The sequence below is a fragment of the Bolinopsis microptera genome, chromosome 10 (genome assembly GCF_026151205.1).
Source record: "Bolinopsis microptera isolate Bmic1 chromosome 10, MBARI_Bmic_1.0, whole genome shotgun sequence".
Taxonomy (NCBI): domain Eukaryota; kingdom Metazoa; phylum Ctenophora; class Tentaculata; order Lobata; family Bolinopsidae; genus Bolinopsis; species Bolinopsis microptera.
The window spans coordinates 10,742,130-11,013,714 of record NC_087081.1 but is presented as its reverse complement, the minus strand read 5'-3'; the positions used below and the strand labels follow the sequence as shown (position 1 = coordinate 11,013,714).

The window sequence follows — 271,585 nt, the reverse complement described above, 5'->3', positions numbered from 1 at the left end:
TCTGCGAAAAAAGCACGCGCGGCAAACAAGCGCCGTGTAGCATTTTTAGCGAAAATTGCTACACGGTGGATTTAATTTATTCACATTTTTATTGTATCACGTTGTGACCCCCACGGTCGTTTCACTATGTTATCGTTACGACGATACAGAGAGAAACATTGACTCACGATGTCAATCCTTCGCAGCTCGGTGAGGCACAGTGGTGCATCTCGCCGATCTACCGAAGAGAATGGTTGCGAGAAGCATTATTTGATGCGCGCGCGACCCAGTAGTTGGTAGTGCATCGCGCTACAAGGTAGGTTGTAAACCTACAAAATAATTGAGTGCGCGGCGCGGCACAGTAACGCATCGCGCTGCAAGTGCTAAATTAGTCTATGGTCTACATTGTACTCGATCTTCGAGATTTTTCTCGACAACGTCTGCAACAATTATATTTGTCATACGTTGTATGACCCGCCGCGGCTCCCCTGTACCGTCAGGACGATAAAGTGAAACGACCCTGGGTGTCACAACGTGATACAAAATTATATATGGCTAAAACAGTTTCAAGTTCAAAACATAAGACATTTGCAATTTGTAAATTATGGTAATTAATGGTTAAATGAATATGCTTGCAGATCGGCGAGATTCGAAGGATTGACCTCGTAAACCAACTTTTACACGTACCTACTTTTGTTCCAAAAGCCGCGAACCATTAAATATGGCACCTAGGCGAAACTCATTGATCATTCAAAAAAAGTATAACAAATTTGGTACTGTGAAAATTCTCACAGTCTCTAGAAATCTTGCTCTAACCAGAGCCCTCTCGCTTGAATTGCAGTAGCGCGTGACTTGGACATTGGAGGACTTCGCCGCTTCGACTAAATTACAATCTACACAACTGCTAAAACTACTCTAAAACTGCTGCAACCAGCCTACATATTACACTAGCCGCGCAAACTAGCATTCTTGATTCGCATCGTTTGGTTGTCGATGTTAACCCATCGAGATTGTTGCTCTGCGAATCGACGATGCGAAGCAAGAATGCTAGTTCGCGCGGCGCGTCGAAGCGGCGAAGTCCTCCAACGCATCGTTTCACATAGCCATGTGCCTACGCGTACTGCGTGACGCGCTTGTTTCACGCGCGCTACTGCAAGCGAGAGGGCTCTGGTTAGAGCAAACGCATCGTCGATCGTTGCTTTGCTTCTCGTCAATCAACGCGTGGCCGCCGAAGGCGTATACACATGGCTATGTGAAAACTAAATACACTACAAAAATAAACTTGATTATAAAATAATTACTTCGGCTGAACCAGCAATTAAAAGCAATTAAAAGCCACAAAAACAAAAAAACTTTTTTGATATAAATAGTTTAAATTTGAATTTGGAGCCAAAAGACCAAGGGTAATTTTTAAATGTTTCTCCCAATATCTGAGATAGGGAATATATCGATTTTTTAAAGGGTCGTTTTTATATAAGGTCATTTTGACAATTATGTGTATATTTTTTGAGAAGAAAGCGGCGCGCGCTACTTCGAAGAAATTTAGACGAGTAACATCCGTCAAATAATTTATATATTAAGAGCCACATTAACGAGATGATGATTAATCACTCTACACTCGACTGTCACGTGACTTTTTCAACCCGTTCTCTAGCTGATCCTGAACGACTATTCGAAACCATAACCCTTTAATCTGATCCCAACCCTAACCCTAACCCAATCGTTAACAAAAGCATATGCTGAAACCCTAACCCTAACGAGAAATTAGACTAACTTCCTTATACGGTGGTGGTGGCCGAGGAGGGTCATTTTTAAAAATAAAATAAAAACCATACTCACGTGGCCGAGGGTCATTCGGCCGAGGAGGGTCATTTTTTAAAAATGGCCCTGCTCGGCCATGGCCGAGCAGGGCCAAACAATATGACGCAAAAATGGCCCTCCTCGGCCATGGCCGAGGAGGGTCATTTTAAAAAATAAAATAAAAAACCATACTCACGTGGCCGAGGAGCAAGGAGGGTCATTTTTTAAAAACAAAAAATGGCCCTGCTCACAGGAGGAGCAAAGTGCAAAGAAACTGTCACTAACTGCTACAAACTGCCACTAACTGCCACAAACTGCCACTAACTGCCACAAACTGCCACTAACTGTTACAAACTGCCACTAACTGCTACAAACTGCCACTAACTGCCACTAACTGCCACTAACTGCTACAATCGCGCCCACGCACTGCGCGCGCAGTTTGCAGCAGTTAGTGGCAGTTTGTAGCAGTTAGTAGCAGTTTGTAGCAGTTAGTGGCAGTTTGTGGCAGTTAGTGGCAGTTTTCTGCAGTTGCGCCGAGCCTTTTAGCAATTTGTCTTTGGCGCCTTACATGCCACATGACTTATTGACATTGTATAATTGGTCTAAAAACAATTTTGTATTATTAGAAAATATATGAATTTGGGACAAAATAATTTACTATCAAAGGAAACAAATATTAACTTTTTGACAAGAAAAGCGATTACCAAGTAGTACTACAGTTACACAAACACTGCATGGCAATACGATTACAAATTGTTTAAATGTTAAATCCGGGTATCGCTATTAGTATTGTACTATTGTGCCAAAATTGCAATATTATATGGTCAATCGTAATCATTTGCAATTTGGAAGACCCCTCTGCTGATATGTAAACGACTCCTTATAAGCTTATACTAACTTGATTGTAGCAAACCGCGTGATGTTTATTGATCATCAGTTCGATAGGACGATAGTTATGAGAAAAGCTACAAAACTACAATTTCCATTACCAAAGTTTTAGAACTAAACGCTTGATGGAGGGTTCAGAACTTTATTTGAATAACAGGGCCTCCCACGGATTGAACAGTTTTGTGCGGAGAAAGAAGTGAAGAGAGTACGAAGCCAAAGAGTTCTCCGACAATTATTCCAGCCAGCCTCGCCGCAGCAACGCCAACAGCAAGCAGGGACTTATCCATGCAACATATATAAGTATATACAACGCTGACCCAGAATGGACATGCCACGGTACCACTATAATATTTGCTTCGATTCTCCGTGATACTGATAGCACTAGCAGTAGCAGAATTTGCTGCTTGTAATTCCTGGGCGTTGCTGAACCTGTCATTCCGCCCTATCTGCTATAGGCATATTTTTAATCGCCATAATATGTTCAATGTTAAATCAATGTGTTTAACTTAATAAATACAAAAGCCTGAGCGAGGTTACCCAGGTAAATTAATCTTTGCAAGTTGAATTTGCGTTTCTGAAACTACTCTCTGCACTGGTAATTGTATTTAAAAGGGAACACAAAATTATGTACGTGACCAAAATTATTCCCCGCGCGACGCGATAAGATTCTCTTTCAGAATTCAGTTTCAGTTAATTCTGGGTAACAGGTAATTCGCGCGTAAAATCATATTGGCACGTGTGCGTTCCATGTTCTCAGAATTAGGCAACGGTAAGTTTATAATCTTTAACTTTAACTGTTTGGAAACAGGTGTTGTTATTTTATGCTGGGAATCCCAAAAAGTGCTTGATCGGCCAGTTCATCATTGTGTCTCGCTAAATACTTGGCTAGTTTCATTATGCTTCGACTAATCATCACTGTTGGCTTGGGGATGGTATTCAACTGTTGAGGGCCTACTGTAACAGCCATTAATCATTAATACGCTTATAGTTTTCAGACAGCTACTAACCGATATCCAATGGGAATCAGCCATAGAACAATACAGGCTCAATTCGGTGGCTCGGAAAAGTATAATCTATAATATTGAAAGGTTCATGCGCAAATTTACCTAGTTTAGCCGTCATTGATTAGGTACAGACCGACGGAATTGCTCATCAGCAGATCTTGCGCTTCCGCTGCTGTATCGGACGTCTGTGATCAAAGCAGTAAAGTCGACCTCCCATAAATTGACAACAGGATGTCCCCTGATTCTCCTAGGTTTCTGGATAGAAGTCGACTATTTATGCTCAATTCTCGAGCCAATAATAGTCTTGCTTAGATTTTCAGACAATAGTCTTAAGATTCCTGTTGGTTTCATCGGTGTAATTTATTACAAATATTATCTGTTCACCTTAAAGTTAGCAAATTTTGCTTTTCGCAATTGAAACTATAAAAGCGATATGATTAGTCTTGCCAACAAAAGGTGGCTCGAGCTCCATTCCCCCCTACATTCAGTAGGGTTTTGTGTTCACCCGGCTTATATATCAGGGATATGATAAACACACGAATCAGGATGTCTGGAAGGAGTTTCTAGATGTCATGGACACGTGGTGTGACGGCGCAACAAAGAAGAAGATACTTTAATTTCGCAGTACACGTTCTACCGAGAGAAAAGAGGCTTATTCTCTACTGACGCTGCCTCAAGTTTTAGCCAAGATTCTGACGGTCCAGTCTCTTGGTGGAGCAACTTCGGTTGAGAGGTACCCGAACTACAGAGTTTTCCAATGAAAGCGCTGTCGCAATCGACATCAGCCTCACCCTGTGAGACGAATTGGAGCTTGTACGACTGGGTGATAAACAAAAAAAGAAACCGCCTCACAGTTAACAAGCAGCGAGACCTTATTAATATTATTATTTATGTTATTATATTTATGTTATTATATTTATGTTAACACAAGTTTGCGTCTTATGAAAAATTCACGAATTAAGGAGCAATAATTTTATTATTATTTGCTTATTGCTATACTAGTGACTTATTTTTATTCATTGTTGTTTAGGTATTTACTGTCTAATTCCGACAACATAGTTTTATCTCATTGTATCCATTTAAAGTTAAAAACGGACATTAAAATGAACGCTCGGAGCCCGGAGGCATTCAAACGTTTACGTACGGGCGTTGACTTGAACGTAAATGGGCAGACTATTTAACTTTAAGGTTAAACGGATATTAATATATGTACGCTATGCCCTAGCTGGGGCCTCTTCTCAGACTCTCGAGCGTTCAATTTGAATTGGTGTCGATTCAAAATTAAAGTTAATTAAAGTTCAATAAAATAAACTTATCATTGCTGGTTTGATTTTGGAACCTTCTCTAGACCTAGTAATTTTGGATTCGTAAGTTATGTGCGAGAATAGCTTCCCAGTCCCACGTCAAAGTGATTTATAGATTATCCTTATTTTTAAGGGAATCGTTAGGTATTCGTATACTTATAGTATAGTTTTATTATTACACGTACTAGGCAGTGCGCCATCGACAATAAGACGCGCGCGCTGACCATTGAATGGTTTTTTAGCTCTTATTTCGGCCAGCACATTATTTTGGAAACAAGCGAAAAGTTATAATACTTCCCATATAACAATTTTGTTGAAATTTGGTCAGCTTACGTAAACACTTATTTTCTACTGAACCTAATTTAGTTTGAGAAATTTCGATGCTCAGAATTTGAGTTATCAACGAATTTATACCTATTTTGTCATTTTGAGACCTCTTAATCACGGCCAATCTCTCCCAACTAAATTAGGTTCGGTAGTTAAGTATAATTGGATGGTTCTGACAAAATTTCAACATGATTCATGTTCAGGAACCGAAGATATGACAAAATAATACGACAAAAATCAACGAATTTCGTCAAATTACGCGACTTTTACACCTAATTTTGCTCCAAAAGCCGCGCACCATCAAATATGGCACCTAGGCGAAACTCACTGAGCATTCCAAAAAGGTATGATAAATTTGGTACTGTGAAAATTCTCACAGTCTCTAGAAAACGATGGTACAAAAATTTTGAAAATCCGAGCAAGTTTATTTTTATCGTGCACCGCCTACACGTACGTGACCAATATTATTCCCCGCGCGATGTTATTACAAATTAGATTCTCTTTCACTTTGATCAGTTTCTTTCAAAAACAGATTCGCGCGTCAAATATATTAAGTTTGCGCGCTTTTGGTACTCCCAAAAGTACGTCAAAATGCAATTCTGTGAATTGCATTATTATAAATTTATAGTCATAGGTAATAGGCTCCATGTCATTGTCCACAGGACTGGTCACCGTTAACCTTGTTTAACTTAAACTGGTTGGAAAACGCGGATGTGTTATGAAAAATAATGTTTATCGCTTTGCCATTCGGCCGGTAGAATTAGATCAGAAAATCATGCGGATACCGATAAGACGATAAAACAGTTATCGAATTTTATACCTTTACCTAAGGCTAATGGTGATGCAACGCTAATGGAATACCTTGATCAGAAAGAAGTAAGAACTTTTGCTTTTGGCAAATCTAAAAACCACGGAAATTTTCAGCGACATCAACGCTAAAAGTAAAATCGGAAACGATTTTCACTTCATGATCTACTTAGAGAAAGGGTAATCTTACTGTAGTGCGACACGTACTGTAATGCGACACGTACTCTAGTGCGAAGTCCGACAAAAACACCCTCTGTCGCACTAGGGTACGTGTCGCACTACCATCCAGGTAGCGTACTCTACTGCGACAAAATATCCTGACTTATTTCCAAGCTCAGGTCACATCCTATCCTTCTTATGGACCATTAAGTGATTCGTCGGGTCGGTTCACGTCACTTATTTCGAATTGATCTTGCGAATACGATTCGTCGGTTCACATCACGTGTTTCGAAGTGATCCACTGATCACAATTCCTTCGGGTCAGTTCAAGCCACGTATGCAGTGTGTGATCCACCGGGTAACTCTTAAGCAGCATATGATCCTCATTCCTATCACACGTATCGTATGAAGGTATATCTCCGATTTGGATAACAAGTTCATATTCTTGGGCCATATATAAAGTCACGATGATTCTACCAAAGCATCGGACAACATCAACATGTATTCTTCAATCACCTCCATTCCTGGACGCACTACTGGTTCAAGAAACGTTATCCACGACGGATACCGCTACTGCCTGGATAATTAGAAGCGCGACGACAGGACCTACTGGCGATCCACTGGGAAGATCTGCTCCGGACGTCTCAGTCTGATGAACGACACTACTGTGACCAGTACGAAGACTTATTCCCACCCTCCTACTCCTGCAGCAAACTCTGTCCACACAGCAAAGCAGCATATGAAACGGAAAGCTTCCGATACTGACCTCCCTACGAAACACCTAATTGCTGATGCTGTTGGACATTATGAAGCCCTCTTGGATGAGCTCCTTGCTTTTGGAGTCGACCCTCAATCTGTCATGAGTGACTACGAGAGAGCCCTGATAAACGCTGTGGAGACAACCTGTATACTACCAAGAGAGGATGCTTCTTCCACCACAAGCAAGCACTTTGGAGGAAGATGCAGCAACATGACCTAGTCCCGGAATACAACGCAGAGAACTCAGCAGTACGGAAGTACTTTAAGATGATCGGTGCTATTGCCTTCGTGGACCTAATCTTCGTGGACCTAATCTTCGTGGATTGTAATCTTTGATTTTATATTTAACCCCATATTTACTCATACACGACTACACTCTTGTCATTAAAACTTAAAAATGGAAAGTCAAATTTTTATTGCGTAAAGTGTTTTGTCGCACTTTAGTTCGTGTCGCACTACAGTCCAGGTATAGCGCACTGTAGTGCGACAGTGTCGGCCTTGAAATTTCTCTGTCGCACTAGGGTACGTGTCGCACTACGATCCAGGTAGCGTACTCTACTGCGACAGTGTCGATCTTGGAGGTTTCGCACTAGGGTACATGTCGCACTAGAGTACGTGTCGCACTACAGTACGTGAACCGAACTGCTGAAGGTAATTCGTTAGAAGGCTTACATCTCGATCCCGGGGTGCGGATAGAAGAAAAACATTATTTATAGTCTTGGACACTTATAACTAGCTGATAGCACAGACTACGTTTTTGTTAGGAAGAATTAGGGTCCGCAAATATGATGTCATTGTCAAAGTATGACTATGAGTATTTACTTTGATAGACACCCGGCTTAGTTGTAGTGAACGTACGGAACGTTCACTAAAAATAGTTTGTGAACGCGTTCGCTAAAAGATTTAACGTTCGGAACATAAGGTAAAGGAACGTTAATCAGATTTGAAATATTAACACGTCGACACGCCATCGTTTCCCGCAATTTTACTTGTTCTAGATGAGTTAGAAGAGTTTTAGCGCGCGTGCATGCACGTGTCAGCAGAAAATATTTTAAATGCTAATAATTTAGGTATTTAATGAAAAAATATGTTAGTCTCATTATCGTATAATGGTCAGCATCCGCAATGTCTATCAGTACAGCATCTCTACGTAATTGTGTACACTGTATAGTACACGGAATGAAGTATCGAGCATTAACAGATATATGTGTCATCATTAATTATGGATGAAAATACCTTTGAACTATTGAAAGTTGATGATCAATAAACGTCATGCGGTTTGCTACAAGTACAGTCAAGTTAGTATAAGATCTGTCGAAATTCGAGTGAAATTATTTTCATTCCCATACATTCAAAAACTGAGCCAGTAAACCTTATTAATATTTAGACATGATAAGTAAAAGTAACTCCAATCATTCAAATTTTTCGTCTGGTGTATGTGAGATTTTTCCCTCCAAATACTTTACCGGCTGATAAACATTAAATAATATATTTCATGTACACATCTGTTTTCCAAACAGTTTAAGTTAAAGACTAAAGTTACCGGTACGTGACCAGAACTGCATTGAGTGCACACGTGCGAATTTGACTTTACGCACGAATTAGTATTAAATGTTAGACCAAGAAATTGATCTAAGTCTAACACACAACTGTACTTCTGTACACTTCAATGATTGGGCTGATGACTCCAGTGAAAGGGCTGGTGACTCTAGCAAAAGTGCTGGTGACGAGGAGAAAGACCATAAACCAGGGATTCCTTCGGGAGCATGTAAGATTATATCCAAAGTTTGTTCGCCAATGGGGTGTGTCTGGGTGTCAAAGATCTTCAAGGTGGGTGCTACTTGTGATGAACTCTAGAAGGATGGGATGGTAATACTCGGTCTGGCCGTAGCTGGAAGCCCATATAATTCCAGTTCAGAAACCGATTAAGGAGGTGCGGCTACTAATGAGAAGTCTCCTTAAAGTTTATTTGGGTTAGAAACGCCATCTGGGTCCCTACCCTCGCACAAGATTATTCTCAATTTTCTTGTTGTGTTCCACAATTCTACCAATAAGTATACTTACCTTTATGTACATGATATCTTTCTATAGCATATTCTCTATACAATAGGTAGTGTTTCTCCTATAACAATATATTGTTCATGACAGACATAGAACTTATCCTGACTGTCATCTTTTGCGGACCCTAATTCTTCCTAACAAAAGCGTAGTCTGTGCTATCAGCTAGTTATAAGTGTCCAAGACTATAAATAATGTTTTTCTTCTATCCGCACCCCGGGATCGAGATGTAAGCCTTCTAACGAATTACCTTCAGCAGTTCCATAACTTAAGGTAGATACCATACTATACTACTTGTATCACGTCGCGATCCCCACCGACATGTCATTACTTTCTCTAAGTAGATCTTGAAGTGAAAATTGTTTCCGATTTTAGCGTTGATGTCGCTGAAAATTTCCGTGGTTGTTAGATTTGCCAAAAGCAAAAGTTCTTACTTCTTTCTGATCAAGGTATTCCATTAGCGTTGCATCACCATTAGCCTTAGGTAAAGGTATAAAATTCGATAACTGTTTTATCGTCTTATCGGTATCCGCATGATTTTCTGATCTAATTCTACCGGCCGAATGGCAAAGCGATAAACATTATTTTTCATAACACATCCGCGTTTTCCGACCAGTTTAAGTTAAACAAGGTTAACGGTGACCAGTCCTGTGGACAATGACATGGAGCCTATTACCTATGACTATAAATTTATAATAATGCAATTCACAGAATTGCATTTTGACGTACTTTTGGGAGTACCAAAAGCGCGCAAACTTAATATATTTGACGCGCGAATCTGCTTTGAAAGAAACTGATCAAAGTGAAAGAGAATCTAATTTGTAATAACATCGCGCGGGGAATAATATTGGTCACGTACGTGTAATAATAAAACTATACTATAAGTATACGAATACCTAACGATTCCCTTAAAAATAAGGATAATCTATAAATCACTTTGACGTGGGACTGGGAAGCTATTCTCGCACATAACTTACGAATCCAAAATTACTAGGTCTAGAGAAGGTTCCAAAATCAAACCAGCAATGATAAGTTTATTTTATTGAACTTTAAGTTTAATTAACTTTAATTTTGAATCGACACCAATTCAAATTGAACGCTCGAGAGTCTGAGAAGAGGCCCCAGCTAGGGCATAGCGTACATATATTAATATCCGTTTAACCTTAAAGTTAAATAGTCTGCCCATTTACGTTCAAGTCAACGCCCGTACGTAAACGTTTGAATGCCTCCGGGCTCCGAGCGTTCATTTTAATGTCCGTTTTTAACTTTAAATGGATACAATGAGATAAAACTATGTTGTCGGAATTAGACAGTAAATACCTAAACAACAATGAATAAAAATAAGTCACTAGTATAGCAATAAGCAAATAATAATAAAATTATTGCTCCTTAATTCGTGAATTTTTCATAAGACGCAAACTTGTGTTAACATAAATATAATAACATAAATATAATAACATAAATAATAATAAGGTCTCGCTGCTTGTTAACTGTGGGGCGGTTTCTTTTTTTGTTTATCACCCAGTCGTACAAGCTCCAATTCGTCTCACAGGGTGAGGCTGATGTCGATTGCGACAGCGCTTTCATTGGAAAACTCTGTAGTTCGGGTACCTCTCAACCGAAGTTGCTCCACCAAGAGACTGGACCGTCAGAATCTTGGCTAAAACTTGAGGCAGCGTCAGTAGAGAATAAGCCTCTTTTCTCTCGGTAGAACGTGTACTGCGAAATTAAAGTATCTTCTTCTTTGTTGCCGCGCCGTCACACCACGTGTCCATGACATCTAGAAACTCCTTCCAAGTAGTAGAATAATATTGATTGCTCAATGAAATAAATGATTACGATTAAAATGTGGTATATAAGTCGTTCGTTTTTGGTGAAGTATTATCAGTTGCCATCATCAACAACAGCTATTCCAATTCCTGACATGGTACTCTTCTGTCTAATGGACGAAATTAATGGACCCACCGCCTCCCGTAAGGTTGCTTAATCGTTTAATAAGCCTTGACACCACCGCTGTTTGAAATTCGCGTGCGATGATGTGAACCCTGCTTGATTCAGGGGATGATGTGAACCCTGCTTGATTCAGGGGATGATGTGAACCCTGCTTGATTCAGGGGATACTGTCATTATGCAGTAATGATCTGGTAGACAGGTGTTCGTGGACAGTTGTCCGCGGACAGTGGTCGGGCTATCTCGATACTGCCGAAACTTCGGGTAGGAGAAATAAGCAAGCTGATAAGAGACAATAAAATTACAAACGTATGCAATTAGTGTGTGGCGTGAGGTATATTTACTTTAATTTTTAGTGCCGACTTTAGCTTCAATGATATCACCGCGCACCGTTAACATACTCATAGTCTGGACAGCACCCTTCTAAATCCGAAAAGTGTCATACTTGTAGTAAATATTTGGTAGAATTCGGTCCAGGACAAGCTATTAAATTTTTTGCTGCGCTCCGGTCTATCACAGTAGTTTTCCTAATACCGTAGAGAAGTTTTTTTTATTAACAAATAAAACTCGATTACTAGACTCCTAGCCTGATACGAACTAAATTAAAAATTGCTCATAATGAACTTATCATCTTATCATTGATCATAAATAAAAATAAATGCTGTTAGCTGTGAGCTTTTGCTGGTCCCATGAATATAATTCAATGGATATGATATAATATAAATATTCATATACTTGCACATTTACGAGTCTTCTGAATCTATTATATTACATAATACACGACTTCTCATTTCATAATTCATATCAAACATTTATATACTCATGCAGCGAGAACAAAATATTTAGTGTCGAAACTAACACAAGCAGTCATATTGCCGTGTTGTAAAACGGCCGACCGTTTACTACAAGTTAAGCATTAAGTCAAGTCAAATCAAATCAAAACATAGTTTTAAAAAACGTATACGCTATCTGCAACATTTGACATCTAGCACAACGTGCACAGTCTGGTTTAGTCAACAATGTTACCTGGGAACCTCAGGCTATCATGTTCATTAATGAATAGAGATTCGGCGGAATGACAGGCTGAGCGCTGCCCAATAATCAACAATGCAGCTCTAAACGCTGCGGACTTGCTATTATAAAAATTGATGAGCGCTCGATTTGAAATCCCGACGCGCATAAAAACTGCCACTAACTGCTACTAACTGCCACTAACTGCCACTAACTGCCACTAACTGCTACTGTCGCGCGCAAATGCGTGGGCGCGATTGTAGCAGTTAGTGGCAGTTAGTGGCAGTTAGTGGCAGTTTGTAGCAGTTAGTTGCAGTTTGTGGCAGTTAGTGGCAGTTTGTGGCAGTTAGTGGCAGTTTGTGGCAGTTAGTGGCAGTTTGTAGCAGTTAGTGACAGTTTCTTTGCACTTAGCTCCTCCTGTGTGCTAGGCCATGGCCGAGGAGGGTCATTTTTAAAAATAAAATAAAAAACCATACTCACGTGGCCGAAGAGGGTCATTCGGCCGAGGAGGGTCATTTTTAAAAATGGCCCTGCTCGGCCATGGCCGAGCAGAGCCAAAACAATATGACAGAAATGGCCGTCTGTGCCGCTAGCCATGGGGTGAGCGTCGTTCGCGTTGACGCTCTGTTCTGTTGGACCTATGCAGCCCCCGGTCTACTCACAACTCAGCCGAATACTCGAGAAATCGTGTGTTAGGGTTAAATGAGGAGCTGTCCATGATTAATACAGCAAAGCTTCGGACGAAGAAAATGTGGTATAACACCTCAACCGTCGCCGGCGTTAGATTTGATCCTTCGGTTTCCTGTAAGTGCTCAGTGCATGCTGGTTAGTGTTACTTACCTGGGGACCTCAGGCTATCATGTTCATAAAAATATTCATAGAGATTAGGCGGAATGACAGGCTGAGCGCGGCCCAGTAAGCTGGTTACATGCCGTAACTATACAGCCATGGTTGTTCAAAGTAAAATGTAAGGGTGGTCATTTCACTTGATGGCCCTGCTGCAGCGCAGCAGGGTGGAATTGTTTGCATTGCGTATAATTGTTATCTTACAATTACATGTCACATGTTTTTTAATTACTATAGAGCCTAAATTTAGATAATTTAAAGGATATTTCTGTTTTTGGCGCAGTACAGGCCGTGAACACTGCGATCCGATTAAATAATGGAGAGATTCCAAAAAACCGCGCGTTCGTTATTTGTGATTGCAGATTGATTGCGTGCGTGAGCCTCCGTGAACATTAGTACCGCTCAAGCATAAATAGAAGTACTAAGCAGTACGCAGTTCTGCGTACAAATGTGTAGCACAAGTTTCATTCAACTTAACTACCCAATTATGTGACATGTAATTGTATTATATTTTATATATTAAGGGGGCCGGGGGGATCGGGAGGGTCTTCATCAAAATTCTCTCGAAATCGACTTTATAAATGTTATTAATAGGCCAGGAGTGTTGTAGCGCGATGCACTACTGGGCCGCACCGCGCATCAAATAATTCTTGCCGCAACCACAGATCGGCGAGATGCACCACTGGACCTCGCCGAGCTAGGAAGGATTGACATCGTGAATCAAATAAAAGGGGAGTGATATCTATCAGCTGCTTTTGTAAATTGACGATGTCAATTCATGGCAGCTCGGCGCGGCACAGTAGCGCATCTCGCCGATTTAGCCAGTAACGCATCGCGCTACAACTGCTTTTGGTCCCATGGAAAAATATTGTTCCTAGCCGAAATTATCGCCGGTCAAAGGTCAGCGCTTATGTGTAAATTTAGGGGGTGCACCATAAAAATAAACTTGCTCGGATTTTAAAATTTTTTGTACCATTGTTTTCTAGAGACTGTGAGAATTTTCACAATACTAAATTAAGTAAAACAAAATTTAAGTAAAACAAAATTTAAATTTTATTGCCATTACAATGAATAATGATATCATAATAAATATAAGTAGACATCCGATAATAAACTTGTTACATCCAGTACAACCCAAGATGTCAGCCGACGCGACTTACAAAAATAAAGAAAGCTAGCATGTTATGTTCATTGTTCATAGTTTTTCTAACGAGCATGCTTAGCACTTAGGCTGTACGGAAATAGCTTTAATTCTACGTCATATTAAAAACTTTACATCATTTTTGAGATAAAAAATAAATTTTAAAATAAATAACTCTTTTGCTGTTTAGGCGCGGCACCGCGCTTGACCCACATGCTATACAGTGTGTAGCAACACAGCGCTGAAAACAGAAGCTGAATGAGCTATAACATATAAGCGGTGCGTGCGCCGCGCCTAAACCTAAAACCATAAACTTTAAATATTGTCAAGATATTAAACGAGTTTTGCAAAATAATATAGCATGCTGACTTCGTAGGATATTACAATTATACCAGTGCCAGTTCCAAATGTGAGTCAGCGCTTAAACCAAAAGCAGTTGGCAAAAGGAGCCAGTTGCCTGCAAGAGCTTTACTAGCACCCGATTTACCACTTTTGGAGCACAAACTCAGACCTAAAACCGGCCAAGCACAAAAATATGTTATCGCCACGATTGGGTGGATTGATTCCCAGAATATTTATCAGCACGCGGCACTAATAATATATGAAGTTCATTATCGAATTTTAGATATGCCCTGGATCGTTTAACACATATATATATATAATTTGTCATACCTTTTTTGGAAAGATCAGTGAGTTTCGCCTAGGTGCCATATTTGATGGTGCGCGGCTTTTGGAGCAAAATTAGCTGTAAAACTCGCGTAATTTGACCAAATTTGACCAAATTCGTTGATTTTTTGTTTTTGTCGTATTATTTAGATATATCTTCAGTTCCTTGAATGAGATCATTCTGAAAATTGGCGAAGACCTTCCAATAGGGCTTTCACAACTGTCCGAAAAATTTGGTGGATATCGGAATTGATATAGTGATCAAAATGGAGCAAAATACGCTGCTTTTAGCTGTAACATAATGTCTGATGGTTGGATATGCTTTAAACTTTTCGGACACTTTCCTTGTAAGTCTATGAGTAAGCTTACCAATTTTTGTTGCAATCGGAGGTCGGGAAGGATACTTAATATCTATTTGTTTGAAGAAAATTGTGCTGGCCGAAATTAGCGCTAAAAAACCATCCTACAGTCGGCACGCGCGGCTCACTGTCGATGGCGCACTACTTGTCATATGTTGTCATGTATGACCCGCCTGTATCGTCGAATACGATACTATAGTGAAGCGACAGTGGGGGTCACCACGTGATACAAAAACAACCATGGCTATATAGTTACGGCATGTAACCAGCTTACTGGGCCGCGCTCAGCCTGTCATTCCGCCTATAAATCTTTATGAATATGTTTATGAACATGATAGCCTGAGGTCCCCAGGTAAGTAACCAGCATGCACTGAGCACTTACAGGAAACCGAAGGATCAAATCTAACGCCGGCGACGGTTGAGGTGTTATACCACATTTTCTTTGTCCGAAGCTTTGCTGTATTAATCATGGACAGCTCCTCATTTAACCCTAACACATGATTTCTCGAGTATTCAGCTGATTAGACTTGCTCTAACCAGAGCCCTCTCGCTTGCAGTAGCGCGCGACCGCCGAAGGCAGTACGCGTAGACACATGGCTATGTGAAGAGTAGACCGGGGGCTGCATAGGTCCAACAGAACAGAGCGTCAACGCGAACGACGCTCACCCCATGGCTAGCGGCACAGACGTTTTCTGTCATATCGTTTTCACATTTCTGTCATATCGTTTTGGCTCTGCTCGGCCATGGCCGAGGAGGGCCATTTTTAAAAAATGACCCTCCTCGGCCGAATGACCCTCCTCGGCCACGTGAGTATGGTTTTTTAGTTTATTTTTTAAAATGACCCTCCTCGGCCATGGCCGAGCTGGGCCAAACAATATGACGCAAAAATGGCACTCCTCGGCCATGGCCGAGGAGGGTCATTTTAAAAAATAAAATAAAAAAAACCATACATATCACGTGATCGAGACAGTTTTTCGCCAATATCTCGTCAGGGGAGCATTTTAACCCTATGTCATGGGGGGTGATTCGGAATCAGCGTACGAAAATACATCGATTGAATCAAGTTTCAACTGTTCGAGGCTCTTTTAGAACAATCTCGTCGTTTAAATGTGGGACAATTTGGAAAAACTTAACTACGGTACTAGCAAAACTGCACGTTTTGCTCCAGAAATACACACTTTCTAGAGATTTTATCGGCGTATCCTCTAAAATCACCTAATTTGTTCAATTTTAGGGAGGGGCACCAAAGGGGGAAGGGGGGGGGGGGGGGGGGGGGGGGGGGGCGCCAACAGGCAACGTTACGCCACTGGCTGGGCCGTTGATCTTCCTTTGATTCCCCTCAGTGCAATGAGTGCACTTCTTAACAGATCAAATCTGAATCATGTTCTGATATGATTTTTCACCTGGCTCTTGGCTTCTTTTGTCGTGGTAAAGAATTCTAGGACTTAAGAGATCAATGAAACAAGAAATTTTCAATGAAACAAGAAATTTAATTTTAGCACACTTTACAGAATAAAAGATGTAAAACAATTCATAAAATATAATGCCCATTTGGTGTACGACTTTTTGTCCTTGACTGCTTGTTTGGTTTTGGAAGGACAGGTAACCAACGGGGCAAGGAATGCGCGTGCCTGGGAGCTTTTGCACACACCAAAACGCTAGCTCAGTCAAGCCCCTAGAGACAAGTTGTAGGTTTACAACCTACCAGGACGCGCGCCGAGTTGGACTTGTCGACGGTCCTGGAACAGATATTTTACGAGTATCACCCGTTAAGAGACAAGGCTCACATTAGGACTATACGAAAAATTGTTAGCAGACATTAGGGGTACAGGTTCTGTTTAAAGTTTTTACTATATAGGTTGCAGTCTTGTTGTGACAAAAAGTCTACACTAAAACATTCTTGATTTTATATTGTGTAGTTCAAGGATTAAAAATGCACCTTCAAGGTGGATATTGGAGAGCAGGCGAAAGATTATGGCTTAAATTTATCAATGGTTATAATAAGCTATAAATATTTTAAACTATACAATGCTAATTAAAAATTTCTTTATACTTCATTCTCAAATTAAAATTTAAAAATTCAAAAATATACATTCATTTTATTAAAACTTTCTCACACATACTTCACTCACAGGACAAGACTTGGAAAACAGTAGCCTAGGGTAATTTAATTTAGATGTGTGTGACCAGCCAGTTATAATGTTTGGAAAATAATATTTGTGCAGTCAAAGTCTTTTACGGTCCAATCAAGCAGGGCGTGGTTATGTTGATTAGCTAGTAGCGCACGTTTTAGCTTTCCTCGCAAGCACATTACACTAGTAGTAAAATCAGTCATTCTGAACTTTGGGGTTAAAATGTTAAAAATTTTGGTTGATCTAGTGTTGTGATTGTCAGGTGGGTCTGCCTGACAGATTAGAAGGCAGGGTTTCCTTGATGAACATGTGTAACCCTCATGTAAGGATATTGGAGCACGGAATTTCATTATCTTGTAGAGCTCCAGGTAACTGTGGTATGTATATAGATTTTGTATAGCTAGAATGTTATTATGCTTGAATATCGGTTTGGTGTGCTCTTTTATGAAGAATTTTTGGTCTAGTTTCTGGTGTCCTATAGGCCTAGTACGTGCACAAGTCTTAAACTTATCAAGGTACGCCAGTCTATCACCAAATAGTACTCTGAGACAGTACTTCTGAGCAGTAAATAATGAGCTTATACGTTGCTTCGCTGCCCCACCCCATACAGATATACAGTAGGAAAGATGTGATTCGAACAGGGTATAATATAATTGTTGGTGTAGAAATTCTGGAAGGGAGCAGCGGAGGGAGCAGCGGAGTCTACATAAAGTGGATGTGGAATGATTTAGGGTTCGCTTAAGAGCTTTGATGTGATCTTCCCATGATAGGTTCTCGTCAATTATAACACCCAGAAATTTTGCGGATGAAACCTTTTTGATTGGAAAGTTGTCTATAGTTAGTACAACTTCAGGGTGTGATAAAATCTCTGATTTAGAACCTGCCATGGTGGGTTTGAAGTGTATGTAGCAGCACTTGGACATGTTTATATGTAACTTATTCGCTCTCATATAAGACTGTAATGATGACAGAAGCTCATTTCCTCGTTCATATGCCTCACGTTTTGTTTTGCCGACAACAAATATATTGGTATCATCAGCAAAGGTAACAAATGATCCTAGTTTAGAACTGTTTGTGATGTCGTTCATATAAAGAAGAAATAGGAGAGGTCCAAGAATTGAACCCTGCGGGACACCAAATTGAATAGATAGGGTATCTGATTTTCCTCCTACAACTTCGGTGTATTGTTGCCTGTTTGTCAAGTAGCTTTTTATGAGGTTATTTGCAACTCCTCTCACTCCACATCCCTCTAATTTTATAAAGAGTGTTGAATGATCGATGGTGTCAAAAGCTTTGCTTAGGTCAATGAATATTCCTAAAACATGATTCTTGATGGTCCCACAGTTAATTATATATATACAGGGTGGGCCAAAAGTCAGTGTGCAAACGTTGGCCTTAATAGCTCAGTCACTGAGTGCCCAATTGAAATACTTCCTTCTGGTATGACTTAGTACCACCACTGGTTCGAGGAATTTGTCAACTCGAAAAATATTCGCGTTTATTTTTTTCAAATGGATGTTCATTTTCACATTTATTTGATAGTTTGGATAGTCGGATCAAGCTAAATGTTATTGAATTGTGTTTGGCCATTCGAATTACGTTTGTCCTGAAAGAATTAGAAGTGTAGCTTCTCAGATGACCGAGATATAAAACATAACGAGTTTATTCATTACGTGTGATCAGGTGATTGGATTACCTAATCACGTGATTAGGTGACCCCGTTAACTACCCCGTTAAACATTATGGGAATTGTTAAGGGTGCCCAATTAAGGTGTCGTGTCACGGTGTCACACAATCACCCAGTCAATTTTGTTAACGAGATACACAAAATGCTTGATAACTTCGTCATTTCTAATCCGTTTGCCTCATGTTTTCAGATCATATGCAACATTTGATAATCTACCGTCTCTGAAAAAATTAGGCGTTCAGCATGTTCAGAGAAAACAATATAGGTGTTTTAATATTGAATGGGCGTGGTCTAAAATATTCGAATTTTAAAATTTTGACGACGGAATCCTCGAACCAGTAAGTACAGTATGCCATCTGTAAAGCAACAGCTCTCAAATATAAATCACGGCGGAGGTATAAGACCCAACGTTTGCACACTGACTTTTGGCCCACCCTGTATATATAACTCTAAAACTCTGGTCACAAGAGCAACTGCCTAAACGTGCAGAAGTGAAAACAAATACATAAAATACTAGCAATCCTTTAAATAAGTTCGTTCAATGTCATTATATAATTGTTAAAACCGCATATATATGTGACCGGTAAATAATTTAATTGGTCTATAGACTACTGTATAAAATTCTCAATATAAACTTTTTAACAATAATAAATTAATTAAAAACACACAACAACCTTTGGTGTGTAAGAATGATTAAACAGCCTCATTTGACACAAAATATTTTCATAATATTATAGTATATGCTATAATATTAGAACTGTTAAGTTGAGTTCAAGTAACAGAATTTAACTGTAATAGAGCCTCTGCTGTGTTATCCACTGTTGAGATGTAGCCATATTTTCGTCCGGTCTAACATTGACCCCGGCTCATGAAATATATGCTTCGTCCGGTCTAACATTGAACCCGGCTCACTAATCATAGGGATGGTGTAGTTATGGTAGTTGGAATATAATCAACTGTTTAAAGTTTTATCTCTATTCGAAGGAATTCTTCTGCATCCTTTGTTATTTCCAGTGCTAGATCAAAGAACTCACGAAGTCTGCTCCATGATATCAACATTGAGTTCCCACCATAGCGGGGGGGGGGGGGGGGGTGTCACGTCCGTCTATGTCCGCTTGTCTCATAGAATCCAATAAGGACAGGACATAGGCGGACATAGGCGGACATAGGCGGACATAGGCGGACATAGGCGGACATAGACGGACATAGGCGGACATAGGAGGACATAGATCAAAGAACTCACGAAGTCTGCTCCATGATATCAACATTGAGTTCCCACCATAGCGGGGGGGGGGGGGGGGTGTCACGTCCGTCTATGTCCGCTTGTCTCATAGAATCCAATAAGGACAGGACATAGGCGGACATAGGCGGACATAGGCGGACATAGGCGGACATAGGCGGACATAGACGGACATAGGCGGACATAGGAGGACATAGACGGACATAGGCGGACATAGGCGGACATAGGCGGACATTAATGGACACCTAAATTGCTAAATAAAATGTTCAATTTTTGCTGTTATAAGGGATCATGTTTTTTGTCCGTTCGGTACCCTATATTTTCAAAACGGACAAAAATGGACAAAAACGGACAAAAATGGAAATAACATTTAGATGCTTCCTCCTCCTACTCTTCCTGGGTCCTCCTCCTCATCCTTCTCATCAGTCTTCCTCCTCCCCAGTCCTCTCCCAGTCCCCCTCCTTCTCCTCCTCCTATTCAGTCCTCCTCCTCCTCCTCCTCCTCCGTTCTCCTCAGTCCTCCTTCTCATTTCTCCTAAGTCCTCCTCCTGAGTCCTCCCCCTGAGTCCTCCTCCTCTTCCTTCTGAGTCCTCCTCCTGAGTCCTCCTCCTCCTCCCTCTCAGTCATCCCCCTCAGTCATCCTCCTCAGCCATCCTCCCCAGCCATCCTCCTCAGCCATCCTCCTCAGTACTCCTCAGTCCTCCTACTTCTCAGTCATCGTCAGTCCTCCTCCTCAGTCCTCCTCAGTCCTCCTCCTCCTCCTGGGTCCTCCTCCTCCTCCTCCTGGGTCCTCCTGGGTCTTCCTGATCCTACCCAGTCCTCTTCCTCCTCCCCTCCTCAGTCCTCCTCCTACTCTTCCTCCTCGTCCTCAGTCCTCCTCATCAGTCCTCAACAGTTCTCCTCCTCCCCAGTCCTCCTCCTCCTGGGGCCTTTTCCTGGTTCCTCCTCCTGGGTCCTCCTCCTCATTGGTCCTCCTCCTCCTGGGTCCTCCTTCTCCTCCTCAGTTCTTCTCCTCCTCCTCTTCAGTCCTCTTCCTCCTCTTCCTCCTCCTCCTCCCTCTCAGTCATCCTCCTCAGCCATCCTCCTCAGCCATCCTCCTCAGCCATCCTCCTCAGTCCTCCTCCTTCTCAGTCCTCCTCCTGAGTCCTCCTCCTCCTCAGTCATCCTCCTCAATTCTCCTCCTCCTCCTCCTAGGTCCTCCTTCTGGGTCCTCCTCCTCCTCCTCCTCCTCCTGGGTCTTCCTGATCCTTCTCCTCCCTCTCAGTCATCCTCCTCAGTCATCCTCCTCAGCCATCCTCCTCAGCCGTCCTTCTCAGCCATCCTCCCCAGTACTCTTCAGTACTCTTCAGTACTCTTCAGTCCTCAAAATGTTTGTCGGCTAATGTCCACCAATGTCCGCTAATGTCCACCAATGTCCATAAGTCCTCAACAGTCCTCCTCCCCAGTCCTCCTCCTCCTCCTGAGTCCTCCTCTTGGGTCCTCCTCCTGGGTCCTCCTCCTCCTCTTCATCCTCCTCCTCTTCCTCCTTAGTCCTCAGTCCTCCTCCTCATCCTTCTAATTCTCCTCAGTCCTCCATCCTCCTCCTCAGTCCTCCCCCAGTCCCCCTCATCCTCCTCCTATTCAGTCCTCCTCCTCCTCCTCCTCCTTCTCAGTCCTCCTCAGTCCTCCTCATCCTCCTCCTCCTCTTCCCTCTCAGTCATCCTCCTCAGCCATCCTCCTCAGTCCTCCTCAGTCCTCCTCAGTCCTCCTCCTCAGTCCTCCTCCTCCTGGGTCCTCCTCCTCCTCTTCATCCTCTTCATCCTCCTCCTCTTCCTCCTCGGTCCTCAGTCCTCCTCCTCCTGGGTCCTCCTCCTCATCCTTCTCATCAGTCCTCCTCCTCCCCAGTCCTCTCCCAGTCCCCCTCCTTCTCCTCCTCCTATTCAGTCCTCCTCCTCTTCCTCCTCCTCAGTTCTCCTCAGTCCTCCTTCTCATTTCTCCTAAGTCCTCCTCCTGAGTCCTCCTCCTCTTCCTTCTGAGTCCTCCTCCTGAGTCCTCCTCCTCCTCCCTCTCAGTCATCCTCCTCAGTCATCCTCCTCAGCCATCCTCCTCAGTACTCCTCAGTCCTCCTCCTTCTCAGTCATCGTCAGTCCTCCTCCTCAGTCCTCCTCAGTCCTCCTCCTCCTCCTGGGTCCTCCTCCTCCTCCTCCTCCTGGGTCCTCCTGGGTCTTCCTGATCCTCCCCAGTCCTCTTCCTCCTCCCCTCCTCAGTCCTCCTCCTCCTCGTCCTCAGTCCTCCTCATCAGTCCTCAACAGTTCTCCACCTCCCCAGTCCTCCTCCTCCTCCTGGGGCCTTTTCCTGGGTCCTCCTCCTGGGTTCTCCTCCTCCTGAGTCCTCCTCCTCCTGGGTCCTCCTTCTCCTCCTCAGTCCTTCTCCTCCTCCTCCTCAGTCCTCTTCCTCCTCTTCCTCCTCCTCCTTCCTTTCAGTCATCCTCCTCAGCCATCCTGCTCAGCCATCCTCCTCAGTCCTCCTCCTTCTCAGTCCTCCTCCTGATTCCTCCTCCTCCTCAGTCATCCTCCTCAGTTCTCCTCCTCCTCCTCCTAGGTCCTCCTCCTGGGTCTTCCTGATCCTTCTCCTCCCTCTCAGTCATCCTCCTCAGTCATCCTCCTCAGTCATCCTCCTAAGCCATCCTCCTCAGCCATCCTTCTCAGCCATCCTCCTCAGTACTCTTCAGTACTCTTCAGTACTCTTCAGTCCTCAAAATGTTTGTCCGCTAATGTCCACCAATGTCCGCTAATGTCCACCAATGTCCAATGTCCATCCAAGTCCGCCAATGTCCGTCCGGGTCCGCCAATGTCCGTCCGAGTCCGCCAATGTCCGCCAATGTCCGTCCGAGTCCGCCAATGTCCGTCCGAGTCCGCCAATGTCCGTCCGTGTCCCAAAAAACACGTCCGTTGTCTCATAGAATCCAAAAAGGACAGGACATAGGCGGACATAGACGGACATGACACCCCCCCCATAGCCTTGGTTTTTGATGTTGTGGAAAGGGTGTCTTTCAAGAAGCTCACTCATTTTGTTCCTTTTATCTGCTTGTACATCAGGACAGTCGGTAAGCAGGTGAAGTGAATTTTGAGCCCCTCGCCTACAATCACACAGTGGAGAATCAAATTTACTGCTTTTGAAGCGGTGTAGAAATTCATTCATTATGTTGTTCGGATAGAACAAGCTTAGAAACAAGGTTTCAAGTTGCCTTGATGTTTTGGGCGGAAACTTGAGCTTTGTGGCGCTCACTGTAGGTGCCTCTGTATACCCTTCCAGCTGGTACTGGCTGTTTATGGACGATTGCCAAAGCTGTTCACTGTAATGTTTCATCACTGATTTACTGTAGCTGCATCCTTTTATTGATAGACTGGGGAGTTTTTCTAGATCAGCAGTTAATTAACTGTTCACTAAATGCTTGTAAGCATTTGATTGTTAGTCTTGATTTAATGCACAATATTATTGTATTGATCCTATGATTTCCAATTTGCAGATTTGAAGAGAAACAGGAAATGAACCCTGCCTACTAATATTCTGGCTTCCCTAGAAATGATGTGAGTATAAACTGTGTTCCTGTCGTTTGAAATATGTCATAAGATTATGTCCTTGATTAGTAAGGAATACAAATTTGAATTTTGATCTTTATTACAGATTAAACATTATCATAGATAACCATAAAAGCTGCGCGTTGGTTGATTGCCTCAACTTCGATTAACAATAATTTCAATCGTCAGAAGCTGAAGGATGGCAGCTCAAAAGGCCCAGTGCACCATCGACAAGATCAAGGACTCGAGTGCCAATAATGGCTTTTCCGAACTCCTTTTTGCCAATTGGCCCAGTGGTCCTAGTGAGCCGCACCCTACTGCTAAACGGCACATGATGGTTTGTGTTTTAATACTTATTAATTTAAACGATTATTCAGTTGATGGTTATCAGGTTATAAATTATAGGTCATATTTCTTTTCTTTTTAATAATCACGGCTCGACCATTCAGTCATACTACAGTGTTGAGGCAACCAGCTGAACCGTAATTCAATAATACCTACAAATAAATGTAAATTAATCGAAATTCATAATTCATCGTCATAAAATATAATCAATAATATTCTATTAACAAGATAATTTTATTCTTTTCCAACACTACTGCACAACAAACGCCTGCCAATCATGTGATCAAAACATCCTGTTTTCATTCATTTAACAGATCTTTACCTCAATCTCCATAGTTTATCCTCAAGCACTTTTGCCTGGAACGGACACTGAAAAGGCAAAGAAAGGTTACACTGTTAAACATAATTTTTACCACTGAGATGGATAATGATGGAATTTAAGGTCCATGTTTTGATGACAACTACATCAGTCGAATTAAAAAGTGTATGTATTTTTGTTTTTTATCTCTCTACCCAGTGATTTACTGGTGCTGTTTGAACCAACTAAAACCAGGACAGAATCAGAATATCTCAGACTAAGTTCAGAACATTTAATGAACTGTGAATTATATGATGTATTGTGTATACTACTACCTTACTACTTAAATTATTTTAGATTGCCTCCTATTATTTCCCCCTTGAGATCATATATCAGTATATTATTTCCTCTTATCTCATCCATATCACGTGAGGATAATTCCTTGTGCTAGTCTCACCTCGTGAATATCTTATAATCTTTTTATTACTAAAATGCTCAAAATTATTAGTCTTATAATTTACTGACTGTCATTGATTAATTGTTATTCATAACATTATCATGAAACTTTCCATTAGGACATTTATGTTAATTCTTGTGGCAGTGTTCGATTGAGGTTGAATAATGTGCAATATTCTCACCTGATAGGTCACCATGATATTTGTATCGAAGTAAGTAAGTTTCTGTGATCGATGATTGCTTATTGCAAGCTTGGTTTTTAATTTTTGGAACCAGAATTAATGACACAATAAAACACCATTTTTGTTTGCTGAGGAAAATATCAATTGTGCATTGCGAAAATAATAATTTTTGATTCCTAATTCTGATTTTCAATCTTTATAATGACCGAAGAGTAGGATAACATCTTCCAGTATCTTCCGATAATTAAATATCTTAAAACTCTGACAATGTCCATACCACCATTTCTTAAACTGATTCTCCTAAATTTATTCGAACTTTCCCTTATCGTTTATTATATACAGTTTTTAATGTTAGAACTGCTTAAAACTGCTTATCTCCTCAGTACGATACTATAATTGTTAATTTTCAGATTATTGCTAATACTGCTGTTCAGCTGTTGCATGTGTGGTAAGTACCTGCTGTGTTTCAAATAAAAACTTTTCAATTGGTAAAAATAAATATAGTCGAAAATATTTACTGAATTAATTTCCTTTTCCCTAAAACAGGATTCATAGCCAAACTGATGTAAATATTTATATTTTTTACTGTGCATCTCCTTTTATCATTGCCTTCCCTAAAAAGGAAATGGAAATTTAACTCAATATTAGGCAAAATTTAAACAGCCATGCATACCATGTCATTAAACTTTGAATTCTAAGCGGAGACTTACTGGTTTATTCTGTTAAAGGAAGCGTTGTTTTCAGGACCTGATATATTCAAGTTCACATCACAACCTGTGTCACAACCTGTTAATCCTGGTGGAACTGTTACTCTGTCCTGTGTAGCTACTGGTAGAACTGGTATAACATACTCCTGGTACAAGCTAGGTACAGATTTCAGGACCCCTCCAGATACTAACCAGATTAGTGGAGCTACAGGAACAGAGTATGTAGTAAACGCAGCTGATGTTGATGAGAGTGGAGAGGATAATTTGTTCCAGTGTAAAGCTACTTATGGAGACGATATTATTCTCAGTGATGTTGCAACAGTCAAATATACCTTGACAGGTAAGTAAATGGGAAAGCGCTTAGTCTTCATTCTTATTGAAATAGTTCAAATTAACTCATTAATATATTATATCAAATATCTTTTGAAGTAAATTGAGAACAAAGTCAGTTGGTTTAATTTTTTTAAATGAGATCAGTGTTTTGTAAAAATGCTGAGTTATATCGAAATACCTGTAAGGGTACAACTTCAACTTATTACTTATTATTTCTTTTCTATCAGACAATATCGAATACGATAGTACTGGAAAGAGCTACATAGACCAGGTGGTAACAACACCAGATGATGAAGGTGAAGAAGGGGTTTATTTATTCAGGTTACAATGTAATCCAAACGAAGACGATTTTGATAACTCTATAACAAATGGAGAACCTTACGATGTACAGTGGTTTAAAGAAGGAGAATCTGGTAGAGTGGAGGAAAACCATGATAATATGTGGACTTACTACAATCCAACTACGTTTAGTGATTATAAAGTCGAATTTGCTGGGGATTATGAAGCCAGACTGAGTACAGTTGATCGTTATGATCTGGTAATTGTTAGTGTACGAACAAGTGATAAAGGGACATATTTGTGTAAGGCAGTGTCTAGAGTCAACAAACAAGAAGTTCTCTTGGGGTCAACAGTCCTTAAAGTTCCTATAGGTAGGTGAAGTGCTACATGGAACCAATCTATAATTCTATACTCTAGGATTGCAATTGATAAAACATAATATATAATTGGAGTTAAGTGTGTAACGAAATGTTTATAATCCAATTAGTTCAGAACGTCTAATGAATATTGACAATACTAGACCTTAGTGAAGGGTATAAATTAAAATGGTTTGTAAAATTACAGTTTATATTCTTTCAGAGAGGGATTTTTCGGTAAAGCCACTTGATATAATTACTGGATACATGGTGCTTTCTGTAGATGATACTGGGAAGCTCAAATCTAACCCCAATGTTGGTGATAAGGTGTTACTGATGTGTGGAGTTGCATGCAGAACCTCCGGTGGTAGCTACGATGCTCAATACCAGTGGAAAGACAGCATAAACAAAGTTATAGCAAATACAAGGGAACACATTGTTACAGTCGACTCTGATGGCACAGCTACTTTCATGTGTGAGATTCTTGATTCGGAGTGTAATTCTGATGTCTCGTCGGAGGATGTCACGTTTAATAGCAATGGTAAGTAAAAGTAGTTAATTACTAATGAATCAAATGTATTCACTTTTCATCACATTTAATAAATATTTAATCTCCAACTAATTATGAGGTCTGTTTCGATTTTTAATTTCAAAAGTGGAAAGACTATTATAAGGTCATGAACTGGTATAAGTATGACATTGTTAATTTCTAATTATTTTCCAGCTGCTGAGATTAACCCAATGCTCCAGCTCACATTGTCAAAGTCTCCTCCTGAGTACATGTGGTATGATACCTTTGATAGTACAAAATCGCACCCTTCATTCGAAATAGGATGTGAAGGGTCACTTGGATCGGAAAAGTTGTATAATGCAGTGTATAAAATGCCGAAACTGGTTACTAGTTCTTCAGCCACGGAAGTATATGATTTCGGCTCAAGTATTACATCTGATAAAAGTGGAGTGTATCAATGTGGAATGTTTAATGATCCAAACAGAGTGTTGTGGTATCAGAAGACGACAAACGTTGTTATTGCTGGTAAGAACTCTGGTAGAAATCAAAACAGTTATTATTTAAGAAGACCAGTTCTGATATAATATGTTGATAATATTATTTAACGTGATAATGCCAAACTTCAAACCCAAAATAAAATCATTGCAGCTCGACCTACTGCTGCGATCACTCCAACAACTGTTAGTGTACAAAGTGATACTGCAGCTACAATTACATGTACTGTGAGTGGATATCCTATAGAATCTGTGACTATCAGTGGACCGAACTCTCTGAGTTTTGATTGTTTGACTTCAAGCTCTAGTGGGGATGTTACATGCAGTTCTAATGATAAGATAAACTATGTGGTTAATGTAAATAACTTCAAACTGGAAGATGCAGGGGATTACAAATGCGCTGTCGAAACAAAGTGGTATAAAAGCACTACTGCTAGTGCATCAGCTATAGTGAACTCAGCTTTTGACGACGTTACCTTATCATACGGTAACAGTTATTCTGTTTGTAGCTACTTTAGTAGCCTAGTAGGAGCAACTATGTTTTTCAAATTAAATAATATCATTTAAAGCAACAATTTTTGTTGTAGATTGAGAAAATATTAAATTCCATTCTTATCATCAGATAAAAATGCGGTTAATTAAAATAGTCTTTATATTGTTTTGTCAAATTTGATACCTGCATTGAATGTTAATCCCAAATTATACCCAATGTCTCATTTCTCAATAGTCAATAGTAATATGTTTCTATTATCAGGACCTGATATATTCAAGTTCACATCACAACCTGTGTCACAAACTGTTAATTCTGGTGGATCTGTTACTCTGTCCTGTGTAGCTATTGGAAGAACTGGCATAACATACTCCTGGTACAAGCTAGGTACAGCTTTCAACACACCTCCTGGTAACACAGACCTGATTAGTGGAGCTACAGGAACAGAGTATGAAGTAGACGCAGCTGATGTTGATGAGAGTGGAGAGGATAATTTGTTCCAGTGTAAAGCTACTTATGGAGACGATATTATTCTCAGTGATGTTGCAACAGTCAAATATACCTTGCCAGGTAAATAAATGGGAGAGTGCTCAGTCTGCATTCTTTTTGAAATAGTTCAAATTACCACATTAATATAATTATAAGTAAATTAGGAACATTGCTAGTTGGTTTAAAATTGAGAATGAGGCAATAAATTTGATGATTCATTATCGTATGTAATCAGTATTTTGTAAAAATGCTGAGTTATATCGAAACTCCTGTAAGGGTACAACTTTAATTTGTAACTTATCATTTCTTTTCTATCAGACAATATTGAATACGATAGTACTGGAAAGAGCTACTTAGACCAGGTGGTAACAACATCAGATGATGAACTTGAAGAAGGGGTTTATTTATTCAGGTTACAATGTAATCCAAACGAAGATGATTTTGATACGTCTATAGTTAATGGAGAACCTTACGATGTACAGTGGTTTAAAGAAGGAGAATCGGGTAGAGTGGAGGATAACCATGATAATATGTGGACTTACTACAACCCCACTCATTTTGACAGTTATGAATTTGAAATTGCTGGGGATTATGAAATGAGACTGAGCACAGTTGATCGTTATGATCTGATAATTGTTAGTGTACGAACAAGTGATAAAGGGAAATATTCATGTAAGGCAGTGTCTAGAGTCAACAAACAAGAAGTTCTCTTGGGGTCAACAGTCCTTAAAGTTTCTATAGGTAGGTGAAGTGCTACATGGAACCAATCTATAACTCAATTTCCACAGTCTATGTAGGGTCCTAGGATTGTAATTAATAAAACTTAAAATACAATCAGAGTTTAGTGAGTTGTTAAATTTGTATAATTCAATTAGTCCAGAACATCCAATGAACACTGACAATATTAGACCTTAGTGAAGGTTATAAATTAAAATGATTTGTTAAATTATTGTCAATATTCTTTCAGAGAGGGATTATTCGGTCAAGCCACTAGATATAATAACTGGATACATGGTGCTTTCTGTAGATGATACTGGGAAGCTCAAATCTAACCCCAATGTTGGTGACAAGGTGTTACTGATGTGTGGAGCTGCATGTAGGACGTCCGGTGGTAGCTACGATGCTCAATACCAGTGGAAAGACAGCATAAAAAACCTTATAGCAGACACAAGGGAACATATTGTTACAATCGACTCTGTTGGCACAGCTACTTTTACGTGTGAGATTCTTGATTCAGAGTGTAATTCTGATGTCTCGTCGGAGGATGTCAAATTAATTAGCTATCGTAAGTAAAAGTTGTTAATTAGTGATAAATCAAATGTATCCACCAGCCACCTTTCATCAAATTTCTAAAATAGCTGAATGTGGGGTCTATATAATAATGTGGTCTGTTTCGATTTGAATTTTTAAAGTGGAAAGACTATTATAAGATCATGAACTGGTATGAGTATGACATTGTTAATTTCTAATTAATTTTCAGTTGCTAAGATTAACCCTATGCTCCTATTCAAATTCTCAAAGTCTCCTCCTGACTACATGTGGTATGACACCTCTGATAACACGAAGTCTCACACTAAGTTCGAAATAGGATGTGAGGGGTCGCTAAGTTCTGGAAACACTGTGTTTTTTAGTACAGTGTATAAAATGCCCGATCAATTGACTGGTAAATCAGCCACTGAAGTATATGATTTCGGCCCAAGTATTACATCTGATAAAAGTGGAGTGTATGAATGTGGGATGTCTAATACTCCAAACAAAGTGTTGTGGTATCAGAAGACGACAAACGTTGTCATTGCTGGTAAGTTTCACGATAGAAAGTAACTTTAGAATGCCAGTTCTGATATATTATGATGATAAGTCGTATGTTATAGTTAGTGATGCTAACATCGGTACAATCTATGTATTGTACTATTATAAAGTTTTTAAAGAATAATCATATTGATATTTGATGCTGACTAATAATATCATTAAACGTGTTTTAAGGATAATTGTTTTTTTGCTGATTTGATTTCGGTTGAAATCAAATCGGTTATCATTAAAGAAGACAAGTTCTGATATATTGATAATATTATTTAACGTGTTGATGCCAAATTTCAAACCCAAAATAAAATCATTGCAGCCCGACCTACTGCAGCAATCACTCCAACAACTGTTACTGTACAAGGCGATACTACAGCTACAATTACATGTACTGTGGGTGGATATCCTATAGAATCTGTAACTATCAGTGGACCAAACTTTCTGAGTTTTGATTGTTTGACTTCAAGCTCTAGTGGGGATGTTACATGCAGTTCTAATGATAAGATAAACTATGTGGTTAATGTAAATAACTTTAAGTTGGAATATGCAGGAGATTACAAATGCACTGTCGGAACTAAATGGTATAAAATCACTACTGATAGTGCATCAGCTATAGTGAACTCAGCTTTTGACGACGTTACCTTATCATACGGTAATAATTATTCTGTTTGTAGCTACTTTAGTAGGAGCAACTATGTTTTCCAAATTAAATAAGATCATTTAAAGCAACAACTTTTGTTGTAGATTGAGAAAATATTAAATTCCCTAAGGGAGGTGACCGGGACATGATTTTAGGCCTGACCGGGACCGGGACCGGGATACAAAATGTGACTTGACCGGGACCGGGACCGGGACCGGGACTGAGATTATCAATTTACCGTGACCGGGACCGGGACCGGGACCAATAATTTCTGGGATTTCTATCTTACCGGGACCGGGACCGGGACCGGGACCAACAATCCAATTTTACCGGGATGACCGGGATGACCGGGATTTGACCGGGATGACCGGGATTTGACCGGGATGACCGGGATTTGACCGGGATGACCGGGACCAAAACTGGTATTCTCATATTGAAAGCTGCAACTTTCATTTACATTATAATTGAAAAAAAAAAACCGTCAATATGGGGCATGGGCCTAATGTACTACACCAATAATGTTCATGTACTGATTACTCAAGTTCACCCTCATTCCTCATTCCTCGATCAATGATCCCTCAAATTATTCAACAGTTTCATTCTCCAATTCCAATTGACAATTGGGCGTAGCCCGAGTTGAAAACTTGATGTTAGTTTGCACTTATGAGTTATGTAACGATATTAGTTACCTAAACTAGTAAACTTGTTTAGCAATTTTAAACATTGTTTTATTTGGCTCAGAGGTTGTTTAAAGATGAAATTCACAATGAATGAAAGTAAAAACTTAAAATCACAGTGAATGAAATTATGTAAAAGATCCCGGTCAAAATCCCGGCAAATTTGAGTGATTGACCGGGACCGGGACCGGGACTGGGACCAAGAATCCTGAATTAACCGGGACCGGGATCATAAATCAGCATTTGACCGGGACCGCGACCGGGATGAAAAATTTGACTTGACCCGGTTGACCGGGACCGGGACCGGGACCGGGATAGCTGAAAATTGCCAATCCCGGTAACCTCCTGATTCCCTTAATTCTTCACCTACTTGACTCACACTCTTGTTCATTTCAGAAAGTACAACAGAACTTACAGCTAGCGATAACCCTGCTAATAAAGGAAGTTCAGTCACGCTAACCTGCGTTGTTAAAGGAGACCCTGAACCCAGTGAACCTGTATTAACAAAAACAGTCGACAGTTCAGCTTCAACTATTGCGATGACCTGCTCTGGAACTACTACTAAAACTTGCAAAAAAGTCTTTTCCGCTGCATCATACACGGATTCTGGATTGTATACATGCAATGGGAAAAACGTTATCAATACAGTTAATAAACTATCTTCTGATTCGGTCAGCTTGAAAATAGGTAAGCAAATTGTGAGATAGGATTCATATCTTAACTTCCGTTTTATTTTAAACCATGTAAAATACAATTTCCTCCGGTTGTCGACAAATAATGTTGCCTAGTTATAGATTCAACTTTGATTCATGGTTATTACTAAAACTACGTCTTTTACAGTGGGAAATGCAGACGCCACATTAACTCAGGCACCAGTCGAATCAGAACTTCTAAAAGGATCCTCTGTCACTTTCACATGCAAAGTAGAAGGAAATCCTCTACCAACGAAACTTATCTTCAAAAAGGGGACTCAGGTCTTAAAATCTTATCCCAGTGGCAGTGACACCGATGTAGACAAAGAAACTTACCACATCTCGTACGAGAACACATTTAATCCTCTGGAATTGCTTAACACTGGCGACTATTCTTGTGAAGGAGAAAATGACAACGGTGGCACACAACCGGATATTGACACCAAAACTCTGACTGTAGTGTCTGATGTAACTGTCTCCCTCTCAGCCAGTACTGATAAACCATCTTTTGGGGATGCATTTACTATAACCTGTACAGCAACTGGAGGTAATTTATAAGAGTGCATGAAACTAAAAATTCTGTTTCAACAGTTTTTTCAACAGTTGTTTCAAACCATAGGATTATAAATGGAATTTAATTGCTTTTTACTTATTCCTTGATGCTTTACAGGAAGAAAACCCCACAGTGTTACTCTCGTACATGAAGGTACTGCAATCTCTACTGGAGCGTTCCCCTGTACTGATGACGGAGACTATTCCAAGAAATGCACATATACACACACTGTTAACGGTACATTAAACGCTGTTGAAACACTTACTTGCTAGATAAGGACATTTTTGTATGCAAGAAATGTCCTATTTTATAGATCTTTAGAACAGTTATCAGTGGTAAATATATCATAAAGGTAAGGACCGTTAAACTGTAAATCAAATCCTTTTTAAAATGATGAAACCTGATGCAAAACTTCAGATTACTCCGCTGGAGGTACATACACTTGCACTGGATTGAACAAAGTAGCGGGAAATGCAGTGCGAACAGATTCCAAATCTGTTAAAATATTTGTATCTAAGACTGTTGTTGTGTCCCTTACTCCTGCAAGGTTAGAACTTATTGAACTGCATTGTCATGATACTAGTCGTTTAGTTTAAAAATTAACTCGTGCGAGTTAGATGTGTAGTCTTTAGTCAACTATCAAGCTACAAAACAGATACTGACATACGCCGCCAATATCTGCTGTAACCCAGACAAAACTGATGTTTTTAAAGTAGCACTGGATAGACTGATCCTTTTTGCAGTGAAACAGAAATAACCTATGGGTCTGCATACACTATTACATGTAATGTCGAAGGAGGCGATAAACCTCACAAAGTAACTCTCAATATTCCGGACAGTAGCACCAACTTGACTTGGCAGCGAGGCAGGTAAAGGAAAAAATATTGATTTAACTTCCGCTAATCCGAAATAAAATCATCCAATTTACACTAGTGGAATGTTTTTCATATCAGAGCTTCAGAGTATACTAAAAAGACTGAAATACCCTTCAAAAATACACAATTTCAGTTCAGGAAATTCATTGATGTGTACTGGAGAATTTAATCTAGTTTGCAAGTATGAGATGTCCAGTCCAGTCTATTCCAACGAAGGTTTGATATAACTGAACATTCAAGAACTATCTTTGCTGTTCGATTAGATGCGAATCAATTTAGCACTGTTTGTAATAATAATTTTTATTGAAGGTATGTCATCTTATACAATCCCACTTATTAATAGATCTTGTTTATCATACACTTGTAATTTTATGTGGAAACTTACTGGTTATATTGATTGCAGGGCAGTACAGTTGCACCGGTTTTAATAAACTCCCTGGTGAAACCAATGAGAGGAGTAGTTTGGCGACTGGGTCGTTAGTTGTTGTTAAAAACGTGGAGTTGCAGCTAACAGATACTATAACATCGAATTTAGACGAAGTTTATTATGGAAACGAATTCAAAATAACTTGTGTCGCAGAAGGTGGCAGGATTCCATTCTATCTTGAGCTAATTCAGACTCCTTTCGGCAGTTCAACGCCTAAAGACCTTGTTTTATATGACACCACAGCATCAAAGACTCCAGACTCTGTTACAGTGGATATTGGTGGAAATACCTTAACGTATGTTAGCAGTGTTACAAGCTCCGGTTATGATGATATTGGAACCTACAAGTGTTTATCCAAGAATAAAGCTGATTTGATGGCAGAACAAGACGCTGAAGATGAGCTGGACATCATAGTGGGTTGGTGTGGTGTGATCCGGAAATTAATGTTATTTTTTATGATCGTAAATAGTAAGAATTAACGTTGAAGATTATTAATATCTCAAAGTTACTGAAAACATTCGTTGTTAATGAAAACGGCTGTTTGTCAATAATCCCCTAAGATTAAGACGAATTTTTTAAAAGTGCTGTCGTTGGTAAGGAGATAGCCCGGTCAACAACAGCTGTGTCTGTCTGATTATTCTGATACATGTTTAGTTTAAAATCACCCACGATTATTGTCAGTGTTGTGACCTGTCAGGGTTTGTCAGCATACCTTTTGATTGGGTAATCGATAATTTGATGATTAAGATTGTTCTGCCTCTACTTTTTGGCACAAAGAAAAAGAATTCATACCCAGCTATGAAATTTTCTAACTGAACACTTTGATTGGCTCTGAAAATTTTGATTGGCTCTGAAAAATTTTAAAAAAAGTTGAAATAATAGTATTCAAAAAAGTTGAAATCATAGTATTCACTTATGAAAGATATGTTAAATCTGTAATTCAAATTGTCTATTTAAATGCAAATAAATATTGTAGAGCTGATAGTGAACTTTAATCTGCATACTGACACTGCTAGACTGCTATTATTAAATTGGTACCGCTGAAATATAGAATAAGATGACGGTTTAGGTGCTTGCATGTATTTTTTCTTTTTGGGACATTTGTCATCCTTTGCTTGATTTTGCGTAATTCTGTTATTTTTCGAGACTTTTTATTGGGTGATGTACCGTGCCCCATAATAATCGTTTTATGAACGTGAAAATTTGACAAAGTATTTTATGTATATAATTGTGATCTTTGATTTATTTTTCTTGTTTGTTTACTTTAATATGAATATTGAATCAAAATTCTCGAATCTGTTCATCATTATGATTCTAATGATTTAAGTATAATATGTTTCAATACGGCGAGAAAAAAAGTCAGCCCATGAAGAAAATAGTTTATTATGATTAAATCTTTCAGTCAGAAACGTGAAGATTGATCAGATAGACAATATCAAAGTTGATTTTGGAACCTCATTGGTTTATAACTTTCAACTTAATGGTGGTCGGTCACCACACTTGGTGAAGTTGGACAGTGAAAGTATCAACATTTTTGACTGGAAAGGTGATTCAAACGTGTGCACTGGGACCAATACACTGACGTGCACAAAAACGATTGGAGCAAATGATGTAAATTGGGCCTATGATGGGACTTTTACGGTTACTGCCGAAAACAGAGCAATGAACAATGATGTAATGACTGATACTATGGCATTTTCTGTCACAGTGTACAAAGATGTCGTGGCTACAATCACACCCAGTTAGTTGATATTATTACTTTTATTCTCTAATCTGTAATTTAAGTTCATTTTGCGTGGTCTCAGTCCCAAAGGATGAATCTTCGAATGATAAGTATTTCATATGAGTATAATTGCGGGATGGGGGGGGGGGGGGGGTTGCCACGTTCGTGTATGTCCGCTTGTCTCATATAATCCAAAAAGGACAGGGCAGGACAGGATATAGGCGGACATAGACGAACATCGGCGGCCATAAACGGACTTAGTCGGACATAGGCGGACAAAAGTGGACAACAAAATTTGCTTAATTTTGATAAATTTTGTTAAAATTTGCTAAAATTTGTTAAAATCTTCTAATGAGGCAGGGTGATATTTTTTCAAAAAGTCGCATTTTATGTGGTTCACCCTATAGATCCTGTTTTAAAGGTATTTTGAAGTACGAAGTGAGATGTCAAGAAATGTTGAACTTGGACACAAGATCTAGAAATACATGCGCTACATCGGTATCATGTGATCTACAAACACATGGAGCGGTTCTGGCCATTGCCCCCCATAAAATCTGGGCAAGGGGTCAAAAAGGACCAACTTTTTTATTAAGGTAAAAAAATTTTAAGAAAAAACTCGGGCCGAAAATTTTGTGAGTCAAATATTTTTTCGGTTCTCGAAGTCCGGACCTACCCTACGATATAAGATTGTGGACTCGAGAAGCTGGAGCCCTGCCTTCAGGCTTCAGAGGTACGTATCGAGAATGGCTCGGACCGAACATTTTCTAAGTAAAAGTTTAATTCAAAGTTTTTCTTGAAACTATTTTTGTTCACGATTCATGCTAGCTACCCTGATCATTATTAGCCAAAAATATTTGTTCGATTTTCGAAATCCGGAGTCCGGAACTACCCTTCGATGTACGATTTTTGGACTCGAGGGTTTCCTCTTGTAATGCGATCCCTGAAGGCAGGCCTCCCTTTTGCAGTGCGAGCTCGGAAGCGGGAGCCCTGCCTTCAGAGGTACGTATCGAGGATGACTCCGCTAATATCCCAAAAACACGACCGTTTGTCTCATAGAATCCAAAAAGGGCAAGACATAGGCGGACATTAGCGGACATGTCACCCCCTCCCCCCCTCCCCCCCCCCCCCCCCCCCCTTGCTCTTTCAAATTGTTTCAAACTCTGCTATGACATTAATGAATGGTGATAACTTTAAACAATCAAAACAAGGTTCAGAAGAAACCATTACTTACCACGAGGATAAAACCATCACCTGTAAAGTTGAAGGTGGGCTGTCACCCCATCAGGTTGATCTTATCCTGCCTAATCTAGGTGAGTGTTTCTATTACCAAACTGGCTGATGATATTATCATCATCGGTATCCACATTCGATTTAATCGCTCGAATTCTTGATTAGTCATGATAATTATAAAATGTTGTCATATTCTTTAATTATCATTTGATGGAACTATAATTTAAATTATCAGGAACCAAAACATGGAAAAAAGATGGGTCAGTGGAATCCCTCTCATGTTCTGGTGAACATGTACTAACTTGTATACATACTTTTACACCTGAGTACGACTCGGACGGTGACTATAAGTGTAAAGGATACAATGAAGGCCGGAGTGGTCAGAGAGAAAACAAGTCAGAGATCAAATTAACAACCGGTATGAGATTTACTTCCCACTATTTAAAATTGTAGGCTATGATAAGTTTTATTGTGTTTAAATCATTAACAATAACAACATCATAATTACATTAAAATTTATAATATTTATCTCATTTTGAAAATCTGCAATACAGGTTACTATTTCAGTGAGACAAACACAGGTGAATGTCTTGAAAGAGACAATATCAGTACTTAATAATGGGGTTATCGAAGTAGATTGCATCATTGTTGGAAAGCCCTTGGTCGACATAACCTCTGTCACCTGGACACATAGTAAAGATTTGGATTTTGATTTGAGCAAATCTGTGACTATTGTCAAGGGAAAGCAAGATGACTTTACACTGAATTCAACGCTAAGAGTGAAAAACCCCTTAACAACGTACACTGGCACATTTAACTGTAATGTTGTAGATCATGACGGCGAAACTATTTCAAAGGCAGTGAATGTGTACATAAATAGTGAGTTTTTATAGAATTTTCATTTCATAACTTTTGAGACATGGGTTTCTGTATTAAGTGTCTGTTGTCGTTCAGTTCATTATTTTTTTAACTTGTAACTTTGTAAGAAATTAGGAGTATTTGAAAATTGCACTGCTGATTACATCTCAAGAAAATAATTAACATGCCAAATTCAGCTTTTTTCAAACTATCAAATATTTTGCTGCTTTAAGGTTGTTTATTTTATTATTGAGATGTTTAAGCTACCATACTAAATCCAATTTTACAGACCGGGAATTCTTAGAACCACCAAAGGTCACTTACAATGACGCGGAATTCATTGAGACGGGGTCTCAGATATCTATCACTTGTCTTGTCCAAGGTATTTATAAGTTTATATATCGTACATATCATATTTAGTGATTCATACACCTAAAGTAAAAATACAAAATAATCTTACCTTGACTGTTTTTTTGAAATCAAGGGTCATGTCTTGTGATGCTTCAAAATTTGAACATACTGCTGAACATCACATGTTTTAGGATTTCCCGCACCGTCAGCAAGTCTAACCTATGAAGGACAATATAGTATGTTAGAAACCACTGAACGTCAATCTAGAACTTCTACGGTTAGCTTTTCATAACGTTTTAGTTTTTAAATGTTAATTCGTGAATCTTGCAATATATTTCCTCTTGTTGGTCATGACATGAAGGTACTAACAAAAAACCTGGCTTGTCTGGCGTCTGCCAGTTCTGATCTGTATATAAATGTTAGTGAATGATTAAATTGTCATATTAACATTATAAATCACCATTTATTTCAGAAGCTTGTGTTCAGTGTCACAACAACATGCGACTATCTTAACTTGAATTTCTCCTGTAACGTCAAAACTACGACTTCATCAGAAGTATTGAAAGCGTCTACGGAAATAGTTGGTCCTAGTATTACAGGGTGTGAAAGTGAGTCGACCACCTTCAAAGTTTCAACATTATTTGTATTTCAATCTCTACAAGAAATTTGAGGAATTTCTTGTGGTTTTACAGTGTAAATTCGCGTTTCCTGACACACTTGTAGTTGTGTAATTCATGTTATCGTAATTATTCACTATTTTTCAGGCAACCCCAAACAAAATATTGGAGTCTTGATATCATCAGGTGTGGCAGTGCTCTTCTTTATCACTTCAATAGTGGCTGGAGTTTATATTCTACGCTCACGACGCAATCAGAATAGTTCATCTGCTGGAAATGTGGTCTATGCAAATGCTGTTGTTTCCAAACTGAAAGGAGGGGAGTTGACGATGGAAAGGATGGAAGCTGAAGTCATCACCCTGTCTGGACACAACTATGATAATGTTGTTCTCCATGTTACCCCCGAAGAGGCTACTTATGTCAACACAATTGCTGGAACCTCGCCCACTACTGGTCATGTGTATAATGACGTTGTGATCCGAACTGTTTCTGCACCAGATGATACACCATATGATTATGCTCGAAACGAAGACATAATAAGACATAATATTAAAGAACCTACAATTTATCACAATCATGAATTGAAATAAATCACAATCACGAGTTAAGATAAAATATCTTTACATTTAAAGTTGATTTATGCCTATTATGAGTAATTCATATATCGCTACGGCATGTATTACACAGTTATCTTAAATGTTACCGTTCCTAAGCAAAAATAGACATCAAAGTTTCAATTTAGATGTTAATAGTTGCTTTGGCTTGTCGCCTTTTTAGCTTTTTGTAACTCATAATTCGACTGTTGATGTACACAAGGAACTTACTTTTCGAAGGAAAGTGATTTTGCTTAATTAATATTTTTTGCTAGGAATTGGACCCCATTTGGTAAAGTTACTTCGTTATTTTATAATATTTTCTTATAGTTTGTTATTTTTTGATTGAGTGAATTGTAATAGATTGGAAGTGGGAGGGGGTCAACCCCATAAATACATATTATCGGTTCCGATTTCAAAATATGTATAGGTTTTTATATATATAATAACATCTATAAACAAAAGAGCACCTAAAGAGGCTCAGCAAAGTGCTGGCCTATTTACGCTTACGAAGACTCATTCGTTCAATATGTCTCAAAGTAAATAAACTCCTCCATCCTACTCTATCTCTTGCTAAGTTCACTAAGTTGGTAAAATTATCTTCATTTTTCAAATAAATTTGTCTCTTAAATAGGTCCTTTTTCACAATAATATCATACAAATTAGTCCTGTGTCTACCCACTCGTCCCTTTAGTGTTTGACATCCTAGTGTCGCAAATAACAGAGACTGGTAGGCAGGCGTGTCGTTGTCACTGCGTAGAACATGACCTAACATTGTCCACCGTGCCTTTTCCACTCTCTCGGAAAGGGGCCTGGTCTGGGTACGAGCGTAGAGGGCCTTGTTAGATATTGAGCTAGGCCAATAGATGTGTAGGATGCGCTTGAGGTGCTTCCTCTGAACAACATCTACAGACTCTAGAACATGCTGAGGTACGGCCCAGCAGCAGCAGTTGTACAGGAGCACTGATACTACTAGTGAGTCGTAGAGTTTGATCTTTCTCTTCTCAGTTATCTGACTCCTCTCTGATCCCTGGCACCACAGCTTGTCAAATGACCAGAAGGCAGAGTTAGCTTTATTTATTCTATTAGTAACATCCTGCTCTGATCCAAGCTTAGTACCAAGAAGCGTCTCGTTTCTCCACTCCTCTTTTCCTCTTAGTTCATTACCCCACTCGTCACAGGCACCAACTTCTTCTAAATACACTCTGGTAAACTTTGTCTTTGTGTCATTGACAAAGAGACTCCATTCACTGAGAATATTCTTGGAGATCTGAAAGATATCCTGTAACTCCTCCATATTTTCACCAATCTCCTCTACATCGTCTGAATAGCCGGACTCAAGAGGCATGTGGTTATCGGCTATCGGAGGGTTGGGTTTTGAGGGGAGGACTGCTCTTATGTGCACTACAGCTCCAGCTAGATTGAGGGTAAACAATTTACCAGCTGTGCTGTCTCCTTGAGAGGCTCCTATGTTGAAAGAGAACATCTCTGAGTCAGTAGAACACACTCTGACTACTAGAGTGGTGTTAGCCATGAGGTATTGTACAAGCCTCAGGTCGTCTCTGGAGCATCCTGCAGCTTCTAGTAGTCTGATTGTTGTACCTCTGCGGATGGTATTGAAGGCAGCTGACATGTCGATACTCACTTTGTTCCATTCAAACTCCTTCTTCATTACTACAGATATGAGCATGCTCTGTGCCCAAACTAGGTCGGCACAGCTCCTGCCAGCTTTGTAGGCAGCTTGGAACGGTCCGGTGAAGTTGTCCACACTCCACAGCTCTCTCTATTCTGTTTAGCACTATCAGTGACAGGATCTTTCTAGAAACACACAGCAGGGTCAATGGTCGTATCGACTTAACTGGGCCACGAGTTTTACCAGGCTTAGCCAGTGGTGTGAGGATGCCTGCTCCTATTGCTTCAATGTGAATGTTTTTCTCGAAAGACTCGTTGAACACTTTAGCTAGCTCTTCATGAAGGAGGGGGTTGTTCAGGGCTTTCATGACCTCGCCAGGAACTTTATCAATACCCACTGCTTTACCAGACTTGAGTTTACTGATGGCTCTCTCTATCTCTGCAACGGTGATGGGACTGTTAAGGCTAGATGGGGGGTCAAGGAAGGCAGGAAGGGTAGGCTCATCAGCGTCGTTGAACTCAGCTTCAAAGTACTCCTTAATAATTCTCGCTTTCTCCTCATTAGTACCTGCGATATTCCCAGCAGAGTTGTGGACGGTTAGAGCTGGTCTAACATATCCTTTGGCGAGTATCTTAGAGGCTCCAAAGTATCTCCGGGCGTCGTCTGTGTTGTTTATCTCTTCGACGAGTGTGTCAGCACTGCGGTTGTTGATATCTCTGAGTCTCTTTGTGATCTTACGTCTTAGCTGGTTGATGTTGGTCTTGACATGCTTCCTGTTGGTCGGGAATTTGTTCTGCATATTCGCAATCATCAGCTGCTTGCGTTCAAGTGACAGTTCAGTATAAATTATTTTTATAGGTATTAATAATTAAGGTATCTATAGGTTTTTATTTTTATAGGTATTTATAGGTATTATTGTTAACGACTAATAAAATTATGCAAGTATAGGGCCAAAAATCCATTCAGAATTCTGCATTATCTACATGGAGACTGGATTTAAATTATTAATACCTATTATCCCCTCCAATTTCAAAATAGGTAATAGATATAGGTTTTTATAGGTATTTGTGGGGTTGCCCCCCCCCCCCCCCCCCCCCCCCCCCCCGCCCCCACAGATTGTAATTTTTGTATTATACTGTTATATAATTTGGATGTAAGAATTTTGCATTCAACGATCATATACCTCCAGGGAATCCTAATATAATTGGATACATAAATTACGAATTTGGGTAATTTTTCTTTAGTGCACTTTGAAATATTATAATAGATATTCATTATTTATATCGAGGCAGTATCTAAGAAGCCCAACCCTGCAACCCAGTGAACCAAGTCCGTGGACTTTTTATTACGTGATGGCAGATGGTGCAGATCACATGTCCATTGTCCTGTCCGTATACCTGATACCAGTCCGCGGAATACTTTGCACTATGTACAGCCGGGGGGGGGGGGGGGGGGGCCAATGACTACTTTTGGGGACTTGGGGAATTACGTCAACGATTTTACCCCGAGTCCCCATGATTTTTAGTCCCCATTAGTCCCCAAAAGTCTCCATTAGTCCCCATTTAGATTTCAAAAAATCTGGCTTCTCCAGACCAGATCGTAAACTTCTCAAGACTGAAGTCTAGAATATTTATAAATGGTCACTGGACATTCCTGACTTCTTGGGAGCTACTTGAGGGCTGTTAGAGTACCTCAGGTAAATTAAGGGAGGGGGCAGGGGCGACTACCAATGACAACATTGAGGAGACATATTGCATATATACGCTTATTTTATCAGATTGATCTAGTAACACGAGTTGTAGCGCAAGGAAAATAAACGCATTATCAATTTTTCTTATTACTTTTGTATTTATCTGTCTGAAATGATATGCTCAGTAATTTGAAATTGGCGTTGTATTGGTTTCTTTTGTTTTTGACGATCATTTATGGGAATATTCACAAAAGAGTGCTTGCCAGTGCTTAAAGGGGGGGGGGGGGGGGTGACAATGTCTCCAATGTCTCCCGCACCTTATCTTTTCGAAAAAGACAAAGACATTGGAGACATTGGAGACACAGCTTTTGGAGACATTGGAGACATTGGAGACACAGCTTTTGGAGACTCCTTCTCCTCCTCCTCCTCCTCCTCCCCCTCAGTCCTCCTCAGTCGTTCTCCTCCTCCTGAGTCTTCCTCCTGGGACCTTGGTCCTCCTCCTGGTTCCTCCTGGGTCCTCCTCCTCCTGGGTCCTCCTACTCCTCTTCATCATCCTCCTCTTCCTCCTCAATCATCAGTCCTCCTCCTCAGTCCTCCTCCTCATCCTTCTCGTCAGTCTTCCTCCTCCTCATCAGTCCTCCTCAGTCCTCCTCCTTGTAAGTCCTCCTCCTCCTCCTCCTCCTCCTCCTCCCCCTCAGTCCTCCTCAGTCGTTCTCCTCCTCCTGAGTCTTCCTCCTGGGACCTTGGTCCTCCTCCTGGTTCCTCCTGGGTCCTCCTCCTCCTGGGTCCTCCTACTCCTCTTCATCATCCTCCTCTTCCTCCTCAATCATCAGTCCTCCTCCTCAGTCCTCCTCCTCATCCTTCTCGTCAGTCTTCCTCCTCCTCATCAGTCCTCCCCAAGTCCCCCTCCTCCTCAGTCCTCCCCCAGTCCCCATCCTCCTCCTATTCAGTCCTCATCCTCCTCCTCCTCAGTTCTCCTCAGTCCTCCTCCTTGTAAGTCCTCCTCCTGAGTCCTCCTCCTCTTCCTGAATCCTGAGTCCTCCTCCTCCTAGGTCCTCCTCCTTCTCCTCCACCTCCTCAGTCCTTCTCCTCCTCCTCCTCCTCCCTCTCAGTCATCCTCCTCAGTCATCCTCCTCAGCCGTTCTCCTCAGCCATCCTCCTCAGCCATCCTCCTCAGCCATCCTCCTCAGCCATCCTCATCAGTCCTCCTCATCAGTACTCCTCCTCCTAGGTCCTCCTCCTTCTCCTCCTCAGTCCTTCTCCTCCTCCTCCTCAGTCCTCCTCCTCCCTCTCAGTCATCCTCCTCAGCCAACCTCCTCAGTCCTCCTCCTCCTCCTCAGTCCTCATCCTCATCCTCCTCTTCAGTCCTCCTCCTCCTGGGTCCTCTTCATCCTCCTCCTCTTCCTCAGTCCTCCCCAGTCCCCCTCCTCCTCCTCCTATTCAGTCCTCCTCCTCCTCCTCCTCAGTTCTCCTCAGTCCTTCTCCTTCTCATTCCTCCTAAGTCCTCCTCCTGAGTCCTCCTCCTCTTCCTCCTGAGTCCTCCTCCTGGTTCATCCTCCTCTTAGTTCCTCCACCTTCTCCTTCTCCTCCTCAGTCTTTCTCATTCTCCTCCTCCTCCTCAGTCATCCTCTTCAGTACTCCTGAGTCCTCCTCCCTCTCAGTCCTCCTCAGTCCTCTTCCTGAGATCTCCTCCTCCTCCTGAGTCCTCCTTCTGGGTCCTCCTTCTCCTAGGTCCTCCTCTTTCTCCTCCTCAGTCCCACTCCTCCTCCTCAGTCCTCTTCCTCCTCCTCCCTCTCAGTCATCCTCCTCAGTCCTCCTCAGTCCTCATCCCTCCTCCTCCTGGGTCTTCCTCCTCTTCATCCTCCTCAGTCCTCAGTCCTCAGTCCTCCTCCTCATCCTTCTCGTCAGTCTTCTTCATCCTCAGTCCTCCCCCAGTCCCCCTCCTCCTCCTATTCAGTCCTCCTCCACCTCAGTTCTCCTCAGTCCTCTTCCTTTTCAGTCCTCCTGAGTCCTCTTCCTCTTCCTCCTGAGTCCTCCTCCTGGGTCCTCATCCTCCTAGGTCCTCCTCCTTCTCCTTTTCCTCAGTCCTTCTTCTCCTCCTCCTCCCTCTCAGTCATCCTCCTCAGTCATCCTCCTCAGCCATCCTCCTCAGTACTCCTCAGTCCTCCTCCTTCTCTGTCCTCCTCAGTCCTCTTCCTGAGTCCTCCTCCTGAGTCCTCCTCCTCCTCCTCCTGAGTCCTCCTCCTGGGTCCTCCTCCTCCTGGGTCCTTATCCTCCTAGATCTTCCTCCTCAGTCATCCTCCTCAGCCATCCTCCTCAGCCATCCTCCACAACCATCCTCAGTCCTCCTCCTTCTCAGTCCTCCTGAGTCCTCTTCCTGAGTCCTCATCCTCCTCCTTCTCCTCCTGAGTCCTCCTCCTGGGTCAACCTCCTCCTAGATCCTCCTCTTTCTCCAATCATACATCTACGTCTCCAGTGTCTCCAATGTCTCCAATGTCTCCAAAAGCTTTGTCTCCAATGTCTCAAATGTCCCCAATGTCTCCAATGTCTCCAATGTCTCCAAAAGCTGTGTCTCCAATGTTTTCAATGTCTCCAGGACATGTCTCTGCACCCTATCTTTTCAAAAAAGACATTGGAGACATTGGAGACATGTCACCCCCCCCCCCCCCCCCCCCCCCCCCTTAAAATAAAGATCACCAAGTCTGTTCACAGAACGGCTGTTATAAATACTCATTCACCCATCATCTAACATCTTTAAGTGTATTAGGAGGGTAAGTCGAAGGGTTAATTCATGATTTTTCATTCGATTATAAGATTCAGATAGTTCAGCGAGTCGGCTACTTCTACCTTCACGAGAGCTAAACTTCAATTTACCTCAATCTGAACTGACTTGTACAGTGGTAGAACACATTACAACCGGGCTTATCATTTTACTTTTAAGTCAGGTTTATCCTACTCTTATCTTGGACAAAACATCTCGATCGTATCGTTATTAAACTAACTTGGAAACCATAAATAACTGTCAAAAATTCTGGGGACTTATGGGGACAAATGGTGAATTACGTCAACGAGTTAACCTCCAGTCCCCATGATTTTTAGTCCCCATTAGTCTCCATTGGTAGTCATTGGCCCCCCCCCCCCCCCCCCCCCGTACAGCCCAAGAAGGGTTCATATCATCGAAAACATGGTTCACATTTTCGCAAGCAGGGTTCATAAATCACATAATTGCACTCGAATTTCACTCGGTGGTAAGCTTGTTAAACTACCTTACGAGATAAGTTCACATCATGCTTTTTGGATACTACCTATGTTAGATGTTTACTACTAAAGTAATATAAATGTACAATTATTTGCTGATCCTAATATAGTAAGAGGCCATGTCAACTTTCTTTATCTAATGAAACAAGTTATTTTTTAAAAGCACTATTTTGCAATCATTTCAAAATGATTATACTACAATGTTTTTAAAATAACACTTAAACTAAATTATATAGTGTTACTATGGTGTAGCTAACTTCAATGGAGATACGACCATGTCAACATGAACAACTTCTTGCTTTTGTAAGTCAAGTTTATACAATTCATCATTCTTTCTGTATGTCACACTTCAAAGATAGTACATTGTAGTGCTACTATAATTTTTATTGGACGGACGTATCGAATATTCTTTTCAGAGAAAAATACATATTATCGAAAATAAGTCTTTTAAAGAAGCGTCCCACCTTCATAATTATCTCAATTAAATGTTCAATACAATAAATAAAGATGAATAATAAACAAGATCAAATCGAACCACAGATAACTTGAATTGTCTATGTAACAATATAACTGATTTTGCTGCAATTGGAACCATGACCATGGAATACCGAAAAATGTGAAGTTAATATTCGAATATCTTTTTCTCAAAACTGAAAAATATTATTTCAGATTCGTGCTGTGTCTTCTTATCATCAGATCAAAATGCGGTAAATAGTCTTTATATTGTTTTATCAAATTCGATACCTGCATTAAATGCTAATCCCAAATTATACCCAATATCTCAATACTCAATAGTCAATAGTAATATGTTTCTATTATCAGGACCTGATATATTCAAGTTCACATCACAACCTGTGTCAAAAACTGTTAATTCTGGTGGAACTGTTACTTTGTCCTGTGTAACTACGAGAAGAACTGGTATATCATACTCCTGGTACAAGCTAGGTACAGCTTTCAACACACCTCCTGAGAACACAGACCTGATTAGTGGAGCTACAGGAACAGAGTATGTAGTACAAGCAGCTGATGTTGATGAGAGTGGAGAGGATAATTTGTTCCAGTGTAAAGCTACTTATGGAGACGATATTATTCTCAGTGATGTTGCAACAGTCAAATATGCCTTGACAGGTAAGTAAATGGGAAAGTGCTTAGTAGTTAGTCTGCATTCTTTTTGAAACAGTTTAAATTACCACATTAATATAAGTAAATTAGGAACATTGCTAATTGGTTTAATATAGAAAATGAGGCAATAAATTTTATGATTCATTATCGTATGTAATCAGTATTTTATATAAATGTCGAGTTATATCGAAATACCTGGAAGGGTAAAACTTCTGTTCGTAACTAGCCCTTTCTATCAGACAATATCGAATACGATAGTACTGGAAAGAGCTACATAGACCAGGTGGTAACAACACCAGATGAAGAAACTGAAGCAGGGGTTTATATGCTCAGAATACAATGTAATGCAAACGAAACCGATTTTGATACATCTATAACAAATGGAGAACCTTACGATGTACAGTGGTTTAAAGAAGGAGAATCGGGTAGAGTGGAGGATAACCATGATAATATGTGGACTTACTACAATCCCACTAAATTTGACAATTATGAATTTGAATTTGCTGGGGATTATGAAGTCACACTGAGCACAGTTGATCGGTATGATCTGGTAATTGTTAGTGTACGAACAAGTGATAAAGGAAAATATTTGTGTAAGGCAGTGTCTAGAGTCAACAAACAAGAAGTTCTCTTAGGGTCAACAGTCCTTACAGTTCCTATAGGTAGGCGAAGTGCTACATGGAAACGAATGTACAATTCGATTTACAATGTAGGGTCCTAGGATTGTAGTTAATAAAACTTAGAATAAAATCGGAGTTTAGTGAGTTGTGAAATTTGTATAATTCAATTATTCCAGAACATCCAATGAACACTGACAATATTAGACCTTAGTGAAGGTTATAAATTAAAACGATCTGTAAAATTATAGTTAAATCATTCTTTCAGAGAAGGATTATCCGGTCAAGCCACTAGATATAATTACAGGATACATGGTGCTTTCTGTAGATGATACTGGGAAGCTCAAACTTAACCCCAATGTTGGTGACAAGGTGTTACTGATGTGTGGAGCTGCATGTAGGACGTCCGGTGGTAGCTACGATGCTCAATACCAGTGGAAAGACAGCATAAAAAACCTTATAGCAGACACAAGGGAACATATTGTTACAATCGACTCTGTTGGCACAGCTACTTTTACGTGTGAGATTCTTGATTCAGAGTGTAATTCTGATGTCTCGTCGGAGGATGTCACGTTTACTAGCTCTCGTAAGTAAAAGTAGTTAATTACTAAGGAATCAAATGTATTCACTTTTCATCAAATTTCAAAAATAGCTAATAATGAGGTCTGTTTCGATTTTAAATTTCAAAAGTGGAAAGATTATTATAAGGTCATGAACTGGTATAAGTATGACATTGTTATTTTCTAATTATTTTTCAGTTGCTGAGATTAACCCGATGCTCAAATTCACATTCTCAAAGTCTCCTCCAGACTACATGTGGTATGACACTTTTGATAACACGAAGTCTCACACTCCGTTCGAAATAGGATGTAAGGGGTCCCTTAGTTCTGGAAACACTGTGTTTCAAAATGCAGTGTATAAAATGCCCGATCAATTGACTGGTTTATCAGTCACTGAAATATATGATTTCGGCCCAAGTATTACATCTGATAAAAGTGGAGTTTACCAATGCGGGATGTCTAATGATCCAAACAAAATGTTGTGGTATCAGAAGACGACAAACGTTGTCATTGCTGGTAAGTTTCATGATAGAAAGTAACTTTAGAATGCCAGTTCTGATATATTATGATGATAAGTCGTATGTTATAGTTGATGATACTAACATCGGTACAATCTATGTATTGTACTATTATAAAGTTTTTAAAGAATAATCATATTGATGCTGACTAATAATATCATATAATGTCGACGTCCGTCTAATAATATCATTGCAGCTTTCCCTTCTGCTGGGTTCACTCCAACAACTGTTAGTGTACAAGGCGATACTGCAGCTACAATTACATGTACTGTGGGTGGATATCCTATAAAATCTGTAACTATCAGCGGACCGAACTCTCTGAGTTTTGATTGTTTGACTTCAAGCTCTAGTGGGGATGTTACATGCAGTTCTACTGATAAGATAAACTATGTGGTTAATGTAAATAACTTCAAACTGGAAGATGCAGGGGATTACAAATGCGCTGTCGAAACAAAGTGGTATAAAAGCACTACTGCTAGTGCATCAGCTATAGTGAACTCAGCTTTTGACGACGCTACCTTATCATACGGTGACAGTTATTCTGATTGTAGCAACTTTAGTAGGAGCAACTATGTTTTTCAAATTAAATAAGATCATTTAAAGCAACAACTTTTTTTGTAGATTGAGAAAATATTAAATTCCCTTAATTCTTCACCTACTTGACTCATAGTCTTGTTCATTTCAGAAAGTACAACAGAACTTACAGTCAGTAAAAACCCTGCTGACAAAGGAAATTCAGTCACGCTAACCTGCGTTGTTAAAGGATACCCTGAACCCCGTGAACCTGTATTATCAAAAACAATCGACAGTTTAGCTTCAACTATTGCGATGACGTGCTCTGGAACTACTACTAAGACTTGCATAAAAGTGTTTTCCTCTGCATTGTATACAAATTCTGGAGTGTATACATGTAAGGGGGAAAATGGTGTCGCTCAACCATATTATAAATCATCTGATTCTCTCACCCTAGAGATTGGTGAGCAAAAATAATTTGTTAACCTTATTATAATTCTTCATCAAAGAAACCACAATTCCTTAAATTATCGGCACATAACGTTGCAGGAACTAGGCTCTTTCACTTTTCAGTAATATCTGTTCAGACCTTGATTTTTCGACTAGAAATAAAAGGCATTATTTTCAGTGGGAAATGTGGACGCTACAATAATCCAGTCACCAGCTAATTCTGAACTTCCAAAAGGATCCTCTGTTACTTTCACATGCAAAGTTGAAGGAAGTCCTCTACCAACGAAACTAATCTTCAAAAAGGGGACTCAGGTCGTCAAATCTTATACTGGTGGCAGCGACTCCACTGTAGGCAAAGAAACGTACCACCTCTCGTACGAGTACTCTATCAATCCCTTGAAATTAACTGACACAAGCGACTATACTTGTGAAGGAGAAAATGACAATGGCGGCACACAAACAGATAATGACACCAAAACTCTGACCGTAGTGTCTGATGTAACTGTCTCCCTCTCAGCCAGTACTGATGAACCATCTTTTGGGAATGCCTTTACTATAACCTGTACAGCAACTGGAGGTAGTTATGAGAGTGTGTGAGTTACAACTTTTATGGAATAAAGAAACTTCACCAGTTGTTCTAAATCTTAAGATTAGAAATGGAATTTATTTGCTTGGTACCATGTTACTTATTCCTTGATGTTTTACACTTTACAGGACGAAAACCCCACAGTGTTACTCTCGCACATGAAGGTACTGCGATCTCTACTGGAGTGTTCCCCTGTACTGATGACGGAGACTATTCCAAGAAGTGCACATATACACACACTGTTAACGGTACATTAAACGCCGTTGAAACAATAAATTGCTAGATAAGACGTTTTTGTGTGAAGTACGCAACGTCAGAATTTAAGAACTGTTATCAGTTGCAGTAGTATTGAATATATCATTAAGGTTAAACAAAATTAAATCCTATTTAAAATGATAAAACATGATGAATAACTTCAGATTACTCTGTTGGAGGTACATACACTTGCACTGGATTGAACAAAGTAGCGGGAAATGCAGTGCGAACAGATTTCAAATCTGTTCAAATATTTGTATCTAAGACTGTTGTGGTGTCCCTTACTCCTGCGAGGTTAAAACTAATTAAACTGCAATGTCATGATACTAGTCGTTTAATTTATAAGTTAACTCGTGCGAGTTAGATGTGTAGTCTTTAGTCAACTATCAAGCTACAAAACAGATATATTGACATACGCCGCCAATATAACAATATTTTCTGTAACCCAGACAAAACTGATGTTTTAAATAATAGCACTGGATAGACTGATACTTTTTGCAGTGAAACAGAAATAACCTATGGGTCTGCATACACTATTACGTGTAATGTCGAAGGAGGCGATAAACCTCACAAAGTAACTCTCAACATTCCGGACAGTAGTACCGACATGACTTGGCAGCGAGGCAGGTAAAGGAAAAAATATTGATTTAACTTCCGCTAATCCGAAATAAAATCATCCAATTTAAACTAGTGGAATATTTTTCATATCAGAGCTTCAAAGTATACTAAAAAGACTGAAATACCCTTCAAAAATACACAATTTCAGTTCAGGAAATTCATTGACGTGTACTGGAGAATTTAATCTAGTTTGCAAGTATGAGATGTCCAGTCCAGTCTATTCCAACGAAGGTTTGATATAACTGAACATTCAAGAACTATTTTTGCTGTTCGATTAGATGCGAATCAATTTAGCACTGTTTGTAATAATTATATTTATTGAAGGTATGTCATCTGATACAATCCCACTTATTAATGGATGTAGTTTATCTTTGACGTGTAAATTTGGTTGGTAAATTACTGGTTATATTGATTGCAGGGCAGTACAGTTGCACCGGTTATAATAAACTCCCTGGTGAAACCAATGAGAGGAGTAGTTTGGCGACTGGGTCCTTAGTTGTTGTTAAAAACGTGGAGTTGCAGCTAACAGATACCATAACTTCGAATTTAAACGAAGTTTATTATGGAAACGAATTCAAAATAACTTGTGTCGCAGAAGGTGGCAGGATTCCATTCTATCTTGAGCTAATTCAGACTCCTTTCGACAGTTCAACGCCTAAAGACCTTGTTTTATATGACACCACAGCATCAAAGACTCCAGACTCTGTAACAGTGGATGATGGTGGAAATACCTTGACGTATGTTAGCAGTGTTACAAACTCCGGTTATGATGATATTGGAACCTACAAGTGTTTGTCCAAGAATAAAGCTGCTTTGATGGCAGAACAAGACGCTGAAGATGAGGTGGACGTCATAGTGGGTTAGTGTGGTGTGATCCTGGAATTAATATTATTTTTGATGATCATAAATAATAAGAATTCACGATGAAGATTATTAATAATGATAATTCAAAGTTACTGAAAACGTTTGTCGTTAAAGAAAACGGCTGTTTGTCAATAATTAAATGTATCTGAAGGTAAAATTCCCTTATTGCGTTAGTTTGTTATTGGCAAACTTACAAACTAATTGGTTTCATAAGGTACTCTTCTACAAAATCATAACATTTTATTTGAGGTGACAGGTACTTGAGTTGGAGAACTTTCTCCATAGAAATATGGCTCTTTCAGTTAGAGATGTGACGAGTACGATATCTAATTTTGATATAGTGGACAAAGGTTCACAGTTGACGATCTCCTGCATTGCTGAAGGGTACCGACCTCCTCATAATATTGCTCTGGAAAAGGATGGAAGTTTGGTGATAAATTGGGACAATCAGGCTACTGATAGTGATTGCACCGCTTTGACGTTCTACAAATTCGAATGTGTTCATAGTGTAACTAATATCGGTGAGTATTAGGTCTTAATCACAAGATTTATTACATTAGAAATATCTTTCTTTGCTTGAATAATGTGTATTTTAAAGTGAAATCTGCAGTGTTACGAATCTTATCTATATAATGTGATTTAATTTGTTAATAAAGACCAAACTTTAATTTTGTTCCGTAAAATTTCTTTTTCTTTTTGTGTTAAACGTTGAAAAGTAAATATTTTATTCCATGATAATATTACCAAATTTGTAAAGTCGTTTGAAAAATAATTTTTAGGGTATACAAATGGAGGTCGATATACGTGCATCAGTAAAAATTATGCTCTTGAAAGCAAGGAAGTAATCAGAGAAGTCAACCAAACTTTGCAAATATCGCAAACTGTGTTGACTCAACTTTCCCCTCCCAGGTAGGCCCCATTGATTATCAAATATAAACAATTATATTTTATTTCCTTAAGTAATATTATTTATTTGGTCTCTTGATTAATAGGGTAGATCCTTTGTCTTAACGATGAGAATTTGAGATTCAAACCATGTTCATATTATATTTTACTTCAGTGAAAGTGAGTTGGAATGGGATGGTTCCTTACTACGTATTACCTGTAACATCGAAGGTGGCAATCAACCACACAAAGCTACTATGAATCTTCCAGATGGTTCCATATTAATATGGAATCGTGATACTTCGTAAGTATTATACCAAGTCCTTGATAAGAACCACGTATATATTCTATTGCCGGTCCTTTATTATAACGTTACAGTCTGTATTTAGATAGATGTCGGTATTGGAATTAATAGCAATTTAATGTGACCCGATCAACTCATGGCTATTTCATAATTATTACCAGGGGAAGTGTACAAAATACGTTTACTTGCACCGGAGACAATGAAATAGAATGTGTTCACAAAGTAGCGTCTACCACCTTCGACAATACTGGTAAAATCTTAACAAAATGAATTTATCTGTTTTTTTATTAATGCGAAATAAATCCCCAATAGCTCATTGGGGTGATTCGGTACATTATTGTTCTATGCTGTTGCCGGGGAGATTTTGTCAAGTTTAAAATACGTTAACAATATCTATATTTATCTTTTGAATTGTTTTTATTTTTGATTATTTCAAGGTTTTTCTATATTCCTATACACATACAGCTGTAATGCTTCAGGAGACTACAATTGCACCGGATACAATACGATTCCAGCTGACTCCACCACTGTTTACACTGAGAGTAAGACCGTGGCAGTTGTTATCGTAAGAAATGTCAAAGCTTCAATAACTTCTAGTGCTGGATCTGACGAAGTTGATTTTGGAACTGAATTAAAGTTAACATGTAAAGTTGAAGGTGGTAGAACTCCCTTCTTCCTGTCGGTGTACTTTACTAATAGCGCTAATATCACTTCTAAAATCATCCAGCACGACAAAACAGATCAGTCCGACAAAGTTATTCAAGGGAAAAGTTCCCTTGAGTACGTTCATACAATAAACAACATAACATATGACAGCAACGGCTCCTACAAGTGTACTGGGAAGAATAATGCTTTAGAAAATCAGGAAAGGGCAGACGAATCTTCTAAAAGTGCTGTCGTTGGTAAGGAGATAGCCCGGTCAACAACAGATGTGTCTGTCTGATTATTCTGATACATGTTTAGTTTATAAAATCACCCACGATTATAATCAGTGTTGTGAACTGTCAGGGTTTGTCAGCATACCTTTTGATTGGGTATTTGATAATTTGTTGATTAAGATTGTTCTGCCTCTACTTTTTGGCACGAAGAAAAAATTCATATCCATCTATGAAATTTTCTGACTGAATGCTTGTTTGATTGGCTCTGAAATTTGTTTTAAAGTTGAAACCATAGTATTCACTTATAAAAGATATTATTTTAAATCTATAAAGCAAATTGTCTATTTAAATGGGAATAAATATTGTAGAGCTGATAATGAACTATAATCTGCATACTGATACTGCTAGTCTGCTATTATTGAATTGGTACGTTGTAGGTGCTTGCATGTCTTTGATCGTTTTTGGGAAATTTTTATCCTTTGATTGATTTTGAGTAATTCTGGTATTTTTCGAGACTTTTTATTGAGCCCCATAATCATCATTTTATGAACGTGAACATTTAACAAAGTATTTTATGTATATATAATTGTGATCTTTGATTTATTTTTCTTGTTTGTTTACTTATATATGAATTATGAATTAAAATTCTCAAATATCTTCATCATTATGATTCTATTGATTTAAGTATATTATGTTTTTATACCGCTAGGAAAAAAAGTCAGCACATGAAGAAAACAGTTTATTATGATTATTTTCTTTCAGTCAGAAACGTGAAGATTGATCAGATAGACAATATCAAAGTTGATTTTGGGACCTCATTGGTTTATAACTTTCAACTTAATGGTGGTCGGTCACCACACTTGGTGAAGTTGGACATTGAAACTATCAACATTTTTCATTGGGAAGGTGATTCAAACGTGTGCACTGGGACCAATACACTGACGTGCACAAAAACGATCGGAGCAAAAGATGTAAATTGGGCCTATGATGGGACTTTTACGGTTACTGCCGAAAACAGAGCAATGAACAATGGTGTAATGACTGATACTATGGAATTTTCTGTCACAGTGTACAAAGATGTCGTGGCTACAATCACACCCAGTTAGTTGATATTATTACTTTTATTCTCTAATATGTAAGTTAAGTTCATTTTGCGTGGTCTCAATCCCAAAGGATGAATCTTCGAATGATAAGAATTTCATATGATTATAATTGCTCTTTCAAATTGTTTCAAACTCTGCTATGACATTAATGAATGGTGATAACTTCACACAATCAACAAAACAAGGTTCAGAAGAAACTATTACTTACCACGAGGATAAAATCATCACCTGTAAAGTTGAAGGTGGGCTGTCACCCCACCAGGTTGATCTTATCCTGCCTAATCTAGGTGAGTGTTTCTTTATTACCAAACTGGCGTTATTATCACCGGTATCCACTTTTAATTGCTTGAATACTTGATTAGTCATGATAATTATAAAATGTTGTCATATTTTTGAATTATCATTTGATGGAACTCTAATTTGAATTAGCAGGAACCAAAACATGGAAAAAAGATGGATCAGTGGAATCCCTCACATGTTCTGGTGAACATGTACTAACTTGTACACATAATTTTACACCTGAGTACGACTCGGACGGTGACTATATGTGTAAGGGATACAATGAAGGCCGGAGTGGTCAGATAGAGAACGAGTCAGGGGTCAAATTAACAACCGGTATGACATTTACTTTCCACTATTTAAAATTGTAGGCTATGATAAGTTTTATATTGTGTTTAAATCATTAACAATAAAAACATCATAATTACATTAAAATTCATAATATTTATCTCATTTTGAAAATCTGCAGTACAGGATCCTAATTGTATACGACGCTACATTTACTATTTCAGTGAGACAAACACAGGTGAATGTCTCGAAAGAGACAATATCAGTACTTACTAATGGGGTTATCGAAATAGATTGCATCATTGTTGGAAAGCCCTTGGTCGATAAGTCCTCTGTCACCTGGACACATAGTAAAGATTTTGATTTTAATGAATATGTAAAAACTGTTGATGGAACTGAAGATAACTTCACACTGATTTCTAAGCTCACTTTGACGAAACTTGTGGCAGAATACAATGGAACCTTTAACTGTAATGTCGCAGATCATGACGGTGAAAATATATCAAAGGCAGTAAATGTTTTCATAAATAGTGAGTTTTTAAAGAATTTTCATTTCATAATTTTTGAGACATGGGTTTCTTTATTAAAGTAATAAGTATTAAGTGTCTGTCGTCGTTCAGTTCATTATTTTTTTAAAACTTGTAAGAAATAAGAAGTATTTGAAAATTGCACTGCCGATAACATCTCAAGAAAATATCTATCATGCCAATTTCAGCTTTTTTCAAGTTTAGTTATCAAATATTTTGCTGCTTTAAGGTTGTATATTTCACTATTGAGATGTTTAAGTTACCATACTAAATCCAATTTTACAGACCGGGAATTCTTAGAACCACCAAAAGTCAATTACAATGACGCGGAATTCATTGAGACGGGTTCTCAGATATTTATCACTTGTTTTGTCCAAGGTATTTATAAGTTGATATGTATTATCATATTTTATGATTCATGCACATAAAGTAAAAATAATCTTTTGTTGAAATCAAGAGTCATGTCTTCTGATGCTTCAAAATTTGAACATACTGCTCATCATCACATGTTTTAGGATTTCCCGCACCGTCAGCAAGTCTAACCTCTGAAGGACAAGACAGTATGTTAGAAACCACTGAACGTCCAACTATAACTTCTACGGTTAGCTTTTCATAAGTTTTAGTTTTTAAATGTTAATCCTTGAATCTTGCAATTTATTTCTTCAGGTTGGTCATGACATGAAGGAACTAACAAAACCTGGCTGGTCTCCCAGTTCTGATCTGTCTATTATTGTTAGTGAATGATTAAATTGTCATATTATCATTAATCACCATTTATTTCAGAAGTTTGTGTTCAGTGTCACAACAACATGCGACTATCTTAAATTGAATTTCTCCTGTAACGTCAAAACTACGACTTCATCAGAAGTATTGAAAGAGTCTACGCAAATAGTTGGTCCTAGTATTACTGGGTGTGAAAGTAAGTTCATCATGCATGCTTCTATTCGATGATTTATTATTTTATATGATGTATTATATGGTAATGATTGGTAATAGTAGTGTTCGTCATTTTCCACTGATATGAGGAAAGAGGTGTGTGCTGATTTAAGACTTTCTGTCAGTTTGGTATTTGTTTATTCTACCAGTTTTAACGTTTAAGAACCCATGATTTTCTTCGGCGCTTTTGGCTTATTTTTTGTCATCGATTTGCCATCGATTGCTAGATACATTCAGGCAGTCAAATGAAAGTTTGAGCCAACTATACCTATTATGTTAGTACTGTCCATATAAAAGCAATAAAAAACGTGTAACTGAAAAGGTTCCGCTTATTTGGACGAATAATATACCGGACCACTTTTATTTTGTATTATATCATATTTTGTTACAGTAAACTGTATATTTTGCAGATCCCCTGCCAGTTATACTAGGAGGGGGTATTGGAGGCGGAGTTGTCTTCATTGTCCTCATCGCAGTGGTAGTCTTCTTTATTCTCAGAAGAATCAAAGGTGAGTTCAGTAATGAATATTTTGTAAAATAGCACTAAGTGTTGGTAGGTTGACAAGAAATGTCGTATGAGTTTTGAGTTTTAGTGAATCAACTACTATACCTATTATTTAAAATTGTTTAATGAAAACTTTACCTTACCTACTTAATTATTTAAATCTGAATGTTAACATGACTGTGTTTTTTAGTTAATAAAGACAAATCCTATACTCCAAAGAATGGAGCTGAATTCCCGTGAGTAGACGTATTAATTATTAACTGTGTTTATCTCACTACACACAATGTACAGGGTGGGCCAAAAGTCAGTACCCATACGTTGGCCTTAATAGCTCCGCCGTGTTTTATATTTGAGAGCTGTTGCTTTGCAGATGGCATACTGTACTTACTGGTTCGAGGATTCCGTCGTCAAAATTTGAAAATTCGAATATTTTAGACCACGCCCATTCAATATTAAAACACCTATATTGTTTTCTCTGAACATGCTGAACGCCTAATGTTTTCAGAGACGGTAGATTACCAAATGTTGCATATGATCTGAAAACATGAGGCAAAACGGATTAGAAATGACGAAGTTATCAAGCATTTTCTGTATCTCGTTAACAAAATTGACTGGGTGATTATGTGACACCGTGACACGACACCTTAATTGAGCACCCTTAACAATTCCCATAATGTTTAACGGGGTAGTTAACGGGGTAACCTTATCTCGTGATTAGGTAAACCAATCACCTGATCACACGTAATGAATAAACTCGTTATGCTTCATATCTCAGTCATCTGAGAAGCTACAGTTCTAATTCTTTCAGGACAAACGTAATTCGAATGACCAAACACAATTCAATAACATTTAGCTTGATCCGACTATCCAAACTATCAAATAAATGTGAAAATGAACTTCCATTTGAAAAAAATGAACGCGAATATTTTTCGAGTTGACAAATTCCTCGAACCAGTGGTGGTACTAAGTCATACCAGAAGGAAGTATTTAAATTGGGCACTCAGTGACTGAGCTATAAAGTCCAACGTATGGGTACTGACTTTTGGCCCACCCTGTATTTTATGTTAATTACTATATAATATAACAATATATATTGGCCCAAATACATCTTTATCTGTTCGAATCATATGTTATTCAAGTGATAAGCTTCGCAGAATTTAAGAATCCACCTCTCCATCGTTATTCAACAACTTTGTCTTTAGTTCAGGCTAATTGCCTGCTTGCCACAAACTCTCAGTTTCTGAAGACCTGTCTGAATTTTTATACAGTAAACAATATCATTCATTACAAAAGCATTTTTTTAAATGAAGATAAAGCTCCAAGGATAGAACAATGTTTAGTTAAAAGGTCCACGAGAAAAATATCACGTCCTTTTTGACGTTCTGTGTCCGGCGTTTGTGCTTTTGTGTACGTCATAATTCAAACTTATAATCAAGATCGGTACTCGAAATTCATGTAATTGTGATTGGTCGATTAAAATGTGCGCACTCTAGATCTCATAACGATCAACCAAGACATGTACCTCACGGATCAAGGTAGGTGTAGTCGTTGGAATAGATCTCCCTGAACTGATCTCTTTCTATATATCCGGTTTTTTATCTTACTTTGGGGTTCACAGTCCGGCGTAGATAAGATGTGTAGACTGTAGGCAGTAGGAGCATATTGGGTATATAATAATATACGTATGATTCGGCACTTTTCATGATTCGATGATTATTTTATGTTCTAATAGCTGGTCATCTTTACTAATTGGCAGTTAAGAGCTTCAAAAGTGTAATTAAAGCGATGTCTTCAACCTTTGTTTTTACCTTATCCTTTTAGTTTTCTACCGACGCGATGAACTAAATATTCGCGTGGGTCATGGCTGGATCACTGATTTTCCCCCATCTGATCGAGATTCGAGTCTTTTTATACTCTTCGGCTTTATAAAAAATACCAAATGCTCGTTTAAAGGACGGACTTTGCGCCTTGGTCATCAAGGCTTGATGATGGCCAAGTTGAAAGTCCCATCCAGAGCTGATACTCTGATATCTTAAACCTATATTATATACCTGTAACATCATAATATCATAAGATGACTAGATAAACGAAAATGAAAAATTGGCCCAATATATCAAACTTATAGACATATACAAGCATCTGTTTAACCCCAAACTCTCAGGAATCCAACCTTTGTTGCTGACCCTACCTACGCTACAGTCGGGGACAACAACCAGGTGCTGATTAACATGTGACATTTTAATGTGATCCTGATATAATATACATAGTCGAGCATGTATGATATCAACTTGATACTTTTTTTCCTTTAAATCCTTTATAACAACTATTTCATAGTAAGATAATAATAATATTATGGTAAATATGAAATAATATGATAAAGTAGAGATTTTACCACCTCCACTGTCAGGTTGGTGCAACAGGAGGGTATTCTCATCTGAACCGACCAGCTGGTGAAACAGATGAAGAGGGCTACGCTTGTATTGGCCAGTTAAAACCGGTACTTACCCGCTTAGATTTAATTTTTTATCAGAAAAAGGAAGAAACCCCACACTTTTTTATTAGAGTCGATACAAATTACTGATATTTTTCGAAGACATGTGTGATTATAACTTATGCTAAAAACTTCAAAAATCGAAATACAAGTAGTTAAATAAATCATCAATGAGATCTGATTCTTATATTGATTAACCGAACTCCTTTCAGGGCACTGCAAATATACATCCCACCGGAGAGGATGCTTACGCTACCCTGGATACTACCTCTAACGGGATGTTGGTAAGTTTTAGAACTTACAGAATAATAATTCAGTGAATAATACTCATAATTCTCACTGAATTATTAGTATTAATAATTTAGTGAGAATGTTAAAAAATACTAGGTCAAAGGATCGTTTTAGATAATGCCTCCTTCTTTTATTTAAATTTCATATTATGCTAGAATGATTTTTGGCAAATGAAATGCATCACGATCAGTGGTCTACCGGGGCCCCGGCCAAAATCACAACCCCCGGCCCTTCCCGGCCTCGGCCAAAATTTGGCAAATCGCCGAGGGTAAACCCCGGCCCCGGCCAATAAATTTAACCCCGGCCCCGGCCAAAAACCATGCATTTGCCGGGGGCACAGCCGGGGATTTCATGAATGATTTTGGCACATTTTTAATGGTAATTATGAGATTTCAAAGTTGAAAAATGTATTGTCTACGTTGAGTACGTTTAAATATAGAAAATACAACATACGGCTTAAATTAGACTACGGCTAGTAACATAAAAACCGTGGTTCTTCCTCAATATGATCAGACTTTTCAATTAATCGTCTCCGAGAAATTTGCGATAAAACATACGTAGAATCTAGAAAGTAAAAATACTGCACTGCAGCTAAAACTACGGCTCAACGTAAACTACAGAGCCTAACATTTATGGTAAATTTTTGTGAACCGAGCCATATTTGGATGTGGGATTACTTTTAAATCCCGAGGTCCAGATAAAGTAGCAGCTGAGGGTTATCCTCAGTTCCGAGTTGAGGATTAGAAATAAAGTATGAATCTCAGGATAATGAGGATTATCCTGAGTTGGTTCACAGCACGAAGCCGCGCCTTGAGTTTAATCCTTCCCGATTGCATCACACCAGCCTTAATTATTATCAAATTCATGTTTCAAGTTCTGACTTCAGTTTGGTAAACTACCCCGGCCCCGGCCCCGGCAAAATGGAAGATTTCCCGGCCCCGGCCAATTCTCAGTGGTCAGCCCCGGCCCCGGCAGTGGCGTAACGTTGCCTGTTGGCGATTTGGCGCCCCCCCTAAGACGGCGCCCCCCTGCACAGCGGGGTCAGCAGGGCCCTCCGTTACGCCACTGGGCCCCGGCTATATTGGGGCTCCCCGGCCCCGGTCAGAATCCTGCCCCCGGTCGACCACCGATCACGATGCAGGAGTAATTTCTGTATTTGTTACACTTGCCTTCAACGTATAAGCTTATAAGGTTTAAGTTCAGTTCTCTAAATTTGGTAAACAATCTACTACTTGATAACAAATAATATGAGAATGTGTTAACATTCTGACTTTCGAGTTTTGACTTTCTTACGATACCTACACAACTTCAATCAGCCTAATCTAATACATCTGCACCTCTCATGTTACAAAGGCCAAAGGGTGTCCTAGAACCTAAATCTCATGTTGTGTGGATTATTAGGTTAGAAGTTTACTGGGCGATACCTCATGCTCATCATGCTAAGTAAATGTTACACCGTACTTGGAATGCTTAAAATGACTGGATTGTTAGTTAATTACCGCTGTTTGCAGATGGTGAAAATCCTTACATTAACTTCTTTAGTTTTTTTCTTAATTTGTGACCAAATTTAAATGGTAGCTTTATAAATAATGAATAAATAAATGATTTCATACGTAATTCGTTCTACAGGGACTCAGAAGACAAGGATCTAACGAAACATACGCGGCCCTTAACCGTCCTGCTCCTGGGAAAGCGGTTAGAAATACCAACTTAGTTTTCTGCTTAAATCATTGTCACACATATTTCTATTTTGTTTTTTCTGACACACAAAACTATACGACAGTTAATATCGTAAATTATGTTTAACGTCAAAATGTATATCTAGAGAGTAAGTTATTAAGTTATTAGTAGTTAAGTTATAAGTTGGATAGTAACTGAGACTTTAACCAACATCCTTGTAGAAAGAAAAGGACTTCTTTCTAGTCTATCTAGCAATTCACTGATTAGTTAGCTTTAAAACAGCCAACAATTAGCTTAATTAACAAAGAATAGCAAAATAGTGATGTTACACATTTTTTGATAAGATCCGTTAAGTTTTACATTCTTCTGACCAGTGGTACACACAGATGTGGTATGATGTCTAGATGCTGATTTCACACTCATATCCCAAGATTAAGTTATCACCATTCAACTCAGCTTATGGGTAGATGTATTACCAACTCGCTTAGTACCCTAAACTATCACAACCTCGACAATACATTTATCTGTTAAGCTAATAAGGATGTATATTCTCCCTGTAACAATGAAAAATACCACTCCAAAACCTTATCCCTCTTCCGTATAATCTACTCAAAGTCTTGTTCTGGATGTTTCTAACAGAGCCGATAGTCACCCGGTAAATACCTTCAGTCTGGCTACTCAGACCAAACATCCAGAGCTACTCAGTCTCGGTGATGCTTTGTGCTATCTTGTTCCTTCTGGTGTTTCTGAGCATGGTCCTGTGTGATGGGATACAGTGAGATGTTTTGGGAAATGTAGAAAGTAATGTTTCGACCACAAAATTTATATTTCCTACTGTACTATTATACAATCACCTAATTTGGCTGATACACTGATTGTAAGATTTGTTGTACTCACCTCTGCTACGGATTCGCGAGATAAATCTCAAGTTTACTTTTATGGGAAACGTCTCTGTTTACTAGGCCAAATCAGAATCAATGATATTAGTCTATGGAATTAGTTTATCCAATAAGAAGACATTGAAAAACATGGTGGAAATAAATAGTAAACGAAATTCACAATTACGATTAGTATTAATTCTCTAGTACTTCTGTACTAAACATAACTTCATATAATCTAGTTTAAGGTATTCGTTCAAGCCAATTACCATGTTTACGTCTATACCCACTTCGTGGTAGTACCACCTTACTGTATAGTAGGTTGTGTATTGTTTGTGTAAGTGTACTGAACGTGTATGTAGAGCTGGTAACAATAATATCCTACCTAAATAGCAGTCACTACTGCGTGGCTAATAATTAAGTGTTCAACAATTCTCGTAGTAACGTAGAATGTAGATAGGATAAAGGAAAAGTATATTTATAGTGTAAGGTCAACAATTTTACTGACAACATTATATTCATGTTCCCGAATAATATGTGCTACATACTATGCGTGACTTAAATAAATAGGGTAAGAAATACCATTATAGTCCCTGAGAGTGTTTCTAATGTCGCCTCAAGCTCAACATTTAAGTATTTAGGTTTTCCAAGACAACAGCACGTTCGGACAGATTTATGATTTCGAGCTGTTGAGACCCGTTTTCTCCTCAATACAAGACAGTATCATACTTATCACGTATTGGGGGGCATTGGGCAGCCCCATTAATACATATTAGTTAATTACCCCCTTCGATTTCAAAATAGGTATAGCTATTTATGGTTATTTATGAGGGACGAGGGTAGCCCCCAATACGACTTTTCTACTTCCTAGTACAGTGTTCAATACTTTCGCTTTTGTCACTCATAGTGTAAATCAGCTCATATGCCGTGGTGCTATTATATAAATAAGAAAACACACCGTAAATATTAAGTTATTTGGTAAAATAAATGTTCTTTAAGCATATTTTCCATGTGACGAATAGTTAACTGTAGAAGATATCATCATAACAAGTTCTAGTCTCGAAGTTTTGGAAAAGCTGTCTATGAACCACCCCTTTGATTATAAAATATTATTGAACGCTGTAATGATATCATAAAATGAGAGCTTAGACATCACAGTAAAAACCTTCGTAACAAATATTTACAGCTTACTGTTACGTCACATCCTGAGATGACAGCTGATAAGTAAAGATCGTAACGGTCGTTATTTTCTTCAGATGTTATCGAGCAACCGATGAGACAGTTAACGTCGTATGGAATTGTTATCAGGAAGGAATTTAAATGAATTCTTATCTTGATAACCGGATTATTAATAACACTATCAACTACATAACTTGTATTATCACATGCTATCTATAATTTACCTCGTATCTTACCACGAAGTTCCCACACAATATATTTGTTATTTACTGGTGTTCAGTGTAAAATGTGTTCAGTGTAAAATGTGTTCGGTGTAAAATGTGTAAAATGTGTTCAGTGTAAAATGAGACCCCTGATAACTGATACCCCACCATCCTCCCTGAAGCCCATTCCCAGTAAACGCGGGTTTTACTGAACAATTAGATCTGCAGGCTCCGCTAAAGTCATCAGAAGATAAAGATTGCACATAAAGGGCAATACACTACTATACTGCCTGCAAGTAGTTTACTCTAATAAATGTACTCAACTTCCATTTTACAATTTTCACTCGCTCAGTACAACGTGCATTGAGTCACGTGTCATCAGTACATTTCTGTAAGGGCTTTTTTGTAGGTTAATATAGCAGTTCTTCCAATATTTAATATACCTCCAATATAATATACTTCACAATTCACATCCATCTCAGTGTACCAATAACTGTCATTTTGAGAGTAGGGACTGTAGTTTAAATAACGGCATTATAATATTATTTTCATAGCATGACTTATTGTACTAGGTTAGAAATATGGATGTGGAAATTATAATCACTCTATTTGCACTGTATTTGGTTCACAATACTAATATTTAAGCCGCCATTTTCTAGACCTTTATGTCATTTATTATGAGCCTGAACTATTTCAGAAACGAGGAGTTATCAGCAAGTATAAGCCGATGTCCAACAAGCCTAAAACCTTTGGTATGCCCCCCAACAAACCTGCTACTGATGACATTGAAATGGTGAGTTACTTGTTCCTTCTCGAAATGTATTATCAGTATTAATATAAGGTTAACATAGGGTAGCTAACAATGATTTATTGTTCGTTGTTATCTCCCGATATAAAAAAATAAAATGTATAGCCCTGGCCTTCAAGTTCTGAATTTGTTTCAGTTTGGTAGATTTTACCATTTTCACAATGCTATTCCGTTTTCTCGCATGAGTAGTAGAGGGGGCAAAAGCCCCGAATTAGAAGCTTTTTGCGAACAAAATCTTGCCTCTCACAGGCAGAACAAAAATTAAATTAACAAAATAGTATGTTTTTATATATTTTTTGGATTCTGTTGATAAATTCTAGTGGGCAGTTATAACTGGTCATTCGTATTAGTACTATTAATACTCATGGAATGTGATCGCAGTGACGTCATCATGTGGCGCTTTGCCATCATTACAGTGGCATTCTGCCAACATTACACATTACAACTTAACTGTTTACAAGAGATCTGGTTAATATGACAGGTTTTAATTTTATAATTTCTTTCTGCCCCCGTCTTTAATGTTCCTTTTATAAGTTATTAATCCAATCTTGACTCGTGTCCCGCTAACTTGCACGCAATAATCCATATTATAATGTATTTATCCTATTTTAAGAAACTTTAAGAACCTTAATGGTGTCGTTTAATCGAAATTCATCCAACTATAATTTGCTAAAACTCCCTCCAATTTTGCGTGGTATTTAACGACTACTACAATATGTCAAATATCACAGATGACAGGTTATTACCCATACCACTGTCTATTGACCATCCGATAGCTCCCTTGACATTTCTTTAAGTTCTTAGATTAACGATCCTTATTAGGAGGTAAGGGGTGAGTTTAAGGAGGTAAGGGGTGAGTTTTAGGAGGTAAGGGGTGAGTTTTAGGAGGTAAGGGATGAGTTTTAGGAGGTAAGGGTGAGTTTTAGGAGGTAAGGGGTGAGTTTTAGGAGGTAAGGGGTGAGTTTTAGGAGGTAAGGGGTGAGTTTTAGGAGGTAAGGGGTGATTTTAGGAGGTAAGGGGTGATTTTAGGAGGTAAGGGGTGAGTTTTAGGAGGTAAGGGGTGAGTTTTAGGAGGAAAGGGGTGATTTTAGGAGGTAAGGGGTGAGTTTTAGGAGGTAAGGGGTGAGTTTTAGGAGGTAAGGGGTGATTTTAGGAGGTAAGGGGTGATTTTAGGAGGTAAGGGGTGATTTTAGGAGGTAAGGGGTGAGTTTTAGGAGGTAAGGGGTGATTTTAGGAGGTAAGGGGTGAGTTTTAGGAGGTAAGGGGTGAGTTTTAGGAGGTAAGGGGTGATTTTAGGAGGTAAGGGGTGAGTTTTAGGAGGTAAGGGGTGAGTTTTAGATTAAAACTTTATTATATCTCTCCTCTCACTTAGTGGCCACCTACTTTACACATCACATGACATGGTCAGGTCATTTAACTTTGTGTATTTATCATGCACTTTCAATGAGCTCTTCCATTCAAACACGCCTCTCCAGCCAGTGAAAATTTGAAATTATATCACGTGACTTGAACCATCCAATCAATCTAGGTATTAGTAAACTAATCAGATTCATCGTTCTGAGTATCTAAGTGCTTCAGGCCATCAGGAATCAGGAGCAGAACTAAAAACTTGTGAACTCATTTGAACGGATCGTCATTTATCAATCAAATCTTTAGATCTCTACGGATATACCAGGTCCATCAAACATGACACGTTCTTGTTGGATCACACTTGTAGATTACCAGGGAACTTGTCAGTCACTTTCACTTATCAGCTGATCACTTTGCAGATCTGAGGATTGGATTGAATGTAAAATGTTAATGTAATATTTTAAGGTTCCTTATTAATCCTTTTATTTCATAATGTAATCATCCAACTCTAATTAAAATATCCAAACCCCAACCGATATTATTTGTCATACCTGATATTCCGAATAAGAATTTCGAGTTTTGAAAGCCACGCGACAATTATTTATCCATGCTGTACGACTATTAATAATTCGTGACATACTACACACTGTAGCTCTTGATTCGATGAGGAAAATAATGAAAATATCTCAGAAGAACACCGAAAGTTACAGAATGTGAAATATATGGCTTTCTACTTTTGGAAATGATGATGTAAGGAATCAAACTTGGCAACCATAAATAATTTACTCCGTAACATTAGTTAAGAAGGTCTTATCCTATCATATTCTTAATACATTCTTATTATCGTAACCAAAATACTACCCATTTTTGAAAACCATGACAAGGGTTTGAATTACAGTAATGCTGGTTTTCTGGTCCCATGAAATTTGATACAAAATTACTTAGTGCAAACATTTTGTTTCGTCATCCATGATAATTGGTACTCTACAAAAATTACACTCATTTTTTTTTAGATTGATGCGAATCCATGACTGGAAAATTACCTTATCAATGATTTTGCTGTGGTGAGCGGGCATTCTGATGATAAAGCTACAAGTACTTTACACTTACTAGTACAAACAGATCCGTATGAAAAAATCTATTTACCGACACAAAGAGTTTTCTAAGGATTGTTTATATGAATCTTTCTCTACTATACTGAAGCTCATTAAAAAAAATTAATATTAAGTTTGAGTCCCTCCAATATTTACAACATTTTCAGGGAGAAACGAGTCATGGTGGTCAGGTATGTAGGATCCAGTCTAAATTCTTAGATAAGTCATAGGATTGTGATTTTTCTAGAAAAGTTAAATAAGTAAAACTTAGTGTTTTGTTTCATCACTTATTTTACTTTCAGCCTGACCCCACATATGCTACCGTCAATCCACAAACACTGAAGGTAACAGCTTGTAGCTGATCTTTTTCTTCGTATTTAACAGCTTGTAGCTGATCTTTCACTTCGTATTAAACCAAAAGTCACCACATCGGCACATCTAATGTCACTTCAGATCAGTTACACGAACAAATATTTAAGCTAGCATAATATAACTTACATGATGTTATTCTAAGATTCCAAACTTTACTAATGTTATAATATGTAAAAAATAGCTCCCTGTCCTTCAGTCGAAAATGAAACCATCAAATTATGCGGATGTTACGTTACCTGATCTTCCTCCTGAAGTCCCGATATACGGAAACTCTTCTCTCATCCAGGTAACAGACCATTATTATTATTATAACAAGAATTGCGCCCGTTGTTTCGTTTTGGCGGACGCTAGATTTCCATTTCACATTTACTATAAATTTAAGTATAAGCTCCAATCAGCTCCAAGTATAAGCTCCAATCAGCTCACTTCAATCTTCATGAAAATAATATTGATAAATTATGCATCAAATACGGGAAAAAATTCAGTTCAAATGCCGTAGAACTTAACTTGTATATCTGTAATTCAAGAAATTATCAGCAAAGGTAAACTATACTCATGTACACATCAATACACTACGCGTGCCACGTACAAATTGGGCGTATTACCTAATAGTAATATTATACATTACATGCATCATATACATTAAAACACAGTCGCGCCGCGCATTCATAGATCACAGGCTATCTATACATCACATCTCCGCAAGCAATCCTCGCGCGCGCGCAACTTTTTCGTTGCTTGGTAACGAACGGAAGCAAGGAACACGACATACGACTCAGACCCACCTACTGCAATCTCCAAAATCCACGTTTTTCTGCAAAAACCTCCATTCGTAACCTTTCACTATTGCCTTTTTTCAAAAGGGTGAAAAGGAAAAAATAAATACAACAAACACGAGAAATACATCAAGTGGCCGAGTAGTCAAGCATTCTTCATTCTACCCCATAACAGACCATGGTGAAGATAAATCTTCATATTATGGAAAATAATTCCATTTGCAACAAGATTTAACTAAAAATATGTTGAAGTTCCCCCCGATGTGATCTCTGTACAATTCAAATGTTCTAACGGCATTTAAAGTTTTATCCATTTTCACGGTAACTACAAAGTTTTAATGCCCATTGCCCGTTAACGCTTCCCCCTTCAGCGGCCGATACCATCTGAGTATGCTGATGTAACGGTAGCACCTCCTCAGACCCCATACAACATGGCTGACAGACAGGTAACATTTCAGGATTAGGATACACCGGTTCTGGCACGTGACAAGGGTTCTGGCACGTGACAAGGGTTCTGGCACGTGACAAGGGTTCTGGCACGTGACAAGGGTTCTGGCACGTGACAAGGGTTCTGGCACGTGACAAGGGTTCTGGCACGTGACAAGGGTTCTGGCACGTGACAAGGGTTCTGGCACGTGACAAGGGTTCTGGCACGTGACAAGGGTTCTGGCACGTGACAAGGGTTCTGGCACGGGACAAGGGTTCTGGCACGTGACAAGGGTTCTGGCACGTGACAAGGGTTCTGGCACGTGACAAGGGTTCTGGCACGGGACAAGGGTTCTAACACGTGACAAGGGTTCTGGCACGTGACAGCGGTTAACCTAAGTGCCCACATTTCCATACAGTGAACTCTTTGATTTTCACGGTTACTACAATGGTTTGATACCAGTTAATGAGAGACCCCATACAACATGGCTGACAGACAGGTAACATTTCAGGATTAGGATACACCGGTTCTGGCACGTGACAAGGGTTCTGGCACGTGACAAGGGTTCTGGCACGTGACAAGGGTTCTGGCACGTGACAAGGGTTCTGGCACGTGACAAGGGTTCTGGCACGTGACAAGGGTTCTGGCACGTGACAAGGGTTCTGGCACGTGACAAGGGTTCTGGCACGTGACAAGGGTTCTGGCACGTGACAAGGGTTCTGGCACGTGACAAGGGTTCTGGCACGTGACAAGGGTTCTGGCACGTGACAAGGGTTCTGGCACGTGACAAGGGTTCTGGCACGTGACAAGGGTTCTGGCACGTGACAAGGGTTCTGGCACGTGACAAGGGTTCTGGCACGTGACAAGGGTTCTGGCACGTGACAAGGGTTCTGGCACGTGACAAGGGTTCTGGCACGTGACAAGGGTTCTGGCACGTGACAAGGGTTCTGGCACGTGACAAGGGTTCTGGCACGTGACAAGGGTTCTGGCACGTGACAAGGGTTCTGGCACGTGACAAGGGTTCTGGCACGTGACAAGGGTTTCTGGCACGTGACAAGGGTTCTGGCACGTGACAAGGGTTCTGGCACGTGACAAGGGTTCTGGCACGTGACAAGGGTTCTGGCACGTGACAAGGGTTCTGGCACGTGACAAGGGTTCTGGCACGTGACAAGGGTTCTGGCACGTGACAGCGATTAACACAAGTGCCTACATTTCCATACAGTGAACTCTTTGATTTTCACGGTTACTACAATGGTTTGATACCAGTTAATGCTTGCCCCCCATCAGCGGCCGATTCTATCTGAGTATGCGGATGTCACATTACCTGGGCCTCCTGAAGTCCTATACAGCAACATGGCTAATAGACAGGTTACACTTTACCTTTTTGATGAACATCATGAATAATAAACTCTCAAATTTGATCCCTCCTCTGTATCATAGCTGAAAGTCTACCCCACAAAACAGCTTTTTATTATCTGATTCTGACCTTATTTTCAACAGGACAACACCCCTGAGGAAGATCCAGTGTACGCTCAAGTTGACCTGAAAAACCGAACATTGGTAAGTTCACTGAGTAATCCCAGTAATAAAGCATAGTACATAAACATGTATGATAATATGGCATGATAATATAACATTTTAGTTGTTTGCTTTAGTAGATAAATACATTTTACCGTCTTGTTCTGCCAACATCATCCGGCTCTTTTACCATTTTGTTCTTTATTCTCATAAGATACCGTAGCACAAATCCTGAAATACTAACGTCAGCAACGGGTTGGGGGATTAGAACCTTGAAGTGTTACCGCACAGTATGGTAGCTTATCTGACCTGAACAGAACCCTCCACATGGGAATATAATCAGTACTGCTACTGCAGCTGCGACTCAGCATGTAATTTGCTGTCAAGTATCTCACTTTCTGCGTTAATGACACACCCTTAAACTACCTGAGCACCAAACATTGACAAAATCAGATAATTAAGTCGTTGAAGCCACAATTAAGGAGACATTGTTCAACAATCCAAAAACGCAAAGATATCTTCCCCCCACCGCGCCGGAATGTAGCAAACATTTTAGTTTATGTTTATTGCTTTTAGCCGCAGCGGAGAGTTGAAGAAGAGGAGGATCTACCACCTGATGTCCCTGTGTACGGAACTATAGGACAACTAACGGTTAGTTTATAGCACTGTGATACACTGTGATACACTGTGATACACTGTGACACACTGTGATACACTGTGATACACTGTGACACACTGTGATACACTGTGATACACTGTGACACACTATGAACAAAATATTTGTAATTTTTGGTTATGGTCCCTATCATTAAGAGTACAAGAAAACAAAAATTGAAATTACGTTTTGAGCAGGGCCATAATTGCACTGATCACAGATCACTGATCTGCAAGGTGCCTGATAGTTGATAAATTTATTTATTAAAGCAAGCTTCTAGTTTCGGGATAGCCTGTATCAGGCAACGCCCGATACTAATGCTTGTACAGACCTACACAAGTGCAAATAAGTAGGTAAATATTTCATGCTAGGTATTTGGCACCCATTACGTTAACAGACAGATAGTTGACAGTGGCGTAACGAAGGGCCCGCCAGGCAACGTTACGACACTAATAGTTGATACAGCGTAACAATAAATATATTCAATCAACGGTGTCCAATAATTCCACGGGTATCTACTATCTAGAAGTGCTTCTATACGTTAGTACAAAATTTTAACTCAAAAAGTCCAGGGGGATTTGTCCCTGAATTATCCCCCCAAGTTCGAAAACGGAATTACGGCCCTGATTTTGAGCACTTTGTTCGAGCTCCATAGGTAAGTTTGTTCCGGTTTTTACGTAAGGATACGGTTATATAAGCGGCGGGGTAATGCGGAACTTAAATATATAAATACATAGATATAGGAACATAGAAGAACGATAGTCATGTGGCGTGGGGCAACTTTTGGCACATAGAGTCACGTTTATGTGACGCGCGGTGATATTTTAAAGACCAAATCGGAGCACGCGGTCTGTTTCGTCAACATATATTAATAAGACGCGCGCGTCTTTTTTTTACTTCCTATCTTAACTTGCGACCGAAAAGGAAAATTCCCGAATTCTGGCCACGTGTATTTTCTTGAGAATAGCTGCAGTTTCAACACTGAACACACTACACCACTAAAATCATTTCTTATCGGTGACCCTATGACCTGGGCCTGACTAACACTTGAAACGAAGCTAACACGAAGGTCGGAGTATATATTATATATCTGTATGTATATATACATACAGATGTACTATTGCTAACTGCTATTTGCCGTGACTAGGCAGCCGGCAGGGGGATCGTTCACATATTCGGTCACAGAATTTCTGTAAACCAGATATTGGTTATTTCAGAAAGAATCTGGCACTATCCGTCGCGGAGTAGAGTCCGCGGCGGAGCCGCCGGACTCCGAGCGGTATCCGGCGGTGCTCCGCCAAAAATAAAATGTATTTACACTGGACTCGAGTACATTTTGGCGGACTCCGAGCGGAGCCGAGCGGACTCCGAGCGGACTTTAAAGTCCGCCGCGGACTCCGAGCGGCTCCGAGCGGCTGTCACGTGACAAATTTAGCCGAGGGTCGGAAGTCGGAGGTCGGAAGTCAGTGGACTCTGTTGGAGTCCGGCGGACTCCGAGCGGAGTCCGCCGAGCTGGCGGACTCCGCCAAGCTCCGCCGGACTCCGCCGGATTCAAGTCTGGCGGAGAGGTCCGGCGGAGTCCGCCAAGCACTCCGCCGGAGTCCGCGGCGGACCGGAGTCCGCCTAGTGGCTTAGTCCGCGGCGGACACTCCGCCGAGCCGCCGCGGAGCCGCTCGGAGTCCGCGGCGGACTTTAAAGTCCGCTCGGAGTCCGCTCGGCTCCGCTCGGAGTCCGCCAAAATGTACTCGAGTCCAGTGTAAATACATTTTGGCGGAGCACCGCCGGAGTCCGCTCGGAGTCCGGCGGCTCCGCCGGAGTCCGCTCGGAGTCCGCTCGGAGTCCGGCGGCTCCGCCGCGGACTCTACTCCGCGACGGATAGTGCCGAGCTGGAGATCATCAATTTAAATTGTGGAAATTATTGACGAAGTTATGACACTCGTTTTGACTTTTGTTGTTTCTCATTATCAAGCCGCTGCATAAAATGGTAAACATTTTAGTTAGGACAAAAATTTGAGCCATCTACCATAGATGGCTAAAATTTTTGTGATGTATGCTATAAAAATCTATGCGAGTAAAATCTATGTAACTTTCTTGATGTCATATCTTACCCATCATTTCCATCAAAAGTCTTGCACTAGATGAGTTATATATAACCTTTTTTAAATTCTTCAAATTTTTGCCCACTTTCACCCATAAAACAACGAGAAATTTGGATTTGGAGACGGGTGAAACCCCCCCCCCCCCCCCCCCCCCCCCTCGTCATTTTTATATTACTCGCGATTTCAGGGACGTAGATATATATTATATCTGTGATCGACCAACTAGATCGGATTGCTGCTACTAAGCTTTGGTATAGCGTTCACTTTCATTTGCATATTGTGCACGTGCATATTATAATAAATCAGCTTTTGAGTGAGCCACATGTTGCGTTAGGTAAAGATAGTTGGTACTCTGTGCAGTACTCTCTGCATGTGCAATGCTGCATGGCGCGCGGGTTATATAGTGACAGTGCATACGATATAATTGTACAGGTTGCAGTTCGCTCGTGGAATGCACTCTGCAGGTGCATACATTCTACATTTGTAATGCTACATGCGGATGTGGCGCATGTTATCGCAACTATCAACTATATCAACTGCAACTTCCGTGATAACAATTATCCCAGGATGTCTGTTGTTACTGAGTGCAGTACACCAGTTATAGTGTTAAGCTGTTTAATAGTTTTATGGTGGTGACTGGTGGGCTATAATACTTTATACTGGTGGCATGTTCGATACCCATCTTGCTAACATTTTAAAGTTTTATACTATAGTGATGTAATAATAATATGTATCAGCCACGAACTTTTCAGTTTCATAACCATATTCCTAAACTTCTTATTATTTCAGGAACCCGACATTCCTGACTTTGAAGATGAGGACCCTTACGCCACGGTTGAATTTGTTCCCAAATCCAAGCGAAAACCTCCTCGCCCCAAACCGAAAGAGAACGCTAGCGAGGGTGTTTATGCTACTATCACAGATATCAAGGAAAATCTTTAACAGGGATTGTATTCGTGTAATGAATGAAATAGTTGAGTGTTGCTAGATTAGTTAGTTAAAGCAATGTGAGTCAATGAATATGAAATCCGCAGAATGGACAAGGAATGTAAAGTTGGGAAGAAATGTCGTATATTGTACATTGTACATACTATAAAGTAACTGATAGACTGAATTTGTGAAATTTTCGCTGTAAAAAGAATGTGTTTTTGACTTGATGATGATGTCAGATATCTTATTAAATGGTGTTTAAAAAAGCTAATCTGTTATTTTAAACTATTCAGATACTTAGCTGAATTAAAGTTGGCCTGCCTTAAAATTTACTGTAATTTAACAGAATTTCCACTTTAAGAAACTTGGTATGTCACTTCAGTGACTCACTTGCCAGCGAATTTAAACGACTGATAATAAATATTTCTAATTATAAGGATTTTTGTTCACAAACTCAAATTTGTGTAACGATGCCTCCTTTTTCAAGAAGTTCACCTAGTTTGAAATTTCTAAAATATTTGTATGTAAGGTATCGTCCAACAATAAACAGTTTACACGGTTTTACTGTTGCTTAATGCTTTAAGTTTAATGATAAGAGCTTTATCTTTTACATCGATTAAGGGCTGTGACTTGGAGAAGCCCCTTTAATTTTATAATTTTTTTAATGCAGAATTTGATCAGATGCATACTTATTTTGACAGTATTATTTTCGTGATTGATGGGACACTTTAAATTCAGACCCGCGGCGCGTAAATAATTTTTATTTACACATGATTTCACATTTTAAACAATAATGCTCTGACTTGCGGTGGCATCTACACCATACACATTAATCCATCGATTTTTCATATCAGACTATGGTGAAAGTTTAGCTACAAATGAATGTACTGGTAATTTCCTAATATTTTAATTCGTTCAGTTCACGGTTCCATTATTTAGACCATGAATAAAAATAAATATCTTGTGTTATTCCTTTTACTTGTAGGTTTATAACTTGACGGATGTTACTCGTCTATGGTATAAATTTCTTCGAAGTAGCGCGCGCCGCTTTCTTCTCGAAATGGCCCGACGGCAAGTGCTACGAAGTAGCGCGCGCCGGGCCAGACCATTAACAATAGGGGGTGCACGATAAAAATAAACTTGCTCGGATTTTAAAATTTTTTGTACCACTGTTTTCTAGAGACTGTGAGAATTTTCACAATACCAAATTTGTCATACCTTTTTGGAAAGATCAGTGAGTATTGCCTAAGTGCCATATTTGATGGTGCGCGGCTTTTGGAGCAAAATTAGCTCATAGCTGTAAAAGTCGCGTAATTTGACCAAATTCGTCCAAATTTGACCATTTTTGTCGTATTATTCGGATATATCTTCAGTTCCTTACATGAGATCATTCTGGAAATTGGCGACGACCTTCCAATAGGGCTTTCACAACTGTCCGAAAAATTTGGTGGATATCGGAGTTGATATAGTGATCAAAATGGAGCAAAATACGCTGCTTTTAGCTGTAACATAATGTCTGATGGTTGGATATGCTTTAAATTTTTCGGACACTTTCCTTGTAAGTCTATGAGTAAGCTTACCAATTTTTGTTGTAATTGGAGGTCGGGAAGGATACTCAATATCTATTTGTTTGAAGAAAATTGTGCTGGCCGAAATCAGCGCTAAAAAACCATCCTACAGTCGGCACGCGCGGCTCACTGTCGATGGCGCACTACCTATTAACAATGGTCAAGTTTATAACTTACCAAGATGCGCTCTGAGTTGGACTCTTCGACGCGCTCTTGGAAACAAATTATATTTGAAACAAATATTTTACGAGTATCACCAGTTAAGTTAACATCAACTTTGATATCTACCAACTATTATTCGGAAAGTTTTTAATTTTAAAGTACAATTAGAAGCTCCTTGTAAATGTTCAAAATGATCCCATTTTGGGAACCGAAAATCATATGATGACATTGACCATTGTTAATGGTCTGGCCGGCCGGCGCGCTACTTTTTAAGAAATTAAAAAGCGGAGCGCGCAAATTTAGACGAGTAACATTCGTCAAATGATGAAAAAATGTTATTCCGCCGCGTGTGTTATCAGTTATTTCGCTTGTCATGATGTGGTCTACTCTGAATAAATTGCAAAAGAATTTTACTCGATTCATGAAGTTTGAAAGAAGTTACAGCAATGCGCGCAATTTGAGGAGCTAGTGTGCTTTTATGCATTGTGTTTTGGCGTTGTAGCGCGATGCACTACTGTGTACTGGGTCGCGCCGCGCATCAAATAATTCGTCTCTTCGGTAGATCGGCGAAATGGCGGAAATGCACCACTGTGCCTCACCGAGCTGCAAAGGATTGACATAGTGAATCAAGTTTTGGCGGAGATAACTGCGTCTTTTATTGACATAAGTGGCATAAAGTGGCATACTTCAAAGTGGCATACGTTGCATGCCACTTTTCGCGCGCGAAGCTTGCGCCGCCAAAGGCTTTTACTATTGTGTTTATGTGCGCTTTAATAGCAACTACTTTTTTAGATTTAAAAAGCAAAAAGGTGTCATGTCAGGCCTAGGTTAAAGGTGTCATGAATCTTCACCTAACAATGTCACATGTTGTCATACATTGTATGACCCGCACGTGTTACGTGCGCGGCTCCCCTTACCTGGCCTGGGGACCTCAGGCTATTATGTTCATATTGATGAAAATCTTTTAAAAATAACTGGCTACAATGAGCATTTTAATAACAATAAATAGTAGAGATCAAAAACTTTAATTTCCAATAGAGAAATTTATAGAAACACACCTAACAAATTTTACCCTGCTAATAGCTATTAAAAAAAACATTAATAGTTTCGTATGAAAATTATGATCTAAACAATTACTACCCTTCAAGAATTGATAAAAATGTTTATGTAACAAAATATTTGACTTTACCAGTCTCTTGACGTTTCACAATGAAACTGAGGTTGAAGATGCAGTTACAAAAGGCCACTGGTTCTTAATGGTTACTGAAACAAACGTTATCCAAAATACAAGTTTTAAAGCAGTCCATATCTGCTTTCCTGTGAACTGAACAGTTCAAATAGAAAAACTCATTCCCTTGTTATTACAACAATATTTAGTTTAAAGGTGATTGTTTTCAAATAAACATAGTCCAATAACACTATACTACACTTCAATATGCTTGGTATTTAATCCTTTATCATAATAGTAGCAAAATTAGCAAAATTAAATGCTATAATAAAGCCTTATCTTTTCGAAAGATTTATCTTCCGCTTAAGATTTAACCCCTCGCTTTCTACAATTTTAACACACACACTTATAAATATATCGTCCCTTGAACAGTTCAATATGATGGAGCCCTGCTCAGTTGCTAGATCGACTATGGGCCTACCGCTGTTGCACAGGGTGATGATTCGTTCCGCTTGACATTGTAGATTTGTGTCCACAAGCTCACAACTTGATAGTAGGTGCAGTGCTGTTTGCTCATCCGAGCCACAGATGCACAGCGGAGAGGCCGCTGCTCTGTCAACTCTGAAGAGAAACGAGTTCAGTAGATTGTTCTTGTACATGAGACTCATAACCAATACTTCCACTTCGCGGCTCACTCCAAAGGGGATGGGAAGGGGGTTGCAGGAGACTCTTGGAATATCAGACCATCCTTCCATAAGTAGTAGGTTTTGTAGACTTTCTTGCCAAAGTAGCTCTGTGAATTGCTGTATCATTCCCTTGGTGTACTTGTAAGTCTTTGGGGATAGTAGCAGAATGTGGTCCAGGTTTCTGTGGCTGATTTCACCGAGGTCACAGGCCTGAACTTCTGTGTTAAAATGTTCTGCTTTCCATTGTAGGAATTTCTGCACCTCTCGGAGATGACAGAGCACTGTTGGGTTCTTTTCATTTAGCTGAGTTTTCACAAAGTCATAGTGAATGTCATTTGAGTCATGGAGAACCTTGAGGTAGTGTTTGATCGAGATTATTCTTCCCAAAGTTTGGAGTGGTGGCACACCCAGAATGACTTCAAGAATGGCCCCATGGACGTTGAAAACAGCTCCAACTGCAGCTTTAGACACTCTGTACCATAGTTTGTTTATGTCTGACATATTTGAATTGTTCATCCATATTGTAGAACCATAAAACAAGGTCGAGAACAGAATTGTTTTGGTCACTCTCACTATAACTGCTTGGTTCATGCCCCAGTTTCTGTTTGCATAACGGCTCGTACAAACCCAGCGGTATACTAGATTGTTGTATACATACTTGCTATGCTGTTTGAAGGTTAACTTACTGTCCAAAATGACACCAAGAACCCTTGTCTGATCCGTTAACTGAATTGTTTTCCCTCCAAGGTTGAATGAAGTCGGGACTCCAGCATGATCATAGCAGTTGAAGCATATAATTTCAGTCTTATTTTTGTTGCAGTTAATAACCATGCGCCAACAGGAGGTCCAATATTCAATGCTGTCCATAGCCAGGTTGAGATAGAAAAGGCACTCTTCCAAGTCTCTACCAACCACTTTCACAGTACCATCATCAGCGAATTTTAACACACTTATTTGTTGGTACACTGAACAGACTGCCTCAATATCCATAATGTAGAATTTGAACAAAATAGGAGACAGCACAGATCCTTGTGGTAACCCATAGTCCAAGCAGTCCCTAACAGGGCCAAGGAATCCATTTATTAATAGGCACACTGTGCGACCAAATAGAAAACTGTCTATAGTTTTTAGGTAACAGCCATGAACACCAGCTCTCCAGAGCTTAACAATTAGACCTTTCTTCCAGACGGAATCAAATGCCTTTTCGAAGTCGATAAACAAGCAAAGTACCGTAAGCTTCTTTATAATATCACCTTTAATACCAACAGTCAGTCGATTGAGGTATCTAATAGTATTCTTGCCTTTTGAGAATCCTTCCTGATTTACATCCGTAAGTCCCACTTTCATAAGATATATATCAAGTCGTCGTGCCAGGATTCGTTCAAACAGTTTCCCTACATATGAAGATATTGAAATGGGCCTGTATGCACCTGCTTGGGAGTATGATGACTTTCCGTCTTTTTTGAGAAACACAATCTTAGAATCGTTCCACAGCCAGAGCCCATTTCGCAGGCAGAGCGTAAAAAGCTTGCTTAGTGCATGAATTGCAATCGGACCTAGTTTCTTTAGCATAGACTGATGCACTTCGTGGTTATCAAAACTAGCGGCTGTTGATTGAATGCCTTTCAGAGTAGCAGAGACCTCCCATGGTGTAACAGGGCAATAAAGGGTGGAGCTGTTGGTAAACTTATCTGCCATTGCCTCAGTTGCACTGGGTTGAAAGTTTCTATATTTTATGTCATCATACAGTTTGTTTATATCCTGAAAGAAAGCATCATCGAATTTATCGATATTATTTTCAATGTGTTTAGCCTGGAAAAATGTTTCAATAAACATAAACCGAATAGAGATTAGGCGGAATGACAGGCTGAGCGTGGCCCAGTAAGGCTCCCCCTGTACCGTGGAAAATTTCCACTATAGTGAAACGACGATGGGGGTCACGACGTGATACAAGTCACATATATGTGCTTTCGCGCGCCACTGCAGGCGCGCTTGTTTCACCGGGTGCGCGGGTGTGCGCCACTGCAAGTGCAACGGCTCTGGATATTGATTGACGATGTCAACCCATCGAGATCGTATCAGCTAGTATCATGAGCCTTTTTTGACTGGTAGCCTTTAAATTAGGCAAAAGCTGTCATGTCGTTGCTTGAATATTTGTGTAATTGTGCCATGTTCAACTACATCTTTAAATGCCCTTTAAATGCCCTTTTTAATTAATTCTGTATATTGACTCACATCAACCAACTTGTATTTGACTTAATGACAATGAGAATGGTGCTTTTCGCATCATGTTTTCTACAGGGTGGCTTTGATGTTTAATAATGATATTGAGTGATTGTATTTCGTTGACCGTTGTTCCATATAGATATAATTGTGATAAAAGTTTTGGCTACGTTGCCCCACCTAACATTCACAGGTTTATTACGGGAAGCATCCTGCAACACAGTAAAAGCACCATTTTAAATATATCTACATTAAGGCCCCCTTAAATTATTTAAAGGCAATTAAAAAATCCCATGTCAGTTAAATTACTAAATTAGTTAATAAATAAATACATATTGAATTAATTTCATCTAACCTGATTTGATTTAAATTGCTTGGTCTCTGTTGGTCTGACTAGAGTGACAACTAAGATTGGAGATACAGTAATTCATATTTTTGGAGCTGTGCGTGCTGTTAGATCATCAGGCAGCAGGATATAAATTTGATTCTAATTCTAATCCTAATTCTAATGTATAGTCTACTCGAGGTGCTTTTTCTCGAAATTGTTGAACTTTCCTTTTTTTATTTAGTCGCAAAGTTTTGTCACAGGTTGAAGCCTGAAGGTCCGGGTTTGTGTAGTGTAACTTTGTTACACTACACAAAACGAAAACGACACTAAACGCAGCATTAATATTGCCAAGTTACTATACAGCTAAGGTATCGTTTAAGATCAACTTAATAACACCAGAATGTGTGTGTGTCTGTGTGTGTGTCTGTGTGTGTGTCTGTGTGTAATTTCCGAACGGTTATACAAAAAAAACGGTAATAGTTACGGGACTGGTTTTTTCGGTATAGTGCCGACAAAACTCTGACGAAGCCAATAAGCAAATTTTATAAAAATCGGCCGGTGGTAAGTGGTTTAATTGATGGTTTTGTACCACAAAATATGTTACATAAAATGGCTTGAGAAGAACGGCAAGAGTTACGGGGCTAGCTCTCTCTCTCTCTCTGCATATGTAGCGTATATATTACATGGCGTATATATTACATGGTCATATAATACTATAAACTTATTAGGGGAGGGAGTGCTCAAACGGTCTGTTTGGACTGTAGAGAGAGTTCATACTTTCATACGACAATGTAATGCATGTTCACAAATATGATAGGCTGGTGTGGTGCATGGTGTTAAGGGTTAATTTCTATTGATTATTGATTAAGAATTACTATCTTTTAAGCATACTATTGGATACGTGAGGGCACTCCGAATAGAATTGCTCGCCTAATCCGGGTTTTGACTCAGCGGGTAATTACTCCTACCCTTTTTAACTGCGGCAGTGAAATCCCGGCCGTAGGCCGGGTTACACTAGTAACTAAATAATCTACTCAATACAGTGCCCATGTCTTAGCGGCCATACTCAAAAACCTTTCTATCCTCGTCAGATCAAAACCTTACAACAAACACCGGTAGATCATAAAATGAACAACAACAAAAAACATCCAAATAACACACAAAGACCACTAACAGTAGCCCAACCAAGGATTTAACTGGACTTTCAAGTATTTCTTTGACTTACTTTTGTGTACTGTAACTTTAGTCTTTATTACATGATGCTTTTAGAATTAAAATTTTCTTTCCTCAGCTCAGTGTATAGTGAATTAGGGCTGATTTAACTGTTAATTGCATAACTGTTTCACTGTTGTATGTTACCAATTAATACTCCATTGTTCGTTACCTATTTTCATCTAACAAGGTTAATGCACCTCTAGATGAAGTTTTTTATGGCAAGTTATCAATTTCTGGCAGTTTTCTACCTCTCTAATCAGTAGAATGTGACTGTGCAGATGAAGCTTCTTGTGGTATGTGCTCCACTGGAATCAGTTGGATTACGAAAATATCACCTGTGTAACTAATGGCCCGAAGTAACCATAATAGGGAAGATTCCAATCCTGATGTAACGAATGGATTTCCCTGCCACGAAAATGGCATAACCTTGTGTTCACATGCATCTAAACGTAAAAGACTTCAAAAGCCTAAGATTATCAAGGAAAATGATTCTGCCCAAATAGTTGTCGAGAAACTGCTAAAAACAGAGAATTGTGTAAATGGTGGTAAAAAACCTCAAACAAAGCCCTGTAGAAGATCAGAACGAAAGATAATACCAAGCAGTTTGTGGGACAATGCAGTAATAAATCCTTTCTTTGAGAGGAAAAGAAGAAAGCTCACTGAATCTCCAATTAAATCACCTCCTAATTTAAATGGAAGCACCTCCAGCGATAAAGACAACAAGATTGCAGAGAACAACCCAAAAAGTAACGGGGTTTCTGCTCACAACGGATCAGAACTATTACCAGACAAGTCCTTGGATACTGAACTCAATAATTCAGAGCAAGACTCTGCGGCCTCTCAGTCAGAAGTTTCAAGTAGTAAAGAACTTGGGCCTGGTATGGTGAAAAAGGTGCCAAAAAGCCCCTTTGATAAGAACAGTGATTCAAGTCAGGACAGCCTGGCAGCTGAAACTCAAAGACACGTCAGATTACGGAGGTCTAGTAGGAAGCATAGTTCATCAATCAGCAGCATTTCAGATTCAAAATACACAATCAAACAAGAACTTGTACTGAAAATAAATGCTCCTGATCTCGTTGATGTTGGAGTTGATCAAGCATTAGAGTCAAAAAGTGAAGAAGTAGAAATGGATGTGCAAAGTGAATCAACTGATTGTAAAGATGAATCAATACTGTGTGATGAGAAAACATTACCACTTCAAAATGGCAATTGTAATGAACATGAAACAGAGTTGGAACATGATGAAGACAGCAAAGGAACTGTGATGGAACAAGTAGCTCATGCAGAGAAAGATGTTAGTCCTGAAAAAATTGTGACAAACAAAAAGATGAGTCCCTTGAGAAAGGTGATTAACAGCAAGGTCAGCCCAGTAAAGGAGTTAGTCAACATGAAAATAAGCCCCGCTAAAGTATCTAACCTTCCATATCAACACGTTTCAGGATGTGAGGAGCATTACAAATCAGTAGATGACGAGATTGAGATAAAAACACCTGTCACTGATCTCTCAGAACCTGTACCTGCCTTAACCTCAAACTCTGAGTTTGTGAAATATTCAGATGTCAAAATGAGGCCTCCAGAAGACAAAGCTGACATCTCAGATAATGAACTGAAAACTCCAGACAGTGATGTCAATCATTTGGATGATGAGCTTAAGATACCTGATCACATGTTATTTGAGTCTGATGACAGAGTTTATGTTGATTCTCTGGGGAGACGAGGAAAGAAAAGAGGAAGACGCTCACGTCAAATCAAGGCAGCGTTGGACCGTTCCGAGTCAGAAGAGAGCGCCTCAGCTGGTCCAATAACCTCTGGTATTTCTGGGCCAGAAACTCGTGATAAAACCAAAACTCCTGACAATGAGATCACCATTTCCAAAGACGATATCAACTCTAAGGAGGCATTGCAATTGATTGATGGGTCGTCTTTCCAAAGATTTTACAAGATGAGAACAAGGAGACAAAACTCCTCCAATGAGCAGACACCAGGTATGTGCTTGAGCAGTTTAATAAACAATTTGAGTTTCACTCTCGATTGTTTACTTTTCAGTTTTCATACCGTACCTTCTTGTTTAATCTTATTCTATTCTAAAGTCAACAAATCTACCTATATATTCATCATCATTCAGCAGAAGTTTTCATCCTCTGATTATCGACTGTATTGAACACATTAAACCATAAAATAACATTTCCCAGGTACCTCACCAGTGCCCAACCCCACTCCTAGTACCACGCCTCTTGTAAAGAGAAGATCTTCGTCCCGCAGTAATAGCAGTAACAGTAAAAACAGTGAGGAGACACCTGCTGTTTCTGGTGATGCGAAGAAGCGGCCGAAACATGGTATGTGTTTTATAATGGTTTATAATGTTAGATCTATTGTACTGCAGTTATGTGTGATTATTTTTCTGCAACCAATGTAAAATAGCAGACAGGGCAGCTTCTGAACTTTGTATGTTGCCATGACCACCATAGCAAACACAATCAATTTCCTATATGAACAGACGTAAATTTGGGTAATTTTACTTACGAATCCTTGGTTCTGTTTCATAATGTTGCCTTCCATCATTCTAAAATTATTAGCTTGATTTTCCTTTAAGACAATTAGCCTTGCTCATTTATGAACACTGCTTTTGAATTAAAATTCAAAGGCAGTGTTTATTCGGGTTTATTAAGGAGCAAGGCTAATCATATCCTCTAATTGCCATATTTTACTAAATTTGGTTGTTTTCATATTTCCAGTTTGCTCGAAAAATTCGAAAAGGACTGAAGTAAACGAATTGTTGAATTGAGTGCAGAGTGATTAAAAATTAAATCATTAGTAGAAAACTTGATCAGTTGTTGTCATAATATCTTAACATCGGGAATAAATGTCGCGAAAACAAGATTACCGGAAATTCACGTCAAAAAATCGTACTTCGTGAAACTTTCCGCCGTAACACTTTTGTTAATTTTATTGATTTTTTCGATGGTGTTTATATACTTTTAAATGTGCTTTTGATGCTGCTCTGTGATTTTTGATTTCTACATTTATGACGATACATTTTTTGATCTGATGTTAAGGTACATGTCTACACCACAGATATTCAATTATAAATAACAAGTTTATTAAAATTCTACAATTTCAGTAAAGCCGGATATTCTGTGTAGTTTCTGTTTGCAGACGGAAGATGAAAGGGGAGAGGAAATGATATCTTGTTGGTAAGAACTGTTTTAAATCCAACTTAGTTTTATTAACTTATCTTGTAAAAATCCCATCAGTCATTATATCAATTGAAATTAAGACTTGTTCTGATGTTGATCTGTTCAAAACATTATTAAAAACTCACCTGTTTAAGAAAAGTTATGGCATGAGCGATTAATTGACAATATAACTTTATGTTTTTTGCTTAAACTGTTTAGGATGCAACCTAATGTCATGATCTTTTTGAACTTATTAGCAATTAGACTGTTAGCTCGCTTCATAAGCATGTCATCTTCGTTCCAAAACTTTTTATGTCCTATGCATACACTCCTTGATAGTTATCTTGATCTAGTATCTTTGTTTCACACAATAGAGCATAAGTTTTGTGGTTTATCCACTGGGCTTAGAGTTTGTGTTTAAGCTACCAAATTTTATTGTTATTATTATCATAAGATCGACTGTATTTACGTAAGCAATTGTTCTTCTTATAACTTTATAATGCAGTACAGTAATGATTGAGAACAAGTTGTGCTACGGCTGCTTTAAGATGAAACTTTACGTGTATATATTATGGTTTCACGCATGATATTGATTATTGATGGCATGTTACAAACAGCAAATTTGTAAAATATCACACTGCACCAATGCTCCAATTCCCACCGTACACGATCGTAACTACAGCTTATATTACCACTGAAATACCGCTGAAATGAGTAAAAATATCCGTTACACCAGCACAGACAGGGCCCTCAGGGACCAATCTCAGTACTTGTTAAACTTCATTAAGTGTCATACCTTCTTATTTATAGAGTTTACATCATTAGTCTGGATCTATTGAACTGTGTTGTCCGGTCTCTGTCAGACTGAACATACCAGCTGTGTTCTCAAAGCTCGAGTTGAAATTTTGACCCATGTTCCATTTGCATTTTGATCATTCCTTAATATCTCTTCAGCTCTCACAACAACTTATACTATTATTACTCGTAACGTGAAATAAAGAAGCCAAAATTAACGAATATTTGAGTTCACTCAGAATGCTGGCTAGCCAGTAGCCACCTTGTTTTGCCCAGCTGATAAGTAATCACGACCTAACACAGCCTTTTAGTGTAGTATAGTATAGCTCTATGTTCACAGTACACTACAATGCAGATTTACTGATGGGGTATCCTGCCTAAGAAGATTCTTTATCTTTGGCAGGCCCCCTGGCCCTGCTCATTTAACCCACAATCAGATGTGAGATGTGTCATTTCGCATAGATCCAATGGATCCTTAGGCACTCCCTAGACTTATAAAACAACCTCTCAAACACTCTCTAACCCCATTCTCTCCCCAGTTTATGCGGAGCAAGTGGACATCCCTCATGTCTACAATTCAGTGTAGCTCTGACACAGCGTGTTAAACTCTACCAGTGGGAGTGCATTGAGTGCAAGAAATGTGAACTGTGCAGGTTGGTCTTACATTGTACATTATCTACAATTGTGTGTGTGTCATACACAAAGAGAATTAATGTCTGGATATACACATTATCTGACTGTGTATAGTAGTTGTCGGTATAATTGAGTACGGAGAATTAATCAGTCTGTATTCTAGAAGTCTCTACACAAATCTTACCAACTTGCTCTGTATAAATCATGAGCTGCAACAATGTAACCTCGAGTAGTACATATTAATGATGCTCTCTCTGTCTCTCTCTCTCTCTAGAGTACATATTGTTACGCTTAACTTCAAATATATTTCAAGACGGGATATTTGATTGCTTTTTGTCTCTCTTGTAGTGTATATTACGTTATTGTATAGTAGTATTTATATGTGGACACTTTTCTGACTATTAAATCTTGCCAGGCAGTGATATTAGGAGAAAATTACCATGTTATTAACCTATTTAAAATATAAATAACTATCACCCTGTCAGAAACTCTGGTGATGACGCTATAAATAACTATCACCCTGTCAGGAACTCTGGTGATGATGCTATTAATAACTATCACCCTGTCAGGAACTCTGGTGATGATGCTATAAATAACTGTCACCCTGTCAGGAACTCTGGTGATGACGCTATAAATAACTATCACCCTGTCAGGAACTCTGGTGATGATGCTATAAATAACTATCACCCTGTCAGGAACTCTGGTGATGATGCTATAAATAACTATCACCCTGTCAGGAACTCTGGTGATGATGCTATAAATAACTATCACCCTGTCAGGAACTCTGGTGATGATGCTATAAATAACTATCACCCTGTCAGGAACTCTGGTGATGATGCTATAAATAACTATCACCCTGTCAGGAACTCTGGTGATGATGCTATAAATAACTATCACCCTGTCAGGAACTCTGGTGATGACGCTATAAATAACTATCACCCTGTCAGGAACTCTGGTGATGACGCTATAAATAACTATCACCCTGTCAGGAACTCTGGTGATGATGCTATAAATAACTATCACCCTGTCAGGAACTCTGGTGATGACGCTATAGATAACTATCACCCTGTCAGGAACTCTGGTGATGATGCTATAAATAACTATCACCCTGTCAGGAACTCTGGTGATGATGCTATAAATAAATATCACCCTGCCAGGAACTCTGGTGATGACGCTATAAATAACTATCACCCTGTCAGGAACTCTGGTGATGATGCTATAAATAACTATCACCCTGTCAGGAACTCTGGTGATGACGCTATAAATAACTATCACCCTGTCAGGAACTCTGGTGATGACGCTATAAATAACTATCACCCTGTCAGGAACTCTGGTGATGACGCCACCCTGCTCTTCTGTGATGACTGTGATAAAGGATTCCACATGAGTTGCCTCAAGCCTCCTCTTAGTGGTGAACCAGACGGACATTGGAGCTGTTTGTACTGCGTAGAGGGAAGCAACTATTGGAAAAACAAGAGCTGCAAATCCAGAATACTCGATAAATCCGTAAGTTGGAAATATGGCCTCGTATCTCTGGATTTCAGTTTGTTATTTTGTCTTTAATGCGCGTTCCCGCACGTGACAGCCATACTAATAACAATGAAAGGGCTGGGGGCTCCATTTCAGGGTGTCTGGCAGTAATAGTTGTAGTGTTTTAATGTACATAGCAAATGAAGGGTGGTTGTACTGCTCAGTGTATATAAAATGTACAAAGAGCTTCTCTAGCGAAGCGGATGTGGAGTGCCCCGCCAATTGCTTGTGTTTATTAAAGTGCTGCGCGCGTCAGATATAAAGCATATCACTGGCAGTTTGGTTGAATTTGGTAAAAAATATCTTATTGACAACATTTGCTTTTGCGCGCGCTGGTTTATCTTTGTCGCTCATTCTTCAAAACATGATATTTCTTCAGTCGAAGTTTAGATTTTGTCACTGTTCTCGATTAAAGCTTCACGTTTGTTTTCTATTTTAGCGGAAATCAAGAAAGTCTGACAAGGTATCTAAACGCAAACAACTCCTCGATGACCTGGCGATGTTTCACGAAGCACAATCCCGAGCTCAAGCAGCAATGGTTAGTTCCTGGTCATTCGTCGTAACCGTCCACAAGATCATCATTCTTTGCATATTGCCCTGAAACTTTAACCGTTTTAATAGTTGCTCAATGATGTTTGTGTTGAAAATATGTTGCACATACTTCGTCCTATGTGAGTGTCCTATGTTAACAGATCAAGGAAACTCTCAATGATTATACAATATTCATTGCTGGAGTATATAACTTATTACTAATGATTCAGTTGTCTAATTTAATTGAATTCCTCACTCGAACCGTTGGAAGTTATGTACATAACATCCCACACGTTATGACCTATCTTCTATTTAGACGGAAGAAGCCAAGTCTGTGGTGAAGCCAAAAAGCTCAAAGAAAAAGGGAACTGGGCCACATCCACCGACTATTAAAACTATTGAGCTGGGATGCTATGAGGTACTGAAAGTTTCCTGTTACTTTGTTATTCTGCTCTGATGTTCCTGTTATCAGCTCCTAAGATTATGTTGCTGGTCTTGATTTTAACTAAAAGCTGCCCCTACGATAGAGTTGCTAGTTCCTTACATCTTATTTTACCCAGATAACTGCATGGTACAGCAGCCCATATCCAGCCGAGTATGCTCAACAGTCTAAACTGTACATCTGCGAGTTTTGTCTGAAGTACATGAAAAGTGGCGTCATCGCATCCCGGCACACGGCTAAGTGTCCTGCAAGATGTCCACCTGGAGATGAGATCTACAGGAAAGAGACAATATCTGTGTTCGAAGTAGATGGCAGAAAGAACAAGGTCAGTGTAGATAAAGCGGACCTAGATAACCTGCAAACCGATCATGGTGAATTTCTATTTCTTCTTATATTGACAAATATTTAAATATTTCATTATCATAATAGACATACTAAAAGAATCATCGCATCAATAAAACTGACCTTTTTCAGACATACTGCCAGAACCTGTGCCTGCTCGCCAAACTTTTCCTCGATCACAAGACCCTGTACTACGACGTGGAGCCCTTCCTATTTTACATCCTGACTGAATACGACAGAAAGGGCTGTCACATAGTCGGCTACTTTAGTAAGGTCGGTAGCGCAGCTCTCGTAGTTTTGGTGAGAAAACATGGGTCACTCGATTCCTTGTCGTATAAGTGTGTTTATTCAAGGCTTAAAATCACTTCTGTTGTAATAGCATGTTTAAATAAATAATGGGCGATTTGGTTTCCACGGTTTTGGTTCTTCTGATGTTTTAATTTGATAGCGCGAGAAGATTTTCAAAATTAACTATATTTGAATGTTCGATGAAATATTACTAAATCGTAAATCCTAGTCGAATTTATTTTCACAAACTCTGTTTTCAGGAGAAGAACTCATTTCTAAGCTACAATGTTTCTTGCATTTTAGTACTTCCCCCTTACATGAAGAAAGGATACGGCAAGATGCTCATTGACTTCAGTAAGTCTTTGACGATTTATATCCACCTGTCATTAATACAACAACAGTGATTTTTGTACACAGTCTTAGAAGTTTGACGAACGTTGTTTCATAACAGCGTCCGTTTTAGATCTTTAATTGATCCTGGTCATCACATGATGATCTTCACATTGATCAATGTTCAGGTTATGCGTTGTCGCGGAAAGAAGGAAAGCTGGGGTCCCCAGAGAAACCCCTGTCTGACCTTGGACTCGTTTCTTATCGCAATTACTGGAAAGAGAAATTGCTCGGATATTTCATAAATTACAATGAGTCGGAAATCACCATAAAACGTGAGTAATTTCATAAGAGGCTCCAGATAAAATATGTAAATAATTGCAGTAGCTCTTCATTACCAGATTTTCCTTCTTTATCAGCAGACTTTCAATTCCCGTCGGTTTTCATTGTATTGTGAATTTTCTCACGACCACTCAATATTTCAGATATAAGTCAGACTCTGGGATTTAACCCATACGATATCGTGAGCACGTTACAAGCTTATGGTATGATAAAATACCACAAGTCAAATCACTACGTTCTGAAGAGGCCCGAGGTTAATTTCTTGATTTTTTTCTAGATACCAAACTTATGTCTTACTTTCTCTGAACTAAATTCATTGATTTTACAAATTATGATCGTTTGTCAATTGTCATGAATTAACACCATTTCTCTTAATCAACCGTCTTAATCTGTTCTAATAAAAGCCACATTTTCAGATGTTATCAGCCTTCAAAAGGAAACAAGCAGCGCACGCTGGACTTCCTTGTAGAAGTATTGACATGTCATATCTGAAGTGGACTCCACCTCACCAGAGAGACAGCAAGTGACGTCATAACTCTGCCAAGTGACGTCATAAATTAGCAAAGTGGCGTCATGGGATTAATTCACAATCTACTAGATCAAAGCAGATTAGTTCCTCGCAAGCTCCAAAAGATATCTTCAAAAACAGTGCTCTTCATTTTGAGACTTAACGTGGCGTCATCAAATCACGTGACATTATCACATGCTATTTAATGTGTAGTTAACTAAATAGGTTGGAGTACGGCTGGCCGTGTTTCTTAAAGACAGTCGAACTGAGAAACAGTTTGGCATCAGGGAGATAAGATCGCTGAGTGAAAACTTGAGTGAACTCCGGAACCTCTAGACCAGAGCTAATTCCAACGACTGACTTATAATTGTTTTTTATTTGCATTACAGCGGTGTTTCCATTTATTGTTACGACATTCAATCACTGCAAGACGCAAGTCACGGTTTGCAGTAAGCGACTTCATTGTTTGTCTCTTACAACTACAAACTTTGAGTGGTAACCTCGATTACTCAGATTAGTTGTTAAATTAGCTGGCGGTAAAGGGAATTTAAAAAGATATTTTAGTGTTCCATAATTTGTAAGCAAGAAGGGATTTTAACATTGCATTCGTAACATTACAGGAAATGAGAACTTAGTAATTTAAATAAGTACATGTGGATGGTGTTATAAGGGCAGAGGGCGTTAACTTGATATAATACAGCGTTGCCACTTGCCGGGAACAATTGTTTTGTTTTTTTTTAATTTCAAGTTAACTCGTGTAATTGTTAAAATCTCGCAAGCACCAAGAAAAATTACAGTACATTGCATAGATTACTTAAATCAGAAATGCGGCGTTACACCTTGAAATATTTACCAGATTGTTCTTTTTACTCGTTCAACCCGTGAATGAAAGCTGTGATACAACGATTTGAGTTTGGCAAATGTAATAACCAGTTGATTAATTAGGTAATATTACACTTGAAGTTTAGATATCTTAGGGATCATCGCCGTTATCTATCCAAGAAATCACAAAATGTTGATAGCGATGATCTCGCCCAACCCTGATGAGTTTATAACCTTGAACTGAAAACCGTGTTGTTTAAAATACAGTTATATATTAACTTCTTAATATGATCTTTAGTTTTACCTTTGACTGACATGTAAAAAGTTGTACCATTGCTTTACTTGGAGCACATTTGCGTGTAGCTGAATATATTTGTATAGTGTTAGAGACGTTTACGCCCTACATTATCTTGATTTGATAAGTTTAGACGTACAAACAATGTACATCGGGCAGGTTAGTTTTGACACAAGACAATAAATAATTGGTTACCAGATCGCTCGCCTCTATTTATGAATATTTAGAGCTAATGTCCAATGCTCAGAATTCAGATAGAACAACTAATGATCATAAACCTTATTTTTACTAGCAAAAAGTGCATAGCAAGCAGCAAAGTAATAAAGTTACAGCCTTCACTGTGACACGAATTTGATCACGTGTCAAAACAAACCTGACCTGTCTCATTAGGTAGCTACATTGATTATTTAAATTTATATATCCAATCACTGAAACTTAGCATCGCATATAAATATATGTTTGTTCTAGTTACTAGGACCATTTTCTTGTACTTTTGTACCATGCTGTTGTGGAAGTGTGTTTGCTTTTGTCCCGGACGCAGCAAAAATAGTCTTGAACTGTTATTTGTGCCCGTAAAATTATTTGTTATTTTCACTTATTCAGTCAATTATAATAAACTTTAATCCCTTGTTTTATTTTTATTTTAAAATTAGTCCAGAACGATAATTATCGTGATGTATCACATATCAGTATAACGAGAAAACGCTGAATTTAACACGATTTGTTATCTCAATTTGCACAAAAATTACCGCTACAATCAGGTACGTGAGAACCACGAAGTGAGCAATAAAAACAAGAACGATAAGTTTTTGACAATGTCAGTAAATCTAATAATCCCATACTCCTAAGTCAGTAAGTGGTGAATGTTGATAAAAATAAATGGTAAATATGATTAAACACTGCGCGGGAGACTGTCTAACAGATGTAGCCGACAGCCTGTCTAACAGATGTAGCCGACAGCCTGCCAGTTGACGTTCCATTGGCCCCCTCTAGCGATATCAGCTGTAGGTCCAGACTGGCCCGGATTAGAGTGTACCCCCACATACCCGAACAGGTAGACATTGAAACCGTTCCTGAGATGGTCGAAGGGGTAATTCTTTTGAGCGAGAAAAGTTGGTCTTTTATCAGTTTTAGGGATTAAAATTACTGTTCATGCTTACTAATACTATTACTAATACTGGGCGGCGCTCATCCTGTCATTCCGCTAAATCTCTATTCGGCGGCATATGTTTAAATTTTAATGTTAATGAACATATACATTAAAATATGTATAATGTATATATAGCCTGGGGTCCCCAGGTAATCTTCTGTATGAGAAAATGCAGATACTTTAATTTTTAAACGCTGGTTCAGGCGATAAGGAAAATTTAATCAGCAGCCAGGGGTCCACTAACTTGTTCGCTCCAGATGTTGAGGTTCCACTTAGCGTCGTGTGCCAGTTAGCGCCGTTTCCTGTGTTGTGTGTCATTTTTATCATTTATTTGTCAGCCCTATAAAAAATCGTCCAGAAGTGAGAAGCTAAGGCATTTATATTGTAATTCAAATTGTATATCTTATTATCAACTCTTGTTGCGACTGTTGTTTTAACTGTGGTTCTTTTTACTGTTTAACTTTAAGCGGTGGGTTCAAGGTTTTTTCAAATAAAATATCCCAACCACTGTTTCAATTTGACCGATACAGTCACTTTTGCTTTTAAAAAGTATAAAAAAGTGCATTTTCTCTCCTCAGGATCAAATTTAAACTCTAAATTATCTGCCAATAAATTTTTGGGGGTAGGAGTGAGTCCCTCCGAGATCACAATTAAAATATTCACAAACCGTCGATAAGAGCAGTTATAACGGGAGTTCCCACAAATTCACACTCCGAGATATCCACATGTGTGTTCACAAAGTAGTACGGTGCTCCCGACTGGTTCCACACAGTTGACCCTTTACCGGTGGTGCCAGCACAGACACGCGCACAGGGGTTTGGACCCTTGGGGCTGTTTAGTCGGGTAATGTAGAGGTCAGTAGCGACCACCGTGGTTAGGAGGAGGGTGAGTAGGAAGTGTCGGAACATGCTGTTTCCTGGGGGCAGCAAAGTAGAGGGTTATTACTTATTACTTATTACTTATTTGTCATACGTTGTATGACCCGCCGCGCACGAAGGTGCGCGGCTCCCCCTGTATCGTCAGGACACCTTAGTGAAACGACCGTGGGGGTCGCAACGTGATACAATTACTTATTAGTTAACTAGTAAACTGACCGAATGGTTCTGAGCTGGGTACGGTTTGTACAACCCTAGAACATTCTCTGTGAAGGTCTCACTCTCTGCTGCAGAGTCTAGAGACTAGAGTATTCCACATGCTTTTACTCAGTGGCGTAAAGCAACTGCTTATATGGTCGGAAATATCTCAAAAGCCAGTATCTGGCAGAGGCCTGTTTTCTCTATTAAGAAACATATTAGGAGCATGTCTGCCAGGCTATGGTGTGGACACGTCCTAGGCAAAGTCTGCCAAGTATATAAGCTTCTACGGAGTCAAATAAATGCAACAGATTGACAAACTAACAAAGTAATATGCGTCATGAGCACTAGCAGTAGTACTTAGTAGACTATAATACTAGCTGAACTATACTTATAATAATACCATATTATTGACTCTGATTGTAAGTGGTAAGTGCGAGAGGTTTTGGGAGAATATGATGATTAATATGTGTTCGCAGCTAGTAGTAGTAGAACTAGTACTACATTTACAGCCACAGTGCAGGGTGTACCACATAAAAAGTGGATTTTTCACTTTTATAATTTTTGACAAAATCAAACTTTACGGTTATCATGATAAAACTTAGATTATCATTTCGAACTATAGAACTTTACAAATCATATTTTTAAATTGACACAAAACTTAGCTAAAGAACACATTTTAAAGCGGCCGATGTAGAAAATAGTTTCAGTATTTATGGAAGCGTACTGCCGGCAATCTTTGTTATCGGCACCTTTAATGTTGCAAATGAAGCTTAGAGCTGAACTGACAATCCACCAGATGATAGAAAATAAACCAATCTGCAATCAGCATTCAGCATGAACGATTTCTGTCAATTAACATCTGTCACAAAAATCAACGTAGACAAAGAATTGTAACTTAGCCCATTCGCACGTAACCTACCAATAGATTATTTCTGTCCTAGTTGTGAACTGTCATAGCTGATAGCTAGCAACTCCCGCTACCTCGTTATGACATTATCATTGTTCCGAATCAACAACTAACCTAAAACAAAGAAATAATACTATATGTTTCTTGATCTAAGTTTTGTCTGCAACTTTGTCGGACGTGGTCTCTGCTTCAACCATCTGTGGTGGGCGTGGTTCTGCTGTATTGGGTAGTGCAGAGACAGGTTTTGCTGATATGATGGTGAAGGTAGCTGCTAGAGATAGGAAAACAGTAGTGATAACACCGTGAACTAGGTACCACTGACTGGATGATCCGTATTGGAGGTTTCTGTTGGGAGGGACAGTTGTTAGAACTATAAGGTGATCTACCAGTTGAGTACCACGTACCAGTGATAACATTGATAAAAATTGCAACTTTATAACTAGAATTTTGACCGAAAAAAAAAACAACAAAAAAAACAAAAACATTTTCGGTCAAAGGTCTAGTTGATTTGAAACTTTTGTAAAAGTTTTGAATCGACTAGAACTTTGACCGAAAATGTTTTAGTTTTTTGTTACTGTTACATCACGTGTTGTTGAAATAAGCACAGCCTTTAGTTTTAAAAATTATTCTCACGCATAAGCTGCCTTTTCCGTCACCCCCATGGCAATCGTAAGACCTGAATAATACATATCATTGAACTATTACAAATAATACATACAATTACAATGTATTGGCTGTAACACAATTAATAATTTTTCCATCAGCTACTAGCTAGTAGCCTGTAGTTATCAATTTCGAACATGGGTAAGTTTTAAACATGCTACCATCTACTGATAGTTGGATAATATCCGGTTGGAAGAGACAAGGACAAATGAAACATGAAGTTAGGAATGTAGGCTTATTTTCGGCGTCAACGCCATCTTCAGGCTCAAATTATTTGTTATATATGTAGTAGTGTTGAAATTATTAAAACTATGCTGCCATCTAATTCTAACCTGCTGCAATAAGTAGGACGGTTCCTAGCACCACATGTAGGGGCTTGTAGCGAACTCTTAAAGGAATGTTCAGGTTGGGGGTGAAGTCTTGGAACACTCCTAAACTTAGTAGTACCTGTGGATCAGAGGCAATGTTTAGGTTACAGTGCAAAAATCACACTTTTACATTCGTTGCTAAATTATATCTCTGTTATAGCTTAGCTTATCTTTGTTTAATTACCTTATCGGACCTTATTTCGACGGACATTAATTGAACGCTGGAGGCCTTAACGTTCATCTTAATGTCCGTTCAAATAAAGTCCGTTCATTTAAGGTCCGTCCAAGTTAAAGTCCGTTAAATTTTTTTCAAAAATTCGAACTTTTTGTCCAGAATATGACAACTATGAGAACTTTATTGTGCCGTAAGTTAACGACAGAAAGGTTCTCCTTGGTCTGCTGGAGGCACAGAAAACTCTACTAGTATATGATGTTTTCAAGGGGCACTTTGCGGAAAAAGTCAACGAAATTATGGCACTCAACTGTCAACAACATAGTTCATGAGCTAGTCCCCGCCAACATTACAAACTTGTTCCAGCCTCTAAATATATTACGGTAAATCGTGTTGCCAAGGACATTGTCTGCAGTCTGACGTTGTTATAGTTCATATTACTCAGCTCAGGGGAGGTAATGAAACAGACAGCAGTGCTAGGAAAGCTTCATGCCTTTAGTTTCCTAAAATGTTTTCTGGAAACCACTTTTCTCCGTTTCAAAAAAAATATATGGTATATGGGTTCCTAATATGGTATAATATATATTAACTGCGCACTGATTATAATTCGATACTGTAGACATGAGATTCCTGATTCATAGAGAACTAGCCTCTATATACTGCTATATACTTATACATGTTATTTGGTTTGGTTGGTTTGGTTTCAAGAGCTTATACTTGCCACGTATGTCCAGGTTCATTATAATAATGCAGGACTTCTAGGCAATGAGCTTGGTTGTGGGACACACTCAACTAGGGAAGTTGAGAGGCCTCAATCAAGTCTCATTAAAGAGATATCAACAGAGTGTGAACCACTGCCAGACTTACCTTTGATTAGAGTTTGCCAGGCTCTATAAGTGTGGCAGATAGTGTCTTCTTTGTCCTATCCTTTGTCCGTGATGCTGGTAACAAACTCTTGTTGTAGGTGATGGTGACATAAACTCATTTGCATGATTGGGTCTAGAGATGGGTCGATTGTGAAGTGTGCTATATACTTATATAAATAGGTAGTTGTGATAAATAGTACTGCTCAGTACCGTAATTATAAAACCATTATCTGAAAACTTGTCTCAACAAAGAAGATCTAAATGACATGAGGTCTAAACTGGGTCGATTAAAAGTGAGCTACAGATTAGCGGCTGGGAAAAACAAAGAGATGGAGATTAGTGATTAATACAGGTAATCAGTACAGGTGCTGAGTGAACGTATGACAGACCGTAAAATCGGAAGATTAACTGTTAATGACTAAAACACCCTAGAATTAAGTGCCACAACCATGAGGTTATAAAGTAAAGAGGGTATATATAGACTACTAGAAGATAATAAGTGGGCTGAAGCTAATAACTGGTTAACTTGTCGCAATAGAGAATGAAACATATCACAACAAAGAGGGACAAATTGTCGAGAAAAATTAAAGTATCCGGTAAAGATCACTATGCTGGGTAACTCGTGATGTAGCCACGTGTTAAGAATTCCTCGTGTAGGAGGAGGTAGAATAAATAAAGTAGTGCAGGTAATTATCACGATGCTGGGTAAACGGACAGTGAAAACAAGGAGAGAAGGGTTACTAATGGCTTAAACACTAAATGCAGACTAATGAGAGTGAAGTGCTAGGCACAGAGTAAGGGGAAATTAAACTACTAAAGATAATAAGTGGGCTGAAGATATTAACTTGAAACATGTCGCAATGGAGATTGAAACATATCACTAAAAGAGTGTGCACAATATGAGATCCGAATAAAATGAAGAATGGGGAAAACAGTAATAGTGGGATAATTATAGTGGTAAAGAGTTTACTAGAGAGTGGTCCACAAGGAGGTTACGTGGGAGAGGTTGAGGTGCATGCTGTGATGGGTGGTCAAGAGCTGTCCAGCCAATTTTATATGGCCTAAAATATACACACAAAGCCTACAATAGTGGTTAAGGAGCCGCCACACTGCACTTGGCCAGGCAAGTGAACGAGGAGAGTGCAGTACGGCAACACCAAAAGAACGTTTTGAATTACAGTTCAATGGTAGGCAGGGCTAGGTAGCAGCACTTTAATCACTGAGAAGAAGTCCGAAAGAAGGCCTAAATTAACATTGTTTTTAATGTGCACCGTAGTTGTGCTGTTATTCGATTGAATGTTTACACTGTGCAAAATGAAGTCATCTTCCAGTGCCTAGCTGTAAAAAAAAATGCTACGTGCGCGGGAGTGTGTGAACAAAAATACGGCACTAACTAGCGAGCATGAGCAAGGGAAACAGGACTCAGTCGAAAAGGAGCCCTACACTAGTGTTTGTGACACTAAGGGGAGCGCAAGCGAGAGTAAAGAGGGCTAAAATTTAAGCAAGCAAATGCGCGAGCAATAAGACTCTGCCGACTTAAGTTGTAAAATAAGTGACCAAAACAGAATCTAAAATAGAAGTATATCCATATGTTAAAACTTAGCAGGTTACCAGCTGATGAGAAGGGTGCTGATGAAAATGTAAGATGACAGATAAAAGAAAGGTGATGGCATGAGTAAAGTCATAATAAAACGTCAGCGCAGAGAAATAGTAGATGAATTTATAAAGTAAAAGCTAAAAACTTAGAAGAGGATCATGGTTAATAATTAGTTAAAGAGTGGCAGGTTACCAGCTTTAGAGAAAATGCTTAGTTGAAATGCTTTAGATTGCAATAAGACGTGAAGACGTAAGTAAAGTCATAATAGATCGTTACGTAAGTAGTAAAGTCATATTAAAACTTACGTAAGTAAAGACATATTAAAACTTAAGCGCAAAAGGAATAGCAGATGGGTTTATTAATGAAGTGATACGCCAAACCCTGATCTGACAACGTGATGTTTCCGTTACGTTGGTGTAATCGAAGTTGCGTCGGTATAATCGGAGTTGAAGTAGAGCTGAGCTGCCTTGAGTGTGCTGCTTGCTGCATGCTGGTATATCGTTTCCATCCAAGGTGTAGGGGACGGGGTCTATAACTTTATTGAACTAGCCAAAATATCAATCTCCCTAAGTCGCGCTCTCTCTCTCTCTAATTATAGAGAGAGCTGCAATTAGAGAGAGGAGAGCTGAAAATTACAATGCACGGGAAACTGCAAAACTGGAACATGTTATAGATTGCAACTGCCCTTAAGCGCTTGGTACATCTTTAATTCTATTTTAAGTCTATGTAATTATCTGCACCCGGAAATTAAAAACTGCAAAATTTTGCAGCTTCGGGAAATTAAATTACCACAATGATATCAGAGTTCAGACTACGCAATGTGTAAGTCAACGAAAATAAATCCCATGGAAAAAACGCTTTTGATGAATTGCTAATGAGAGCGGGAACTGGAAAAAAGGACAGTCAAGCAAAACCCTTGCAAATCTGATCGAAGATATTCCCTCAAAGAGTTACTCCCGGCCAAGCTCCCACACTTTAAAACACTAAATCATGTCCAGTCCTAAATAATGGTGATCAGTGCAGACCAAACAGCAAAGCCACAAAAAAAGAAAAGGGGGGACCAAGGTTGTTAAATACGTCAAATTTTCGTAAAATAATACGACGTATTCGGTTCCAATAAAGAATACGTCGTAATACGCCGTAATACGGTAATTTCTTGTCATACGTTGATTTGTATGACCCGCCGCGCACGAGGTGCTCCCCTGTATCGTCCCCCCTGTATCGTCACCATAGTGAAACGACCGTGGGGGTCGCAACGTGATACAAGTAATTTCTATGGATTGTTAATAATACGTCCACGAATACGCCATAATACGCCGTAATGCGCTGATTTGTCAAAATTAAACATTACAGTAGTGTATGTACTAAGAGCGTCAACTTGCGGGTGAGATTTTATGTCTCAAAACCCAACATATTATACATCATTGGAAAGGTCTCATTGAGTAGAGTCGTTTGGTACCAAGTATAGGGGAAATGACTGCTCCTAGCGAAAGTTATAGCCCGTCAAAGTCCAAAAATTGTCACTTCAGAAAATTGGGCGGGACATCGTGTTCTTAAACTTTTTGACAAATTTTTTTAACAGCATATTGTTTATCACAGTTTTTTATACAAGATTTGCTGTATGCCGTAATTTGTAATCCATTATTAGAGTCACAATCAATTTATTTTGTCAACAGAGTTTGAAATACTTGAAGAGACAATTGATATTCCGCGTGGTTCGCGGCGCGCTTCTTTGTCTACAAATTGTTAAATTGCGCGTTACAATTCCGAGTAACGTAGCAGAAGACGTTTCCCTGAATTTTGTTGGGGATTTTGTAGGGGATTTGACACGGATTTCAAATCCCCTAAAAATAGTTTCGAATTGTCCCTGGGAGTGGCCTGAGTGGGTCAAGACGTCGAAAATTAGTTTCTCTGGTTGTTGGGGTCAGGTACTTCCTATCTAACCACCAAATCATGTTCCAAATACCCCGGAACATAAATCTCCTACAGGGGTAAAGATTCTCATTTTTGATTTGACCTGGATTTCAGTAATTTTGGGGTGGGCGAGGCCCCTGGGAGTGGCCTGAGTGAGTCAAGATGTCGAAACTCGGTCTTTCTGATGGTTTGGGACAGGTAATAACTATTAAACATCCTAAGCATGTTCCAAATACCCCGGAACATAAATCCCATACAAGGGTAAAGATTCTCATTCTTGATTTGACTTGGATTTCAGTAATTTTGGGGTGGGCGTGGCCCCTGGGAGAGGCCTGAGTGGGTCAAGATGTCGAAACTCGGTTTTTTTAATTGTTAGGGACAAGTACTAACGGGGGGGGGGGGGGGGGGGGGGGGGGGGGGGGGGGGGGGGGGGGGGGGGGGGTACCAATGGCATAGAATGGAGACAAATGGCATAAAATTCATCAAATGGCATAGAAATTTCATGGCATAAATGGTAATTTTGTTTGGCCAATTCTCCATTTATGCCAATTTATGCCATGAATCTAGGTCTTCATATTTGACCTTTAGGATGACTTTAAATTCGCAAATATTATTAGTACTTGAATAAGAGACATGTTTCATGCTTTATAACGCTTGGAATGATCTTTAAAGATTCATATGACAAATAAAGAAAATAGAAATGTATTATATCAAACATATACCAAACATTTGACTATTCAAGAAAAGCAAATTCGAAAGTAGGACCCTAGAGCGGAGTCAAATCGCCAGGGTAGGACTCTAGAGCGGAACCCCCTTACCGGACCCATACTATGAGGACCCTAGAGCGGAGTCAAATCGCCAAGGTAGGATTCTAGAGCGGAACTCCCTTACCGGACCCATACTATGAAGACTCTAGAGCGGTACCCACATGCAAATTTTAGAGCGGTTAGAAATTTGAGAGTAAAGTTTTGAAGATTGAGCTATGTTTTTTAATCAATGATTAATAATAGTCGTCACATAATGATGATAGAATTGATACAACTTATTATACATTAATACTGCGAATCAAATATCTTAAAATAGTTCACTCAGTTCCTCGACCATCACGTTCCTCAACATGTCAAGGTGGGAGAGTGAGACAATGTCATGATCGTCGTAGACTTTTACTAAATGTGCCAGTCGGCTATCCTTGGTACGCTGACGGGCTCGTTTTGCAGGAGGAGCATCCCCGTAACTCTCCTTGAGCATCATCTCATCTGTAGTGGACTGTTCTATGTAGACGGCTTGAAGAAAGGTCCAGATAGTTGGGTAACAGTGTCCCAACAAAGGCCTCTGCGTAGTTGAAGTTGCAGGTAGTCCGGTCGACGAGGTTCCAGGATTGCGGAGGAAAGCGGGCAGGTTTGGTGCTACGAGCGGTGGAAACTCCCTGTACCCAATTCGTCATGAAGTAGTTAAGGAAGTCGTCGAGGCCAAGGTGGGAGGGTATAAGATCTAGGAGCTCCATGAAAGAAGGGAGAACATCGTCCACTGGGAGAAAGGCAAGCTGCATAGTGCATAAGTCTACGTATCCACACTCGAACAGGACCTGAAGTCCAGGAATTGGTAAGGGGGTCGTTAATTCCTTCGTCGTAGTCCTTCTTCAGTCCGTTCTCCCGTACCCACCTCAGCTGTTCGTCCCCGGATGAAGACGGCCTTCTCAGGAAGAGTTAAGTAATAACTGTTACTCAGCATATTGTAGATAGTTGTGAAGAGGAGTAGGAATCGAATGTGATATACTAAACTAAATTCTGTGACATTTATACTGCACTATCGAAATCACTAACAAGAACCGCTATGCGATGGGATCTGATCTGGAACATACCCTGTCACTAGACTGAACATGAGATACCCTTAGTAGGTGCTAAAGTGTCACGCGATGAGATCCTCATTCCTAAATGATCTGCTTGAGTGCACGTACTTGGTCGGTATTTCGCTTAGCGAAATCACATCGACCAGTTCATAATTATACTTCTTTATCAAAGAATCTTTTTGCATTTTAGAGTAGCATCAGGATATTTCAGTCAAATGGAAGAAGTTTATACCGAACAATTGTCTAACGTATCTAAAAATTACAATATGATATGATGTATAATATAAATAATCTAGGACAATTTTCTGCTTCAACAACTCCATGAATTATTCTAATCTCACAATTATAATAATCAATCACGAGTTGTATCTAATCTGATTTCAATCTTCCGACCAAGTCCACTCTACAGTCCGATCTCAAATTTCTAACCGCTCCAAAATTTACATGTGGGTACCGCTCTAGAGTCCTCATAGTATGGTTTCGGTAAGGGAGTTCCGCTCTAGAGTCCTATCCTGGCGATTTGACTCCACTCTAGGGTCCTTATAGTATGGTTCCGGTAAGGGGGTTCCGCTCTAGATTCCTACCCTGGCGATTTGACTCCGCTCTAGGGTCCTACTTTTGACCAAGTACGCCATACAGTCCCCCGCTCTACAGTCCTACAGCCCAAATTGTGAGATGTTCAAAATCCTACAATGATTATACTAGATTAACGTTATTATAGAAAAATAATTAAGGAGTGCTATGTTGCCATGCAGCAGTGAATATGAAGATATTTAAGCAATATATTATGTCATCATAATTTTGTATAATAGGAAGCAAGTATTTCAGGTCATTTGGTGAACTGTTATGTAATACTAATATACAGGTTCATCGAGATATCAATGAATATTACTTTTAAGAGGCTACCCATTCGAAACACAGATCATTATCAATCTTGTGAAAATGTTTAAATTTCAAAACATTCTACATGAACACGGTCCCGACACGATACATCTGTATTCTGTACACACCATTAACAAATAATATTTTAATCGAGTTGGTAATGTTACAGTTTTCCACTGTTAATTTGGATATCCGATTGACTGGGAGCATTCAGTCGACTGTCCTCTCTGTTATACGGTGTGTAGCGTGTACTATGCCATACTGCCCGGTCACTTGTCCACAATCAACCAAATCATCATATCATATTGATATACATTGAACGTAATTATAATCAATAATGCCCATTGCTAGGGATATTTTGAGGAATTTAATGGGTGAAAATAGATGTTGTAGTACAATAAATAGAGATAAAGGTGGACAGTACTAGTGGGGTGCAGACAATTCGTTAAATTAAATTCTCAGTTCAAAGTTTTAAAATTTCATATTTCGAATGGCATAGAATGGAGACAAATGGCATAAAATTCATCAAATGGCATAGAAATTTCATGGCATAAATGGAAATTTTGTTTGGCCAATTCTCCATTATGCCATTTATGCCATTGGTACCCCCCCGTACTAACCATTAAACCACCTGAAAATGTTCCAAATACCAGGGAACTCATACAAGTGTGAAATCCCCTCACAAATCAAGGAAACGTGCTCTCCCGAGCAGCGCACGAACAATGCCAGAGTGCATTCTCGGTTTTTGTGTCGAATGTGAATCTAACTTATTCTGAAACTAGTTATTAACAACTATAATTGGAGTTAATTGTAGAGAGTTCAGCTAGTAATTAGCCACGTCACTAATTACTTAATAAACCAATACATAAATTAATGATTAATGAAATGGTGGCCTGGTGCCCCCATTTATGGCCTGCTTGCTCCCAACTGTATCTAGAACCGTTTGTTAATAGAACGAGATCAGGTTATATCTTAAATCTTTATGTTATGCAACTAGTATGCTGAAGTACACCCAAACATGCGAGGGGTTTATTGAGCATTAAAGACTATTGCTGTAATGCTGTCCGTATCCCTAATAGTGAGTATTAAAATATAGATTATGGTATCTACCATTTCACAAGTCTTAGTTCCCGAATTTATTCTGACATCGAGTGAATCGTAATTGTAATCAGTATAATACAAGATGAATTTAGCATCATTTTAGTTTGATTTCTGTTGCCGGTCTAGAAGATGTTCGTGATATTGCGCATAATTGATCGAAGTATAATGTTTGATTCCATCGTATGTGGTGCATTGCATACCTTACAAGACATATTTATGTGGATCATAATTAGCGGGGATCGAAATTATGGGGGAACGAAAATATGGGGATTTTTTTCAGAAATTCAGTAATTCAGTACGAAATTTCAGAAATTCAGTACAAAAATATGGGGATTTTTTCCCATTTTTTTCCAAAATCCCCGAATTTCGTACCATATAAATATGTCTCGACCTTTATTTTACTCTAAAGACATACTAGAAAATCCGTTGTCACAGGAAGGAAGCTAGAAATCAATTTTTATGATCGTATCATAAAATCGTAATCATAAAATTTAAATCACAACCGAAGATACATGCTATTATTTCGTAGAACACTCTAAACTCAACAGTAAATGATCGAAATTTAGCTCCAAATTCTTTACACGTGCACGTGCAAGTCTCCGCCTGCTTTACTATGCACGGGAGTGGTTGTACACACAAACAGAAATCAAATACATTACATATCGTGTAGTTATTGACTACAGCTGATAACACATTTATAAATATGGCGAAATATCAAATATTATCAAAAATCTAAAACTTGTAAATTTGTCAAATTCATTAATTAGTCTCAACTGATATATAAAATAAAGTAAAACATCGCAGCAATAAATATAAGATGAAGACATTGACAGCTCTAATAATAGATCAGAAAAAGAAAAATGGCGTTATTTAATAATAATCGAATCGAATAACTTAAACTACAGGTGCTAGGGCCCTTGTAAACAATCGTAATATCCTGTGAATTAAATCGATTGATTCTAATTGGTGTTCATCACTGATTAGAGGCAACAAAAGGATAAGCTAGTCAGCAGTAAATAGCAATGCATCAGTCAGCGAACGCCATCGATCGTAATGTGTCTTGCTCCAAGCTTTTAACACCTGAAATTATATGTTTTGAATAACAATTACTCTTAAACAAAATAACGGAACTCAAAAAGCTATTACGTTACAATATCTTAATAAAATTCTGGGTAACTAATTTAATTAAAACCATACCAACATTGAACCTTCGTCTTACAATGAGCGCTATAATTTTTAGAACATAAAAGCTGATAACCACCTATAACAAGCATGAAGCACGTGATTAAAACCCCCGATTAGGGTCGGGCAATCTATCACTACTACTGGTACCACTACCACTACCAGGTATGAGCGTAAGCTGCGTAACAAACTTAAGATGAAACAATTGATCTCTATGTAGCACTCTGCACTATATTATATGTATACGTATCACTATTTTGCCTAGTATTACTGATAAGATGGTGATAGAAAGTAAGCACTTATTTTCTAAATAAAATGGTATTTACTTTAAATATCAGGATGGCAATTACTAGCCTGGGCTGATCTTCGTGATAATATATACAGTAAAACCCCGACTTACAGTACAGTTTGGGGAAAGATAAATAGTGCGGTAAATCAGAGTTTTCACTTTTTGGTCCCCTTGGCCGTCGGATCACATGGTTTGTCTCCGCACAGAATTGGTTCCCAATTAGTTGTCATGGACTATGGCCTGGTTCACTAGTACTCAAGTGAGGGGTACTAAAACTGTGTAGGTTCAATGCTAAACAGTACGCTCTTTGACCAACATCAGAAACAAAACATTATTTACCGCCCCTTCTGTCACCAAGGATCGACCGGGACTGCTTTTTTGGCCGGGACTGGAAAGGAGTGCCGGAACCAGGTATACGCCGGGACCGGGATTCAGCCAGATTTGGGATCGGGATCATAGCTAAGAAAACCAGCACTTAACACTTACACTAAAATCTGGTATCCGCAACTGATAAAAAGCACAAGCACAGCTTACCCAACAAATTGGCACTCGACTCTGACAGTGTTTTGTTTATTAATTGGTAAATAATTTTGCTTCAAACTTCAGTTTTTCAAAAAATCCGGGATTAAACCGGGATCCCGGTCGAACCTTGTCTATCACTCCCTGTCGTCTCTTAGCTCTCTGACACCTTATTGCTTAATGCTAAGATCCTAGCTTAACAATACGTAACACACTCATATGGAGTCTTTATTCTAGCTCGACGGTACTGTAAAACCACTAATTGGGAACCAATTCTATGCGGAGAGAAATCATGTGATCCGACGGGGACTAAAAAGTGAGAACTTTGATTTACTACATTTCTTACATGTGCATCTCTTATTGCTATAATTCGACGACTTATCTGCTACTTTGTGTCCGGTGCTATACAATTGTGAGTACGTTATGGAAGATGTGTACTTAGACTCTCTAATGTAGTCAAGTAAACATTTTGACCAGCTTTCAGATGCTTCTAATGATCTTGGTATTTGGGTTGAGGTAATGAAGACAATAAACTTTGATGAAGATAGTGATATCACATTCGAGAAGTTCAAGAAACCAAACAAGGACGTTCTAGTAAAGCACCTTTTTGATGCGTTTTAGGGTATTGTCTAATATCAGCGTATTCTCCACGAATAAAAAGATAGAGGAAATGAAAAGTGAAATCATCAGTGCTCAGAAATCAGCAAAAAATGCAGAGGAAACCCTTCCCCCAGGCCCCAGCTCTGTCTCCACTTTCACGGCAGAAAACTTGAAGAAAGTAGTTTGGAATGTTGTATCTGAAGAAGATCGCAGCAGATTGCAGAAATGTCTTCATTTTTAGTCTCAAGGAGGATACAGGAGAGAAACTTGGCGATCAAATTTGTGATGTGTTTGAACAAATTGCAGAAAAGCCACGCTTCGAAGCTGCTCAAATTGGGAATATGTCTGCTGAAAAACCCAGAGCTGTCAAAGTATCATTTTGAAACTCTTGCACCGTTCATCAGATACTGATCAAAGCTAAAGAACTCAGACTGTATCAGTGTTTCAAAAGTAAATAAAGGTATACCGTCACTAGTGAGATTGTATAGGGTTGTACACTCCCTCTTTTTCTCTATTGTCACCATAAATTGAGAACGTTTTGAGTTAGGAACTCCAAAATTTCCAGACACATTTGGACTTGGTTTGATAATTGAAGTGCTTTCCTATAACTTCAAGTTCGTTGTTTACAACTAAGTCGAGTTATGACCATTTTAAGATCTGGCACGGATACATGATTCTGGCACTTAATCTGTGATTTCTTCACTCAATCAATGGCACTTAATCAGTGATTTCGAATGATTTAGTTTCAAATTATTATTCAATTAAGTAACTTTTGGTGATCAATCCAGTGATCAAAACCAAATTGCCCAATCTTGCCTAAAAACGATGTTTAAATGTTGCATTGAAAATATCCACTTGCTAAAGTCACAATGATAAGAATTGGCTGCAAATAAACTGGTAAGTAGATGAGCATAACAGTGGAGTTCCCACCTACGAGTGGTAAACTGAGAGGTGGCGCGCTTGAGAGGTGGCGCGATGTATGCAGAGTATGATAATGTCAGCCTTGCGGCGCAGCTGACATTAGCTTTCATTACGTTTGAATTATCGCGTCCACGGCAAGGCTGACATTATCATACTCTGCATACACCGCGACACCTCTCAGGCGCGCCACCTCTCAGGCGCGCCACCTCTCAGGCACGCCACCTCTCAGCCACCACTCGTAGGTGGGAACTCCACTGTAATGAACTTAACAGGCATCAACCATCCTTAATGTTAACTATCAATAAACAAGTGTGTTTGTACAACGCAGTTTTAGGTATTTAATGGGTTTTCATCAGTAATAATTCTTGCTTGAAAATTACAGTCAGTTGGTGGTACTGTTAAATAGTTGTAAAATGGTAATGGTAAATAGGACTGTCATTTCTCTCCACAATCGCTTGGTAAGAGGTTATCTCTTATTATAAAGGCTGAGCTAAAGCAGTCATAAGTATACTAAGATAAAAAAGGTCACATCAAGCTTGAACAGAGTACTTACATATTTCAGCCCATAGGATCGGTTGTTAATTATTATATCAGCATACAATAATGTTTGTCAGGAAAGCATCTCGTCCCAAAGGAAATTCTGGTTCAGCTAGAAATAATGATATTTGAAGTTCATAGTTTAAATTCAAATATACTTTAATTAGAATAAACAACATACATCAAGTTAGGTCTGTTTCTACACCAGGAAAATAGATTAATTGAAAAAAATTGCTTCAAAACCTTCAAATACCTGCATTTCAAGAAATAATAACGAAACAGGTCTTCGAGTTCGATATTACAGCTTAACTAAGATAATCAACTAAGTGGGACACACCAGCATTACAAAGCAGCTGTTTTTTGGCAAATGTGATTATAGGCCATTATTGAAGGCAGATATCTAGAGCTTGGAATGCGTTTCGGGCATCAAAGAATGTGCACCTGTGTACCAAGGCAATTGCACGATTCGATTGGAAGTACATATATTTTTTCTAACACAGAATACTGTCCGTTATTGTTTATACAAGGCTTGAATGGGTTAATTGTAATTTCGGTATGAAGCATGATTGAAATGATCTGATAAAAGTGTAAAACGTTCAAATCCTGTCCAGAACTAAACGAGTGTAACAAGGGATATAATTTAGCAACATCCTGATCCACTAAGCTATTCTATACTAGAACAAGTTTCTAGTAGTCTCCAGCACATCGCAGCCAAAACGCAGTAACACTAACTCAGTTATATTAAATACCCTCTCAAGATCATTTAGTAACATCTGCATTACAAAGTGCAACAAAACAACTACTACCAAACTAAATATACGGTGTGTGCATTGAGGCTCTATGCTAATTGCTATGAGCGGCAACAAAAAGAAATTCGACCGAAAAGTATCAGCGCATATTTGATATGAGAATAAAAATGGCGCAACAAAAAATTTGGTTAAATCTCCTTATTGCAATTTCCAACTGCGCGGCGTAGCGCGTACTTTGAAATCCAAATAAAAATTATTTTTGATTCAAATATCGGAAAATAAAATTACGGCATACAGCAAATCTTGTGTAAAAAAGTGTGATTAACAATATTCTGTAAAAAAATTTCGTAAAAAATTTAAGAACACGATGTCCCGCCCCATTTTCTAAATTGATCATTTTTGGGACTTTGACGGGTTATAACTTCCGCTAGGAGCAGCCATTTCCCCAAAACTTGGTACCATATGACTCTACTCAATGAGACCTTTCCAATGATGTATAATATGTTGGGTTTTGAGACACAAAATGTTCACCCGCAAGTTGACGCTCTTAGTACATACACTACAGCTGCGCGCCACCCTCATCATTGATCATGCATTAAAGGAGTGCAGTTATACTTATACATGATAACTTAAATTTGTAATCAAATTTCATGGATAATCCGATAAGCAAACAATTTTTTGCGCGCACGACACACCTTTTCGTAATACGTCAAATTTCGAGGATTAATAATAATACGTATTCGTATTCCAATTCGTATTCCCTCCTAATAGTAATACGTATTTAACAACCTTGGGGGGACCCCCAACCCATGTAGGTGTAGCTGAGACACCTCACAGCAAGTAGACCAAAGTGGCTCTTGCTTGTGAAAGGTGTATTAACTCCCCGCTTGGTTCAGCTAGGCCTGATTCTCTTCCAATTATTCAATTAGATTTTTTCAGTTATTTAGAATATATATTCGCATCTATCCACACTATATTTATATTACACGTTCAACGTGATATCGTTATCAGTGCAGTGTGTACAACACCAACTACACCGATCAATTGCCAATCTGCGAAACATTTAATTATTATTATCACTTCGAGATGGCAGGGCCTACTCTCATGCTGTCTATATGTGATGATTAATTCTGAAAAACTAGGGACAACTGGGGAATGATCCCAGAACCTCGAGATTTCGCGTCTCTTGCTCTACCAAATAAGGTCCGATAAGGTATATCCAACACGACTTGTCTGTCTGTCACAGCCTGGTGCTGTGAATTGTGGAGTCGTGGACCATATATAGCTGGATAAAACTTTGCTTCTATTATTTAATTTTAGATATACCTAGTATTATAGAACAGTCATTTTGAGTTTTCATACAGTAATTAAATCAAGACAAGCATTTGAGATACTATTTGTATTTTGCACTTGCTACTGTGATACAATACCTGCAATATGTAGCAGAGAGCAGTGAAGAGTCCCATCCAGCTATGTGAGGAGAAGAGGTGCTCGTAACCGTTACTTTGATGATAGCTGAACTGGGCCACTAGACCTAGTACTATTAACACTGATCCTGATTGTAAATGCGGTTAGTTGTTCTCAGTTAATTAAATATCGTACCCACTACTTTCAATTGGAAGTTTAGATTTTTATCAGGTTTGAAAGTGTTCATCTCCGTTTCAGACATTGGTTTTATAAAGTAGAATGTCACAAACTGTGAACTTGAAGTGTAGCGGCAGTAGAATTCTAATATTCCTCTTCAAATGATCTTAAATTTTAAAAGACGTATAAAACCTGTAATATGAAAGGCTGCATGAATCTTTTTCTTGGCAGGTTTCTCGAATGGAAGCATCCTGAAGCTCACTGCCGCTGAAATGTCGCTTATTGATTAAATCAAAGACATTAATCCGACAGAATAGACAAATCGATTTAAACTATTTGTCAAATTAATCTACACAACCTAAAAACATAAATAATTTAAAAAATAACTTACCGTTAAAGAAACAAAATACGAGTCCAGTAAGCATGAGAATCGGATGCCAGTTATCTGCATGTTCACTAAAATCTAGTCCACCAAGATGGGAGAAAGTCCAAACAATCATAATAATCAGCGGTAATAAAACCACTGTTTCGTACAGAAATATAAAAACTAACTCGTATACAGTTGAAACTTGTTTTGAAAGCATTTCACCAAGAACACGAAAGATGTGTAATAGTAATTTTTAATTTTATGACAAGATCTTCGACGATATAAAAGTGGCCTATCAAAATATGATCCTGCACGCTGTTAATTATAATATTTTGAGTGTTTCTAGTATCTGTTGACTGGCTATCCAGTATCCAGTTTCATCACAGTAATTATGGTCGTGTTCGTTGCCCAGGTAATTTATAGAATTATTGACCGTGCAAGACTAGTGTGACAAATCCTATCAAATTTCGCTGAATCCCGGAAAACTTATCAAACTTGGTGTAGACTTTCACTTACAAAAAACAGAAACATACAATTTCATCTTGATGAGTTTACTGATATAAATCTTCAAATTTCAGTATCAATCTACTATAACATCGTTTTAGAAAAATGCAAAATGGAAGACAGAGGGACAGAGGAGTTTGAAAAATGTCGGAAAAAGTCAGGCTTTTGTGAGTAAAGGCTAGTTTATGATCCTGCCGTCCGATCTTGAATTTGGCTCTGTGCAACATGGCTCTGTGCAACATTTATATATTATCAATATTACTATAGCATTTATACTTTTATAGCACTGGCCATATGCTGTGACAAGATTTTGCCATTTTCAGACGCCTGCCCCCTCCGTCAGAAAACTGACACATGGCTGTTCTCTACAATTTGCATTAGATCTCTATTCTCTACTCTGTCGATCAAGATCCCGGAAATGTTGCCCTTGAGATTATTTTCGTATCCCGAACCTGCGTTGCGCAACACCGGTCCTGAATGGTGCTACAAACGCTGTCGTATTCATTGTTATTATAATTCAAATTTTTTGTTTTGGCTCATCAAAACCTGCTGTTAATTTGAAAGAATCCAGTATCAAAGCAAGAAACTTGGACAAATTAACTTTAAACGACTCAAAAGTAGCTTCAGCTTTAATACTGTCAGGCACTTTGTACCATAGTTTTGGTCCTCTTACAGCAATTGAGCTATCATGGAGTGTCGTCTGGTTGCTCAAGGAACTCAACCTAGACAGGGAAGGGATTATTGCTCGGGCACCATGTCTGGATGTTTTTGTGAACCTAATATTGCTGCAATTGGGGACAACATTGTGAAGGATCTTCCACATCATCAGAATGGTATACCGTTCCTTTCTGCGGAACTAAGAAAGTGCTACCGAAATAACCGATATCGTTATTTACCAGCTTTATACAGCCTAATTATGAACGGCTCAGTATTTTTAAAAACCTCGAGATTATACGCACGGTTAAGAAACCCACACAAATCTAATTATAAATTTGTAATTCGTTATACATTTTGATTTCCCATTTATCTAGATTAGACTTTAGCCTTTGTTAACCCTTGAATAATCTCAAATCACTTGTTGTTAACTCAATTCGAATTTATTTATCGAAATTACAAGTTATATATTACCCGTGTATTAATATTATATATTACCCGTTTCTTTTGAGCGAGGAGTCAACCGTGTGTTTCTTAATGTCATGAATTATTCGATTTTGGAGACAATTTTAAACATTTTCTGATATTCAATGAAATTATCACGATCAACATTATTGTACGTGTTTTCCGGGCTGTTGGAAAAACAGCTTGGACTCTTACTTTGACTACTTTGTATTCGGCTTATTTTACTTTGCAGTTTAGAGTTTAGAGTTAGAGAAACCCCCCCCCCCCCCCCCCCCCCCCCACTTTTTTCCTAGAAAACACTTTTCTCTACGTTTCATGCTACCCTGATCATGCTATCATGATGAGCCGAAATCATTGTTATGATATCCGGCCAAGCACCTTCTAAACTACTTACTAGTATAGCCGGATATTCGATCAATTTCTAAATTTTATCACTATCAGTATCAGAGTGAAATTGAGCGGAATTTGAATTAAAATATAGTTAAATTGTTATTATTCTAGAGGGTAAAAAAGAAAATGTTGATTACGTAATCAACGGCCGAAACCCCCCCCCCCCCCCCCCCCCCCCCCGTAATCAACCGTAAGCATTTGGAAACCCCTCCCTCCCCCTCGGCTGATTACGTAATATGTGAACGACCCCCTACCACATCACGATTGAGAAATTTAATTATATCTCCCCAAGAATTTTACGCTGGGGACCTCGAGGCTTCTCTGTTCATAAACAGATTGAATATATAATATTGGAATGACAATTGATAGGCCGAGCGCCGCCCTAGTAACAAGAGTTTTGATAGAATTAATTTGTTTATAATTAAATGCTCTCTCGTACCACAATTAGAAAATCTATTATTTTACTCTTATAACCATTGTCAGTCCACTTAGTGTCGGGGTGCAAACGTGAGGTAAAGTAAGATCATTTCCAGAAATCCTCCATAAATTCCAGAAATCCTCCATAAATTGCAGAATGTTTAAGGGCTTTTCCACACCAATTATACGGTCTTAAATATTTCTTATTTCATTGAATCGTTCAGTCGGCTAAGCTAATTTATCATTCGATCCCAACGCCAGCTCATTTCCGGATTTATGTCTTATTTTCAATTTTCAATTTTCTTAGTTCATAAAATTTGCTGAACGTCACTTTTTAAAACTTGCTATTTTTTCTCGAATTTCAAAGTTCAATTATTATAATTACTAGAAACCCGCTAGTCGAAAGCTTTGTTCGAGGAAATTTTAAAAATCAGTTATGTTTTAATTTCTCTTCATCATACAGCTCTGTTATACAGTAGACATAATGGAATTTATTTAACAATGGCGACAGCGTTGTTAGTATTCGGATTCCCAAAACGATACTTTTTACCGCATCAAAAATACCAATCACAACCAAAGTTATGAATATAAGTCATAGCGTGAGCGTAAATGTGAGCTAGTTTTGAAGTTATGACGTAGCATACAGCATAACAACGCGCGTAGTTAAGATGTCCTTGCTCGCGCACGTGCATTTTAACGTTGCTACGTAACAGCGCAGTAAACCTTTGCTAAAATAACGACATTATTCTAACGGTTATTTTACCTCACTTCCGACGTTAATAATAAAAAATCTAAAGCCTAAATCAAAATTCTAAGAATGCTATAGCCTATTCCTATCCTTTTTCTACAACCCTGCTAAAAATGGCGAGGTTTCAACTCCATTTGCGAGCTGGGTTTGATTTCACCAGAGGGTCATTTTGAGGTCGATTTTCGGTGTTTTTTCTTCTATGTCCCCGTTGCCGGGGAAATTTCGTCAAGTTTAAATTATAGTATAGATGTATAACATTTTGAACTTTTATCCAATTGCATCGCTGCACTGCATGCTGCCTTATTCCTTTATTCATTCTCCAGTTCAGCAAATAATTTCCATTAGGGCAGCTGTACGGTGTTTTATGGGATGATGATTAATCACTCTAAACTCGACTGTCACGTGACACTGACTTTTTCAACCCGTTCTCTAGCCGGTCCTGAATGACTACCTTATCGGACCTTATCGGACCTTATTTGGACGGACATTAAATGAACGGACATAATTATGGTCCTGCATTTCAGTGTTAACTTTACAATTCAATTGGCGTGTGGTGGTTTTAACTTAGACAACTTTAGGTTAACCTTAACATCACGTGGAGCTTTCCTAGCACTTTTTCATAACCTCCCCTGAGTAATATGAACTATAACAACGTCGGACAATGTCCTTGGCAACACGATTTACCGTAATACTAATATCTAGAGGCTGGAACAAGTTTGTCATGTTGGCGGGGACTAGCTTATGAACTATGTTGTTGAATGCCATAATTTTGTTGAATTTTTCCGCCATGCAAGTGACCCTTGAAAACATTTTACATCATAATATACTAGTAGAGTTTTCTGTGCCTCCGGCAGACCAAGGAGAACCTTTCCGTCGTTAACTTACGGCACAATAAAGTTCTCATAGTTGTCATATTTTGGACAAAAAGTTCGAAGTGGAAAAAGTTTTGAAAAAAATTCAACGGACTTTAACTTGAAGTTAAATGAATTTGAACGGACATTAAGAAGAACGTTAGGGCCTCCAGCGTTCAATTAATGTCCGTCAAAATAAGGTACGATAAGGTATATGAATATAATGTTGATTTACTAAGCTCACTACAATCACACCCAGAAAGTCCGTACCATGACACGACTAAGGCTCATGTTAGCTTTGCTGGCTCACGTAACCTTGTTTCTAGCAACTTCTTCTCTCGAATGCACAAAGTTACGAAATGGCCGGAAGAACGAGTTCACCGATCGAGGTAAAGGTCGGCTCGTAACCTACAATCTCCGGACAATCGGGATTGGTACTACAAAGCAGAACTTAGGGATGGTGTTCTTCTTGAGCCCTAATGGAGAACCTTTTTACGGATCGGATATAACAGTGAGCCCGAGTCTGGAGGTTGGGGGGTCACATATTCTCCATGTGACACACAAGCATGTGGAGCGTAGATCATCAGTTCCCTGTGATAACTGGCCCAAAGGAATGCACTGTGACTCTGACAAGAATTCCGTGGCAGATGAGTGTACGGTCGAGTTCAAAGAAGGAATTTTCAAGATTTTGAGTTCGTTGAGGTTGGTAATTTCTTCCAAATGTCCATGAACGGAGTTCCTGTAGGCAAGGTAAGGATTCCAGACTCTGACTGTTTGTTGAATGGAGGGAACCACGTGGAGAAAATATTTTATCAGGGACCTGGAGCCAGTCATTTGTTTAGCTGCATTTGAGAGGACACTGAACGGTTGTTTGGAGCCAGTCATTTGTTTAGCTGCATTTGAGAGGACACTGAACGGTTGTTTGGAGCCAGTCATTTGTTTAGCTGCATTTGAGAGGACACTGAACAGTTGTTTGGAGCCAGTCATTTGTTTAGCTGCATTTGAGAGGACACTGAACGGTTGTTTGGAGCCAGTCATTTGTTTAGCTGCATTTGAGAGGACACTGAACGGTTGTTTGGAGCCAGTCATTTGTTTAGCTGCATTTGAGAGGACACTGAACGGTTGTTTGGAGCCAGTCATTTGTTTAGCTGCATTTGAGAGGACACTGAACGGTTGTTTGGAGCCAGTCATTTGTTTAGCTGCATTTGAGAGGACACTGAACAGTTGTTTGGAGCCAGTCATTTGTTTAGCTGCATTTGAGAGGACACTGAACGGTTGTTTGGAGCCAGTCATTTGTTTAGCTGCATTTGAGAGGACACTGAACGGTTGTTTGGAGCCAGTCATTTGTTTAGCTGCATTTGAGAGGACACTGAACGGTTGTTTGGAGCCAGTCATTTGTTTAGCTGCATTTGAGAGGACACTGAACAGTTGTTTGGACACTTGTTAGAATCAAAATTTAAATGCAAAATGACAGGATATTTCAATTTTCATATATACTGTAATCTTGTAATATTTTATTATATTTTTAGGAAATATTTTGTCCGAGATTATTGCTATCGATGTTATAATTTAGTTTCATAACTTACTTATTATCGTTCGACCAGAGACGTTTTTTCTTCTTCTTCGTCAATATAAAGTTAAAGCTACAAGAGAGCAAATTGCGAGCTGCACACGTGATGAGTCCCTTTATAATTACTAGCAGGATACCCGTCCTCCGGACGACAATTATTCTTTACTTTCACTGACACCACGTTTTCGCTTTCTAAATTTATTGGGTCAAATTTAAAAACAGCATTTCCAAATATTTAAATTTCAAATAAAAATCAATCTGAAACAAATTTATTTCAATTATTAGAATTAGAATTATAATAAAATTTACACAGCTTAATATGATAAAAATAGTAAATAATATAAAGATGCTTCAATCTGCTGCGCAGGACATTCAAATCAGTCAAAAACTGTTAATAGAGTGCTTCTAAGGACTAGGAATCAAAACATATTGATAATGATATCACAGTGCTGGCAAGCACGACCGTTGCATTTACTCGCCAGCACTGTTATACGAAATTCGGTAAAAATCCCAAAATCGCCATATTCAGGTGCCTTAAAAACCATGTTAAAATTTAGTTAGAGATCTGAAATTTTTCAGGGCGTCTAGACGTTGACCAAATCGATTGCAAAAAAAGTTACAAGTTTCAGGAGCATCGGGAAATGGGTTTTCTAGAACCCCTGTTTTACGATAGATTGTCGTGATACATATATACATACATACATATTATATATTTTACCAAAACCCATAATCATGGGTAGAGTGGACCGCTGCCAGTGTCTCTCTTTCCCAAACAAAAGGAAATGATATTAATTTGATTGACCGTTCTCAAATGCAAAATGATACCGAGAATGAAATCGATCGCTCGCTTTTCCCATTCATTCACGGCTTACGAATTGTAATAAGTTTCGATTGATTACATCAATCAGATGCTGTAAAAATCTCTTTGGGTTGCATTCGGGTCGATACCTAGTATTTCGGGGTAAGGGTAGCAGTTATTATTTATTGAATAAGCTGAAGTTTGTTGAATCTTTTTTGCCGAGTACAGCTGCCTTTGGGTAGTTCTTCTTAATCTACGTGAGTCTAGTGGCTAGATAGATTGTTATTATAATATTATAATATATAATTATGTTATTTTGTTGTTATGTCGTGTAAGTTTGTGGGGTAGTAGCAAGAAGGTATCGTATATATTTAAATTTGTTCTCTTGATTATTTATTAATGATTTTATGTAGGGTCGGCACCAATGTAATTATGGTTTTACCACCGTGTTTTGGTTCAGCCGAAATAAATTTTACTTTGATGTTTACATAATGTTTCTCACTCCAGCTGTAGTCTGGTAGTGTTGAGTCTCATGAATATTTTTCTAGCTCTCTTTTTCCATGTTTTTGCCTCACAGGAGATATTGTGGTCTTTTCTATTGAATATAACTGTAATACATTGATGTAAAGTTTATTTGAATTTTGAAAGAAAATTGTAAATGAATGGGAAAAGCGAGCGACCGATTTCATTCTCGGTATCATTTTGCATTTGAGAACGGTCAATCAAATTAATATCATTTCCTTTTGTTTGGGAAAGAGAGACACTGGTGCAGCGGTCCACTCTACCCATGATTATGGGTTTTGGTCAAATATCATCTCTTTTTGATTATAATGTCAGGGTACTTTATAAAGTCGAAATATAAACTGATATCTTCATTAATAAGGAGGAAGTTTCAACGATTTCGAAATTTTTCCTTTAAAAACATTTCCTTGTGTTTAGGTAAGCATATCGGTCGATCACTGACTGAATATGCCACTTAATACTCATTCAAGTTGGCATTAAATTCATATTTTATTTTTAATTTTTAAATGTAGTTGACGAAATGAGAGTCTCCACTCAGTGTGTTAAAACATAATTCTTTGTCGACGTTTCGGCTACATGCCTTTGTCATAAACAGGACGTACTGAAAACTTACATAGCTGCAAAGATACAATGTTAAAATAATCTATTAATACTACGAAATATAACAACAACAAATAACATCTTGAAACACAACAACAATCACAAATTTTTCCAAAGGAAACATAAAATATAACGGTTAAAATAATCCACACCGCAACAAGCCGTGAACAATTCCTCATAGTACTACAAACATTTTACCAAGATAGCTCCTTCATAAAACTGATTAATCAAAAATTATCTAGGTTTATAAGTTCAATATTACATTAACTTCCAAGTATATTTTATCCAATCACCTTCATTTACGGACTCAGACAATTGAGTATTTATTTCTGGGTTTTCACGTTTTATTAGAACCGACTGCCACAATTGACGGTCCACATAGTCTTTACATCTTTTTCGAACTATAAACCGAAACGGTATGTTTGGCATTGAAATGTCTGCATGCTCCTCTAGGTAGTGCTTCCCCATGGCCGTAGATTTGTTGCCATCCCTTACTGATTTGTAGTGTTCCCAGGCTCTACTTCTTTTAAACCTACCAGTTTCCCCAATGTAGGACTTATTACATATTTGGCATATTAATTGGTAGCAAATGTTTTTGATCATGCAGGATTTATCGCACTGGTAGCATTTGCTGTCACTTTGTTTATTGCATTTTGTTTGCTGTAGGCTAGATCTTGTTAAAGCTTCCATGAGACGTTGTCCTGATGTGAATGTTACCCTGGTGGAATCCAAGAGGTTTTGATTTCTTAGGGTATAGTAGACTTTTCGACACGTCTGTTCATTTATATAAGGTAATGATAAGTAAGCTATTTTTGAGTTCTTTTTAGGCGCATTTTGTTTATCCAGTGTATTCTGTGTTTCTCGAATAAGTTTCTTGACAATATTAGGAGGGAAACTATTCTTCTTTAGCATATCAGCTATTCTGTTGATACTGAGATCTTGTAGTTCAGGTGTGGAGCTGTTATTGATAGCCCTTCTGATCTCATTTTTGGCTGAGTTCAGAATCGTTCTACGAGGGTGAGCAGAGGCATAATTTAGGAATATGTCCTGGCTGGTTGGTTTAACAAATAAGGAAAAATCTAACCTCTTGTCCACCGTATTCATATAGATGTTCAGGTCCAAAAATGCAACACAATCTTTGGAGCACTCATATGTGAACTGTATATCCCTGTTCAACGAGTTAATGTAGTTAAACAGCAATAGTACTGTGTCTTCATCTCCCTCGATTATGCTGAAGCAGTCATCTACATATCTATCCCACATATCTATGATTGGGAGTCCTACTGGTTTGGGGGGAGCTTCTGGTATGTAGGAATAGTCGTTCTCCATCAGAGGCAATTCGATTGTACAGTAAACATAGATTATTGCAAATGGTGGAGCTGGTTTCACACCCATGCCGATTTGTTTTAACAACAGGGATAAAATCGATACAAATGGAATGGACCTCGGGGACTTTGACTTGGTCCTCAAATCAGTCATACAGGCAGGATACTTCAGATTTGATTCAAAGTTCTACCAACAACTAATAGGACTCCCAATCATAGATATGTGGGATAGATATGTAGATGACTGCTTCAGCATAATCGAGGGAGATGAAGACACAGTACTATTGCTGTTTAACTACATTAACTCGTTGAACAGGGATATACAGTTCACATATGAGTGCTCCAAAGATTGTGTTGCATTTTTGGACCTGAACATCTATATGAATACGGTGGACAAGAGGTTAGATTTTTCCTTATTTGTTAAACCAACCAGCCAGGACATATTCCTAAATTATGCCTCTGCTCACCCTCGTAGAACGATTCTGAACTCAGCCAAAAATGAGATCAGAAGGGCTATCAATAACAGCTCCACACCTGAACTACAAGATCTCAGTATCAACAGAATAGCTGATATGCTAAAGAAGAATAGTTTCCCTCCTAATATTGTCAAGAAACTTATTCGAGAAACACAGAATACACTGGATAAACAAAATGCGCCTAAAAAGAACTCAAAAATAGCTTACTTATCATTACCTTATATAAATGAACAGACGTGTCGAAAAGTCTACTATACCCTAAGAAATCAAAACCTCTTGGATTCCACCAGGGTAACATTCACATCAGGACAACGTCTCATGGAAGCTTTAACAAGATCTAGCCTACAGCAAACAAAATGCAATAAACAAAGTGACAGCAAATGCTACCAGTGCGATAAATCCTGCATGATCAAAAACATTTGCTACCAATTAATATGCCAAATATGTAATAAGTCCTACATTGGGGAAACTGAGGGTTTAAAAGAAGTAGAGCCTGGGAACACTACAAATCAGTAAGGGATGGCAACAAATCTACGGCCATGGGGAAGCACTACCTAGAGGAGCATGCAGACATTTCAATGCCAAACATACCGTTTCGGTTTATAGTTCGAAAAAGATGTAAAGACTATGTGGACCGTCAATTGTGGCAGTCGGTTCTAATAAAACGTGAAAACCCAGAAATAAATACTCAATTGTCTGAGTCCGTAAATGAAGGTGATTGGATAAAATATACTTGGAAGTTAATGTAATATTGAACTTATAAACCTAGATAATTTTTGATTAATCAGTTTTATGAAGGAGCTATCTTGGTAAAATGTTTGTAGTACTATGAGGAATTGTTCACGGCTTGTTGCGGTGTGGATTATTTTAACCGTTATATTTTATGTTTCCTTTGGAAAAATTTGTGATTGTTGTTGTGTTTCAAGATGTTATTTGTTGTTGTTATATTTCGTAGTATTAATAGATTATTTTAACATTGTATCTTTGCAGCTATGTAAGTTTTCAGTACGTCCTGTTTATGACAAAGGCATGTAGCCGAAACGTCGACAAAGAATTATGTTTTAACACACTGAGTGGAGACTCTCATTTCGTCAACTACAATTAAAAATTAAAAATAAATGATTGACCCACTCATAAGAGCAAAACAAGATTACCAGTAAATTCATATTTAATGACATTAAACTGTCGTGTCAAAGCAGAATTTGTTGGAAATCACGAATGAGCAAATTTCTCACTTTTCGCACGTGCAAACTTTGAGCGGACGTTGCGTGCACATCCAATATTAAATCGCCGTAAATGTTTGCATGTAATTGTTTTATTTATAGCTTGATAAGCATGCAAAGTTTCAAAGTATTTCAAGAAGAACTGTAATCACAACGGCACTCTAAAGTTGACAGAAAATGACGAAAACGGCAATTTTCAGTGATTTTAGCAATTTTCTATCAATTTGGGCGTGTCCCCACATGTGCAACTTTTCGATTTTCAACTTTAAAACTAGCCTAATGCACAATTTATACCTATAGGAAGCAGAACTGAGCTCCACCACCCAAGGCATGGCCCAACACCAGAGAATACTAAATCGCAAAATTGACGTTTTTATAAAATAATTCTTCAAAAAGCACAAACTTCAATGACGAATATCTTTATGAAGAAGCAAGCTAGAAAAACTTTCCGGTAGATTTTCAGAATGCTTGAACAATTATCTAAGGTGAAAATTTCCTCAGATTTTGAATACAATTACTTTTTAATGGTGTAAAATCATTTTTAAAAGTTATTACTTTGTCAAAAATCAAGTTTTAAAAACTGTTAACTTGATGACGTCATCAAGGGGTGTTCATGAAGTCAAATAATTTGTTTATACAATGTAAACTAAAGTGTAAACAATTATTTTCAAGACCTGTGGTCGGAAATAGCTGTATCTTTTATACTTTTGAATCTATGGACAATTAAATACAGGCTACAATTGACAGTGACTGGCAAAGCGTCTATCCCTGAATATATATATAACATGTATCACGACAATCTATCGTAAAACAGGGGTTCTAGAAAACCCATTTCCCGATGCTCCTGAAACCTGAAACTTTTTTGCAGTCGATTTGGTCAACGTCTAGACGCCCTGAAAAATTTCAGATCTCTAACTCAATTTTAACATGGTTTTTAAGGCACCTGAATATGGCGATTTTGGGTTTTTTACCGAATTTCGTATAACAGTGTTGGCGAGTATTTTATGCAAATTTCTTAAAAATCTCAACATAACTATTTTTTATTCCTGTCATCTTTGACATCAAATTAGAATGTTTTGAACTAAAAAATAAATCTGCTGAACGACTTCCGATGAGTCTTAATGCCTGAAAAACTCCTGCCGGAGTAGTTGGGTAGTTGGGTAGTTCTTCTTAATCTATTACAATTGTAAATGAATGGGAAAAGCGAGCGACCGATTTCATTCTTGGTATCATTTTGCATTTGAGAACGGTCAATCAAATTAATATCATTTCCTTTTGTTTCGGAAAGAGAGACACTGGCAGCGGTCCACTCTACCCATGATTATGGGTTTTGGTAAAATCACAGTGCTGGCAAGCACGACCGTTGCATTTATTGTGGGTATACTATGTTCCCCATTTACTATTATACCCCCTTTACTATTATACCCCCTTTACTATTATACCCCCTTTGGTACACGTTACAAGCCTCTTTTGTGCACGCGAAGCGTGCACTCCGGCCGGGGGCGGCGGCCGAAGGCCGCCGCCTCCGGCACGAGTTTTCCAGGCATTAAGACTCATCGGAAGTCGTTAAGCAGAATTATTTTTAGTTCAAAACATTCTAATTTGATGTCAAAGATGACAGGAATAAAAAATAGTTATGTTGAGATTTTTAAGAAATTTGCATAAAATACTCGCCAGCACTGTTATACGAAATTCGGTAAAAAACCCAAAATCGCCATATTCAGGTGCCTTAAAAACCATGTTAAAATTGAGTTAGAGATCTGAAATTTTTCAGGGCGTCTAGACGTTGATCAAATCGACTGCAAAAAAAGTTTCAGGTTTCAGGAGTATCGGGAAATGGGTTTTCTAGAACCCCTGTTTTACGACAGATTGTCGTGATATATATATATATATATACATACATATTCAGGGATAGACGCTTTGCCAGTCAATTGTAGCCTGTATTTAATTGTCCATAGATTCAAAAGTATAAAAGATAAAGCCATTTCCGACCACAGGTCTTGCAAATAATTGTTTACACTTTAGTTTACATTGTATAAAAAAATTATTTGACGTCATAAACACCCCTTGATGACGTCATCAAGTTAACCGTTTTTAAAACTTGATTTTTGACAAAGTAATAACTTTTAAACTTAATTTTAAACCATTAAGGAGTAATTTTATTCAAAATCTGAGGAGAATTTCACCTTAGATAATTGTTCAAGCATTCTGAAAATCTACCGGAAAGTTTTTCTAGCTTGCTCCTTCATAAAGATATTCGTCATTGAAGTTTGTGCTTTTTTGAAGAATTATTTTATAAAAACGTCAATTTTGCGATTTAGTATTCTCTGGTGTTGGGCCATGCCTTGAGTTGAGGAGCTCAGTTCTGCTTCCTATAGGTATAAATTGTGCATTAGGCTAGTTTTGAAGTTGAAAATCGAAAAGTTGCACACGTGGGGACACGCCCAAATTGATAGAAAATTGCTAAAATCACTGAAAATTGCTGTTTTCGTCATTTTCTGTCAACTTTAGAGTGCCGTTGTGATTACAGTTCTTCTTGAAATACTTTGAAACTTTGCATGCTTATTAAACTATATATAAAACAATTACATGAAAAAATTTACGGCGATTCAATATTGGATGCGCACGCAACGTCCGCTCAAAGTTTGCACGTGCGAAAGGTGAGAATTTTGCTCATTCGTGATTTCCAACAAATTCTGCTTTGCCACGACAGTTTAATGTCATTATATATGAATTTAATGCCAACTTGAATGAGTATTAGGTGGCATATTCAGTCAGTGATCGACCGATATGCTTACCTAAACACAAGGAAATGTTTTTAAAGGAAAATTTCGAAATCGTTGAAACTTCCTCCTTATTAATTAATGAAGATATCAGTTTATATTTCGACTTTATAAAGTACCCTGACATTATAATCAAAAAGAGATGATATTTTACCAAAACCCATATTCATGGGTAGAGTGGACCGCTGCCAGTGTCTCTCTTTCCCAAACAAAAGGAAATGATATTAATTTGATTGACCGTTCTCAAATGCAAAATGATACCGAGAATGAAATCGGTCGCTCGCTTTTCCCATTCATTTACAATTGTAATAGATTAAGAAGATCTACCCAAAGGCAGCTGTACTCGGCAATAAAGATTCAATAAACTTCAGCTAATTCAATAAGCAATAACTACTACCCTTACCCCGAAATACTAGGTATCGATCCGAACGCAACCCAAAGAGATTTTTACAGCATCTGACTGATGTAATCAATCGAAATTTATTACAATTCGTAAGCCGTGAATGAATGGAAAAAGCGAGCGACCGATTTCATTCTCGGTATCATTTTGCATTTGAGAACGGTCAATCAAATTAATATCATTTCCTTTTGTTTGGGAAAGAGAGACACTGGCAGCGGTCCACTCTACCCATGAATATGGGTTTTGGTAAAATAGTGTATACTGTAACATCTAACACATGTCAAAAAGGTAGATTTCAGTGGTGATAAAAAGCGATCATTCAAAAAGCGACCACCTAAATCGTGGAATCAAGTCAACTTTTTAAATGTGAAAAATATGAACTAAGAGATTATATTTCTCAAATTTTACCCTGACACACTTACCCTGTCTGACGCACTAGTAGAAGTACCAGCAGCTGAGTTATACAGTTCCGTCATGTTGTTCTTCCGGGAAGCTGGACAGGGTCCCACTATCACGTGACAGCTAATCTGGTAATTATCAATCATCAGTTTTATCCGCTCAGATTATATTTAAAAGTTCATTTTCAAGCAAATCAAATGTTGTAAAATCAACTAAATTAAGGTTCATGGAAAGTAAAAGAGTAAAAACCCTGTAAAAAAGAAGTTTAGATGCCACATTTTCGGAGCAGTGCTATTATTGTGGCATATCCAAACCCAGGATGCTCTACATGAAGAATTCGTTGTAACTTTGTTTGAAAAGCATTAATTAATGATAATATAGAGTTCATATAATCTCACGACCTTGTACTTGTAGTTGTAGTGCGAAAAGTATTCCCAGAAAGGTCATTATTTGTACTATCAGATGATGCAAAGTTAATCGGCAAGTTTCCACACTTGTGTGGATGATTGAAAAATTTTTAGAAAAATTTGGTGCTTTAAATATTGTATCTTCATATATTTTTTTTCTAAATTAATGCGTCTGCGTGTCACGTGACCAGAACAATTTTTTGCCTATAACTCTCCGGGGAAGCATTTTTACCCTACGTCATGTTTGGTGATTCGGAATCAGCGTCCAAAATACATTTATCCGCGCTATGTTCATACCTTTAGGACCTTTTTACAAACATTTAAAGAATAATTGGGCGAGCTATTTAGTAAAAGCGGAGAAATAGAGGGATTTGATTGGCGACACTCATATATTTACCCCATATTGTAGCTCGTAATCTAGTTTATATGTTATAGTTATAAAATGAAAAATGAGCGAGCAATCATTTATTAATGTAATGTTTGGCTCAAATTTATGCTACTCGATTCAAAAATCATTTTATTAGTATTGTATCGTTGCAACGAAATGAATTACCCCGTTGCGCGCGCATCAAAAAATTTCTCGCAACGATACTGCTAGTGCTATGTGAAATACAAATGGTTGTGAGTTGGCAACGTCGTTGGTGATGTACAATATATAAAACGTATATCAAATTTTATACATTTGTTACTCACCTGGGTATCTATTTATGATTAAATCATGGGTTCTTTAGCGATAGTGTAAACGCGACAACTAGCGCTGGATGGCAATATGAATAACTAGCGCTGGATAGCGCTAGTTGTCACCATCCAGCGCTAGTTGTCGCTGGCTAGCGCCATTAAACGCAAAATATAAATTTTCGCTAGTTATCACCATCGATCCAGCGCTTGTTGTCGCCATCCATGAGCGCTAGTTGTCGCTATCCAGCGCTAGTTGTCGCTATCCAGCGCTAGTTGTCGGTTATGCAATATTGACATTGTCGAACCCGATAGTTTGCGATGGCCAGCCCCTCAAACTATCGCAAAGAAAAGTTCGATAACTAGCGCAAGCTGGCCAGCGCAATATATCAAAATCATATTGATATAGTTTCCATATTATTATTACTCGTTTAATTGCGACGTTGCTCGTCAGCCAGCGCGAGGGCAATTGTGCTTATAGTTATACGAAGTAGGGCGCCCGGCCCGGGCCAGACCATTATAAATGGTCAAACATTATGTTACAGCTAAAAGCAGTGTATTTTGCCCCATTTTGCCCGATTTTCATTATATATCAACTCAGCTCCTATATCCACCAAATTTTTCGGACAGTTATAAAACTTAAAGCCCTATCGGAAGGTCATTCAAGGTCGTCACCAATTTTCAAAATGATCTCATTCAAGGGACCGAAGATATGACAGAATAATACAACAAAAATCAACGAATTTTGTCAAATTACGCGACTTTAACAACTACTTTTGCTACAAAAGCCGCAAATCATTAAATATGGCACTTAGGCGCGAAACCTACTGATCATTCCAAAAAAGTATGACAAATTTGGTACTGTGAAAATTGAAAATTCTCACAGTCTCTAGAAAACAATGGTACAAAAATAATTTCATGCTGATTTGGAAGCCATTTAAGCATATTTTGACCCAGTCAGTAAGATTCAGTTGTATATCTTTTACAGTTTTTGCGGAAACTCGCGTTAAAGTTGATGCCGTGCGGTGTCAGTAAAATGGTACGGATCCATATATATCGTCTCACTTTATATATAGTAAAATAGTTGCATGTGACACATGCATGAGAGTGCAGAAGTGATTGTAAATACCAAGCTCATACAAAAAAGTTGATAGATAATTTACGGAAAGATTTTAATATCTGATCTCTATGCATCGAATATTATTTGCAAAACTCCTGAAGATTGCAAATCTGATTTTCCAGGTAACAACCATTCCAACTGCTAAAAAACAACGTACTATAAAGCATAGGTTTCCGGGTAATTAATCCATTTCTTTGATAAATTGATTCTACATATTTTCCTAATCTAATATCCGAGCAAGGTGTTTATCTCCTGAATTCTTGAATGATGTTGCAAATCTTTTCCTGTATCGAAAAACGCGAGGTAAATCACATACGACCTTTTGTGGAATTCGATTAAAAGTTCCTTTGTGATCCTTCACCTTGCACCTCTTAAACAATATTTCTTCTGCGGAACACTCCTAGCTTTTCAACACATCTTCCGCGGAAGTAGTGGAATGAACAATCTAACTGATAATGCTGATTAGTGCGCCGGCCCTGCTAGATTCATAATTATTAACTGCATTAAGGAAGATACAAATTTCACCTACAACAGAAATCAGGATACGTCGCGTCTATACTCCATACCACTTAAGCACTTATTCTTAAGGCTAAGCCTAAGGCCGGTAAGACTGGTTTTTGCTAGTATATTTAAACAAAATTTTATCGTCCACTTATTCATTCTGTCGCCAGCTAGGAGCTGATCAGATATCCGGTCTGTTCACTGATCCAGCTGACTTTTATCCAATCCGGTCTGGTTTCATTTCTAATATCTGCCGAACCAGGCTTAGTATCTGTGCTGTGTTAGCGAGCGCTAGCCGGCGTTAGCGTGCACTTTTCAGATATATTTTATAACTATTGTTACTACCACTGGCTCGGTCTTTTCGTGTTATTTCTGGGTATCCTCTATTATTGTTTGGTTTAATTTGGTGCTTAACAAGTTGGTTTTTAAAAATCCGCGGTGTCTCAATAAAATCAATTAAGTAACTATATTATATTATTCTATTGTCATTTTTTTTCTTCACCTGTTAACCTGATGGTATTACTTTAAATTAATTTAATTTTGTTTGATTTTATGAGACCAAGGACAAAAGAAAATCACGATTATTTAGGCCAAAAATCGCGGAGCCGCAACAAGCCAAACTGGGTGGGCGACAATTGACCCCCCGACAATTGACCCCCCGACAATTGACCCCCGACAATCAACCCCCCGACAATTGACCCCCGACAATTGACCACCCGACAATTGACCCCCCGGCTGACCTTGACCCTGACCCAGGACCCAGGACCCAGGACCCAGGACCCAGGACCCAGGACCCAGGACCCAGGACCCAGGACCCAGGACCCAGGACCCAGGACCCAGGACCCAGGACCCAGGACCCAGGACCCAGGACCCAGGACCCAGGACCCAGGACCCAGGACCCAGGACCCAGGACCCAGGACCCAGGACCCAGGACCCAGGACCCAGGACCCAGGACCCAGGACCCAGGACCCAGGACCCAGGACCCAGGACCCAGGACCCAGGACCCAGGACCCAGGACCCAGGACCCAGGACCCAGGACCCAGGACCCAGGACCCAGGACCCAGGACCCAGGACCCAGGACCCAGGACCCAGGACCCAGGACCCAGGACCCAGGACCCAGGACCCAGGACCCAGGACCCAGGACCCAGGACCCAAGACCCAGGACCCAGGACCCAGGACCCTAACCCTAACCCTAACCCTAACCCTAACCCTAACCCTAACCCTAACCCTAACCCTAACCCTAACCCTAATCGTTAGGGAACTTTTTGTCCAGAATATGACAACTATGAGAACTTTATTGAGCCGTAAGTTAACGACGGAAAGGTTCTCCTTGGTCTGCCGGAGGCACAGAAAACCCTACTAGTATATGATGTTTTCAAGGGTCACTTGGCGGAAAAAGTCAACGAAATTATGGCACTCAACAACACAGTTCATGAGCTAGTCCCCGCCAATATGACAAACTTGTTCCAGCCTCTAGATATTACGGTAAATCGTGTTGCCAAGGACATTGTCCGACGTTGTTTTAGTTCATATTACTGAGAGGAGGTAATGAAACAGTGCTAGGAAAGCTCCACGTGATGTTAAGGTTAACCTAAAGTTGTCTAAGATAAAACCACTTCACGCTGAATGGCTTGTAAAAGTTAACACTGAAATGCAGGACCGGGGTAGTTTGATAAAAAGGTTTCCATAAAGCTAGAAATCACTGATGCTTGTTTAAGAATGGACTATTTCATGCACGAAAACTCATTTGATGAAGATGATATGTGATATTAGACACTGATCATTTAAAAGTCATTAATTGCTTAATGACTTAATGACTGCTTTTCTTACTTACTGTATAAAAAATGGATTTAAAAATCATTTGCTGAAATTAAAAAAACGTCAAAAAATTGAAAAAATTCGGATTTTTAATGGTTTTGAATGCCTTCGAGCGTTCATATTAATGTCCGTTCAAAATTATGTCCGTTCACGTAATGTCCGTCCAAATAAGGTCCGATAAGGTAGTGTAATGGATCATATGATCGATGAACTGGACTGATCCTTCTTACCGTACCTCACCTCTCGTGCAAAATAATGTTTATCATTATGTTTGCAGTGATTTCCCCGGCAAAAGTACACCTCGACCTTTGAAGCTGTTGGCAGGTTGTTTGTTTGTGAGTGGGCATCAAATGGCTGCCGTCGTTCATCGGCATGCAAAACTGATTTAACATTTAACATCAGGTGAAATACGCATCATATATGGACGATTCTAGGTGATTCGAAATACATCTAATAGTAGTACTAGTCCGACTATAATGGCAATTTGTCTGTAGGATCTTGGGTGCGGCTTTGTTTCGACATGAAATGTAAAGAAAAATGATTTCCAGGCACCAGGGGAAAAGTCAAAGGGGGGGGGGGGGGGGGGGGGGGGTCAGGCCATGATTACGTAATATATCGTGTACTTGTACTGGTATAAAGTAAAAACATATTACCCGCACAATGGCAGTTATAATGTAGCGATAAAATAGAGATAAGAGAGCTAGATTATCAAAACGTAACAAAAACTGCACATATTTATAAAAAAAAGATGTTTGTTTGTTTGTTTGTTTATAGAACCCGTCCCCAATCTCGTATCGGAAAATGACTAAACTCAGGTCTGAGTGTGAATACGGGTGGTACCTGCAAGAGTGTTCATTAAGCATTTAGAGTTCTGTAAAACTGCAGTTACAATTGTGCTAGAGTATTTTTAGTATATACGATTGGTATCAGATATATATCCCTACATGCTTCCAAAATTTGTAAAGCCGTAGTACATACATATCACATTACACCGGAGCCTACACAGTGCAATCTCCTCCAGTCGATCTGCGCCGCGTATGTTTATATAAGCGCGCGGCGCAGACTGGAGGAAACCACACTCTGCAAGTTCGATCCAGTGCAATGCTACATGTACGTACTACGGCTTCATCTCCAACTTTCTGCACAATGTACTGGAATGTTTTGAAGGAAAAGAAAGAACAAAAAAAAGTGATATATATAAATAAAATCAGCGATTTAATGTTAGCCTTAGGAGGGTAACTTTAATTCCCTGGTTTCTAAAATCAGCTTTTTAAAAAAAATAATAAAGTATGTAACGTCGATACCAAACCGATTATTGAGCGATAATAACTGAGTAGTTGATTCCTGGGTTGCGGAGTCATTCAGATGTTCCAGTTTTCGAATGTGGTTCTTGTTCAGTTCTTGACCAGAAGTGTCTAATGAAGTAAGTCAGACAAGCAAACTCTTCCTTAAATGCTGATATAAGTCGTCTCAATCCCAGAAATTATGAATGATGACCCAGTGTAAAAGTGCAGAAATCGGCCGAAAATAACAAATACTAAAAACAGTTAAAAAGTGACAGGATTCAAACACAAGGAAAATTAATAACTTAGAGCGTGATAAGGAATATCTCCAAACGGAGTTTTCTGAGAGGGTGAGAGGTTCTTTAATTAGAGCTAATGATTAAATGAGACCCACTAAAGGTACTAAATTAACCGGACTGCTAGCAAGAAATTTAGAGTAGGAATAAAAATAAGAGCGGAATAAATTTTAAGATAATGAAACAGAAACTGAAAGCTAAAATATATACCGTTCTAGAATGCCTCCGCAAACTATTGCTCCTTTGTAATATGCACGTGTTAGTAAGTGTAGTAAAAAAATAATAAAGCTATAAAAATGAACGGATCGGTGAAAATCTGAGAGGGTGAGACTGAGAGGTTCTTTAATTAGAGCTAATGATTAAATGAGACCCACTAAATGTACTAAATAAACCGGACTGCTAGCAAGGAATCGAGAGTAGGAATAAAAATAAAAGCGGAATAAATTTTAAGATAATGAAACAGAAACTGAAAGCTAAAATATATACCGTTCTAGAATGCCTCCGCAAACTATTGCTCCTTTGTAATATGCACGCGTTAGTAAGTGTAGTAAAAAATTAATAAAGCTATAAAAATGAACGGATCGGTGAAAATCTGAGAGGGTGAGACTGAGAGGTTCTTTAATTAGAGCTAATGATTAAATGAGACCCACTAAAGGTAATAAATTAACCGGACTGCTAGCAAGGAATCGAGAGTAGGAATAAAAATAAAAGCGGAATAAATTTTAAGATAATGAAACAGAAACTGAAAGCTAAAATATATACCGTTCTAGAATGCCTCCGCAAACTATTGCTCCTTTGTAATATGCACGTGTTAGTAAGTGTAGTAAAAAAATAATAAAGCTATAAAAATGAACGGATCGGTGAAAATCTGAGAGGGTGAGACTGAGAGGTTCTTTAATTAGAGCTAATGATTAAATGAGACCCACTAAATGTACTAAATAAACCGGACTGCTAGCAAGGAATCGAGAGTAGGAATAAAAATAAAAGCGGAATAAATTTTAAGATAATGAAACAGAAACTGAAAGCTAAAATATATACCGTTCTAGAATGCCTCCGCAAACTATTGCTCCTTTGTAATATGCACGCGTTAGTAAGTGTAGTAAAAAATTAATAAAGCTATAAAAATGAACGGATCGGTGAAAATCTGAGAGGGTGAGACTGAGAGGTTCTTTAATTAGAGCTAATGATTAAATGAGACCCACTAAAGGTAATAAATTAACCGGACTGCTAGCAAGGAATCGAGAGTAGGAATAAAAATAAAAGCGGAATAAATTTTAAGATAATGAAACAGAAACTGAAAGCTAAAATATATACCGTTCTAGAATGCCTCCGCAAACTATTGCTCCTTTGTAATATGCACGTGTTAGTAAGTGTAGTAAAAAAATAATAAAGCTATAAAAATGAACGGATCGGTGAAAATCTGAGAGGGTGAGACTGAGAGGTTCTTTAATTAGAGCTAATGATTAAATGAGACCCACTAAATGTACTAAATAAACCGGACTGCTAGCAAGGAATCGAGAGTAGGAATAAAAATAAAAGCGGAATAAATTTTAAGATAATGAAACAGAAACTGAAAGCTAAAATATATACCGTTCTAGAATGCCTCCGCAAACTATTGCTCCTTTGTAATATGCACGCGTTAGTAAGTGTAGTAAAAAATTAATAAAGCTATAAAAATGAACGGATCGGTGAAAATCTGAGAGGGTGAGACTGAGAGGTTCTTTAATTAGAGCTAATGATTAAATGAGACCCACTAAAGGTAATAAATTAACCGGACTGCTAGCAAGGAATCGAGAGTAGGAATAAAAATAAAAGCGGAATAAATTTTAAGATAATGAAACAGAAACTGAAAGCTAAAATATATACCGTTCTAGAATGCCTCCGCAAACTATTGCTCCTTTGTAATATGCACGTGTTAGTAAGTGTAGTAAAAAAATAATAAAGCTATAAAAATGAACGGATCGGTGAAAATCTGAGAGGGTGAGACTGAGAGGTTCTTTAATTAGAGCTAATGATTAAATGAGACCCACTAAATGTACTAAATAAACCGGACTGCTAGCAAGGAATCGAGAGTAGGAATAAAAATAAAAGCGGAATAAATTTTAAGATAATGAAACAGAAACTGAAAGCTAAAATATATACCGTTCTAGAATGCCTCCGCAAACTATTGCTCCTTTGTAATATGCACGCGTTAGTAAGTGTAGTAAAAAATTAATAAAGCTATAAAAATGAACGGATCGGTGAAAATCTGAGAGGGTGAGACTGAGAGGTTCTTTAATTAGAGCTAATGATTAAATGAGACCCACTAAATGTACTAAATAAACCGGACTGCTAGCAAGGAATCGAGAGTAGGAATAAAAATAAAAGCGGAATAAATTTTAAGATAATGAAACAGAAACTGAAAGCTAAAATATATACCGTTCTAGAATGCCTCCGCAAACTATTGCTCCTTTGTAATATGCACGCGTTTCTGAGAGGGTGAGAGGTTCTTTAATTAGAGCTAATGATTAAATGAGACCCACTAAAGGTACTAAATTAACCGGACTGCTAGCAAGGAATCGAGAGTAGGAATAAAAATAAAAGCGGAATAAATTTTAAGATAATGAAACAGAAACTGAAAGCTAAAATATATACCGTTCTAGAATGCCTCCGCAAACTATTGCTCCTTTGTAATATGCACGCGTTAGTAAGTGTAGTAAAAAAATAATAAAGCTATAAAAATGAACGGATCGGTGAAAATCTGAGAGGGTGAGACTGAGAGGTTCTTTAATTAGAGCTAATGATTAAATGAGACCCACTAAATGTACTAAATAAACCGGACTGCTAGCAAGGAATCGAGAGTAGGAATAAAAATAAAAGCGGAATAAATTTTAAGATAATGAAACAGAAACTGAAAGCTAAAATATATACCGTTCTAGAATGCCTCCGCAAACTATTGCTCCTTTGTAATATGCACGCGTTAGTAAGTGTAGTAAAAAAATAATAAAGCTATAAAAATGAACGGATCGGTGAAAATCTGAGAGGGTGAGACTGAGAGGTTCTTTAATTAGAGCTAATGATTAAATGAGACCCACTAAAGGTACTAAATTAACCGGACTGCTAGCAAGGAATCGAGAGTAGGAATAAAAATAAAAGCGGAATAAATTTTAAGATAATGAAACAGAAACTGAAAGCTAAAATATATACCGTTCTAGAATGCCTCCGCAAACTATTGCTCCTTTGTAATATGCACGTGTTAGTAAGTGTAGTAAAAAAATAATAAAGCTATAAAAATGAACGGATCGGTGAAAATCTGAGAGGGTGAGACTGAGAGGTTCTTTAATTAGAGCTAATGATTAAATGAGACCCACTAAATGTACTAAATAAACCGGACTGCTAGCAAGGATTCGAGAGTAGGAATAAAAATAAAAGCGGAATAAATTTTAAGATAATGAAACAGAAACTGAAAGCTAAAATATATACCGTTCTAGAATGCCTCCGCAAACTATTGCTCCTTTGTAATATGCACGCGTTAGTAAGTGTAGTAAAAAAATAATAAAGCTATAAAAATGAACGGATCGGTGAAAATCTGAGAGGGTGAGACTGAGAGGTTCTTTAATTAGAGCTAATGATTAAATGAGACCCACTAAATGTACTAAATAAACCGGACTGCTAGCAAGGAATCGAGAGTAGGAATAAAAATAAAAGCGGAATAAATTTTAAGATAATGAAACAGAAACTGAAAGCTAAAATATATACCGTTCTAGAATGCCTCCGCAAACTATTGCTCCTTTGTAATATGCACGCGTTAGTAAGTGTAGTAAAAAAATAATAAAGCTATAAAAATGAACGGATCGGTGAAAATCTGAGAGGGTGAGACTGAGAGGTTCTTTAATTAGAGCTAATGATTAAATGAGACCCACTAAAGGTACTAAATTAACCGGACTGCTAGCAAGGAATCGAGAGTAGGAATAAAAATAAAAGCGGAATAAATTTTAAGATAATGAAACAGAAACTGAAAGCTAAAATATCATTAAAAAAAAGATATGATAACTACAATTTAATATTCATGTTGCCATGGAAAAATGTTCTGTTGTTAGGCTAATCTTAGTAATCTAGGCTCTAGCTGATTGTAGAACTTAATGAAGTTTATTAATCACGCGGGTAAATTTGAACTATAATGGACGTGGTTATTGAGTTATAGACTATAATTGAGCTTGTATAATGTTATAGTTATACACGCGCCAAGTTAACCAAGATGATGTTATTATTACCCTAGAGTGCACCATGTTCCATGTGTGTACACTATTCTCCGTAAGACTGTGGAGCTGAGTGTGCACGTGTTATTTTTATGACACGTGCACACTCCACATTGACACGTGGTTACTGTCCGCTGTGTGCAACTTAACCCTCATGGTGAGGTACGTTGAAGAACTCGTCATCTTAGGAGAATTAGGGCGCGTGGCTTGAATCTGATGCTTGAATCTAAAGCTTGAAGCTGAGGCTTGAAGCTGAAGCTTGAAGCTGAGGCTTTAATATGAAGCTATAGCTTAATATAAGTGTGGCTCAGACACACAATATACTATCAAAGTTCAAACTAAAAATTATGCTAGCATTAGCACTGGGTGTTAACTTTACAAACTGAGAAATAGATTCGAAAAATATGTTAAATGTTGGTCATTTTACCATAATAAAAATTTGTTGATTATTGCGATAATTCTCCAAAATTGTCGCGATAATCGATGATGATTTTTGGGAAATTATCGCCGATAATATCGGTTGGCAACCCTAATCTTGATTCTTGATAGCTTTGAGCCACTTAATTTCGTGGCTTTCAAGTGTCACCATACTATAACTACATTAGTGAATTTTATAAATTCATAAGGTAAGACCTACAGGAGGACATGACAATTAGGGTTAAGTTTGACCAAATTTCCCGAGCTTACCAGGTTCTACTGTGTCAGGAGCTGTTGGGACCCTTAATGTAAATAGTCCACCCCGGGTTTGACCAGGTGACATTTAGATCTACCGCTGTAGTATAGGTTGTTATCTATGACTATCATACGTTCAATAATCACTGTTCTAACTTTCTAACAGTGACCTGTTACTCTGGTCGGCACCCCTGCTGCATCTACATGAGATCAAATGACTAGACTAGAAACTGAGAGGGTGCACGTGAACGCTAACAGGGTGCATGTCAGCACATGACCCATGAAGCAAATTCTTAGTTGCCTGTTTAAATTCCGTCCTCATTTATCGTTTTAGTTGAAAATTCCATTTTTAATCAATCTTCAGTCAGAACTTTAAACCATGGGGAAGCGATCCATAATTGGCATCCGTACGGCATATTTCAACTTATGATAATGTTCGCTTAGACCTATTGACGGGGCTTGTTTTACATTTTCTTGTCCTGCTGGTTTGATGAGCCTCACAGAGCTAGCCTCATAGAGCTACTAGCTCTATGAGGCTAGCTCTGTGAGGCTGGTCACTATACCAACAATTTATTACATATTTTTTACACGCTAGCCTAACCAGATGATGGTCATATTGATTATCATGACATACCTTATCGGACCTTATATGGACGGACATTAAATGAACGGACATAATTATGAACGGACATTAATATGAACGCGTGAAGTGGTTTTATGTCGGGAACATAAGTTCCAAATTTGAGGTGAAATGGATAAAAACTCTAGGAGAAGATAGATTTTGAAGTCAAAAATTGGAGGTTTTCAGGAGAGGCAAAAAACTGTTTTTTATGTTATGTGATTTTTGAGTATTTTGCCTTTATTTGTATATTTTTCAAAGTTTAACTGCTGAAATAACACACAAACAATAAAAACGTAGCTTATCGTAGTTTACAGTTGTAATGGCATCAATATTTCTGCCCTCCATTATCGATTTATCAAAAAAATGAGGTTATTTGAAGAATTGGTTAACCTCATTTATAAAAAAAAAGTAAAATAGCTACAGACAAATGAGTCCCTGTGACCTTAACTTACGGCACAATATCATAGTTGTCATATTCTGGACAAAAAGTTCGAAGTGGACTTTAACTTGGACGGACCTTGGCCTTAAATGGACGGACTTTATTTGAACAGACATCAAGATGAACGTTAGGGCCTCCAGCGTTCAATTAATGTCCGTTCAAATAAGGTCCGATAAGGTAAATGTTATTTATAATGAATCTGGTTACTACATTAAAACCTCAATTTAACGTGGAATTTGGACGTGTCACAGTTCAAATTTGAGTGACCCTGTCAGGCTGTCAATAGCTGTCTAGGAGCTAGTCGGCTCGTAAATGTAAAAACCGCCGGATATGGCCAGTGCCGGGGTTTCTCATAATAATTATAGTTCCATACCTCTGTAGCTATTCCCACGATAGAAATCCTATTTTGATTCACGGCCGTGATGAATGGATTTCCAGTCGATTTCATTCGAAGTCGAATCACTTCGGACTTATTTTGATAGCTTTGAGCTATTGTAAACCAATTGCTCCTCTTTTCACTATAACTATCGAACGATTAACGTACTATAAAAGTTCAATAATAACTTCTGCTTGAGCGAGCATGCTGTCTCTTTTACACAAAAACTCAGTTACAGTCTTGAACAATCTTCCCAGCAAAGCTTACCGGCTGGCAGTGGCCGTGTTACTATAGAGGTGGTCGTTTTTCAATAGCACGTGTGTCAGCGCGCGTAACGTCATGTTCACTGCATGATCAGTTTTGTCAGTTTTCGATACGAGATCGGGACAGGTTCTCTAAACAAACAAACAAAAAAACAGCACTGGGTTTAAACTTTACAAACTGAGAAATAGATTGTCACTGTTCTAACAGTTACTCTGGTCGGCACCTCTGCTGCATCTAAAACAGATCAAATGAATAGAAACTGAGAGGGTGCACGTGAACGCTAACAGGGTGCATGTCAGCACATGACCCATGAAGCAAATTTTTAGTTGCCTGTTTAAATTCCTTCCTCATTTATCTTTTTAGTTGAAAATTCCATTTTTATCAATCTTCAGTCAGAACTTTAAACCAGGGGGAAGCGATCCATAATTGGCATCCGTACGGCATATTTCAACTTATGTTAAAGTTCGCTGAGACCTATTGGCGGGGCATGTTTTACATTTTCTTCTTTATACACACGTTCATCAAGTTATTCTGTTACACACAATCTTCGCTTCTTTGTTAACAATCGCCGCGTGATGCTATGGAGAATATTTCGAGACTAATGCTTGGGCCTTGGGGTGACTCAGGTGAGGAATGATTGCGAGTGTTCTCTTTGTGATTGTGTTCCAATGTATAACAATTTTGTTAAGTTCGTTAAGCTTATAGGAAAGACTCGGATCACTCATTCAATTTTTTTATTGCTCATTATGCTTCTCAAAATCGTTACGCATAGAGCACATTTTTTTCTGAGATTAATTGTAACTTTAATTCAATTCCCCTACTTTAAGTTTAACTCTTCCAATACGTTGCAGTTGGCACAAAATACTATTACACTCAGGTATATTTAAACCTGTCTTGACCATGCAACGAGATACGACAAATAATTAGGTATCTAAAAACATTTAACACTGTTCGCACGTGTTTATACCTGGCCAAAAATAACATCAGTTTTAAATATGCAGTTAAACCTCTTGCTATACAGTATAAAATCGAACGAATTTTGTATTGTGGTCACATACATTTCACAATACAGAACTGTCCTAACCAGTAGTTTCAGAAAGGATACACACACGGTTTGAAAATCTGATCTCTGCTCGAATAATTGGAAAAGAAGCATGGAAAAAGTCTTGCTAACTTATCTTGTTCTCGTTTTAGTCGGGCCACAAATCGCAAGAACAACAGGTTAGACTACATCACTGATCACTACATTGTTGGTTGATTCTAGGCTTCTCAATATCTAGTTAAATTATATTATACATCTATATAACAAATCATTTTTTATCAATTATCTAGACATTATCTAGATAATTGATAAAAAATATTATCTACATAAAACAGATTATTTTTAGGTTTGATATTTAATCATTAACTCAGTTTGTCAATATAATATAAGCTTGCGAGTAAATGAATAATACCTGTCCAGTTAAAGCCAAGTTATAGCAGGTCGATGGTGAACCTTTATAATGCCGTTTATTAGAAAAATTTGCAGACAATATCGCAATAAACTATAAAGAGTGTCGAAATAACAACACCGATTATTGATAGCCAGTCATCAACCTCTTCGATAGAAACATCAATATTTAAGCACACAGCATGACAACAAACCATGCCTTCGAGGATTCAGGGAGATTCAATGGTGCATTGCGTAACCTAATTTCTTGATTTGTCTAAAACTTTAATAACAGGAGTAGAGTAAAGAAGTGGCACGATGACAATTATAAATGTGGACCTATAAATAACCCTCTCTCTGATGGGACTCCAGCTCAGTGTAATCCTGACCACCCAGCTGCTGTTCTCCACAGGGGTGGTACGGGAGGACACCACTATATTGCTTATGTATCACGTGCATTGACTACAGGAGTGAGTAGAGAATTAATAAAACTTAAATGACAGGAGAAACAAAGTGGAGAGAAGACGGGCGATGTGGTCCTGATTACCTTCTCTCTGATGGGACTCCAGCTCAGTGTAATCCTGATGTTGAGTACAGCTGCTGTTCTCCACAGGGGTATTGCGGGAGAACACCAGATCACTGCTTGTGTCAAACCTGCATTGACTACAAACGTGAGTAGTATTAATAACACTAGCAGGAACCCGTATAACCCTAAAATGGTGTCAAGACTCAAGAGACTAAAATTATTATTACCTATTTAATTCTCGTTTTTGACACCACTTGGGGGTCCAAATTTTGGGCTCTAAAATTCCTATTCCTTGGCCGATTTTTTATTTTTATCATGCTGATTTGGAGGCCATTAAAGCATTTGACCCAGTCAAAAAAGTTTCAGTTGTATATCTTTTACGGTTTTTGCGGAAAGTCGCGTTAAAGTTGATGCCATGGTGTCAGTAAAATGGCACGGATAATTTCCAATTTACCCTGCCCTGGCCTTGTTTACAGATTCCGATTTACTGCGTTCCAATTTACTGCAAACGCAGATTTACCGTGCTCCAATTAACTGCAAACGCAGATTTACCGCAAACCCCAATTTACCTCACTATCAAGCCAACGTTTATCGAGAACCTAATTTTATTCATTATTAACGTTTCTAAAAATAATAACAAATGGATTAACTCCAGAGTGTGTTGATAAAGCGGATGAGGATGGATTAGACTACAGGGGAACTGTATCTGTCACAGTATCAGGAAACGTCTGCCAGAGATGGGACTCTCAATCACCTAATGAACACAGTGCAACTGCTGAGAGGTAAGTTTTCTTGGTGCTTCTAAGGCACAACAGGTATAAACTAGTCTCACCCACAGGCGGCCACAATATGGCATAACCCAGATTTATATTTATTCTTATCCAGATTATTCGGAATTTGGAAGATGATAGTTGAGACATGTACTCTATTTAATAGAGCGTCCTAAATCACTTTACACCCAAACTTCGAAATGTTTCTAAAAGGGCTCTCGACAGAAGCCAAATTGTTAGTTACGATTCACAACACTACCTACTTTAGGAAAATAGCTTATTACAAAATCATTTTCAGAAAACCTGATTCAGGACTGCATGAGAACTATTGCAGAAATCCAGACGGGTAAGTCTTCTATATCTGATATATCTGCGGTAGTGTTCCATAATCATTTTTATCATGTCGAGCACAAGGTATGGGCACAAACATTTATTGTAGATTTAAGTAAAATCTACAATAAAACTGCAATGAAGGGACTTTGGAATATAAATGATCTGTGAAACTTATTTTTACTTTTAGGAATTCTCCATTATAACATGTGTCATTATTTTCCTCAGTGAATCAGGCGCCTGGTGTTATAATGGTGAGGGAACTGTGCCTCGATGGGAGTACTGTGATATACCTATATGCGCTGGTAAGCATTTTGATCTTCAAACTAAATCATAAATACTCATAATTTTATAGCAGAGATCATGTGTGGCGTGTGTTTATAATGTCTATACTCTCAGCTCCGAAATTCGAGAGGTTGCGTGTGGGTGCAGTTACTTCACTAATACGACAGAATTAAACGTCATTTGACAAACTGCGGGAAAAAATGTTTATGTGCTCCAATTGTAAAATTAAAGCTGACCTTTTATTTGCCCAGTTGACGGAGGCTGGTCTGAATTCTCGGAATGGTCTGAGTGTTCGGTTGCATGCGGAGGAGGACGTCAAAGTAGAAGCCGAAGTTGTTCCAACCCTGCTCCAGAAAATGGAGGGGCTGATTGCGATGGAGGCGATCGGCAATCTATGGACTGCAATGCTGACCCTTGCCCCGTTGACGGAGGATGGTCTGACTTTTCTGATTGGTCTGAGTGCTCGGTTGCATGCGGAGGAGGACGTAAAAGTAGAAGCCGAAGTTGTTCCAACCCTGCTCCAGAAAATGGAGGGGCTGATTGCGATGGAGGCGATTTGCAATCTATGGACTGCAATGCTGACCCTTGCCCCGTTGACGGAGGATGGTCTGACTTTTCTGATTGGTCTGAGTGCTCGGTTGCATGCGGAGGAGGACGTAAAAGTAGAAGCCGAAGTTGTTCCAACCCTGCTCCACAAAATGGAGGGGCTGATTGCGATGGAGGCGATTTGCAATCTATGGACTGCAATGCTGACCCTTGCCCCCTCGTTGACGGTAAAGTATGAACTTCTTACTTACTTTTACTTGAAAAGGTCTCCTCTTAGTCGTTGGAGTGGCCTGCGCCACACAGTAACACTAACTCCTTTTTCCGGTGTATTAGACCTCTCCAATGTACCCTGTTTGTTGCTTGTTGTTCTGCATGTCAAATTATTTTGACATCGTGATCAGCTTATCGAGACGAAACTTTTAGTACTAATATTTTAAGATTTAAAGGAAAATAATTTTCAAAATTTTAAAATCTGAACACAAGCATGTGAAATTCTGAAAAAATGTTTGAAAAATTTGGTGCTTTAAATATTATAATTTTGGTACCAAAAGTTGCAATTGACAACGTTCATTACGATCCTGTAAGAATTATTTGAAAATATTCCATATTTTTGGAGTTATAGGCATTTTAAGCAATAAATTACCTATTTTTGTCCTTATGTATGAGTTGGCACAGAATTTTTTGTCTCTGATTTTGATAAATTTGGTACCAAAAGTTGCCTCTAAGTTTAAGAATTGCACACTGGTAAAGTATGAACTGCATGAATATACATACCTTATCGGACCTTATTTGGACGGACATTAAATGAACGGACATAATTATGAACAGACATTAATATGATGGCTAGAAGGCATTCAAAATCATCAAAAATCCGAATTTTTTCACCTTTTAATATGTTTTTTTTAATTTTAGTAAATGATTTTTAAATCCATTATTCATACAGTAAGCAATAAAAGCAGTCGTTAACTTTAAGCAGTAAAAATGTTAAAATATTTGTACATGATCAGTGTCTTATATCACATATCAACTTTATCAAATGGGTTCGAAATGGAAAAATTTTTGAAAAAAATTCAACGGACTTTAACTTTGACGGACCTTACATGAATGTACTTTATTTGAACGAACATTAAGATACACGCTAGGGCCTCCAGCGTTCAAGTAATGTCCGTCCAAATAAGGTCCGATAAAGTAATAATTCTTTCACAACGATGTGAATATTCAAATCTCAATATTTTCAAAAACACCTGACGCCATTTTTAACTAGTAACATGTTTTAATTCTTTAGAATCAAAATTTTGTTGTGAAATTCCACGACTGATTTAACTAAGAAATTCGATAACGCAATTCCACTAATTGTGTTGGTCTTCTTGGTTATTACCCAAAGGAGAACAGTAAGAACGGTCTTATCTAACAAATTTTAGATCAAATGGCTGCCAAGTTGCTTTTTCTCTCTCTCTCTCAAATGGATTAAATGCCAGAGATTTCCAATTTACCCCGCCCTGGCCTTGTTTACAGATTCCGATTTACTGCGTTCCAATTTACTGCAAACGCAGATTTACCGTGCTCCAATTAACTGCAAACGCAGATTTACCGCAAACCCCAATTTACCTCACTATGAAGCCAACGTTTATCAAGAAACTAATTTTATTCATTATTAACGTTTCTAAAAATAATAACAAATGGATTAACTCCAGAGTGTGTTGATAAAGCGGATGAAGATGGATTAGACTACAGGGGAACTGTATCTGTCACAGTATCAGGGAACGTCTGCCAGAGATGGGACTCTCAATCACCTAATGAACACATTGCAACTGCTGAGAGGTAAGTTTTCTTGGTGCTTCTAAGGCACATTAGGTATAAACTAGTCTCACCCACAGGCGGCCACAATATGGCATAATCCAGATTTATATTTATTCTTATCCAGATTATTCGGAATTTGGAAGATGAGAGTTGAGACATGTACTCTATTTAATAGAGCGTCCTAAATCACTTTACACCCAAACTTCGAAATGTTTCTAAAAGGGCTCTCGACAGAAGCCAAATTTTTAGTTACGATTCACAACACTACCTACTTTAGGAAAATAGCTTATTACAAAATCATTTTCAGAAAACCTGATTCAGGACTGCAATGGAACTATTGCAGAAATCCAGACGGGTAAGTCTTCAATATCTGATATCCGCGGTAGTGTTCCATAATCATTTTTATCATGTCGAGCACAAGGTAGGGGCACAAACATTTATTGCAGATTTAAGTAAAATCTACAATAAAACTGCAATGAAGGGGCTTTGGAATATAAATGATCTGTGAAATTTCTTTTTACTTTTAAAAATTCTTCATTATAACATGTGTCGTCATTTTCTTCAGTTCAAATGGCGCCTGGTGTTATAATGGTGAGGGAACTGTGCCTCGATGGGAGTACTGTGATATACCTATATGCGCTAGTAAGCATTTTGATCTTCAAACTAAATCATAAATACTCATAATTTTATAGCAGAGATCATGTGTGGCGTGTGTTTATAATGTCTATACTCTCAGCTCCGAAATTCGAGAGGTTGCGTGTGGGTGCAGTTACTTCACTAATACGACAGAATTAAACGTCATTTGACAAACTGCGGGAAAAAATGTTTATGTGCTCCAATTGTAAAATTAACGCTGACCTTTTATTTGCCCAGTTGACGGAGGCTGGTCTGAATTCTCGGAATGGTCTGAGTGTTCGGTTGCATGCGGAGGAGGACGTCAAAGTAGAAGCCGAAGTTGTTCCAACCCTGCTCCAGAAAATGGAGGGGCTGATTGCGATGGAGGCGATCGGCAATCTATGGACTGCAATGCTGACCCTTGCCCCGTTGACGGAGGATGGTCTGACTTTTCTGATTGGTCTGAGTGCTCGGTTGCATGCGGAGGAGGACGTAAAAGTAGAAGCCGAAGTTGTTCCAACCCTGCTCCAGAAAATGGAGGGGCTGATTGCGATGGAGGCGATTTGCAATCTATGGACTGCAATGCTGACCCTTGCCCCGTTGACGGAGGATGGTCTGACTTTTCTGATTGGTCTGAGTGCTCGGTTGCATGCGGAGGAGGACGTAAAAGTAGAAGCCGAAGTTGTTCCAACCCTGCTCCACAAAATGGAGGGGCTGATTGCGATGGAGGCGATTTGCAATCTATGGACTGCAATGCTGACCCTTGCCCCCTCGTTGACGGTAAAGTATGAACTTCTTACTTACTTTTACTTGAAAAGGTCTCCTCTTAGTCGTTGGAGTGGCCTGCGCCACACAGTAACACTAACTCCTTTTTCCGGTGTATTAGACCTCTCCAATGTACCCTGTTTGTTGCTTGTTGTTCTGCATGTCAAATTATTTTGACATCGTGATCAGCTTATCGAGACGAAACTTTTAGTACTAATATTTTAAGATTTAAAGGAAAATAATTTTCAAAATTTTAAAATCTGAACACAAGCATGTGAAATTCTGAAAAAATGTTTGAAAAATTTGGTGCTTTAAATATTATAATTTTGGTACCAAAAGTTGCAATTGACAACGTTCATTACGATCCTGTAAGAATTATTTGAAAATATTCCATATTTTTGGAGTTATAGGCATTTTAAGCAATAAATTACCTATTTTTGTCCTTATGTATGAGTTGGCACAGAATTTTTTGTCTCTGATTTTGATAAATTTGGTACCAAAAGTTGCTTCTAAGTTTAAGAATTGCACACTGGTAAAGTATGAACTGCATGAATATACATACCTTATCGGACCTTATTTGGACGGACATTAAATGAACGGACATAATTATGAACAGACATTAATATGATGGCTAGAAGGCATTCAAAATCATCAAAAATCCGAATTTTTTCACCTTTTTATTATGTTTTTTTTAATTTTAGTAAATGATTTTTAAATCCATTATTCATACAGTAAGCAATAAAAGCAGTCGTTAACTTTAAGCAGTAAAAATGTTAAAATATTTGTACATGATCGGTGTCTTATATCACATATCAACTTTATCAAATGGGTTCGAAATGTTCGAAATGGAAAAATTTTTGAAAAAAATTCAACGGACTTTAACTTTGACGGACCTTACATGAATGTACTTTATTTGAACGGACATTAAGATGAACGCTAGGGCCTCCAGCGTTCAAGTAATGTCCGTCCAAATAAGGTCCGATAAAGTAATAATTCTGCACAACGATGTGAATATTCAAATCCCAATATTTTCAAAAACACCTGACGCCATTTTTAACTACTACTAGTAACATGTTTTAATTCTTTAGAATCAAGATTTCGTTGTGAAATTCCACGACTGATTTAACTAAGAAATTCGATAACGCAATTCCACTAATTGTGTTGGTCTTCTTGGTTATTACCCAAAGGAGAACAGTAAGAACGGTCTTATCTAACAAATTTTAGATTAAATGGCTGCCAAGTTGCTTTTTCTCTCTCTCTCTCAAATGGATTAAATGCCAGAGATTTCCAATTTACCCCGCCCTGGCCTTGTTTACAGATTCTGATTTACTGCGTTCCAATTTACTGCAAACGCAGATTTACCGTGCTCCAATTAACTGCAAACGCAGATTTACCGCAAACCCCAATTTACCTCACTATCAAGCCAACGTTTTACCTCACTATCAAGCCAACGTTTATCAAGAAACTAATTTTATTCATTATTAACGTTTCTAAAAATAATAACAAATGGATTAACTCCAGAGTGTGTTGATAAAGCGGATGAAGATGGATTAGACTACAGGGGAACTGTATCTGTCACAGTATCAGGAAACGTCTGCCAGAGATGGGACTCTCAATCACCTAATGAACACAGTGCAACTGCTGAGAGGTAAGTTTTCTTGGTGCTTCTAAGGCACATTAGGTATAAACTAGTCTCACCCACAGGCGGCCACAATATGGCATAATCCAGATTTATATTTATTCTTATCCAGATTATTCGGAATTTGGAAGATGAGAGTTGAGACATGTACTCTATTTAATAGAGCGTCCTAAATCACTTTACACCCAAACTTCGAAATGTTTCTAAAAGGGCTCTCGACAGAAGCCAAATTTTTAGTTACGATTCACAACACTACCTACTTTAGGAAAATAGCTTATTACAAAATCATTTTCAGAAAACCTGATTCAGGACTGCAATGGAACTATTGCAGAAATCCAGACGGGTAAGTCTTCAATATCTGATATCCGCGGTAGTGTTCCATAATCATTTTTATCATGTCGAGCACAAGGTAGGGGCACAAACATTTATTGCAGATTTAAGTAAAATCTACAATAAAACTGCAATGAAGGGGCTTTGGAATATAAATGATCTGTGAAATTTCTTTTTACTTTTAAAAATTCTTCATTATAACATGTGTCGTCATTTTCTTCAGTTCAAATGGCGCCTGGTGTTATAATGGTGAGGGAACTGTGCCTCGATGGGAGTACTGTGATATACCTATATGCGCAAGTAAGCATTTTGATCTTCAAACTAAATCATAAATACTCATAATTTTATAGCAGAGATCATGTGTGGCGTGTGTTTATAATGTCTATACTCTCAGCTCCGAAATTCGAGAGGTTGCGTGTGGGTGCAGTTACTTCACTAATACGACAGAATTAAACGTCATTTGACAAACTGCGGGAAAAAATGTTTATGTGCTCCAATTGTAAAATTAACGCTGACCTTTTATTTGCCCAGTTGACGGAGGCTGGTCTGAATTCTCGGAATGGTCTGAGTGTTCGGTTGCATGCGGAGGAGGACGTCAAAGTAGAAGCCGAAGTTGTTCCAACCCTGCTCCAGAAAATGGAGGGGCTGATTGCGATGGAGGCGATCGGCAATCTATGGACTGCAATGCTGACCCTTGCCCCGTTGACGGAGGATGGTCTGACTTTTCTGATTGGTCTGAGTGCTCGGTTGCATGCGGAGGAGGACGTAAAAGTAGAAGCCGAAGTTGTTCCAACCCTGCTCCAGAAAATGGAGGGGCTGATTGCGATGGAGGCGATTTGCAATCTATGGACTGCAATGCTGACCCTTGCCCCGTTGACGGAGGATGGTCTGACTTTTCTGATTGGTCTGAGTGCTCGGTTGCATGCGGAGGAGGACGTAAAAGTAGAAGCCGAAGTTGTTCCAACCCTGCTCCACAAAATGGAGGGGCTGATTGCGATGGAGGCGATTTGCAATCTATGGACTGCAATGCTGACCCTTGCCCCCTCGTTGACGGTAAAGTATGAACTTCTTACTCACTTTTACTTGGAAAGGTCTCCTCTTAGTCGTTGGAGTGGCCTGCACCACACAGTAACTCCTTTTTCCGGTGTATTAGACCTCTCCAATGTACCCTGTTTATTGCTTGTTGTTCTGCATTTTTTATCGTGATGTTATCGACACCTGTGAAAATAGCTGCATCCTCCAAGACACATGAAAACCAGTTTTTGCGAGGTCTCATGCCTCTTGACCTTTTACCATGCTTTGGGATCCAGCGCAGAAGATATTTAGGTATTGTTTCTTCTGGAATTCTCACCACATGTCACCACCAAATCATCTGAGCCTAGCTGCTCGTACGAAAGTATCAACAGGGGCGATGAACTACAATATACATAATAATTATTCACAACGATGTGTAGTACTGCTTGTTTGGATCAGTGTTATTCTTCTTGTGCAGGTTCTGACTTCTGAACAAGAAGTTTATGCTATAATCGATCCTTCAATGAGCGGTCTGAACTAACGAAGCCTGAGCTTAATTTTGTCAAATGTTGCAGCTTTCTAGCTTGATGCTTGGCTGAGTATCTGATAGGCTGTACTGGAACTGGACAATGGACAGAGTAACCTTGACCGGCCGAGTAGACTTTTCCTTCAACTTGCCAAATCTACTGAGCTTCATTGCTGGTCTCAGTCCAACCTCCTCACAGTATGTCACCAACAGTTCTGTTGAAGTCTTCACTGGCATCTTCAGGCAAGCCAAAAAGTATAATATTGTTGCTCCTGTCCTCTGCTGCGCTTGCATTACAGACTTGAAGACTTCCTCAAACGTCTCATGGGTCAGTGTAATTTAGCTTTCAGGTTGACGAACAATGACGTTTTCCCGAACAGCGTCACTGTACTATTTTAACCATAGTTTGTTCTTGCGTCAATTTTTCGGGAAAAGTACGTAAAGTGCGTTTGAATTATTTCGTGCGTTAAAAGTGCGTTTAAGTACGTTTACCGTTGAATTCACCAGCATTTTCTGTAGACTGTAGAGACAAACAATTAAAACACATGAATAACGTTCTTAAAGATTACATAGCGAATAAATTACATTTATTTCTCTTGCATTTTATAGTTTCTTTTCAATATATTTAAGTAAGGAACTTCCAGTACAATCTCTTTTCACTGTCGCAAGTGCTTTACGCGTTGAAATGTTCCTCAAACATTTTTTGGCATTCCAAAAATAGCTACTGTGAGGCTCACCGATGACAGTTTATGTGAAATCTTGGAAATAACACTGTCTGATGTTTTGAACTGTGTATTCAAAAATGAAAAAACCGCAAATGGCCCAGCGAGGGTAGCTGTAAAAGTGCGTTTTACGTTTTTTCGTACGTTAAGTGCGTTATGTTTTAAAAGTACGTTAAGTGCGCACGAACCAACTATGATTTTAACTGACTCTCGGCCGTTTCTTTTACAGCGGTCTGCACTGCCTGCAGCTGTTTCAATAATTGTTTCGTGTAAGCTGATAACCCACTTCTGATTCTTAATTAACTGATTCTTGGTTGAGCTTAGTGCGATTTTCATCTGCTTTAACTTGTCATTTTGAAAGCGAACCAGATGAAATGATTCTGCCAGTAACATTGCTAACTTATAGTTATCTTCAAAAACCTCTTGCACAGAAAAGTAGTCATATCAACTGGTGGTTCACAACTGAGCTGATTCAGAGCTTTGGCCATCTAAGCTCCATCATTTATTAGACTCATCTTGAGTCGTTTAGCATGATTTTTAATACAAAATATTTGGATTCATTGTTAAAAATGACTGGAGTGACAAATAGCTATGTGGAGATGTTTAAGAAATTTGCATAAAATACTCACCACCACTTTTTTAGAAAATTCGGTTTAAAAAACCCAAAATTGCCATAGATCTGAGATTTTGCAGGCTGTTTAGACATTAGGAAAATTATAAAAAAATATTTATAACCCTTAATACTCATTGTGTATATCAGTACGTTTAAGTATAGAAACCAGACTTAGCTCCACAACCCAAAGGATGACCCAATAGCAGAGAATACTAAATCACGAAATGCGGGATTTTATTCGACTTTTATTTAAAGTTGTCACTTTGTCAAAAATCAAGCTTAAAAACGCTTAACTTGATGACGTCATCGTCCATCGAGTGATGATAATGACGTTAAAATATTTTTGCATGTAATTAAAACTTAAGTTTAGGGTAGACTACCTTAGTGATTATTTCTAAACTTGACATCGTACTATGCTATGATTTCCACTTTGTATAAAAGTATAAACAATGAGCCAGAATGCCAGATATTGGAAAGTATGTATTTTTAAAATCATCATGAGGCTGCCACGCCCTCCTTCAATGAATTAGAGGTCTCTGTGCGCTCTGATTCACAGATGGCCTTGTTTACAGATTCCAATTTACTGTGTTCCAATTTACCGCAAACGCAGATTTACCGTGCTCCAATTAACCGCAAACGCAGATTTACCGCAAACCCCAATTTACCTCACCATCAAGCCAACGTTTATCAAGAAACTAATTTCATTCATTATTAACGTTTCTAAAAATAATAACAAATGGATTAACTCCAGAGTGTGTTGATAAAGCGGATGAAGATGGATTAGACTACAGGGGAACTGTATCTGTCACAGTATCAGGAAACGTCTGCCAGAGATGGGACTCTCAATCACCTAATGTACACATTGCAACTGCTGAGAGGTAAGTTTTCTTGGTGCTTCTAAGGCACATTAGGTATAAACACGTCTCACCCACAGGCGGCCACAATATGGCATAATCCAGATTTATATTTATTCTTATCCAGATTATTCGGAATTTGGAAGATGAGAGTTGAGACATGTACTCTATTTAATAGAGCGTCCTAAATCACTTTACACCCAAACTTCGAGATGTTTCTAAAAGGGCTCTCGACAGAAGCCAAATTTTTAGTTACGATTCACAACACTACCTACTTTAGGAAAATAGCTTATTACAAAATCATTTTCAGAAAACCTGATTCAGGACTGCATGAGAACTATTGCAGAAATCCAGACGGGTAAGTCTTCTATATCTGATATATCTGCGGTAGTGTTCCATAATCATTTTTATCATGTCGAGCACAAGGTAGGGGCACAAACATTTATTGTAGATTTAAGTAAAATCTACAATAAAACTGCAATGAAGGGGCGTTGGAATATAAATTTCTTTTTACTTTTAGAAATTCTTCATTATAACATGTGTCGTCATTTTCTTCAGTGAAAATGGCGCCTGGTGTTATAATGGTGAGGGAACTGTGCCTCGATGGGAGTACTGTGATATACCTATATGCGCTGGTAAGCATTTTGAATTTGATCTTCAAACTAAATCATGTGTGGCGTGTGTCTATAATGTCTATACTCTCATTTCCAAAATTGAAAATTTGTGAGGTTGCGTGTGGGTGCAGTTACTTCACTAATACGACAAAATTAAAGTTAAACGTCATTTGACAAATTTTTGCGAAAAACAAAACGTTTTTCCAATTGTAAAATTAACGATGACCTTTTATTTGCCCAGTTGACGGAGGCTGGTCTGAATTCTCGGAATGGTCTGAGTGCTCGGTTGCATGCGGAGGAGGATCTCAAACTAGGAGCAGAAGTTGTTCCAACCCTGCTCCAGAAAATGGAGGGACTGATTGCGATGGAGGCGACTTGCAATCTCGAGACTGCAATGCTGACCCTTGCCCCATTGATGGAGGATGGTCTGACTTTTCTGATTGGTCTGAGTGCTCGGTTGCATGCGGAGGAGGATCTCAAAGTAGAAGTAGAAGTTGTTCCAACCCTGCTCCAGAAAATGGAGGGACTGATTGCGATGGAGACGATTCGCAATCTCAAGACTGCAATGCTGACCCTTGCTCCGTTGACGGAGGATGGTCTGCCTTTTCTGATTGGTCTGAGTGCTCGGTTGCATGCGGAGGAGGATCTCAAATTAGGAGCAGAAGTTGTTCCAACCCTGCTCCAGAAAATGGAGGGACTGATTGCGATGGAGACGATTTGCAATCTCGAGACTGCAATGCTGACCCTTGCCCCATTGATGGAGGATGGTCTGACTTTTCTGATTGGTCTGAGTGCTCGGTTGCATGCGGAGGAGGATCTCAAAGTAGAAGTAGAAGTTGTTCCAACCCTGCTCCAGAAAATGGAGGGACTGATTGCGATGGAGACGATTCGCAATCTCAAGACTGCAATGCTGACCCTTGCTCCGTTGACGGAGGATGGTCTGCCTTTTCTGATTGGTCTGAGTGCTCGGTTGCATGCGGAGGAGGATCTCAAAGTAGAAGTAGAAGTTGTTCCAATCCTGCCCCAGAAAATGGAGGGGCTGATTGCGATGGAGACGATTCGGAATCTCAAGACTGCAACGCTGACCCTTGCCTTTGGAGAAACGACAAGCGATGTGGTCCGGAGTTCCCCCTCGCGGATGGCTCTCCCAGTCAGTGTAACCCTGACCACCCAAAAGGCGCTGTTTGCTGTTCTAAGTGGGGACGGTGCTCATCCGTACCAAGATATTGTACTTGTCCTACCTGCGTCAACTACGGCCGAAGTAAGTGTTAACATGAAAGGCAGAAATTCTTTCTTGGTCGATTGAATAGTTGGTTAAGTAGTTATAGTGGAAGGCCGACACTTTTCAACCAACTTTTCAATCAACCGATTCGTAGACACATATGTACGCTAATTAGCTATACATTTTCTTGGTTACCTTTTAAAAAGTGACTCCTCTGGTCCGTTATACACGTCTTTAAAATACCCTCAATTATGATTGCAATAAGAACATTTTACTTCAGATCGCTTTTTGCTCCCATTACAAGAACATTTGAATTTAACAGTTATTTTTTATTTATGTTTTATTAACATCCCTTCACCTCTCAAGACTGCGACGGTGGCCCTTGCCCTACAGTTGACGGAGGCTGGTCTGAATTTGGGGAATGGTCTGAGTGCTCGGTTTCATGCGGAGGAGGATCTAAATTTAGAAGTAGAAGTTGTTCCAACCCTGCCCCAGAAAATGGAGGGGCTGATTGCGATGGAGACGATTTGGAATCTCAAGACTGCAACGCTGACCCTTGCCTTTGGAGAGACGACAATCGATGTGGTTCGAAGTTCCCCCTCGCGGATGGCTCAACCAGTCAGTGTAACCCTGACCACCCAAGAGGCGCTGTTTGCTGTTCTAAGTGGGGACGGTGCTCATCCCAAAAAAAATGGTGTACTTGTTCTACCTGCGTCAACTACGGCCGAAGTAAGTCTTAACATGAAAGGCAGAAACTCTTTCTTTACGTCGATTGAATGGTTGGTTAAGTATTTATAGTGGAAGACCGACACTTTTCAACCAACTTTTCAATCAACCGATGCGAAGGCCGAAGACACATGTTCGCTAATTAGCTATAAATTTGATTGGTAACCTTTTTAAAAGTGACTCCCCTGGTCCGTTATAAACGTCTTTAAAATATCCTCAATTATGATTGCAATAAGAACATTTTACTTCACATCTTTTTTTTCTCCCATTACAAGAACACTTGAATTTAACAGTTATTTTGTATTAATGTTTTATTAACATCCCTTCACCTCAGAATAGAATTTGAGAACATATCGTCGACTAGAAAAACAGCAGATGGGTGTAAAAGAATTTGAAGCATGATTTGGACAATTTCTCGTCGAGAGAGCACTAAGATTTGGATATTTGTAAAGAGGTCAACCATATTTGTTTGATATATGACAGTGCAATTCTGGGTTTGATCATTATTCAATACTGGAAGCTTATTTGAAGTTATTCGCTGTCATCTGTCACTGTCAGGAAATATGGATTTCATCCCCATTTATTATAGTAGTAGTACCCAGATCTGTACAATGCATTGAAAAAAATTGTAACAAACATTTTCGTTTTGTGTATTTTTATTACTATTAATTTGACCAAAACCCATAATAGGGTAGAGTGGACCGCTGCCAGTGTTTCTCTTTCCCAAACAAAAGTCAATGATATTAATTGGAATGACCGTCTGCAAATACAAAATGATACCAATTCATTTACAGTTGTAATAGATTAAGAAGAACTACCCGAAGGCAGCTGTACTCGGCAATAAAAATTCAATAAACTTCAGTTAATTCACTAACTACCACCCTTATATCCAGAAATACTAGGTATCGACCCGAACGCAACCCAAAAATATTTTTACAGCATGTGATTGATGTTATAGTAAGGGGAAAAGTGGCATTCCGTTGGATTTGAATGTTCACAAGGATTTCTCAACGGAATATGGTAGTTAAGACCCCTACGAACATAATTAGACTTGTTGCCAATTTTGTATCTCAACAGAAACACCACTTTTACCACTTTTTACCACCTTTGTACCACCTGTCTGGTTTGCCAAATATCTTTAGTTGTGAACGGCGTAAAAGGCTGCAAATTAACCTAGAATGTTTATCTTATCAAGGAGTAAAACTTTTGTGTGAAAAATTTTTACATTGGACAATCAGCTAATTGGATAATTACCAATTAGTTAATCACCAAAAAATTTGAAAATTTTTTATTGGCTCAAAATGATTGAAATCGTTTAAAACACGGAGAAATGTAGTTTTTAGAAAAACTTCAAAAATTTTTCACTTAAAAATTTTTTTCGAGACTTGGAAAAAAGTTTGAAAATTTAAAAATATTTTTTTCCGCCAAAAGTGATCGAATTGCATGAAACGTGGATAAAAATGCTTTGCAGAAAAACTTCGAAGATTTTGAGATAGGGGAATACTAAAATCATCAATATTTGAAGTTGGAGTTCAGTAAATCTCGACATATTTTAGTAATTAGGAATAGCTTAGCGGAAAGGGCTGAACCTGAAAAAGGTTAACCACACAATATTAGAGTTTCATAACTAATTACAATACAGCTTTATCAAATTCCACATAAAGAAACAGCACAAAAGGACCATTTAAGATCGAACCGATTTTACCTGCTGTACTATCATTTTATTGATTTCAATGATCAAAACCTCTGTACCGTCAATCTTGCCAATCTATACCGGGTATCTGAATGTACCGGACCTCTTATTTACCTCTATAATTAGACCCAGTTGTGCAAGAAATGCGATTTCTCACAGGGGTTTCTTTTAACTGTGCACTTTTTGTCACTCTCGCAACTCGCAAGAGGCCCGGTATTATAGGGGGGTATAGGAAGCGAGTGTAAATATACCTTCCATCATCCACTGTGCCCCCACTGTGGCTTTTTTTGTATTGTGAATGCGCATGCCGCTTCGTTTGCTATGCCAGATACCTCGAATAACCCCCATATGTCATTGCCAGGGTCGGGATAGAGCTGGAGATAGCATTGAAAAGTTGCTAGGAATAGCTAGATTTAGAGTAAACTGGTGGTAGCTGGGTGGTGCTAGCATGGATGTAGCAGAACGTAGCTACACGGGGTTTCATTGGAGTTGGTTATTTTAATGGCCAAAGAGTGCCGGAACTAAAGTTACTTAAGATTGCAGTTGAGGGGCAGTGTAAACCACGGTGTAGTCAGGGACACAGAGCTACAGTGCAGGAGTACTGCAAGTGCAAAAGAACAGTGCAAGTGATACAGTATGCAACAGTAAAACGCCGAAGAAGGAGATAAGATTGTGGCTGCAGAGGAGGAGAGGAGCTGGAACCTGATTTTGTTTGGGTTGAAAGAAGAGTAGGAAGAAGAGTTTCCTGCTCTGGTAACTGCATTTTTGGAATAGGTGGGGTGAGAACTTATTTTCAAGCGACAAGGGTGGGCTGGAAGCAACCAGGTACAGCTATCCGACCTATTAAGATCACCGTCCTGAGCTTAACAGCCTTTCATCAGAATCTGATGAAAACAGAGAGACTGACCCACCCTTTTTAGATTGATTGATCAAAGTGAGTCTCTTTAGCCCTCTTCTTCTTTAGAGCTTTAGGTTAGTGATCAAACTCTTCGCTACTCGCTCTTCACTGGATCTATCAGGACAGATTCACATCTTTTTAGGTCTCAACCAGCCTTAGTTTTCCTGTTTTCATCATGTAGTACGTTCTGCTACCTCCATTTTAGCACCACCCAGCTTCCATCAGTTCACTCTAAGTCTAGCTTCGTCGGCGTTTTACTGTTGCAGACTGTATCACTTGCACTGTTCTATTGCACTTGCAGTACTCCTGCACTGTAGCTCTGTGTCCCTGACTACACCGTGGTTTACACTGCCCCTCAACTGCAATCTTAAGTAACTTAAGTTCCGGCACTCTTTGGCCATTAAAATAACCAACTCCAATGAAACCCCGTGTAGCTACGTTCTGCTACATCCATGCTAGCACCACCCAGCTACCACCAGTTTACTCTAAATCTAGCTATTTCTAGCAACTTTTCAATGCTATCTCCAGCTCTATCCCGACCCTGGCAATGACATATGGGGGATATTCGAGGTATCTGGCATAGCAAACGAAGCGGCATGCGCATTCACAATACAAAAAAGCCACAGTGGGGGCACAGTGGATGATGGAAGGTATATTTACACTCACTTCCTATGTAGCACACTTAGTGTACCTAGCTGCTCGAACTTAGTGGTAGGATAACAAAGTGAAAGACTTTAAATTTTGGGGTTTTGTAGAAAAGTAAAGATTGTAACGTAAATAAAAATGGTAAACTCCAGAACTGATCTCTCTCTAAACTAAACATGTGAGTGATAAATTTAAACGTAGAATTCTGTCTCGTCTAAGGTGGGGTGGAATTTTAAGAGTTGACGGATGAATCGTGACAAAAACTATCAACAAGGTGAACTAAAACGGAAGATCATAAATGGGATGGTGTGTCACGTGATTAACTAAGATAGGCCTGATTGGATGGCTAATTAAGTGAGTGAAGATTATTGGATTAAGTGGCATGCTTTCTACTGTGCTTGATGACAACCTATGAAACTAACTGATGAGAAAATGTAACTTATATGAATTCAGGTGCTGCCGTAGTGACTATTAAACTATTTAATTTGAGGTGTGAGTGAAAAATACTAATTTGCGCACAAATAAAATATCAACCATATAAATATTTCTGACCAGTAACTTTTTTAGGAATTATGCCCAGATTATAAAGATAATATAAAGCCTACACACTGCACACCTATACCCCCCTATAATACCGGGCCTCTTGCGAGTTGCGAGAGTGACAAAAAGTGCACAGTTAAAAGAAACCCCTGTGAGAAATCGCATTTCTTGCACAACTGGGTCTAATTATAGAGGTAAATAAGAGGTCCGGTACATTCAGATACCCGGTATAGATTGGCAAGATTGACGGTACAGAGGTTTTGATCATTGAAATCAATAAAATGATAGTACAGCAGGTAAAATCGGTTCGATCTTAAATGGTCCTTTTGTGCTGTTTCTTTATGTGGAATTTGTGGAATAAAAGCTGTATTGTAATTAGTTATGAAACTCTAATATTGTGTGGTTAACCTTTTTCAGGTTCGGCCCTTTCCGCTAAGCTATTCCTAATTACTAAAATATGTCGAGATTTACTGAACTCCAACTTCAAATATTGATGATTTTAGTATTCCCAAATCTCAAAATCTTCGAAGTTTTTCTGCAAAGCATTTTTATCCACGTTTCATGCAATTCGATCACTTTTGGCGGAATAAAAATATTTTTAAATTTTCAAACTTTTTTCCAAGTCTCGAAAAAAATTTTTAAGTGAAAAATTTTTGAAGTTTTTCTAAAAACTACATTTCTCCGTGTTTTAAACGATTTCAATCATTTTGAGCCAATAAAAAATTTTCAAATTTTTTGGTGATTAACTAATTGGTAATTATACAATTAGCTGATTGTCCAATGTAAAAATTTTTCACACAAAAGTTTTACTCCTTGATAAGATAAACATTCTAGGTTAATTTGCAGCCTTTTACGACGTTCACAACTAAAGATATTTGGCAAACCAGACAGGTGGTACAAAGGTGGTAAAAAGTGGTAAAAGTGGTGTTTCTGTTGAGATACAAAATTGGCAACAAGTCTAATTATGTTCGTAGGGGTCTTAACTACCATATTCCGTTGAGAAATCCTTGTGAACATTCAAATCCAACGGAACCCTTAAATCGACCACTTTTCCCCTTACTATTAATTAATTACATTTTAATTAATTGCAACTTTTTACAATTTAGCAGAAATTTAGAAGAAATTTAAACTTCCTGCAAAATTTCTCAGATATTTCCTCGTCTGACTCTAATTTAATGTTTGTTGCAATTAAGCACCACATTAAATTTCAGCAAACAAAATTCTGTAAAATGTGAGTGCATCGAAATTTTGATAACACGATAAGAATAAAATTAATTTCAATTCAGTCCAGGAAAATAACATATTCTTTGACCTCTGTTACTTAAATATGTAATACCACATAACCACAGGTCTGGAAATAAACCTGGCATTCTCAAGACTTCGCATGGCGTTAAAACACGTGCAACCCGGTTAACGGGGAAAAAACAATTTCTCTGATAAGTACTTAAATTTGGAATTGAAATGATTAATAAAGAGATTTCAGAATTTTAAAAATAACAAGAATTGCGCCTGTTGTTTCGTTTAGGCGGTCGCTAGATTTTCATTCACTATAAGTTATAACTATAATTATAAGCTCTAATCAGCTCACTTCATAATAATAATATTAATAAATTTGACCAAAACCCATAATCATGGGTTGTGGACCGCTGCTAGTGCTACTGCTAGTGTCTCTCTTTCCCAAACAAAAGGAAATGATATTAATTTGAATTACCGGCCGCAAATGCAAAATGATACCAAGAATAAAATCGGTCGCTCGCTTTTTCCATTCATTCACGGCTTACGAATAATTCGGGTAGTTCTTCTTAATCTATTACAATTGTAACCCCCTATATTGTTTTTCAGGCATTTAGACTCATCGAAAGTAGTTCAGCAGGTATATTTAAGCTCAAAACATTATAATTCAATGTTAAAGATAACAGGAATAAGAAATATTTACATATGTATGTGAAGGTTTTTAAGAAATTTGCGCAAAATACGCGCCAGCATGTTATACTTATAGTTATAGTTATACGAAATTCGGTAAAAAATCGCGCGTGCTAAATCACTCTACAGTCGATCTTCGAGATTGTTCTAAAAGGGCCCCCGACAGTTGAAACCACCTTTAATCGATCTACATAAAAATGTAACCATTTATCGACAGAAATACGATATTTTAATTTATGTTCCCGGAATAGTATTAGTATAACCTAAAATGACTTGTTTGAAATCAAATATATAATTAGCCGAGTTCTGATTATATCTTACCAACCTTCCCGATAACACCAGTTTGTATTTAAATATTTGGAGGACTTCGACGCGCCGCGCAAACTAGCATTCTTGCTTTGCATCGAAGATCGTTGCTCTGCTTCGCAGAGCAGTGCGATCTCGATAGGTTGATACCGTCAATCAACTAAACTGAAACATTAGCTCCTAATAGCAACACTGGCGTAATGGGTTTTATTTTCAGTTACTGATGGACTGAACAGGGGGGGGGCTGAAACCAGGTTTTCGATCAAACGCTGCCATTTGTAGTCAAACTCAAACGTCACCAACAGTTGTATTGCTCTCGTGCCGCAATTTCATTAGACGAGAGCAGCTGTTGGCGACGTTTGACTACAAATGGCAGCTTTTGATCGAAAACCTGGTTTCAGCTCCCGCGCGGCCCCTGTGACTCAGACTGACCTGCCATTGTGTGCTACTGATAGTTCGCCGAAGGATCTCTCTGACATGAAAACGGCTATACTGACGCGTCTGACAAAGTTACTCAAACTGTTCTTTCTTCTCTGACTCTCATTTTACTTTACCTGGGGACCCCAGGCTATTATGTTCATAAACAGAATAAAGATTCGGCGGAATGACAGGCTGAGCGCCGCCCAGTAAATTTTACTGTGCCGGAATGTCGAGTGCACGTGCCCTTGTTATTTCTGGATGATAAAGTACTGCTGGGAATAATCTATACTCTATTTTAATTAATATAATGGTCTCCTTCTCCTAAAACTGTAAAACATACAGTAGCTGAGGACATATTAGAATTTTTGGAATAAAAATATATAGCTTACAAATACAATTCAGTCACATATATGACTGTAGGCTCAATATTCATATTGTGAACAGTCATAATTGTGGGTCAAGTTTTTGTAGTCAAAATCAGTAATGCATTACCGCCGTCATGTCCCAAACCATCTGATAAACCGAGTTTCGACCCTTTTGATGAATCAAAATCAAGGTTGTTAAATACGTCAAATTTTCGTGAAAGAATACGACGTATTCTGTATTCGGTTCTAATAAAGAATACGTCGTAATACGCCGGAATACGGTAATTTCCATGGATTGTTAAATACGTCCACAAATACGCCATAATACGCCGTAATACGCTGATTTGTCAAAATTAAACATTACATGTTACAGCTGCGCGCCACCCTCATCATTGATCATGCATTAAAGGAGTGCAGTTATACATGATAACTTAAATTTGTAATCAAATTTCATGGATAATAAGCTAACATTTTTGCGAAATTATCAATTACATATTAATACATATTTAATGATTTCTGATTTCGTTTCCTAAAACGATTTCGCAATTATCAAAGTTTAAAACCATTTTCTAAAGCTCAGTTCCCTCAACATATTTGAATTTTTGAATTTTTTGAATAAAGAATACGTCGTAATACGTCAATTTTCGAGGAATAATACGTATTCGTATTCCAATACGTATTCCCTCCTAATACGTATTTAACAACCTTGATTAAAATAAATTACTTTCAGTTACTGCCAAAACGTTTTTCTACAAATCCTCTGCAATGATGCCGAACGCTTGAACTTGAAGATTGAGTTAATCTTCAAAATGTTACTCCGATCAAAAAATGTAAGATGACAATTCCAGTTCATAATGTTTCACTGTGCACTGGATTTAGAGATAAACATTATATGTTATAATCCGTTGTTTCAGGCCGAACCTACGCGCGTTTAAAAGAATTTGCGCTTTCATTTTAAAACGTTCACTTTGACAAACCATAACTCTCCACCAATCAAGTCAAATTTCAATTTTAAAATATCAAAAGAAAGTAAAGAATTTTGCCAACATGAAAGGGGGTTTCTGGATGGGTAGGTAAAACACGATCTTCACCCTCAAAATCTACTTTTAAAACTTCGTACATTTTCCGCCGAAATTATAATTCTTATATCGTAAAACATCCCCCTACCTCCCTGCACCTCCCCCCCCCCCTTCTCACCCCCCCCCCCCCCCCCCCCCCCCCCCCCTTCCTGCTGCTTTCTTCTGCAGCTGAACTATGAACTCTCCGCAGCTCTCTCGCCCACCCAGAAAACCTTACCGCCTGCTGGGCTCGCTAGAGGTGATAGATTTTCAACAGCACGTTTGTCCTCGCGCGTCACATCGAGTTTAACTTTCGCACGCTGCATTTAGCTTAGTAGTCATGACAACGACATGACTTCGCAACGTTTAAAAGCTGTGATCTTTTATTTAGCCCAAAATCAAACTTTTTGGTTTAGTTCAGAATCTATGTTGTCCCAAATTTGGCTCCTGGGGAGCCAACTTTAAATTTACAAGACGGAAATTTTGTTGAAAACCGGAAGGTTCTATTTATTTAACTTTTGGAGATATACGGATGATGATTAATCACTCTACACTCGACTGTCACGTGACTTTTTCAACCTGTTCTCTAGCCATGGTCCTGAACGACTATTCTAAACCCTAACCCTCTAATCTGATCCCAACCCTAACCCTAACCCAATTCGTAACAAAAGCATATGCTGAAACTCTAACCCTAACGAGAAATTAGACTAACTTCCTTATACGGTCATATCACGTGATCGAGACAGTTTTTCGCCAATATCTCGTCAGGGGGGCATTCTAACCCTATGTCATGGGGTGATGGGGGGTGATTCGGAATCAGCGTCCGAAAATACATCGATTGCAGTTGATTTCAACTGTTGGGGGCCCTTTTACAACAATCTCGAAGATCGACTGTAGAGTGATTTAGCACGCTTGGAGATATACCCCGGCCGGTAGGGTTTGCTGGGCCTCATTGTCGTTTCACTAAGTATAATCAATCGTGATTGATTCACCGTCACGATGTAAATCCTTCGCATCTCGCCGATCTGCATACTGTGGCTGCATAGAAGATGCGCGGCGGCGCGGAGCGGCCCAATTATAGTGCATCGCACTACAACGATCGTGACTACGATACAGCCGCGCACTCGTGCAAGGGCTCTGGATAGAGCAAGTCGGGAAGGATACTGAATATCTATTGGTTTGAAGAAAATTGTGCTGGCCGAAATTAGCGCTAAAAAACCATCCTACGCGGCTCACTGTCGATGACGCACTACCTACTACTAGTATAATAGGTGAACGGCGGGTCTACAATGTATGATAAGTAATGTGATTGACCGTTGTTAATGGACTGGCCCGGCGCGCGCTACTTCGTAGCACGTGCCGTCGGGCTAATATTTCGAGAAGAAAGAGGCGCGCGCTACTTCGAAGAAATTTAGACGAGTATGGAGTAACATCCGTCAAGTTAAGTAATGGGAGCAAGCGTGCTAAATCACCTCATTTTATATTATATATAGTCTATCTTAGAAATACAGTTGAGACCAACTTGAACACTTAAACAACTGTATTTTGGACGCTGATTCCAATCAATCATACATGACTTGCTTTATTCTCTAACCAGACCCCTCTCGCTTGCAGTAGCGCGCGACCGCTGCGAAGGTGACACGAGATTCTATTTACTAATACTTTGTTTTTGTGAAACAAGCGCGTCACGCAGTATCAAGTATGCGTAGACACATGGCTATGTTATTTGTTAACTTGACGGATGTTATTTACTCGTTTAGATTTCTTCGAAGTATCGCGAGCTGCTTTCTTCTCGACGGCAAGTGCTACGAAGTAGCACGCGCCGGGCCAAACCATTAACAATGGTCAATTATTAACCCCATGACATGCTCCCCTGCCGAGATCAGATTTTGGCAAAAAACTGTTTATATCTCGATCACGTAATATGACCGTTTTATATTTAATTAAGGAAGTTGGTAAAACTATAATTTATCGTTAGGGTTTGAGCATATGTTACTTTTAAACATCCGTCAATACTGTGCCTCGCCGAGCTGCGTTGACGGATGTTACTCGTTTAAATCTTTTCGAAGTAGAGCGCGCCGCTTTCTTCTCGAATTGAAATGGCACTTGTTACGAATAAAAGTAGCTTGCACCGGGCCAAACCATTAACAATGGTCAACGAGCTGCGATGAATTGACATCGTCAATTAAAGTCCAAATGTTGACGTGTTAGATTTGATCCTTCAGTTCCTGTAATTTAAGTGCCGATTACATGCCGTATTTATACAGCAATGGTTGTCCGAAGTAAAGCGTAAGGGTGGTCATTTCACTTGATGGCCCTGCTGCAGCGTAGCTAAAATATTAAATAAGTAAGTTAAATTTAAAAATAAGTAAATAAGCGTTTTTTGCTGTTGGCGCGTCAAAATAGAATTATTGATCATAATTTTAATGCGCCGCGCGCATAAGAAATCAATGATGCAAGTCTGAGGAAACGCTGAGTGGAATCGAGCGCTCAATATTGTAAAATAGCTCACTGTTTCTCTTTAGAGGAAGTTCACTTGTCGATACCTTTAATGTTTGAACGTTCGCTAGCCTTTTGATCGATTTAATATATTGAGTAGTTTAGTTAGAGTTAATAGTTTAGTTCGAGTTAACATTTTAGTTTAGTGACTGATAGCACTGCATTAATGTCAGCTACAATCGCCCTTGATTCCCCTTGCTCATTGTTATATTTGGTGATAACTTAACTGATTTACTACGTCATACTTTTGTGATTATCAAAACTAACGTTATCATTTTACTTACACATTCTGCACTGATCTCTCTTGAAGCGGTGTTTCACGTAGTCGTATGATTGCCGAATGTAAAATATAGGGATATCACTGTACGAAAGATTTTCTGCTTCCATGAGGTGGCCACCTGATTGATCAAACAAAAGTTGTTTAAACTTATTGGCGCCTACTCTACTTTATGATGTTTTTTCCAATTAATTTGTAACCTGACTAACTCACTAATTACATCTCAGTTTCCCCGTCCCCATGGTTCAAGTAACCGGTCCCATCTTCGCTAACACAGAAGTGCTTGGTTTTTACCACAAACAGAAATCAGAGTTCCATTTCACGGAGAAGACTGACAATGACTTTCTTATGTTTCTACTGGATACAGCTGTACGGGTCATATCCATAGGTGAGTAATTATAATATTATTAAAGCAATCTTTACAACGTCAATTATTAATAAGTAAAATTAACTTAAATTCTCAACTCTTACTTACTTGATTAGGTCTCCTCAATCATTCGAGTGGCCTGCACCAATGAACTCCCGTTTGTGACGTATCATTTCCCTCCAAAGTTTTCGGTCACTAGCCATCTCGCTCGCTCCTTCTAGGTCTATGTCAGTGTTTCCTGTAAACGATGCAGCATCTTCCAGCAAACATTTCCTCCAGTTCTTTCTTGGACGGCCCCTAGATCTTCTCCCATGGGCAGGGGTCCAGTTAAGCAGGTACTTAGGAAGCCTAGTGTCTGGCATTCTGGTGACATACCAAATTCTCAACTCACTAAAATAAATTTTCCTTCAGTACAACATCTTGCCCCTGTAATAGAGGCTGTATCAGACGCTAGTGCAGACGCTCTCGAAGACCTAGCAGAAGACATCGATGATTCTAATGAATCAGGTTTGTTCAAAGAATCAATATTTATTACGAACATAGAAAACTCGATTGTTAATAATTAAGAAATTGTGATACGATTGCTGTGTTCTGCAGTGTTTGATGAATCAACTGTTAATTCGTTCGTTCCACTTTTATCAGGCATCTATAATCTATATCTCTTAAACCTCTCTTTTACAGTTTCAGATTTTCGCGGTTCGTCGAACACGATGGATGTGGACGAACTGAGCAGTATAAACCGAGAAGTAGAAGACATAATCCAACTACCTCCCGAACCAAACCCTCCTCCAATCCTCTCGTAAGTTTATCAACGTTTTATTCGACCGATTAGATTGGTTTCTCATAAAGTCTTGTATTTTTATCACAAAATGGATTTTATATTTTATTAAAGCAGTCAAGAAAAGGGAAACTAAAATATATACAGGATGATGCGCATAGTCTAAAAGAATTGGTCTCCTGAAGGTAATCGAACATCATTTATCCTCAGGGTTCAGCAGTCAGTCCCTAAGCAGATAGCACCCCTTCCCATCGCTCAGAGACCATCTTTACAACCCTCAACCAGTCACCAATACAGTTCTCAACCTATAACTAGTCAACTTTATACTTCCCAAGCGGCCTCGAATCAACATTACAGCTCCCAACCGTCGTCTAGCCAACAGTACACCTCGCAACCGTCGTCCAGTCAACAGTACAGCTCGCAACCAAGACACCAACCTGCTTCAATACCTGTTCAGGTAAGTTGGTTACACTCGCACTACCTGCCCGGTTTAGGAATATGTGCCTGAAGAGCTGGTTAGGAATATGCAGCATAATTATACAGTTTCAAGGACCAATCAGACGTCTGGATTCTGGTCATGTGCATGGGTATATCGCAGGCTATTGGTTTTTTTAGAAGCTTAAATTGCATAATTTATATTTCTGGCTGTTTTTGTGCTGGGCTATTATCGTGAGCAACCAGCTTATGAAACTTTTAAAAATTGTATGAGAGAGGCCCGTAGATGCAGTTTGAACAATGTCACAATAAAAATCACACTTCATTAATAATAATGTTTAAGTATTTCACTTCTTTAAGTATTTCATTCTACGTCAGTGCCACGAACATGTTTAACCTATGTTATCCCCCAGATTCCAGCCCCAGTGTCCGTCTCCACCGCCCAATACTCCACTCACATATCCGCCAGCTCTGTTCCAGTCTCCCTCGCTGTCTCTGAAACACCCGCCCCCGCTCATCCTGCTCCCGCCCCACAATCGTCCTCCCAACCTACCTCCTCGTCCTCCACAACTGTTTCGGATCATTCTTACAACCAATACGCTCCAGCCGCTGAACCCGAGGATAACTCCATCACTGAGGTTAAACCAGAGGGTGTAATTCCGGAGGTGGTGACCATCAAGGATGAAGTAGTCGAACCAATGCAAGTCTCCGGTCATGTCGACTCCCAGCTGCTTCCCCAAAGTACTATCAATCAGTTGATGAGTACCCTGCAATCAAACGAGGAAAACATCGGCGTCGCTAACTTGGTGACCACGGCTCAGCCATCCTCACTTTCGTCGACATTCCTTGATAAATCAAACAATCCGCTCTCCATGTTGAGCTTATCAAACACTACAAGCAGCATTAACGACTTGTTCCCGAGCAAGAGTGGGGTGATGAATTCCGGTAATGATCAAATGCCTGGTTCTTCTAGAGGCGGAGAATTGTAAGTATTGTTAATTATATTAATTGTTGTCAAATTGATAATTGATTGAATCTTGGAGTGTAAATTAGAATTAATAATATTTCAAATATTTACTCAGTGATCTGTCCTTGCAAGAGCTGAACAAATGATCTCATAATTTGTTACATTTGAATTAGAAACATGTAATTAAATGATTAAGTTTCGATAATTACTTCTCTCAGATCCTCACTTCGTTTATTTCAGAAAGAGTCTAATGGACAACAAGGCCGGCGGCAGTGGATCTACCAATCCGAGTAAGTGAAAAACAAACTTTTTTAGAACGATTTGAATGTTTGGATTTCAGAGATGGACTATGTATTGTATTCTTGGGGATGCGGGGTTACAGGCGGTTGGGAAAGTGAAATTTATTTTACATTCGTGAAACTTAGAACGATGTCCTTAAAGTTAATTTCAATCTCAAATTACCCAATTTTTCCAAATCATGATACGTACATGCTATTTGCCTTTTCGTTGACACTTAACATTATAAGCCGAAAGTGTAATTCAATCGTTCTGGCCTGCTCACGTTCCCATTTCTTCTACATTTGCCATCTTCACTCCTGGTAGAGTTACTGGAGTTCCCTCAGATCCCTACCACACCGACCGGTCCCGGTTACGAAGTGCCCGGCACACCCTAAAGGACCTGCGCTCAATTCATGAGGAGTATAACCAACTCCTCTTCCTCTCCAAGATACACGGTGGTCTATTCCAAGCTTGTAAACGGATGGGGATATCTCGGTCGTCCTGGTACCTGCGTCGACATATCACTGAGCTGAATGCAGTGGACTTTGATTTGTTTAGTCGGGAGCTTAACTATGCCAATGCAAATAAAATGCACATTCGGGCCTTTAACGAGATTTGTAGAAAGCATGTTGAATCTCCCTTGCTGAAGGGTATTTATCTTGAGCTGCAGCGAAATGGGGCCCTCCTTTGACTTTCTTCTGAAATCTAAACATAAGTGTAAGGGTAGACATTAGTTGGTATAAAACTCAGCCTCATCCTCAGCTAGATTACACCCCGGATACATCATCATCCCTGCCACAGACTACCCTGCCAAACCCATATGGACAAGACAAAAGAAGACTACATCAGCAGAAACCATCCACGCAAATTATGCAGAAATCTTGAGGAGGGTAAACGGTGGAACCGCTGTCATGGATGCAGTCAAGTCCACAGGACTAGCTAGGTCTACGTTTTACAAATGGAAGGCAGTCGCCGAGTTGAGGATAGTTGATCCCGATCTGTATCGGCAGCTAGAAGAGTCATCTAGTTGTGCACATACACTCCTTACGAGATGTAAGACAACTCTTTTGAAAGAAATGTATGCCGCGCTTGTTATAAACATGAAGAGAAATGGGAGTCTGTTAACACGTTAAATAGTCATATTGTAATGTTGTTTTATAATGATAATATTGGGAAATTAAGATATACAGTTGAGCAACCTCTGTTGAGTTAAGAAATCATATTACCTATTATATTCACATTTCATTCATCATTTTCACAACCGCAGATGCTGATCCGCGAACCCCACTTCGTCACCACCCTTCTCGATCTCCCTGGCAAATACAAATCCTTCATAAACTTGGGGACTATCAGTATGAAAGAAAGTTGTACATGCTCGTCTTGGCTAGGTTTAGATCAGGAGACAATATGTCAGAGGCCTTTAAAAATACTGGAGTTAGAAAAACTAACTTCTACGAGAGGCGCTACATAGTTGAACTGATGGAGATCGAGCCTGAGCTGTTTCAAGAACTTGTCCGGGCTGAGAGGTCTGCTACAGAGCTTAATAAACTGTGTCGGGAACATCTTGCGATATTTCCACAGATTCAGAAGTTGCAGTATCTGAAGAATATCGGTAGACTGCTGCCCTGAATATACCTTTCATTTCATCATTTCTAAACCATCATTTCTTAATTCTTAGCCATCAAGTTTGGAAATCTCGATATATTTGCAACCAAGGCAAAATTCAGGTAGTGATAACCTCTTTGCCACATTCAAACTTCCACTCAAGATTTTCAAGAGGTTCGAATAATAGTACAGTATCATGATCATGTGTATATTTTATTTACTAAATTTTCACAAAAAACCGTATTTCAGTTGTTTTTCCCTAGAAAATTCCAAGATCGTAAAATTTCATAAAAACAACGTTCAAAGTTTCACGCAGATTGGGGTTTGGGAGTGGTGTTTGTTTGATGCTATTTGTTTGTTCCAACTGTAAGTTTAATTAGCGATAGTGTGTTATCTTACAATTTAATTAATTAGAATTTAATTGGTTTATTTACAATATTGCATGGTTCTCTTGACATAAATTTGGAACATTATGCTAAGAATAAGACTCAAATTAAGCCTGCCATCTTCTAATGCTCGCGTCTAACATGAACAACTTGTCATATTCCCCACTGAGTGATTAAAACTTCGGTAAAAATGGTCATCAGAATAACTGAAGTAACTCATTTTCAGCATATTCTAGAATCAGGTTCGGTATACCTGTCGGCGGTCATTTATCACAATTATTAACCGTAAGAGAAGCATACTTATGACTTGTGACGTAAGAGAACCATGTACTTTAAATTTTAATTGATTTGTTAATTGTCGGTGGAAAAAGTCTGGCTACCTCAAGAGTCCCTACTCACCAAGGTTTGTGAAGTACCGCATAATTAAGAGAACCCCAAGAGGCCTCCAAATAAAAGGCCTAACATTACTGAGTTCCACGTAGAGGATGTTAGTGCTCACATTATATAGTACTCTTGTTGTATTACCGATTAGGTATATTGCTGAAAATTTAGATAAAAACGTGACAAAGCAAAATAGGGTTCCTCATTTATTGGAACCAATTCATATATGTAGAAACGCTGGCATTTGAACCATACAAATCCTTCATCAAGAAATGAGATATATCACATTATAGACCTAGTTTTGAAACCTTTCCTATTTCATTAATTAGATAATTGTAGATTAAGATGAGCATTTTGGTGGTATCAATCAATACTTTTGTTTTATACTCCGTGATTTGAAGAAGAACCGCTCCTCCTTCAACATCCAGTTTCAAGGTACGTTGTTCGTGTGTAAACTGTAATGCGCCAAAATTCTCCCCTAATTTGCTCAAATGACCAATCAAAACACAGTACGGATCAAAACACAGTACTTATAATATGACTTGTGACGTCACTAAAGCAATCAGCACCTTTAAATGAACTCGTTAAATCCCTGCCTACATACAGTGAGCATGGAAGGGGATGTAACTGGGGCCCTAGAATCTTGGTGCATCACAAACTACTATATACTGTTAAATTTATATACTGTTAAATTTATAACTTATAATTTCTTAAATTGACTGTTTAGTTTAACATTTTGTGACTTGTTCTGTGTCATTCCGCCCTCCCGGAGTGATACGAACACAATACATGTTTAGTCTCGTCCGTCCGGTAACTGTAAATATGTGTGTAATGTGAGGAATGTATGTGACAAATAATGTTGTTTAACTTTGTCCGTTGAGACGTGTTCGTGTAGTGGTTTGCGAGACCCGTCTGTATAGTGTATAAATATAATATGTAAAGTCTATTGTTTAATATGTTATGTAATATTATATTATGTTTGTCTGTTTAATATTATATTATGTGAGGTCAGAAAATGTAATGTTTATTATCCCATGTGGGTGGTTTTAACGGATAAAGTTGGGGATCAGGTTGGGGAGGGGTGGTTTAAAAGTACTAAACCCTGATAAGCAGCAACAGGGGGAGCATGATCATTTGGGGAACTTGATTATCTTACATTCTATATATCAAGTTACATTGCAGAGTGGGTTAGTGTGGGTTAGTGAGTTCCAGGGTTTAGTATTTTATCTTTACTTGTTATTACATAGTCTATTAATCTCTGAGATTTATTCATCTATAACCGTTCGACTGATGAAGCAGGATTACTAAACTTTGTAAATAAAAGTTGTCCTTTAACTGAAAACTAAAACTAAAACTGTCCTTAACGCCATTTAATGCGCTAGACATCAGTCGATGCCGCCTACCATATAAAACCTTGAGGGCTAGATTTTGGCGCCATGTACCACTGAATATAGAGTAACGATGAGTGGGAATTCCAAGTCCGCTTCGTATTTTAGCGTGCATGTTTGGCAGACCCTGACACAGAATTATAATGCTTGCCATAAAACGTGCCTATAATGTATGATTCACTTGTGTGCTGACGTGGCCTTGTTTTCCAGCTGTAGCTGCAAATATGTTGCAAAAATTTTAGTTAAAAATGTGATTATTATTAAATCACCAAAATAAACCGAATAATCCTGCTTCATAAACATTTTAATAATTCATTTATAGCATGCAATTACATGTCCCCAAAGTAACAATAATTGATTGAAGTACATTTTCTGTACATTGTTTTCTACTTATGGAAATGATTATTTGGCGCAATGATTTATATATTGAATTTTATTTTGGGGCACTGAACAGCGAATCAAACACTCCCATATACTTTGGGGACATTTTAAACACAGATTTGATAGAACACAGATAAAGTTAGTGCATTAGCTAACTAACATTAGTATCAACCGATACTTTTGGTACAATGTCACAAGTCAGACTCGGGACCACTATTGTCAAGGATTCCTCCTCAGCGAGCTCATTATAATATAACAATAGTTCTGAGGAAATATACTAATTCAAGCAGTCCGACCACACATCCCTGGTATTATTTACCTGGTGTTAAATTAGTGGACCTAGACCGGGTGGGCGGCCCTGCATGCTCCACACAGCTGGCTCGAGAATCCTCTCATTTCAGGAGAACAGTCCAGACATTGGCCTTACCTTATCATTCCTAAACTATATCCTGACGCTAAAAAGAGGAGGATGTGGGTCTCTAATGTGAGCTTTAACAGGATACACGGTCAGTATGCTGACGTTCTGGAAAAAGTTAACAGTGGTCACACAATAGCAGAAGCACTGAAGTGTATGGGAATGCCACGGTCCAGTTTTTATAAATGGAAACCTGTAGCGGAACTGAAGATATTGGACCCGGAGAGGTTCCAGCAGTTTCAGGAGATATATTCAGATAGTGTGGGGATATTAGCGGCTTGTAAAACGGCTATTGGAGACCGGCGGTTCTCTTCCAGAGCTAGGGATCTTAGAGGCCAGGGTAGAATCATATCTGAGTTCATGTGAACAGAAATTAAGGTATTTTGCTTGGTCGGACTGCAGGAATAGTAAATACCTCCTGCTATACTAGGAACTAACCAATTTTTAACGATCTTGGTTCCTAATGACATAAAAAACGTTCATTTCCTTTCCTAAAAAGATGAGAGAATGTTATTCTATAAAACAAAAGTGTGTTCTATCAAATCCGTAAACATTATTTAATGATACTTCATTTATAATTCGGCCCAAGACTTCCCTCCCTTCTATTGTATATTCAAACAATCGTTTTATTCTCGAAGTTTTGGGTCGTTATTTGTCATTGTCTGAGATTTGTTAGTCAAACAAGCAATGTAGAGTCAAATGTGGAACTAATCAGGATCGTTTCACGAAACTGATTGGCCCGTCTACATTTGTACTTGTCATTGCTTGACGACTACCTCAGATGTTAGTAACAATTCAATTTGGTGACGCAAAGAAATCGAACATTGCCTTGATCTTTACCTGAATTTAAAATATTTCACCATGACAGTCCCCCTGTGTAAAATTCAACGTCATAACCGTGCAAAAAAACGATTTCTCTGTTACACCAAGCATTTTCATTGCATGATCTCTCACGAAACTAAATTTGCATAAAGCCTCTTAAGTAAGGGAGCACCCAGCATCAAATTTAAGGTTAGAACCGCGAGTGCATAACGACGAAGGAGTTAGAAACACCCAAATTGGCCTGGCTTTTTATAGTAAGGGGATTTGTTTGTAGTTGGTGGGGTGAATGTGCATCAGCTGAGGTATTATCTGCACCGTTGAGGACTGTGACAGAAACAAGGGTCTCACAATATGAGGATAGGTAGAGGATGTTAGATGTATGGATTTTGATGGAGACTTATAGGCCCTTACTACTGATGAATGAGAGTTTTTCTCCTCGTAGATTTTCTTTAGGAACGTGACAGTCATTTTTGAAAGATTTACTTTTTAGTACAATTAGTCGAAAACTTTTAAAAGAAAAACAAAGATAGAATCGCATGATGAAGTGGGAGCTGAGCGCTTCCCCTTGGTGGTGATAAAAAGTGAATGTACAGCTAGAGGATTACATCACTGAATGTGAAAGAATCGGTCCTGTGATCGCTTTGGACGCTATAGGATGGCTCCATGTTAAACCGAAAATAAAATTATAAACATTTAGCCGAGTAATGTGGCTGGCCCATATTGAGCACACTGAGCAACAACTAGGCCACACAACTGATGTCGGTGCAGATAGCCACAGCTGAACATCCTCCCACGATTTCCATCCATTCCCTTACTTAAAACAAATCGTAAGAGAAGTTAGGTTTAAGTGGGTTTTCCTTAAATTATTGTTTTTGGTTCTAGGTTCAAGCTTTTGGCTTTAAATTATTAAAGGCTTGTTTGATTGTGAATTTGATAAACATTGTAAACATCAAATTTCTTCGTTTGTCTCGTCTCTCTTTCACTTGAACCTTGGCCACATCACATTTGGCCAGGTTTTTTAAATTCTGTACCGGGCCTTTTTTCCATTACCATTTATTCTTTTGTTTTTCTTCCGTATCAATATGAAGAGCGCTAGGCTAACAATTTATGTTGCGGAAATTCGGTCTGTGTAAGTATGGAGTAAACATTATGTGGTTGTCTGGAATGTGGTGGGGACTAATTAGAATGTCTTCCCGCCATTATTCTCTGTCTATTCGAGAACAAAGGGTATGCGGGACATTTAGTGGATTGACGCCCAAACTACTAGCAAACTGAGGGAAGGAATTGTGTACAAAGCTTAGGTATTGCCATCAAATCTTGTGCGCGGCGTAACCGTAATGCGCGTCTCTAGCTTCATTATCCTCAATCGTTGACCCTGCGGGGTTTCGATTTTCGGCGGGTAAATTTGACTTCAAAGGAGTCCGTTATACATCAACTAATCGACTAAATACTCATGGTTGATGCTAGTCTGTCATAAACGTGGTGCAAATCACCTGAAAAGTGCTTCACTATTCATGGCCGCTGTATAGGCCGTTCCTCAAACTTATTACAAATAACTCTCGAATTTCACTTCTTCACCGTCATAATTCTCATCCGTTAGTTTTAGGTTTAAAACTTTTTAACAGTTAACTTTTAAATTACGGAGCATTATGATCTATGCTGAATTGGTTATTTGTCTTGGTGTTTTACTGACTTTTTAAATGTATGGACTCTAGTTGTGTCCTTAAATGTAGAATTACTAAATCTGGAACAATTGTTAAAATTAAAAGAAAACAAACAGTCGTTTCCATTTATTAACCTCCACCACTATTTTCCAATCTACGGGAAATCCACACCATTCGGAAACCTAAAGTAAATAAGCTATTAACACAGAATATAAAGAAATGCAAGTATATTAGTGTCTGGAAATTGTTAGTTTGATTCAACGTGTTTGTGATGACGTGACGTGGTTGTTCATTGCAGAGCCATGACTCAACTAGGGGGCATTTGAAAGTTCACTAACCACATCACAACCCACATCCTCTACCCAAGAATTAATTTCGCTTTAACTTTCAGAGTTGAGCAAAAAGAGGGGACTCAATAACACGTTATGTCCATTTTGTCTACAAACATTCAGCAGTCTGAACCGGCATATCACTAACGTCCACCTTAAAATCAAACCCTTTAAGTGCTTTTATTGTGACAGAACATTTGGACAGAGTGGTAATAGACTGTTACACATGAGGTCCCAGCACCGAACTGAACTTAAAAGAAATTCAGAGAGAGATTCAGATAGAGGCCAGAAATAAAACCACAATTCTCGTGTGATTTTTATTTTTATTTTCAGAGTGATTGTTTTTGATTTTTCTGAGTGTGAGCATTTTTATCTAGGTAAACCAAACTAAAAGAAATCGTATACAGAAGAAATCGTATACAGAACAGTTTTCTCAGCGTGGCTATATAATGCATGCTTTATTTTACTCTTTCTCATTTCACTCCTCACTACAAGGGACCCCTCCCAAAGTCTACAAACGTTACCAAACCTCCGGCACCTGCCCGTACTGCGACCACCACTTCGCTAACGTTCAGCTCCACGTACAGACAATACACCTCAAACTCCGGCCCTTCAAGTGTTTTTACTGTGCCAAGAGCTTCACTCAGAGCGGGCATCGGCTGTGTCACATGAGAAGTAAACATGACCATCAGAACTACAGTAACTGGGAACGGAGGGACATTCAGTGATGGAGATTAATTGTTACTTTCCTAAAGCCTTACTTGGTATGATACGGATATGATAACTAATAATCACTTAAAAACCACATCCGCTTTGTGAGCGGAGGATAATTCAAATGTTTTCTATGATTTTAGTAATAGTTCAGCCGCATTGATCGTGTGTTTTCTGATATTTGTGTTTCTATTGTCACCTATTTTATACCTACTAATACCAGAGTAGTTTCAATAGTCGCATATGAAGGAGTCCATCCCAGATATAGTTTCCAAGAGCAAAGTTAATTCCTCACAATCACCACATCAAAACCAAACTGAAGTTTTTAGTTCTACACCGTTTTGTAACGTGTTTCCTCACGTGTTTAGTCACGTGTTCATGTTTCCAGGATTGTCGCCCCAAAACCGCTACGCTGGCTACCAGACTTCAGGTTCCTGTCCCTACTGTTTTCTACCCTTCGCTAACGTACAACGCCACATCCAAACGGTTCATCTGAAGATGAGACCCTTCAAGTGTTTTTATTGTCCTAAAAGTTTCACTCAGAGCGGGCATAGGTTGTCTCACATGAGGAACATGCACAGGGAATTTAAGAAGAATTAAGCGCTTCTTATAATATGGGCATCACGTGTTCTTATATGGGCATCACGTGTCCTTATATGGGCATCACGTGTTCTTGATCTCCGTAATTTCACTTTCTAATCTACTCAAGCTTTTGCTGCCAATGCAAATGATATTGCATTAATATTTACAAGTTATTTTTTCTTCATTAATGTAAACGAACCAGAATACGATTAATGAACATGCTCTTAAGTGCCTCGACATAAGGTCGGGAAAAACAGATAATTCGGTGAAGTCCACTCCCAATAAATGCTCACAGTCTCCTCATATCCTACCACCCCCACCACCCATCACAAGCGAAATCTCCCTCCTATTTAGCTAATCAGACCTCCACCAGGAAAACGCAACACGGACTTTCTCCCTCATTCCCAATCTGGGACCTGTCCCCATTGCTTCGTTCACTTCGCTAAGCTACCCCGACATGTTTCCGCGGTACATTACAAGGAGCGACCTTTCCAGTGCTTTTACTGCGCCAAGAGTTTTACTCAGAGCGGACATAGGTTGTCACACATGAGGAATAAACATAATTATAAGAACGTTGGGGTTCCCAAATATTGAGGAATAAACATAATTATAAGAACGTTGGGGTTCCCAAATATTGAGCTGTGGAGTGGTGATTCATTTGCATTATTCGTTATGATCAGTTTGTGAAATTAATTTATTTGCTTCTTTTATGTACTTCGATTATGGATTGTGGTTGATCTGATCTTCTTGTGTGACGAATTGAGTGGTTTTGTTCTGTATACCTACGTGTTCAGACTTGGGAATTGAATTGTCTTTGATAAATATTAAAACCTTAGAATTCACTTTACTTGCTTGTCTCTATTGTCTTGCCTACATAATACGTAAAAAAGCTGGCTCCAGTAACTAACCACCACTGAACTGTGTAAAAGTATCCCACACCTCCAACTGACCCTTCTCCAATTTCACTTAATATCGCGGCTTTTCACAGTGGAGTGTGTAAACTTACCCCACCCAGTGGAGTGTGTAAACTTAACCCACTTCCCAGGTCACAGACGGAAGCTCACTCCCCGATCAAGTTGTCCTGAGTGTGGTCTAGAAATAGTTGGTAGAGGACCTCTCCATCGCCACATACGTTCCGTCCATCTTAAAATACGACCTTACAAGTGTAGATATTGTGAGAAAATGTTCTCCAGAATGTATGATATGAAGAAACATGCTCAGAGGATGCATAAGGCATACGATTAGAGAAACATGCTCAGAGGATGCATAAGGCATACGATTAGAGAAAAAACTTTTTAGATTTTAATTCAAAATGTCTGTAAGAGTGCGGTTTCAAATGAGTTATTTTAGGACTTCCTTCACTTTTGAGCTCCCTTTCGATCTTTTAACCAATCAAGTTAATGTTTGACAATTATTTATTATTATTTATTCGTTAAATGAGCATTTTTCAATTCTAACCAATCGTAATTTTCTTAACTTATTATCTCCTGGTGAATTTCGGCTGAATCTATTTCGAAAACAAACAAATCCAAAAGTGGGTCCCTTTAAAAAATGTTTCAAAGCTCAATCCTTACTTCGCTCTCAAATCACAGCATTTTAATCTAAAAAGTGAGAATCAGCGGCCATCATGCTGTCTCCCAGGTAATATAGAGTACAAGAATCGTCAAGCAGTCCAGTGCCCACAATGTAGAAAGATCTACAGTGGATCATCCCAACTAAGCCGCCACATCACCAACGTGCACCTCAAGTTGAAACCACACAAGTGCTACTTCTGTGACCGGACCTTCGGGCAGAGTGGCAACAGGCTGTTACACATGAGGTCACAACATTGGGACCAGTTTATCAAAGGGGCTGGGAGAGATACTGTGTAAACTGTAAGGGTGTGACCGATTATGAGCCTGAAGTCACGTGACTATGACGTCATCAGAGGGTGCAGCGCGGCGTTGTGGCTAGATGCTGTTTCGTTAAATAATGGAACTTTATAGTAGCCTAATTTACTGCTAGTAACTACAGAATCCTTTCATATCCTCCTTTGTAATATTTTGATTTTTATATTAAATTGCCGACTCAATAACCTCAATGTCTTCTGCTTGTACAATAGTACCCCAATATTACATTGTCTTTTTATTTTCAATAGTCGGTGTTTAGTTAAAATTTCCCAATGCTGGTTTCTCTAAAATTAGCTCCTTGTACTGTTGACCATCTTCCTCTAATATCCATCTAAATTATACGCTGCCTACCAGAAATCACGTGCACAAGTTCAGATAGCCACTACATACCATAATCCCCAATCAGGGAAGCCCAGAGTCCGATTGAGCTCTGACTCCATCCTAAAATGTCCCCACTGCGAGCTCACCATCACAAGATCCCGTTTGAGCGACCTCCAGAGACATGTCCGAGAAGTCCACTACAAGATTAAACCTCATGTTTGTCAGTTTTGTGAGGCGAGGTTCTCTCGGGCTGCTGATCTGAAGAAACACGCAAGGCGGAGACATCCTGGTGTGACGTCACGCCAGGTGGGGTGACGTCACGCCAGGTGTGACGTCACGCAAGGCGGAGACATCCTTTTGTATTACATGAAACTGATCAGCTCTTCACGAACAGTTCTGTTTAGCAGACAGCGAATTGAAGAACTAAAATCTGAGAAAAACACTAGATATTCCAATTTTCATTTCGGACATGATACCTTTTTAACGAGTTCAAAAACATAGGTGTATTATTTTACTTTTGATCTTGTTTGGTCGAAAAAAATATAATGACAGTCATGATTTCCCCACCACAACTCGTCAACTCACACAAAGAGCAAACCAATACGGCACCCTCACAACCCCTTCTCAATTGTCTAGTTTCTCTCTCACCTCCAGGAACGCCCCGAACTCGCCTCCCAGGCGGAACTGCCAAGTTAAAATGTCCGCACTGTGACCTGATGATAAGACGGAGAATGAGCGATCTGTCCCGGCATATCCGGGAGGTGCACTACAAGATCCGCCCCCACAAGTGTCAGCATTGTAGCCAGCCCTTCGCCAGGGTCTCTGATCTGAAGAAGCATGTTGGGAGGAAACATGGCGGCTAGTTTGGGAGGGAACATGGCGTCATGGCGGCTAGATTCCTGGTGGCTAGATTCCTGTGTGTTTACTATTTATGTGTGTTTCGTGAAGCACTGCACTGTTCAATTTACATTTTCTTGTATGAAATGAATACCGAAAATAAAAATCTCCTTTTTATTTCTTGTGCAATTTATTAAATCCATAAGTCCTCTTGAACCTGTCTGTAATTAGCATATTCGTATTGAGCATATCTAACTACCAATGTTAATGGCCCCCACACCAAGCCGGCCTGATCTAGCTACATGTTATTTTTTTGAATCACCCCCGTCTAATTATGTAGCTATATGAGTGATTCTTCCTTGCTATATGTAGCTATATGAGTGATTCTCCCTTGCTATATGTAGCTATATGAGTAATTCTCCCTTGCTATATGTAGCTATATGAGTGATTCTCCCTTGCTTTATGTAGCTATAGGAGTAATTATCCCTTGCTATAGCTATATGTAGCTATATAATGAGTGATTCTCCCTTGCTATATGTAGCTATATAATGAGTGATTCTCCCATGCTATATGTAGCTATAGGAGTGATTCTCCCTTGCTATATGTAGCTATAGGGGTGATTCTCCCTTGCCTTATGTAGCTATATGAGTGATTCTGATCTCCCTTGCTAAATGTAGTTATATGAATGATTCTCCCTTGCTATATGTAGCTATATGAGTGATTCTCCCTTGCTATATGAGTGATTCTCTGAACAACTACTTGCAGGTGGACTGATTGGAGGGAGCAGTAAAAGGTGTCCGCATTGTTTTAAACTTTTCAACGGTAACGGACAGTTAAACCGGCACATAAACGCCGTCCACCTCAAGCTGAAACCGTTCAAGTGTAATTTCTGTAATAACTCTTTTGCGGCCAATCATTTGAGAGTCAAGCATATCAGACGGACACATGATCGTAACTATGAAGATTCTTTTAGAAGTTAGCGTTATTCTTTTAGAAGTTAGCGTTATTCTTTTAGAAGTTAGCGTTATTCTTTTAGAAGTTAGCGTTATTCTTTTAGAAGTTAGCGTTATTCTTTTAGAAGTTAGCGTTATTCTTTTAGAAGTTAGCGTTATTCTTTTAGAAGTTAGCGTTATTCTTTTAGAAGTTAGCGTTATTCTTTTAGAAGTTAGCGTTATTCTTTTAGAAGTTAGCGTTATTCTTTTAGAAGTTAGCGTTATTCTTTTAGAAGTTAGCGTTATTCTTTTAGAAGTTAGCGTTATTCTTTTAGAAGTTAGCGTTATTCTTTTAGAAGTTAGCGTTATTCTTTTAGAAGTTAGCGTTATTCTTTTAGAAGTTAGCGTTATTCTTTTAGAAGTTAGCGTTATTCTTTTAGAAGTTAGCGTTATTCTTTTAGAAGTTAGCGTTATTCTTTTTTAATAAGCGTGTTTTGGTGGACGATTGAGTTGATTTCTGACGATTCGTGTTTTTATTTTTGTTATCACCGGTGCGTGGAGAATAGATAGATACTCGAAGTTCAAGTGAAAGATAGTATGATGGTAAAATCAGAATAATTGGAATAATGAACAAACTAAGATCGCAGCACCTTGACCCTTACGCTAAACCTACATGTTTCGGAGAGGTCTAAGTTTATAATTAAAACAAGGTAGTTAACCGTTGTTTTAACTGTTGTTTAACTATCCTCTCTACGGACTAGTGGTTTTAACTGTCCTCTTTACGGACTAGTGGTTTAACCCGTAAATATCAGGAGATATTTGGTCCTCGTGGAAGGTTCTAGAAGAATCAGGAGAGAGCTAGGAACTAGCTCGATTCAATCTATAACATTTTTGTATTGTTTTATCTGGCCCTACGTCAGCAGGACCTGTTAAAGTAAAATTACGAGTTAATAATGCATCATAGATTTCCTTCAAAATTAGAAAACATTTCGCTTGTCCCGTTTTGGTCCCATTAAAAATGTCCTCAATACCGGTTCCTTGGTCGGCGAATCCGTAGCAAGGAAAAGTTTCTTGGTAATTGGTCTTGACGAAATAAAGTTTGTACATGATACAATGAAAGCCGCTTTAACTTATACTGAAACTCACTTCATTTCACTATAATTTCACTATTTCAATATTTCACTCTGTCTCATTGACCCGCTCACGCAGATAGACAACAGAGGCGGTGTCCTCACTGTAACAAGTCGTTTAACGGGAGCGGACAACTGAACCGCCATATAAACGGGGTCCACCTAAAGCTGAAGCCCTTCCCCTGCCCCTACTGTGAACGCCACTTCTCAAGAAACCATCTGAAGATCTCCCATATTAAGCGGTGTCACTGTGCTAAGCCACAGGGGATTTGAACACTTGAGTTGGTTGTTATTTTAACCGGAGGTGTAGTAATATTTGCTTCAGTACTGGCAGCAGTTTGAGAGATATATTTCACCTTGCGCAATATGATGCTGCTTATGAAATGGCTCCAGTTTTAATGCTATTTATAGAGGCCTTTTAGTAATTACCTGATATATCTTTACCTGATATATTTTTATTCTATTTATGTTTTAAAGTGCTATTTCAAAGTATTATTAGTCTATCAATAGATTGTTTGAATTCGTAAGAAGTCTAGGCTACTTTACCAGGCTGTTTCCTGTCCCATAACAATTGAGCCATCACACATCATCTGACCTGTTTCATCCTATCACAAAAACTTAAAGTTTAGTTACATTTAATGTGGTTAACGTTAAGGCTGCTCTCTTAAAAACTCCCTGTAAAATAAATACTACAGTCACAGTGGACTACAGAGGTAACGATTGGAAAAGAAGAAACACAATCCACGACCTAGCCACTCTGGCAGAGGAGTACGACAAGATCCTGACAGCTTACCAGGCTACATCTAGTGTCAGCAAGGCTTGTCAAGCGGTGGGGGTGTGCAGGAGAAACTTCTACAAGAATAGATATATCTCAGAACTAAGGATTGTAGATCGAGGAGTTTTTGAAAGACTTTTGAGGGATTCCATTGAAAGCACAAGTATATCTGCCTTCAATAATGTGTGTAAACAACAGCTGTTGGAACATGGTCGTTGTTTTAAAGTTCATGATTTGCGTCGGCAGGGCAAACTTATCCCGTAACTTTCCGATTCTGGGTGACTAATTTGTTGGTAGATAGTCCTACAAATAGGTTTGAAGTAATCATTATTGGGGAAAATAGAGCGCACAGCACATTACATATCAGTAACTCTCCATCACATCAAACTTACTTCGTAATGTTTAATTCGTACCCTCTGAAATAATTTCTCCCGGACAGTCAGACAAACAATCTCTATCGTCTACCCCGACGGAACGGACGGCTGGTTGCAGAAGAGATCACGTCACTCTCTCCGTGACATTGACGTGTTAACCAGAGAATATTACAGAATCCTGGACCAATACAAATCAACTCAGAATGTGACAGAGGCGTGTAGACTTTGTGGGGTACCCCGTGTTAATTTCTACAGGAACAGATATGTGTCTGAACTTCAAATCGTGGATCATGGTGTTTTTAGTGAACTCATGAGGGGAACCACTTACAAGACGACCCTGCTAGCTTTTAGTAACAGTTGTAAGGAGAAGCTGATGTCATATCCTTTGAAGGAAGTCGTAGTCAGCATGAAGAAACTGGGAGAACTCATGCCTTGAATCATTTAACAGCAACTTTGAATTTCTGATTAATTTCTTTCAGTAGTTTTTTCCGATACCTTTCGTAGTGATAGTGTGCCGATATAGAGCAAATTTGCATTTTATAAAATTATATATAGCATTTTACACCTATCCTAATTCCTAATAGCCAACCAATACTGATTCATGTGCTATAACCACTCACTATGCTAATGTTATAAAACACAAAAGTTCGCCGTTTAACTACACCGGAATCCTTCTCCCCAGGAGATCCACCCTGTCTGCTGCCCAATCAGCCGCATTTCTGCCGGCCTGTAATCTGTCCGTATTGTCGGAAACTGTTTGACGGAAACGGCCAGCTCAAGAGACATGTGAACGGAGTCCACCTCAAGTTGAAACCTTATCAGTGCCAATATTGCGAGCTTTCGTTCACGCAGAAAGCTAATCGGACTAAACATGAGCGAAAAAAACATCGGCTAAATTATTTATGATTAATATATTTTTGCTCATTGCAAGAAACTAGTTTTAATTTTGTAGCATTATCTAGTACCACACTACTGTACTCTGAATGGGTCATCCACTGGACATCCACAGTTACCTGACAATTTACCCAGTTCCATTATTCCTGGTCAGTCGTATGTCCGAAGATGGTCGGTGCTAATTTTGTGAACTTACCTTCGCTCTGAGAACAAATAGGACTTATCACCAACGATCCAAACATCGTGATAGACATTGCTCGATTCCATTTCATTAAAAAGCACATTCCCTATTATCCCATTCGATAAACTATTATTTTGTCTCACTTGTATCGTATGTTTGGGAATATGCTGTGATACCAGACACCAGAGTTCTGAAAATAAGGATTATGCGACTTATCCCCCCTCGTTTCAGACGACCCCCCTCCTCCTCCATACCCCCGCTACTACTACTGCCATTATTGTGGTAGGCGGTACGATACAGAGGCTAACATGGTACGTCACATCAAGAGTATCCACGCTGGACAAAAAGCTTTTAAATGTGAACGTTGTGACGCTAGATTTGTGGAGAGCTGGCACCTCAGGAGACATTACGACGCAGTTCATCTCAAATTGAGACCTTATAAATGCCAATTTTGTGAACAGGCGTTTGGCTTGAGTTCAAATAGGGCTCGGCATGAACGGACAAGACATTCTAAGCAACATTAATGGTTCATCGATTTTTTAGATGGCATGTTTAACATTCCACTATATTACACTATCCCTACTGCACTGCTGGCTTGTTTTTACTCATAACTTGTGATGTGCCGGACTTTGACTCACGTTCTAATCTCCCTGGAGATAAATTCATCACACCAATTATTCTGAGATTTACTTTTCTTTGTTTCAGACCTTCTTTTTGCCTGCCAATATTGCGGCCGAAGATACGCAAGAGAGGGGACTATGGAGCGCCACATTCGGACCTTTCACATCGGAATTAAAGCCTATAAGTGTGATCAATGTGATGCAAAGTTTCGGGGTAGCTGGCAACTAAAGAGACACATGAACTCTGTCCATCTCAAGTTGAAGCTGTTTGAATGCCGGTTTTGTCACGCTTCGTACAGCAGATCTGATAAAAGGGCTATACACGAGAGTACAAAACACTTCGATCGAACGAGAAACTGAAACCTCATTTGAATACTGTCTCTGCATGTGAGCTTAAATAGGTCTAAAAATGAATGAGCTAAACGGTCTGATAGGTCTTTGACACGAGACTCAAATACTTTTCATTTTGTAGCACTTTAAGATTTATTTCTGAGACAGTTGTGCAATGTGCCCCTCTATTGTTCATTTTCTTTGTTTCAGACTCCTTATCCGCCGATCATCACTGCCACCAATGTGGCAAACGATATAAACGAGAACATGACATGGCCCGGCACATAAGGACTGTTCATATTGGGAAAAAGGCCCACAAATGTGTTGTGGGCCTTTGTGATGCGAGATTTGAAGAAAGCTGGCGATTGAAGCGGCATTTCGACGAAGTTCATCTTAACTTGAAACCATTTAGATGCCGATATTGTCTGGTTTCGTTCGGTAGATCTGAAAGAAGGAAGGCTCATGAGAGGAAAACTCACTCTAATCGGAGAAAAACTTGAAGTCTTAAGCGTATTGTCATGGAATGTTGTTAAAAAATTAAATGTCGTTCTTCTTCTAGTTTTAATTTCGATAAATTTCGAAGTCATTTCTGATGAGCGACCCTGGTCTTACCCTCCTGAACTTACCTCCATTTCAAATCCCGTCACCTCCAGACACCAGTTGATAGTTACTCCCTCTTTCAGGTTGTCCTCACTGTGGGAAACAATACACCTCTCGGGGTCACGTGCTACGTCACATTCGTAACTTCCACCTCAACATAAAGTCCTTCAAGTGTCCGAGATGTCCCAAGACATTTCATGATGACTCCCAGGTTAGGCGGCATGTTAACGAGGTTCATCTGAAGATTAAACCGTTGAAGTGCAGGTTTTGTCAGCTCTCTTTTACTAGAACAAGTGGGAGGGACAGTCATGAGAGGGCTAAACATATTGAGCTGTTATGTTCAGACTTTCTTACGGACAATGTTCCCTTTTGAAAGAGGGAATTATGGAATTGTAGCTTTGTTTTATAGTTCTTTATGTTACCAGCTTGTTCACTTATTGATTTGTAGTATAAATAGTTCTAAACTAAGATTGTAATTTTGCAAAATATACAATTTACTTGTTAAGTATTTAGTAAACAGGCTTGTTATTTCTTTTAAATAAGTGGTTAAACTCCGTCACGTGAATCAAGAACAGGCCAATCAAGAACAGGTGAATCAAGAACAGGCCAATTACAATAGATCACAGACTGAAAACCGTAAGAAACAGTCGAATGGAAGGAAAAACTAACCATGGAAATACCGAGGAATGCCACTAAATCTTAGTAATGATTAGTCATGATCCTCTGTTGATATCTCTTAAGGGAGATTTGAGGTGTCTCAACTTAACTTATTTGAGTGTGTCCCACAACAAAGCACTTTGCCTAGAAGTCCGGCTCTAATATTATAATGATCCTGGACCTAAGTGACGAGTAGCTCTATGCAAAAAAATTATCCTTACTTCCGTCCCAGGTTCTTCTCCCAGCTCTGGTGCCAGCGACCCCAACATCTGTCGATATTGCCAACGCCTATTCTGTACTGTCGGCAGTCTCAAACGCCACATCCAAAACATCCATCTTAACGTTCGGCCAGAAAAATGTCCGCACTGTCCCAAAAGATTTCGAGATACTGCGGAGCTTCGTCGGCATGTGAATGGGGTTCACCTTAAGTTAAAGTTATTTCAGTGCAGGTTTTGTAAACTCTCTTTTTCGCGAAATGTTTACAGAACCAGACATGTAACAAGGAAACATCGCAATAAGTAATATGAAAATAAATTTACATATTTAGAAATAGTATAGAATTGTTTAAATTGTTTAAAATTGTTTATAATTTGTAATTATGTATTTAAACGAAACCAAGCCCAGACTCGAGATATCTCATTTCGATCTGCTGTTTCTCCTGAAAAAAAGGTTAATCTGGCAATAGCCCTCTTACCGAACATTATATACAAGTATCTCCACTCCGCACTATTCAAACGCCACTGTCACCCCAACTCTACCTCACATCTCACAGGTTGGGACGCCAGCAAATCGTTCCTTTGTCCTCACTGTGGTCGCAACTTCACCTCCAAAAGCAACGTAAACCGCCACGTACGAGGCCAGCATCTTGGACTGAAACCCTTCAAGTGTAATCATTGTGAGATGGCCTTCACACAGAGGGGGAAACTAAGCGACCATCTTGCGAGTGTGCACGTGACTTCAAGACCGTTTAAATGTAGATATTGTAACGCCAGTTTTGCTTCTGTGGGACATAGATTAACGCATGAAACGAGAAGTCATCAAACGAAAACAGGAAGAACTGCAGATGCTCAATATTAGGTATTTGTTTAACCTAACGAACTGTTTAGTAGAACTCTTACTAGATATAAACATGTGATTTGGAACTCTTTGCTTGCATGAAATTAAGTACAGGGTGTACCACAGAAAGTGTGCCTTTTTAGAGAAATGATACAAAATATTATGAAGGAGCAGTTGCTTAATTGGAAAGGCTATTAAACTATCGGGAAAAATAACCAAGCTGAAATGTAACCAATCTATTGTCAACAGTGAGATCAAATGCTCCACCTCATCAATGTCACTCTTGTCACCTAAACCTTGCAGGTGATATCTCCAGCAGATCATACTGCTGCCCACACTGCAAGCGCTCCTTCACCGCCAAAAGCAGTGTCAATAGACACATCCGAGACTACCACCTGGGTCTCAAACCCTTCAAATGTGCCCGCTGTGAGATGGCATTTACTCAGAGAGGGAAACTACATGACCATGTAGCGAGCATTCACATTGGTACTCCCCTTCACATCAAGGCCAGACCATATATGTGCCAGTACTGTAATGCTAGTTTTACTACCACGGGAAATAGAGACAATCACGAGGCGAGAAGTCATTAGATGAAAGAAAATTAGAATTTTAAGATTTGCAAGTGGCTAGAGACATTAATGGGACTACTTTGCATTCATATTATTATATTACTATTAGTATACTGAAATTTGATTTACATGGTTGAGTGGCATCTCTTAAGGAAATACAATTAGCCAGGATTGCTTTAATACATATTTCTTATTGTTTTGTGGTACATACTTTCTCAACAATTAAATGTACCGTGGATTCATGTGCATTTCTTTTATCGTCGGTCTTCTAGTATTTTTGTAATATATATAATATTCATCTCATTTCAAAGAGGAAAATTATAATTCGTTTTTGAGTCCCAATATTGAACATCCATTGCACATAAATTGGAGCCGCAGTATCAAATAGTTTAAATTCTGTGTTAAAGATTACACTCCCCTCCTTACTTTCAGTTTCCGTCCACCAGATCACAGCCTCTCGCTCAGCCGTTCCGTGCTCAGACTGCGGGAAGCTCATGTCCGGGCGTGCCAGCCTGTCTCGTCACATCAGAGACGTTCACCTGAAGTTGAAACCCTGGAAATGTCTACTCTGCAACACCTCCTTCACCCGGAGGAGAAATTTGGATAACCACGTTGTTATGCTGCATCAGACTAGAAGGAGCGTGGTTTGTAGGTTTTGTGACGCCAGCTTCTCTCACGATAGTCACAGGACGCTTCATGAACAGAAGGCTCACGCTCAGACTCACCGCTTAGCCCAGGCCTGATGAGGAATTTGAACGACGAGTGTGTTCATTGTTTGCAAATTTGTGTTTGGAATTCCTTTAAATTGTAGGTCATATTCAAGGCAAAGGTTTGAACTATTCAACACACATTTTTCAAGCTGCACTGAACGTCTGACGTGTTAATTTAACAGAGCCTGTCGAACACAAACCTACTGACACCTACAACCAGAGGAACCCCAATAGACGTTGGTCACTAATGACGGACGTAGCCTCCCAATAGGGAGGTAAAGTGGGTGCCCCAACATTTAAAAAAAAAAAAAAAACGAACGGGAAATTAATCCCAACACTTCATTAAGAAACACTGGACAATACCTGTAACACTAACAGACCTTAACAGAGTAATAAAGGAAACTGCTTACAGGAACCTGTGAATACTGCAAGAAATCCTTCAGCTGCAGAAGCAAACTAGCAAGGCACGTCCACGATGTCCACTTAAATCTGAAACCGTTCCTCTGTCATATCTGCAACAGAGGATTTGCTCAAAACCCCAGCCTTTCTAGACACATCAACACTGTTCACTGGAACCGTAGTAGAACTCGTCCTCGTTGTTATGGGAGCGGTGCTAGGGTAGCGTTGCTAGGGAGCGTTGCTAGCGGGGCTAGGGTAGCGTGTCGGATTTGCTCTATTTATTTTACGAATGAGGAAATGAGAGACATTCACGAGGCCGATGTGCACGGCATTTCTAATAGCTGATTTTATGTTGATCGTTATTTTAATGGAGTTATAAATGAGCCCTGCACAACAATTAGAGTTGAATTTTGTAGATGTGCTTGTCCTTGCTCTACCCTGGCCAATATTGGAAAGTAGCTTTTTGACTGAAAAGAAACCTAATCACACTTAGCAGAGTCACAGACTGTAGTTCTATGTCAACTTTCTGCAGCAGGAACTTTTCAGGAACTCCGAATAACGGAGACCTCTGTTTCTGGTGTCAGTACTGCGCCAAATCCTTCGGCCTGAAGAGTAGACTGGCCAGGCACATTAACGATGTCCACTTTAAGCTGAAACCGTTCGTCTGCAAGTTCTGCAAGAGAGGATTCGCGCAGAAAACTACCCTCTCTTCGCACATCACATCTGTCCATCATGTGAAGAATGATAGACGACAATAATGGTGCAACAGTAATCGGCCGACTAGTTAAGTGGAGTTGTTTTTCGTTTTGAAAATGAAAGGATATTTTTAAGCTCAGATGCGACTTATTTTATTTAGATGATTCCTTATTATTCAGGCCATATCGTAATTTTTTATTTTTGTTTGGGAGCCAATTAATTTTGTATCTTATTCGATTGTTTTATCATTATGACGACCATGGTCTTCTTAGCCACATTTACATTTGATAAGTGATTTCTGGCAAGTATAATTTCGAATCGAGCTAAACACTGCTTTCATACGATCGAACACAATCACTCTACACTACACACACGTGGGCAGGACGTTACACACGTGGGCAGGACACGTGCTCTACACTACACACAAGTACTCAAAGCCTGGTTTCAGGAGTAAGTGCGCTGTACAACTCGCCCCAAACCTGTCCTCACTGTTACAAGCTTCTCTCTGGAATGGGCGCCCTCAAACGCCACATTAGAGACGTTCACTTGAAAGTACGGCGGTTCCAGTGCCGCTACTGTGAAGCCACTTTTGCTCAGAACGCTCATCGGAAGTATCACGAGAAGAGCGAGATCTGTCGCCGGACTTCGCTGCATGGCGACAAGATGGAGGAGACCTAATGTTCCATATAATTACATAAACTAATTACTAATTACATAATTAATTACATAAACTAGGAACTGCTTTACATTACATTTTCTTACTGGTCGAACTACTTCTTAAAAATTGCTGATTTATTTTGTCCAAAATGAGTTGTAGGTCTCGCCTTTTGAGAGCTAAATGTCCTTTGTCCATGGTCTTCGGTTTAGATCTTCTTTGAGCTTTAATGTTCTACAATTAATATCACGTCATCTCACCTACACTCCAGCGGCAGTTTTCAGAATAGTTCAACCTGTTGTACTGTTAATCTTCAGGTTTCCAGTGGGTAATGCATAAAAGAGAGCTGCCATGTAACTACTGTAGCAAACATTACTTCGACGGCAGCACTTTAAAACGGCACATAAGGAACGTTCATTTTAAGGAGAAAAACTTTAAGTGTAGCTACTGCGAGGCTACTTTCACCCAGAATACGAATAGAAAGTCTCATGAAATGAGGAAACACGCGCAAAGAGCTGTGTTTAAATAAGTTTATATAATATTTATATCGTTTGAGAAAAACTTTTAATACAGTGATTGGAAAACTCACGATTTAAGAAAACTATTATTTTATCGACCAACTTGTGAATTGGTTTGTTTATGACTTCATGTTTATGACTTTATGTTTATGAAGGTCAATTGAAAGATAAACTTATCGTTGTTGTTTTATAGTTTTGAATTATATCATTTGTTATTTTAAATGAAATATGAACTGTTTTACTAGTCAAATCTAAATAAGTTGAACAATAAATTAAAGAACATAAGTTGAACAATAAATTAAAGAACATAAGTTGACTAAACTACCGTAAATGTCTTGTGAACAATAAATAAGGGCTGTAAGAAAATAAGTGCTGACCTCTGAGCAAAAAGTAATGTGGGATAACGTATTATCAAATAAGGTTCGCTGAAAATAGCAATCCCAGGAGCACAGTGGAGTAGGGACCAGTGTCCCATCTGTTTTAACCTCTATCACGGGAGTGGACAACTCAAGCGGCACATGGACTCAGTCCACTTGAAGATAAAACCCTATAAATGTTGTTATTGCGAGGCCTGGTTTGCAAGAAGGGACACTAGGAGCATTCACGAGGGGAGAAAACACCCTCAGAGTAACTTAAGTTACTCGTAGAGTTACTAGAGCTACCATGGTTACAGTAGTAATTTGAGTAACTCGTGTTACTAGAGTCACTGTAGTTATTGACTGGTAGACTTAACTGTAGTTTGTTTGGATTGGGGAATGTTGAGTGTTCTAGTGAGTAGTGGTTATGAATTACTTGTCAGTTTTATGAGAAATTAGTTTTCTTTTTATGATATCCCTTGAAAGTTAGCGTGAACGCCCTGTGAAATTAAAAGCAACATGTCACTTTAAACAACAACCTGCCACATGTAACAGCTCTCTCACAGTGTACACCCTTTAAGTATCTCTGCATTGTAGTACACTGTAAACACAGTTCTATACTATACAATATTCACAGGTGAAGTACCTAAGTTCCTCCAGTCCGACTATTACGTTCGCTGCATGCACTGTGATAACATGTACGGCAACCCCAAGCAACTGAAAAGGCACATAGAAGCAGTTCACCTGAAGCTAAAGAGACTGAAGTGCAGATATTGTGATTGTTGGTTTATTTACCGTGTACAAAGGAGAAGGCACGAGAAGAAGTTCCATCCGAATGTGGCAATGAATTTAGTACATCCTAATATGAATATATAAACAGTGTCCCCGCTGACTTAACCCTCTGAGCATGTTAAGGTGGAGCATTCAAATTGAACTTTGGGCAATTTGCCAAATTTGGCAAAAGTTTTGATTATGAATATAATAATTTACAGTTAGATTAAATTAAGTATTTGTTAATTGTGGACTCAGTTTTTGTTTGTGCATGGCACAAAATCCCGGATCATGATTCGTTTTCACCTACTGTAGCTGTTTCAGCTGTTACCTCAATCGGTGTAAAGTACAGAGGAGTGTGTCCCTACTGCAACAAGTACTTCAAGACCAAGCTGCCCCGGCACATCAGTGAGCATCATTTCCAGCTGAAACCCTTCAATTGTTCCCTCTGTGACTCAACCTTCACTCGGGCAGATAAAAGGAACAGACACGTGCAAAAGATGCATCATCAGCGATATTTTGCAGGATAAAGCGTTTCCGAAAGTGACAATGTCCTTTTATGGGTGACTTTTGATCTCTAAAGGGCATTTTCTGTAAATGTGTTCTTGTTGTTTCGTTTGTATTTCAAGTGAATAAATTAAATTTAAAAGTCTAATGTAATGGATATCATTTTGTTTTCTTACCTCTTCTGATATGAGCAAAGTAATACCTACATAAATCATAGTGTATACTAAATGCAACAAAAGTTAATGAACAAAAGATCAACATTTTGACGGTATACCCTTTTATCACCGCAGGACCTCAACCATTGGAAGTTGGAGGAACCAAGGTGTACCCTTGTCCTTATTGCTCTAAAGTTCTCTCCAGGAATAGCGGTTTCCATAGGCACATAAGAGACGTTCATTTTAAAGAGAAAAACTTCAAATGTAGTTACTGTGATTTCACGTTCACTCAGAACACTAATAGAAAAATTCATGAAATGAGGAAACACAGGCGAGCATTCCACTAAATTTATATTTACATTGTTTGAGAAAATCTCTGGATATTAATTGGAATCTGTGGATACTTAAAATTATTAATTAATGATTCAAGTTTAAAAGCATGCTATCATGACGTGTATGGCTTTATCTCATTTCTGATGTACAATAAACTAATAAAAGATCAAATCCAACAACACTTAACCGAACCAGAGAGCACTAAATTTGTTAAAATGTTGCTGTCCCTAGTCCCTACATTCGTTTAACACTTCAGGACCTGAACCAGTGCAAATTGAAGGAGCCTGGGCCTACCCTTGTCCTTATTGTCCTAAGATTCTGCTCAAGAACAGCGGTTACCACAGGCATATTAGGGAAGTACACCTTAAGCTCAAGCCCTACGAGTGTAGTATGTGCGGGATGTTCTTCGCTCGGATCAGAAATAGAGACAGTCACATGCGAACTATGCATAACTTTAATCAGCTATAGTTTGCGGAGTACTCATAAACAGCAAAATATCGGGGTGTTGTCCTGGTCATGACGTCACTTGGCGAGATGTGTGACGTCACGTGGTAGACATAGTTTGCGGAGTACTCATAAACAGCAAAATATCGGGGCGTTGTCCTGGTCATGACCTTCGTAGATTTATAATTCTTATATTTTTTCAATGTTCAGTGTTTAAGAAAGCATTATTTATGTCAAGAAGCTGATGGTTATGGGTCTGTTTAGTTAGATGCTTGGGAACCGACCTCCCGTTGTTTTTCGTTAACATACATCCTTGTTTTAATTAGAAATGAAAATTTTCATTTTCATGGAAACTAAAATAATATCGTGAATGATGTGGCAGTCCTCTGGAGCGACAATTTATCAATCTTATTTGATAGTACCCTCGTAAAAAACGAAGCTTCATACATAATAACGGACTTATAAAATATCAAATCATGAACAGTTCAAGCCTTGAACGACTCACGTGACGTCACGTGAGGTGTGACGTCACGTGAGGTGTGACGTCACGACTCACGCAAATCCTTATCTACTTCCACCCAGGATCTGTCTCCCAGAAAGTGCAACCCTACCCAGTTACAGTACAGGGTGTGAGGATCTTCCCCTGCCCTTACTGCTCTAAAGTTGTTACTACGAACAGTAGTTGGCATCGGCACATGCGAGATGTTCATTTCAAGCTCAAGCCCTATAAATGCCCCTCTTGTGAAATGACGTTTGCTCAGAAAAAGAACATGGAAATGCATCAGACAAACATACATGAGAACCAAATAAACATACACTAGAATTATTTGGGATAGATTTATCCTTTTCATTTTCATTAAATATTATTCTTCGTTGCATGTTTGCGCTATTTTCTGAAATTTAAACCCTTGCAGGCCCCATTGAAGGTTTAAGTTATATTTTCTATATTTTAGTCCAGTGTTATATTTTTAAACTTCCTAAATCAAATTAACGCTAGTCTTTTAGATCGCCAAGACTTACAAAAATCCTCCACTCTAGCTCTGAACTCACAACCACCAATTCACTTCCTCACAAAATCCTCTGACAAATAACACGATTGACCAGGGTCCCTGCCAGTGAAAATCAAGCCCCGACCAGTAACTGTCAAGATAAGATCTGGAGCGAAGACAATATACCCGTGCCCTTACTGCCCTCAAGTCCTAACCCAGAGTAGCTCTTGGTACCGACACATGAGAGAACTCCACTTCAACATGAAGCGCTATAAGAATATGCAGTATAAGTGTCTGGTGTGCGACATGAGATTCATTCAGAAGAAGACCATGGAGAGACATGCGAAGGAAATGCACTGAGACGTCTGACAAGTCGTCCCATTTGACCCAACGTTAACTTTGTTTTGAAGGCCTCGTTATATAACACGTCAAATCAACTTTAATTTGAACAGGCCGCTCTTATGTCTGAGATAGTGCTCACTCTAAAATTAGCTGACACTTCCCAAAGAACTTCATTCCACATGCTTTCTTGAGTTTCAAATAATTCGCAGGGGTGGCAGACAGTGGACAGTGTCCGTATTGCTACAAAGTTTTCTCACAAAAGCTCAAAATTCACATCAATGCTGTCCATTTGAAGTTGAGACCCTTTAGGTGTGAGCTGTGTGGTGCTTCCTTCGGTCAGAGTGGGACTAAGAAGAACCACATGAGAAATATTCATGGCATCCAGTAACTGTGGAAAGAAGTTTTTTAGAAATTTTACAGTATTTTACTTTATACCAAGTGTGTTATCTTTCGAATGTGAAATAATTATATATATACATGGTATGACTTTATTTTAACTTTCGGAGAAAAGAATTGATTATATTGTATTTTTTGCTGCTTTTTAATTTTGAAAAATATCTTTTCGTTGTAAACCGGCCGAGTACCAAAAATTAGGCTTTTGCACTCCGCAACATTGATAAATAAAAAGAGCCCTTTGTATACAAAGTAAAATTATGTACACTCAAACTCACTCTCTGTAAGTTTTCTAATTTAAGTTAATATAACTTAATTAAGTTGATATAACTTAATCGAATCGCTCGTAGTTCCAGGAGGAGAGAATTATATTCAACTTTTAAGATCCCACCAAAGCGAACGTGCTTATCCTTGGACAGCTAGTGAGTTCGAATCTTCAAGTAAACTTGCTTCTTATCTTTGCTGTTTGCCTAATTTATACCCCTTATCGGCTGCTTCAATTTCCCATTATTGCAACTATTACTGGCATGTCAGATAAACCTCACCCTTCCCAGAGACAGTAGACCGTGGAGAATGCCCATACTGTCACAAGCACTTCCGGACACGACTTAAACAGCACGTCAATGCCGTCCACCTCAAACTACGGCCCTACAAATGCCATTACTGTGACGCTGCTTTTGGACAGCAAGGAACTAGGCGGAACCATGAACGAGACATCCACTTGCAGCAAAAACAATGAGGGTTTAATTTTGTTATCCTGGACACTGTTCATTATTATGATAGCGGTTTAGAGGTTGCTAACTTTGCACGTGTAGCAATGTTTTGTTGAGCGTACAGTATAATCCCCGAGCTCCCACGTATCAATTGAAGGCTTTAGTCAGGCCTTTTTTTTGGTGGTATTTATTAACTACATTCTGTTACTTGAGTATTCAGACATAATGAGCTTAAAATTCGTCCTTCGCATCCTCATTATCTTATAAATCACTAGTGTAACCCGGCCTTCGGCCGGGATTTCACTGCCGCAGTTAAAAAGGGTAGGAGCATTTACCCGTTGAGTCAAAACCCGCATTAGGTGAGCAATTCTATTCGGAGTGCCCTCACGTATCCAATGGTATCTTAAACAATAGTAATAGTATCTTAAACAATAATCAATAGAAATTAACCCTTAACACCACACCCGCCTATCATATTTGTGAACACGCATAACATTGTCGTATGAAAGTATGAACATGAAAGTATGAAAGTATTATTAATTATTATAACGTATGCGAGCCCCGTAACTCTTACCGTTCTGCTCAAGCTATTTTGTGTAACATTTGTGGTACAAAACCATCAATTAAACCACTTACCAACGACCGATTTAAAAAACCTTTATCATTTAACTTCGTCAGAGTTTTGTCGGCACTTTACCGAAAAAATCAGTCTCGCAACTCTTACCGTTTTCTTGATTAAGCCGCTCGGAAATTACAAACAGACAGACGAACACACATTCTGTTATTATTAGTTAGATTTCATATTTAAATGCGATCTGTTTACGGAATGTTTGCAGGAAGTAACGATCTAACTGTGCCTTGTCCTTACTGTAGCAGACTGTTCCAGAGGAACAGCATCAAGCCCCACGTCGATGCCGTGCATTTGAAGCTCAGACTTTTTAAATGTAGATTTTGTGGAGCCTCTTTCGGGCAGAGAGGAACACGGTGGAAACATGAGCGTCATGTTCACCGAGACAATTTTAATGTGTAGTACAGTGTTTGTGGTTTGTACTGTTTAGTAAACACTACAGTACAGTGGTGGCTAACATTGTAAATATCAAATCATGAACGGTTCAAGCCTTGAACGACTCACGTGACGTCACGTGAGGTGTGACGTCACGTGAAGTGTGACGTCACGACTCACGCAAATCCTTATCTACTTCCACCCAGGATCTGTGTCCCAGAAAGTGCAACCCTACCCAGTTACAGTACAGGGTGTGAGGATCTTCCCCTGCCTTTACTGCTCTAAAGTTGTTACTACGAACAGTAGTTGGCATCGGCACATGCGAGATGTTCACTTCAAGCTCAAGCCCTATAAATGCAGATTTTGTGGAGCCTCTTTCGGGCAAAGAGGAACACGGTGGAAACATGAGCGTCATGTTCACCGAGACAATTTTAATGTGTAGTGCAGTGTTTGTGGTTTGTACTGTTTAGTACACACTACAGTACAGTGGTGGAACTTTAGCACGGGTTTAGATAATAATAATAATAAATTGAAGTTTTAGATTTGTGACAGGTTGATTTATCTTTATCATTTTGTTTGCAGAAATGGTTTATATGATGATGATTTGACTTCAGTATAACTCTCCAGTACTTACACTCATTGCACTGAAGGTCTGATCTAAGTTCGATAATATTTACACTCAAAATACTGCTCACCATGTCAACTCTTTACTCCAAATTTCAGGGGATTCGAAGCATTATGGACATAGAGGTACCTGCCCCTTTTGCAACAAGTTCTTCTTTTCTGAGCTCAACTATCATGTGAAAGCAGTCCATTTGAACATGAAGTGCTATAAATGTCGTCTATGTGATGTATTCTTTAAGCACCGTTCAACGAGACAGTATCACATGCGTAGGATCCATAAAACGTAAAACTTCTTTCAGAAATGTTCGTAAATGTCATAACTCTTTACGTCATGACAGTCTTTGTAGCACGGATAATGTGAATGGTTTTTCTCTGAATATACGATGAATGATTTTATAACTCACAATAATCTGAGTTCATGATTGAACTCTCAAAATGTTATTGTTGATATTGTCGTATCTTAGTAGGTTGATTCTTTTGGGACAGTTGGTGTTGATAGTATGTATGGATTTTGGTAGTAAATCTGAAACTTTCAATGATTTCCGTTTGTAGGCTTTTGTCTTGAAGCAAGTGCTATGAAGCTAAGTTAAGGTTTTTGAGATTAAACTTGCGTTTAAAGTTATTTAACTAGCAATGATGGTTAATTATCTGTTAAGTGTAATGTTCCTGAAGGAATTCATATTTGAAGCCATATCTAAAGTATATGACACTAAGGCTCATGTAATGAGGCCTCATCATGACTGACTGCGCCCGAATAATAAGCTTTTTTTCCTACTGTTGACTCAAACACCACTCTCCAATCTCCATTCAAACCCAATTCCGTCCTACACATCTCTTTCTTTCAGGACACCTGAATTATGGCAACAAAGGCTCCTGCCCCTTTTGCAACAAGTTCTTCAGTTCTGAACTCAATATGCACGTAAAAGCAGTACATCTGAAATTGAAGCAGTTCCTGTGCCGTGTGTGTGGTGCCCCCTTTAAGTATAGAGGTTGCAGATTAAAGCATGAGCGGGATGCACATTATCAGTAGTGCCGTGTGGTGCCGTGTGTGTGGTGCCCCCTTTAAGTATAGAGGTTACAGATTAAAGCATGAGCGGGATGCACATTATCAGTAGTGCCGTGTGGTGCCGTGTGTGTGGTGCCCCCTTTAAGTATAGAGGTTGCAGATTAAAGCATGAGCGGGATGCACATTATCAGTAGTGCCGTGTGGTGCCGTGTGTGTGGTGCCCCCTTTAAGTATAGAGGTTACAGATTAAAGCATGAGCGGGATACACATTATCAGTAGTGCCGTGTGGTGCCGTGTATGTGGTGCCCCCTTTAAGTATAGAGGTTGCAGATTAAAGCATGAGCGGGATACACATTATCAGTAGTGCCGTGTGGTGCCGTGTGTGTGGTGCCCCCTTTAAGTATAGAGGTTGCAGATTAAAGCATGAGCGGGATGCACATTATCAGTAATTCTAGAGCTCTCCACTTCTCCAGTATACAACTTGAGCTGAGGGAATTTGAGTTTGAATGGGTAGTTGCAAGTTTATTCTTTGGCGTTGGCTCTGTTTAAATTCGGTTAACAAAACCGATTTATGATTTTGTTTGCAAGTTTTGATTTCTAAATCAATGGTATTTTTGGGCGATTATCTTCAACGTGCTTAGTTCTTTGGCTTGGGACAATTTTTTGTTTACGTGACTTATATTTAAATATTGGGCGAGGATGTCCAGTCCCACCTCGACCAATTTAAAGCCGGGCTATATCAAGTCCCCATGAGTACGAGCTGTCTGTATCGCTATAACTACCCAATGAACTGGCCAAACACTCTTTAATATCTATTGAACAAGTAAAAACACGTATACGCGGTTTTTGAGACGTTAATAACAAATTCGTTCCTTGCACACTTTTGATTTCAGGAGAATTGGAGCATTTCGGACACAAGGGTTGCTGTCCTTTTTGCAACAAGTTCTTCAGTGCTAACCTCAACTGGCACGTGAGGGCGGTGCACCTTAAGTTAAAGCTGTTTGTGTGTCGTGTGTGTGGACAGTCCTTCAAGCATAGAGGGACCAGGTGGAACCATGAGCGACATGTCCATAAAATTAGAAATTCTTAGAACTTTCTAGGTTTTTTATTAAGCGGTTTTAATGATCTGACGAATAGCTGACGTTGGATATGTTTCAGCTTGACTGTGTAGTAGATATGGGAATAGTATTACGTATCAGAATTTTAGCCAGAAGATTTTTCATTTAGAAAATGCATTTTTGTATATTTTGGTGGCTAAAAAGTTTACTGACAATTATTATACTCTTTATTTTTCAGTGATTATGACAAATTTAGAAGTTTTATCAAAACGTTGTCATTTCTCTTTGTGATAATTATAAACCACATAAATCCAAAAACAAGTAGCTCAACCAATGAAATTGACAGTAACGAGTTTTAAAGTGCTGAATATTTAGTGTCAATATTCCGATTCAAACTGAACGGCCCAGGGATGTTTTATGAAAATGTACGGACAATGAATGTCACCCACCCCAGATTTCACCTGTAACACTGCCGCTAGCTCACTCTATGTTACTGTTTCAGAGCCGCTCCAAGTAATCCTGATACCGGGCGCCAAGTTGTACCAATGCCCGGTCTGTTACAAGACCCTCGCCAGTAGCGGCACTTACTACCGACACTTGAGATGTGTGCATTTGAAGCTCAGACCGTATGCTTGTCCGGAATGCAGTTTAACGTTCTCTCAGAAGTTTCACCGAGATTCTCATGTTAAGAAGTTCCACAATTAGGAAACCTGACTGGTTTTGGAAGCTTTAATATTGATAATTTACTGGACTGTTCCTTGAATTTAACTTTTGCTAAATTTGGTATAATTTTCTCTTAATATTGTTGCTTTGGCCGTTAACAATTTTACTTTTTGAGCATTCTTGAAAGTACATCAATTTTACGTCATTCACCATATACAATAATCAGACATCATAGCTACAAAGCTATAATCACGAAACATTTCGAAAACAAGCATTTAGTCATCACCTCTCAGGATCATTGCTCCAACAAACATCTGATCCAGTGAGCAGCTCCTGCCCACACTGTCACAAAACCTTCAAGTCAGGCATCAGCTCCGTCCACCGCCACATCCGCAACGTGCACCTCAAGCTAAAGCCCTACAAGTGTCCCCTGTGCAACTGGACGTTCGCTCAGAGGACTACGAAGGAGAAACACTTCTGGAGAGTTCACAAGAAGGATTTAATGTAGTTTAAAATGCATTATGAAGGAGCACGTGGACCTCGTATGACATTGGTATCTCGTTACGATGAGTTGAACTGTAGTTTTTATTGGCAGAGATCTGTTAAACACAATTTATTGTTACTCTCTTATGATTACGAACTTTTATACATTAGAACTGCTTACTTTTACTCCTTTTTTAAAAAGAAATTACTACTTTTTTAGTGGTCGAAAATCAAATGAAAATTTCATTTGTCAGAAGATAACAACAGGAGTTACAGTGTCACTTAGAACCGCCTTGAGAAACTATCTCTAACGTTCATCCAAAGAAGCATCACAAATAATCCTCACAAAATGCTAATCAACACCCACTTCAACAGCATCCCACCTCAGGGCTGCAATGTGACCGGGGGATCTGTCCGTACTGCAACAAATACTTCAAGAGCAAGCTTGTACGTCATATCAGAGGTGTCCACTTGGGCATGAGGCCCTTCAAGTGCCGGTTTTGTGATGCCAGATTTCAGCCAGATGTCAGCCAAAAAGACTCACGAGTTGAAATCACGCTGTAAAACTCCTTTCAAGAACAACAATCTATAAATAGAACAAAAGATGTGTGCTCAGATGGTGGAACGGTAGAAAGGAACACTTTAATTTTCTTTAGTTTTAGCTTCTTGCAAATTTGGTTCAGCGACAATTCTAATCTGATTTCGCTGACAGCAATCATTAAATCATACGTGTTATGCTTAGACATCTGCCGGGTCATTCTTATAGACGGAGTAATCGCATAAGTAAATACCACACTATCAATTCACTTTACCCCAATGTGTGCTGCCCCGATTATGAGTATTCCTGTCAGAAACATTGAAGCAGCAGTCTGATCCCCCTGAAGGAGGAGTTAAAACCACCCCGGATGGTAGGAGCGGAGACAGAGGAGACTGTCCCTTCTGCCATAAGTTCTTTGCAGCCAAGCTAAACAGACACATCAACGGAGTGCACTTGAAACTGCGACCCTACCGGTGTAAACTGTGTGATGCTACGTTTACTCAAGCTGGGAACAGGGATACTCATATGATAGCTGTTCACAAGTCCAGAAAAGACAGAAATTAGGCTATTTCTTGCGAAATAACAGTTTATTTGAACAGAGTGTTGAATTTTATCCGTTTTAATCGCAGTCGTTGATCGTTAGCTGTGGAAGATGTTAGATGTCCCTTTGTTTTATACCTACTTGTTGGCCTGTGCTATATACCCTGTATCATAATCAAATCAAAATTCATGAATACTAAAATGCATCATTTACCAGCTTTTTCAAATCTGCCATCATTCTCACTGTTTCAGGGAGCCTTCTCCAAACTCATGACCTGCTCCAACATTATGGAAACAAGGGAACTTGCCCATTTTGCCAAAAATTCTTCAGTCAAAACCTCAACCGGCACGTCAAAACCGTGTGTCTGAACCTTAAACCATATCAATGTGCTTACTGCAAGGCTAGTTTCAAGGACAAGAGAGACAGGCTGAAGCACGAGATAGTGAGACATTCTGCTAAAAATGTACACATCTCTTAGTGTTTTGAGAGTTACCAGTTATTGTTGTAGACTGATGGATTATTTTTATCTTGAGGGTTTATTGAGTTAATTATCTTTTATCATGATTGTGCAACCTTAACAACATTGTCTGGGTGGTATTTCTGATTGACTTTCTTGGTAACGTTTGTAGTAGCCGGAGCACTACTAAGTTGTGTAAACTTAGACCTTGGCACTGTTAATTTGACATTTCGGCATCAATAATACCTGAGATACAGGTATTTCGGCATCAATAATACCTGAGATACTAATAATACCTGATACCTGAGATACAAGTTCATCTCCACATAATACATCTCTCTAACGTTTCAGGGAGACTGGATATAAATCACAGTAACAAAGGTCACTGCCCCTTTTGCAGCAAGTACTTCAAGACAAACCTCAATCGTCACATCAGAACTGTCCACTATAATCTGAAACAGCACCAATGTTCATTCTGCTCTGCTTCCTTCAAGACCAAGTGGAACCAGCATAAACATGAACAATTGAAACATTTTAATGTAGAGACACCCCATAATGATAGCCGCCCTTTTAGATGGCCTTAGTGGATGATGTTATTAAGTTATGTTATATAAGTTAGAACTTACTTCTTTCAGGTTATTCAGGAAACCTGGAAGATTACGGTTATCGGGGAACTTGCCCTTTTTGTTGCAAGTTTTATAGCTCGAAACTAAACCGTCACATTCGGGCTGTGCACTTGCGGCTGAAACTGTTCAAGTGTTCGTACTGTTCGGCTACATTTGCAGACAGTGGTAACCGGATTAAGCACGTCCGACGGAATCATGTTATATATTTTAAAAATGAGAAGGAGTGAATGTTTGCTTAAGAGCAGAATTTTATTTTTTCCTTTTTTATAACTTATCTTTAATGTATTTATGACTACTATTCAGATATGAATTATGATATATCCAATCATTTGATTTCTTGATTTTTGTTGATTAAATTGAGCCTTTTATTTTTTATTTATGTTCTGTATCGTAATAAATTTCATAAATAGCACAAAGGAAGGCACAGTAGTTGTCCTAAATAATAAGTGAAACACCTAGCTAACAGCTTACCTCATACTCACAAAACTTGGTCTGGTATCGCTAAAAATTCACATTTGTCGTCACATGACCACTAAACTTTGAGCCGTACCTTTTCAGGAGGTACTCTGAAGTACGGAAACAAAGGTCACTGTCCCTTTTGCAACAAATTCTACGCTTCTAAGCTTTGGAGGCACATTAAGGCTGTACACTATGGCTTGAGACCGTACAAGTGTTCCCACTGTGACACTTTCTTTACCACCAGTGGAAATAAAACAAAACATGAGCAGAGGACCCACAGCAGATAGAACTGATGTTTTAGTGGAGCTACTTTGAGAAAATATTGAACTGTGCAGGGTTATTAAGAAGGAACAGTAAGTGCTGAGCTGGAATCATGTCTATTTCCTATTTCTTCAGGAGTCCTGCTGAATTACGGACACCGAGGCAACTGTCCATTCTGCAATCACTTCTACAGTTCCCGCCTTAACCGTCACATCAGAGCTGTTCACTTCGGACTGAAACCCTACAAGTGTGCCCTATGTGGGCACAGTGGGCCGCGAAGGGGGGTCATGATAGTTTAGGCATGAAGGAATGGTCTGATTGGCCATATATACTGTTCTTAAGAGTTGTTTGGCCCAAAAAGTCGTTTAAAGACATTTTCAGAGCTCCATTGTCATCACAAACAAAGTTATTTCGATATTTTGAATTTTCCGAATTTTCAACATTTTCATATGCAGACCCTTTATATCCCTATAATTGATGTTTAATGGGAATTCTGTGCAGAATGATCCTTTCCAGTGGTAACACGATCAGAGAAGGGTTTTTTTTAATCAACTTTATGTAAAAGGAAGCCAATTCAATGCTCCCCAACCCGCGAACACGTGCACATAACACGCGCGCTTTCAGGAGTTTAATCCACTATTTACGTGGTTTGAAGTAACCACAGAGATGGTTATATGTATACATTTGGGGATAAGATAAGATAGCTGGAAGGAGCTTCTGAAACTGAATTGTGTCGCTCCATAAGTTGTAGACACCAAACTGCAAACTCAATGTTAATTAGCTTCTAGAGTAGATTTTTTTCACTCTCGCCCCAGTGAAAATTAGTTTTTCTGGATTTTTTCCAAAAGTAAGCATTTTGGGCCTTCATGACCTTTATAGTGTCAATATAAACATGTGCATTGCGGTCATTTTAAGCCAAAGTTTGAGTCTCTAAGACCTTCAGAAGCTGAGATACAGATTTCCCATATATGCGCGTAATGAAAAAAATGGGCGTGGCCCCCACAGGGTTGGGAATAGCGACACAACATGTGCTGTTTGGTGATTTGAGTTACAAATGACCTATTTAACCCGATTCAGCATCAAAAAACTCTATACATCGAAGTGCACACTCAACCCCTCCCTTTTACTAGAATATTGCTTATTTAGCGCCAGGAAAATACACCAAAATGAGAGCAAATGGGGATTTTTAAAAATTCATAAAATGGAAAGCCAGATCCAGCCAGAACCATTCTTGGTTGCATTTGTTAGGAAATTGTCGGTACTTAAAGATAAAAGTGGTTTTTAGTGGGCACTAGAAGGCCCTAACAACTATTCCTGGTCTTGAAGACTTGAAAAAAGGTGAAAAAGAGGGTCAAAATTTGCCTCTGCGCGTAAATTTTTCCTAATCGATTGGCATGATAAGGCCTATTTCACCAGAAAGATCATTCAAAACTGTTCTAGGAGGCATCAAAATAATCATTAAACCTTGTTAGGCCTTTTTTCTGAGCCACAGGGATTTAGTGGCCATTTTCACTGCTTAAATTGATTTTTTTGGCAGTCAAAAAAATGTCTATATTTGGCGCGCTGCCAAAATTCAGCATTTAAATATTTTCCAATTCGGGTTTTTGCACTTTATGTGTATATCTATTTACTAGGAGATAAGATAAAGAAAATGGGATTTAAGGAAAGTCGATTTATGGCCTAAACTATCATGGTGGCCCACTGTGGTGGGCTTGGTTTCGCGCAGAAGGGAAACAGAGACACTCACCAGCAGAGGTGCTCTGACAAAAAAGACAAACTGTGAACTGTGTACTGTGTTGTGTAGTCATCTCCTTGTTAACTGACAATTTATGAGCTGAAGAAGTTTCTTAAAGATAATAATGATAAATATATATGTATTATAACTAGTTTGAATAATCAGTACGCATTTTATCATTCTTTATAAAAGCGCCTTTCCATTACATAGACATCCATGGAAATTCACATAGAGACCCTGTAAATTACACTCGAAACACTCCAGGAAGCTGTTTTGGATACAAAGGCACCTGTCCCTATTGCCACAGATACTTCAGACAGCTGTCTCGTCATATCAATGGGGTACACTTGAAACAAAAACCTCACAGATGTTCATTTTGCCCTGCCACTTTCTCTCTGAATGGAAACAGAAGTAGACACGAACGCTCCGTTCACGTCCGCTTCAGGAAAGACAGAAACAATGCGACAGATTAAAATGCGAGCCTAATTAAAATGTAATTTAATGGAAAAACTATAGTTTAATCAAGTATTATACGTATTTCTTAGACAAGATCTCTATTTAGTGTAAACAGGCCGAGTTGGTGAGCCACTAATTTCTATGTTGAACCTTTCGTCTTGTTATGTAATTACTTAAACTTACTGGCTCTTTTATTGCAATAGTCACTAAGATCTAAATCTTCTTTTGGCTGGGGAGTGGGCGGAATAATAAAGTGTGTAGATCACTATAAAGTGTCAGCATTCATTCACAATATAATTCCCAATCCATAAAGCGCAAATACCCTCTCAGGAATCAATCAAACTCTCGACAACTCTGGTCGTAAGATCCGCCCAGACGGTGGCCACTGCCCTTACTGCCTCAAAGTGTGCCCCGCTAACCTGAAACGGCACATAAAAGGAGTTCACCTGGGTGTGAAACCGTACAAGTGCGACTTTTGCGATGTGAGGTTTATTCAGAAGAGTGATAAAGTGAAGCATGTTAAGAGGATGCACATGAGACCGCTTAATGAGCTGATATTCGTTCCGGGGGAAGATTCTTGACTGTTTATACCTGAACTTTGAATCGTTAATATTTTCTGAATATCTTTTATTTTTAGCTATTTATTTCTTAAATAATGCTGTTAACATGTGTAAGTCTCACGATTATAGCACTGTGGCGGGCCCAAAACAATGATGATATTTAACAACGTCACTGAGTTACGTTACAGTGACGTCACTGTGACGTCACTGTTTGTTCAATATAAAACGCTTTTGTATGTAACCGGCTATTTAAAAAACATTTCAGTTTCCGTGGAAAGAGTTAGTAATACTACTAGTATCCCAGTCCATGACTCCGACCAGGGATTTTGTCCTTACTGCCGGAAATTCTACCAAGGAAACTTACGGAGACACATAAAAGGCGTTCATTTCAAAGTGAAGCCTTTTAAGTGTGAATACTGTGAATCGAGATTTAGTCAGAAAAGTGACCGATTTAAGCATATTAAACGGATTCATGGCGAAGGAAGATTCAAACCGTTATACAGTTGATTTTACAACTGTTTAGAAATTTAAACATTAAGATTTCACTGCACGTGTCTCACTTGTCTGGTACTGTTGAGCAAATTGTTTAATTTAAGGAATCGTTTATATTAGATTTTATAAACGCGACAACTTCTTTGGCTTTGTTTAATGTGAGTTTTACAAATATATCATCTGTGTTATTGTTACTTAACTTATTTCTTACCTTTTCATTTCACATTAACTACAAGTTTTGTCTTTAATGACCCAGCCTGGGGAAGATGTGATAGTAATAATAAAATAGCGACGAGTTACACTTGGTGCCCAACCACCGCTGTCGATTCCAATTTTCACAGTTAATACTAAATGCCTCAGATACAAGTGTAGCTAGCCACATAACCTGCAACCAATTACTACTAATTATGATAGCTAATTATGTTCAAAACGGTGCAGACCGTGTGATTTGAAACTAAAAACGCCACTTACTCTGCCATATCACGGCAGTTCACTTCAATGAGAAACCGTATAAATGTGACCTTTGTGATTCCAGATTCACCTAGAAGAGTAGTAAAGTCAAGCATATAAAACGGGTTCATCGTCTAGAACAACTTTAATATATAGCTACATATATAGTCGAGTAAGAATATGTTAAACTCTTCTTCTGGTTTCGGAATTAGAAATAAACAGTGCGATATCATTTGGATGCGACTTTATAAGAAAATTATGGATTATATTATGCTATCGTGTTGATTAACTTTATTTCGTTATACTTCTTCATTTTTTCATCTTAATATAAAAACGTTGTCCATATTTTTTTTGAGAATTTAAAGATCTGACCATCAAATAGTGTTACATTTTTAGAAGTCCCACCCAGTGCTACTAAACTGCAGCTGATTCGAACTTTTAAACTGCCTCCAATTTTCACAGTGAATGCCTCTGATAGCAGCGTAACCAGCCACAACAATGTTATTTCAAGTTCAAAACGTTTCAGATTTCCTAGAAAAACGCCGTGCCCACGGTTCAGACCGAGGAATCTGTCCTTATTGTCAGAAGAACTACAAACGACACTTATTTCGGCACATAATGGGAGTTCATCTGAACGAGAAACCCTACAAGTGTGACTACTGTGAAGTCCGGTTTATTCAGAAGAGTGATAAAGTGAAGCATGTCAGCAGGATGCATGGCAGGACATTTCCAGAACTGAGCTCGGAACTGTATCTCAAGGAAGATTCAACTGTGTAGCAGTGGACAGTGAACTGGAGATGATCTTCTTGTTAGATAAATTATCAGATTTGTTAAAGTGTTTCTTGTATTTTCATGTTCTTTATAATTTCATCATAGCTCTTTGTTAATGTTGCGTTTATCCAGTGGTAGTACAATGCTGAAGACGTAGGACTTATCACAATATGCAGTCACATACCGTCCTCTTAAAATACCATCCTGTAGTTGAATTGTACCTTCGTCCTTCTTCGGACGTTTTATTTTTACAACGTTTCAGATTTTCTCACTAAGCGCCTTGCTCACGGTGAAGACCACGGTCGGTGCCCCTACTGTCAGAAATACTTCCAGAGAAACCTGGGGAGACACATAAAAGGCGTTCATTTCAAAGTGAAGCCTTTTAAGTGTGAATACTGTGAATCGAGATTCAGTCAGAAAAGTGACCGATTTAAGCATATTAAACGGATTCATGGCGAAGGAAGATTCAAACAATGTTATTTCAAGTTCAAAACGTTTCAAATTTCCTAGAAAAACGCCGTGCCCACGGTTCAGACCGAGGAATCTGTCCTTATTGTCAGAAGAACTACAAACGACACTTATTTCGGCACATAATGGGAGTTCATCTGAACGAGAAACCCTACAAGTGTGACTACTGTGAAGTCCGGTTTATTCAGAAGAGTGATAAAGTGAAGCATGTCAGCAGGATGCATGGCAGGACATTTCCAGAACTGAGCTCGGAACTGTATCTCAAGGAAGATTCAACTGTGTAGCAGTGGACAGTGAACTGGAGATGATCTTCTTGTTAGATAAATTATCAGATTTGTTAAAGTGTTTCTTGTATTTTCATGTTCTTTATAATTTCATCATAGCTCTTTGTTAATGTTGCGTTTATCCAGTGGTAGTACAATGCTGAAGACGTAGGACTTATCACAATATGCAGTCACATACCGTCCTCCTAAAATACCATCCTGTAGTTGAATTGTACCTTCTTCGGACGTTTTATTTTTACAACGTTTCAGATTTTCTCACTAAGCGCCTTGCTCACGGTGAAGACCACGGTCGGTGCCCCTATTGTCAGAAATACTTCCAGAGAAACCTGCGGAGACACATCATGGGAGTGCACCTCAAAATGAAGCCCTACAAATGCGACTATTGTGATTCCAGATTTACTCAGAAAAGTAGCAGGGTTGATCATGTGAGACGGTTACATTGCGGCGGAAAAGATTTTGTTTTCAAAGTTGATAAGTTGGATAGACAGTAAATCTAGGATTGGTGCCTTAGGAGGGACAGTTAATTGACATTTGAACTGGTGTTAAATAGTTGCAGAATCAAAAAATACTCTTGTGTAATGGTTTAAGTTAATTTATAGCATCTAAATTTCAAGATCTGCATCAGAATAATATGATAAATCCGCAATCTTTAAATATCGCCCATGGCTAGTTCATAACGTGCTTTTTGCCTGATACATCTGATTGATTCTAAAAACCGTTTCAGATTCTATAGTAACCCAGTCCAATGACGTCACTGTTACGTCACTAGTAACCCAGCCCACTGACCCAGACCTGGGAATTTGCCCTTACTGCCAGAAAGTCTGCAAGAAAAACCTACGTAGACACATAAGAGCAGTGCACCTTGGTCTGAAGCCATACAAGTGTGACTACTGTAGTGCTAGGTTCATTCAGAAGAGTGATAAAGTCAAGCATTTTAGGAATGTGCACGTCATGAAACAACAGACATATAATTGTGAATAAGAAGTGGTCTGGAATTGGTGATCGAGAATAATCCGTCCCATTAGCATTGAACAGTTGATACCCTGGCTGTTAGATACACGCCTAGATACTTTCAGAAACCGTTGTTTCATCTGAATTTTCTTTTTACACTCATAAGATATATTCTGAGGTTATACACACCACAATGAACATCGTAGTAATGCATTACAAGGTTAAAGAAGCGATGGAATGCATCAGAATTTATTACCATCCAACGTAATACTGTAAAAGGAATATAGACATTAGCTGTCCCCTATTTATTTTAACAACGTTTCAGATGTGCTCCCAACAGGTTATTATCGAGGCTCTAGTGAAGACCAAGGCTATTGTCCTTACTGCCAGAAACTCTTCCAAAGACATCTACTCAGACACATAAAAGGAGTCCACTTCAAAGTGAAGTCTTTCCAGTGTGAATACTGTGGTTTGAGATTTAGTCAAAAGAGTCACAAAGCCAGTCACGTGAACCGAAGACATCGGAAATGAGTTAGAACTTAGAAGTGCCTCCAACAAAAATTGTATCTTGATTTTTCGGTACAAAGACTGGCAGAATTTGTTAATATCCTATTTTTGGTATGTTACTTAAATTGCCCTTTTCAATTTGACTTTCTAGTTCAAGCCTGGCATTCTATCATATAACAACAGTAATGCCATCCCAAATAAATAATGAGCTACAATGAGTGTATCACACCTAGTCTTCAATGACCTAAAGAAGAAAGCTGGTTTTTATGCATATTTCAGGTTCATGGAGAATGCCCAAAGGAAACCGTGGAACCTGCCCCTTCTGCCAACGAAGTTGTTCAGGAAACTTACATAGGCACATCAAGTGGGTGCACCTTGGTCTGAAGCCATATAAATGCGGATATTGTGATGCGAGGTTCACTCAGAATAGTAATAGAATCGATCATATTAAACGGATTCATCGTAATTCGTAATGGATAATATTTACATTTCTAAAAACAGCGATGAAGATTACATTTGGAGCTTGTACCAAAGCTAAAGATTAAGCAATAAATTAACATTTAAACGTTTGGATCCATGCTTGAATCTATATTTTATGACTCAGTTGATAATTAAGTCGCTACAGATAACATCTTATTATTTGTTCTTTTAATAAAGCTCTTTAATAGATTTTTGATAAATATTACGGAAAATGGAGATAGTAGATGTATCATTTATCAGCAATGTTGAACAGTTTTACCTGCACATTTATCACGAAGGAGCAACCAAAGGAATTTGGACCTTAATTCACTTATTTCACTCCAATGACTTTTTCGAACATATAAATTTCAGGTCCATGGCAAATGCCCAAGGGAAACCAAGGAACATGTCCCTACTGCTTGAAGTACTGTTCAGGGAACTTACAAAGGCACATCAAGGGAGTTCACTTAGGGTTTAAACCCTTCAAGTGTCCATATTGTGACAAGAGATTTATACAAAACTGTGATAGGCTCAAGCACGTCAGCCGAATGCATTGAAGTTTTTTGTTTCGTATAAAAGTTTTTGGGCTGAATTTATTTACAAGATATGATAGCGCATTTTGTAACCATAGTAACCACAAGATATTTTGGGACAAAAATGTAATTCTCTTATTTAGACGATAAATTCGGGTTCTTTCCTTTTTCTCTCTTAATAGGTGGCCTGTGTTAATAGTTGGTCGTTGATAGTCATCGTAAATGTTAATTTTTAAGGCTTTGCAGAGAAAATCGCTCTACTGATGTAGATGGCACAATACCCTAAATTCTATTTGGTCATACATGCTGGACTCTAAAATATTTCAGGTCTTCCAAATGCAGTTTATATGACAAAAGTTAGTCAAGAAACATGTCCTTACTGTCATAGATACAGCTCAGTCAGCCCCGGAAACTTAAAGAGACATATCAGAGGAGTTCATCTCCGCTTCAAACCCTTCAAATGTCATATTTGTGACAAGGGGTTCATTCATAATACTGATCGTTTGAGGCATACGAAAAGTTGTGAAAAGAAAAACTATAAAAAGTGACTTATACCCTGATAAAAGCTTTGTTGGTATCATAACTCATGTTCTCTTAGTCTGAAAATTTATTAACCGTTTTAATGCAGTAAGGTTTTTTATAGCTCACCAAAAATCCTTGGGCTTAGATGAAATGATTCTGCTTCACCGTCGAGCATTTGAACGCAACTCAATTTGGTTCACTTCAAATGAAGTGAACCAAAATAAGATTCTATCTTCACAAATTTAATGCAGGCATTGCAATATATCTTTCATCATTTTCAGGCACCACAGATCAAGACTTTGGCCCGTGTCCATTCTGTCATTAGTATTTCGGTACCCATCTTAAAAGACATGTAAACGGCGTCCACTTAGGTCGCAAGCTGATCAAATGCGAGTACTGTGACAAGAGATTCATCCAAAATAGTGATAAAATAAGGCATTGCAAACGGAAACATAGGCTGATACTGATAAACAGTGGAAAGGGAATTTGATGTTTGGAGATGAAGTCTTGAATATTAACATTTTTATTATGGCCCTCATTATTTATGAATTAACAATGGAACTCATCGTCTCCCCGTGATATTTCGTGTATGAATAGCCGTGAGCATTGAGAAATATATTTATTATCAGGCAGATCAAATATGTAGCATCACACTCAATGTATCTCACTCAACTTACAGGTGCAAAAACTTACACGTGCAAAAACATTTCAGATCCTGAAAGCATTTATTACGCCCCTCCAATAAATTACAACGACTCCAAGAAATGTATCTCTGAGTCTAGACATCCTAAAGAACAGCGTGCAGTGTCCGGTTCGGTGTGTCCATTCTGTCACAAATCTTATTCAAGGCTGAACCGGCACGTGCAAGCAGTACATTTCAGAACTAAACACATCAAATGTGATTATTGTGATAAAAGATTTATTCAGAATAGTGATAAAATGAGACATATGAGGACGCATAAACACACACCGTATTAAAACCACTTTTTCATATGTAACTCCGCATTTAAATATCACGACGGCCTCCATTTCTAGGACAGGTTGTTACGTATCCATACACCTATGCTAACAGTCTCTGACTAAGATCTTGGCAAACAGCAAACTTCTGGCAAACAGCCAAATTCTGGGAATTGTAGTACTTTCTTTGGGATATTTTTACGATATGCTTCTAATTGAATTATTTAAGGGAATTAATTAATGATTGGAAATGCGTACTTGCATTACGTTTATTCGGTTGAAATTGTTTTAATATTTTTGCTTTTACAAATTCGATCACAGCTATCATTGGTGAATATCGTTTGGTTTTTAAACCATGTTTTAAGTTTTAAAGATTGTCTTGAAGTCTTGAAAATACTATTCAACACTACTTTACTATTTACAGATTTTTAGAATTTGTACCGTTGTTTTTCAACGAATGTTAAATTTATCAACTTTATATGCTTGTCTCCTTTCTTCACCTACTAATTTTAAAATCAACTTGATTGAAAACAATAATGAGCTTCAAAACTCAAAAACATACCACAATAAAAAACCAAAATTAGATTTTCTGGCTCTAAAACCCAAATTTCTGTAATACAAGTGGTCGTTCACACTTCACATATTATTACGGTCTCTCAAAGTAACCTCCCCACTCCCAGGTGTCCCTAAAATCCGTGATACCAACACCACCTGCCCCTACTGCCACAAGTTCTTTGCATCCCACCTGAAACGTCACATCACCGCCGTCCACTTCAAGCTGAAACCTTACGCGTGTGATCTGTGTGACTGGCGCTTCGGACGCAAAACTCATCTGGTGGTCCATATGGAGAGAAAACATAAGATTAATATGAAAAACTGTGCTGATTTGGATAGCACTGAGTCTGAGAATTTAGACGTAACCTTGTTGGATTAAGGTTTTTTGGCGTTTAAACTTCCCCACATTGTTGGCTTATACATGCTGTTGTCGTCCATGGTTAGTGATTATACACGAACAGTACCACGTTTATCTATATACATTTTTTTGTTTCATGCAAAAACTATCGATGATTTGCGATTAAAAATGTACTTTATTTATATAATTTTTCTTATTTCTTACCATTTGTTTTTGCACCTAATTTTTGCACAGCATGAAAGATATTTATATACTTACCGTATTGATTTTGTAGTTTGTTTCATTCGTAATCTCAGTGTCTTCTTTTTAGATTAAATGAATTTAAAAAGGCTAAGTCATCGCTGAATTTCTTGAATATGCAAAATATAAAGTTCTTTATAAAAAATTCCATCCTTCCAATTCCACAATCTAGATACTCAAGCGTTACCACATCAACTTGTAACACACAAGTTGATATCCACCATTTTCCATCTAATCTAGTGAATAAGTTGTGATAGGAAGCTATACTAGCCACTGTAAAGCATAGACCACAGTGTAAACCACAGCGTAAACCACAGCGTAAACCACAGTGTAAACACAGTACCCCCACCCAGGACCCCGTTACATGCAAGTAGAAGAGCCAGTCCAGTGTGCTCACTGCCACAAGAGATACAGTAGAGCCTCAAGTCTAGCTCGACATATCGCAGCAGTGCACCTCAAGCTTAAACCGTACAAGTGTTATTATTGTAGCAAGGAGTATACGCAGAGTGGACATAGGCTGGTGCATATGAGACTGGTACATGATCATCAAGTTAATAAGTGGTAGTCCGTGCAATTAGACAATTAGGTACGTGGACCAGGGTCCACTATTGGTTATTTTCTGTTACTCCGGCTAGTTTTATTTTACTTTCTGCTGGTTTCACAAGTAGCTTTTTAAATTTTTGGAAATAAATTTACCAATTTTTTGGGTATTTCAGTTTCTGTATTTAGTTTTTGTAATTTTTGTGCAACCAAGGGTTGCTTTTCCAATCAATTACGTAATACCTATTTTTTATTTCAATTGCACGATTATTTTCAAAATTTTGGCACAGATAGCATACCCAACATTGAATTTCTCAATAATCTTCGCTAAACTCCAAAATATGCTCATAGATCACCTATCCGTCCTACCCCAAATTTTAGACGTTTGAAATGACAAAATTAAAACTTCAGGCTCAACCCAGCTGCCATCGCAACTCGGAAACGTTTCCATGTCTGGCGGCGAATGCCCATATTGCAACCGTTACTTCAAGCAGATTAAAATACACATTCAGACAGTTCACTTCAAACTGAAACCCTACAAGTGTCAGTTTTGTAACCAGACATTTGGAAGGAGTGGGAACAGACTAATGCACATGAGAAACCGTCACCCAGTACTGTTCGATCAAAAGAAAGCGGAGATATTCTTCAGGAGAGAGCGGCTGGAGAGAGCTAACTTGTGAGAGAGGCTGGAGAGAGGCTGGAGAGAGCTAACTTGTGAGAGAGGCCCAGCTGGAGAGAGCAAACTTGTGAGACTGAGTCTGGTATTTTGCTGAGTGGGAACAATATTTTCATTTGTTAGGTTTTATTTTAACGGGAATATGACTGTCATGTCTTTATGTTAATCATTAGATTATGTAATTCTACGCATATTACGGTGGTCATTACAGCGGTGAATATATGGTACTAGACTTCGATAGAACTTATTGTTCCAACGCGAATATAATAATTTTCGTCCGCCGTTTCTAAAGCATCAGTCCGAAAAGCATCACTCTTAACTGTACACAACTTATGTTAAAAAGCACTCGTATTCTTTCTGCCCATAAGACCAAGACAATAATACCTCAGACTTCAGCCAACACCTCAAGAACATGGCTCAATACAAAACATACGAAGGTGAGTGTCCCTACTGCAAACGTTACTTCAAACAAGTAAAGATCCACGTAGAGACAGTCCATCTCAAGCTGAAGCAGTACAGGTGTCAGTTCTGTGATAAGAGGTTTGGAAGAAGTGGAGATAGACTCGTTCATATGAGGAATGTGCACACTGAGGTGTACGATAAGAAATCAGCTGAGCAGTTCTTTAAGAGGGAGAGAATGGAGAGGGAGAGATGGGGTTAAAGTGAGGGTTTTAGTTGGGGTTTGACTAGGGTTCATGTACTTTTAGGGACAAAATGTATTTTATTTGCCGGAACGTTAAGCTGATCTATTTTTTGGTATTTCAAGCATCTGTCTAGCCGATAAAGCTCCGTAAATCGATAAATCTTGAACAATAAAAAGGGTGTATCTTACTCCATATAATTGTGTTGTTGCATAAAGAATTGACATTACTTCTTCAGCCCGGAAACGGAAACCTCATAACCGCATTGGACTCTGCCCTCACTGCAACGTCCATTTTGCTCGCCTAGACATCCATATACCAACCGTACATCTCAAGCTGAAGCAGTACAGGTGTCAGTTCTGTGATAAGAGGTTTGGAAGAAGTGGAGATAGACTCGTTCATATGAGGAATGTGCACACTGAGGTGTACGATAAGAAATCAGCTGAGCAGTTCTTTAAGAGGGAGCGGATGGAGAGGGAGAGATGGGGTTAAAGTGAGGGTTTTAGTTGGGGTTTAACTGTGGTTTATATACAACATGTATTTTATTTGTCGGAACTTTTTGCTGATCCATTTTATATCGATAAATCTTAAAACAATAAAAGCGCAGTACAGTGAGGATGTATATCATTCCATATTATTATCATGTTGTTGCATTTCTCTTTATTTAAACCGTAATGAATTTTCATATTATGAGGTTCAAACAAAAAATACATAACTGGCCAAAAATGAAGTTCAAAAGATCCATATTATTATGGAAGTAGAAGTAAGAAGGTCACTCAGTGAAAAAAGTAATACCAATCAGCCAAATTAACGTCTAAGAATTCTCGTGATATGAATTAATACCTTGATTCTCTTCCTCACTTTAGTTGGAAAGAGCAGTGGAGTATGTCCTCACTGCAACAAACGGTTTGCCTTCCTAAACATCCACATCAAGGAGGTCCACCTCAAGATAAAATGTTTTAAATGCCAGTTTTGCAACAGAAGATTTGTGCGGAGTGGTAATAGACTTGCACACATGAGAAATGTACACAAAGAACTGTTTGATCGTAATGAAGCGGATAGATTCTTCAGAATGGAGCGAGAGGAGAATGGTATAAGAGTAGGGCGACCTAGCTCTTATTTGGAGACTGATTTTCATAATAATCGACCCTGAAGGTCTGGACTCCAACTACTGATGATAAAGTGTGTGGAATTGGATACTTTCGGTGACTGTTTCGTAGGAAGATATATTTTTGATGTAGAAGCTGAGATAACCCTGTTAAATCGAAATAACTTTTATTATCTGGTTTAATTTACTATATTCCACTGTCTTATTTTCTGGTAAAAAAGAACTATTAAAGTTGAACATCTAAACATGACGGTTGATTTGTCATAACATATTTTGAAAGCGATCCAATTCTTCCAAGATACATCTAGGATCTTAGTGATATTGACCCTCGAATTAAAAACCATATTAACAAGCATGATACCCTAACATTAAACCCGGTCTAATACAGTGGTGTTATGCAGAACTGTGCAATTTTAAGTTCTGACATAAATATTTAAAGAATTGACTTTGCCTTCCTCTTCAGCCCGGAAACGGAAGCCCCATGACCGCAGTGGACTATGCCCTCACTGCAACGTCCATTTCGCCCGCTTAGACATCCATATACCAACCGTACATCTGAAGATAAAACGGTTCAGATGTCAGTTCTGTGAGAAGAAATTTGGGACAAGTTGGAATAGACTGTCACATATGAGGAACGTTCACAGTAGACTGTTTGACCAGAGATCAGCAGACACTTTCTTTAAAGAGGAACGGATTGAGAACGATGTTAAGAGGGGACGGCCGTTTTCTGACATTCCACTTCCGGACGCGGGCGCTTGGGAGCTTATTTGATAATCGTCTGTTAGATTTCATATTTTTGTCGGCTTTTAAAACTTTTGAAACAAAAATGTGTAAATATTGGTTCAAATCAATCCTGCATAATTTATGTCCTGTTTTGTCACCAAAATGATCCTAAAATACTCTGTACACATGATCCGTTTATAAGAATTCGTTTACAAGTCCCCGTATTACCGTATATAAGTTCCCCTTTCAAGCCTAGAGAATATCCGCTTTCACGCCTTTGTCACCCCTATTATATCACATCTGTGTCACCCGTTCACTTCCTCAGCTGTATACCGCCTCCTCCCAGTTAGAGTTAGTGAACCCTCTGGTCACCACACGTACGGTCGTAGAGTCTGCCCTCACTGTAACAACAAATATGCCCGCTTGGACGTGCACATTAGAAACGTCCATCTGAAGATGAAACGGTTCCGCTGCCAATTTTGTGAGAAGAGGTTCGGCCAAAGTGGTCATAGGTTGGTTCACATGAGGAATGTTCATAAAGAGGTGTTCGATCAGACGGCAGCGGAAGAGTTCTTTAAGAGGGAACAGTTGGAGAGAACGCTAGCTCAGGGAAAACAACCAATCGGGTTGACAGCAAACTATGAAAATTTAAGATAGTACTATGATCTTATTAAATTCTGAGTTAGATTGTGATTAATGTTTTCCAGATTGGTTTCGGTAATGAGAGCAGTATATTTGTTAGTACGTAACACGAAGACCAAAAGAATTTGGGCACAATGATTTAATTCGGGGCATTATTCGTATGTATTTTAATTTTGTTTATATGCTGATTAGGATTTCAGTGTTTAAAGTGACCTAGTTATAGCGTCCCCGTAACATCTCTATTCATGCATTCACACAAAACCTCCAAATAGTTTGGGCACCTAAACTCGTTTACAGGCTCGTAAATGGTACCGCGACAATTGACCCCCCGACAATTGACCCCCCGACAATTGACCCCCCATGTAATTACACTGGGGTCAATTGATCGGGTTAGGGTCAGGGTTAGGGTCCTGGGTCCTGGGTCAGGGTCAGGGTTAGAGTTAGGGTTAGGGTTAGGGTTAGGGTAAGAGTCCTGGGTCAGGGTCAGGGTTAGGGTTAGGGTTAGGGTTAGGGTTAGGGTAAGGGTCAATTGTATTAAATTATATTGTCGGGGGGTCAATTGTCTGGGGGTCAATTGTCGCCCACCCTCGTGAATTTTATCACAATTACCTCCTCAGCCGGTGAACGAAAGTCCTACCGACACCGCCGGAGAGTCTGCCCCATCTGCAACATAGAGTTTGCTCGCCTAGACATCCACATGAGAGAAGTCCACCTCAAGATCAAGAGGTTTAAGTGTCAGTTCTGCGACAAGCTGTTTGGGAGGAGTGGTAACAGACTGGCCCATATGAGGAATGTACATAAAGAGCACTTTGAACAGATCGCTGCAGAGCGGTTCTTCAGGAGAGAGCAGATTGAGAAAGGAATGAGGTGAATACGTCATCATTAACCACGTGACGGCATCATTAACCACGTGACGGTATATTACTAAAGAGCACTTTGAACAGAATGCTGCAGAGCGGTTCTTCAGGAGAGAGCAGATTGAGAGAGAAACTAGACCGTGAATACTGTTTACGAGTGGGGTTGGATGGGGGGGGGGGGGCCAATGACTACTTTTGGGGACTTGGGGAATTACGTCAACGATTTTACCCCGAGTCCTCATGATTTTTAGTCCCCAAAAGTCTCCATTAGTCCCCATTTAGATGATTTTTAGTCCCCATTAGTCCCCAAAAGTCTCCATTAGTCCCCATTTAGATTTATCCTACTCTTATCTTGGACAAAACATCTCGATCGTATCGTTATTAAACTAACTTGAAAACCATAAATAACTGTCAAAAATTATGGGGACTTATGGCACAGTGGGCCAGAATAGGGGGTCATACTGTAATAGACCATCAGTGATCAATTTAGATCATTTCAAACATTATTTTTTACTTCAAATCAGTTGAATATTGATTTTTAAACAAATTTTGGTCCTTTATAAGTCACAGAAAAATTGTTTTGGCTCATTCCATAGAAATTTTTCATGGCTGAAATGTAGGTCTAGAGGCATCCAATTCGAGTTTTTGCTAAAGATAATCGTTGAATGTGTTTAGAATGTTTTTAAATTGATAGTCCTGAGGCTATTGATCATTTTAGTTTTTGAATTATGAAAAAATATTGATCGTAGCCAAAGTTATGTCAAATTGAAACCAGAAAATTGGGCGCGAATGCCAGAAATTTCTGAAATTGTCAGAAAATACCAGTAAAATTCCAGAAAAATAGCATTTTTTGATGATATTTCCAAAACAGACCACTTTTTAGTACCCCATAACCTCATGGCACCAGGCCACGACATTGAGAGCCAAGAAAGATGTTCAAAATGGGGTTTGTTTGAGAAAAAATAATTTTTTTCAAATCTGCAAGGTAAGTCTAAATTCCATCAAATTTGGGCCTTTTTTCAACTTTGGAATTTTTTTCTGAAAAAGCCCCAAAAAACCCCAGAACAGTTCTTCTACCATTGTTTAGAGAATCGTCTGAGCTTTCAGATGGTACCATGCATTAGTGGGGCAACCTGAGGCAAATAAACTTTTTTTGGCCAAATTTAAGCAAAAATTAGTCAAAAATGAGGCCTAAAATTGAGTGCGTGCCAAAAATTCAGCTTAAATGATATGATTACATGGTTTTTTGCATGAATTGAAGCAAAGAGAGTACTTTCACCTTGATTAGGAGTCAATATACGGTGTTTTAAGCCAATTTTAGAAATATAATGATGGGTTATGCCAATTTTGACTGCCAAAAGTGAAAAAATTGGCAGTCAAAAAATTTCGTAAATTCGCCGACGCGCTGCGCGAAAGCCATTTAATCAATTCAATTATGGTTTTTTGCATCTAATAGCCAAGATTTTTTACTGCAATACAAAACTTACTTAATTCCTTTTAAAAGAACTCGATTTTTCGTCAATTGTAGTATGGTGGCCCACTGTGTATGGGGACAAATGGTGAATTACGTCAACGAGTTGACCTCTAGTCCCCATGATTATTAGTCCCCAATAGTCCCCAAAAGTCTCCATTGGTAGTCATTGGCCCCCCCCCCCCCCCCCCCCCCCCCCGGTTGGATCATTACATGACTGCGAGTATCAGATATGATCTGATGGATATAATACTGCCCCGTTTTCAATCCATTTTCAAATGTTTAAAGTACAGGATCGGTTGGGTCAATGATTTTTTTAATGTTAATTGATAATAACTATCGGTTACAGATTAAATGCGCCTGTGCTTTCAAAGTCTTAAATCATGTTTATATTAACAGGCCAAGAAAAGATGCAACGCTTTATCCATGGAAAAATATATCTTATTGCCCATTGAAGCAGGATTGTGCCGAAAAATTTAAGGCACTTTACATAAATTTTTTCCACATTAAAAGCTCTATTTAAGGCCAAACAATAAACTCTTCTACAAATACGGAGATATGTGAGTTGATCAAACTTCCCTCCCAGTAAATGAGCGACCTTCCCACTACAATTACGGCCGAGGAGTTTGCCCGCACTGCAAAATCCAATATGCTCGCTTAGACGTTCACATAAGAGACGTCCATCTGAAGATTAAACGGTACAAGTGCCAGTTTTGTGAGAAGAGATTTGGTCAGAGTGGTAACAGACTCGTTCATATGAGAAAGATCCACCCAGAGCTGTTTAATCAAGGAGAGGCAGAGCAGTTCTTTATTAAGGAACGTTTTGAGGGAGGAGCTAAAGTTATAAGTAGAAGAAGTTTTGAGGGACAAGCTAATTTTAAGTTGGAGAAGTTTTGAGGGAGAAGCTAATTATAAGTTGTAGAAGTTTTGAGGGAGAAGCTAATTATGAGTAGTACTAGCAGTTTTGAGGGAGGAGCTAATTGTAAGTAGAAGTTTTTATTGGATAACTTTAGGCGACTGTTGCAAGCCTTTGCTCTGGTGGTTGACTCTAGGTGTAATCACATAATATTATAGGTTGTTTTAGCAATTATATTTTAATCCCTTATATTAATGTAATATCGTGTGTTATTTACCAATAAATTACAAATATTTAAATCGTTTTACTTCTTTTGTTGATTAGTTATGATAGGAAAAAAGCATTCAAATCTCGTGGCGCAGTGTTCTTAAATAAGTGAGTCATGTAACACTAAAAGTCGGATAATCCTGTCAAAAGGGCATAATTAGAGATTTAAGTAGTTTTAAGATCTATTACCAATAGAGAGATCTGCAGTTTAGGCTGATAAACAAATGACAGTTTGGTTTCTCTTTCAGTTTCTCTTTCAGTTTCTCTTTCAGACCAATCCAAATACTATTGTTCCATCTGCCGGAAGAACTTTGCGAAGCTTTCCGTCCACATCAGTGACGTGCATCTGAGGCTGAGACTGCACAAGTGTGAGTTCTGTGCTAAAACTTTCGGACAACGCAGCAATAGAACAACGCACATGAAGAGGCATCATTATGAGGAGTACATGGATTCTGTGAATTATAATAAGCGACTTGATCACCATGACGTTTAATTTCTTGAACTGGTTAACGATACCATATAATTTGAATGATGATAAATGTAAGAAGTGCTGGTGTTTTTACATTTTCTTGTCATGTTTGGGTGATATAGGTGCCCGTTGTCATGATTAAATGTCATATTTTAAATTTAATGAAAAGTAATTAAAAAGTAATTATTACACCCTTCTATCAAAGAAATGCTGCCTCCCTGATCGGCCTCTCATACAATTAAGCTCTGCTGAAAGTTAAGATATCCACAACTGATTAAATATAACTTAAAATAACGACACGTCACGTTGAACAATAACTTTATCGTGATCTTCAGAACCACCTACCCAACAACTGCACCCGAACACGTTTACTAAGGGTCCCGGCCAGTGTCCCTACTGCGAAGAATTCAAAAAAGGACTCCGCTCCCACATTCAAATAGTGCACTTCAAAATGTGGAGATACGCTTGTTCATCCTGTGATAAGAAGTTCTCGGTGCTGACTAACATGAAGTCCCACCTTCATCATGCCCACAGGATGAACCAGGAGGAGATAAGGGAGTTTTTGATGGGGAAGAGTCGGAAACACCCCGGGTGAAATGTGAACGACGGAGATCAAAGAATTGATGCTGTTATATGGCGTTAATGATAATCAGACTTATACATTTCCAACGATATATTAACACCATTATTTCAATTTTCGCTAATATGAATGCTCAACCTTTTTCTTAAACAAAGTGTTTGGTCCATTTAAGTTAATGCTTTCTTCACAAACATCTTTTTAATTTATTCTATAAACTCTCATCTAAATCAAAACAGATTGCGACAGCCAACACCTAAAAGCTAAAATTATATCCATTATTCCGGAGGTTTCAAATATTGACATCTCACTCAGACAGAAGCAGTTCACAAAGCCGGGTAGTGTACCCCCCAACTGGAGTTTGCCCCTACTGCAAGAAACACAAGAAACGGCTCAAATCACACATCCAGATTGTTCATCACAAGATCTGGTATTACTCGTGTTCCATGTGTTGGAAGAGATTTTCAGTACTGACCAATTTGAGGTTTCATTTACAACGCACCCACAAGATGAGTTCTGAAGAGATAGAGAGGTTTATTCAGGAAAAGAGACATATCCCCCTATGAGAGAATTGGACTTAATATCTGTATCTTTTTATTAGAAATCTTTCCAAATTATTTAGATTTAATTTTAAGATTGTCTGTGGTTTTATCTGAAAATTAGATAAACTTTTCAGTAATTTAGTCGAAACTCTAGTTGGCTTTACTATGTACCATGCGTGAAGACAGGCATTGCCATAAACGATATAATTCGGCCAACACTCAAAACACTACCATACTAGAACCACATGACGTCATCATTAACCAAATGACGTAACCATTAACCACGTGACGGCATCATTAACCACGTGACGTCATCATTAACCACGTGACGTCATCATTAACCACGTGACGTTATATTACCCCAGACCGATCCAACAGAGCCAGACCACAAGATTTCCCAGTGAAACCGAAAAAATTATCCTCTGGAGTTTGTCCTTATTGTTTCAAATACATGAAAAAGCTAAAATCCCATATCCAGATTGTTCATCACAAGATCTGGCGTTACTCTTGTTCATTAATGTTTGGTAATGTTTTGTGTGGCAAAAAGTTTTCAGTGCTAACCAATTTGAGGTTTCATTTACAGCGCACCCACAAGATGAGTTCTGAAGAGATAGGGAGGTTTATTCAGGAAAAGAGACATATCCCGCTATGAGAGAATTTGACTTTATATCCGTATCTTTTTGTTGGAAATTATTTAGATTTAAGATTGTCTGTGGTTTTCTCCGAAAATTAGATTATAAGCTTTTCAGTTATTTAGTCATAACTCTAGTTGGCTTTACTATGTACCATGCGTGAAGACAGCATAAATAATCTTAGGGTTCAACACTCAAATCACTCCATAATTCTAACCACCCGACGTCATCATCAACCAAATGACGTAACCATTAACCACGTGACGTCATCATTAACCACGTGACGTCATCATTACACACGTGACGTTATATTACCCCCAGACCGATCCAACAGAGCCAGACCACAAGATTTCCCAGTGAACCCGAGAAGTTTAAGCTCTGGAGTTTGTCCCTATTGTTACAAACACAAGAAACAGCTAAAATCCCACATCCAGATTGTTCATCACAAAATTTGGCGTTACTCTTGTTCTCTGTGTGGCAAAAAGTTTTCAGTGCTAACCAATTTGAGGTCCCATCTGTCTTACACCCACGAGATGACGGTGGAGCAGATAGGGACATTTATTGCTGACCGGAGGCATATTCCCCGATAAACGATATCTCATTTTTGTAGACTTGTTTTACAGACTTATTCTATCATTATGATAGTATTAGTTTATGCTTATTCATAATTATCTTATTATTTTCTAAGCTACGGTTTGTTTATTATTTGTTATCGTTATTTGTTTGCGTAAGATTAATCATCTATCTTGTAATTAAAGACACGAAGAAATAGGTAAATAGAGACACTCAGAAAATTTAGCAAAATAAATGCCTGCAATCAGTCTCAATCTCATCTACTCACCATCATACCATCATATTATAATCAGCTATTAATACCTCCACCCCTGACGTGACGTCAGCATTACCCATGTGACGTCATCACTAATCCCTCTCTGGTCCACAGTGCAGTACGTTCGTTATCCAGTTCGTTGGTCACCCGGCTCATACCCAGTGACCAATCACCTCCAGTGCTCCTACTGTGGCAAGCAAACCAAATCCCCCAGCAAGCTCCAGGAACACGTGAACTTGGTGCACCTCAAGTTGAGACCGTACAAGTGTGACTATTGTGACCAGTGTTTCGGGACGACGGGAAACAGGAAGTCCCACATGAGGATGAAACATTTGAACTTGGTGCCTTGTGTAAAGTGTGATTATTGTGATGCCATATTTAAGACGAAGAGTAATAAGACGGCCCACGTGTTGAGAAGACACCCCACGTGTTGAGAAGACACCCCACGTGTTGAGAAGACACCCCACGTGTTAAGAAGACACCCCACGTGTTAAGAAGACACCCCACGTGTTGAGAAGACACCCCACGTGTTAAGAAGACACCCCACGTGTTGATAAGACACCCCAGCCCTAAAACGAAAATCATGCCCAAGATCATTAAAAAAACCACAATGTCCATACTGTCCCAAGCAGATCTGTAATCTGAACGAGCATGTCAATCTGGTACATCTGAACTTAAAGCCTAATATCGGTGTTATTCTGCGAGAAGACCTTCGGATTGTGGCCTGTGGGGCGCGAGGACAAACCATATGAAGAAGTATCATTATAAGAAGTACATTCAATACATTCAGTACATTCAGTGAACTACGGACACAGCTTGGATAAGCAGTACGTTCGGTACTTTGCTTAAAGTACGTACTTGTACGTTACATTTTAAAGTACGTCTACTACTAGTACAGATGTATTTTTCACTGATTATAACTCTGTTCAGTTTGAATGACGCCACATGATTTTCTGTGAATATACTGTTTTCTTGTCGTATATAATATATTTGGCTGACATGTGTACAGTGTACACGAGTGGAATGATTTATGATCTTTAAATAAACGATACTTTCGCTAGTCCAGTCCAAATCTTGAGTTTGATGTGCATCTGTACCACTATCACTGGTCACAGCAATGGTTCATGCCACTTATATTCAAATTTTAGCCCGGAAGCGAAGTCAAAGACCACTTAAACGACACCAGTGTCCCTATTGCGCCAAAATGCTGGTAGGAGATGCTCACAATCTGAACGATCATGTCAATCTGGTACATCTTAAGCTAAAGCCTCACAAGTGTGATTTTTGCTTCCAGACATTTGGAACAATCAGCAATAAGAAGTCCCACATGAGACGGAGACACATACACGCATACATTAAGCAGAACGACCATATTTAAGTGAATTGTTATTCGTAGAGCCTCAAATTGTTTTAAAGTTGTTCCTTTTGGGCGGTTTTGAAGTTAAATTATTATTTACCCGTACCGGCGTACCTTATTGTCGAGAAAGAGCAACAAAAGGTCTGAATGTAACCACTGAATATTAGACAGCTATAATTTAACACTCACATTTAATTTTCACGCTCAACGTACGAACAATAAACAAATCAATCACAACCTAGCACCCTACCTCTAGCTCAGTATGACCATCTTCAGAGAGCAAGCACTACAAGATGACGCCTTGTCCTATCTGTAACCGGCCCTGTAACCAGTACAAACTGCGAAGACACATGGACTTGGTCCACTTCAAGATACGCCGCTTCAAATGTCTTTACTGTGAGAAAGCATTCGGGACTAATAACAATAGGAAGTTGCATATGAAACGTCATCATGGGTTTGTTGAGGAGACGCTCACATGACGTCATCTTGGGTTTATTGAGGAGAAGGACAGTGTTGTAGGTGATTTATCGGAGGGAGTCTGAGTCACGTGACGTCATAATTAACCACGTGACGTCATCATAAGCCTCGTAATGTAGTGTGAATTTGAAACCACGTGACGTCCAGTTTATATAAAGTTCGCGTGACGTCATCATAAACCACGTGACGTCATCATAAACCACGTGACGTCATCATGAACCACGTGACGTAATCATAAACCACGTGGCATCATCGTTAATCCGGTGTCGTCATCTAAAACCACGTGCCGTTACGCCTAAAACCAAGTTACAAGTTCAAATAATTAGCAAAGTTTTTAAAAGTCGTTAAGTAAAACATATAAGTGGTTTACTTTACAAGTCCTAGTTAAAATGCAATAACATGGTCAGAAGTTTGAATGTCTGATTTATTTTTAATCTATTTTGTTATAATTATGATTGGTATTATTTTTCTTTATGGTTTATCAAGAAGGCAAATTTTTTTTTTTCTTCATGACATTAAGAACCAGTCCTCATTGACAAGAACCAGAACAAAGTTGAATATTGATTATGATAAATTAAATTCGCTTTAAAAATTTAGAGGCCATCGTTTGATCGCTATATCTCACTTTCAAAGAGTCCTCCTCGCCTTACACTTTCACTTTTCCTTTCACTTTCTCTTTCACGTTCCCTTTCAGCTTGCCAGATCTGCCACAAGACGTACACGTGTCGAGCTTCTCTACGCCGCCACATCGCCATCAAACACCTCTGTAAACGTCCTTACAAGTGTTTCTTCTGTGACATGAGAGCCGGAGAAAGTGGGAACTTGATCAAACACATGAAAAGGATGCATGCTAGAGCGTACGCTCAACACAAGAGAGAGAATCCTGATCACAGGGTACAGCAATGTCGGGATAACTATTATGAGTCTGGGGGAGGAGCTTAAATCGGGGATACTCCAACTAGCCAATAAGAAAGCAGTATTCTAGCTACGTGACTCAAACTAGCCAATAGAGAAGCAGTATTTTAGTCACGTGACAATAAACTAATAAAACAGTCACTTGGCTATGAACTGAGTACAGACTGTCGGAACTGCTTGGCAGCTCCAGTCAGTTTTATTCGAGCAGAATGTTGATCCGCATGTGGAATGATTAGATAATACCAGATTATTTGTATTTAATACGATAGTTAACTGTGGACCCCGCTATATTGATTGCTTATGCTAGTAGTAGTAGTAGTAGTACGTAGTAGTAGTTATGCTAGGTGTTGTTCCTTTTGCTACCTCCACATGTTTATGAAATTTATATGTTTGGATTGATCTTTTAGGGTTATGAGTGCAAGTGTTTAAAAACTTTATACGCCATTTGTGAGGCATTCATTGGGCAATTATAAGGCATTGCGGTATCTAAATAATGTGCTAGTTCGTTCGATAAGACCATGTTATCACAACTTTGCTCCCGATATTAACATGTCTGCAGTGTAAATACAATCACCAAACCACGTACCGTCATCCTCCCCACAACACCACGTGACATCATCACAACACCACGTGACGTCATCACAACTCGTGACGTCATAAAATCCCGCACTGCCGTCCCCAATCTAACGATTTGTTCCCCTCATTTTAGGTGTTGTTTTATACCCACCTGGTCAGTTTGGTACGCTCATGGTATGCCGCATCTGTGGTCGTGCCTTCACAGATCCAGAGGAGCTACAGACACATCACCAGAGGACACACCAGAAAGTGAAGATGTTCAAGATATGTGGACAAGCCTTTAACCACGCTTCTAGCAAGTCAAGACATAAGAAGAGGTGTCGGGAGTATCTGAGATTAAATATCAAAGATTAAGAAAATGGTGACGTCATCACAACACGACGTGACGTCATCACACCAAAGTTAAGACATAAGAAGAGGTGTCGGGAGTATCTGAGATTAAATATCAAAGATTAAGAAACTGGTGACGTCATCACAACACCACGTGACGTCATCAGACCAAAGTTAAGATATAAGAAGAGGTGTCGGGAGTATCTGAGATTAAATATTAAAGATCAACAATTGTAGACTGGTGTGTCATAATGTGGAGGTACAAGACAAAGACAGGCCCTCGGTTTTATTTTAATGTTTTATTTTGCTGGCTGAATAATATAATGGATTTTTGCTTGTTTATGAAGTTAATTTGCTGTTACCTAAATTTAGTGGTCTCCTTTTTACTCATCAAATTTTATTTTAGAACGTTAATATTTTAGATGAGTGGATACGATATATGAGATAGATAACAATCACACTGCACTAACAAGGTCAAATCATGAAACCCATTCCACTACTTTTACTACTTACTCACTCCACTGTACAAACCCCTCCCTCAGCACGTTCTTGCCACCTGTGTGGTAAAGTCTACACCCGGAAGGAGCTACTCAGAGCCCACATTATCTCAACCCACTACCACCTCAAGGCGTTCAGCTGTGAGGTATGTGGACAGAAGTTCAGCCACTCGTCCAGCAAGTCCCGACATAAGAAGAAGTGTAAGAATTACATCCTCCTTAAGAAGGCTGCCGAGTAGACATTCTGTTAGAGATGAGATTTTACTGCTAACTTGAAAAACGATGTCTTGCTATTGTGACGATATTCTTATTATAAATACCATTTATGGACTATGAAAAGACGGCGTAATGTAAAGAATGATAACTTAACCGCCTTGCCTCTTCTTTAGTGGGGGTAATTGCAACTTATTTACTATTTTCTGGCCCTATTTACTGGCCCTGGTTACTGGCCCTATTTACTGGCCCTGATTCGATATTTTGATACCTGATTGGATCAGTTGATCTGGCGATTTTACTTCAATTCATATAATCGTTTATTTTAATGGCCCATGGTAATATATAAAAGCTACTCCACCTAAAGTTACTCCACATAAAGTTACTGAATACTGATGGCGTCATCTCAAAGTAAATCATCACCCACATCCACTAATAAGATAAGATTCTCTAGAAAATCCGGCAGGTTTCGGCGCCAAGCTACTCCGAGGTCACAGTGTCCACAAGCCGACCTGTCCGTACTGTGGGAAGCGGTTCAGTAGGGGCGACGTCCTTAAAGGCCACATCAGTTCCACTCATTACCACCTCAGACCCTTCAAATGTGAGATATGCGGACAAACGTTCGGGCATTCTGCCGGTAAAAGTAGGCATAAGAAAAGATGCGGGAAATTAATACAAGGTTATTTACAATGAAGGGATTCTACGTCATTATGTTACGTTATGTTACCGATTTTCTTTCCTGGAGTTGACTCAGCAATATTAGGATTAAATGAGAACGGAATATATGAGACTCCAGAACTATTTGCTGTTTAAAACAATGTGTTATGTTATCATTATTGTTATAATCGTAGCAAGGGAAAATCAATTGTAGTTTTGCCTGTGATTGTGGACCTATTGATTTGTTTGAGAAAGACATTATCAGACAGAATTTCTTAGATATTAGATAACTTGTACTAGGGAGTATTGAGTATTGGCATGGTTTATCTTTACAGATTTGTTAAACTCAGGATGTTGTATTTTATTATCATTATCCAGTATTTTTATTTTGAAATAATATTAATAAGAGTTTTTTTATTTTGTGATTTATCTCAACACTTGAAAACTGATAAATATCAATTTTATCCAGCATATATTATCCAAATTGAAATATTCCGGAACTAAAAAACTGCCATAATGCAGCTGAACTATTTCCCAACAATGTGAATCCGAAATTAAAACGCCACAATGCAATGTCAAATTCTCTACACCCCTTAAACACCTAAAGTAAGTACCTCTTTTCAGCTCAACTCTACTACTGTCCAATCTGTGGTAACTCTTTCACCTTCAAAAGTGCGCTTAGTAGGCACGTATCATCCGTTCACGAGAGGTCAAGGAAACATATTTGTGGGTATTGCAGAAAGCAGTTTTCTAGAAGGGAATACTTGCGATGTCATATGAGGACGAAACATGGCGTTGAGTAGACACGTGACGTCATCAGGAACCGCTTGACGTCATCTGGAACCGCGTGACGTCATCAGGAACCACGTGACGTCATCAGAAACCGCGTGACGTCATCAGAAACCGCGTGACGTCATCAGAAACCACGTGGCGTCATCAGAAACCGTGCGAGGTTATCAGAAACCACGTGACGGTTGATCACTATCAGAGACTCAGCTAAAAGAGACTGTAATTTTATATTAGAAGACAGTAGATATTATGAAGTATAGGTTTAATTTACAATTAATTTGTTTGTTTTGATATCTTTAAAATATATTTTGGCAGATTAGTCAGTGAAACAGTCGGCAGACTACTACTATCAGAGCAGGTTCACACCATAAGTGACGATTACTTTCAAATCATCCAATATTTAAACAATCAATATTATTAACTATTTTCATGATTAGGACCCATTCGGGACACACTACCAAAGCAGACTAGAGGAGATCGAATGGAAGCGCTAATTCACCAGAACTATCCTCTAATCGTGAAGGCTGTTTATTCCGGCACATCCGTCAACAAAGCTGTAGCAAAAGCTGGTATGTCACGAACATCTTTATACAAGTGGCGGTACATGGCGGAGATGAAGATGGTGGATGCTACCCACTACAACTATCTCCAGGCACAGTTCACAAGCTCGGCTCAGCTGTCCGCACAGTGCAGACGCTACCTCTCAGATAGCAAAATGTTCTCTCAGATTGCAAAACAGATGAGAGAAGACAAGAAGCTCCTACCTTTGTCTTGACTGTTTTTTCATCTGATAAACAATTTTTCTTATTTTTTAGTTGGACTTATCTAACACCTACGCTTCATTTATTGAAACTGAACTTCGACAATGCGAACATCATTACAATAAGTCAATAGAATCTTCACGAAGTCAAATCTGAAACTTAAGCATTAAAACCATTGACAATCTGATCTGATCCGCCTATGGCAATGGCATTAAATCTACGCTTAAACATAAAATATAACATTATGTCACCAGTCCCCGGACCAGCTCCTGTTCCTTGGATACTGCCATATTTCAGTATTTCATGTCCATTCCCCGTTATTACCTCAATTTTTGTAAACGCTTGAATTTTCTTAACTCAGTAATTTAAGCGGCATCATTCATTATAACTACTATGTCGAATCATACAAAGGCAAATTAATAATCAACCATTTAGAAATACCTCGTGTAATCAGACTAGGTAATTACCAAACCTCCCCGAATTTCAGTTCTCCCCCCTGACCTAATCTGTGGAACCTGCAACAAGCGATATTACTCCACCTCCGTCCTGAAACGGCACATAGACACAGTCCACCTGAAGATAAGACGGGTCAAGTGCAGGTTCTGCTCCCAGATGTTCTCCCAGAGTGGGAGCATGTACTCCCACATGAAGATGAAACACCAGAGTGAGCTCACTGAGTGGAACAGGGAGGGGAGACCAGTTCATGGCAACTGTAAACTGTAAGTGGGATAAGTCCACCTGTTGAGCTGGAATAGTGGAATAAGTGGAACTGTTGAGCACGGTTGAGAACGGTTGTGGAACGGTTCAGCTGGAATAGTTGGAACTACCCGGACTATTTGAACTAATTTGACTGATTTCGGATAATGATGTCTCATAAGAACTTGAGCGCTATCAGAGTGAGGGCAACGTTCGACAGGTGGAAAATGTTCGTATGGCCCAGAGAAAACTCACCCGCTCTTAGTGCACCGTGTTTTCATGAGAGATATTAACATTATTTTTATATGGTTGAGTGGCATATTCGTTTCAAAAATATTATATTTATGAGGTCTGACTTTTGTTTGAATTCTTTGAAAAATTGGTTTGATTTTACCAAGAATTTAACGGCTTAGCAACTATAATCGTAATTTCCCCCCTTAAATTTAAACTGCCCAGTTAGAAAAGTTAAACGGTTGTACTTTAATTAATCACGTCTCTCTTAATGCTCTCCGGCCAATTTTACTTATATCTTCACTTTTCTCTTTAAAATCCACGATCATTTGAACCACTACACCACCACCCACCTCTAACGACCCCACCCTAGGTCCCTTCTCCGTGGACTACCGCTACGGCCCCCTCCGCCCCGGCCAGATCGCCACGGAAGCCTCCGTCTACTGCCACATCTGCACCAAACCGTACAGCAGCGTGCACGTGCTAAACCGTCACATAAACACGGTGCATCTCAAGATAAAGGGGATCAAGTGCAAGTTCTGTGATAACAAGTTCGCGCAGAGTGGGAGCATGTACACCCACATGAAGAAGACGCACCCGGAGGAGTATACGAGGTACAAGAGGGAGAGGACGAGGGAGAGGTACAGGATGGGACCCTGTTTTACTGATCTGACAGGAGACTGAATTCCTCAAAACGGATTATACTAGATACATTGTTTGATTTTAATTGGAAAATTTTACTTAATCTAAGAGACTGCTAAGTATTGAGCCCTGATCCTTGGTACGAAACTGCTTATTTCAAGTGGATTTCAATTACATTTCGTAAATATCTTGATTTTTTGTGGACGTTACTTGATGATCAACTTTTTTATTAATTTTTGATGAAAAGTTATGACGGTTATTGGTCACATGTATGCGGCCTTCGTGTGAACTATGAAAAGATGAAATTTGAATTTAAATCCGGTTATAATCACTAGGCTTACCACTAAGGGCAAGATAATGTCGCACCCTGACAACTTCATATCGATTACTCATTACTGAAACAAATAACTTCCACTTTCACCTCCAGCTTCATCGCATTTTACCCTCCACTCTAAGCTTGCACTTTCACTTTCTGCTCGTACTTTCACTTTCACTTTCAGTTCGCCAGAGCAGTATCTACACCTGTCAGTACTGTATGAAAACTTTCAAGAGACGTAGTCGCCAGGTTCTGCACATAAACGTGGTCCATCACCGCCTGAAACCCTTTATATGTCCTCACTGCAGTAAATCATTCGGCGACCCCAGCAATTGTGCCAAGCATAGGAAGGCTTGCGTGTACAAGCTCAGATCTCAGTTTCTCTAGAGACGGGGTGTTCCGGTAGATTATTTAATTGTGTAGCTATTAAATCATGAGTATGCAATTATTGAATCATGTATTTGACGACTTTGTAATCAGTACATCTTTCAAGAAAACTGACTGGTTAGGACGATGTGTCAGTGTATAGCAGTTTCAAGCCTAGCCAAGGCTAGGCATTTTGAATAATTTAGTAAGTGGCATACATTGATACTTGATAGTTATTGCATCTCACCGCAGCACTAACTAAACGCGACCAATAATAGGAATATTCCAAATGGTGTATGGAGAACTCAATTTCAGGACGTAAGGTTCACGAATGTCTTCAATATGGCAAATCCTTTCACGGTCCCGGAAAGCTAGAAAATCACATCAATGCCGTGCACCTTAATCTGCGACCCTTTCCCTGTAGGAAGTGTGGTCAGAAGTTTAGCTTTCCTAATAGTAGATTAAGACATGAAAATGGCCGATGCCAGTATAACTTCAATATTTGAGCTTATAATTTTCTTGATTATAATTCTTTTCTGGTGTGATGACGTCACGTGGTGTTGTGATGACGTCACGTGGTGTCGTGATGACGTCACGTGGTGTCGTGATGACGTCACGTGATGTTGTGGTGACTTGACGTGTGTTTTTAATCGTGGTGATTAGATTATATTTAGTTTACTAAGCAAGCTGTATCTAATATAGTACTATATTCTCCATTTGTTGTTAGTATAAAAGGTGCTGTTAGTGTTTGAAAAACTGTTATCACGAAGTTTTTGTATGACTATAACATATTTTACCGTTTTATTAAAAATTAATATTAATTGTTTCAATTTTCCCGCCTATTTACAAACTTCAAGTAGTTACGAGGTTGTCACTATACACAAATATAATTTGCACACAATAAGTTAAGCAGATAGATTGAAACGCAGTTATCAGCTCAAAAACCTAGAGGTTATCATTTCAGAATCACCACAACTTCTCCTCATTTCAGAATCACCACAATTTCTCCTCATTTCAGAGTCACCACAACTTCTCCTTCACCCATGCAAACTATGTGGTAAACGTTTCCCTGGGCCCAAGAAACTTAAACTCCACTTCGACGCCATCCACCGTCAGCTGAAACCATACCCTTGCTGCTCTTGTGGCAAGTTATTCAGTGATCCTAGCAACCGGAGGAGACACTCTAAAAGATGTAGCTCGAAGTATCTGAACACGAGGAATGACGTCACGTGATGTCGTGATGACGTCACGTGGTGTTGAGGAGACACGCCAAAAGATGTAGCTTGAAGTATCTGAACACGAGGAATAGACCATGACACTGTTGATATTATCATTTTTGTAGTTCTTTACGTTTTGAAAATGTTGTTCGGCTAAAGCACTCGGTATTTCATTACATTGGTTACACATTACATTGGTATAATGCATGGGCCAATATTTTTGTAGTAGGTTTAAATGAAGTATTATTCCCAATCTCCTTAATTAAGTAGATTATGAGAGACCACGCCATCAAATAACTTTTAAATCCAAATCACCTCTAGCCTCTTCCACCGGGTGTCCACCATTTTATATACCTGTAAATCAACAGTCATCATGCACTCCTAAAACTCAGCCAATTTTAAAAAGCTCACCCAAACTTTCAGCAAACAGCTGCACGGAGTGTGGTAAAACGTTCGCATCCTCCGCCACGCTCACCCGGCACCTCCGCACCATCCACCTCAACATCCGGCCCTACAAGTGCAACAGATGCAACATGGCCTTCAGAGACAACCACAAGCTCAGCTCCCACAAGAAGATGGTGCACCACGAGGAGAACGCCGCGCGTGACGTGCACGTGTGCGGGGTGTGTGGCAGGGAGTTCAGACAGTTGTTGAGGGGACTGGAGCATTCTAGAACTTGCACGCTCTTTACACCTTATTAGTGGTTGTGGTTGTGGTTGTGGTTGTGGTTGTGGTTGTGGTTGTGGTTGTGTGATTGTTTGCATGTTCACGAGGATAGATTAATGATGTTGTGTTTCTCAGAGAGGACTGGATGTTCAGAATATTTAAACGAATTTATCACTCTTAACATAGTACTATACCATACTTTTAGTAGCACCAGACGAATATGATTAGTTGGTTAGAATGAGTTTTTTTGAAGTAAATTATTGTTATTGTTTTTTACTCTGTTCTAAAACTCTTATAATTATACTTTATTATCACTTTAAAATGATCTTTTTATTTTGAATAAAGTATATTCTCATCATATTGTAAAGGCATGAATAAAAAGTTAGAAGTGTTTCACTTAAGAACTCATCATACAAAATTTTGACTCCAAATCCCAAATATGGCTTTCCTTTTTTACAATTCCGGTCGAAATTGTAGAAAAATATATAAAAATAATCTGGCCTATTCCTAAAAACACGGTAAAATTTCAGATCACTCAGTCTGCAACGTTTGTCACCAGAAGTTCTCTAAAAGACACCACATGTTACGTCACGTCAAAACAGTACACATGAGGATCTTACCTGTTAAATGTGATCTTTGTAATATGAGGTTCAGGGATAACTATGCCGCTATGGACCACAAGAAGAAACACTATAGAAAGTGAAAGAGAAAGAAGGATGATATGTCTGATGTTAATATTGATTTTTAGGGTCGTGTGATTAGTTTTACATGTAGTCAAGTGCAAGTGAGGGTATGTTATTTGTTAGAAAAGGAAACTTATAACTAGTTCTTTGGAGTTTGTAATTTGACAGAAGCCAAATTTAGTGCAAAATATAAAACCACTACACTGCAATCTGCATCAATATTGCATAGCACATAATCTTCATTTAATGAATTCTGTTACCATGGTTGATGGTAACTTCCGTTACTCTGGCAACCATTCATTTCACAGTCCTAACCACATATCCTGACTCATCAACCAATTAATTCACATAACTCTTGGTTTAGTCCCCGACATTTCAGTCTGCGATTACTGTCAACGTCAGTTCAGCACGAAGCAGTCTGTAATCCGGCACGTGAAGACGGTACACATGCGGATACTGCCTGTTAGATGTGACATCTGTGGGATGAGATTCAGGGACAAGCACGCTTACTGGGAGCACAAGAGGATTCATGTTAAGAAGGATTGAGTGTAGTGCCGGACTCTGGAGACAATATGATGGAGTGTAGTGCTGGACTCTGGAGACAATAGGATTGAGTGTAGTGCCGTACTCTGGAGACAATAGGATGAAGTGTAGTGCTGGACTCTGGAGACAATAGAATGGAATGTAGTGCCGGACTCTGGAGACAATATGATGGAGTGTAGTGCTGGACTCTGGAGACAATAGGATGGAGTGTAGTGCCGGACTCTGGAGACAATAGGATTGAGTGTAGTGCCGTACTCTGGAGACAATAGGATGAAGTGTAGTGCTGGACTCTGGAGACAATAGAATGGAATGTAGTGCCGGACTCTGGAGACAATAGGATTGAGTGTAGTGCCGTACTCTGGAGACAATAGGATGAAGTGTAGTGCTGGACTCTGGAGACAATAGAATGGAATGTAGTGCCGGACTCTGGAGACAATATGATGGAGTGTAGTGCCGTACTCTGGAGACAATAGGATGAAGTGTAGTGCTGGACTCTGGAGACAATAGGATTGAGTGTAGTGCCGTACTCTGGAGACAATAGGATGAAGTGTAGTGCTGGACTCTGGAGACAATAGAATGGAATGTAGTGCCGGACTCTGGAGACAATATGATGGAGTGTAGTGCCGTACTCTGGAGACAATAGGATGACATACGATGGAGTGTAGTGCTGGACTCTGGAGACAATAGGATGGAGTGTAGTGCCGGACTCTGGAGACAATAGGATGAAGTGTAGTGCTGGACTCTGGAAACAATAGGATGGAGTGTAGTGACGGACTCTGGAGACAATAGGATGAAGTGTAGTGCTGGACTCTGGAAACAATAGGATGGAATGTAGTGCTGGACTCTGGAGACAATAGAATGGAATGTAGTGCTGGACTCTGGAGACAATAGGATGGAGTGTAGTACCGGACTCTGGAGACAATAGGATGAAGTGTAGTGCTGGACTCTGGAAACAATAGGATGGAGTGTAGTGCTGGACTCTGGAGACAATAGAATGGAATGTAGTGCTGGACTCTGGAGACAATAGGATGGAGTGTAGTACCGGACTCTGGAGACAATAGGATGAAGTGTAGTGCTGGACTCTGGAGACAATAGAATAGTGTAGTACAGGACTCTGGAGTCAATAGAATGGAGTGTGATGCCGGACTCTGGAGACAATAGGATGAAGTGTAGTGCCGGACTCTGGAGACAATAGGACGGATTGTAGTACTGGAGACAGTAGTTTATAAGCGGGATATTGTTGTCAATTAGCCGAAGTTAATGTTAAATTGCGCGATAGCAATCCCATCTTAAGACATTTTTGAACTCAGTGAAAATGGACTTTGATAAAGTTTTGGTTAATGTCAAATATTCGTCCTTATAGTTTAAGTGCGTTACTCAATTGGTTTGTGATGATAGTTGAACGGTTATTCTTTTTTCTTTTCATTGAGATTTTATATGGTAGCGCCCTATGTTCCTTGACAGCTTAACTTACATTATAAAGGCATGTTTTTGGATTTTAATTTGTTGAATGTGGACAGTATTGAGGCCTAACCAAACTTTGAGTAGCTATTCCCAAATCCCATGGGATAAAGTTTTAATCAATCTTACAAAGTAACAACGACTTCACTCAAATTTCAAGTTCGCTTCACTCAATTTTTTGCTAATGCGATTCTGGGCTATTAATTTAAATTATGATTACTTGAAAGTCTTAATCACACGATTAGCCCTAATGCTTGCCCCTCAAATCCTCTTTAACATCACTGAACGATGAATTTTCAGCTTGTACAGTCTGCAACCTCAACTTCGCCTCCAAATCCAACCTGGCATCCCACTTCAAACAAGTCCACATGGACCTGAAACGGAAAGGTCCGGACCGCAAGAACGAGGTGAGGTGTGAATACTGTGACAAGTCGTTCTACTCACGAGGGTCCCTGAAACGACATCTCATGACCATCCACTTGAGGATCCTACCTGTGGGGTGCCCCGTGTGTGGGAAGAAGTTCAGATACAACCAGGAGATGATGTTACATTTCACGAGGGTGCACTCTAAGGATAAGGAGAGAGAGGAAAATGCTTTTTCTCTGAACTATTGACGGCGATATAATGGCAAAATGGCGAAGACTTTGTGCTGAACTGTTTCACTATCCTCGCTGTAAATTAATAGTGCTGAAAATGACGCAGGAAAACACTTTACTAGAGAATCAGTTTAACCATTTTCTTCGTTTATTAAACTTCAAGTATCTCATTAAGTTGATGTTAAAAATGAGGGTGATATCCCTTGGACAGATATAGCAACTGTGCTACAATATCACGCATTGGACAGATATAGCAACTGTGCTACAATATCACGCATTGGACAGATATAGCAACTGTGCTACAATATCACGTATTCATGTTAAATCTGCAAGTGCAACCCTTGCTGGGTATTATACATCAGACTTTAACTGATACACACTTTATTGTGAGTTATTGGGTCCGTGTTCCATACAGTTTAGGGCCAATAGAATTTAAAGTGATAGTGGTAAATTATTGTTTTAAAACTTCTGGCTTTTTGGATTGATGACTAAACCGACAAAATAGTTTATTTTAACTTCCATTCCTAAAAAGGAAAGTTTCGGTCCTTACGTGTAAAGTATTTTCGCACGTGAAACATTATCATTTAGAGTCTCTAAGAAGAATGAGGAAGTTAATAAGCCCAATATCTGGTAGTAAAACCCCGCGAAGTTTGGGGGAAAGGAAACAGCTGCGGTAAATCGGGGTTTGCGGTAAATCGGGGTTTGCAGTAAATCGGGGCGCGGTAAATCAAGGTTTTACTGTATATCGGGGCGCGGTAAATCGGGGTTTTACTGTATAACACCATCGGTCCATCATTACACCTTAAATTTCAGTTTGTCATATCTGTCACCGGAAGTTCTCCAATAATTCCCTGCTGCACCGTCATGTTAAAACCGTAGACATGAAGATCCTGCCAGCAAAATGTGACATGTGTGAACAGCGGTTCAGGGACAACCACTCGGCTTTGGCTCACAAGCGAGCTCATCATTTGGGGATACTGCCGTACATGTGTGATGAGTGTAGACAGTCTTGTTGGACAAAAGCAGATCTTAAAAGACATAAGCAGCGGTTTCACAGTGTGACTTGAGGAATTCTGTACTTTGGAAGTGTAGACTTACAAATTCCAATTTCGCTCGCTTTTCAAGTTCCAGATTTTGGTCAATCCTCCGCAAAACTTGAGCAGTTGCGGTATGAGCTGCTCAGATAAAGAAATATTGCTATGCTGTACTCTAATCTTGTGTTTTGTACCTATGAAGGAAGTGTGCTACGATATATTTATGCTGTGTTCATTATTAGTTTAATAAGCTGAAATGGCATCTATTTTCATTGTTTAATTTTAATCAGTTTTTTTCCCTGCTTTTCAACTATAATGCAGCTATACTTGTATGGTTGTAGGTTTTAAGATTAGAAGGATAGTTATGAATCGTCAATAAACTTTACTTTCAATACTCATTAATAAGTTGTGGTTAATCGTTTTCAATCTATGCTCCTCCAATTAAATTAGAAAATTCAATATATAGTGAAAAAATGAGTGGAGAAAAAGAGACAATGTTTCCATCCAATTGAAATTACAATCATTGTCAAGCTCTAGGCCTAGCGTAAAACGTACCAAATATTTAACAAAAGTTCGTCTTTTCAGATAACAAAGTGGCCGATAGCTATAAACTTCACGTTTGCCACATTTGTGCTAAGTCCTTCTTGTGGAGATACGCTCTAAAAACCCACGTGAACGCCGTGCACTTTAAACTCAGACTGTTCAAATGTTTCAACTGTGAGAGAACCTTTAAACAACCGGCTGATAGGAGCCGGCACCTGAAGGACTGTGTTAATCATAATTAGATAATTAGATATCAAGCACCTGAAGGACTGTGTTAATCATAATTAGATCAAGCTGGAATTTGTGTACCACAAAACTTGTACGTTCTGATTGTGTACGTGTGGTGTGGCGTCACTGATTTTAGGTCTGAAAATGTTATTTCACGAGATCGGCTTTTGACTTAGAACTCGCCACTGCAAATGTACATTGTACAATGTACAGTGTACATTTCACAGTATACATTGTACAATGTAAATGTGTGGATTGTATCTTATTGAGACTCTTCTGATAGTCCTATTTTGCCTTGACTTTTTCTATATAGCCTATCAGTATGTTATAACCAATATATCGATAATTCATTAGCTATTTCCACAATCTTTATCTGAGCATCAAGTAGTCGTATCGAGAACTGACGATATTCTTACCTGTCCTTAACTCTAAAATTGATACATACGGATTACGGAGTTATGTTAGAGGTTTTTATGAACCGGGTTATTAAAATGGACACCTTCCTATGCTATCAACTCTACGAACAAGTGTCTAATTAGTTACTAATTAATAATTAGTGACTAATTAGTTTCTAATTAATAATTAGTGACTAATTAGTGCGTGTAATAGTATACTGGTAGAGATGAGGAGAACCCTGTAGTTGAAGCGGATGAAGATGAGGTTTTTAGCGTATTGATACGGAGTTTTCTCAAGGATAGTTGTATAATTGTACTGAAATTTATCTTGCTCCGATTTGAAGCTAATTATAATTATGGCCGGAAAAATTAGACATGTCCGTTAGGTCTACCAGTACCAGTATGTGCTTTGGTGATGAATATTTCCTTGAAAAGTTGTTCGGAGCTATTAAAATTTATATGAGCATACGTCACCGACACCATTTTTTATGCGGAAAACACAAAAGCAAAGTTATGTAAGATTGTATAATATGCTTCCTAAGCCTACGATAAATCACTATACTCTAACATAATACCGGAACTAATTATTTTCTTTCTGCCAAACTACGCTATTTCACACATTACTGCTTCTGAAAAAACCCTAATTAATTAGTCAACTAATTAATTAATCACTGCTTCAGACAAACCCTACCCCTGCCCATACTGCAACAAAGGGTTCAACTCCAAGCACCCTCTCAAAGTCCACGTCAACGCCGTCCACCTCGGATTGAAACCGTACACTTGTCCGCTCTGTTCCGCCTCCTTCAACCAGCCCGCTAACCTGTGCAGACACAGGAAGACTTGTCTTATGAAGCTGAGGAAACGGTTCCTTAAGTGAATGGAGACTATAGTGGCGTCACGTGAGGGAGTGTGACGTCACGAGGCCTCACCTTTTTAACCTGTGCAGACACAGGAAGACGTGTCTTATGATGAAGCTGAGGCAACGGTTCCTAAAGTGAATGGAGACTATAGATACTTTTGATGCGGAGCTGTGATGTGTTTTTAGATTATGGCATTATTTGTTTTTCAATACGTACTCTGTTTAATTTAAATGACTCTACTAGTTTAAATCATAAATGATAAGTAGCTTTATAATTGTTTATAATTTTATGAATTTTTAAATGGACGCATTTGCAAAAATCAGACGTGAGTCTGACGAATTTCTCTCTGCCTGGCTCTAAATGATATCACCATTAATCACCATTAATCACCACACTTTCCACCCCTCAAATCACCACCTCACCCTCTTCTCAACCCAGGTTCCCTCCTCCGGTTTGTCCCGGGCCGGAAGTCCGGTAAAAGTATCCTGATCCTAGCCGGGTACAGGTTCGCAGCAAACAGCAAACGTAGCCACAACGTCTCATACTGGCTGTGCTGCTCCTTCAGGGAGGGCTGTAAAGCTCGTGTAACTCTAAAGGACGGGAAGTTGATGTCGCCCTTGCCAGCACATAACCACGAGGTTCCCGTCCGGGCTGCCCAGTACGAGTGGAGGAAACCTGCCCCGGTTTGGGGGAGCCGGAGAACTATCACTGGTCCTACTGCGGGGTATCTTGTCAACAGATACCCCTATCAAGTAGCTGCTAGTTTGATGGATAGACCAATTGAGGGTACAGCATCTGTGTTGGGAAGTGGTGTCCGTTTCCCGGTGTCATCTGGTTCAAGTGTAGGTGAAGGAGTGGTGGTAGTTGGGAGAGCTGGCGGAGGAGGAGGTGGTTACTCTGATGCTGGCCATCCTGATCAAGGTAGTGGGGCACTGATTGGGGGACCTTCTAAACGCGGCAGGCCCAGAATCTGAGATTAAGTTGTCCAGTTTCTCGACTCATTTTCAGTCGTCATAGCTACAACACTTCATGAATTTTGACTGTTCTCTATCACTATGGGACCACCGAGTTTTATTATTCTCTTTATTTAAATATCCTATATTAATTAAACGGTTGTTATGTGTGGTATTTAGTTTAAATGTTTTAATGTTTTATTCACATTATCAATGCTGCTGTGCTGTTCAGCCGGCAAAAGGGGATTTATTATGTGTTCTATGTTTGTATGATATTCAAGTGTTTACTACTATTACTTAGTTTAATTAAAGAGTTTCCTTTGGTCAAATTAAGTTAACAAATTTATAGCAGTATTGAAATGATTTCAAATATCAGAAGAAATTGAACCGAAACTAAACTTTCTGATCCTCAATGATGCGCTCAAATGGACATCGTATTTACCACTTCCATCGATTAGTCCTGAAAATTGCTCACGAATAAGTATTTTAAGAGGACATTCTTTATTCAAAGGGGCACTTTCAGCTTAAGACACCTTTTAACGTTCACACGGCTTGTCAAATACAAAACAATAATTATTTTATCAATTATTTAATTTCCCTTCCTCTCAGATAACTACTTCTGTACGCGGTGTGACCGAGGGTTCCGCACTAACAAAAGGTTTCTCCTCCATACCATGTCCAAACACCTCAACATGAAGCCTTATCCCTGTGCCTACTGCAACCAGAGCTTCAACGACGAGAGCAACAGGAACCGGCACGTTAAGAAGTATTGCAAGAGGTTGAATGAATGGAAACGATTTGGTAGCGGTGGTGGTGGTGGTGGTGGTGGTGGTGGTGTTGGTGGTGGTGGTGGTGGTGGTGGCCTCGGCGGTGGTGGTGGTGGGGGTAGTGGAACGTGAATTGGACCTGGATAAAGTTTTGATAACTTTGTGTTGGCCAAATTAAATGAACCTTTAACTACAGACAGTGTTAAAAAACATTTTATAGATTATTTGATTAAATAGGGCTTGATTTATTAAATTCCTTGCTCTATTTTCTTATTTATGTTCATTGTTGTCAAATTTTACAAGGCCTTCTTTATTTGTTTGTTTTATATTCTGTATGTAAAACAATTTACAGTTTTACATTTTTCCTACTGATTTCCTATTAATTTAATATTTATAAATCATGAAAAAATTGTTGAGTCTTTGAAAACTCTTCTTAGAAGAAGAGGACTGAGTAAAGTCTTCATACTAGGAGATTTTAACCTGACCGGAGTTTCCTGGTCTACCCTGGCCAGCTCCTGTCCTATTGAGCAATCTTTTGTTGAATCTTTTGTTGATCTAGGCCTTCAACAATGTGTGTTAACACCTACCCACTGCAAAGGCAAAACGCTTGACCTATTGCTCACAAACTCTGTGTCAAATATTAATGACCTAATGGTAGGTGAGAGAGATAGTGCTTGCAAGTCTGACCACTTCCCCATCAATTTTAAGATCAACGTTAAAGTTGGTAGGAAGAAGCCAGTCAGGCGTATGTGCTATAACTTTAAGACTGTGAACTGGGAGAGGCTAAACCATGAACTCCGACACACGAATTGGGATGCATTGCTCAATGGCACAGAACCTGAAATTGGATGGAAAAAATTTAAGGACAAACTTTTTAATGTCACAGATAAATTTGTTAAAAAATGCTCTGTCAAGACTGATGGCCAAGATCCATGGTTTGACTCGGAGTGTTATGATGCATGGCGTAAGAAAGTGAGATTACATAAAGAAAGGCATAAAAGTGATAGAGCTGAAATTGCATTCTCCCTTGCTAGGAAAAATTTCAAAAATGTGGTTGCTCAAAAAATGAGGGAAACATTAAATGAATCTGATGATAGTGCTTTAATAACAAAAAAATTTTGGTCCTATGTCAAATCGAAGACAGCTAGTCAGCGTATCCCTGAGTTTGTAAGCCACAAAGGCACTGTCCGTAACTGCCCTGAAGACCAGGCCAACCTATTTAATGACTTTTTCTTCGAGCAGTTCTCTGAGGCATCAACTTATGACATAGATATAGATTACTCTAATGATTGGCGCTTTGATATTGAATTTGACCACAGAAGGGTTCGCAAAACCCTTTCCAATATTAATGCAAATAAAGCTTATGGACCTGATGGTATCCATGGGAAACTTTTGAAAAACTGTGCGGTTGGGCTCGCATACCCTATATCAATACTTTTTCATTCATGCTACAACATTGGGACACTACCAAGGGAGTGGAAACTGGGGCACATTGTACCAATATTCAAGAAAGGGGATAAACATGAGGTTTCAAATTATAGGCCAATTTCTCTTACATGCTTAATCACAAAAGTTCTTGAACGCATAATAAGAGATGAGTTATTGGCACTTACTAATGGCATGATCAATGACAAACAGCATGGTTTCCGAGCTGAGAGATCTTGTGCAACTAATCTTGTCGGACTGTGCGACAGCCTAGCGCTCTCACTGAATGAAAATATGAGAACAGATGTAGTCTACTTTGATTTTGCCAAAGCATTTGACTCGGTTAACCATGATCTTATATTATTTAAGCTAAAGAGCAAATTTGGTATTGATGGGAGGCTACTGAAATTCATCACTGATTATCTAAGAGACAGGCAACAACAGGTCTTGATAAGTGGCAAGTTTTCTTCTATGAGAAACGCCCAGTCTGGTGTACCTCAAGGGTCAATTTTGGGACCATTGCTGTTCATTATGTTCATTGATGATATATCAGTGGGGATTTCACCAGGCACACAACTGTCACTGTATGCCGATGATACTAAAATTTGGCGTAAGATTGTTTCGGAGTCTGATATCCTGCGACTGCAGAAGGACATTGATTATCTCCATGACTGGTCACTTTCTAATAAAATGAGATTTCATCCCGACAAATGTAAGGTCCTCACCGTCGCAGGAAGGATATCCGAAACAGTTTCCCTCCTTAGTGTCCTACCACTCTTTAACTTTGTATACTCCATGGGAAGAATCACACTTGACTATGTTGATCATGAAAAGGATCTGGGTGTAATTGTGACATCAAATCTCGATTGGAAAGATCAGTGCTCCAAAGTCCTTTCTAAGGCAAACCAAAAATTAGGCATGGCGAGAAGAAATTGTTATTTTGTCCAAGACGTAAATCGTCGTAGAGTACTGTATCTCACTTTAGTGAGGAGCCTATTTGAGCATTGCTCGGTTATATGGAGACCAGTCACAAAATCCCAGATAAGCAAGCTGGAGGGCCTCCAAAAGCGTGCTATTAAGTGGATTCTTCACGAGGAGTATATGAGTTATCCACCATCCACATACATTCAAAAATGCAGACAGCTGAAGATTATGCCGATTGAAGACCGCTTTGACTTCTTGGATCTCATCTTCTTCTTCAAAATTGTGAAGCAACATATACCTGTCACTTTACCCTCATATTTGCAACCATTTCAAGGCCACTCAAGGCTCAGAAATAGTCACATGGACTCTCTATGTTTTGTAAGCTCTATCTCACCTCGAGCAAGCTCCAACGCTTTTGCCAAGAATTTCTTCTATAGGACCCACACTAAGTGGAATCACATTCCTCTAGATATCCGTGAGATAGAGAGTATCACTGATTTTAAAAGTAAACTTTCCACTTACATGTGGGGGAAAATTATCCCGGTGGATTCGGACTCTGAACTTGACTATTCAATAGAAACAAATCCGTAAAATAGTTTATTCAAGATTATCTATTCTTGCTGTCTGCATTCACATATTTCTCAATTTCATCTCACAGCACAATATTTTATGAATTGATTGAATGGGTGTGTGATTTTGTTTAAAGTAACTTATTACAATTTTATAAGGGCCCATGCTTGTGCAGGAGCTGCATTTGCACTCAATATCTGTGTTTTGGTGACCCTCAGGTCCTTTGGTTACATACATTTTGTCCGAGACAATTTCAACTTTGACAATCCATGCTTAGAGGACAATATTATATTTAACTAATTCATTGTGTAAACTTGTATGTAATTGACTGATTTGAAAGATTTCAATAAAAAAACGTATTACCTTATCCTCTATTCGATTCATACAACGTGAAACACTGTAAGTGTACATTTATACTGTATCTTTTACAATTTGATCAATTACTTAATAAACAGAGTGTCCTTTGTTATTACAGTAATAGTAATGAAAATTAAAGTACCAAAAGGAAATTTGAAATGTTTTTCACGTAAGGTCAAACATTAAAAGGCGGTCCTATGAACATATGATCTTCATAACTTAATGAGCTGAAGAGCTACCAGAGCAAATGATTTAAACCTGCAAGAGCTAAGTTTGTTGGAAACATATCAGAACCAAAAAACCTTCACCCGCATTTAAGTTTCAACTGATTTATTCCATCATCTGACAAATCATTTCACATGAAATATTACGGCCAAGAAATACATTAAATGTATCTCCAAGAGCACTTCCTAATTGCGTCACCCCGTCACCATGTTCCTTTCAGAGGCACCACAGAGTCTCCGGCGACTCAACTGCTACGTCTGCGGCTGCTTCATCCCGGAAGAGTCCCTCCAGTTCCACATGGACACCCACCATTCGGAGGTGACCCGATACTCCTGTCCCTACTGTCCTCGCTCCTTTAGCTCCACAGGGAACCAGCGGAGACATAGCAGGGTGTGTTTTAGTCAACCTAAAGTTGCTGGGTTGGATCTTACTCCGTATAAGTGTCAGCACTGCACTAGGAGGTTTAGGGATGGGAGTCAGCGGAGGAGACATGAGAAGAGCTGTGTGGATAATTGTGAGAGGGAGTGTGACGTCACGTGAGGGAGTGTGACGTCACACTCCCTCACGTGACGTCACGAGGGCTCTCCTTTCTAGTGGCAGGAGGGCTCTCCTTTTTAATGGGTCCTGAGATGGTGAATATTTAAAATAATATTTTCTGCTAGGTTATGTTAATGTTTTTGTTTTTGTTTGTTTGTTCTGCTGTAGGCACAGGGGATACCCCATTACTGACCTCATATTAGTGATGTATGAATAGCCGAGCAATCTTTATTGTAATGTTCATATCCGATGCGATATTGAAATAGGTCCAAACCTCAAATGACCATCCGATCCCTGATAATTTTACCAATTTCTTTCAGTGACCCGATTTCTAAACAAAACCTACGACTGTTACTTCTGTAACAAGAGCTTTTCCAATGCCGGGAACAGGACCAGACACGCCAAGATATGTGACAAATCAGGAACAGTTCACAGACCTGCTTATTTCTGTAACTTCTGTGGACAAAACTTCAATGACAGGAGTAACCGGGACAGACATGTCAAGAGAAGCTGTAGAATGTTGAAGTTTGATCGATCTGATAGGAGCTAATCTGTTGGGGTTATAGCATTGATAGTTCAAGAAACAATTTTTTTTATTAGCTCAAAACATTTAAGTGTAGAATGGAAAAAACAAACGGATTTTTCTCATGTCTTTCTTATTTTATATCTTTCTCGTTTATCGTCTAACTTCAAGATGTTGTTCAAGGTCTTTCTTGAATAATGACTCACCCTGTTAATATTTGTTGCTTAATGATCAAGATGAATAATTATTTAACTCACTTCTTATTTACACATTGAATAGCGAGTATATTATGCTTAACCACTATTTATTATCGTATCATTAAAAGGCCTAATGATATGAAATCTACCTTTGATCGCCAGTATTGACCACAATGATTCCTTGACCACTCATTCCAGATCTCGCAGAGATATCTGATTTGCAACAGATGTCTTAATTATTTTCACACTGCAAATCCTCAATTTCAGACCAGGCCAGCTCCCCCTCTTGGCTCCTTGTCCCACACACACTCCGCCCTCCTGGCCCCCATCTTTGCTGTCATTGCAGGAAGAGTTTCAGTACCTATGGCAACATGAAGCGGCACTCCAAGATCTGCTTTCATCAGCCCAACGTGGCTGAGGTTGACTTGTACCCTTATCAGTGTGGTATTTGTGGATTGAGGTTCAATGATGAGAGTAACCGTAGATCGCATACTCGGAGGAAACATATTTAGGCAAGCCTCTGGACGATCTTGTGAAATAGTAAAGAAATGGAAGTACTGGTTCACCATTTTGTTCTGGTGTTGTTGAGATAGATTAGACCGACAGCCGCATGTTTATTTAGAGTTGGCTCTTGAAAATGTTATTTTATCATTATTTTACTGTCTGATTTTTCGCCAATTTACTTTTATTATTTAATTTTACCTAGTACAGTCAAAGTTGTTAAACTTGCACCATTTTAGCAGCGCAATTTCCATGTGTATTTGAAGCCACCGAACCTGTACAAAAGTTGACCACAATTAGATTATCGTTTGGCTTGTAACCACTACCCTTATCCATGATTGGACCATACTGCTACAATCAAGAAATACATCAATAGTTGATTCAGCCTAAATAAAGTACAATGTTCAAATTCCCATTGCTCACAGTCACACTCTCACCAGACTATGAGACTAGTAGTCTGTGTAATGAGTAATCTGACTACACATTCGATACCTTTCAGTCAGCACAATATCACGTGACCTTTCAGTCAGCACAATATCACGTGACCTTTCAGTCAGCAGACCCAGAGTACAAGCGCTCGGTAGCATAGTGTCTCAGACTGAACGTACCAGCTACACTCAACCAATTGTAGTAAACAAAAACGCAGCAATCCCCAATGCCCTTTGGAAGACCCTACCTGATAAAATGACTTCAGCTGAATACATGGGTTTAACCGAAGCTGAAGCGGTTGCTAAATACGCAAGAACGACCCGAGAAGGGCTCCTGTGCAAGTATTGCGGCAGGCAATTTAGCTGCGGGGGAAACAGGAACAGGCACTCTAAAGTGTGTGAGCTGCAACCCAATGCGGAGGGGGTGGATCTTAGACCATTCAAGTGTCAGTTCTGTGGAAAGGGGTTTAAAGATGAGAGCAATGCACGTGCACACACTCGCCGGGGCGTCTGTTTCCGTGGGGCAAAATAAGTGAACTTTTAACCAACAACTCTCAAAGATATTTAATGACTTTATTTAAACTGTTGAGTAACTGAAAGGTGTTTTGCTGATAGTATTTTGTTTAAATTTAATATGCCCTTATTAATAGACTGTTTTACTTGATTAAATTAAAGATCTGAATACGGTTATTTCCAAATGTGAAATGAGATTTCCCTCTCGAGCCCTAATCAACCTTTTAGTTTTGGCAAATTTCTGGAACAAATTACAATTATAAAATTTAAGAAAATAACTTCCAAAAATAAAGTCACAAAACCTCTCATTACAATTACAAAAAATAAGAAATTTAAGTTTAACCTCGTTCCAGTTTGCCAGTACTGCGGGAAGATATTCAACGGCGCTAACGGTACCTCCCAAGTGTGGCGTCACATAAACGCAGTCCACCTGAAACTGAAACCCTACAAGTGTCTCTATTGTGACCGTTCCTTCAGTGTGGCTAGTTCACGGAGGGGGCACATGATGAGGAGTCATCCTACCCAGTTCAATGAGGAGGATCTGAAGAGAGTGAAGAAACACAAGTTTATTAAGTTTAATTTTTGATATTATTGGATAGTTTTTAATCTTTATAAACTTGTTTGGACAGAAAATAATAGGAATATATTTTAAAGATAAGCGTGGTTTGATTAATTAGTTTACCGAAAATATTATTGAGTTGTTTTTTTTTTCCCTATTTGTTTACTTTTGCGTCAAACGCAGTAAATTATTTTAAATTTTAACCTTATTTTAAAGAGAAAATTGTATTTTATTTCTTTTCGCACAATTAATTTAATTCTGGCATCACAATTCGAAGCTCACCTCATATTTCAACAGCTCACCAATCAATTCGCCACGGTCACGAGGCTTATGCAATAATAAATGCAATAATCTAATAATAACAGTTAGCTCCGTCACTGATCAGCTTGTCACAGCAGTACATCAATCTGAGCAATCTGAATAGTGAATAAGCATTGTACAGTACCTGCAAGTTATCACGGGCACTATAGTTCTTATAGCGAGTATGTAACACGGCTACCCACGTGCAATGCTACCCACGTGCAATGCTACCCATGTGCAATGCTACCCACGTGCAATGCTACCCATGTGCAATCCTACCCACGTGCAATGCTACCCACAGTACTGCTCCGATCACAGCTCGGCGGCTATACAGATCTCATTTAAAGACAAATCCAGTGGATAATCGATTAAATCGGATATGGCTATAGAATTTGGGCTCTTGTACTTTGTAGGCGGTTGATATCCACTAGGGTGTTAAAATACTTCTTTTGTTGAGTTGAGTTACCAGTGGGACTGAGGTAGACAAATCTGCAGCAAATTAAGTTCTATTATAAGTCCGCACCGCGAATAATAAATATCCAATATATACCAGGTCCTCGCCCAAGCAATGGCCATCAAAATGAGGCTTCAAATTAATATTAGTCCGCCTTTAAGTCGCATCAACTTGTTTGTGAATTTATCTTTAAGCGACACAATATTTCCTTGCTCACCAGCTCTCCTCCCGTAGGTGTCTGTGAGCACTGCGGCAAATCATTCTCTGGACCCAGTACCCGGACACGGCTGTGGAGACATATAAACTCCGTCCACCTCAAGCTCAAACCTTATGACTGTCCGTACTGTGAGAAGAACTTCACTCAGTCTGGTAGCAGGAGACAGCACATCCTGAAGAGACATCCTCAGTTCGATCCTTCTCCACGGCTGACTAAACTTAATGTTATCAATCGTTATCAAGACATTAGTCATCAGAACAAGCCGCAGTGAGTTCTGACCAAACTGCTGAGATTGATGAGGAAGATGAGAAGTGTTTGGAGTTAGAAAACTTGAAGACTTTTTCCTGATGGACTTTTTTTGTTTTTATATTTCTTGGAAGAAATTTTATGTTTTATATTGTTCTCGGCTCTGAGTGTTTAGTTTATGTTTTGCAAAGCAGCTGTTAATGTTGTTTAAATATGTGTACAAGTTATTTAACCCTATTGTTTACTGGCTTACAGATAATCTTGATGCGCACAGACTTCACCCTGATAATAACAAATAAATAACGGCCACAACTTTGTGGTGATCCTTAACTTGAATCTCAAAGCAGGCACAGTAAGCTGTGGGTTATGTGGCAAGAGTTTCCGTGGCAGCAACGCTAACACTCAAGTTTGGCGACATATCAACGGAGTCCATCGCAAGCTCAAGCCCTACAACTGCCTCTATTGCGAGAAGAAATTCTCCACATCTGGAAACAGGAAGGCTCACATGGCTAGGAAACATCAGACGGAATTCAATCCTGAACATTTGGTCGGACTCAAGAAACAACAAGTCATAAACTTTAATTCTAACGATCCTCGCTGATACGTTCATGTGTATTATTATTCATTCTCCGGTGTATAAACAATCTCTCCAACCCCGAGTATATATACATTTTACACGTAAAATATATAGCTGTCATGTCTTTGATTAAGCTGGCGATCAATTATATTACTTATTAAATTAATAATAAGTTATTGGCTAACCGATAAGAGTAAAGTGGTAACGATAGTTTTTAAAAGCGTAGTAGTTTATTGTCATTTCAATCATGCTCATTACTAAATTTTCCATCCAAATTCCGCCGAATAGCAATTTTCCGCCAAACTTTAAGAGCTATAAAAATACCATTTTTGGAGGTCTAGAAAAATAAAAATCCTGAACATCACTGATTCTGTGCTATTATTGGTTACTTCATTAACATGTGAATTGTGAACGTAGTGTTGATTTTCATGAAACTTCTTTTAGTAGCCAGTATCGGCTGTGGATACTGCAACAAACGTTTCCGGGGTTCCCAAGCAAAAACTAACGTTTGGCGGCACGTGAACGCGGTGCATCTCAAACTAAAACCCTACAAATGCCTCTATTGCGAGAAGAGATTCTCTCAGTCTGGAAATAGGAAGGAACATATGGCTAAGATGCATGCGGAGGAGTTTGATCCCAGACATTTGGATGGGCTGAAGAGACAAACAATAATAAGGGATCCTTCACAGATTACGTAATCAATGACGGGGAGAAAGGGGGTTTCTAAATGATTACGCTGGTGTGATTTCAACACAATATCTTGTTGTTTTGGGTTAGAAATTGGCTGAAAGTGATAACGTAGTATGTGAACGAACTCTTAACAGCAATTATGTAATGCCCAGCAGTTTTAGCGCTCTTGTTTGTTACATTTTAATTGATAAACAATTTTAAATTCGCCGGCCAAATGCTCACTTCAATTTTATAGTTTACGCTTTGTAATTTTTCTTTAAGATAATGTTTTAAACTTTCCTTTAAGTTGATGTTCAAACCGTTTGTTTAAAAAATCAGTGTTTTTGCCACGATTTTTAAGACAACTTTTTTCCCTCTAAGTAAATTGTGACGGCGGTTTTCTCTAATCTGGTTTAAGAACATGTAATTGTATCATGTATGCCATCAAGGAAAATTAATACGGATTACCATGATAATATGTTAAGATCTAAAGAATAAAACATTGATCGCACAACTTAACTAAACTTCAACTCACCCAAATCTTATCACACATTCACTGATTTACTCCTTAGCCGACCACCTGCACTCCTCCGCTCCCGCTGCTCCTCCTCCTGACACTCTACAACGTCTCCCTCCACCCATCCTACCACAGCTCCAGGGTGGTTTCATCAGGTGTCCTATTGAGGACTGCTGCCAGATCTTCCGGCGCCCCTGGGCTCTGAATCGCCACATGGACATTATACACCGGAGACGCCCTACTTCTCTGCAAACTCAGAACCCGGGACCGGGTAAAGGGACCCGGTATTGCCCGCTCAGGTGTCACTTTTGTTCTATGACCTTCATGACCCGAGCTGAGCTGCAGAGGCATGTTGTGTCTCGCCACGTTAGTGATCGGCGAGGTTAGGGTCAAGGATGCAAAACATGGGACTCGAGACACTGTGTCACATCCTACCTCCTACACTTACCTGAACTTACCAACGTTGGTCATTATTCTGAAATAGACTCTGAACTCTTGGACTGATGCACATCATGATGTAGATGAAGCCTTGAACAATGCGCTGAAAGTATGCGCTTTTTGCTGGGCACTGAATAACGTCATTTCAATTAAATTCGTGCTATCCTGACGCTGCTGCTCAGACTCAAAGCATTTTTATAATGCATGATTATGTTTATACCATATTTGTACTTAACTATTATTCGTGGGATTTTTTGTGTCTGGAGATTACTAAATTATGAAGTAGTTTTTAAAAAGTGAGATAATGTCTTGAAATGGTGAGTTAATGAGTGATAAACAAGTAGATGGAACGTTAATACCCCTATATTTCACAATCACACCTTCTCAAACTACTCATTTAGTATCTCAAAGTTGATCTAAAGTTGATCTAAAATTGACCACAAGTTGACCTACTCTCAAACCTCCAGTCTCATACGTGCCGGGAAGGAAGTCCTGCAAACAGAACGTGCTATACAAGGGTCACCGGTACACGCTAGACAAGCGCAGAAACGACAGAGCCTACTGGAAATGTGTCCACAAGCCCTGCTCTGCTAGGATTACTGTTCACGGGAACAATGTGTTGAACGCTTCACCCCACATACCACACCCATCTACTGCCCATCCCAAGTTTGTTAAATAAAATATATAAAGCATAGCATTGCATCGTTTTGTTTACCCCAATTCGTTTAAGTTGAGTGGTGTGATTTACGACTTTAGAGCGAGTTTTGCCTTATTCTCTTATTTTATAGTTGATCTCACTATTTTGAGCACATCTGTTTAGCTAACTGCTCTCCCTTTAATCTTTATTTATAGTTTTTCTCATGTTCACAATATATCTGAGTTGATCGTGTTGTAGGACTGCAGACGGTTTGTTTTAGTGTTTAAGTAAATCATTGCTTATTTGGGCGATTAAAAATATTAATCACTTATTTTATTTCAAATTTCTATTATATATTTAAATAAATTAAAATGTGATCGTATTACTTGGTTTAGCAATAGTATGAATAATATTGAAAACTGGTGTAAAGTACAAACAACTATGTGACAGCCTACAGTTTTTTAAAGGAAATTCATATTCTACGGCGAGACTATTGGTGAATATTCAAATGATAACGAAATATAACACCCCTAAATTTAACTTCACAACAAACGCACAACGAATCCCTATTAAATTCATAACCCATCTTGTTTCAGTTGGAGAATTGGTTTCACGCCAGCAACACTTACAAGCTTTCTACCTTCTTCCGCTGCAGACCCTTGAAAACCAAACCCTTGAAAACCAGACCCTTGAAAAGCAGACCCTTGATAAACCCATCCCGCCTGCTAAACCTCCTCAAGGGCTCACCCTACACAGCTACCTACACGAGTTCCAGGTTGCGTTGGAGAGTGGAGAGGAGGTTCCCACAGTTCCCCTCGAGTGTTCCTCTTTTCAGCAGGTCTTCCCACAGCCCGCTGACATCTCTAGGAATCAGCTGGACTTTGTCCTGAAACAAGTAGTGCTCCAAACCAAGGATAATATGGACACCCTGGCAAGGTTCGTGTCGTCCATCCCCCAGGAGTTGTCTGGGGTAACTGAGTACCTGCTGGCTGCTAAAGTCATGGTGAGTTTCAACAGCAAGAACTATCTGGACGTGTTCGACATCCTGGAGTCCAACAACTTCACTGAAATCCCGTGGGAGCCCCTTCAGAGGCTATGGTTTGAAGCTAGATACGACTACGAGACCGTGGTAAAGGGAAGGAAACTGGGAGCAGTGGACAAGTACCGTGTCAGGAAGAAGTACCCCCTCCCTGTCAGCATATCAGATGGGAGTGGGTCCTGTCTGTTCGGGGTCAACAGAGATCTGTTTACTCCGCAGGTCCGGAGGATACTGTGGGATCATTACCACAGGGAAAAGTTTCCGGATACTACTCTCAAGATCATCATTGCTAAACAGTCCGGGTTAACGTTTGCGCAGGTCAACAATTGGTTCAAGAACAGGAGGCAGAGGGACAGGATGGCCATGAATAAAAAGAGGATGGTTAATTATAATAAGATTGGATTATAGTTGGACGGGTGATCTTAGGAAGGACACAGGAGGAATAATGTTGAGAACCATTTACGAATTCCTTGGTTGTAACGGAGAACTATTTACGAATTCCTTGGTTGTAACGGATTCCTTGGTTGTAACGGAGAACCATTTACGAATTCCTTGGTTGTACGGAGAACCATTTACGAATTCCTTGGTTGTACGGAGAACCATTTACGAATTCCTCGGTTGTACGGAGAACAATTTATGAATTCCTTGGTTGTAACGGATTCCTTGGTTGCAACGAAGAATCATTTACGAATTCCTTGGTTGTAACGGACTTGCATGTATCTGATTTCATTTATTAGTACCCCGCATGAACATTATATCTTGATTCTGACTCCGAGTCTATTGTTTAGCTATTCTCCCTGATTGTGCTGTGATTAAGATATAGCATGCTGGATAAATATTTTAGAAATTTGCAGTGTTAGCTTTTTCCTAAAAAGAACAAACTGTTCTGCGTCTCAGTATTTCAACAATCCAAATTATTGCCGATTGAGTATATTAATTTAATGGGTTAAATTCAATGATTTTAAATTTAATAATGAATTGCATTTGAATGATAGTTTTTAATTAAAAGTTTTTGTTTGTTTTAAAACAGCACAAAAATCATCGGGCTTGTTTTATTAGCATTATTTTTTATGTTTTTATGGAGATGCTAAGTGTTTATTTTATAAACTTTTATCACAATAGAATCGTATTCTACTATATCCTTACTTGTTCGTGGCCTTCTGAAGTCTTATTTTTATATGAAGATCTTTAAAGTTTTATTAGGTGCTGGAAATGTTTTACAGATTTTAGACCGATAATTCAAATGATTCTGTAAAATATGAAAATCACAATGTTTTGAAGCAAATATGTTATAGCTTAACATGGGTAGGCACTAGTTTATTTAAGTTTATAAAGTATAGACTAACTATTGATCAATAATAACAATTATCTCTTAAATTATAATGGATTAATATGATATTTAGTAGTTTGGACATTTAATTTATAAAATCAAACTTGTCCCTTTTCAATTGTCCTCCCTAAACTTCTGCCACCTAATGGCCACATGAAGCTTCCAGAAATAATGATAACGGTATATCAGATTACGGGAACAAAGCCAGTACAAAATCAATATTATTAGTAGAATAGCGAGCCATTAATTTCACTAGCAGGAACCCGTATAATATAACCCTAAACGGTGTCAAGACTCAAAATACTAAAATAATTATTACCTATTTAATCGGCGTTTTTGACACCACTTGGGGGCCCAAATTTTCGGCTCTAAAATCATTATTCCTTGGCCAATTTTTTATTTTTTCATGCCGATTTGAAGGCCATTAAAGCATTTGACCCAGCCAAAAAAGTTCCAGTTGTATATCTTTTACGGTTTTTGCGGAAAGTCGCGTTAAAGTTGATGCCGTGGTGTCAGTAAAATGGCACAGATATATATATATATATCGTCTCGCTTTATATATAGTAAGATGCAGTTAATACACCAATACCATCCAATTACAACGTTCCCTGTCACCAGTATTTTGTATAACCCACTATAACTGTAACCACAGTAACCAGCCCAGTGTAGCCTGTAACTCCGACCATGTAACTATAGTAACTTTAGTAACTTTAGTAACTACAGTAACTACAGTAACTTTAGTAACTTTAGTAACCATAGTAACTTTAGTAACTATAGTAACCATAGTAACTTTAGTTACTATAGTTACCATGGTAACCATGGTAACCATAGTAACCATAGTAACCTTAGTAACCAGCTCCGTGTCCACAGTGACTCACTCTCCGTGTGATATTTGTGGTCGGCTGATTGTACGAACACAGCTGAAAAGGCACAAGGACACAGTCCATCTCAGACTGAGACCCTACATTTGCTTCTTTTGTGAGAAAAAGTTCGGAACAAGTGGCCAGAGAAGAAAACATATGAAGAGCTTCCATTTGGTAAATCAGTAGTTAATTAAACTATCAATCAATGAATTAATTTATCGATTGATTTGATGAAATCTTCATTGATTAACTTGTATTTTGTTGTAAGACCTATGATTGGATTATGAAATCCTACATAAAACCCATCGAATTTGCTCAGGAGGAACTAGAACAGCACGATAGCAACAAAGTCCTGAAGAAAGATTTGGTGCAAATATTACGTGGTGACCTCCGCAAACAATAGAGGGAATTATACTCGTAGTCAGTAGTGAGGTATATCGAGTAATCCCAACCTAATGAGCACTAATCAGACACAGTGAATATTACTAATCAGACACAGTGAATATTTGAGTAATCAGACACAGTGAATTTTTTATTCGTGGGACGAAAATATCGTAGTAGATCCAAATTCCTCCATGATAAAACTCAACTTTGTTAATAATAGCTAACTCTTCAGGTACTACCTCAGTGTGTGATATATGTTTTAAGGCCGTCTCCAAATACCAACTAAGACGCCACAGGAACACCGTCCACTTCAAACGACGACCCTTCAAATGTCGCTTCTGTGAGAAGAGCTTCGGAGAAAGTGGCAACAGGAATACCCATGAGCGGACTGTCCACGCAGATCAGTGTCATCTTGAACCAAACGATTATTTGTAAACGTCCCACTGCTTTTTGTACGACTGAATAACATTTTTATGAATGTTTTTGAGATAAATTCTGTTTAATTAATTAAAGAGAGACTGTAGAATTAAACTGCCGTTTGTAGGATCGAACTGTCGTCCCGCATGCCCTAGAAATAGAATATCAGATGAAGAAATGGAATTTTCATAATTTTGGCCTAAATTTGGTTGAGTGCATTTCCATATATCATATCACTCATCTACATTGAAACTTCCTCAGTTCTGGTCTAATACTACTTGATATAACATGGAACCATGTGCTGTTTCAGCTGTTTCAGCGGCCAACATGGAACAATGTGACATCTGCCACAAGATGCTACACAGACGAGGGATTGCCCGGCACAAGAGAACGGTTCATTACATGGAGAAGAAGTTCAGATGTGGGTTCTGCAACAAGACCTTCGGGGAAGCAGGCAATAAAATCAAACATGAGAGAAGTGCTCACAATTACAAAAGAGTATCCTGGAGGAATGAGTAGAAGTAAGAGAGCTGCGGATGTTTGTGGATGTTGAACTGTTTGTGGCTGGATTTTGGTCGGCGTATCATGCTAATCATTATATTTATAATATATTTTAAACCGTAATATTTTATTATTCGCGAAGTGATTTTATGTGAACGGGATATTTTTTATTGAGCATCTCCTGTTTTGCAACAGATTACATCTACAATATACCGAATAGTCTTATCACGGATAAAAGATAATGGACGGATAATATATTGTAAATATGATATGCTGCACTTGAGACTAATTTAAATTATTTTTATATCACATCGTTTTTAGTTTTTTGAATAGAGACAGCACATTAATATAAAACATACCAACTACCAATCAATCATCCAAATATACAAAGCATCATAGAAAATATACAACATCACAAAACATAGTAACCATATGCATAGTAGCCATCATGTGCGCTTGTTCAGCCTGGCTTGGTTTCAGATTTTGATTGGTGTGATATCTGTAACAAGGCCATGAGAAGAGGGGGACTACCACGTCACAAAAGAACAGTTCATTTCAAAGACAAACGCTTCAAGTGCAGATATTGTGGCAAATATTTTGGTGAGGGAGGAAACAGGCGACAGCACGAGAAGTCTGTGCATGCTGAGAAACTGTTTGATGATTGAGAGACATTTTCATTTGTTGATGAACTTCAGTAATCATGATTAATTCGAGATGCTGTGAGAACAGAACATATAATTTTTTATTGCACTATTTTTACTGCTGTTAGGATAATTTGGACCTATATTATAGTGAGGAATCAGAATCATTTTGGGATGTAGAATTATTATTTTAGACCAGACCATCAATTATTCCTTGTTCGGCAACCTAGCCTGCTAGTTCTAATTCTATTACAAACCTAAAATTTGTCAATCACGCCACGATTTCCACTGAACAGCACGCTACATATCTTTATATACGAAACACAACAATTAGTTGATGTTGCCATTCTCAGAGATGAAAAAGTGTGACATCTGCCACAAGATGATCTCCCGATCTGCGCTTGTTCGGCACAAGAACACCGTGCACTTTAAAAGGAGACCTCACAAGTGTCGGTTCTGCGAAAAGACTTTCGGGGAGACGGGGAACAGAAACGCTCACGAACGAAAAGTGCACACTTCGGAAACGGAACTGACTTGACTCTTTGTCGAGATATTGGCTTAATGTTACTTTTACAGTTTACTTTTACACTTTTAAACTATTATTTGAAAAGGCTATAGACTGATTTGTCCTTCCGTTTTTTTTAGAAAGGATACTGTCAGTGTCGCATCTTTAATAGGAATCGACTAAAATTTTTATATGTTTCAGTTTAAGAGATAAGATATAATATTTGAGGCCGAAATTATCAAAATATCCTTTCAAAAAACCAGTACATGTAACTGTAAGCTGTTAGTGTTTTAAATTTGGATCACCAAAGCATCGGATAATTAAATTCTTATCTCACATCACGTGAACACGACACTCCCATTCAATACAACAATGTGCACACTACCCAACACCTACTACCCACCCAAGTCACCACAGTCACATTTTCAGGCCTGGCTCGGTGCAACATCTGCGGGAAATGGGTAGATAGATACTACCTTCAGAGGCATACAAGCATAGTGCACCTAGGGAACCGGCCATATCAGTGCTCATACTGTTCTAAATCATTCGGACAGAGCGGTAACAGGAACGCTCATGAGAGGAACGTGCACGATGCGCCCCGCCAGACACAACCTGCTGTTGGGCGCGGGAATTTCATTGTGGTTCAGCTGCCGTCATCTAGCAACCTGCCAAAATAAACCTGCCGTCATCTGGTAACCTGCCGAAATAAACCTGCTGTCATCTGGTAACCTGCCAAAATAAACCTGCCGTCATCTGGCAACCTGTCAAAATAAACATGCCGTCGTCTAGCAACCCGCCAAAATAAACCTGCCGTCATCTAGCAACCTGCCAAAATAACCCTCTAGATCATTCCAATCCACATAGCCTCCTATGATAGGATTTCATCATTTATGCCAACCATTGGCGCCATCGCATTCATTGCATAGCAGCCGAATGAGTCTTGTATTTTAGAGGTCGCTTTTAGTTACACCCATATCCAATGGTGACCTGGTATACCACCGTTTTAATGGCCGTGATAGGAAAATAGTAATACCTTACCTGTGAAATATTTCATCATGTAGTTGAGTAGTATGTCCAGTCGCGGTCAGGTGTAATAATTTGACTTATTTTGTGTTTTGTAGCCTGTGTATTAGGAGACCTGAATATGCCAAGAATATGGTGCAATTTTAACCAAGGAGGTCAGAACTGTATGTTATTTTAGAGCTTAACTGTGTTATATTTTATCGTTTTGTTATCTTTCTGCTATCTGAAGTATTGTGTCGGTGCACTGTGATGTATTGTGTCGGTGCACTGTTATGTTAGTTTAAACTGCTATCTGAAGTATTGTGTCGGTGCACTGTGATGTTAGTTAAAGTATTGTGTCGGTGCACTGTGATGTTAGTTAAAAATGTTGTTTGCTAATTTTTGGAAAACCCTATGAATTACCTGAAACAGATTCACCTTAACTCATTTTGAAGAGCATTGCTATATATAATAGTATAAACTGAAATAAATACATACCATATACTAAAATACGCGTAGAAAATATGCGTCCCAGAAAATGACATAAAATGTTTTCAGAATATCATGGGTTTGCCATGTGTCAGATCTGCCACAAGTGGATATCAAAGTATCAGATGAAACGGCACCAAAACACGGTACATTTCAAGATGAAACCGTACCAGTGCCGGTTCTGTATCAAATACTTTGGCACTGCAGGGAACAGGACCTCGCATGAGCGGTCGGTCCATGGCCATGATTTCACGAGTAAACCTGGGTAAAATGACCACCAGATCAGGCTATTTGCTGTCAGGGAGCAGGGAGGCGATGATAAGCGAATGCCTCATTTCTGTCACTATATAATCTGAACGAAGCAGCCTAGCTCTCCGTTTTCAAGTCTGAAAGCTCATGATAAACTTTATTTTCGTGTATTATTCCGCTATTTCTCATTATAGGTATTTTGAGAATGTGAACTGTGGCTGTACAGACTGATTTTGGGACAGTTTTCCCTTCAAGTGTGAAGACGTTTTATTTTCATTTTTGAAACAAAATTATCTATAATAAATTTAAACTGGAAACGAATATTAAATATTTAACCCTACCTCGACATAGCATCTTCCTAATTTCCGTTCAAAATAGGGTATTTAATTGGGTCAGGGTTATTAATATGGTGAGGATAGTATGATGCTAAGATTTAAGGCCTTATAATGAGTTTAAAAATCGTCTTGAGATGTAATGTTAGGGGGTCAAATGTCGTTAACCTACATACTATAGTTTATTTGAACCAAGTGCACTGAAAGCTCGAATGGTGCAAGTGGATTGAATGAAAATTGAATGATTGGATTATTCTTACTTTTCATTTATTCACTCTATTTGATCAATTGGCTTTTATATCGAGGAATTAAGTTGCGTAAAAGATTTCTAACGATTAACAAAACGCTACAGATTTTTATTTATCTTATTTCATTTATATTCGTTAAGTAAGATATGTTGTTTTATTTCTCATAATCTCAATTTGATAAATAAAATACTACTGAAAAACAATTATCTTGAGATGAGCCAAGGTGCTAGAAAGGCAAATAAAAATGATCAAATTTAAGCCGATCTCTCAGTGTAGTTATTTCAGACTATCAGGAATGGTGCAAGCTGTGTGGAATCAAGCTGCGGAACCTAGACCGGCATCTCACACTCCGGCACTGGTGCGACATCTGCAACAAGTCCGTCTCCAAGCTGAAACGTCACTACAACGAGGTTCACCTCAAACAGAGACGTGTTCCCTTGAACTATAAGTGCAAGTACTGTGGGAGGTGCTTCAGTTCTAGAGCTAGTTTGGATCACCATCATAGAGCCCCATGTGCGGAGAGTGAGATGGCCTTGGAGTGAGAAATGTATGTTATATTTATAGATAAGGAATGGATATAATATATAAATTTTGCCTCCTGTCTGTTTGTCGAATTAGTGTAATATCCTGATTGATAGGAAAATTATGAGTCGAATAGTTGTGATGTTTAGTGTTCAAAATGTCTGATGATTCCGTAAATACGACCAAAGGGAATCTGTTCTTTTCAGGTGAAGGTAACTCTTGAACAGTTACTTTTACTTGAGAAGAACAATTTCTGTTGGTCGGTTTTATGGGATCACCAGAAATTTCTAACACGAAATGCTTGAGTTATGGTTAGAGCAAGGTTTGGGACTGAACAAGGGATAAGATTAGGTTTATTATTGTTTTGTTTTAAATAGCTAGTCGATCAGAATATGTATTCGCTTCTTTGGCTTCAGCCGTTTACGGCTTGGTTCTACTAAACTTTAAATGATGAACACCCCAAATGCTATGTGACAAGTTTTAACTACCATAAATCCATAATGTTAGATACCAGCAATATTTCTGTTAAAGTAAAAGGTAATACATATTACGTAATCAGTTTTACACATAGCTATTGTGTCGAAATTACACTAGCGTAATCATTTGGAAAACCCCCTCCCCCTCGGCTGATTACGTAATATGTGAACGACCCATTATTTCAGACACTGACACATCAGAATGGTGTAAACTGTGTGGTACCTTCTACAAGAACCTGCTCCGTCACGCCTCAACCCGCCACTGGTGTGAAGTATGCAACAAATCAGTCGCCAAGCTGAAGCGGCATCGGGACCAAGTTCACCTGAAGATAAGAGGACCTCGCCACCCTTGTCGGTACTGTGGGAGCTACTTTAGTTCAAAGACTTACAGAAACCACCACGAGAGACGGACTCATCAAGAGGAGGAACTAGGGGTCTCAGAACCCACTCAGGGAACATAATCACCAATTTTGATAAATACAGATTGATGATGATTAATAGTCGGGCTTCCGGACGTCCTGTGAAAAAACTTTTAGTTTTTATATTCTGATAATAATTTTTGGGATCTTCCATTGTTTATCTGACTGAGTGCAGGATTATATTTTTTAAGTTGCACAGATTCTAAAAAACTCATCACAGACACTTTGAAGTCAAAAGAAGTGGTATATCTTATCTATCGACTATGCTTACGTATATTTGTGATTCCATTTAATATTTTCTCCAAACTACCTCGGCATCAATACAGAATGTATCTTCTAGCAAAAATAACTTTATCCTAATATATCACTTATATTCATGTTTGAGTTCATAAATATTCTCCATACAATCACGGTATCAATACAATATAATAGCATTGTCTAGAGAATTACTTTAACCAGAAGGAGCACCGCGGCAATGGTGCGACCTCTGCTGCAACTGGTACGTCAACCTTATCCGACACAGAAACGCTCGGCACTGGTGCGAGCTCTGCTTCAAGTGGGTCCGCAAACTCCGCCGTCACCGGAACATGGTCCACCTCAAGCTGAGACCCCACCAGTGTAAACACTGTGGCAAGTTCTTCAGTACAGCTCAGCACAGGAATCATCATGAGCGGAAACAGCATGAGGATACCATCACCATGAATACCATGACCATGAATACCACCGGTATTACCAAGTGAACTTGGTCATGATTTGACGGGATAAGACAATTGGACACACCATTTTATGGACGATTTATCTTGTATAAGTTGATAGTAAAATTGAGTTTTTCCGGCACTTTTTACTTATGAATAGTGTTTTGAGGACATTCTAATATTATTAATAAAAACTCACATAGTTGCAATATTAACCTTATGTGTAACTATTATTCAATTACTATTTATCTAGTTAATAAGAAAATCGTCTTTCTTCTAATGCAGCAATGCCACTAATTCTCTAAATGATGATGATGATGATACTTAAATCATCTGCCACGGTGTTATTATTAATTGAGCAGATTCTGTGATAAAGTCTGGCAGAGTCTGTTACTGTAGCAACCCCTGTTTATAAAATCAAGGCATGGAAAGCGGGAGGTCATAGGGGAGGCTCGTCAGTCGTCACTGCGCTACATGCACGCTGACATTTGGCGTAAATGTAAAATATCACCGTTATTTTTACGACTCCTCTTTTGTTTCAGACCCTGGTAACCCTGGTAACCCTGGCCGCCAGTGGTGCAGATTTTGTTGTCACTGGTTTAAACAGGATTACATTTCCCTGCACGTGACTAGTCGACACTACTGCCCCTACTGTGACAGACTGTTCTGCCATCTTGCTAGACACAACTCCTCCAAACACCCCAACAAGTGAGGGGGTTTCTGGAGAGGTCTACTTAGGTAAAATCAAGAAGATGATTTGATTAGAAAATCGATTGTCACGCTTGATGAAGGACAACAGCGGTATGGTTCTGGAAATTAAATTGTATCTTGGTGAAATATAAATGAAGGGTGAATTGTAGTGCCATAATTGTGATGGCCATTGGCCAAGCGGTACCCTCTACAAGCGCTCTACCGGCATTGATATTTACTCGACCAAATGGAGAGCCCCCTGAAATTGAATAAAACTGATTCATAAAACTTTAGATTTGATGGCAATACCTAATTAGTTCGTGAAAGAGTTTCGATTCGACGATGGTGGCAGTTTTATTAGGAAAAATCTGAAAAGTTGACTTATTTATCTAGCGGACTCTTAACAAAAATCTTGACTTAATCATAACCGTATTTTAAATTTGAGCTGACTTTTTAAACTGAATCACTCTTTCCTGTTCAGACTTAATGTATAAAGTTTCCAATCGTTTAAAGTTCTTATCCTCTTTTCTTTAAATATGATCTATATTAATATACCCAGGCCAAGTCTTTTGAATTTTGAAAATGTTATATTAAATGCCCCACATGTCTGATGTCAAACTAAGTAATAAACTTACATTGCAGTTAACAATAATACACTAAATATTCTCAAGTGACAGCCCCGTTTTCAGAGTTGGTCGAGGTCTGTCCTATCTGCAAGAAAGAAGTCACCAAGTACAAGCTACAACGGCACCTTGACGCTGTCCACTTCAACATCAGACCTTATCCATGTGACACGTGTGATAAACGGTTCAGTTCCCTCAGCAAGCTGAAGAGGCACATTGGCAGTGTTCATCAGAAAATAAAAGCGTTCCCGTGTGGATACTGTGAGAAGAGCTTTGGAACGACTGGGAATAGGGCGAATCATGAGAAGAATGTGCATTTTAATAAGGACCCCGTGGGATTTATTTGGTCTTCCCAATACTGAAGAAATATTTTTGCCAGTTTAATCGGCTTTACGTGCTAGACGGATTCTTATTTTTGAAAACTCTGCTGTGAATTTGCAGTTCGAGTCCGTACCTGGTGTATTAATTATTATTAACTTTATGCATGCTAACAGCGTGACGTAGTAGTTTTTACAATGTATGATTTGTAAGGATTAATTTTGTACGGTGGTTAGCAATACCTATTATTATATAGTATTATCATCTCAATGTTCAACTAATTTAAATTTAAATTGAATTTGTAGCTTTTTTTCTTGGATAGGTTCGAGTGAGGACAGTATTTATAGGTAACTATTATATTCGTTACTTAGACTACCTATGCAATAAAGTATAAACTGGTACTAAAATTCACGACGCAATTGTCAAAACTGATTAAAGGATTAAAATAAACTAAAAATTGTGCTCTTATATAAACTGTCAAACAAACACAGAAGGAAGCAGATTTTGACGTGACGTATTTCGAAAAATCAGATGAAATAAAATGAAAAAATAAGAAGCATCCTGAAATGATAAATTATCGAATAATGATTTGATTAAATTTGCTCTAAGATCTCTTATTCGTCAACACGCAATATAATACAGTTTTTATACTAGGAACATACGAATAAGTCAGACATGTACACTGGACAATGTCAGTAAGGGGTCGTTGAGTCGTTCACATATTACGTAATCAGCCGAGGGGGAAGGGGGTTTCCAAACGATTACGCTAAGTGTAATTTTGACACAATAGCTATGTGTAAAACTGATTACGGAGGGGGGAGGGGGGTTAAAAATTGGCCAAAAAGTGATTAGGTCTAATATGTGAACGACCCCTAAGCAAATCTATTCTGAATCTTCTATTTGCTAACTGTCAACGAGAACAAAACAAATCCAAAAATTAATCACCATTCCATTTTACTACTTTTACTTCATCTTTCAGGGCTGGTGTTCAGCATGCGCCACAAAGACATTGCAGTTTTTGTCTCCAAAACATGTGACATCTGCAACAAATCCGTGTTGGACGTTAAACGACACAAGAATCTAGTCCACTTCAAGATTAAACCCCACCCCTGTAGGTTCTGTGAAAAGTACTTTGGTACCAGCTACAACAGGAACTCTCACGAAAGGAGTATCCATGGAGTGGTGTTCAAAAAGAAAAGTAACGCACCGGGCACTTTCCGTTTCTAGATAAGTGGTGTTCAAAAAGAAAAGTAACGCACCGGGCACTTTCCGTTTCTAGATGAGTGGTGTTCAAAAAGAAAAGTAACGCACCGGACAGTTTCCGTTTCTAGATGAGTGGTGTTCAAAAAGAAAAGTAACGCACCGGGCACTTTCTGTTTCTAGATAAGTGGTGTTCAAAAAGAAAAGTAACGCACCGGGCACCTTCCGTTTCTAGATAAGTGGTGTCAACAAGGACAACTACAAACTATAACTTTGATATTAGAACTAGAAGTGAAACTAATTATTACTGTGATTAAGAGAACTGATCATGTGATATTAAGTGTATTATTATTATTACAACTGAGAGTGAAATTGTTAATTACCACTGATGGTTTGCGTGTTTAAGTTGAACATGCAAATGATGATGGTTAGATTGCTCTAACCATCTCCCTCTCGCTTGCAGTAGCGCGCGACCGCCAAATGATGATGGTCAGAACTTAACCGGTTCATTCTTTAATTATATTTCCATGGCTCCGACCACCTTTAAGTGGCCACTCTGGCTGAGAGCTGTTATCTTACAGCTGTAGTAATAACACAGACAGAAAGTTTTATGAGAGCCATTTTACACTATCGTGACCTCGGTCACCGAGACTCGGTGCCATTTGTGAATAGTGTAACTATGAGTTGTGGAGTTGCATAACAAGTATAAGTTATGGAGTTCACCGATGCGCTTTGTTAAAGTTTGAATCTGATCTGGCGTTAATTTTTATTGGCTAAGGCTCCATTACCGAGAATGTATACTTATAGCCCCATAGGTAGCCACAGGTAGAACTCCTTGCCCCTTCCCTTTTGAATTACGTGTCAGAATTAAAGGATAGGTAAGAGTTTGAGATCTGGCAAGGGTTAGTAACCGTAGTAACCGTAACTCGGTTACCCCCGTAGTAACCGTAACTCGGTTATCCCCGTAGTAACCGTTACTCGGTTACCCCCGTAGTAACCGTAACTCGGTTATCCCCGTAGTAACCGTAACTCGGTTATCCCCGTAGTAACCGTTACTCGGTTACCCCCGTAGTAACCGTAACTCGGTTATCCCCGTAGTAACCGTTACTCGGTTACCCCCGTAGTAACCGTTACTAGGTTACCCCCGTAGTAACCGTTACTCGGTTACCCCCGTAGTAACCGTTACTCGGTTACCCCCGTAGTAACCGTTACTCGGTTACCCCCGTAGTAACCGTTACTCGGTTACCCCCGTAGTAACCGTTACTCGGTTACCCCCGTAGTAACCGTTACTCAGTTACCCCCGTAGTAACCGTTACTCGGTTACCCCCGTAGTAACCGTAACTCGGTTACCCTCGGAACGACGCTACTTTTAATTTAAATAAAGGATGCGAGACTAGAGACCACTGACCGCTGTTATTTCATTTCTTGAGTTTTAATGTTCCGGCCCGGTACAGATATATCACTTTTGGGTTAATTGTTAACATTCTATTTTTTATCACAAAACGTTTTACCTCAGACTCTAAATTTAAGATTAAAGTTCTAAACACCTCCAGAAATAAGTAACTTTTTCAGTTTGAACTATCCGATCTGCCGTTAAGGCTCCCATGAGCTGCCCCCTACGGGTAATTTTAGTAATTTGTCGTTGAAGACTTAAACCACACTGTTGATGCACGCCCGACAGACATATACGAATTGCCCTGTTAACGGTTGACGCACTGTTAACGCACACTGCACAGTATTCAATTTACACACGATTAATACGCTGAAACTTAGCACACGCTTATTAAACGCACTATTAACAATCCTTATCCCTTGTAAATTGCATAGTTGTTTTTTTGTTCAGATTCCATTGAAAATACTAGGAGTACAAAATAACACTAACAGTGTTCATCATATCTGTTAAAAAAATATAAATCGAAGAATCGGTCACCAGTAATTTGATATGACAAATCTCCTGCTCCTGATTGTGATATCTCAGGAGCTTACGTTAAACACTACTGCAATAAGTATAACGAAAACTTTAATAGGCAATGTCTGTAATGTAAAGTAATTTACTATTGAATCAAAAATATAAAACAGTTGTATGCAATGTGGTATTATCGACAAGATTACACTTCGTTACAGAGCGTTCAAACGCAAAGTACTTTCTTAAACTGATTTCGAGTTTCCAATATTACATCGTATATTCTACAATTTAAATAGTAATGTAAATAAGTATATGTAATTGATCTGGATCGTTCACGAAATATTAAAACTATAGTCCTTTTCTCACGTTCATCAGCAGCTGTTCTACCAATAGTTGTAATTCAGTCCAGCAATCTTCTCCGCTCCCCAGACCTCTCATCTCCATGCCCCCAGGAACAGTCATGATCGCAATTATAGACTGTGTAGGTGAAGTAAACATCACCTTTATCTCTAGCAATAGCTGCAGCTGGGAAGATAAAGCTATAAAACCACATGCTGCCAGCTACAAGATGAGCAGCTTTTCCGGAGAATTGGATTGCTCTCAGAGGATATTTGACGATGAGCATCTTGGATAAAGCTAGAGCAGCAAACAGCTGGCAGATTAGTAGGGCACTGCTACATCTTCCAAAGAAATTAAGATAGCATAGGAAGTCTCCAAGGATCCACTCATTTGCAGCCAAGGACACTGCGGCAGGTAAAATACTGGAAAATGTCAGCAGTAAATCTGCAGCTGCAATATAGCGGATGAAGATAACCGGAACACTGAACAGTGTGGAGCTTTTTGGCATTGAATCTCACAGATCCAACCAAGATGAGCGTGTCCCCAATTAGGAATGAAATGGATACGAATGATATATATCCAACGAGAAGCTGCCTTTCTGCTCTGTCGTGGATCCCATAAAAGGAGAAGTCATCATGCCTCATGGTGGAGCACTTCAGATGCACTTCAAAACCCGAGTCAAGACGAGAAATCTGGAAATGGTGGATAGGTTGTCTGTGAGTAGATCAGCTGAGTGGCCCAGTGGGTTATATTACATTTTTAGAAAAGGAACATGACTTTAATATTTTGATTTTTACTTGAAGGAAACGAATTACTTCCAGGACTTGAACTTATCGTATGTGAAGATGTAGTGAAGTAAAAATCCATATCACTCATCATTGCATAAAGCAGCGTGATGAGAACTTCACTGGCAAGTTTCCAGTTGACACTCTATGCTCTCTTTCTCTCTCTCTCTTTCTCTCTCTCTCTCTCTCTCTCTCTCTCTCTCTCTCTCTCTCTCTCTCTCTCTCTCTCTCTCTCTCTCTCTCTCTCTCTCTCTCTCTCTCTCTCTCTCTCTCTCTCTCTCTCTCTCTCTCTCTCTCTCTCTCGCCGTGCCCACAGAATGCAACTCCTGCTAGCTACACGCCAGGACTCCCAAAGTATATATATAATGATATAGTGGCATCTTTAGATCGTGTGGATAGCAAACAGGGACAGGATCATGAACTGGTAACCGTGTGCTTGCCGTCAAGTTCTATCGTACGTCAAGTTCAAGCGTACGTTAATTCTTCGTGCGTTTGTCGACCATCGTCTGTTGTGTTTTCCTGATGTGTCAACGTCGATTAAGTTTATTATGTCAACCGTATGTTACCTGTTAAGTGTTAAGTATCCATTGACAGACTACTAAATAACATCAACTTTATATAATTTCCAAAGTAGCCTCAGGTAATATACGTTACATGTGCGTGAGATATAGATTGCACTGTTTCTCTCTACAAAACTTCGAATAAGGTGGACCAAATTTCTGTTTAATTATTAGTAATGAACATTTAGAAAGTTTTAAATAGCAAAAGCAAAATAGAAACGGCCTGTAAAATCTCTAGTAATGTAGGTCGTAGGATGTGGCATGTATTTTATACTTTTATGTTTTTGACATGGCCAAGTCTTTATAAAATTACTTACTTGTGGCTGTTGAGAACTGATACCGAAAACAACAAAATCGAGAAAATGAACTAAACAACAATCAGCGACCACCTGACTAACCCCCCCTCCCCGCAGGTTTGCCGTACCGTATCCCTGCTACCAGCACGACCAGTCAGCTGACCGCTTACTCTCACGCCAAGTCCCTCTACTCAGCGGCAAGATGGTCCAAACTCCGCCTCTTCCTCCGCTCCAGCTACTTCAGTGCAGCTCACCAGCCTGACCTACAGAACCTATGGTATTGTTCACTTTATGAGGAGTACAAGACAGCGAGAGGCTTGAGAGACATGACCCCTGCTCAGAGATACAGGATACGGAGGAACAACCCGCTTCCTAAAACTCTATCCGCCACCAAGTTTACTGCTAATAACTATTTTGATGACGACACAAAGGCTATTCTTGACATGTTCTATGCCAAGTCAAAGTACCCTTTGGTGGATGACTGTGAGGTTATCATGGCCAGGACCGGCCTCAAGATGAACCAGATTAAGACATACTTTAAGAACAAGAGATCAAGAAGTAAAGCGACGGAGACCGAGCTGAATGTCAGTCAGGACGGAGAGATTGATATTATAACGCAGGGTGATGGTGGTGCTAGTAATGACATGGACGAGATGGAGTTTGGGCCATTTGATGCAGACAATATTGACTTTGAGATCAACCTCTCACAATTGTCTCAAACTATAAAAACCGAGCAAATTGACCATGCTGAGATGCATCAAGAGTGAAAACTGGACTCAACGAATCGCTGGGATAATAAATGTCAGAGACTGTAAACTCCTGATTGATGGCTGTATGTTATTTGTTGCCGAAGAAATTAAACTCAGCACTCATGGTCGTGGGATAAATCTGAGCTGTATTGTCGAGCTATGCTACAGAGATTTATTTATATTTTCGGGTTTCGTTGGACGATATGTAACTTATTGAACATTTTTTTTCTGTGATGAGTTTCTGAATAGGGATTAGGGATAATTATTTTAATTGTTCACCGCTGTGAGTTTCTATTTAAAAGAGTGATTATTTCTGCTGTTATTTTGTTTTTAAAAGTGAAGATGTTATCATCAATTTAAGAATATGGAATACTCTCGATTTATTTCATTTAAGTTACTGGCTATAGTTTACCAAATTTTCTTTCAAACTTGGAACTGATAATTAATTTCAGAGACAGTTTCGTTGACACTTCCCATGACGTTTAGCCCTCAAAACCTTTTTTATGGGCAGGGTAGTAAAATGTCTGCAACCTCAACCTCTGCCGTATTATTTTAATTCATTAAGAAATTTAATGGAGCGATCAAATTTAATTTTATCTGTTTTAGTTCTTAGTTTAATCGTTCAAATATTATTTTCTTTGCACGCAAAAGTTATTTTTAGACTTTAAAAATCGTATATTTATAA

General features: G+C 39.0%; 12 protein-coding genes and 1 long non-coding RNA gene across 16 annotated transcripts; 9 read left to right on the top strand and 4 right to left on the bottom strand.

The window, feature by feature from the left end:
• Positions 1-24,898: 24,898 nt before the first annotated feature.
• Positions 24,899-34,969, top strand: LOC134821615 (hemicentin-1-like). The gene is made up of 15 exons (XM_063832317.1): positions 24,899-24,987; positions 25,368-25,405; positions 28,392-28,697; positions 28,935-29,357; positions 29,584-29,901; positions 30,097-30,414; positions 30,736-31,068; positions 32,130-32,420; positions 32,574-32,972; positions 33,096-33,215; positions 33,396-33,525; positions 33,722-33,847; positions 33,987-34,069; positions 34,257-34,697; positions 34,962-34,969. The coding sequence occupies exons 1-15, from the start codon at positions 24,971-24,973 to the stop codon at positions 34,967-34,969; spliced, it is 3,351 nt and encodes a 1,116-aa protein (XP_063688387.1). The 5' UTR covers positions 24,899-24,970.
• An 873-nt stretch (positions 34,970-35,842) lies between these two features.
• On the top strand, positions 35,843-39,732 carry LOC134821989 (uncharacterized). Its single transcript, XM_063832821.1, has 8 exons — positions 35,843-36,021; positions 37,212-37,313; positions 37,469-37,651; positions 37,801-38,112; positions 38,381-38,473; positions 38,634-38,719; positions 38,915-39,050; positions 39,207-39,732. The coding sequence occupies exons 1-8, from the start codon at positions 35,943-35,945 to the stop codon at positions 39,647-39,649; spliced, it is 1,434 nt and encodes a 477-aa protein (XP_063688891.1). The 5' UTR covers positions 35,843-35,942; the 3' UTR covers positions 39,650-39,732.
• A 594-nt stretch (positions 39,733-40,326) lies between these two features.
• LOC134821614 (uncharacterized) lies at positions 40,327-42,084 on the bottom strand. The gene is made up of 3 exons (XM_063832315.1): positions 41,529-42,084; positions 40,478-41,392; positions 40,327-40,379 (listed from the first exon to the last, which is right to left on the bottom strand). Exons 1-3 carry the CDS (start codon positions 42,082-42,084, stop codon positions 40,327-40,329), a joined length of 1,524 nt encoding a protein of 507 aa, XP_063688385.1.
• Positions 42,085-46,467: 4,383 nt separating this feature from the next.
• Positions 46,468-75,749, top strand: LOC134821988 (titin-like). Its single transcript, XM_063832820.1, has 36 exons — positions 46,468-46,536; positions 46,903-46,940; positions 47,056-47,361; positions 47,595-48,017; positions 48,241-48,558; positions 48,731-49,048; positions 49,247-49,579; positions 49,736-50,026; positions 50,192-50,590; positions 50,728-50,847; positions 51,019-51,148; positions 51,356-51,481; positions 51,621-51,703; positions 51,891-52,331; positions 55,166-55,504; positions 55,692-55,793; positions 55,939-56,121; positions 56,298-56,603; positions 56,886-56,978; positions 57,116-57,201; positions 57,384-57,519; positions 57,947-58,045; positions 58,232-58,277; positions 60,203-60,257; positions 60,449-60,538; positions 60,745-60,816; positions 62,453-62,518; positions 65,461-65,556; positions 68,183-68,206; positions 68,318-68,359; positions 68,584-68,673; positions 69,535-69,609; positions 70,878-70,958; positions 71,091-71,150; positions 71,685-71,759; positions 74,652-75,749. Exons 1-36 carry the CDS (start codon positions 46,517-46,519, stop codon positions 74,802-74,804), a joined length of 5,715 nt encoding a protein of 1,904 aa, XP_063688890.1. The 5' UTR covers positions 46,468-46,516; the 3' UTR covers positions 74,805-75,749.
• A 6,578-nt stretch (positions 75,750-82,327) lies between these two features.
• On the top strand, positions 82,328-92,799 carry LOC134821712 (uncharacterized). 2 transcript variants are annotated; one of them, XM_063832445.1, is made up of 13 exons: positions 82,328-84,127; positions 84,335-84,478; positions 85,264-85,336; positions 86,653-86,766; positions 88,072-88,252; positions 88,716-88,814; positions 89,124-89,225; positions 89,368-89,574; positions 89,724-89,864; positions 90,140-90,233; positions 90,398-90,544; positions 90,695-90,804; positions 90,968-92,799. In XM_063832445.1, the coding sequence occupies exons 1-13, from the start codon at positions 82,489-82,491 to the stop codon at positions 91,076-91,078; spliced, it is 3,162 nt and encodes a 1,053-aa protein (XP_063688515.1). In that variant the 5' UTR covers positions 82,328-82,488; the 3' UTR covers positions 91,079-92,799. The 2 variants fall into 2 exon arrangements, with proteins under 2 accessions (XP_063688515.1, XP_063688514.1); XM_063832444.1 differs by having other exon boundaries at positions 89,724-89,891.
• Positions 92,800-92,978: 179 nt separating this feature from the next.
• Positions 92,979-94,234, bottom strand: LOC134822492 (uncharacterized). The gene is made up of 3 exons (XM_063833605.1): positions 93,994-94,234; positions 93,571-93,628; positions 92,979-93,249 (listed from the first exon to the last, which is right to left on the bottom strand). Exons 1-3 carry the CDS (start codon positions 94,232-94,234, stop codon positions 93,117-93,119), a joined length of 432 nt encoding a protein of 143 aa, XP_063689675.1. The 3' UTR covers positions 92,979-93,116.
• A 754-nt stretch (positions 94,235-94,988) lies between these two features.
• Positions 94,989-111,793, bottom strand: LOC134822141 (uncharacterized). The gene is made up of 6 exons (XM_063833047.1): positions 111,494-111,793; positions 111,295-111,369; positions 110,949-111,073; positions 96,305-96,419; positions 95,943-95,985; positions 94,989-95,654 (listed from the first exon to the last, which is right to left on the bottom strand). Exons 1-6 carry the CDS (start codon positions 111,684-111,686, stop codon positions 95,459-95,461), a joined length of 747 nt encoding a protein of 248 aa, XP_063689117.1. The 5' UTR covers positions 111,687-111,793; the 3' UTR covers positions 94,989-95,458.
• On the bottom strand, positions 105,460-109,085 carry LOC134822455 (uncharacterized). The gene is made up of 3 exons (XR_010161188.1): positions 109,023-109,085; positions 108,786-108,881; positions 105,460-105,801 (listed from the first exon to the last, which is right to left on the bottom strand). It is a non-coding gene; the product is annotated as an uncharacterized LOC134822455 (long non-coding RNA).
• A 27,593-nt stretch (positions 111,794-139,386) lies between the features above and the next one.
• LOC134821711 (SCO-spondin-like) lies at positions 139,387-154,268 on the top strand. Of its 3 annotated transcripts, none has more exons than XM_063832442.1 (20): positions 139,387-139,527; positions 140,239-140,406; positions 140,917-141,043; positions 141,330-141,377; positions 141,590-141,666; positions 141,898-142,419; positions 143,887-144,013; positions 144,300-144,347; positions 144,558-144,634; positions 144,866-145,387; positions 146,894-147,020; positions 147,307-147,354; positions 147,565-147,641; positions 147,873-148,394; positions 150,968-151,094; positions 151,381-151,428; positions 151,629-151,705; positions 151,926-152,945; positions 153,273-153,635; positions 153,967-154,268. In XM_063832442.1, exons 1-20 carry the CDS (start codon positions 139,461-139,463, stop codon positions 153,969-153,971), a joined length of 4,197 nt encoding a protein of 1,398 aa, XP_063688512.1. In that variant the 5' UTR covers positions 139,387-139,460; the 3' UTR covers positions 153,972-154,268. The 3 variants fall into 3 exon arrangements, with proteins under 3 accessions (XP_063688512.1, XP_063688511.1, XP_063688513.1); XM_063832441.1 differs by having other exon boundaries at positions 139,393-139,527; positions 153,972-154,154; XM_063832443.1 differs by lacking the exons at positions 140,917-141,043; positions 141,330-141,377; positions 141,590-141,666; positions 141,898-142,419 and having other exon boundaries at positions 139,393-139,527; positions 153,972-154,154.
• A 10,157-nt stretch (positions 154,269-164,425) lies between these two features.
• On the top strand, positions 164,426-266,333 carry LOC134821613 (uncharacterized). The gene is made up of 20 exons (XM_063832314.1): positions 164,426-164,644; positions 165,035-165,130; positions 165,305-165,422; positions 165,612-165,858; positions 166,250-166,821; positions 167,044-167,093; positions 253,153-253,351; positions 253,790-253,822; positions 253,905-254,768; positions 257,617-257,776; positions 258,300-258,516; positions 258,851-259,033; positions 259,432-259,674; positions 260,563-260,748; positions 261,608-261,844; positions 262,507-262,675; positions 263,263-263,476; positions 263,977-264,031; positions 264,814-265,008; positions 266,045-266,333. The coding sequence occupies exons 1-20, from the start codon at positions 164,497-164,499 to the stop codon at positions 266,290-266,292; spliced, it is 4,434 nt and encodes a 1,477-aa protein (XP_063688384.1). The 5' UTR covers positions 164,426-164,496; the 3' UTR covers positions 266,293-266,333.
• LOC134822173 (zinc finger protein 711-like) lies at positions 171,693-180,268 on the top strand. Its single transcript, XM_063833087.1, has 4 exons — positions 171,693-171,978; positions 178,042-178,245; positions 179,559-179,774; positions 180,194-180,268. The coding sequence occupies exons 1-3, from the start codon at positions 171,693-171,695 to the stop codon at positions 179,771-179,773; spliced, it is 705 nt and encodes a 234-aa protein (XP_063689157.1). The 3' UTR covers position 179,774; positions 180,194-180,268.
• Positions 211,383-212,690, top strand: LOC134822172 (protein krueppel-like). Its single transcript, XM_063833086.1, has 2 exons — positions 211,383-211,775; positions 212,437-212,690. Exons 1-2 carry the CDS (start codon positions 211,457-211,459, stop codon positions 212,688-212,690), a joined length of 573 nt encoding a protein of 190 aa, XP_063689156.1. The 5' UTR covers positions 211,383-211,456.
• A 2,812-nt stretch (positions 266,334-269,145) lies between the features above and the next one.
• LOC134821612 (homeobox protein unc-39-like) lies at positions 269,146-270,918 on the top strand. The gene is made up of 2 exons (XM_063832313.1): positions 269,146-269,251; positions 270,269-270,918. The coding sequence occupies exons 1-2, from the start codon at positions 269,146-269,148 to the stop codon at positions 270,916-270,918; spliced, it is 756 nt and encodes a 251-aa protein (XP_063688383.1).
• The last annotated feature ends 667 nt before the right edge of the window (positions 270,919-271,585 follow it).

What these genes read in the sequence shown, in the direction of transcription:
- LOC134821615 (XM_063832317.1), top strand. An exon ending in GACAAACGTTGTCATTGCTG is followed by an intron (nt 30,415 to 30,735) that starts GTAAGTTTCACG and finishes AAATCATTGCAG; the next exon opens with CCCGACCTACTGCAGCAATC. An exon ending in CGACGTTACCTTATCATACG is followed by an intron (nt 31,069 to 32,129) that starts GTAATAATTATT and finishes TGTTCATTTCAG; the next exon opens with AAAGTACAACAGAACTTACA.
- LOC134821989 (XM_063832821.1), top strand. Translation starts at nt 35,943, where the DNA reads ATGAACAATGATGTAATGACTGATACTATGGCATTTTCTGTCACAGTG. An exon ending in CGTGGCTACAATCACACCCA is followed by an intron (nt 36,022 to 37,211) that starts GTTAGTTGATAT and finishes AATCAAAACAAG; the next exon opens with GTTCAGAAGAAACCATTACT. An exon ending in AGAGATCAAATTAACAACCG is followed by an intron (nt 37,652 to 37,800) that starts GTATGAGATTTA and finishes TTACTATTTCAG; the next exon opens with TGAGACAAACACAGGTGAAT.
- LOC134821614 (XM_063832315.1), bottom strand. Translation starts at nt 42,084, where the DNA reads ATGCAGAACAAATTCCCGACCAACAGGAAGCATGTCAAGACCAACATC. An exon ending in CACACCACTGGCTAAGCCTG is followed by an intron (nt 41,393 to 41,528) that starts GTAAAACTCGTG and finishes GACCGTTCCAAG; the next exon opens with CTGCCTACAAAGCTGGCAGG. An exon ending in TAACAAGGCCCTCTACGCTC is followed by an intron (nt 40,380 to 40,477) that starts GTACCCAGACCA and finishes CCTGCCTACCAG; the next exon opens with TCTCTGTTATTTGCGACACT.
- LOC134821988 (XM_063832820.1), top strand. Translation starts at nt 46,517, where the DNA reads ATGAACAACTTCTTGCTTTT. An exon ending in TCCAGTCTATTCCAACGAAG is followed by an intron (nt 51,704 to 51,890) that starts GTTTGATATAAC and finishes TATTGATTGCAG; the next exon opens with GGCAGTACAGTTGCACCGGT. An exon ending in TATCACTTGTTTTGTCCAAG is followed by an intron (nt 56,979 to 57,115) that starts GTATTTATAAGT and finishes CACATGTTTTAG; the next exon opens with GATTTCCCGCACCGTCAGCA.
- LOC134821712 (XM_063832444.1), top strand. Translation starts at nt 82,489, where the DNA reads ATGGCCCGAAGTAACCATAATAGGGAAGATTCCAATCCTGATGTAACG. An exon ending in GAGGAAATGATATCTTGTTG is followed by an intron (nt 85,337 to 86,652) that starts GTAAGAACTGTT and finishes TTCTCTCCCCAG; the next exon opens with TTTATGCGGAGCAAGTGGAC. An exon ending in CCCGAGCTCAAGCAGCAATG is followed by an intron (nt 88,815 to 89,123) that starts GTTAGTTCCTGG and finishes TCTTCTATTTAG; the next exon opens with ACGGAAGAAGCCAAGTCTGT.
- LOC134822492 (XM_063833605.1), bottom strand. Translation starts at nt 94,234, where the DNA reads ATGTTCCGACACTTCCTACTCACCCTCCTCCTAACCACGGTGGTCGCT. An exon ending in TATAACTGCTCTTATCGACG is followed by an intron (nt 93,629 to 93,993) that starts GTTTGTGAATAT and finishes CACACAACACAG; the next exon opens with GAAACGGCGCTAACTGGCAC. An exon ending in TCAACATCTGGAGCGAACAA is followed by an intron (nt 93,250 to 93,570) that starts GTTAGTGGACCC and finishes CGACCATCTCAG; the next exon opens with GAACGGTTTCAATGTCTACC.
- LOC134822141 (XM_063833047.1), bottom strand. Translation starts at nt 111,686, where the DNA reads ATGCTTTCAAAACAAGTTTCAACTGTATACGAGTTAGTTTTTATATTT. An exon ending in CGTATTTTGTTTCTTTAACG is followed by an intron (nt 111,370 to 111,493) that starts GTAAGTTATTTT and finishes GCGACATTTCAG; the next exon opens with CGGCAGTGAGCTTCAGGATG. An exon ending in TGCAGCCTTTCATATTACAG is followed by an intron (nt 111,074 to 111,294) that starts GTTTTATACGTC and finishes ATTTACAATCAG; the next exon opens with GATCAGTGTTAATAGTACTA.
- LOC134821711 (XM_063832441.1), top strand. Translation starts at nt 139,461, where the DNA reads ATGGAAAAAGTCTTGCTAACTTATCTTGTTCTCGTTTTAGTCGGGCCA. An exon ending in CACAGTGCAACTGCTGAGAG is followed by an intron (nt 147,021 to 147,306) that starts GTAAGTTTTCTT and finishes AATCATTTTCAG; the next exon opens with AAAACCTGATTCAGGACTGC. An exon ending in TGATATACCTATATGCGCTG is followed by an intron (nt 151,706 to 151,925) that starts GTAAGCATTTTG and finishes TTATTTGCCCAG; the next exon opens with TTGACGGAGGCTGGTCTGAA.
- LOC134821613 (XM_063832314.1), top strand. Translation starts at nt 164,497, where the DNA reads ATGGTTCAAGTAACCGGTCCCATCTTCGCTAACACAGAAGTGCTTGGT. An exon ending in ATACCACCGGTATTACCAAG is followed by an intron (nt 263,477 to 263,976) that starts TGAACTTGGTCA and finishes CTTTTGTTTCAG; the next exon opens with ACCCTGGTAACCCTGGTAAC. An exon ending in AGCGTTCCCGTGTGGATACT is followed by an intron (nt 265,009 to 266,044) that starts GTGAGAAGAGCT and finishes TTCATCTTTCAG; the next exon opens with GGCTGGTGTTCAGCATGCGC.
- LOC134822173 (XM_063833087.1), top strand. Translation starts at nt 171,693, where the DNA reads ATGTGGGTCTCTAATGTGAGCTTTAACAGGATACACGGTCAGTATGCT. An exon ending in TAGGGATCTTAGAGGCCAGG is followed by an intron (nt 171,979 to 178,041) that starts GTAGAATCATAT and finishes ATCCCCAATCAG; the next exon opens with GGAAGCCCAGAGTCCGATTG. An exon ending in CGCAAGGCGGAGACATCCTG is followed by an intron (nt 178,246 to 179,558) that starts GTGTGACGTCAC and finishes AACTACTTGCAG; the next exon opens with GTGGACTGATTGGAGGGAGC.
- LOC134822172 (XM_063833086.1), top strand. Translation starts at nt 211,457, where the DNA reads ATGTATCTCACTCAACTTACAGGTGCAAAAACTTACACGTGCAAAAAC. An exon ending in GCATAAACACACACCGTATT is followed by an intron (nt 211,776 to 212,436) that starts AAAACCACTTTT and finishes CCCCACTCCCAG; the next exon opens with GTGTCCCTAAAATCCGTGAT.
- LOC134821612 (XM_063832313.1), top strand. Translation starts at nt 269,146, where the DNA reads ATGCCTCATGGTGGAGCACTTCAGATGCACTTCAAAACCCGAGTCAAG. An exon ending in TAGATCAGCTGAGTGGCCCA is followed by an intron (nt 269,252 to 270,268) that starts GTGGGTTATATT and finishes CCCTCCCCGCAG; the next exon opens with GTTTGCCGTACCGTATCCCT.